The 209,224-nt window shown below is 45.2% G+C and overlaps 2 protein-coding genes across 2 annotated transcripts; one reads left to right on the top strand and one right to left on the bottom strand.

Annotated features, from left to right (window-relative positions):
• Positions 1 to 39,282: 39,282 nt before the first annotated feature.
• Positions 39,283 to 155,403, bottom strand: RAB24 (RAB24, member RAS oncogene family). Its single transcript, XM_078652774.1, has 9 exons — positions 155,244 to 155,403; positions 146,572 to 146,847; positions 109,724 to 109,792; positions 69,689 to 69,767; positions 67,020 to 67,087; positions 66,785 to 66,884; positions 65,921 to 65,971; positions 40,996 to 41,058; positions 39,283 to 39,864 (listed from the first exon to the last, which is right to left on the bottom strand). Exons 2-9 carry the CDS (start codon positions 146,686 to 146,688, stop codon positions 39,800 to 39,802), a joined length of 612 nt encoding a protein of 203 aa, XP_078508900.1. The 5' UTR covers positions 146,689 to 146,847; positions 155,244 to 155,403; the 3' UTR covers positions 39,283 to 39,799.
• Positions 155,345 to 208,234, top strand: PRELID1 (PRELI domain containing 1). The gene is made up of 6 exons (XM_078652772.1): positions 155,345 to 155,553; positions 161,252 to 161,420; positions 170,680 to 170,905; positions 171,111 to 171,224; positions 202,609 to 202,687; positions 207,812 to 208,234. The coding sequence occupies exons 2-6, from the start codon at positions 161,332 to 161,334 to the stop codon at positions 207,949 to 207,951; spliced, it is 648 nt and encodes a 215-aa protein (XP_078508898.1). The 5' UTR covers positions 155,345 to 155,553; positions 161,252 to 161,331; the 3' UTR covers positions 207,952 to 208,234.
• The last annotated feature ends 990 nt before the right edge of the window (positions 208,235 to 209,224 follow it).

Genomic DNA, 209,224 nt, shown 5'->3' with positions numbered 1-209,224 from the left:
TCCAAGCTGGGGAACAGATGGCTGGCGATTTGGTGCTGTGCACGCGCATTTTAGGTCAATGCGCTTGCGCATTGACCTAAAAGCCACGGGCACAGCACCAAATCGCCACAGTTAGGTAAGCTTTGTTTAAAGCCCTATAGTCTCGCTTCTCTCAATGCGCATGCGCATTGATAGGTCACGAGACCTAAAAAGGGGGGGTGGAAAGAAGATTTATGTTGCCCATGCAATTTCTCATAGGGATTTTGAACACGACTACAGCTCAAACTGCTGGATGGAATTCCACTACATTTGGAGGAGAGGTACCTCTTGGTTCAGAAAGAGTGCTTTTTGCGATTTGGTGTAAATCAGTTCTTAAATTTCTGGGTTAAGAAAGGAAAAACAAAATTGTAGATCTGGAGATGGGGACCTTTAGCGGTAGATCCGCTAAGACACATGCCACCAGCAACATCGGGACCGGAAGGATGCAGCCACCATTTTAAGTATCAGGAAACAGTCATCCATGCTTGTGTTTCAGAGGAGTGTCAGAGGGATTTACGTTGGATATGAAATTAAGTTATATCGTTTTTTTATTTACACTTCGAGAATTTGCAGATCCCCCTCGCAAGGCATTCACAAATCTTGGTGCACTTTGGGGGAAAAAAAACACTATCAGACACCCACACAGGTACTCTCAACCCTATTTAGAGACCCGCACAGGCAATCACGCACCCACTCACGGACCTATGCAGGAAATCACACACCCACTCACAGAGCCATGGACGCACTCTCAGACCCACTCACAAACCCACACAGCCACTTACCCATCCATTGACATTCACATGCAGGCACTCACACAGCCACTCACAGACCCATGCAGGAACTCACATCCACTCACAAACCAACTCAGAGACCCATTCATCCACTCACAAAACTACTCAGAGTCCCACACAGGCACTATTACAGCCATTCACAGTCCCCCACAGCCACTCGCACGACCACTAAAGAGACTGACACAGGCACTCACAGCCCCATGCATCCACTCACACACCTTCTCACAGACCCACAGTCACACACAACTATTTAGCAAGCTATGGAGGTACTCACAGAATCACTCAGAGTCCCACAGAGGTACTCTCACACCCACTCACAGACCCAAACAAGCACTCTTACACCCACTCACAGAACCACCCAGACACTCACAAACCCACTCACAGATACTCACCCAACCACTCACTAAACACAGATACTCACAAACCCACTCAGACGTACAAAGACACTCACAAACCCACTCACAGATCCACACTCACAGACCCATAGCACCACTCACACACCCATATAGCCACTCACCCAGCAACTCATATACCCATATTATACCTCTAAAAGCCATTGACACACCCAGTTACATACTTACACAACCAGTCACACACGTATCTAGTCTGTGACTCACCTACTCACACCCACACAGGTAAACACCTACTCACTCACCTAGACACCCACAAACACCTACTCACTCAGCGACCCATACCACCACTCACACACCCAGTTAGAGACCAATGCACCCACTCACACATCAAAACCATTGACACATACTGACAGACCTATAGAAGCACTCCCACACTCTTAGATACCTATGTAACCAGGTATACACCTACTGTATTAAATGTGTTGTTTTACACAAATGGTTTTGGTTGAGGAAAACCTGTTGCTATTATGTGTTGAATGTGTGCTTTGGTTTGGGATCCACAATGCTCAAAACTGTAAACTATGACCAACAATCCACATTATGACCATTTGGGAGGGAAGGAGGAGTAGTACATAGGAGAAGGCTGTAGTAGAATGCGGCAGTTTTGAAGATGAAAGGCAGCTAAAATGGGGGGACAGGAAGTAGGATATAAAAACATATTTAATTGTATGGTGGAGATGTGCATGGAACAAAAATTAGGTAGTGATTTAGACAAAAACTAACTTTATATGTGATTGGTTTTGAAAACAAACAAATATGTGGTTGAGGGTATGCTTGAAATTAGTGATTAGTGATTTGCTTGAAATTGCAACCAGTCAACGACATCTGCTACAGTTTAATTTGAAGGTGGTATGCTGCTTACAGAAAGTAATGTGTACTTTTGACCTAGTGATAGGTAGAGAGTGCTTCTAACATGATCACAATGGACACAAAGATAAAAGAACATGGGGGAAGGGAACAAAAATGACTGCACCGTGAAACTCAAAAAGAGTGGTGTGAGAGCATTGGTAATTTAGGAGTATTTGCCATTTAATTGAGTAGATTTTACAAAGTAAAACATAAATGCAAACTATTAATAGTAGATTACTAAATGTTTCTACGGGCTTCCGGGTCCACTGCGAAGATACACGAGGGCTGTGCTGAGCATCGCGGTAGATCCGTGTATTTACTGGAAATAAAAAACAATTAAGCTTCTTTCCAGGAAGCATGGGAAAGGTTAAAATACTATCATTTGGAAGTAGTATAACAAAAATAAAAGATGAAAGGAAGCCTGTGATTTGTTAACTACAGGATTATAAGTAAGAACCCAGGGTGAAGGGTAGCCGTTTTTGCTGCTTTGTACTGAGAGTAAGTATAGCCATAGTTCTGACTTGAGATTTTCAATGAAAACAAATGTTAACAGAAATAGAAATTAAAGTTGGCAAACACCTAATAGCTTTTACAGGTATGTTAATTAAGGTGTCGTATAAAAAATATTTGGATAAAAACGGTGAGTTATATAAGATGAAAAAAAATGTGTAACTTCTAGACACTATACTAGAAGGCAAAATAGAAGTTTGCTTAAATGACAACATTAACTAAAAATAGAGTGAGCAGGAAAGGAGAAAGAGGAACTGGTAGACTAAAAACATAGTAAGTCAGTACTAATAAATGTGTTTGAAATTAGATGTGGATGTTTGCCTATAGCATGTAATTTAATAGTATGTAACTTGTATCCACTCACACAGTCAGGCAAGCACTTACACACCGAGTTACACTCCCATAAAAGAACTTATGTACCAATTACTCACACAGCAAGACAGTAACTGCCACACTCAGTAACACACCTATAACACTATTAATACACCCATTTGTTTACCCATACATAACTTATCTAATTATTTACACACTCAAAGGCACTGGCTCACTTACCCACACCTATACAGGCATTCATGTACCCAGCACTCAGTCATTTACACATGCACTTACACCCCTATACACCCAGTTACACACTCAGTCACCAACCCATACAGCTACTTGCATACCCATTTACAAAACCATACACTCACACACCCAGTGAGAGTACAACAGAGGCACTTACACATGCATTCATACACCCACACAGCACTAATGTATCTAGTAGTAGCAAAGCTAGTTGCACACAGTTACATACCCCAATACTAAACAACACAGCCAATAAGTAATCCACACAGCCACTTACATGCACATTTATAGACCCACAGAGATACTAAGAGAGCTAGTCATATGCAGGCATAGTTACTTACATATCCAGTGATACACTCATAGAGGGACTGATACACTTATTTAGATATGTACTCAAGTACTGACACTCACAGTCACCCATCCTGGGTTTCGGGCCTGCTACTGCAGAGCCTGCAGGTGCAGTTTTACTGCCAAGTTAAATTGGCATTTAAAAACCCTTGCTAAGCCTTAAACTCTCCTTCTATTACATACACGTCACCCCTAAGGTGGCCCGTGGGTAGGCCAATGGGCAGGGTGCTATGTGATTAAAAAGTAATACATTCTTTGAAGTTTCAGTGATTTATAAGCACACTTACAGACCTATGCACCCAGTTATACATCCATTCTCACACACAAACTGTGGCTCACATACCTATGTACAAAAGCATAGAGCCACTAATATAACCAGTAAGACAGCGACAGTTACACATTTACTCACACACCCACATAGCACTTGTGTCTAGCAGTAACAGTGCCAGTTGCAGTTACACACCCCAACACTGACTAACACAGCCAGTAAGTAATCCATATAGCCACTTACATACACACTTACCGACCCATAGTTAATAAGAGCCAGTCACATACCAACATAGTTAGTTGCACATCCAGTGATACACCCACAGAGAATCTTACACAGTCACTCAGATATGTTCTCAAGTACTGACACTCCTAGTCACCCATCCAGACAAGTAGCCATTTAAACATGTTTCTGGACTGTTACTGCAGAGCTGTGTGCAGTTTCCTGCCAGGCCGACTTGGCATTTAATACCTCTTGCCAATGTTTAAACTCAATTGTTTTACAAATAAGTCACCACTAAGGTACACCAGAGGTAGCCCAATGGGCAGGGTGCTCTGTCATTAAAAGTTAAGACATTTACTTTTAAATTTCAGTCACTTACACACGCACTTACAGACCCATACACCCAGTTATAAAACCAGTCACCTACCTATACAGCCACACACATACCTATTCAAAAAACCACTCAGCAACTGTCACATCCACTCAGGGACAAAATTACTTACACATTCACTCACCCAATTCTTATATATCCACTAATAGAGCCACTTGCACACCGTTACACACCCAAACAACGTCAGTTGCTAATTCATATAGTCACTTACACCCAATCAGTCACTAAGACAATCAGTCACATACTGAGACACCCAGTTTGCCTCAGAAATGTGAACAGTTTACCACTGCTAGAGAGTGGTAAAGTATATGTGCACTTGAGCTCACCATGACAACGATACCAGTGCTCATTAGTCCCACACCGGCAATCACATTTGGAGATGCAAAGTAAATAGACAGCAGCACTGCGAGTACATGGTTGGGGTGCTAGTGTAGCTAATCAGACGTTCCGGCTTGGGTGTGTTCCTGTGTTTGTAAATAGTTATATAAGTTATTTTATGTTTGTTAATTAATTTTAGGTTTATATGGTAGTGTAATGTGTTAATAAAATGTATAGTAAAGTGATAAAATGTATATTACTAAGTTAACTTATGGGTAACAAACACACCCATGAACTCACCCACCTAGACAGTTGTTCACACAGAAACTGGCACACCTACTCAAGATCCCATACAGTGAGTCGCACACCAATTTACACATGCAAACAAACACCTACTTGCATAAACTCATGATTTTTTTTTTACACAATTTTTATTAATAACAAAAAGCATTGGTTAAGGCATTGTACAAAAATCAGTGGCAAGGCAAGACAATATCAATACATTGCTTCGCAACCGTTGCAGGGTTATGGATACATACTTCTATCACGGACACCATAATAGTTCTTACAGTGAGTACATCTCTACCTGGTCCTCAAATACTCAAAAGCCATTTCTCGGTACAAGTACTGAATCACACTAGTGTTGACCGCCCCATGAAGGCGACCCCACCGTCCTATCCAGCGTAGACATCAACATTCGCCTCTCCCTCCTCAGTTCCACCGTGGGAGAAATGCAAAGATCTCCCCTATACTTATTCCACCTTCCCCATTTGTGGTCCCATGTTTTGGGGAAGCCTCGTCCCTTAAATACCGTTTTTTGGGCCACCATAGCATGGTCCATGTCTGTTGCCAAGTCCCTTACCGTGGCAGCACATCAGCCCCCCACTTCTGGGCAATATTGCGTTTGGCTATGGACCACCCCATGGTCGCCTATGATTGTTCCGTCTGTGTAAGATCAGTTGCCTCCCAAATATTGAGGAGGCATAGTTTGGGGGAAGGCTGAATAGGTTTGCCACATGCCCTGGTTAATTGCAGGGTGACACCCGTCCAATATTTTTGGATGTGGAGGCAGTCCCAAATTATGTGCGTGAATGTACCAGTCTGGTTGCAGCGTCATAGACAGAGCGGGTCCGGCCTCCTACCCAACTTAAACAACAACTTGTCATCAAAGTAGACCCGGTGGAGCCCCTAAAGCTGTATCAGTCCGAGTCGCATATGAATTGCCTGCCTCCCCCCAGTCTTCATCTTCCATCTCCCCCAGGTCGCGCTCCTAGCTCTCCCATAGTTTCAACATTGGATCCATCCGGTTATTCACTAATTTATTTGTACGTGAGGGAGATTGCTTTACGGCCCATTGGATCTAACAGAAGGCAGTCTTCTAGCAGGGAGGAAACTGGAAGGGGAGTACTCCCGGGGAGGGCCGAATCAATGGCGTGGCTAATTTGTATATACCTAAAAGTCTCCGAGGGTGCAAGGTGGTATTTCTTTTGAAGGTCTGCAAACATGGCTTTTATCCCTTTCATCCCCCACCCTCGAGATCTCAATCAGGTCCCACTTGTCGAACTCTGGACACTCGCTAAGGTGACCCAAGATATCTGGTTCCCACAACGGAGTCGTCTTAGTAAGACGATTATGCCACCCCAGCTTACACTGGACTGCGTGCCACACCTCCACCGGGCGAGCCGTGGGGCCAGTAAGCCGTAATTTATGATGGTTCGTGTAGAGTGCCCTATTATAGCCCCCCTTCCCCATCAGCCAAGGATCTGTCCTGAAATTGGGATCATCATGTGGGCAAAACGCCCATCTGTTGATGGCTGTCAACTGCGACGCCTGAGAGTAGAGATGTAAATCCGGCAGCCCTATACCCCCATCATACTACCCCATGGTGAGTTTGTTTGTGGCAATCCGAGAGGGCCGACCCTCCCAAAGCTGCCCCCGCACCACCCCTTCAATTTGCGAGAAGTAGGAGTCTGGGACCAGGTTAGGAGCGTTCTCCAGGGCATAAATGGGAGAGAGAGCATTTGAAACAAGGAGGCGCATCCCAAGAGAGTGAGGGGCAATGACTTCCAATGCGTCACATCCGACTTCAAGCGTTGCAGGGGCTTCTGAAGATTCCGTTCATAGAAAAGATTAACGTCAGGTGTGATAAAAACACCCAGATACCGAAAATGGGATGTTGTAGCCTCTAGGACTGTTTGGGGGTTCACCCCAAAGTGCAAACATTTGGGATTTGGACCAATTGATCCGATACCCCGAGTGTGCCCCAAAGATGTGAAAAATAGGCAGGACCCGACGTAGAGATCGTGCTGGTGAGGCCAGATACAACAGAATATCGTCCGCGTAGAGTGATATTTGGTCCTCGTACTCTCTGGTCCATGTAAAGCCCCCGATTTCCGGGTCGCCCCTTACCCAAACTGCCAATGGCTCCAACACCATGACAAAGAGGAGCAGCGACAGCGGGCAACCTTGTCTCGTGCCCCGCCGAAGGGGAAAAGTGGCAGAGCAGTGATTATGGACCGTGACATGTGCCGTGGGTTGCTCATATAACAACCGGATCCATCCAATCAGTTTGGGACAGCAAAGAGATAGTCCCACTCGACAGTGTCGAACGCCATCATAGCATGCAGTGACAATAAGATTGCTTCCTCCTCAATCGGATCTGTCCTCTCCAGCACCTCGTGAACGCGACGGAGATTTCGAGACTTATTCCTACCGGGCATAAAACCTGACTGATCTGGATGGATCAAGGCAGTCAGATACTGGACCAAACGATTGGCTATTATCTTGGCAAGGATTTTTGCTTCCACTGTAAGCAGTGAGGTAGGGCGATACGAATTGCACCCCTCCGCCGGTTTGCCAGGTTTGTGAATCACCACAATGGCAGCATTGCGGATATCGGCTGGCAGCAGCCCTGAGTCATAGCATTCGTTCTATAAGTTTAACAGGTGGGGCGCTATCTTCGTTGCCATGGGTTTAAGAAGCTCGATGGGTATGCCATTTGGACCCATCGCTTTACCCGATCTAACGTCCGATATTGCTTTTTGGACCTGTGCCACCGAGAGATCTGCATCAAGTGCCTCTCTACCTTGAGGCGAGAGGCTTACCACGTCTATGGTGGCCAGGAGGTCTGCCGCCCACAAGGCTTGTGAATTTTGCGGGACCCGATACACCTCTTCAAAATAAGACGTAAACGTTTCTGCGAACCCCTGGGGGTCCGTGATTAACTTGCCAGCCGGGCCTGTTACCGCTCTTACCCATTTGGCTGCCTGTTCCTTAAACTCATGAATTTTTATATAAATTTGAATAAAGATATCTTTGAATCATACACCCATACAGTCATCCACACACCCACTCATACAGCCGCTCACACACTGATACAGCCACTCATACAACCAGCTATACACTGATACTCCCACTCACACACCCACCCATACAATGTTAAAGCCTCACAAAGACTGAAAGATGTGCTTCACTTCACCTCCCCGGCCTTAGGGGTGGATTTGGCAGAGGTAGGCACACTTCCTGTATTTTCTAAGTTTTCCTGTCTGCTTTCCAGCCCAAAGTGGGGGTGTAAACCAGGGGCTGCCATCTGCTGCTAGAAAAAAAGGCTGGGGGTTGCATTGCAAAGGCTTCAGGCCTTTGAAGTTTCCCTCTTCAGGCACTGGCCCATCCTGGGGGAGGAGGTGTGAGACATGTGCCCAGGATATGCATGTTTTTTGCTCCCAGAGAAGGGGCTCTCTAACCAGGGGTCCAGAAACCTGTCTGGTGGTGTCTGACTGCCTACAGCCAGTTGGAGTCCACACCAGGGTTGGTAGGTTTTCAGGAGGAACCTCGGAGCGGCCCTCTGGGTACATGGTACAATATAAATCCCACACTGGCACAAGTGTGGACTTATTGAAAGGAGTAGTTTGGTACCAAACACTCCTGTGTTCAGTGGAGCCATCATGGTGCTGTGGAACTTGAGTTTCCAGCCCATATACTCTATGGCTTTTCTAGCACTTACAATATTAAGGAACTGGCCCAAATATTGTAGGGGCATATTTGCTCCTGCATATATGCCCTCACCTGTGGTATAGTGCACCCTACCGGAGGACTGTGAGGCCTGCTACAGGGGTGACTTACCTATGCCTCTAGGCAGTGCTGGTTGGCATGGCACACAGGCAGGATGCCATGTTGACTTTTTCATTTCCCTCCCTCACAGGGACGTGCAAGGGCAGTGGCAATATCCCAGTGACGGGGGTCCGAGGAGACCCTCTTCAGTTCCCAGGCCACAAGTACTCAGGGTACCATTTACTAGGGACTTACAGGGAGTAGAAGTACTGGCACAGGAGACCTGGTTGGCAATGACCATGTGCACTTCAACTGAAACGACATCAAAACCAGGCAAAAAGTGGGGGGCCAATCATGCAAAAGAGGCACTTTCTCACAAGCATGGCGAGGCCAAAAAGGTACTCTTGGCCGCTGGGCTTGGACTTAGTGCTATCGCGTCTGGACAGGCTCCACAAGTTATGGGATCTCCTTGGGATGGAGAAATTAACATCTGCCATATCCACTACGCTACCACGCTTTGATAAAACCCGGGGGCCATGTATAAGATTCCTGTCAGATGAATTCAGGGAGCTTACTTGCCCAGCCTACTTACATGTTCTTGGCCTAACGTGCTTGGAACACGAAACTCAATGAGGTGCTAGGGGCCGCCTTCCCCATTTCTTCCCAAGTCTTTAGTACTAGTTGCTCTACATTCTCATCTGCAGTGAGTTGTCGAGGGAGTTTATTCCTTATCCCCTCCTCTCTCTTCCCTTCGCCCTCTCCCCATCTCCCCCCCTTTTTCCTCCCACCTCTCCTTCCTGTTATTGTGAATTTCTTTTTGTTCCCCATTGGCCTTTGGATGTAGGTGGGATGAACGTTGTATTGAAGAATTGACAAAAACAACAATAAAACTGATTTACACCAAATGTCATGAGTGATGTAATATGTGAGATCATAAGCAGTGCATGACACAGGTGTGAGTTAGTTAGTGGCAAAACTATAACTGGTGAATTTAAGCATTTGTTTTGTTTTTAAACGTAAGCTCTTACGCATTTTAACACCCAACCTGAATATCACTTTAACCTTTGTATCTTCAGTGAATTTCTGCTGTCTTTTGGTCATTTTTTAAGTAGCGCATATGTCCAACCCCGTTGGCTGTGCACAGTGGGGGAACAATGGTATTAAATAGAATATTACACTCTACCCATCAATATATGTATGTATACGCCCAACTCGCTTGGGCAACCAGCGCCTAACCCGATCACGTTCTGCATACACAGTCATTCTATGCTATATAGGACTACAGGCCCTTTACAAACAACTTCATTTTTAGGTCTCGCCTAGGCAACACTTGCACGGTCTCTTCGAGATATACTGTATTCTGGATAAGACATAAAGCTCCACCCACTTTCTGCCCATTTTCTTAATTGGCTCCTATCCCTGTCCTTTGTAAATGGTGGCTTTTCATTGGTCAATAGGCGTAGTAGTCCCTCCCATGACGACACCATGTTACATGGGTTGTTACTTCCAAGTTTTAATTTCAGCCGTGGAGCAGTATTTTCTCGAAGGGCTTTGCTCTCGCAACGCTTTTTCATTTTACATCGCAGCAGCCTCAGAACTAATGGCAGCCATGCTTTTCTTTTGTTACCTGCATCCAATGCGGCCACATGCCTTTTTTCTAATTTTTTTTCTTTTTTATACAATGGCGGCACCTGCGCTTTAACTTTCACATGTTTAAGCTCCATCAAAAGTAAAGAAATAGAATTTTTTTCTTTTTCAATTTCTTTACCTTTTATGCAATCGCGGCACCCGCGCTTTAGCTTAAGATGTTCATGGGTAAAGCGCGAGTGAAGCACATTATGTTTGTTTAGCCATAGGCTAACTTTCTTCTGCTGCCATTGTAGAATAACAGTGTATGATGAGTTTAATTCCAAAATGGTGACGGCGTCGTTGTGACCGCGTGCGTCTTCCAATGTGGTTTATGTTTTGGAGGCCCACATCTCTATACGTCACAGAAGACATTGTTGGGGGTCCAATGGGTAGCAGGCAGGAGATTCAGTGTCGCTGAAGCAGCTGTCGTGGTCAGTATTCCTGTTCAGAGGATCCGTCTGCTGCAGCAGTGTCTCGCGCCTTCTTGAAACTAGTGTCTTGTGCGCTTTCTTACTCCAGTCAAAGCCTGCTCTTAGGACAGCCGCTTTAATTGCTGCGTGCCTCGGTTTGCACTAAAATAATATATTAGACCATTTGCATATTGGATCTTGTTTTCTGCCGGAAAATGTAAATATTTTTGCATATTTTATACTGTAACAAATTATTTCTCGTAGTTTTTGGCAGACGTGCTACTTTTTGTTTCGGTCTTTGCATTATTGTTTATTCAGGAACTCATTCAATGAAATGTAGCCCATGCTCAGCTGCCCAGTATCGGAGAAAAGATGTTGAAACTGACACAGAAGAGGAGTGTACAGCAGATTCTGAGGAAGGTATTGTTCGTGAACGAAGTGGCTCACACCTGCAAGATTTATGCACACTAACTTAGAATCCTTCTGTTATGTCAAATTATTGTTAGGAAGTTCTTGTTATTTTGTCATGATAGTGCCTTTAGGGCTCCTTGATAAAAATGCTGTATTCCTACATCATATGAGCCATGGATGGTATACTCTCAGTTGAGCTTACTCTTACGCAGGGGGTACAGGGTTTTTTGGTGTTCTATCGTGTTTGGATTGTGGTTTCTCTTGGCATCGCTTTAGTATTCATCTTCTACAGCAGTGTCTTAGAAGTTCTCACCTTGCTTACCTGCGTGATTTACCCACTCATATTAGTTCTCCTCCTCTCTTGATTGTTGTTTCGGGTTAATTTTTAGTTTACTCAAAAGAACTTTGCTCTATAATACGCCTGCTCATACAATTAGTCTTTTTATCGCTTACTTCTCAGCATACGGCTGTACGTCTGATGGTTCGTGTTTTATGAATGAGTTTTCTTATTCCACTTTTTTCTCATGTCCGTCCTTACATGCACTAAGTTCCTGCTCTCACTGAACCCCACAGCAGTTCTTCATTAACAGTGTAACCAAATTTAAATGGGGTCCGCAAGGGTTTATTGTGTTTGCCACTGTTCATTGTGAAGTGTTTCTGTGCCAGTGAGACTTATTGATAAAATAAAATGAAGTCAATTTATCATAGTACACAGCCTTTTTAGCAATCAGCTGTTGTCATAGCAGGAACCCTCTTCCTGCAATACAGATTTAAACATTTCATTTCACAGTGAAGGTTAAAGGAGAGTTCAGTGTACTTAAGAGGAACAAGCAAGATGGTGACTGTCACAGCCACCTACCACTAATCCATTCCTGAAGGAGTGTAGGCTTTAGCCAAACTATTGGGTTTGGAAACGGTTAAAGATTCGAATTCAGTTTCACGCACATACAGTAAAAGGAACCCAGGAAACCAGGGACATGATGGGGTACTATAAAATTCTGTAGTTCGTCAAATACAATGTGCTAATCCTGTGGGTGAATTACACCACTGTCGCTCGGCTTGGAGGGGCTTTCTTTCCTGCTTCATGATTCTAAGTCATCACTTGGTCTGGCATTCACACTCCTTCATAAAAAAAAAGTCATGACCTCTTTCGCTCTCTCTTCATGACCTGTTTGTCACAAACCCCTATCGCATCAGCTTCTTGATGGCAGTGTTGATGAGGAGCCCATGCTTGTTCAACAGGTGATTAACATGTAAGAATTAGTGGAATGATTTGCGGCCCAAGAGTGCCATAGTAGGACTCTGACCTTTCTCTTGATTGTTGTAACTTTATTTGAATGCACTGAAACAGTTGCTCTTAGCGTTTGCCCATCCTTTGAGGAATTCTTCAGCATTAAGTCAATTTTCCTAGCTAGGCTATTAAAGTAACCCACAAACCGCTGCAAGATTGACTGCATATTGTTCAGTAGTTAACCATTTAATACACAATTCCCCCCTCTGTCCAAACCTCCAAAATGTTTGGCAACTCTCAGCACCTAGAGAAAGCCTTGCAGTATACCATGTCAAAGCATGGCTCTCAATGATGGAGTTGACATAACTTGACTGAGTGGATGCTGAACTCCCACACAGTCAAAGCAGTCTCGCACCTAGAAGTAAAACCTGTTTCTGAGAGGAATAACTGGCTTTCTATGGGTAGCGTGGCAAAAACAATAGCATTGCTGTGATATCCAGTTATTCCAGAACTACATTAGCGTTATGAAATAAACAAGATTAAATGTGTAAACCAATTTAGTTCAGAAGAAAGCACTTCTAATGATTAAAATAACAATCAAGAAAATTTGATTTAGAGATCAACTCTTAATTGACGATCATTTTAGCTGATCAAAGCAATCAATGCCCCTTTTATTGAAAAGTGAACAGTTTTAGGGCAAAATGCTGACTTAACTCAGTGTCACTCATAACAGCTAAGGTCCTAGTGTACAAAGTATCTGAAGATTAAAAATTCAGATCAACAGACCAGTTCTCCAAACACCAGTCCTCGGTTTTCATTTGTAGGAATTCAGAGAAGACCAGCATCAGGAACTTCCATTGACAGGTGGTTGGCTGTTAAGGAGGACAGTTAAGAAGGACAGTGACAGACAGCAAGGCTTTGTCTCTGAAAAGCTTTGAATAGTGGGTGTGAAGCACCTATCCTCAAATGGGAGTAGGTGTGATAGAAACCAGTTATCTGGTGAGTTACAGGAGCTCATCTACAGGAAGGAGATTAAGGCCACTTGGAAAAACTGGCCCCTAAATGGGCAGAAAAATAACAACCTCCGAACAGTCCGTTTTTAAACATGTACACGAAAATGTAATGTTTAATGTATTTTATGTCCTTTGTTAGGTATATGCTCAAAAAAGACATTTCTGCCTAACCAGATTTTGAGAAAGTTTCGGTTTTTAGAACTACACCACTTTAAAAGCATGTAGCCCGACTGCAGCCTCCTATTTTCATGTTATGGTCACAGCAAACTAGGAAAGAATTTGATCCTTCCAAATAGAAAAAGAAATCCGAGAACAATGTGGCTAGGTATCAGAATCACGTAATATATAGTCAGAGAGAGGTAATTGCGTTTGCTTTGTAAAGGCCTGCTATTACAGTCTCATTCCACTGTAAACCAGATGTACCTCTCAGTCGCAATAGCCATGGAATTGATGGAGCGAGGTGGCAAACGCAAAACATTGTGTACCCCTCGCAAAGTTAATGTCCCATTACGTTAGTATTTACTGATTGCATGTTCTGCGAAATTAACCAACCATAGAGTAAAATGCACACATTATTTTATTATTACACACGGGGAAAACTAACTTTGCTTGCATGATTGCAATAAAAACTAGCTAATATGTACTGTTATTGTGTTGTGAATTAATGCACAGCTTGAAAAATAACCAAACCGCAATTTAAATGTGCTTATTGTATTCATGTGTGTGATGGAGAGGTCGAAATGTAAGTATAAAAAGCATTTATGTGGCTTATTTGCTAGGTAACAACTAACTGGGAAACATTAGTTAGGTGGGAGGTAAACAGAATGGGTTTAAATTCAATAATTAACATAAATCTGTGTTTGTTTTTACGATAGTTCCAAAAGTGGCCTCTGAGGCCTATGCGAAAGATGGCTGCTCGGGTAAACTGTGAGCAAGAGCTGAACTGCGCATGCGTGCCAAAAACCTGCAAGTCAGAGTGAACTGCCTGTGCTCGAGGAGGTTCAAAGCTACCATGGCCCAGAACCTAGGATGGGTGGCAAGCATGGACAATGTAATGCTTAGAGCCTGGGAGAGTTGATGCATGTTACAAATGCAAGGAAGCGCCTAGGCCACGGACTGATTTAAACAACGACCCTTTATTTCTTGCTGACACATTGTGAAAACTATGCTGTAATGGTGAAGAAATGTTTACCCACCCCGATTCTGTCCAATGAGAGATCAAATAAATGATGGTAGTTACAATTTAGATAGATTAAGTTAGAGAAATGAGGTATAAAACCCCCTGGTTTTAGCTAGAAGGGGTCGCTTTTTCGATTTCTACTGGAGATGCTGCCCGATTGCTGACCGATTCCTGGATGTAAGATCCTAATGTTTTCTTTACTTGTTTGATTTGCAGGATTGAAGGATAAGATGAGGGTGTTAGTTAGGGATGTTAGGAGAGAACTATCTATTCTTTGCTAAACTTTAACTGTTTTCTAAAATAAAGCGATTTTCCTTGAGCTCTAAATAAAATGATCATTTTTTTAAAATAAAGTTTACGTTTTACTGAATAAAGATTTACTAATGCATAAATGTCAGACATGATAAAGTTTTGAAATGAATAAAAATTAGATAAATGAAGAAGTAAAAGCTGGTCTTTGATTCTTCCTATGCGTAATTTTCATTCTAGTAGATCCATTGCCACTATGGTGGTGTGTCTGATTAATTAAAGTCTGAATAAAACCATGGTAAATGTTTTAAATCTGCAGGTGTAAATAATGAATAGTTAAATAGGTTTAGACGCTCCACCAAATGTTACAGCATTTCTCCATTGCGATTCACCAGAGCCTTGAAGCCGAGTGTAAGTGAACAGGGTAAATGCGCAGTGTTATGGGCCCCACTGATGCATGATTTGTGCGTTTTAAGGTTTCAGGGAAATGGTGAGCATTAATTAGAAATGATTTCTGGAGCCGCGCTGTAGCAGTTATAAACTTGGTAGCAGAGTAGTGGTTACTAAGGAATTTAGCTAGGGTTATGTATAAAGTACTATATAGAGTTTGATGTACAGAATTATGACTAACATCTGTTGAGTTTGTATTACGTTACATGTAGTCCTGGAAAGGCTTCATAGAGTAGGATGAAGCCAGTGCCTCTGTCTGCAGACGGAGGAAGTGTGGCTAGGTAAAGTCGCACAGTGAATTAGTCTGTTTCAAAAAAGGAGTATCGCCGAATACTGCATTGGTATCGTCGCATATCACTGTTTAGGGACCTTAGGTGTGAAAGGATAAATGTATAGTGAGGACAGTCTATAAAATTTCAGCTTTCAAGTATAGGGATCATTCCGTGCTTCCCGACTAAAACATACTGCTGGGAGAGTAATAGGTCTTAACCCGAGCTTGATTGAAGGGTAAAGGGAGTGGCGTCTCTCTTTTGCTAACAAAAGAGGAATTCTGTGGTGGGTTAGTGGACGCGCTGCCTACTGGTAACACAGAGTTCACGTACATATGAATAGGGTTTTCCGTATGAACGTGTGTAAATGATATTGGAATACGCGTTCAAGTGAAACTTTGGGACTGTCTCTAAGGGGGAGAAAAAGATCTCTGTATGTGCTTTCCTAGAGAAACGAGATCGTTATTGCCTGATAGAAGGGTAAAGCCAGTAGTGTTGCTTTATCGGCGAGTCTAAAATTTCTGAGGAGATAAGCGTTGTCTACTCCGGCTACAGAATACTTGTGCGATTGAAAATTCTATCACTTTAATAGCGAAACAGATTAGTGGAATTGTTTTGTGTAAGTTACTAACTGGTTTTGTAAAATATCTTGTAAATATGGCTTCTTGAAAAAACCCTGTAAGGGAGGGGCCAGTCGGCGCTGCAGAAGCCGGAGCGCTGGTGACGTCAAAAGTGTCGCGCTGGGATTGGTCTGTGTGATCAAGACAGAGTAGGAGTTGATTGGTTCATCACAGAAAACAGCAAAGGCTATTGGTTAGGCACTATAGTGACGTATCGTGTTCTAACTGGTGCATTAGTGCGAACCGCGCTGTGATAGGTTGGTGTTACGGAATCAACAACAGAATAGTACGCAATCTTTTGAAAGCAGGAAAGTTTACCGAAAATGTCATACTACTATTATGATGATGACAGGAAGAAATCTTCATGGTTTAAAAAGCTGAAAAACGTATTTGTAAAAGACAAAGAGGTAGTTACGAGAGAGGGAAAAATACTTCCTTCACCGAAAAGGCCTGCTTCCTATATGTAGACGAAATATGGTTACCATGCGTGTGTTTGGTTGGAAAATTGGGTACATTATACCAAGGATGATGGTGTGTTAGCTTTTCCGGAAGGAGGATCGTTTGATCTAGCTATTTTGAGAAATTTGAGAGACAAAATGATGAAGCTTGAACCGAGACCCAGACCAACTCAATTTGAGGCGTTAGTTGAGTGGGAAGATGAGATGCATCAAATGGAGAGTGAGAGGTTGAGTAGGCATCTTAGACCGAGAGGTAGAGGCAGAGATTTGTGGGGAGAAACACATGAGACTAGAATGCGAAGATGGAGGGATGGAAGTATGTGCAATGGCATGTATCCCGTCAGATTGGTTGAAGAATATGAGGGACGAAAAAGTACAGAAAAGAAAAAGAATACCGAAGTGGGAAATCAAAGCTATGGTGAAAGTGAATCAGAGGATGCTGTTTTAGAAGAAATATTAAATAGGAGACCACCCCCATATCAACCAAGTTCTTTATGGACTACCCCAAATGCCCCAATGGCAGAAGAAAGAGTTAATGAATCGCCAAGACAACCATCAAATTTTAGAGATTTTCCTGAAAGAGTAGAAACAAGATATGTCCCGAGTACACCGATAGGAGAAGCTAGAATTACAGGAACTCCTGTACAAAGTAATGATTCACACAGAATTGTGTTAAGTGCGGAAAGACGAAGTAATGAACAGTCAAATGTGTCTGATTATGAGCGTTCTGCACTTGAATTAATTCAAAACCTTAGTAAGAATATGGAAGCTGTAACTGTGCCAGTAACAGTAGGACCTGTGATACCGGTATTTGAAGACCAGAAATTAAAAGAGCCGAGATTAACCATTCCATTACAGCAAAGTTTACAAAGAGCAAAAGAGAATACTTGTCCTGATCTATCGGAAATAAGGCAGAATTTAAGTGTAAATCCACCAGAGTTAACATTTAATCAAAATTTGTCATGCGGATACCCGACAGGAGCAGAATCTGACTCTGCTACTCCAGAGAGAAGTGCAGATAAAGTAGATTTAACGCAGACACCCATGGGAAAAAGAGTTAAGTGAATGGATAAAATCGTTAAAATTAAAAGAGCAGGAATTAAAAGTGTTGGATGTGACTAAATTAAAAATAGATATGGAAGAATTAATAATTGGAACAATTGGGACTGACAGATTAAAAATTTACCAGGATGATGAGCTCATGTTTTTATGTTAAAGTATAACATGGAGAGCTAAGACAATGTACGATCAATTAGAAAGAGTGGCAAGTGAATGTGGAATAGAGTTTTCCAAAATAAAGTCATTGCAGAAAACCTATCGAGTAGATTTTGCAGAAAGAGACATTGAAAATATGAACACTGCAGGAAGACAAGTTCAGATAAAAGATTTGATTGTGTTGTTGCGCAAATGGGGTGATGTAGGTAAATGGAGAGTCAAGTGGGCAAAGAAGAAAGAGGAAAATAGTGATAAGTCTACATTAGCTTTCCCTATTAGAGAAAAGGGAAAAGTGGCAACTGAATTCCCTATGAGAGAGATTCCAGGAGGAGGATATGTACATGTTCCTTGGAGCAGAAAAGATATATTGTCATTTACGAATGATTTCCCCAGACTGAGAAAAAAGCCAGTAGAATGGTATCGACAAGTTGACAGATTTGTAAAGGTGTCAAAGGTACTATGGATTGATTTAGATGGATTGTTTGACATAGTGGTGCTAACAGATTTATGGACAGAATGTAAAATATCTGTGGATTGGCCAAGAGAGGAATATCCCAGAAATGAGAAAACAGGAGCTCCTTCACCAGACGTGATGAGGAAGTATGAGCAAGTGATAGTATGGTTGAAAAACAAAATACCCCCGAAAGAAACTGATTGGGTAAAGATAGACAGAACAACACAGGAGCCGAAAGAAACTGTGCCTTCATTTTACGAAAGGTTGTTGTTAGTCTTTAAACAGTACAGTGGTTTTGAGGAATTAACCACTTGGATGCTAAGGTACATCCACCTCTTCCCATTGACTTTCCATTGAAATCAATGGAAACTCCATGACGAGTTACCCTTGTCATTAGCACTGAAGGGGTTAAATGAGAAAGACATGAGTCACTTTGTATATAGATTTGTATATGGATTAAGACCAGAAATTTCAGACATTATTATACATAGCATGATGGATTGGCAGTCGAGTTCAGTGGAGAAGGTTCTGAGACAAGCAAAATATTGTAGTGAGGAGATTGATGCAAAACAAAAGAAGCTGAAAGAGAAAGCCATGTGGGCACAAGTAAAAGTAGCCGAACAACAAGTAGCACAAATGGAGAATAAGAATGCAGGGAATCAAGGTGGGATTAAAGGTAAACCTAAATTGGTGGGGAATATTGATGAACTGAAAAAGAAAATGCCATATTTCAACTGCGGTAAACAAAACAGGTTGCCAGTACTGTGCAACAATTTAATCAATTATCTAATGAATGAGCTAACAATCGCTGTGTCTAGACCAATCTTTTTCTCCTTTTTCTCCTTTTGAAATACGAATGGAAATTAATTAAATACTGATGGTCTAGAAATTAATATGATTATAGTAATGTACTGCCTTTATTGAATGTAGTAGGCTACAACTGTGATTACAACTAGGACTAGCCCAGAGCCTACTACCCAAGAACTGACCAACAAGTTCTCCCACTCAAAAATTACCACAATTTTTATTCCCATCCTCCCCCACATCACCAACCCATGTGTGTCCAATGTTCAATGTCAATTCATGTTGTCCATCACAATGTCTAACGTCTTTTGAGATTGTCTTCCCAGAGAAAAGTCTCGTAGTTATCCCCTCCCCCAATCTTCAATTTTTCCTAATGTTTATTTAGTTTAATGGTGCTTGATGAAAAACAAATGGAAAATATAAAATTACAAAAAGAGTCATGTTTTTTTGAATTGTAAATAAAAATAAAAAATTCATATATATTTTTTCACAATAGGTGACTGAAAGAGTGGTCTTTTTGGAGGAGCGATTGTTAGCTCATTCATTAGATAATTGATTAAATTGTTGCACAGTACTGGCAACCTGTTTTGTTTACTGTATTCTTGGCGCAGCCTTACTGTGCTTTAAGCCAAATCCCTTGTTGTTATATTTCAACTGCGGCCAGATAGGGCATTGGAAACGAGAGTGTAAATATCCGCCTAGAGTTAATGGGCAACATACATCATTGCATCCGCAGGTGCAGTTTGAGGTAAATCAGCAGCAACCACAGCAACAGCAGATAGCAAATCGGCAAAGTCAGGTGCCGCAACCGCCACTGCCATACAGTGGGAATCAGCAGAGATACAGTGCAGAGACAGGATTCAGCGGTGGTGAGCAGGTAAAAAGACCGCAAAGAGTAAATGCGTGTCCTCAATATTGGTTGCAAGAAGAGAATGGCAGTGAGCCGGATGAAAGTTTCTGACGGTGCCTGAGGGAGGAAGAAGAGTGTGTGCTTGGAGCCACTCTTGAGGTAGATCAGTCAGGTCCATTTGTGAGCGGAAAAGTGAATGACGTGGAAATAACTTTCCTAGTGGACACTGGTGCTACCCGTTCTACTGTTAGATCAGTGGAAATTCAAAATCTTCCTCTCTCGGGTGAGACAATCCAGGTTGTAGGTGTAGCTAACAGACAAATAAATACTCCTTTGACAAAACCAGTGGAAATAGAGATTGGGACGTATAAAGATCTGCATCGGTTTGTGGTGTGCGACAGCAGTCCTGTTAATTTGTTAGGCAGGGATATATTGTGTAAAATGAACTGTGCCATATACTGTTCACCAGATGGCATAGAATTGCAGACTCCAGACGAAGATAGTTTGTATAAACTGACAATGCTCATGATTGAGGCAGAACAAGACAAACTGTTTCCTGTTTTTGACAAAGAGAAAATTCCTGTTGAACTGAAAGAGGCAGTGAAAGAAAGTGTGTGGGATTTCACTGGAAAAAATATAGGTTTGATGAAAGGAGTTGATCCTGTGAAAGTGTCTATAAAAGAAGGTGCAAGTTATCCGAATATACCGCAGTATAAAATGACTGCCGAAGTAATTGAAGGAATTACTCCAGTGATTGACAAAATGATTGAGCAGGGAATTTTAAGAGAAATCAAGAGTAGTCCTTGTAATTTACCAATTAAGGGATTGAAGAAGCCAAACGGAACATTTAGAATTTTGCAGGACCTGAGAAAAGTCAATAAAATTGTTGTCCCATGTTGTCCAATTGTCCCGAATCCAGCAGTGATTTTGTACCAAATACCTCATGATGCAGAATGGTACACAGTAATTGATTTATGCAATGCGTTCTTTACTGTTCCATTGCATCCAGAAAGCCAACCAATTTTTGCGTTTCGTTTCCAAAATCGTATCCTAGCATGGTGTAGAATTCCACAAGGGTACACTGAGAGTCCATCGATTTTTAATCAGCTGCTAAAGAAATCGTTGGAAAATTTGAGCATGCCTGGATAATCTGTGTTGGTACAGTATATTGAAGATCTTTTGGTTGCATCAAAAACAAAGGATGCCTGTATAATTGATACAGTAGCATTATTGAATCATTTGGCTGAGGAGGGACATAAAGTGTCTCCATCAAAATTGCAGTTTTGTAAAGAAGAAGTACAGTATTTAGGCCACAAGATTGCTAAGGAAATCAGACAGGTCACAATTGAAAGGATTAAAATGATACAAGGAATGCAGCCCCCCAAGACTCAAAGACAGGTGAACAAGTTACTTACCTTCGGTAACGCTTTTTCTGGTAGATACTAGATCTGCCTGTGGATTCCTCACCTTGTGAATATCCCCTTGCGTCAGCAACATTCGGAAATTCTTTTTGTAGCTTCGCGCCGACGTGGTCCCAGATGTCACAGAGGCACGGCACCGCTCGCGACTCCGCTGACGTCACCGACGCCTATAATAGGCCCACGCCGGCGTGATGACATCAGTTCCGCCCTTTTTTCCGTGCCTTCGAGGCACACGGACGGACCGATGACAGTAGACATATACCCAGTATACGCAGTACAAATACCAAGGTAACACACACAGTGTATAGCAAATGCAACAAAACATTTGAAATAAACAAATACATAATAGAAACTCTGGCATAGAAGAGTGGACAACGGGGAGGCGGGTGGGTCAGTGAGGAATCCACAGGCAGATATAGTATCTACCAGAAAAAGCGTTACCGAAGGTAAGTAACTTGTTCTTCTGATAGATACATCTGCCGTGTGGATTCCTCACCTTGTGAATAGAGTCCCACAGCAGTCCCCACTCCCGGAGGAGGGTGTCCACTCTTCTAGACCAGGAAATCCTGGAGGACAGAGCGTGCAAAATGACCTTCCCTCCTCGCCTCGGAATCCAAGCAGTAATGCTTCGCGAATGTGTGGAGGGAAGACCAAGTTGCCGCTCTACAAATATCTTCAACAGGCACACCTCTAGCCAACGCTGAGGATGATGATTTAGCTCTTGTAGAATGAGCCCTTATACCCTCTGGAGGTTCCTTACTGGCCAAAGAGTAGCAGATCTTAATACAGAGGACGATCCATCTTGATAAAGTCCTCTTATGGACCGCTCTTCCTTTCTTGCAGCCAGCAAAGCCAATAAAGAGCTGGTCATCCAAACGACAGTCTTTAGTCCTGTCCAGGTAAAAAGACACCGCCCTCTTGGGGTGAAGACGGTGTAATCTCTCCTCCTCCTTGGAAGGGTGTGGGGGAGGATAAAAGGTAGGAAGGGTAATGGATTGACCAAGGTGGAAAGGAGTCACCACCTTTGGCAGAAAAGCAGCCCTGGTCCTAAGAACCATTCGATCAGCATGAATGGTCAAGAAAGGGGGCTTGTGACTAAGAGCCTGAAGCTCACTTACCCTCCTTGCCGAGGTTATTGCAACGAGGAAAACCGTTTTGAAAGTCAGAAGCCTCATAGGACATTTGTGAAGAGGCTCAAAAGGAGCACCCATTAAAAATGTCAAAACAAGATTTAAATCCCACTGAGGCACAATAAAAGGAGTAGGAGGGAACTTATTCATGAGGCCCTTCAAAAACCTTAAAACTATAGGAGATTTAAAAAGAGAAGGCTGGTCAGGCAAACAGATAAAAGCCGACAGCGCAGAAAGATAAACCTTCACCGTGGCAACAGCAAGCCCCTGCTGTGCCAGAGAAAGGGCAAACTGGAGAACATCAGATAAATGGGCCCTCAAAGGGTCTATAGACTTCTCCCTGCACCAAGTAACACATTTTGACCACCTATAAGAATAGATGGACTTAGTGGAGTCACGCCTGGCTGACAAAATGACATCCACTACATCAGGAGGGAGAGAAAAACAAATCAGGTTGCCCCGTTCAATCTCCAGGCATGAAGGTGTAAGGTCTGGAGGTGGGGGTGTAGAACATGCCCCTCCATCTGAGAGAGGAGATCTGCCCTGTGAGGGAGACGGAGCGGCGGGTGAGAGGAGAGGTGGAGAAGGTCTGAATACCACACCCTTCTTGGCCAATCCGGGGTGATCAATATGACTTGGGCCCGGTCTTGGCGAATTTTCCTCAGAACCCGAGGAATCAAAGAGATGGGAGGAAACGCGTAAAGGAGTTGCAAACTCCAACTCAACTGAAACGCGTCCCCCACGGCTCCTTGCATCGGATACTGGAGACTGCAGAATGACAGGCAGTGAGCATTCTCGCGAGTGGCGAACAGGTCCACCCGAGGAGTCCCCCCACATCAGAAAGATGTCGCGAACCACCTCCGGGTGAAGCCTCCACTCGTGATCGGCAGAGAACTGCCGACTGAGACTGTCTGCACGAACGTTCTGAACCCCGGCCAGATGATTTGCCATCAGACAAATCTGATGGTCCTGAACCCAGGACCAGAGGCGCAGAGCCTCTCTGCAGAGACACTGCGACCCCACTCCTCCCTGCTTGTTGATGTACCACATCGCGGTCGTGTTGTCCGTCAGGACCTGCACTGACACACCGCGAAGGGAAGGGAGGAAGGCCTTGAGTGCCAGACGTATCGCCCGCAACTCTAGAAGGTTGATGTGAAGCAACCTTTCCTCTGGAGACCAAAGACCCTTGACCTCCAGGTCTCCCAGATGAGCACCCCACCCGAGAGTGGATGCATCCGTTATCACTGTGGCCACCGATGGAGGAAGTTGAAAAGGCTTTCCTTGTGACAGATTGCCTTCCACGCTCCACCAAGACAGATCCGCCGCAGCTTCTCTGGAGATCCTCACTGACTCCCTGAGATCTCCGTTGTGCTGATACCACTGCCTGCGGAGGCACCACTGGAGTGCCCTCATGTGCCAGCGTGCATGGTTGACCAACAGAATACAAGAAGCCATCTGTCCGAGCAGGCGAAGAACCTTCAGAACTGGAACGACCGCTCCATTGCAGAACAAAGGAATCATTTCCTGTATGTCGCGAATCCTTTGAGGAGGAGGGAATGCACGACACACAGTAGTGTCCAGTACCGCACCTATGAACAGGTTGCGCTGTGAGGGCACCAGGTGAGACTTGGGTACATTTATCGAAAAACCCAACCTGTGCAACAACTGAGTTGTCTCTTGCAGATGATGGAGCACCTTCTCCGGCGACTCCGCCTTGATCAGCCAGTCGTCTAGATACGGAAACACATGTATCCCCGTTCTCCTGAGATGAGCTGCCACCACTGCCATCACCTTGGTGAAAACTCGAGGTGCAGTAGTAAGACCAAACGGAAGGACCACAAACTGGTAGTGTTGTGACCCAACCGTAAAACGGAGATACTTTCTGTGCGACTTCAAGATGGGAATATGAAAATACGCATCCTGCAAGTCGATCAACACCATCCAGTCTTCTTCTAGCAGCGCTTGAAGAACCTGCGCAAGTGTGAGCATCTTGAACTTTTCCTGCTTCAGGTAAAGGTTCAAAATTCTGAGGTCCAGGATTGGCCGAAGCCTGCCATCTTTCTTGGGGATCAGAAAATACCGGGAGTAGCACCCCTGACCCCTTTCCTGCTCTGGAAGCACCTCTATCGCACCTTTTCGAAACAAAGCCAGGACTTCTTCCTGCAGGAGAAGCAGGTGGTCCTCCGAACAATAACCCTGGCAAGGAGGGTAATTGGGAGGGAATTCCTGGAAAGGAAGTGCATACCCATTCTCTACAAGATTGAGAACCCAAAGATCCGATGTTATAAATTCCCAATCTTGTAGAAAATGTGTAAGCCGACCCCCCACTGGGCCCACATGATCCGGAATGGCGGATCAAGGGCTGCTTTGCTGCGTTGGAAGGGGGTTGGGAAGGGGAGGAGGAAGCTTGACGACCTCTAGGGCGGGATCTTTGCCTGCCCCTGTACGAATTGTACAGCGTATTCTGCTGCTGTTGTGGCTGCTGCTGAGATGGTCTGTAAGAACGAAAGGAAGATCTGCCAAACCCTCTGAAGCGTCTTCCAGTAGTACCTCTGGACTGGAGACCCAAAGATTTTGCAGTGGCTCTACTGTCCTTAAAACGTTCCAAGGCAGCATCAGCCTTCTTACCAAACAATCCTGAGCCATCAAAAGGCAAGTCCATCAAAACAGACTGAACGTCTGCAGAGAACTCTGATGATTTAAGCCAGGCAGCCCTCCTAGTGGCCACGGAAGAGCCCATGACCCTCGCCACCGAATCAGCAGTGTCCAGACCACTCTGAATCACTTGCCTCGCAGCTGCCTGAGTGTCCGATATCACCTCCTGAAAATCTTTCCTCTCTTCCTCAGGGATTTTCGGAACCAACTGCTTGACAGAATCCATCAATGCATGAATATACCTCCCCATCAGACAAGTTGCGTTAGTTGACTTAAGCGCCATACTGTCTGAGGAGAAGACTTTCTTAGCGGTTTGATCCTGCTTCCTGGATTCCTTATCCCCAGGAACCTGCGGAAAAGCCCCAGCAGACCTTTTCGAACAGGCAGCCTGTACAACTAAACTCTCAGGCAGGGGGTGTGTTGACAAGAATTCAGGGTCACCTGGAGCAACTCTGTACCTCCTCGCCACTGTCCTAGAAACTGCAGGAGCAGACAAAGGCTTCTTCCAGACTTCATAGATGGGCTCAGATAAGGCATCATTGAAGGGTAACATAGGTTCAATAACAGATGAGGGTGAATGAAGAACCTCAGTTAAAATATTTGGCTTATAATCAGCAGTGGGCAGAGTAATGTTCAATAAGCTCGCTGCTTTTTTAATAACGGTGTGATAAGGCACCACATCTTTCGACGGTACATTTGACACTGAAGTCAAATCCCACTCAGGAGACAGTTCAAGCCCACTGGCCTCACCCAAGTCCTCAAAAGGATCTTCAGAATCCTGTAACTCCCCTTCTTCAGTATCTGAATATTGATATCTTTCTTCTTCCAGAAGTCTCTGAGCTTCTCTCCGAAATCTTTCCTTCACAATAGAAGTCTATGGATTCGGAATCGACTCCGACGGGGTCGGCGTCGAACCCGAAGTCAGATGAGGTCGTTTTATACGAGGTCGAGCAGAATCCTGCTTCGGAGTCGTAGGTATCGGCGTCGATGGAACCGGCGTCGATGGAGTCGGTGTCGTACGCTTCGGCGTCGACGACACCGGAGGTGTCGGAAAATGCCAATGCGGTGGTATAGCCAGCATAAAAGGCATGAAGGGCGCAGGGGCATAAGCCTGGGGAACACCCAAGTTAAAAGCCATAGGACCCGTGGGACCAACAGGTGCACCAGACGGGAACATTGCCCTGGAATAAACTCCAAACATGGCGTTCAGGAACTGAGATGGATCCTGACCTGGAGCCGGAAAATCCGGATATGGACCTCTTGGTTGTTCCTGAGGAGGCGGAGTCGAAACGACGTCGACCTCTTCATCGAGTCCAGGAACCGGGGTCGACGAACCCGCAGGTACCGGAACCTCGACTTCACCAGCCCCCTGCTCCTCACCTTCATCCTCCTGACCAGAAGGATTGGATAGAACTGGAGAATGGGCCTGCTTCTGAGACTCGGGCAAATTCGGATGCGAAGCCTCACCAACAGAGTTATGATCTTCCGATTCCGAAACTTCCACTTCCTTACTCAGAAGTTTGACCTGAGACTACGGTCTTGAACTAGAGTCCTTTTCTGAGTGATGACGAGACTCATGGCTCCTCTTCTTGTGCTTCTTCTTCGAAGATTTCGAAGCATGAGCCGAAGACGACTCAGAGCGTGACCTCGAATGAGACCTCGACCTCGAACATCGAGATCGAGACTTCGAAGACTTCTTAACTCTCTTATTCTTTAGTTTTGCTACGAGGAGTTTCGTCTCCCTCTCTCGTAAAGCCTTCGGGGTCATCTTCTTGCAGCAAGGGCAATCTTCGACGTAATGGTCGGAACTCAGGCACCAGACACCGCATTCATGCGGGTCGGTTATAGACATTGTCTTGCCACATTCCCCGCAAGCCTTAAAACCAGTCTTCTTCGACGACATCTCGAAGAAATTAAAGATAGACACAGTAATAGAATAATAGTAACAAAGTTACTGTGAAGCTACAGTACGATCCCAGAAAACCGTTAGCGTCGACGACGCGGAAAAAAGGGAACTGATGTCATCACGCCGGCGTGGGCCTATTATAGGCGTCGGTGACGTCAGCGGAGTCGCGAGCGGTGCCGTGCCTCTGTGACGTCTGGGACCACGTCGGCGCGAAGCTACAAAAAGAATTTCCGAATGTTGCTGACGCAAGGGGATATTCACAAGGTGAGGAATCCACACGGCAGATGTATCTATCAGAAAAGAATGTTCCTAGGAATGGTGGGTTATTGCAGACAGTGGATAAGTGGATTTTCATTGATTGCAAAACCATTTCAGAGACTGACAAAGGCAGATATCAGAGACCCTATTGTTTTCACCAAAATAGAGATGGAAGCATTTGAACAGCTAAAAACTAAATTGTGTGAAGCACCAGCTTTGGGAATGCCTGATTACGAAAAAGAATTTGAACTGTACTGCAGTGAGCGAGAAGGATGTGCTCTGTCAGTATTAATTCAGAGGCATGGAAGAATGAGAAAACCAATTGCGTATTTCTCAGCTGTTTTGGACCCTGTTGCAAAGGCATTGCCAGGTTGTCTGAAAGCAGTAGCAGCAACCATAGTAAGTCTGGAGCAAAGTGAAGGAATTGTGATGGGATTTCCTGTGAGAGTCTATGTACCTCATTCAGTGGAGATTCTCCTCACAAGAGCAAAGACTCAGTACATGACAAACAGCAGAATGACAAGTTATGAGAAAATAATTTTGGGAGCTGAGAATGTGACAATTGCAAGATGTGTGAATGTCAACCCATAAACACTGTTACCTGATACAGTTGAAGCAGAAGTGAAAGGTGAGCTTGATCACAAGTGTTTGGATGTTCTGGAATATTGCACAAAGCCTCGTCCAGACATTAAAGATGAACCTTTGCTTGAATCAGATTTTGTAATGTTCGTGGATGGATCATGCTTGAGAACAGAGAGTGGTGTTCTAAGTGCTGCATATGCTGTTTGTACAGTTGCAGAAGTGCTGGAAGCATCTTGTCTGAAAGGAATTCATTCTGCTCAAATAGCGGAGTTAATTGCTTTGATACGAGCATGTGAATTGGGAAAAGAGGTGAAAGTAACCATAGTGACTGATAGTCAATATGGTTATGGAGTTGTTCATGATTACGGACAGCTCTGGTCCCAAAGAGGTTATTTAACCTCTGCAGGAACACCCATTCGAAATGCAGAGTTTGTAAAGACATTGATTGATGTGATACAGTTGCCTGAAAAATTGGCTGTGGTAAAATGTTCTGCCCACAAGAAAGGTGAGGATTATATCACCAGAGGAAACAGTTATGCAATTGCAAAGCATTGCGCCGAAAATCAAATTTCAATCAATCGGGAGAAAACTGAAGAACATGTTCCAAGTCCTTTAATGCTAACCACTGAAGTGGAAACTTGGCAGGAAGTGAAGCAGATGCAGGAAGAGGCAGGAACAGAAGAAAAAGATATTTGGTTAAAATCAGGTTGCAGACAAAGGGAGGAAGATGAAATTTGGGTTTACAAAGATGAAAGACCAGTAATGCCCGATAGCATGATTTCAGATATGGCCCGAATGTACCATGGTCAAGCACACATTGGCAGAGACGCTATGATTCGTCTCTTTAGGCAGACTTGGTATAATCCTAAATTCAGAATGATTGCGGAAAGTTTGTGTCAAAGATGCTTGGTCTGCCAGCAATTCAATCCAAACAGAAAAACTGTTGTAAGTTTGGGACCCATAGGACGGGAGGGTGGCCCATTTACAAGAGTTCAGATGGATTTTGTTGAATTACCTCCATGCAACAGACTCAGATATGTTCTTGTGATAATCTGTTTATTCTCTCGATGGGTAGAAGCTTTCCCCACGAGAAGAAATGATGGATTAACTGTTGCTAAACTGTTCTTGCGTGAGATAATACCACGTTTCGGGTTCCCGGTCACGATTGAATCGGACAGAGGCCAGCATTTTCAAAATGAGTTGATGCAGATGATTTGTGAAGCTCTGGACATTCGCCAGAAGCTACATTGTGCATATAGACCTGAGGCTTGAGGAGTAGTTGAACAGGTGAATGGAACAATTAAAAATAGAATTGCAAAGATGTGTTTGGCAACAGGAATGAAGTGGCCAGATGCTTTGCCACTTGTGTTAATGACATTAAGAAGCATACCTGACAGAAAAACTGGATTAAGTCCTCACGAAATCTTGATGGGAAGGGTGATGAGGCAGGCTTATGTACCAGTTAATAAGTTGATAACCATAAATGATGACATCATTCTGGATTACTGCAAGAATCTATCTGATGTAGTAACTTCTGTGCTCCACCAGGTGGGAACTGAATCAAATACCAAAGAGAAAATTCCAGCTCATGATCTAGTCCCTGGGGACTGGGTGCGAGTGAAAGTTCATAGCAGAAGGAATTGTCTGGTACCAAGGTGGCAAAGACCACGTCAAGTGATCTTGGTCAGTACTAATGCAGTTAAGTGTGCTGGACTGAAAAGGTGGGTTCATGTTAGTCACACCATCCGTGTGCCTGAAACTGAATACCCATACGACGGTGAAAGTACAACTGACTGATTCTGAAGGTGAACCAGAAAAGGATCCAGATATTGAAGATCGACAGGAACGTCGACATCTGGAAGTATCAGAAGCCAGTTCTGCGTCTGAAGGTGAAGGTGAAAGGGAGATTGTTGAAATACCAGATTCAGAAGATCAACTTGAAGGTCGAGAATCGGTAAAGACAAGCACCAGCAAAGACGCAAAAGAACGTGAAGAAAAAGTTGTTGAAAAAGAGAAAACTGTAAAGCAAACTGAAGACTCTGAAAGCAGGAACGGAAATCCTGAAACTGGAGAAAAGGAAATAACTCACGACAAGGATGAGATTCCAGGTACCAGTTATGAAGGTGTTCCTAACAGAGTAACAGTAGAGAGAACTGAAACTGATGAAGACAAAGACATTGTAAAGATCATAATCAATGATACAGTAGAAGACACTGAAAGTGAAACTGATGACAGTGCAGATGAAACTCCATTAAGAAAAAGCACAAGAAAAAAAGCTTGGAGAGTGGAGCATAATACAATAGAGCCGAAGACTAAGAAAGTCTGCAAAGGAGACAATTGGCCTAAGGGAACTGGAGGATTAAGATTCAAAATAGCGAACAAAACAAAAGAGCAAGAAGACCAAGTGAATGAGATCTCTAGCCAGAAAGAAACATTGGGAAAGAAAATAGAGACTATTCAAAGGCCTAAAAGAGTAAGACGTCCAAATCAGAGGTACAAATCACCTGAGTGGACATACATTGTACTGCCACCAATTGTTGAAGTTAATAGTAGTCAAGAAAACTTGTACAACCCAAAGCCAATTGGGAAAAGTGAGTAAAGAAGTCAATTAAAGAAATGGAAAGTTAGGTGCTCAAAGTATATGATATTCAAATAAAAGGTCTGAAGTCCTGTGAGACAGATTTGTAAATATAGAAGAGGTCAGAGTTGAGAAAAGGTCGAAGAAAACTTGTTAGAGTGCTAAGTGGTGTGAAATCTATAGGTGACACAAGGTCGAAGAAACGGTGTTAGGGAAGATGGCAATGAATAATCACAGAACGAAGTGTTCTATTTTTAGAAAATGGTGTAGATGCTTTACAATATGTATGGGGTTGATGATGATATTGTGGGTAATTGTAGCTATTGTGATACGTTTCCAAGGTAATTTAACAAAACTAAAGCCAAATGTGAGTTTAAGTAAACAAAGTGAGAAAGAAAAGGTGCTTGAGACTCATGTGTATAAACCAGAATTGTATCAAGATAGATCCATCAGTGATTACACCAAAAATACTTTTTCAAAGTTATTGCTTGAGTACATTAAATCAATGAATGTTGATGACTGTTATGTTTGTGTAAAATTGCCAGCATCAGTGTCAGAAGGGGTGACCTATCACCACCTTCCTCTTACATATGGAGTAACTTGTAGTGTAATTGCAAGTTTGTTTTACAAGACTGGGAAACTGGAGTATCATTACTCTAATGTAGATGAGATATTTGCAAAGTTAAAGATTGACAATACCTTAAATAAAAGAAAACATGCAGAGGTAATGGGAGAATATTTTCTAGAAGTAGATGAGTTAACGCACGAGTATGCATTTAATAATAATTTGACATGTAAAATGAGAGTTGAAGAAAAGGCATTTTTAAATATGGTTGAGGAAAGAAGAATTGCTTACAAACGGAAAGAGAAAATGAAACATGCAAAGTCTAAATATTACACATTTGATGATGAGAACATTGAGGACAAGAATGTGAATGTAGCAATCAATATAGATGCACCAATGTTGGGAAAATTTTGTAATAGGAGAGACAATTCGATGTATGACAATTATTTTGTGGGTGCAAGTCAAAGTGAAGATACCTATAGAATTATAGGGGGTTGGGGATTTAAAGGAGGAAATGATCCTGTTTTTCCTGGAATTTATTTCATATGTGGGAATAGAGCTTATTATAGACTGCCAGACCACTGGTATGGGACATGTTATGTGGGTTTGGTCTTTCCTAAAATTTTCCATGTAGATAGAGGTACTAATGGAAAACATGAGATAGGTAAAGTTTTAAGTAGAAAAGAAGAGAGACTGTGTTAGAAATAATAGGTGATGTATTTGGAGCACTGATACCAGCACTGGGAATTTCGTTTAATGCAAATAGAATCAGAAAATTGTCTACAATAGTTGATAAATTATCAACAGATACAGCAGGAGGATTCCTAATGGTGGATACTGAAATGGTTGCTATGAGAGCTATGGTTATGCAAAACCGACTTGCCCTTGATATAATTTTAGCAAAAGAGGGAGGAGTCTGTGGAATATTGAAAGTTCAACACTGTTGTACTTATATTCCAGATAAAAGTCAAAACATTGAAAAGTATATTATAAATATTACACATTTGCATAAAGAAATTGAACCACTGGAGGTTGAAGGTGTCCTTGAAATACTGGGTAAAAGTTTCTCAGCAATTAAGCATTGGTTTCAAGAAATAGGTAGTTCAATTATAGGTAAAATACTAATACCGATAACAGTCTTAGTGGTAGTAATCCTTATGATAAGGTTATGCTGTATATAGAAAGGTAGACGAGATTTCAGAAACTTGATAAAGAAAAGGAATGAAGAACAATTAGCAAGAATAAGAGAAAAGAATGAGATAGAAATGGAGGAAGTAAAAGAAAAGGTTTTCAAAAATTCGAAAGAGAAAGAGACAAAAGTATAGATGACATTAACAAAAAGAAGTTGAAACATGTTCTGCTAAATTTTCCCAAATTTTGAGGGTTATTTGGTGATAAAATCACCAGATGAGGGAATTGATGGAGCGAGGTGGCAAACGCAAAAGTTAATGTCCCATAACGTTAATATTTACTGATTGCATGTTCTGTGAAATTAACCAACCATAGAGTAAAATGCACACATTATTTTATTATTACACACGTGGAAAACTAATTTTGCTTGCATGATTGCAATAAAAACTAGCTAATATGTACTGTTATTGTGTTGTGAATTAATGCACAGCTTGAAAAATAACCAAAACGCAATTTAAATGTGCTTATTGTATTCATTTGTGTGGTGGAGAGGTCGAAATGTAAGTATAAAAAGCATTTGTGTGGCTTATTTGCTAGGTAACAACTAACTGGGAAACATTAGTTAGGTGGGAGGTAAACAGAATGGGTTTAAATTCAATAATTAACATAAATCGGTGTTTGTTTTTACGATAGTTCCAAAAGTGGCCTCTGAGGCCTATGCGAAAGATGGCTGCTCGGGTAAACTGTGAGCAAGAGCTGAACTGCGCAGGCGCGCCAAAAACCTGCAAGTCAGAGTGAACTGCCTGTGCTCGAGGAGGTTCAAGGCTACCATGGCCCGGAACCTAGGATGGGTGCCAAGCATGGACGATGTAATGCTTAGAGCCTGGGAGAGTTGATGCATGTTACAAATGCAAGGAAGCGCCTAGGCCACAGACTGATTTAAACAAAGACCCTTTATTTCTTGCCGACACGTTGTGAAAATGATGCTGTAATGGTGAAGAAATGTTCACCCACCCCGATTCTGTCCAATGAGAGACCAAATAAATGATGGTAGTTACAATTTAGATAGATTAAGTTAGAGAAATAGGGTATAAAAACCCCTGGTTTTAGCTAGAAGGGGTCGCTTTTTCGATTTCTACTGGAGAAGCTGCCCGATTCCTGGATGTAAGATCCTAATGTTTTCCTTACTTGTTTGCTTTGCAGGATTGAAGGATAAGATAAGGGTGTTAGTTAGGGATGTTAGGAGAGAATGAAATTGGAACTATCTATTCTTTGCTAAACTTTAACTGTTTTCTAAAATAAAGCGATTTTCCTTGAGCTCTAAATAAAATGATCATTTTTTTTAAATAAATGATAAGTTTTACTGAATAAAGATTTACTAATGCATAAATGTCAGACATGATAAAGTTTTGAAATGAATAAAAATTAGATAAATGAAGAAGTAAAAGCTGGTCTTTGATTCTTCCTACGCCTAATTTCCATTCTAGTAGATCCATTGCCACTATGGTGGTGTGTCTGAATAATTAAAGTCTGAATAAAACCATGGTAAATGTTTTAAATCTGCAGGTGTAAATAATGAATAGTTAAATAGGTTTAGACGCTCCACCAAATGTTACAACATTTCTCCATTGCGATTCACCAGAGCCTTGAAGCCGAGTGTAAGTGAACAGGGTAAACGCGCAGTGTTATGGGCCCCACTGATGCATGATGTGTGCGTTATAAGGTTTCAGGGAAATGGTGAGCATTAATTAGAAATGATTTCTGGAGCCGTGCTGTAGCAGAATCACAGCTTACCTGTTCTTAGATGATCACCCACCTATCTTTGCAGAAGGTGCTTTAATCCACTGGGATATTTTAACCCACAGTCCGATTTTAGTATTTGTGAGAGTTTGAGCTTTTGGCACTGTAAATGACCAAGCCTTTTATTGATGTGTTTTGAAAACCTGCAAGGGGTACATAAACACCCACTTTGTACTTATGGTCGTTGCTTACAAGAAGCAAGGCTGGTAGTAACGGATTCTCTTTTACCTCAAGCCTTGCAGCCAGTCTTGCTTCTTGTAAGCAAGGGCTACAAGTACAAAGTGCGTATTTAAGCACCACTTGCAGGTTTTCCAAACACAAATAAAAAACATTGTCCTTTACAATGCCAACAGCTCAAACTCTTGCAAAAGCGAGACCTATTGCATTGCAAATGCTAGTTTTAAACGATGAAAGGGTTTATGGATTCATGTGAATAGCAATATCGTGAATGATATCATGTATGTGATTTGAAATGGTCAGAGATGTCATCAATTATATCAACTGATATGTCATGAGTGATTTAATATGTGAGGTCATAAGCAGTTCTAGTTAGTTCTCTAAACTAGAACTGGTAAATGTAAGCATTTTTGTTTTTTAAACGTTAGCGCTTTTTTTTTTTTTAATATCCAACTATCATGTCACCTTAACTTTTGGGTTTTTTCAGTGAACTTCTGTGGTCTTTTGGTAATTTTCTTAATTGCGCATATGCACAACCCCCTCTGGCAACCTGCGCCTAACCCCATTATGCTGTGTGTGACCTGTGGCAGTGCACAGTGGGGCAACAATGGTAATAAATAGCATATTACACAGCACTCTGGCCCAGATGTCCATCCATTTTACTAGCGAAATCGGTCGCAAACCGATTGGTGACTGCAAAATTGGTCGTACGCAACGTACGAAAGGCACTCGCTAACCCAAGTTTTGCAATGCGAATGAATACTGACTCGCAAAAAATGTGACCGGTATTTGTGTCATTTGCGAGTCACCAATTAGAATGTACAGATCAGTCGCAAATAGTGAAAATGCGCAAAAAGGCCCACTAATCAGAACCATGTGGTAACCAGGCCCAGAATGCATCCGAACAGTTTCCACAATGACTGCCCTGTATGTGATAGCGAGGAGGATGCAGATACTGCCTGCTCAGCAGAGGAGGCGGAGACAGGAGAGTATATTCAGAGCCAGGCTAACATTGTTTGAGAAGACAGAGGAAGAGATTTATGACCAGTACATGCTAAGCTGCACTGTCATCCTAGACCTCATAGATACTCTGAAGCCACAAATGGAATGCAGACCCTGCGGAGCAATGCAATCCCCACACATGTACAGGTGTTGCGCTCCTTCCACCCATTGACCACTGGTAGCTACCAAGAGGTCACTGCAGTGGCCGGAGGTGTGCCGCAGAGTGCGCTTTCATGTTTCTTTAACAATTTCCTAAATGCCATGCTACACCACATCCATCAACACATCTACCTGCCAGGGATGAGGTGGAACTGGAAAATACAAAACTGCAATTTTACAGAATAGCAAGTTTCCACAGAGTGCATAGATGGGACCCATGTGCCCATATGTCCCCCATCCCATAGAGAAAACATATTCCTTATTAGGAAAAGCACACATTCCCTCAATATCCAAGTTGTCTGCGACGCAAACATCAACATAGACATTGTTGCCAAATATCCTAGAGGCACCCATGACTCATACATCTTCAGACACAGTGGCATATACCAGAAATTACAAAGAGGTGATTTTGATGAAGGATATCTACTAGGTACAGACATGTCATGTCCACAGGGAGATGCATTTGCACTTTAATGCCCTTCTGCATGTTGTCTCACCATCATATATCTCTCACCAGGTGACAGCGTGTATGCCGTGCAGCTATAGATCCTCACACTGTACCTGTCTCCCAACAAGGCACATGAAAGGCGGTACAACAGGGCACAGAGGTGACCCAGGATTGTGATTGAGCCCACATTTGGCATCCAAAAATCAGGTTTCAGGTGCCTTCACAAGAGTGGCGAAGACCTGCAGTATGCACCTAAGACGGTCTGCAAAATAGTGGTGCCATGTCCCATGCTCCACAACATGGCCTGCAGGGTTGGATTGCCCATGGATGTGGCTGAATGAGAATCGGAGGATGAGGACCCAGGACCAACTGCCCAACAGCAGAGGGATGGTAGCTCTGCAGCAGAGGGGCGCAGGGACCACATAAGCTTCATTTTTAAAGGTATGTCCAAAGTAATGACACACTACTCTCTACATAAGACAGTACAAATTGTAAAATTAACTTTGAATTTTAGCTTTATTGTGCAAGCTTGCACAAACAAATTCAGGACAACCTGTCCATCCCAAAATGCATGATCAAATGCATAACTATATTGTGGTTACATCACCACAAATGATGACAAAGATGTGGGCCAATGACTATGCAGTTAGTCTTCACAATTCACTTTCAACCTCTACATCCAGCCTGGGTAGAGCTGCCTCTTGGAATACCAGCCTGGTGGCTGCTGCTTCTACTCAGAATTGGTGTTTCGACAGCAGAGACGCTACTGCAGCTGGAAACTTCACTGTCAGGGCCCTCTGTTGCACCACCACAGGCAAACATACTAGTTTGTTGTATCGCCACAGCTGCAGTTATTTATTGCAGGCCGCGTGCCACATCACCACTGTAGGGGCCCATTGATCTCCACCTGGAGACCTAGGGTGCGCCTCGTGTGTTGGGTAGTTGCATGTACTACCCTTCCAATGGCCCTAGGCAAAGCGTCCATTTTGTGTCCCATGCTGCGCTCCATGCATCTGTGCTGCCCCCTTTCCTCAGCCAATTCTTTGCACAGATCACCAATAGCACCTGGGGGGGGGGGGGGGCATCAAATTTAGCTTCCAGGCGGCAGTGGTTATCAGTCAGCTTTTGTGTGATGTCCCTGAATCCCGGGGTCAGCTTAAGGTTCATCTGCCTTTGTTGTTGTTGTTGCAGGCACTGGATACTGAGCATCGCCTGTTCCAGACCTCCAAATAACACATGATTGGGTGTGCCAGCAGAGCGTTGAGTGTGCAGACTGGCTTGCATTCGCCGTACGGACTGCTGGGTTGTACGTACTAGCCGGACCCTGGTGATAGGAGTGCATATTGATGCTGCTGTCTCCCGTGATGCTGTCACACTGGCTGTATCCTATGTTGAGGTTGCTGCAGCAGTGTCTGGGACTTCAGGACAACTTGTCCCACCTGATGCTCCCCCATCCTACCCTTCCTCCAGCTGGACCTGATCCTGGCTCCCTCAGTGTCATTTGCATTGTGCTTTCCTCGCAGTGGTGTATCTATGTGGCAAAAGATGCAAGGAGAAAATGAATTGTGAGTCACTAGATCAGTGGTGTTGCAATGTTTATCAGCTCATGTAATTCCGTAACTACACTGTATACGTCACTGACTAAGTTTCCCATAATGCACCATTTAGGTTTATTTTGTGTGGCAATGGAATTGTGGGTGTGGATGAATAGTATGCATATGCAGAACAGGCTTTAGTGGTGAATTCAACATTTCTTACACATTTCACACCTATCAGGGTTTGTTGGTGACTGTGATGTGTCAAGGGTCCCAAATCCGACAACTGCCGCCCTCTCCCGGGTGCTCTCCACCATGGCCTCTACTCCAGATGGTTACGATCCAACAGATGGCCCTCCTCCTGTCCCTTGTACTTCTCGCAGACGTGCAGCCACCCTCTCCTTGGCCTTCGAGCGCAGATCATACCATCTTTTATGGATTTTGTCCAGGGACCTCTGTACCACACCAAGGGCATTGACGTGTTGCTGTATTCCTCTCCAGTTCTTACGTTTGCCCACTTCAGGGGCACTGTGCGATGCCCTCCCAAACAACTCCTCATAGTTATTGCAGCATTCCTCCATTATGATTTCTATCTCCTTTTCAGAGAATTTGAGCTTCCTCAGATGCTCCTTCTCAGCCATGTCACAGGCTTTACTGCTCATTGTTTTTCTGAGAGGCTGTATGCAGTGTTGAACTATGCTGCTGCACCTAACCATGTGCTGGATAATATGCTCAGGAATCTCCTGGAACACCACTTCGTGTTTTCGGGTCCTTCAGCTCTACCAGTAAGTGTTTTTCTCACAGTCACAATTTGCGTGCACTAAATGTTTCTGCTCTCGCTATCTGTGCATGCTAAATGTCCTTTTCAGTGGAGGACGCTATTAGTGAGTGCTTACCGACTCTCGATCATGGTACTTCTTTGATACGTAGGTACTGTTTTGCGACTCGCAATTATGAGTCGCAAATTTTATTGGTTGTACATCTGGGACTCCATCTATATATGTATGTATACTGCCACACACAAATCAAGGCAGGAAATGTTTCTTGCTTTTAAACTGGACTAAACTATTCTATTGTATAATTTCTTTTTTTTTTTTTACTGCAACCCAGGTGAAGCAAACATCTAGGGGCCATTTAATATAGATACGGATTAGGGTGTTTTATTGCATGCTTTTTAAAGATTAAAAGTTAAAAAGCAAGAAGGGTTAGTTATCCTCGAGATTTGAAGATCTGTGACCATTGAAAAGTGTGGAAGATAAACAGAAAAATTACTCAATCATGTTAGAAGAATTAAATATCAAACTGGCGTACCACATATTATGTTCCCATGAAGCCATGTTGTGGTCTCTATTAAGTTTTATAAATCTCTAAAACGTTTGGCCAAATTATTTAATATTGCCACCATCGTTGCAAAAAAACCTAAAGCAATGTAACATCTTATGGATCATTTTAATATTTTACACATTTGTATATCTATTTAACAGAATTGTTCTAATTAAATGTCCTGGCTCATGACTTGCAAGATAAGGTGCAAGGATGTGAGTTGCTACACAAAATGTTTTGTTTCATTCCTGAAAATAGTCCTTTTTTAGAACTCATGAAGGAAAACAATTTCTCGTGGTGAGCTGTAGAGTATGTAATCCAAGCTGGCCCACACCAGCTGCATACTCTGTTCACAGGCAGAGGGGTTGTGTATCCTGGTACACTGTCCACAAAGGCAAGACCTTTATCCACCCTCCTATAACATTATGATCATGTACATCTACCTTTGAATCCACTCAATGAACGGGAAAACAGAGCTTGTCTGCTATAAAAGCACAAAAAGCTTAAAACCCTAGCAGCTGCTTGGGTAGCTGAGCAACAAGTACACAGAAAGGGATCGAGGCACAGAGCGGTAACAACGGCAGTGTTAAAAACAAGGCTTCATAATTCAAATAATAATAATTTAAAACTTCCTTAGATCTTTTCCTTTAATACTTTCATCTGATTATTTCATTCCATTTGAAATAATATGTGCACTTCATTGTTTCAGTCACAAAATGTTCTCTTGGGATGGAGAAATGGTGAAGGACAATGCCCTGGAGCACAATCAAAATCCACATAGTGTAAGCGCCCCAGGGATCTTCCAAAAAAAAAAAAGTCACTTTCTCAGCACAATAGTGCAAGGCACTACACCAGGAAGCTTCAGTCTACCCTGCTGAATACCAAGCAAGGCCAATACCGCAAGAAGCCAAGCAACTGGGAAGTGCAGAGTGTGCTGTACAGTACAACTCTCCCGCCACGTTCCTTGTGTGCCAGTTCAAGGCACTGCAAATAAAACCAGTGCTTGCTGGGTAGAGTCAACAGGACGTGCTCCCCACCTCAAGTACAACAAAGGAAAAAAGCAGTCTCTTGTGAGGCAGGCATGCTGGTTGTGCCACAGCTTTTCCTTCAAGCCCTTGTTATAGCACATTATGCTCACATTCCCTTAGTGGTGGCAGCAGGAATTAACATAGGAATCCTTCTTCTCCCTCAGGTTCACACCCCTGGTCTCTGAAAATAAAGGACAGAGCTGTCGATCAGGAAATATCACATTTTGGCCTTGGGTCTGTAGAGTTATTTACAGGATGTACAGTCTGTTATTGTTGGTTGGTGATTTATCATACATGGCCACAATCAGGAATCATTAGGTGCACTGGAACAAACAAGTCGGTTGGGACTTTCTTGATACATATTAAATTTCAATCTTGTGGTAATAAATAAGAAACAAATAGCTATGCGTTTAAACTCTCAACTCCATCTAAATTTCCTAGAAACTACTCACTATTTGGCAAAAAGCTTTTAATATCACTTGTAAATTCTTTCCATAAAGGCATAATCCTTCAGCTTTTATAATTCTGCAGAGACAGCTCATGTTAAAGAGTGTTCAGCAGCTTGGTATAAAATCAAAACAGGATTTAGTGCAATGTCTTCCAATTCAGAATCAATTCAGTGTCACTCTGGAGAAAAATAAACAACTATCGGGATTTTACATAAAAGCTTTTCCTTAATCTGAAACTGCTTAAAGATACCTAGGTGATTCTCACCTCTTAAGCTTTGTGTAGATCTTTCTTGGCTCACTTTTCTACAAAGACTTGTTAGACTGTGTAACTCGAAGGGCGCCTGTCATAGCCCAGAACATACTGCATTTGAACAGGCAGAAACCTGTTGGGCTAGCAATTGGTATGGGAAGTGAAGTGAGAGGGGTTAACCTGTGTGGGCTTTTGGTAACCCTTTCCAGCAGAGATGGATGTGCCATCCTCAAATGGAGCAGCAGTAGCGGAAACAGAAAACATCAGAACATTACCCTAGCACACCCAAGACTTGGCAAGCGTAAAGAGGTTCCCTTAGCTAGCATTAGTACGATGGTGCAGACATCACCGTATGTGCACAGCTATACAATTCAGCTTACACTGTCCATTGGAGACTGCCCCTGCTGAATGTGTTTTAGGTATATGTTCAGTGACCTTTCTTGATTTCACAGGCTGGTTTTCTTGGAGTCTAGAGCTCAGCACCTAGTGGTTGAGAGACTGATGCTTCCAGAGCCAATAAATCTATCATAACGGCACACAGTAGAATGCTGCCTGGATAGAAACACATATACAATCCACATGCAATGGGTGACAGGAACTCTATGATTCTCACCTGTAATCACTTGGAAAGCAGTAAAATTCACATAATCTTCAGCTATCTTTCGAAAGAGTTCATCTGAAACAACAAAATGCAGGAGTCAGGGAGGCTGCACATACTCTGCCATCCAATCGATCAGCAGTATTTGCACTGGCGACATTTAACCTATTATGGAGGTACGGCACTAAACATAGCTATAAACTAAATAACATTCTCAGCAAGCATTCATTCAGTTTGTGCAACAGCTGCTTCTATCCTGGCCCCACAGCAGGATGATGGCATCAAAGACTATACCAAAGATATTTTGATACAATAATCCAGACTGATATTTATATGATCCTGCACATTTCCTGAAAACTGCGCAAATCTAATCAGTCACAACCAGGGACTGCTGGCTTCTAAAAATAAGTGCACATGGGTCCTTAATTTCAGATATCGGTCATGCAGAGTTGCATTTAATATTGCAATAACGTCTAAATGAAAGTTTAGCAAAATACACTCTTAGTCAGCAGACAGTTAACAGACTTTCATAAAGATACATTTTTGAACTAATATGATCTACATCCTGTTCACCCAAGTTCATTACCCAGCTCAATCTAACTTTTGAGAAAGGGCCTGGGGTACGGAGTAGGAAACACTTGTACAGTTGGGAGGCCCCTTGGCGGCCTAATGGGGCCACTGTTAGTTTAACCTCTAATGCATCACATTCGGGGTCCTCTGTAAGCAGCTCTCTATGTGACTCAGGGGCATGTCGTACTTGCAGGTAGTTAAAGGATTGTGTAGACTATATTCAGTTTTAAGGTGATTGAAGGAGACTATGCGATCTGTGTCCCATAAGTGCCCCAATGTTGAGATCCCTATTCGGTCCCAACCTCTAATCAGGTAACTTGTCTCAGCCATGTCCTTTCCCATAGGGAGGTTTGCTCCTTCGCCTTCCCCAGTCATGTTTGCTAGTGCCTGCCAGCATATGAAGGGGATCCCTGTTATCGGAGGTAAGGCGGTGGGAGGGCAATTCCCATAGAGTAGATTATGGATACTCTATTGCTCTAGAGTATGGAGCTACAAGTGCTAGGAGTCCAAGCAGTGTACAAATATCCAGGTGTTGAGGGGTAACGTGTGCTGCCCAATAGTAGAGGCGGAGATCAGGGGCACTCAGGTCTTCCTCATACTAGGGCGGTGTACATTTAACACAGGAGAGACTCTGCGTGCCTTACCTACCCAGTAAAACCTTCTCGAAATGGACTGTGATTCTGGGAAGAAGGCAGGTTGGAGCGCAAATAGGTAATTCAGCAGGACATCTAAGAACCAGGAGTCTGCGTTCGTGTTAGAATAGCAGCTATGTTTAGTTTCCATGCAGTTTGTAGCTTGCAGGCGATGTTTCTGCACAGATATTTGAAGGATACAATGGTGATCTATAGCCTGTCCCCAGGCAGCATTGAAAGGCGGGGGAGGGGGGCATCAAGTGTATAGGAAAGAGGTGTGGCGCAACGGCCAGTGCGGCTGAATCTGGGGCCCACGGTTCGATCCCCGGCACCGGCGGCAGGCCAGCCCAGCAACATGCGACTATGAGCAATAGCTTGCTTAATCTTCCAGACGGCCCTCAGCCCCAGGATGCCTCCTGGTAACTGTTCGCGCTTTACAAATACTGGATTTACATTTACATTCTGATTTTTCCCAATTATCCCTCAACCCGGTTGCCTCTCCATAGATGTCTAACATTTGGTTGAGAGGGGCTCACTACATTTATAATAACACGTCATCATCATAAAAGGAGGGTTGGCCTTCGTGGGCGGTGACCAAAAGAAGCCCTGGACGGGGGCGTCTGCTCTGATACAATTTGCAAGAGGTTCAATCACTATGGCAAAGACAAGGAGTGACAAAGGGCACCCTTGCCCTGTGCCCTGCTGAATGGGGAAGTGTCCTGTTAAGACGGACTCTCGTGCTTGGACAGTTGCATAATGCCTGGACCAGGGCAAGAAATTTTGAACCAAAATAAATTTCCGAGAGTATCTGAAAGAGGAAGGTTCAGTGTTCAGTGTTGAATGCCTTTTCATAGTCCTCCAGTAATAGTGCTGCTGGCTTTGCAAGTTGAGAAGGGTTGTATGAAGCCTATGCAGGCAGTGGCACGGGCTTTTACCAGGCATGAAGCTGTTTTGGTCTTCGTGTACTTTTTTAAAAAATAACCGCAGTGAGGCCTGCTGCTGCTATTTTGGCCAGTAGTTTAGATTCTGTGTTTAGGAGGGAGATGGATCTATAAGAAGAACATGGTGTTGTTGGTTAGCCAGGTTTGATAATTGTGGTGATGATGGCAATTCTATGGTCAGGTGGCATAGAACTTGTACCCTCCTCAAAAAGGAACAATAAGAGGGGTGCCTAAAGGAATGAAAACTTTTATACAATTCGGCTGGAAAACCATTGGGGCCTGGGGTATTCAGAGAGGGGGTGGCGATGATATTGGGTGCCTGCAGCTCCTACAGTGTGAAGGGTTCCTCCAGTTTGTTGAGCTGAGTCTGTGAAAGGACACAGACAGGGAGGAAAATGGCTATTGGATGGGGGTCTCCGAAGGTGGCAGAGATCTGAGATAATATAAAGTACAATAGTATGCTTCAAAAGGTCTAGGCAAATTCCACACAGCCCCACGCCCAAGTCATGACTAAGAATAGTAGCACCGGGACAACATGTGGTCCCTTGCGCTTCTGAGACAGACAGTATATCAATTTGCCTACCTTATTACCAACCTCATAAAGTGCCAATGATGCTGCAGTACAGGTTGGCTCGAACAGTTTGCGTTTTAGCTGAGGTCTTCAAGTTGTTGTGTGCAATCAGATATTGTAGTCATCTCAGTGTTTTGTTCCAGTGCAAGTATTTGGGTGTCTAGGAGTGTAATCTCTTTCTCTTTTGCATGTTTGCGCCCAAGAACGTCTGCAAGGGCCCTTTTCTTAACCACTGTGTTAATTGCTTCTCACAGGCACGTCTTAGAGGTCAAAGTGTTGGTTTAAGTCGATATAGTCCAAAATTACAACTTTGAGAAGGTCAACCAAGGTGTGTTCTCTGAGCCACCATTAGATGAAGTCTCCAAATGTCTCCCACGGTGGAAGGCAAAGCCCCTAATTGGACCTCTACTGGCACATGATCGGAGTGTGCCCCAGGAGGGCACAAGTGCCCTGGACTAATGTTAGGGAGTCTGGCGGCATAAAAAAGTAGTTGAGTCTAGAACAGGTCTTGTGGGATGCCAAGCAGTATGTAAATGTAGTGTCATGGGGGTGCCACCTGTGCCATATGTCTACTAAGCCAAATGAATGCGCCCTTCTACTAGGGCCTGGGTTCTAGCAGAGGGGGCCATGGAGGTAGTGCCCTTGGACCTGTCCATGATAGCATTGAAGTCTCCTGTAGGAAGCTGGCTCTTTTCGTGATATACCAAAAAGTTGATATACTGTGTAATGAGTCCAAGGGTTCCCTTATAAGTGGTATGGGCTTGCTATGCAATCCCAAAGTGCTCTGTTAGGGGGTAGTATGGTCAAGCGAATGTATGACATTACAACGCATACATTTACAACGCATGCCTTTACAACGCAGTTTTTACATCGCAACATCCTCTACAATGCATACATTTACATTGCATGCCATGACAACAAATTTTTTTAAACTACATTTACAACGCATTCCATTACATCGCATTATACCTTTACAATGCGTACCATTACAACGCATACCATTACATTGCATTTAAGGTAAGTGTTGGGTAGTGCAGGGGTAAAAATTACTATTCTAACTTCAGGGGGTGCAACAGTAGGGTAAGTGTTGGATAGTGTAGGGGTAAAAATTACTATTCTGACTCCAGGGGGTGCAACAGTAGGGTAAGTGTTGGATAGTTTAGGGGTACTATGCGTTGTAATGACATGCGATATAATGCCTGTGTTGTAGTGACATGCGTTGTAGTTTCATGCATTGGAGTGACATGCAATGTATTGGCTGCATTGTAGTGACATGCGTTGTAAAGGATGTTGCGATGTAATGACTGTGTTGTAAAGGTTGTTACCCTGGTCAAGCAGCATTAGGCTTGACACAGAGTGCAAGACATTTGCAAATACACACAATGATCGATAAATTACTTCACAACTCAAGAAGGAGATCAACACCAATTTATAAAAAATAGCAAGCATATTTCCATATTATTAGGCATCAGAGAAAAATCATTAAGGTAAGCACGTGTTAAAATATAAATTCTTCTCACTTTTGAAAAGTGCACACAGTGCAATTTCTGAGTTCTGCATGGTTATCCTATGGAAGGAAGAACAAGTTCTACAAACAGGTACAGTAAGTGGGTTGTCCTCGAAAAACTAGGGCTGCCGTCCGAACTCCTTGAAATCCTGGTAAGAATGCATGAGGGCAACTTTGCTAAGGTAAGGTGGGGGAGACAGGGGCAGGTAACGGACAGCTTTCCCGTCACGAGGGGTGTCCGTCAAGGGTGCGTTTTGGCACCAACCCTTTTTTTTATTATTTATTAATCAGGTGGTGACATTTTTTACAGATACCCCAACTGATGCACCCATCCTGGGCGGAACCAAGTTCCCATTGCTCATCTTTGCAGATGATACTTTAATCCTCTCTAAGACACGTTGTGGTCTTCAAAAGGCGATTAACAGATTTGAGGATTTCTGTAAATTAAATGACCTGCAAATAAACGCGAGCAAGACTAAATTTATGGTTTTAACAAAAAATCGTCCTATTAAGAGCTATATTAGTATGGATGGAGTCGCCCTAGAACAAGTAGATGCTATGACCTACCTCGGAGTGACTTTAGACTATCGCCTACGTTGGAACCCACAGGTTGACGCGCTCCAACTAAAATTTGTACGCTTAACGGGTTGCCTAATTCAGGAGCAAAGAATGTCTCTGACCAAAAGGGTTGTGCCAGCTCTAAAGATTTATGAAGCAAAAGTTAGCTCTGCAATTCTGTACGGGGCTGACCTTTGGGGTCATATGGACTTAACCCGCCTAGTAAGGGCTCAAAATAAATTTTTGCGCAAACTGGTTGGCTTACCACAATCCACACCAATCAAACCCCTTCTGTTGGATATGGGATGTAAGCCGATTAATGAGATGGCACGGTACCGGCTCGTAGCCCTGTGGAGGCGGATCTGGACGTCGTCGGATCTAAGTCTCTTTGCTAACGAACTAGCGGAAGTGAGATCAACCATGGGTTCTGGCAATATCGCATGGCTCCGGGAGTTGAAAGCAATCTTGGAAAGTATGGGACTCAGCCAATTGTGGGCTAACCCGGGGTCTACTGTGTTTCCCTCTAAAAAAGTACTTAAAATGTTGTTCTGGGCTTCTGTTAGAACCCAATTTGTTGCACTGTCAAATGCCACCACCCTCACGGGTCGATTCTTGGTGCACAAATTGGATCCCCTACTTGAGAACTATTGGGATATTATTACTAGGAGCCTGGACAAAAAATTATACCATCAGTTTAGAGTGGGGTCCTTACCAGTGAGGTCTTTTACTAAAAATTGAAATGGTTCCCCAACTGAGTATTGTCCCTGGTGTAATGACCAAAAGGAGAGTGTTGGTCATTTTTTCTTTGCCTGCCCGGCCTATTCAGCACCCAGGAATAAATGGATTAGGCCCATCAGCCGCAAGCTGAATATTGTTGGGAGTGCAGAGGCATTGTGGGCTCTAAGATCTAACACCTCAGAGACAGTGGTCATAGGAGTAGCTAAGTACCTAGGGTGGACCTGGGTCATTAGGGCTAGACACCTTCAAGTACATAGACCATAATTTTCTTATTTTAAAACTTGGATAGCTTTTTCATACTAAGTCTTTAAAACTCTTTGTTTAATTCTGGTCTTAAAATGATGAAATTTTTGATGAATATGATGTTAAAATATGTATACATGACCTGGTTTTATTCCCTTTTTGTAAATTATCTTTTATGATGTAAATAATCGAAATAAAGACCTATGAAACTGAACTGAACTGAGGTACAGTACATCGACTTACAGGAGCAGTCTTCAAGAGTTAAGGTGAGTGGTGAGCAAGGTCCAGCAGTACACCACCAGCGGCATGAGGGCGGCCAGGGTACATATCAGCATCAGGAGCCCAATAGGGTTTAATGGGGATTGGTCACTGTAAAACGAGGCTGTAACCTCTGGCTAGGAAGCAAGTCGGGGTGAACCAACAGGGGGGTTTAAAGGCTTTGATGTTCGGGGACGTAGGGACATCTAGGGTCCTCTTCTCCATGGGCCGGGGTGACAGATACAGAGGTGTTTTTAAACATCAGGTTTTCTCACTGAGAGCAGTTGCGGTTGAGGGGACCTGCAAGCAGAGGCTGCAGGTGAAGTCGGGGAGTCCACAAGGGTGAAACCACGATAGACTCGAGCTCTGGAGGGCTAAGAAACTTTGTTGGCATCATTGGCCCACTTCAACTCAGGCTGGAGGCGACAGGTGCAGTGGCGACTTCAGGTGTCGGGTTTAGGCAGTTCTGGGGAGGTCTGGAGCTCTGTTTACGGGAACCCGTCGGTCATTGCAGTGCTAGCCCGACGAGGAACAAGGCCCAATGATGAAGCATGACATCCTCCGGGGTGTGTGAGGGCATCATGAAGAAAGACCCCCCCTTCCCCCACATTTTCCGTTAGGAACTGCGAACCCCTCTTATACTCTTCCTAGGAGGTCAGAACAGAGACTTGGGTGGCAAGATGGCAGAAAGCAGTCAGCAAGGACCCCAGAGGCAGGTAGGTTTTCAGGAGGCACCTCTAAGGTGCCCTTTGAGTGCATGTATTGGTAAATCCAATAAGAGAGGTTTGATACCAAACATTTATATTTTTAGTGAAGCCATCATGTAGCTGGGGAACTCATTTTCACCAGGGTCCAGCACATTCCCTGGTCACTTGTACCGGCAGTAATGGTACTCGCCTGGCTGTTTGTTGCCGTGCTGAGGGGTACAGAGGGGAGAGCCACACATTGCCCGCATTGCCGCTGTGCCAAATGAAGCTGTGGGGAAGAGCCGTGCACCGGGAAGCACCCCAGGGAGTAGACTACAACTCCCATCTCCCCTGTTCCTGCTTCCTGTTTCTGCCCTCCCCACCTCAAAAAGCGTGTTGCGCACCTGACTCCCTGTACTCGCCTGGCCCTTTATTGCTGTGCTGAGGGGGGCCATGGGGAGGGATGCACCTAGCCCACATTGTCGCTGTGCCAAGGGAAGCTGTGGGGGAAAAGCTGTGAACCGAGAAGCACCCCGGGGAGTAGACTACAACTCCCATGTCCCCTGGCCACCGTTTCCTGTATCCTGTTTCCGCCCTCCTCACCTCAAAAAGCGAGTAGCGCACCAGCGGCGCGGGACGCACACGGGAACCTGCCCTTGCAAAGGGCGGGACCATCCACGCCCGTCAGAGCCTGGAAGAGGCTGGGATGGGCCACCCCTCCAACTCTGCTACTCTGGGATTTCTAAACAAGGACTCTGAACTGCCTCAAGCAACCATTGGAGCAGGAGACACCAACAGATGACTAAGCGCAAAGCTGCAGCGCAAGTAATAGGGGGCGCAATTGTAAACATTCTTGACTCTCTTAGTTAGGGCCGCAAGTGCCCTACCACACAAAATTGAGCTCATAGAGTGCCAGCTCTCCTTGGCGGAAGGGAGATCTGGGCCATCGTTACCACCTCCTTTGACCCCCCTGCCAGACCCCACTGACAGATAAGCCTGATCTTAGTGTTATCCCAAATTGGCCTGCAACTGTGACTTTGACCGTGCCACCCCAAACAGATTCACCCGGGTTCTATGAGTCTGTAATTACACCAGAGGTCAAGAGGAATCGTAATGCAGGGAAACAGCATCCCAGAATGACAAGGACCATACGGGCAAATAAGACTGTCCAAGATGCACTAATTTATTTATTTTATAAAGATTTATATAGCGCGAACTTGACCCAAGAGGGTATCAGAGCGCTTTACATTTAAGATTGTTGCGTTAAAAGTTACATCAGTTACAAGAGCATAGTAAGGTACAGTACACAAAAACAATGTTGTGAGAATTCGTAGGAGGGAGGGGAGGAAGGAGTGATAGCGGGGAGGAAGGAGTGATAGCGGGGAGACGAGGAGGAACTGTGCCCAATGTCCGACTGGGTAGGTGGCAGTCGTGAGGGAAATCAGGGCTAATTTCCTCAATAGCGGTCTAGCAGCGCCACCGGGCATCAGCCATGTTGATCAGGTCTCAGCGTTCAGGAAACCAGTTTTGAGTTTATTGAGAAATTTAAATAGTACTGGCAAGACCCGGAGGTATCAGAGCGCTTTACCAGAGGATTGTTGCATTTCAAGGTACATCTAGAATGTTTTATATATATCGCTGGCTAGACTCGGAGGTATCAGAGCGCTTTACCAGAGGAACCTTGAGTTACAAGTTACATCAGTTACAACAGCGTAGTAAGGTACAGTAAATAAACAACGAAGTGGAGAGAATTCGTAGGAAAGGAGGGGAGGGAAGAGCCATAGCAGGATGACGAGGGAGAACTGTGCTCAATGTCCGGCTGGGTGACGGTCGAGAGAGACACCAAGGCCAATCTCCTCAATAGCTGTCTAGCAGCTCCACCGGCATCAGCCATGTTGCTCAGGTCTCAGGGTTCAGGAAAAACAGATTTGAATAGATACATAGGCTACAGTAGCATAGTCAAGTAGTGCAAGAGCATTTCCCCACTAGAGGATGGGGTAAGAGAAGGGGGGGGGGGGAGTAAAAAACATACCAGAGATACTAATACCGACAGCGCTCCCTGCGGCCGATGACAGGGAATTGTGAGTACATGATATTGAAATTGGAACAGATGGGTCGCTCTTTACTTAAGCCCCTAAATTGTAGATTGGGAAAATATTGAGGAAAAAATAGAGCTCCTTATTAATAGGCGTGTTTTTTCCACCGCAGGTGAGCTTCCTACATGTCCCTCTCACCCTCCTATAACGGAATGCGCCCCCAGACTTTTGGGGGATCAGCAGGGAGCTCAGATGGGAGAGATAGAAACTTAAGGTAGGCAACCCAGGCCCATTGCCCAGACACCACTATATCATCTACAACTCCTCAGCACATTCCTCCCCCCCCCATCTCTCCCAATGCCTACAGGCATTACTAACATTATACACGCTCAAAATACAGCTTCCACCCCAGTTACCAAAGCCAATGTACCAACAATGAGAGGTAGAAAAGGGTGGAGCCGGGAAGCAGCCCCGAACTCAGAGGCTCTGTTGGCATGTACCAGCCAGCTACATACACTAGACCTACCCCCGCAGCGCTCCCTTATGTTTTAGTTCTGGCTAATGTCCCCCCGTTAAACAGGGGCCAAAGGGAAAATAAGTATCATTTAATGACTAAAGCTAAATACTGGTTCAATACCCATCTCAAAGGCCAAGGCCTGTGGGGCACTAGCTTGGATAAGCACATTAATATGGCAATGAGGGTGGGATGGGTGGGTCTTTCTCCCAAAGATATTGATGAAGACTATGTTGTTATTTTAACAACCAGTACTTTGTAAGAAGCCTGCTGAGAGCCCCCACAGATGCCCCTTTGCTCTCGCTAAATGGAACTGTGCCAGAGCACCAGGACCGGTTAGGGCCCCGATCGACTTCTTTCTAGAACATCAAGACCTATGGGCCCCATTGTTAACGAACATATTTAATGAAATCTCCAAGACTTGCCCACCTCCATCATGGAGAACAAGTATTAAAGTGCCAATATATAAACTAGCATTTGCAATGCAAATGGTCTCGCCTTTGGGACCTTATATGTATTTAGCTATGCAACACATTAGCCTGGGTCCTGAAACATCTACTGTTCTTTAGCATGGAGGGAAAGTAAGCATCAAACTGCGAGACACGCCAGTTATGGGAACCTGTGGAGAGAAATATTGCCTTTCAGCTGGAAATGGTATAGTCCAAAGCTCTGTTTTTAATATAAAATCAGGGCCTTCGGTGGTCACATCACTGAAAATACAAGATTTGAAAAAAATATTGTTGTCTACGGGTGCTCGTGGAAGACTATTTCTATGGACTGGAATCTAGAGAATGCTAAAGTGATTCTGGTATGTTACTGACCTCTGCTGGACGTTTACTATCAAGAAAGTTAAGTAGAAGCATTTGCCAGAAAACTAGAAAACACAAAGTCCCTCAGCAGAAAGCAAGAAAGCAATTCTGGTATTTTACTGACCTCTGCTGGTCGTTTTCTATCAAGACCGGTAAATAGGGGCAGTTGAACAGAAAAAAAAGTCCCTACGCGGAAGCAGACAATTTCTAGGGCTGATCTCCAGAGCCCACAAAGTACATACACATATAAGTATATTAAAGTATATACAAGAGGTCTCGAATGCTCAACTTAAAAATGACACCAGTGTCCAGACCTTGAACGCTGGCAGCGCTGCACCAGTCCCCGGGCATCCTGCTGGAATCAGGTGCCGAATCATTTAAAGTCAGACTCAAAAAGAAACAGGTGAAGATCAAAAAGGGACCTCATGTGGACGCCCCCCTCATAAACCAGATTAATTCATTGTTAAAGTCGCTATAATTAAAAGGGACAAGGCTCTCGCACGAACATCGCCTGTATCTTATTCAGCGTCTCCTGGCAATTGCTTGCAAAAATTAAACCCATTAAGGAGTATGACTCGTTAGAAGAGGAAGGAACGGAAGAAATCTCCCTCTAATGGCGACACACCGACTTCAGCCAATTTGCTGTAATAAAAAGAAATATACTGTGTGCATGAGAGGAGAGAAAGTGGTAATTTCGTGGATGGGTGGTGCTGACTCTCTGTATCAGCGTCAGCAATGACTATCCCAATAACACGACGACTGATAAACTCACAGAAATGATGACTCGATCGACGAACCGTGGAGAGGACAGGATGGAATTGGCAAGGCGGCAGTGGGCAGGAAAGGGTGCGAATCTTACCAGCTACAACCTAATTATACATACATTCATCCTCTGATGACATTAATGTTCAGGAGCACGAGATTGCCCGACAAATCAACAGTAATATTAAAAGAAATTTGGATAGTTCAATTAAGATCTGTATATTATTTTGTGCATTTTATTTTTATACATATATATATATATATAAAAAAAAAGAATTGTAATAAAATAAAATGTGGACATCATTCAGAGTGTTCATGTGCTTTTCGAGAGTGCACACAACTGCGAATGAAGGCATCTCGCGCGTCCTTGGGGCCTGTATTTTTTTTAATAGTGACAACTGCATTGCATGCGTCTTCCCAGCGTGTGCCTTTTCGGTACAGGTTAACACACACATGTGCTTGTCGAAAAGTTAAGAACTCTAAACCCACCCCTACAGTCACGACAGCACGTCGAAGACGGGCTTCTCCAATTAGATACTTGCAACTCACACTAATACATATTTGTAATACACATGACTAACTAAGGAGACACGCATTTTAACTTGTGCATACTGACAGAAAACAACATACCGGACCATAAAGACGCAGCCATTGATGTATAAACTGCAAGTGCATCTTCACGTGAACCATAATACGCATTATGGTCATGCATTTGTCCATGCCTTCCATTTAAAAACGTGTGTCACAGGTATGCACTGGGCACTCTAAAAAAACGTGTGTGCTTCTGGAAGACAGGCACAGAAAATAATTCTAGAAGCCCCTTTTCCTGTTAGCCAGTCACATGCCTTCTGTCCACCGCCTGTTCAAATGTTAAGGGGTGCTAGAGCGCGACAGAGCGTGGCTGAGGTCAGCGCATATAAACCACAGCCCAACAGCATGTCTGGGGCTTGTTTCAGCACCTGGAACAGCGCCCTCTAGTCACCACAGAGAAACGGATCTGGCTAGCCGAGAATCACACATGGCTCAGCACAGCACAGGCTGCGTCGGATCAACTTCGAGCACACTACAAAACCCAACTCTTCCGTTCTGTCGTGATTCTCCTATTTTTGCTAATACCATTGTCTGTTTCTTTGTCAGGGGGTATCGCTCTACCCAACAAATACGTCCACAGTATATTATTGTCTATAATAAAAACATATTAATTGTGTTTTGGAAAATCACTGAAATGTGTTAATGTCCATATCGGTTTTTAAAGGTTTCCTGTTTATAGCATTTAACAGCGGATTTGTCAGAAGACGTTATCAGCGTGTTAAATCGTTTTAATGTGCCGAAGAGCATTAGCAGTCCACCTGCTAGCAAAATGAGACATAAATAAAACAAATGGGCAAATAAAAAAAGGGCAGCCGCTAAAGTGAAAGCAACTGAGCTGTGTTTAATTATCCACGATGAGGGAAGAATGCAGCTGCCACACTGCGTGCCACTGCTTGCTCCCGAGACCCAAATGCAGGTGGGAGTGAGCGTTTAGAGAAAAGGCGGGGCATGCACCGGTCTTTGGCCAATTGTGTGCTTTCATTATTCAAAGCCACACGCAAATGCCAATGGAATGTGTGGGAGTTGCCAGACCCACAAGGAGAAGTCTCAGGTAAGTTTGGAGTGCTCACAAGAAGCCTTCTATAGAGCAGCGCATGCGTGGTGCTCAAGGCTTGACCTAAAAGAGGGATAAATCAAACCCCCAGAACTATCGCCTTATTTCTCTTTTGGATTCCACCGGCAAACTCTTGGGTCGCGTTTTACTTAATAGGTTAGAAGACTGGGCTAGAGAAAACAACGTCCTGATGCCTTCCCAATATGGATTCCAGAAGGGCAGAGGCACGGATGACCAATGCCTAAACTTAAGCTTGATCATCTACAAATATACTAGAGCAAAGAAAGGGAATATATACATGGCCTTTATGGACCTTTCGACTGCGTAGTCCATTCTAAACTCTGGAAAATCATGGCTGCGATGGGCATAGATTCCAGGCTGATTATTCTTATACGGCAATTGTATTCACAGGCGACAGCCTCAGTCAGCTATGGCAGGGACATGGAATGCACCAGATCATTTAGCATCATGAGAGGAGTCAGGCAAGGCTGCGCCCTCGCTATTTTCTTATTCTCACTTTATACAAATGGAATGGAAGGAGCCCTGAAAACGTGCACGCCTGATGTTCCATATTTTTCTCAGGTCCATTACCAATCCTAGCCTACGCAGACGACGACGTCCTGATAGCAATAACAGGTGTAGCACTGCAACGCCTAATTGACACCTATGTGAGCTTTATGTCATCTATGAATCTTAAGGCCAATGAGTCCCAAACCTTTATCTTAGTGTCAGGACTGCCCCTTCCAAATGAATTCTGTTGTTCCATATTGGAACTCGTAAATTAGTTGTTGTGGAGACCTTCTCATACCTAGGGATTGTTTTTGACACCAGACAAACCTGGTCACTCAGGGTGGGTAGTAGGGCCCAAACAATGGGGCATACTATGGCGGCAGTCTCTGGTTTTATAAAAAAACTAGGCTCAAAACCCCTAATAACATTAAAAAAAGATCTATAACGCTAAAACGATTTTGGCAGCGACCTATGGGGCAGGGGTCTAGGGCACAGCACCAACCAACTCCTTACAGAAGCCGGAGAATGGGTTCCTCAAGAGGATCGCCTCGCTCCCTCTTTCATTTTCAAACCATGTCACTCACTTAGAGCTTGATATGACCTATGTGTATGACATGGCAAGAGTAACCCAATCATGCTCTGGCACTCCATACGGAATAGGGACACAGTGGATCTTAACCAGACTATTATACTAAATTGCCTCTCATTGGATTAAGCTTATAAGATCCCCTGGTTGGAGTACATTAAAACGACTTTGTACTCACTAGGAGGCCCTGAGCTGTATGTAAATCTCACCTCATGTTGAAGGCTTCCTAAGAAGAGGTTATAGGCACTAATTTTGGCGAAGCTAGCCTATGAAAGGGAGAAATCCCAGAAGTTAAAAATAACTGTAAAAACCGATCACTCGATTCCACCAGTGACAGTTGGTCAATACTTTTATCTGGACACAGTACGAAACCTGCAGCACAGGTTTATTCTTTTAAGGTTCTGCTTAAACTTAATTCTCCTAATGCTGGGTTTTCCTTCACAACGGTATGCTCATAGTGACTTGACAACTTGCCCATGCGATAATCTATCAGCCCAGTCTGACCTCCACCTTTTCTTCTTTTGTCATTTTTATAAGGAGCAGAGAGCCAGATACATTAAACCTCTTTTAATGCGGCACGATTTTAAGCAGTGCCGTGTCTCCCTGTTCTATCTGAAGAAGCTTCATGATCCTTTTGTATGTTTCTGTGTAGCCTAATTCCTTTGGGCTTGTAAGGAGACATTTACTAGAATTGGAGAGCTATGCTAACCCTTAGCCTTGAACATATTTGTCCCCTTGAACATGCTACGTAATCTCCACGCAACAGTCTCGTAGAGATATAGGATCTCCATAACACATGTAATATTTTTAAAGGGCTTTTATAACTTAGAATGGCGGTGTTTTTTCAAATTTAAATGCATCTGTTTTTAAACCTATGTATTTATGGAGTAACTGGGAACCGGCAGTTCAGCATCTACTCTTTTTATTACGTTCACTGCACAAATAATAGCCATTGAATTGCGTAATTTGCACAGCTCAATCCTATATCCCCACTGTTTTGGGGTTTGAACTTGTACATTGTGTTTTGCTATTTAACTTGTTTGTTTTTAATAACTCCTATGCATTGAACTGTATTGCACTGAGAAGAATGACACCGTTTTATCTTTTTAATATGTATACTTTGATGAACTATGCTTTCAAATCAGATTGAATAAAGTAATGGAAACTAAACAAACTGATCAACACTGGGTCATATTTGCTCATGCAGGTGCACCCTGCCTTAGGGCTATCAGGCCTGCCGTAGCGGTGACTTCCAAATATCACACACAGTGGTAGGAGACATGGCACACAGGATTGTGAGACATATTGTGTTTTCACTTTTGTCTGCATCAAGACATGCAGGCTGCAATGGCAGTCTTGCATGTGCCTGGTGAGGGGTGGCTTGGGGTACCACAATTTGTGCTGCAGCCCTTACGGGCCCTCTATAATACCTCAGGCCCCAGGCAGCCATTTATTAGGGACTTACAGAGGGTGCTAAAGGTTTTGCCTGTAGTGTAGTTCCTATATTCCCAATAGGCTCTGCGCATTGGAATCATATATATTCTGTAGTTTAGACGTAGGACTGAGGTCGACTAGGTCTCTACCGAATATATTAAACTTAATTGTGAGTGCCAGCTAGCTCAGAGGTCACTAGAAACTTTCTCGAATTCACAAGAAGGGATTAGTTTCTGACAACCGCATAAACATGACAACTTTGTTTCCTAAGAATAAGAAATCAATCTCTAGAGTCGCGGAAACAATAGATAGCTATTTTACTCAGTCAATCGTGCATGCTTCGTTTCACCAGAGGTGCTGAGAAATAGAGAGACGGGCGTTTTCAATAAAAAGTATTTATTGAACAGTCTTCTTTCTCAAGCATAAGAAATGTACTGCTACAATAGTAATACTGGTTATAAAGTACAATGCATGTAAAAGCGTGGTATGGTTTCTAAGCCATATAAAATAACATATAATACATAACATACATACAGTGATGAAGAATGACTAAAAGTACTCAACTGTAGCATCTAAAATACGCCTACCCCGGTGTACCTAACCGAAGTCTAGTACAAGGGAAGAAGTAAGTGAGGTGTAGCTTAAGTTTTAGTATTCTTTGCCAAGAATCCATTCCAAGAATTCTCTAAGGGTCTTATCAGCTCCGTACCTTGGTTTTAAAATGGAGGTCTTGTATCTCTCTCTCAGGACTCGATTTCCCAGCAACCAGCAAGGGTAGGCTGGAAACACTGGAGCTGGATTTCTCGGCAAGAGAAAAGACAGTGTCTCTCAGTGCGTCAGCTGGAGGGTTGGCTTCCTTCGGCACTTGCTGCTGCAGGGCGCATCGGGCAAGTAGATAGTCGAACTGCTCCAAACCACTGTGTGTTTGTCTGGGCAAATGTAGGCATATTTATACCTTGAAGGTGCCGAGTTTGACGAATGATTTGACTTAATAAAGTCATCAAAGACTCAGTTCTTTGAAAACTCCATGATTTCCTAGATAAATTAGTATTCAGGCATGGGGAAGTCCCTAGCTGCTGAAGGCGGGTTTTTCTAAGAAATCGTTGTTGATTCTCGGAACTTAGTGGAAGTAGCCATGCCGTATTTGGGCTGCATAGGCTCAGTCTAAATATGGTAATGATTTCTATGCCTATCGGGTAATTTATACCTATATATGGGCATGAATCGGGAAAATTACACTAGGGTCCTAGATTCCTACACAACATGCCAATTGGAGGAACAATTGTACAGTTTTGGGAAAGCTCTGGGGACCTGATTAGCAGGAACCCAGTACACTTTCAATCGAAATTACATCATTTACCAGGCAAAAAGTGTGGGTGGCCATGTCAAGAGGGGCACTTTCCTACATGTCCATGCCCGTCCCCATTGGAAGATAGATCTAGATCTAACTGGCGCGACCAGGTGGTGCCTGGTAACAATTAAAGGGCATGAGGGGTGGAGAAAAACCGCTACTCCTCTCGCTCGGAGTGCAGACCAGCATGGAACACTCCGGTGTAGCTATATCATCCGCGGGGCCTACCTTTTAGAGTACCTTACATCTGCAATCCTTTTAGCGGGGCCTACCTTTTCGAGTACCTTACCTTACATCTGCAATCCTTTTAATTTTGTTTAGTAAACTACTGACATTCCAGTTTACCACCTTAAGCTTTGAACCGATCAGAAAGACTTGTCAGTGTATGAGGCAAGGTTCGACGGTGCCTGAAATGAGATAATGGTGTATGCCTTGCATAACGATAACAAACAAATGTAAAAGAAAGAAAACAAGTAGAAAACCCCTGTTGCTCCCAAACAGCCCCCTACCTACACTTCCCACTTGGAAGTAAGTTGCCCATTTAATATTTTAAACATCATTGGGATCTCCCTCTCTAGACCTGGTCTCTGGCGTCTGCGTGTGTCTGCAGCCACTTTTCACCACTCCAGGGCTCTCTCAAGAGGCCAGTCTCTGCTTTAACACGGCCACCAGAACTATTACATGGGGTGCGCTCTCCAATCCAATCCCATGCTCTATCCAGGTGCTAAAAAAATAAATGTTTTTCCCTAAAAGAGTACCTTCAGTTTGGCCAGGAAAAGGAAAATGCATTTCAGGCCCATGGCTCGCAGTTTATGCTTCATCTGGTTGAAGTATTTTTGGTGAACCTGGAAAAACCTAGTGTAATCTGGAAAGATGGGGGATTTTCATAAGCGGTGTCGCTTTTATCCTTTGGTTCTGGCCGCACGTAAGCTGAAGCCCCTGTTCCGATAATTAAGGAACCGGGCAATGATGGATCATGGTGGGGCCCAGGGGAATGATTGTTGGGCAAGTGCCTGATGTGCAAGCTCAAAGACGAATAAGGTGGAGATCTAGTCCATTGGTGGAGCCATGTCTTGAGGAATTTCTTAAGATTGGCACACTTGTTGCCCTCCAGGAAGCCCATTAACCTAAAGTTGTTTTAGCAGGAGCGCCCCAGTGCATCTTCTAACCTGGCAACCATTTCGGAGCCTGTTGCTTGAGAGTCTGCTGCAGGGTTGTTACCATGGGTTCGAGGGCCAAGATGCACCCCTAAACTTGATCACTGGCCCATAGTATTTCAGAGGTCCTGCCGGAGGAGCGAGACATCCATTTAGACCTCGCCAATTCTGGCTACCAGGGCAAGTCTCAATTCTTGGATGGCCAATAGGAGGACTTTGTTGGGGACTGCTGACCCAGTGCTGCAGCCTCCATCAGTGCAAAATGTTTGTGGGAGGTCCATGGATTTCTGGTTATATGGTAGCGGTTTGGCACATGCTCAAGTTTACTTTGCCGAAGTGCAGGTTTATCTTTTGCCATCTTTAGTTGGCTCTGGTCTGCCTGACCCTCTCTCGGGGGCAGCACCAAGCATTACCAGCAGGGCCTCCACAATTGTGTTGCAACTCTCGTAGTGTGTCTTTGAGCCTGCCAGCCCCTCTTGAGGAGGCAGCGTGTAGGAAAGTGTCCCTTTTTGCAAGAGTACCCCTTAACGTTTTGCCAGGTAGCGGATGCCAACTTGACTGACAGTGTGCTGGGATCCTGCTAAACAGGCCCCAGCACCTGTGTTCTTTCCAAAAACGGTACCTTTGTACCCATAGTTGCCACTCCTCTGGGCCACATGTAAGTCCCTTGTAAAAAGTACTCCTGGTACCAGGGGCCTTGTGACCAGAGATAGCCTGTCAGGGCTACAGCATGTATTATGCCACTTTCGGGGACCCGTCACCTTAACACCTCCACTCTTCCATTTAAGGCTGCGTGTTTGATGCAGACCAAACTGTAGAGTCGACATGGCACACATCCCTGTGTGCCATGCCCACCAACACTGCCTGTGGCATGGGTAAGTCACCCCTCCAACAGTCCTTACAGCCCTAAAGGCAGGGTGCACCATACCCAGGTGAGGGCATAGCTGCAGGAGCAATATGCCCCTACAGTGTCTGTGCCAATCACAGATATTATTGTAGGTGCATCGAGCCATTTCGAGTGCATGGGCTGGAAGTACGTCCACTCAAACTCCACCGCTCCATGATGGCTTTACTAAAATCTGGGAAGTTTGGTATCAAACTTCCCAGCACGTTAAACCCGCACTGATGCCACCCCGGATGAGAATGGAAGAGAAAATCTTAATGTATGAGTGTACAAGATGTCTTACAGGCTGTAATAATTTGCTATGTCCAGTGAGACGTGTCTATGCAATACTAATACAAGGTTTGGATGTTATGTTCAATAAACAGTTTATGCAACAAAAAAACCAAACACTGATGCCAATGTGGGATTTAATGAAAAATGCACTCAGAAGGCATCTTAGAGATGGCGGAGAAACAACCAAGCCTGGTGTGGTTCCTGACTGGCTTCCAACCGTCTGCCACCACCAAGCAGGTTTCTGGATCCCTGGGTAGAGAGCCTCCGCTCTCTGGGTCTGGAAACAAAGCACATCCTAGGCAGACGTGTCATGCCTCCTTCCCCAGGATGGGCAGGGTTCTCAAAGAGGGAGCTTCAAAGGCCTGCCACCTATGTTAGCTGCACCCAGCCTTTTGCTGCTATCAGCAACTACCTCCCACTGTTGTGTTATTATTCTGGCTTTGACCGGGTCTTTAAAAATATTGTCTGCATAACGTGTCATACCCTTAAGTAATGGTAAGTATTGTGCCTCTCTCTGTGCAGTAGATAACGTTTTGAATAGAAAATCCTTCTTTATTGAATCTCTATATAAAAGGTACATGATGGAAGGTAGCTGCTCATGCCATCAGATCCTGATAAGCAGAGGCATCATCAGGTGGTGATGGGAGAGTGGGATACAAGTCAGGGTCACCTTGAGGCTCAATGTCATCTTCATCATCATCATTCCACGCATCCCCTCATTGTGGGTCTACTGGGATCTTATTCGCTTATTGATTGAAAAGGATTACCTGCCTTAGATAAATGTGGCGAGTGAGGTAGTGGAGTAGATGGTGAATGGAGGTATGGAGGTGTGTGGGTGAAGTTAAAATGGGAATATGCAATAGACTAGTTGCAGCATCCTTTCTTATCTTTTTTAAAATGTTGAACAGTAATCTCTAGAGCCTCCTCAAAAGTTAACTGCCTTTTAGAAGTGTGTTGTTTTGGTGACTGAATCAGTATTCTCTTTGCTCCAGGCTGAATTTGGCGTCGTTTTTCTTTCGGATCAAGACTTTCTTGAAATTGTTCGAGCTTAGGCTCTGGTGGGGATTTCAGTCCGAAAACGAAGTGTTGTGGGAGAAGCTTTATTGTAGCTGGAGTTATGTTCGGTTCCGAAATGGACAGTCTCTGTTTCAGTACCGAGACCGAAGATGAAGATGCTGTGGCCCCGAGTGTGGAGGAGGTGGATGCCTCTGCTGTAGGCCGAATTTTCAGATTTGAGCCAGAGCGCAGGGCTTCCGAATCAGTTTTTCGGTGTGCTATGACTTTTTTTTGCAGTGCGGCCCATGAGCACTTTTTTGGATGGTTTGGGCTTAGGATCAGGAGTAGAAGTACTCACTGTCTGATGCTTCTGTGCAGGCTGAAGATTGGTCGAGTCATCATCTGATTGGGACTCGGAATGGAAATATTGAATGGAAAGTGCTTCCTCCTGTGCCGCTGAAGCAGAAGCTTCTTCCTCCTCCTCTTGTCGACCGAAGATGTTCAGGACATCGTCCGCTTGCACTACATTTCTGTTGTCGAGCAATTCGGTCCTGAAGAGTTTTTTTAGATCAAGAAGACTTGCAGACCGCACAACTGTGCTTTCTATGATCGAGTGAGAGGCATAGATTGCAAACAGGATGTTGGTTGGTATGAGAGTATTTGGAGTGACAATCTGGGCAGAAATGGAACGGAGTGTCTTCCAACAGCACGTCATTCTCTGAGAGCATTGGAAATGGAGAAGTTCAGCCAGGTCGGGAGTGGCCCATGGAAGCGAGCCAAAGACCCGCTATTCAGAATGGTGTGTGGGACGCAATAGGAGACCGATCAAGGCAATACCATTGAGTGAAGATATTAAAGAATCGAAGGAGTCTCGAACCAGAGAGTGAGATATTACATCCGAACCAGTCAGCGGAAAACAAACAATCTGAAGATGGCGTTGATCACCATGTGCAGTATTAGCAAGAGGAGGAGTCACACAGCCTTGTGACTCAAAGAAAACTTCTTGGATCACAAACAACTTGTAATCATCCAAGCCAAACACTGTAAGAAAGTGCCCTCTTCTTGCATGGTTGCCCCAACTTTTTGCTAAACTGTTGATGTACTTTGACTGAGTGTGCCCTAGGTTCCTGCCAAACAGGTATCCAGGGCCTATGCTTTTCCACTAAACTGCATTAAAAACAAAACCCAATGGGCACACTTTGGCCACAGGTCAGCCACTAGTAAATGGCACCATAGGTACTGTGGCCAGGGAAGGCCTCTGAGGGCTGCAGCACTTACTGTGCCACCCTTAGAGGGGTGTCTCTCTCTCTCTCTCTCGCTCGTGTTTTGGTGCAGAACAAAGTGAAGACTCAAAATGGCACTCATCCCTGTGTGCCAAGCCTACAACCAACTGCCCTGGCATAGGTCTGCCACTCCTCTAGCAGGGTGCACTATACCAGTGGTGAGGGTACGGGTGCATGAGCCCTGTACCCCTACAGCATAGGTCTTCAAACTGTGGGGCGCCCACCCCGGGGGACGCAGGATCCCTCCAGGGGGGGGCGCGCACTTCACCTTCTATTGTTCCTTTCAGGCTCCAGTCGCGCATTTCAGCCTGGGCTGCTGCAGCAGCTGGGGGTTCGGCTGAGAGTCTGGAGTCACAGGTCTTTAAAGGCCAGAGGCGGAAAGATTTCAGAGGGGTTGGGGAGTGGGAGAGGGGCTAATTCTTCCAGTGATAGGAAGAGTGGAGATTCAGGGGCTCTTAAGAAGGGATGAAAAACAACAAAGCCTCATTAAAGCGTAAATGGTCTTTTAAAGACCTGCGAAGTACTCGGTGCGGCTGGCAGCTCCAAAACTGTGTCACTTAATTACCCTTTATTTCTGCGTTGGAATGTTTTTTTATATAGCGCGGACTTTACCCGAAGGTGTCAGAGCGCTTTACAATAGGAACAGCAATGATACATGTGGAGAAAATTACAAGTGAACAAATTACAAAAGCAAACGTTAAGTTACATGAGGCAAAAGTGACAAATGTGAGCAAACAAATTACAAGAAAAAGTGACGTGTGCAGGTTACAAACTGTGGGGCGCAGCATCCCTCCGGGGGGGGGGGGGGCCGCACTTCACCTGCTATTGTTGCTTTCAGGTGCCAGTCGTGCATCTTAGCACGGGCTGCTGCAGCTCCAGCTGCTGGGGGCTCGGCTGAGAGTATCTAGAGTCACAGGTCTTTAAATGCCAGAGGCGCAACAATTTTGGAGGGGGCGGGGAGTGGGAGGGGGCTAATTCTTCCAGTGATAGGAAGAGTGGAGATTCAGGTGCTCTAAGAAGGGGTGGAAAACAGCAAAGCCACATAATCATGCATTTTTAATTGTGTCAGAAAGCATGTTTTGTGGAACTTATTTTTCTGATATCTTGTTTAGGGGCAAGGATGTGGCCCAACTGCCAGAGCTGATGACTGTAGAGCTGGGAAACCAGGCTCAATTCTTGATGTCTGATCAACTTCCTGTGATTCTGGGCAAATCCCTAAATCTCCATGTGCTTACAAAAAATGAATGTGTGCTTGTGTAATGTAAAAGATGCTCCTGTAAAGTGCTCCAATACCTTTGGGTCATGTTCGCATTAAATAAAACTGAAAAAAATATATTACAACATTTTGTGAGCACTACCGTTTCCAGGCATTGCTCAAGACTGGAAGTGGAGCACAACCTAAGGATGGCAGAAGCAAGAATCCATCCACACGTTGTCTCTGTTGAGAAAAACATGCACTCCCACACCTGTGTTTTGGGAGTGTTTTTGCTAATCTATCCTACATTTTGTGTTTTATGTGAAAAATAAAGCACCAATGAAATTTCTTGTGCTAATTGTTTTCTTTTCATTTGAAGTTTAGAATAAGCACACACACTACAAAAACTTCAGTTTACTAAATACTCTTACTTTATTTAATATTTGCCATATAAAACCTGGGATGTGCAGGAGGGAATGGCCATCAATGATGCAGAGTACCAGCTTCCAGAACTTTTTTATCAGGTGGTGGTGGCGGTGGGGGGGCTCGACGTGTAAAAATGTTTAGATGGGGGGGCTCGGCTGACAAAAGTTTGAAGACCTCTGCCCTACAGTGTCGAAGCCAATTCTTAGACATTGCAAGTGCAGTAATGCCATTAAGAGTATATGGTGCTGTGTGTTTGTCATTACAAACTCCACAGCAGAATAATGGCTTTACTGAAAACTGGGAAGTTTGCTATCAAACTTCGCAGCATATTGAACCCACACTGATGCCAGTGTGAGATTTAATGAAAATGCACACAGAGGGCATCTTAGAGATGCCCCCTGAAAAACGACCTAACACTAGTGTCCAGGCTGAGTGGCTGCTTGCCAGCTGCCACCACCAGACATGTTACTGGACCCCAGGGTCGAGAGCCTGCTGCTCTCGGGGGTCTGAAACAATGCACATCCTGGACAGGGTGCCATGCCGCCTCCCCCAGGATGGAAAGTCCACGACTGGTAAGCTTAAAAGGCTTGCTGCCTTTGTGAATTTCCCCAGGTCTTTGCTGCTTCCAGCAACTGGCTCCCACGGGTTCTGATCCGCACTTTGGGCGGGAGCATTGGCGGGAAAACCAAGTGAGGAATGGAGGTGTGTCCCCCTCTGCTAACCCCACCCCTCAGTTGGGGGAGGCGAGGTGAAGCACAACTTTCAGTCCCCGCCATCTTGCAGATGGGGGGACCAAGCCAACCAGAGTGAGGCACATACCCCCCTCCCACAGGAGGGTGGCATAATCGGGGGCGTACCTATTGGTCCCAACATGTACATACCTGTAACGCCCCTAAATCAAGTATTTAGGGGCAACCCTGAACCATGCCTCCTCGGGCAAGAAGCGACAAAAAGAAGAGAAGGACCAAAGAACCCGTGCTGAAACTAAGAAGAGGAGGATGACCACTGACTTGACCCCAGCCCTACCGGCCTGTCCCCACCCGAACCTGCTCCAGAAAAATCCTGGTATATCCTGCAGCCAGCTACCTCAAGAACCCCAAGGACCTGACCAGCCCTGCCTTCCAAGCAAAAGACTTTATCTCCCGTGAGTACCGGATTTGCTCACCCATAGACTCTGCTAACGGCCATAACCGCGAGTCTGCACCACTCTGCACCTGACGCGTAGGGCCGGAGTTCAAGTGGCCCAACACTACAAGGAGGTCTCCCCGGCAATCCTGACCTGAGTTCTGGTTATCTCTGACCTGCCTTACATCTCCAAGCAAAGCCTGCAGCCTCTTTATGGAGGATGCCCCATGACTGTGACCGGAGCTGGTAAGGAAAACCTGACGCCTAAAGACACACCGCCACCCAATGTTCAACAGCCTTGGGTGGCCCAACCGACGGTCTCCCAGTATCCCAACTTGCCTATCCAACTGGTGGTCACCTCCAGAAGATCTTAGTCCTCGACCCTGTGGTCTTGTTGTAACCGGAGAATCTCCATTAAAATCAACAGGGCGCCCGACTCCAAACCAGCACTCTGTACCCAGCCGCCCCTGCGCCGATGTGGGTGTACTTTGGGTGCTAACTCGGATCCCCACTTTGCCCCGAGCTGAACACCAGGAACTTTGCTCCCACAACCTTGTGGCCTGCTCGTGAGCAGCCACCAACCGGAGGCCCCCTATCCCCCACTGGATAACATTGGGCCTCAGCGCTCTGCACCCAGCCGCTCTAGTGCCGCTGAGGGTGCTTAGAGAGTGCATCCTTGACCCTGGGGGAACCCTGGTTCTAATCCCAGAATACCAATTCCCACAAACTTGTACTTACCTGTAAACCGATAACTCAATTTCCTTCCATAGGATTGAAACTCATAAGGTAATGTTTAAAGAAAAATGTTTGAATTTCCAATATATATTTAAAGCGGATATTTGAGTGATAAATCATGTGGCTTTGGGGAGAGTTATTACTAATAACATAACTTAGGTGCCAGGGGCATTCCAGCTATGGTTGTTATGTAGTACCCATGTCGAGACATTTCAAATTGACAAAGGTATTTTTTCCCTTCATTACTGCTAGCAACTGTGCCTGATGCACCAAGGTGATCAGTGCTGGTAATTGTGCATATAATGGCCAGTAAGTAATCTTGCCTGATGTGGTCACGATTTAAAACACTAATTATGTTGGTAGCTCAGGTTAATTTTCATTCAATATAAATAGCGGTTATTCAAGAAAAGCAAATACACACAATTTTCTCTTGTAACATACTTAATATATATAGAAAGGTTTGCACCTATACAATTCTTTAGAAGCAATACTCACCAACGCTCTGTCCGGTTTTGCTTGAGGTTTCAAAGAGTTCAGCTTTGATCTCTACAGAGATAACAATTTCTTAGTGTTAATCAAAAATTCCAAACAACATTACATAACACATGCAAAGTCGTCTTTTAAAACTGACTTGGAATAATGGGACGAACAGGCTGTAAAAATGGTTCTATTGCCATAAGGATTAGTAAATCGGGAAAACGGACACTTTATTTTCAGCTCAACCTCAAATTGTTCTTTACATTTTTGCTCCCAAATTAACCAAATGCCCTCGTTATCTTACAAATACATGTAGAACACATTTAACCACACAAGTTCTAGTATTGTTTTTTACATATAGCTAGAAGGAAATGAATAAAATCGGGTTAGCCTTCTCTTGGTCAAGGTACCACAATCCACTATTAAAAAGCACATCTTGCTTATAGGACAGAGAATCTACAAAGCAACTGCTGAATTATTTACCAGATATAAAGATCAAGTATGAGTTGTGTTCGGCTGCAGATCTGCAATTCAAGACAGCAGATGTGCAGGTTGGTATCACTTTGTGACAGACAAAGTGCAAAACTTAGACTGGACCATGCCTGCTCAGGGCGACTAGAGTTGGGTATTTGTGTGTAATAAAGTCACATTGTGGGCACTAATCAGAATTTGGTGGGTGGGTAATATGTGTAAGACAATCCACAAAACAGTTCCAAGCTCATGTGTGGGGTGCAAAGGAGCGGCTTGGGAAAGACCGGCACCGAAGTCAATTACACGAATACATACGGACATTGGGTTGGAGGGGGGGGAAGAACAGTAACATAGTGCTGTCATTGCAACCTCATCACTAACTGGGCAGGAAGTGATGGGCATGGAACATACCTTCGGCAAAATCTTGAACATCATGAAAGTCCACCTGCCGCCGGCTTTTGTCACTCTCGACCAGGTCACTCTTTGTCCCACATAAATAAATACGGCAATGCTACGGAGAGAAAAGTGCACGCTGAGCCTGGGATACTCTCCCCCTCTGCCGCCCTCTCTCCAAGTGCTCAGGGTAAGCACCAGCACAGACAGAAACAGATCAAAGCACACACCTCAGTCCTATGTCCCAACTTACCTCCTCACAGCTCTTCAGTTCATTCACCCAAAATTTGACACGCTGGAAACTGGTGCTGTCTGTGAGATCTGCAACGGGTAGCACACTGTAAGCAGAAATACAATAACAGGACACCAGCAGAACTATACAAAGTGAAAGCAGAGTGTCAGCAGAGATGATGTAATAGGAGGCAGCATCAGTAACTATAAAATAACAGGGAAGTATTAAAGTTAAAAATGAAAGTTCTTTTATAGCACAGACCCACCACAAATCATGTCTCCTCTGTTTAAACAGTAAGTGTAGAACAACTATAGTAATATGTATAGTCATTACAGCTAGTATATCAGGAAGACAAAATGTGAACAGAGCAAACACCTCAAGAAGTGTGGTTCCAGTGGGGAAACAGCCAACACACTAGGGATCACAATATCAACAACCCTACCATAGTGGGACAAAGCAATCATTAGAAGTAAGAGCACGGTGATGGAAAAAACGCTTGAATGAATCACAACAAATAGTGATCATTTGTTCCTGTATTTTAGCCCATTACTTTTCACCCACTAAGCCACTCTAAAATGAACCCAGACACATGCAAATTAGTCTTGGTCCTCTTCCAACAGGAACAGTTCTGAACTGCCAGGCCATATTTACACCAGCCAGGAACACCAGGCTGGTTCTGGCCTACATAGACTTCTTCAATGAGGTACAGCTTGTGTTCTGTGGCACAATGTGCACGGGAAGCATGTCTGGCCATACCCATCATTCTTAGGGTATCTACTGCAACAGACAACAAGGTGATGGAATGAATGTTCGAATTAATCTCAGTCACTGGTAACTACTCAAGCCAGATTCCATTCCATTGGATGCCCTGATCGTGAGAAGTACGCTAAGGCATGGTCTCTATCTAGAATGGCATAGTGCGTGACAATGTACTAGAATATGGCTTCAAGCGATCGCTAGTGGCTGAAATTAATTTAGGCACTCCTTCCATCCGATCTTGTCTGCTACAATAGAGCATTGATAATAGAGAGCACAACACCAGCAAAGATATACAACAAGCAGAGTTTTATCTAAGCTAGGACATTAGTAAGGACGGACAGCAGCTGCAGGATTATTTAGTGTGTGGAGGTTGAGTATCAGGCAATAATGGTTATAAATACTGTGTATTTTAACAACAAACATTTATACTAAACAAAGATTCAAAATTCTTGTAAATTAAGTCAAAGTTATTTGTACTAGAACCATTATAAATAGGTAAAGGTCAACATTATACCGTAGGAGGTCGATTTGGCATTCCACAAAATATATGCTTCTCCGTAGAACAACTTGCATGCTTCTTGTTCAATATGAATCTATGACCCAACTAAATCTATTTGGTCAAATCCTAGCTGTGCAATACTACTTCGTAATTCTGACAGTTATAAAAGATACAATGGAGGGTCAGCTGCATATTTCTTACATACTACTACCAACACCCCCCAAAATGTATCCAAACACTTTGCAACAGCCAAGATGATAATCGAGCCCAAAAACACAATTTTAATTGTTTCTGGAACCACACGGAGAACCGTTCTCTCAAACCAACATAGATAGACATTATAGCAAATTCTAGCCAGAAGATGGGAAATCATACCCTTCCTGGTCTGGCTATGATTATGCTAGAAACGTTCAAAAGCAAATTATCTTTAGACCAAACAGTTTTTGCAGATGTAAGGAGACCTTCTCTTTTTCAAGGTAACTTGGTGCGAGGTAAAAGGTGGCTTTGTGCACAGTTGGAAAAGCTTTGAAGTACACTCATGCTTACACAGGAAGCCAATGCAGCCTGCCAGATGTTATATGAACTCATCCATGCAGAGATGGTTTTACATGTTGTAGCAAGCAGGCCTGGATACCTCTCTAAGTAGACACACCTGCATATCAGTTCCAGACAAGTGCTAAGTGAGATTAAATACAGACCCATAATTGTCTGATCCGTTTTATTACTCACTAACGAACCTACAACATATTTAACAAGCTAATTCATCTTTTTCTTTTTGTTTAACTTGGAAATTAGATACAGGAAGTCATATAAGAGCTAGAGACATAGCTACTCTTATTTAACAGGGGCTTCATGACTATTGATTGACATTGCAACCCTGTACGGTGACTACATTTGTTATGGCACAGCTCTGTTGGTTAACATGTTTGATGCCAGATGAAGATCACTGGGAGCCACACTAGTTAATGGGCTATAGTCATCAATAATGTTTGGCCTGTAATGAGAAAAGCTCACCGTCACAGAGGTTCCAGGATAAAACCGTACACATAGATGTGGTGAGCAGTGTGTGAACATGCAAACAGAGTAATCCATAGAGACAAGATCAGAAGGGTCTGCATTAGTAACAGATGCCTGCCACAGAGACAGCGGGACATCCCATACCGAGAAGAGAAGACAGGGCCTAATTTGTAGAAAGGAGGTTATAGGCTGTCCAAGCCCATACAATATGCTGTCACAAATACTACAGGAAGAGCAAGTAGATCACTTGACCAAAGTGACCACATTTTTTAGTATGTTGCAAGTTTTCAGTACTGTGAAACATTACCCTTTTCCAAAACCTCATCTGACCACTTTCATTATGAACTAATCACTGAGCTGCAAAACAAAAATCACCTGTTACACATTATTAGGAGGGTAGTTCTACATAACTTACCATAACACACAACAGCAGCTCTTGCTCCGCGGTAGTAAATGCGACTCATGGCCTCATATCGCTCAGAGCCGGCTGTGTCCTGAATAGATTAAAAGAATACATGATATTACTAGCTTAGAAGGACTACCTTGCAACTAGAGCAGACAGTGGAAGAATTCTCTAATTTTGGCGAACTAAGAATGGTACATTATCCTTACAACACAGCCTTTACCTCGCAGGTAAATACTATGCATACCAATTTTAGGTACTTTATAATTTGGGACCACACCAGAATTATATATATACTTTTTAAACGACAAACGTTTGTGTGTGTAAGTGTGTGAGTGTGAGTGTGAGTGTGTGTGTGTGTTTTCACTGAAAAAACTATAGGTTTCAGGGGCGTTCTAGTTAGCTGGACATTTCACTCGTACAAAACAATTGAAATTCCCCAGTTATAGCTAGTTCAGCTAACTATAACTCGCGCGCCCGCAATACACTGCTGATGACGTCACATATTACATCACTCATGACATGGTCAGTGACATCACTGATGACATCTCAAATGAGGTGACGGTCCCCGGGGCAGCGGGGGGCCGTGTGCCCCCCGCAACACCATTTTTTCATTAAAGCCCCTGGTGGTGGCGGTCCCCGGGTTTTGTGGGGGCTTGGATGCCCCTCCCATGTTAAAATGTAAAGCCCCGGGGGATGGCGGTCCCTGGGGCGGGGGGCGTGAGCCTCCCGCATATATTGTCATAAAGCCCCGGGAGATGGCGGTTCCCGGGACTTGGGGGGGCCTTTCAGCCCCCCACCCATGTATTTTGAAGCCCTGGGGGGTGGCGGGCCCCTGGGATGTGAGCCCCCCGCAATTATATTAGATAAGCCCCGGTGTTGGCTGTCCCCGGGGCGCCCCTTTGGGCCCCCCATCCCAATACTTATATTGCCCCCAGGATTGGGCCCACCCGGGGTCTGAATATTAACGAAGCGCGGAAGTCCGCGCTTCAGTTTTTTTTCCCCAGCTGGATCATATATACATATATCAAAGAGAATGTTTGCCTGTTGTGGAAGACGCAACACTTCCAGGTAAGTATCGCCAGAACATGTATTTATTGCAGGAAACAACTCGAAGAATAATCACCAGCACACACGAAATGAACGTCCAGCCCTACGCGTTTTATGTTAAAACACTTCCTCAGGGGCTCTGGGCTTAAAAGCCAATGGTGAGGCATTTTCGGCGGCATTCATTATATTCCATTCCCCCCCGCCTCAGTGGGCGTGGCCAACACTATGGCCTCCTGGTAAATGTAGTGCACGTCCTGTTTCCCTAGTGAGCAGCATCACACATTGCTTAAATTATGCGCTTATTATCCAAGTGGATTTGTGGCCAGGTACAGTTATTGGCGCTGCTTATATTCTTCCAATACTGGCACCTGTTCCATAAGCAAGTCTGCCGTTTGACGGACTTGCAGGGATGCTGCAGCAGCACCGGGGCAATCTTCTGTGGCTCAGACACAAGTCGCAAAACATCAAAGAGAAGGTTTACCTGTTGTGGAAGACGCAACACTTCCAGGTAAGTATCGCCAGAACATTTCTTTATTGCGGGAAGCAACTCGAAGATTAAGCACCAGCACACACGAAATGAACGTCCAGCCCTACGCGTTTCATGTTAATAAACACTTCCTCAGGGGCTCTGGGTTTAAAAGTCAATGGTGAGGCATTGTCAGCGGCATTCATTATATTCCATTCCCCCCGCCTCAGTGGGCGTGGCCAACACAATGGCTTCCTGGTAAATGTAGTGCACGTCCTGTTTCCCTAGTGAGCAGCATCACACATTGCTTCAATTATGCGCTTATTATCCAAGTGGATTTGCGGCCAGGTAAAAAGTTATTCGCGCTGCTTATATTCTTGCAATACTGGCACCTGTTCCATAAGCAAGTCTGCCGTTTGACAGACTTGCAGGGATGCTGCAGCAGCACCGGGGCAATCTTCCAGACACAAGCCGCAAAACATCAAAGAGAAGGTTTGCCTGTTGTAGAAGACGCCACACTTCCAGGTAAGTATCGCCAGAACATTTCTTTATGAACGTCCAGCCCTCCTGCCCTCCTGGTAAATGTAGTGCACGTCGTGTTTCCTAGGCTAGTGCCTCACCATTGACTTTTAAGCCCAGAGCCCATGAGTTCCATGGAGGTTGATGCGGTCTGGGGACCCAGGGGGACACTGCAATTCACAAAACATGCAGGGGATTTGGCCAGATGACATTGTGACGCCATTTTCTGCAATAACTACAAGTTACAAACCCGCCTTTCCTACCTGGATCCCTATTGCATTCTGGGAATTGTGGTGTACATGTACTGAGTGCACTACAAGTGGTGAGAAAGGACACTGTTCCTGAGGGCGGGGTGGACCTGAACCAATTATCATGGGGACAATATTTAAATACACGATGTTACCTGCAAACTGCCCATAAGAGTTTTGGTGCTGAAGAAGGCATATGTGATGCCGAAATGCATTCGCCTGTTGAGAAGCATGTGACGGAATAAAAGTGGTCTCCCTGCTTACCCCTATTGTGGCCTCCGCTCTTTTCTTGAAGGAGTTTATTTATTTATTTATTTTGAAGGTTTTATAGAGCGCAAACAAGATCCTTGCGGATATCAGAGCGCTTTACAATGATCAAGGCTGATTATACATAATGAATAGCATGACATTATAAATGCAGTAATATGGGGGAAAGAACTTATTCAGCGCGTATGCCAGAGGCGCGCTCCTGAGGCCCCCGCATCTCAAAGTTGGCCTTGGTCTCACTGGCTCCTGCTGTGGCGGACGCTTTACAGTTGCAGGGTACTGGATTACCAAGGCCCACCCCCAGGTCCAGGAGGAGATGGGGCAGCGACGGAGTTATTCAACTCTGCGTTGGGCGAGATTGGATCGCCGGTCTTGCCCCCGCCGAACAGAATCCTGTTCCACGGAGGTTGATGCGGTCTGGGGACCCAGGGGGACACTGCAATTCACACTACATGCAGGGGATTTTGCCAGATGACATTGTGACGTCATTTTCTGCAATAACTACAAGTTACAAACCCGCCTTTCCTACCTGGATTCCTATTGCTTTCTGGGAATTGTGGTGCACATGTACCGAGTGCACTACAAGTGGTGAGAAAGGACACTGTTCCTCAGGACGGGGCGGACCTGAACCAATCATCATGGGGCCAATGTTTAAATACACAATGTTACCTTCAAACTGCCAATAAGACTTGGCGCTGAAGAAGGCATATGTGATGCCGAAATGCATTTGCCTGTTGAGAAGCATGTGACAGAATAAAAGTGGTCTCCCTGCTTACCCCTATTGTGGCCTCCGCTCTTTTCTTGAAGGAGTTCCTGTGATATATATATATATATATATACACACATATACATATACATATATACACCATCCATATCTCTGCACAAATGGTGAATTGAAATCAATATTGAGAAAGAAAACAATTGCCCAGACCGGACTTTCTTCATGGTGCCGTGGTTGCCTTGCTGCGTAAGGTGAAAGCGTTGGTGATTATGAACACAGGCACAGACACACACACACACACACACACCCTGTGTGAACCATCCCTCCACACGGTGCAGCGATGTTTAGGGGGGCACCATGGGTGCCCACCAGCCCCCATAGTGGAGGGCCATGGGTAGAGGGGGGCTGCTAGTCCCCAAAGTCACTTTCCGCCTGCCTTTACACGGCTGGTGGACCGCCGTGAAAGGACAGTATTTAAGATAACAGGAATTAATGTTTTCAATGAGACAAAAGAGTACCAATATATATTTTTTATTCTTATTGTTATTTTCATTTTAAGTTACGTATGGCGAACAAAGCGGGACAAAAGGGGGTGGTGATGGACGGAGCATATGAACCAATCAAACACTCACACCCAGTCAACAGATCTGGGTCAGACTGATTTGCATATGGCCATGTCTGAACTGGGGTGGCAGAGTGGGCTAAAGAACGGTGATGGATCAAACCCAGATCTGTTGACTGGGTGTGAGTGTTTGATTGGTTCAGATGCTCCGTCCATCACCACCCCCTTTTGTACCGTCTTTGACGACTGAGCAGATCTGCAATCTGATTGTGTACTCCTGGGAGGTGTTCTGCAAGGAGGTAAATGTTTTGCGGAATGGCCCATCTCAATAGGCTTTGAGCTAGGTGTGAAAACTGCAAAGAGTGTTTCTCCCCCTGTTTTTGTATGTAATAAATTGCTGTCATGTTGTCTGTACGGACCAGGACAGCTTTGCCTATGAGGTAGAGTTGAAAGGATTTTAACGCTAGGAAGATCGCCAGCAGATAATTTATGTGGAGTTGTTTTTGGTGAGCAGTCCACATGCCCCGAGTGGTATGATTTTGAAGATAAGCTCCTCAGCTGGTGAGCGATGCATCTGTTGTCAGCACTATCTGCGGAACCAGGTCGAGGAACGGCCACCCTTTGGAAGGTTTTGAGTATTTCACCACTGCAGAGAGCGATGCGTGCGGCTGTCCACAAACACCAGATCTGTTAGCTGACCTCAGCCTGGTTCCACCGAAGTGCCAAACACTCCTGTAAGGGACACATCTGGAGTCTTGCGTAGGGACGATGAGAATGCAAGAGGTCAAGCGCCTTGAGACCCTCTGGGTATGTAGCGCGCTATATAAATTATTTGACTTGACTTGACTTGACTGGCCATCATACTGATTAACTGCATGAACACTCAAGCTGGTAATGAGTGTTGAGGCTGAAATTTTTATATGAGGGCTTGCATGGTGCTTATTCTGACTGGGTTGGGATATGCTAGAGCTTTTGTAGTGTTTATTGTAGCTCCTAGATATTGTTGTGTTGTGGACCGTTGGAGATAGGATTCGGACAGGTTGAATGTGAATCCCAAATCGTGAAGCAACTAGATTGTTTTGTATGTGTGTTCAACACAGCTGCTGTGTGACTTGGCTTTTATGAGCCAGTTGTCCAGGTAAGGGAACACGTTGATGTGTTGTCTTCGTAAGTGAGCAGACACTACTGCGAGGCACTTGGTGAAGCCTCTGGGTGCTGTGGTCACCCTGAATGGAAGGACTTTGAATTGGTAGTGTTGGCTATATATCACAAGCCTGAGGTATTTCCTGTGAGCGGGATAAATGGTAATATGAAAGTAGGCGTATGTAGGCGTATTTATAGAGCGCACTAATACTCCGGATTCCGGAGTGTCCTGGCGCTGTACTCATACCGCTAGGGAACCCGTCCTGGCTTTTCCCCGTGAAATGTCCACTCCTGGGCATCCCCGGGGTGCAACCAGGCATCCCCAGCGCTGTAGGGGGCCGTTGTGGAGACTAAGCAAGCTATTGCCCAGAGTTGCAGCGTGGGACTCGTGCTCAGAGTAGGCACCGAGGCGAGAAATCAGGTCCAAGGAATTATGAGCCCAAGAACCGCCGAGGTCAGCCGAGATCAGCCGAGGCGGGATTTGAACCCTGGTCCCGGGCCAGGCCTCTACACCAGGGACTGCCGCTCTAAGCAGTGAGCCACACTTCTCCACTCCACTTAGGCGTCCTGTAAGTCCAGAGTGGACAGAAAGTTGCTCGATGAAGTAGTGGGAGAACCTGTTGGAGAGTGACCATGTGGAGGTGGTCTGACAATGTATAGATTTAATGGCCTGAGGTCCAGTATTGGTCTGAGAGAGCAATCCTTTTTTGTATAAGAAAGTACAGTGAATACACTCCTGTGCCTTGATGAGGCACAGGAGTGTTCTATTGCATGTTTTTGTAACAGGGAGAGAACCTCTTGTGTGAGATATTCTGAGGACATTGAGAGTTCTCGGGGGGGAATGTTTGGAGGTGTACCAGCGAGTTCCTGGCAATAACCATACTGGATAATTTGTCTTACCCACTTGTCTGTTGTAATGGAATTCCAGACAGGTAGGGATTGTGATAGGCGTCCTCCGACAGGAGTGGAATGGTCGGAGGTAGCAGGGGAAAGTCACTGCTTGGTTGCAGGGGAAGTGCAGGTGGAATTATTTTTGCCTCTACCCCTATTATTGTTTCTTCTATATCCTCCTAGATAGTATCCTCGAGAGGAGGAAGGTTGATTTTGTTTTTTGTAAGTAGAGGAGGTATTCTCTGATGACATTGATTTGGAGCCACCCCTATAAAAGGAGCGATGAAAGGAGCCTCTGTTAGAGTGTAGTTGTAGGGCTCCTATAGATTTGGCAAATTCTGTATATATCTTCACTTTTTCTAATGAAGAATGTACATTTGGTCCAAAAAGATGTTGTTGGTCAAAAGGCTGGTTTAGTATAGATGACATACCTCTTTCTTGAATGCGGAGATTCAAAGCCAAGCATGGCGGCGTAGCAAGATGCTGGTATTAATGCAACGGGATGCTGCGTCAGCGACATCTAGTGCACATTCGATAGAGGTGTTTGTAATTAATTTACCCTCTTGAATGAGGCCATTGGCTTTACCTTTGTATTGATCTGGTAAATGCTGTATTAGCTTTTCTAGTTCGTCATAGTGCGCTCTGTCATAGCGTGCTAGAAGGGCTTGCGCATTGGCAATACGCCAACTATTAGCGGGCTATGACGCAATTCATTTGCCTGAAGCGCCTATAAGCTTTGACTCCTTATCAGGAGGAGGGGCGTCACCTGTGGCTTGTGAATTGGCTCGCTTGCGGGGATTGGGTACAACAAGGGAGTCCAGGGGCACTTCACCTTTAATATAAACTGAGTCAGTAGGAGCAGCTTCATATTTTTTTATCAACTCTTGGGGTAAGTATTCTTGCTCTAACTGGGTCCTTGAATACTTCATTAGTGTGCTTTATCATGCCTTTTAGCATTGGCAATGTATTAGTAGATTTTTGGGATGGAGCAAATGTTTCCACAAGGAAATCCTCCTCTAGTGGGTCAGTGTGTTATTCCACTACATGATATAGAGCAGCCCTATTGATAAGTTGTGCGAATCCAATATTATCATCAGGTGGTGATTATCTGGGTCTTCATCATAATCATCCCATGGATCTGGGTCCTGTGGTATGGTGTGATGGTCTTTAGTCCCATCCCCATTGTAATCGGTGTCATTACCCTCCTGTGATTCAGGGGAGAAATGAGGTGTCTCTTACAGATACATCGTTACACAAGTAGTAACTTGTGCATCCGAAAGAGACACGTTCGTGATAGGTTCCTTACCTTAGAATAGATATCAGCAATACCAACCCCGGTGGTGGGTCTGCGAAAAAGATTACACCAGAAAGTCACAGAGTACAGAATGGCCAAAGAAGCCGTCTCTACGGACTTGACTGTCAAGGCAGTAATGCTTGGTAAACGTGTGCAGCGAGACCCACGTAGCTGCCTGACAAATGTCCTGCAAGGGAACGCCGCGTCCCAAAGCAGTAGTGGCTGCAGTTGCCCTGGTGGAATGGGCACGCAGCCCCACAGGAGGTTCCTTCGTAGCCAATGATTAACAGGCCTTGATGCAGAGAACGACCCACCGAGAGATGGTCCATTTGTGCACGGCTCGACCTTTTTTGGCACCCAAGTAGCCAACAAATAGCTGGTCATCCACCCGGAACTGTTGTGTGCGGCTCAGGTAGAAAGAGAGCGCACGTTTTGGGTCCAGACGGTGGAGCCTCTCTTCCTCTTTGGAAGGATGCGAAGGCGGAAAGAAGGTGGGCAAATTGATGGTCTGCCCGATGTGGAAGGTGTGACAACCTTTGGCAAGAAAGAAGGACGTGTCCTCAGAACCACCTTGTCCGGATGAACAGAAACGAAAGGAGGTTTAGAAGAAAGAGCCTGGAGCTCGCTCACTCTTCTGGCAGAGGTGATAGCTACAAGGAAAGCCGTCTTGAGAGTAAGAAGACACAAGGGACAGTTATGAAGGGGCTTGAAGGGATTGCACATCAGAAATGTCAAGACAAGGTTTAAGTCCCATTGAGGCATGATGAATGACACAGGAGGAAAAGTGTGCGTAATGCCTTTCAGAAAACGGTTAACAACCGGGGATTTAAAAAGAGAAAGCTGATCTGGAAGCCGGAGGAAGGCAGAGATGGCAGAAAGATAACCCTTGATAGTGCCCAGAGCAGAGCCCTGCTGGGCCAAGGGAAGAAGGAACAAAAGAACTTCGGAAAGAGGGGCAGAAAGGGGATCCACAGACTTTGCTGTGCACCATGCCACAAACTTGTTCCACATGCAGGTGTATACCATTTTTGTGGAGGGACGCCTGGCTGCCACAATAACATCACAGACTTCGGGAGGATGATCGAAAGCGGTCAACTGTCGCCGCTCAACCTCCACGCTTGGAGGTGGAGGCTGGGCAGGTTCGGGTGGAGGGCCGCCCCCTGCTGCTGCGACAGAAGATCCTCCCGAAGAGGCAGTCGGATCGGGGGATCGATCGCCATGTTGAGTAGCTCGGGATACCAGTACCTTCATGCCCCACCCGGAGCCACCGATGATGATGATTTGGGCCTGGTCGCGCCAAATCTTCTTCATCACTCTGGGGAGAAGTGGTATAGGCGTACAAAAGACCGCAACTCCACTTGCGACGAAAAGCGTCGCCGAGCGAGTGCCGCCTTGGAAATTCCAACGCGCAGAACTGATGACACTGCGCATTCTTTCAGTGGCAAATACATCTAACCAAGGCTCTCCCCACTGCTGAAAGAGACCTTGCGCCACGTCAGAGTTCAGACGACATTCGTGATCCATCAAGCACCGGCGGCTGAGCTTGTCCGCCCTGGCGTTCAAGGAACCTGCCAGGTTTTGAACCACCAAGGTAATGGCTTGATGTTCCAGCCAAGTCCAGAGGAACAAAGCATCCTGACATAGGGTCCAGGACCCCACCCCGGCCGTTTTGTTGCAATACCACATGGCGGTGGTGTTGTCCGTGAACACCTGCACCACACTTCCCCGGACAGAGGGAAGGAATGCTTTCAGTGCAAGTCGGATCGCCCGAAGTTCCAAAAGGTTGATATGGAGCCGGGACTCCGCCGGAGACCAGAGGCCTCTGATCTCCGCCTCTCCCAAGTGGCCTCCCCATCCCAGAAGGGACACATCCAACACTATTGTGTGCTCCATTTGGGGAAGGGAGAGGGATCTGCCATTGACCCAATCGCTCAAGCTGGCCGACGAGAATAGCCGTTTGCCGAACTGCTCAATCTTCTTAGAGTTCTTATCCGGCGGGCCGTGGGAAAGCCACTCTGGGACGTCGAAGCTTGAATGACCAGGCTCTCGGGCGTAGGATGAGTGGTCAGAAAGGCAGGATCACCCGGGGCAGGGCGATGACGCCTGGTGACGTTCTTATCCACAGGCGCCCCTGTGGCCGGCCACGACCAAGTGCCCAACAAGACATCAGTGAGGGCGTCATTAAATGGCAGCAGTGACTCCGATGAAGTGGACGCCGACTGGAGCACTTCAGTGAGGAGATTAGTCTTCAGGGCCACCATATGGAGATCAAGGTTAAGAACCTCAGCAGCCCGACGGAGCACCACCGTATACGAGGCACCTTCCTCCATAGTGGACGGGGGAGAGGCAAACCCCGGGTCAGAGGAGACGTCGAGGCCGCCGGCCTCCTCCAAGTCATTCGCCCAATCCAGCTCAGAGTCGCACTGATGAGCAATAGGGTCCGCAGACCCCTCCCAATCGCCCTCAACCTCCGCCGTGTGCAGTGCGGACAGCAGCGGTGGGGCAGCGATCGGGGTACGAACGCACGGCATCGGAAACGGCGGCGGGAACGGCGCCGGCCCAGGCCGAACCGGCGCCACGTCCCAATTCGGATGCCAGGTGGGGACAAACCATCCGGGAACCGGGGCAGAGGCGGAAACAAAGGCATCCACTGCGGCGCCGCAAGCGGTGGCGCTGGGAGCGTAGGACCTCTTGGTGCCGTGGCCGGAGCCAGCTGCGCAGAATTGCCGGTGGAGTCGACGGCCCAGCAGGATCCTGACACGGGACCACCGGGTCCAAAGGTGCACCGGTGGGAGTCCGAGGCCTACACAGGCGGTCCATGGCAGCAAGAAACTCTTGCACCTGTGCGGGAGTCGCCGACAGACCCGGGTAAGGCGGGTAGGCTGCGGGACTCGCAGGCTCCGAAGGAGCCACAGGGGCGGAGCCCCTGTCCCCCTCGTCCGCATCCGAGGACCAACGGGGGGACGTCAGAGAGCGACAGCTCTTCTTACACTTCTTTTTGTGTCGTCTCTTACCCTAATCCGAGGGTAAAGACTTGGAGCCCGGGGAGGGACGATGGTAGCCCCGCGAGCGCTCTGGAGAACGGCCCATGGATCGCGAACGGCGCTGGGATTAGTGTCGAACTTCAAGCAACTTCCGGCGCCGCTCCCTCAAGGCCTTCAGGGCCATGGCCCGACCGTCCAGACAGGACCGGGAGTCGTGGTCACGCTCCAGGCAGTAGAGACAGACGTCATGGGGGTCCGCCACCAACATATTGGGACGGCAGGCCCCACAGGACTTAAAACCAGGCATCCCTACGCACCAGAGAAGACCAACAAGAGACTAAATTCCCATAAAAGATAGTCAAAAAGTGACTAGGGTACGTGATCTAACCAGATCTGCGCTTACTGGTGCGGGAAAAGAAAGAACTGACGTCAGCGCGCATGGGTGACGTCATCTCGGCGCATAGGATGCCAGCGACTGACGTGGAGCCGCACAACACCACCTACTGACGCGCAGGGGTACTGCTAGCAAAACTTTCCGGATCCAGTCTGATGCCTGGGGATAATTTAAGGTAAGGAATCTATCACTAACGTGTCTCTTTCAGATAAGGAAGTTCTTTAGCCGGTATGTCCTTTTCTTTAGTTGTTTCAGATAGTATTTTATGGATAGTCTCTGAAGCTTTAAGAGGAGTGGTTTGTCTTTTCGGTTTCGAATCCTTTGGTGCATGTTGTTTATGCTTCGATGGTTGGTGTAAAGGCTTGTCTTTTGTAACTTTCGGTTCCGAAGGTTTGACTTTAGGTTTTGGATCCGAAGGCTTATCTTTTGGTTTCGGCTCAGAAGATTTGGGCTTAGTTATTGCCGGATCCAAAATTCTTGGTTTGTGAGATTTCGGGTCGGAGTCTTTAGGTGCCGAATTCAGTGCCGGTATCAAAGCATTGGGTCCATGCTTGGGTATGGTTTTCGGTGCCGGAGATGGTGTTTCGGTACCATGGAGACGGCTCGATCCCGAGCCTGAGGCTTTGTCTTTTGGTTTCATAGCCGAGCCGGAGGACGGGGCATCCAAACCATGTTTTTGGTGTTTCCCTAGTCCCGAGGGTGAAGGGAACACCGGAGCCTTTGTGGGTTTTTCAGTGACTTGGGGCTAGTTATTCACAGTTCGTTGACCTGGAGTGATGTGCGAGTTTTCCTCCATGTCGGAGTCATCAGCTTCAGATTTCTTGTTCTGCGCTGTGCGGATGGGACTCACACTCTTCTCCAAAGATGTCCAGCACAAGGCTATTGAAGAATCTCATCTCGTGACCTTGAGCCCGACGGTCATGAATCGTTTTCTTCTATCGGAAGGATCGACAGGCCTCACAGCTACTTTCCTCGTGCTCCGGGGATAGGCACAGATTATAGACCTCGTGTCGACCAGTGTGTGGAAATTTAGCACAACACCCGGGGCATTTTTTAAATGGAGTCCTTTCCATCGACTGCTGGCGTGGTCGGCGCGGGACGGCCTTGCGGCCCGCGTCAAAGCTCCCGATCGAAGTTGTTGGATTTCAACGATGCGCGTTGAAGGGGAAACCCGTGATCGAAACAATACCGTTGAAGGGTAATGATGGCATGTCGAAAAGGTTCGAAGATGATACCGAGCCGGAGCGCAGCACTACACATCCGAACCAGATGGTGGAAAAAACAATCTGGAGATGGAGTCGATGCCCATGCGCCCTATTGTCCAAAGGAGGAGTCACCTACCCCGTGACTACAAAGACTTCTTCCAAGATAACAACAAAGTGCAATCATCTGAGCCCAACACCAGATGGTGATCTATGCACAAGTCTACAATCTGCAGCTCATATGCCTCGAACATATATTTTTTACTTTTACTTTAAATGGGGGGGGGGGGTTAGACTGTTTATAAAAATCAATACCACCATTTTATTTTGTTAGGCACATAAACCACTACAGTGAATTTTACATGTCAACCAGTTCTATTACACAAGTGCTACGTGGTAAAAGCATATGTGGGAAGGACTGATTTCCTTCATATATTATGCAATTCTTAGTAACAGCCTCAACAAGAGGGAGAGGTGTGGCGCCGCGGCCAGGGCGACTGACGCTGGAATCTGGGGATCAGGGTTCGATCCCCGGCTCCGGCGGCAGGTTAGCCCAGCACCATGCGACTCTGGGCAATAGCTTGCTTAATCTTCCCGACGGCCCCCAGCCCCTAGAGACCCTAACGGGTGATTGTGCGCTATACAAATGTGGATTATTAACAACAACCTCTGTGTTATAAAGTAGAGCGAGTCTGTCACATTGGAGCATATTAAAAACATAACAGCAGTACCTAAGAACCTGCACCTAAGATACACCAAGCATAGGTGCATACCATGAAGAAGGCACATGAGTCTTACAGAGTTAAGTCATGCCCCTGAACACAGTTGGATCAGGAACAAACCCCTTAAATTCATTCACATACGCATTGATTTAGGACTCCTGCTTGCTTTGAGCGAGCTCTGTAGTTCAGTAAATACAGCAGGTGTTTACAACATGTTCCTGCCCCTTTTTACTGTTTAGAGCAGGGGTCTCCAACTTCTTGTACAATGATAGCTACTTTTGCTCAAGGAAAGTCAGTTTGAACTGATCCCTGTATGATATGGTAACATCTATTAACAATACACTACTGACTACCCAAAACTTTCAGGTGAGTTACCAGTAAAAATGTCAGAAAAAGTAATGTATGAATAGCCAAAGCAGCACACTCCCTCGGCACAAAAGCATAACCACAGCGATAAGCCATCTCACCTCAGCTTGAATTATTCAACCACCACCTTTAAAGATGCTTTTTTTTTTATCAAATACCTCTTCTAATTCGGGCAAACAATTTCCCCAAATTTCTTTTATGAAAGAAACTTACTTTTTGCCTTCAAAATACCAGTTTCGATGTTCAGTAATTATGAAGTCCAAAAACCTCTGCTTGGCATTTTCATCAAGTACTCACATGTACATCACATGTACACATGATTCACATGCACAAAACCTGCTTGAAATGCCCTTTACGATCACACCCCACGGATGTTCCCTCTAATGCCAAAAAGCCTATAATATGAAATTAATGCTCGCTATTATACCAGAGGCACCACTATGATAAAGCTGTGACACCATAACAGCCAGGATGCGCAGTTATGGCCATTATGATGCCAGAAGCAGCCACCATTATGTCACAGGTGGCCAATATTAGGTCACTCATGCCTAAAGTATGTTGGTGATGGCTGCCAGAATGCACAACAAGAACAAGAATGCCAAATATAGGTCATCGTTGAAAATTAGGTTAGGGCTCAGCCCATCCTTCAACTGACACTCTCAAATCCAACATTCTACAGCATCATCACACGCCAACATTCCATACTACAGGCACACTGGCTGAGCAGCAGATACAACAAAACCCTGTGTCATGAGGCCAAAAACAGTCCTTCACTTCTAAGAGATGAGACATTCATCACATTCACTGGGGCAATGATGGTATCTCAGCTGGATTCTCACACTAGTCAATGTTGGAGTAACCAAAAGAAAATATCCAAATGCTATGGTGAATTCGAGACCAATTAACAAGTCTATGCCTGAAGCATCTAAATTAAATCATCACTACTCCCCAGTAAAAAAATAAAATATATATACACACACACACACACACACACACACACACACACACACACACACACACACACACACACACACACACACACACACACACACACACACACACACACACACACACACACACACACACACACACACACACACACACACACACACACACACACACACACACACACACACACACACACACACACACACACACACACACACACACACACACACACACACACACACACACACACACACACACACACACACACACACACACACACACACACACACACACACACACACACACACACACACACACACACACACACACACACACACACACACACACACACACACACACACACACAGATCTGGAGAGCTAACACTGTTGCCTACAGTGAGATAGCCTGTACGAGCAGAAAGGACAGAGCTGTTAGCGATGGTGGAAGCCTGTAAGAGTCGGTGCGCTTTGACTGCTGTATGATCTGGAGGGCTAGTGTTTGTTCTCCACAGTAAGAGAGCCTGTAAGAGCATAGACGGGAACTCTGCTGTCTGTAGTGAGAGCCTGTAAGGACTGGAGTGATTTCACTGCTATTTCAAGAGCCTGTGAGACCCGGAGGAATAGCACGGTTGTATTTGGTTATAGCCTGTAAGAGCAGGCATGTTTGTCAGTTCATCTTTAAAAACATCACTTAAAAATTAATAAATATTTCTAAACGCAGTTATATTATCTGATATACTACGGCGAAACTTACGAGAATTAAAATATATATATATATATATATATATATATATATTAATAAAGACACCTTATTAGTTTCTAGCACGTTTTTTGTTGCATGGTTTACATGCCATATATTTCAAGGCCTGGCTCACTTGGTTCGGCTCCTCTCTCCCTATTTATTTGCTGGCTCACCCATCTCTACATCTAGGCGCTAGGCTCCAGGTAGCACCCACTCAGGAGGACACTTGAACTAAAGAGGGGCCGAGGTCCTTTAAATCAAGCCTCTGCTTTGGGCGCAGCTGGAAGTCAAAATAACAGAGGCCCCTCAGGCAGACGGCTACAGGCGCTGTTGAACGTGTCTGGGTGTCAACAAATTACACCAGGACAGACTCAGCATATTTCCAGTCTTGATCAAGCTCAACAATAGCTGCCGGATCCGGGGTGCACCTGCATTGTGTGCATTTTTATTATGCATAATTTTGAAAACACGAGGCTGGCTGTTTCTAGAGCAGACCTAATTAGTGAAGCGGCGCGCAGGATCTATTTAAACCCCACCAGCGCTTTTATCAATACCTGTAGATCAATACCTGTAGGCTACAGGTATTGATAAAAGCGCTGGTGGGGTTTACAGGCTGTAGCGCCACATCCCCAACCACCCTATGCAGCGAAAAGATGCCGCTTGTTCCAGCTGCGCCGGATCCCGCCGGGCAGCTGGGGGAGAAAGCGCGCTCGATTTAATTACCGCTTGGCGCTGCGACAAATTGGTTGCAGGAACATTACCCTCGCACAGACGGCAAACTGTTCAGGCTCAAGGCAAAGCCTGTAATTCTCGGCTGCCTCTTGACTGGCACTGGCGGCCTGTCCGTCAGCGCGGCGCGGGGACGCGAGATCAGGTTCTCGGGCAGTAATGGAAGGTGCAGCCGGCCATGAAATTGGGCTTCGGCCCGACGGGATCCGAGAGGCAGGGGCCCTCTCCGATCGACGCGCATTTGTAGAGTACCACCGTGAAATGCTGACTCGCTCCTCCTTTCTCCGATTTCTTGGGTAGGCATTACTTAAGAAACACGTTAGGTAAGAATTGTCACGGCTGGTAAATTACAGAAGTAAATGAATCTGTTTACTCACTCTACAAACAAGAAGCACGTGCACACAGACAGCGGGAGGGGGGACGGGCTTGTTATATATGTATTTTATCTTGTACTATAGGGCTCACGGACAGCGGGAGGGGGGCGGGCACACGGACAGCGGGAGGGGGGGCGGGTAATGAATTCCATAAGCGTATGACACAAGGTAGCTTCTTCCCTCCAATTATCCTTCCCAGCTGTGACAAGTGGCAGGTCTGAGCACTCGTTTTGTGTGTGAAAATGAGCTGTAAAGACTGACATCTCGAGGCCGGAGACCGCCATGAGGTGTCAGTCATTCGAAGTACAGGTGCAGGTCTCTTTGGAGGGCGCCACGTGCATCGGATTTCAGCTGAGGTGGCGGGGTTCAGGTCTGGGAGCTCTGCTTCACAGCCCGTCCCTGTCACATCAGAGCCGCGTCACCTCAGATGGCGCAGCCGTCTAACGGGAGGGCTTGAGGGCAGCAGGCATGAGTCAACCATCGCTGCTGTGCCCCTGGGACCCGGCCTGACCCGAGCATTATACAGGAGCACTGACACGCTTTCATCCGCTTGGCTTCACCCTCCGGTGACGCGCTCAGCGGGACTTCCGGTAATGAGTCCTACGCGGACTGCCTTTCGGGACGTCTGAGGAAACTCACCGCTGTCACCCTTCACTCTCTTTTAAATCTGTTTTTACATTAGCGCCCTCAAGGGAAAGGGTAAAAAGAGCAGAAATAGAATACTGGAAAGAAATATACCGAACACAACTTCTTTAAAAAACAAGCACCTACGGGCACACGGGGAGGGGGGGCGGGTACGGACAGCGGGAGGGGGGCGGGCGGGAACGGCGCATGGACAGCGGGAGGGGGGGGGGGAACGGCGCATGGACAGCGGGAGGGGGGGGGGAACGGCGCATGGACAGCGGGAGGGGGGGGCGGGAAAGGAACGGACAGCGGGAGGGGCGGCGGGAAAGGAACGCACTCACCTGGACTTCTTCCGGCGGCCGTGGTCGGCATAATGACGGACACAAACACGCAAAAAAATAAACGAAACTCCGCCCACCGCCCGATGACTACCCAGAGGGAACGCCCAGGGAAAAAATCTCGGGAACGCCCCCGAATCTGGTCCGTGAATGACGGACAGATCTCTGTTCCAATGGCTAGCCTCCATTTATGGAGCTAGCCAATGGAACAGAGGGCGTATTCAAGTGTCCCTTACTGAAGACTACAGATTTCTCTGGAGGCGGAGCTAAAGCTCCGTGCTCCAGCGAAACCTAAAAATGGGTTCTCTTCGTGGAGACAGACACTACATACCAAGAAGTTATATTTCAGACAGAGCAATACAAAGAATCTTTTAATCGCATTGCTCTAATGAGAACATATCCATGGTGTCAAAATACTAAACCTCTCTATAGCCAGACCTAAAAAGAGTAGTGGAAAGCAGTAGTTTAAATGACTCATAAGATCACTGTTCACTCATCAGTACATCACTATATATAGACAAATACAAGACTTAACATAGATAATTTTACGATAGTAGCTGGAATCGGGCAACAGGTTAAAAAATTGAAATAAACCCGTCAGATTGTGATGATGAAGCCAGTTCCAATGTATGGGTACGCTATTCTAGCACAGCTCTAAAAAACATCTCCATCGCCCCATTTCACTATACAGCTCCTAAGAACTATTAACTGGTCTTTAGAAAAAGTACAGGGAATTTCTTTTTCTATGGGTGTCAAATTTTAGTTTGCCAGGCTAGGTTCCTATCATGAAGAAGTGTTCAACTTTAGTACAGGTAGGCTTCATCCATGTCATCATTTCAAGACCATAGAAGAGCAAGCAAACCGGTCTCTTATGAATACTGTTAAAATCTGTCAGAGGCCGAGCCCCAGGTGAACAAAGGTTAACACCCCTGCTATAAAGCATTTTATTTGGCCATATAGTGATGTTTTAAAATGATGTAGGATGGGCAAGTGCCAATGGGGTGTAGGTGCATTGGTCCTGATTCTACTAATCTTTATGCAGCAAACCTCTAAAATATCTAAACCGCTTTATAGACGTTTTCCACTGAAATTGGCTGACCCAGGTTGTAGGCATGCTTAATTCTGCTCAAGTAATTCAGGACTGTGGTCAGACGTCATTCACTTATTCAGCTTTTCAAAGCATGGTGAATTCACTGCGAAACCAAGGAAAACATAAATGGCTTAGATTCGCATTGTTTGACGAATTTAATGGAAGTGCTTTTTCTTGCGAAACTCAATGTCAGATCATGACAACAGTAATTTATCAGAAACATGACTTCGCCTTTAAGCTTGTGTGCACTGAAAAAAAGAATGGAACTACTGGTTCTCAGAATCACAACCATGTTGGAAACAATTAAGGAGCACTTCAAAAGGGAACTTGCTTAAAACCGAGCTGATTCACTCTACGTATGATCCCTCTGCCTTGAAATTCTTAGAGCGTCTGAATATGCTGCAGATTTGAGCGATGGCTAAGGTTGTGTTCGTTCCCTGGAAGGCAGGATCAAGTAAGTGAACATATAGTGACAGGAGGACATAATGCTTTCTGCCTCCAGAAATAAATCACAGTGACCTTTTATCGATCTCTCTTGCTCAGTCTTTGATTATCACTGTTCAGAGCGAGCCTTCGAGCCATCAGGTGGCAACATGGCACCCAAGGTAATCAAATGCAGCCGTCACTAAGAGACTGCAGAAACTGGCAGATCTGGAGAAAGGGATCATAGGTTGTCTTTGGTGACTGCTCACATTGGTTGTTAAACATCCCAGTGCTCTTCAGAGAGGGCGGCCATTTTAGTAGTGTAACTTCCTGGATGATGTGAACCATGGTTCAACCAGCACATTACTTTCGACAGCAGACCCGGGCTGTATCCATCATCACCAGGCTGTCTCCATGATTGACTTGCATTCTCCTGGATTTTGACGACAAATCTCTCAGTAATGTGTGTTACACCAAATCTCTTCAAAAACAGACATAACTATTGCAAATGAGATACAGTCAGAGAAAACCAATTCTACATATTTGGCAATAACTCAATAGTGCTCTTTTTAAAGTTAAGTTTTAAGCACTGAAACTAGTGGTCAATGCTTCATACCAGTTGTCAAGGTTTCCTTATGAAAGTATAGCTTCCTTGGAACGGGTCAATCTCTGAAGAGTTCTGCTCCATGTGTGATTAAAGTGACCTCGCCGGATTTTATATTAAAGTGAGATCAGCTGCGCTGGCACATTTCTGCTGTCTTAGGTAACAAGTCTTGGCACGTAGCACCTGTACAGACGATCCCTTTCCTGATTCTGGGAAATACAATTTATATTTTTATTAAAAAAAAAAAATCGCCCACACTTGCTTGCTCACTAAGGAGAAATAGGGGAGTTTCCTATGCGGAGCAGACAGATGTGCTGTTATATTGAAGTCGGTCAAATTTACAGTATGCAAGAGAGAGATTCTTTCATAAATATTTAGACAGCAAGAAGTCTAGCTGAATCTTCAGCAATTGCAATACAAAACAGTGAAGATGACATTTTCTTCTGAAATAGCCTTTAGTTTTGGCAGCTGCTGCACAAATAGGGACATGTAACTAAACGTTTAAAAAATGCCTGTGATGTTTTTGAGGTTCCTGAGAAGGATCTAAACATTCTGGAAAAACAACCAGTAGGTATAAAGTCGAGAAGCCGACTCGGTTCCATACATATGGGTGTAACCCTGACACATTGTCTTGCACGATCCTCATGACAAATAAAGTTTGAAAATAAGCTTTGGCAATGCCAATAAGTCTTGCAGTATGGCTTTATCAATGCTTTTAGAGATGCTCCTCAGCACTGGCAAAACAAAATGATTAGTGCCAATGCTAAATAGCATCGGAAAAAAGGTGTAATGATGTAAATGTGCCCATGCTTTATCACACAAAGTACGCTTATGCCTCAAGGTGCTACAGCAGCCTCAGCATGACATACATGTGTGCATACAACAGCACCTATGCACCACATGTATACTTCAAAACGGTGCACCTGTTATTGTTTTCTTGCTAATATGCTGAAGCAATATGACATATGCCCATTTTAGAGCAAGAGCTTTCCTGGGGGCGGGGGGCAACAATGAATTGGGAGAGGTTGGTGTGATAATAGTTGATGCTCCAAAGTGGTGGGAGGAACAGGGAGAGGAAGTGGAGCAACAGGAATAGGGATGGGGCAGACTTTTGAAAAAGTAACCAAAAAATGTCAACCAGGATGGGGTGGAGCAGAACCCACCTCGGCCTGGCCGAACAGGGCCCAGGGCGCCAATCTTCAGAGGTATGCAGTGAGCTGTGTGCTTTACGATTATCCAAACAGCGCGCCCCTTTCATCTGTCTCCAGTTAAGTAGTTTAAAGTGGTATTAAAGCTTTATTGACATGCCACAGGTAATGTTTTTCACACCCCATTATTCCTCTTCAATGCTCTCCCTTCACCCCCTCACTCTTGCCAACATACACCAGCAATCCCTTCACCAGCATCCTGTGGCTGTGCTGTGTGTGATTCGGTGAGCTGGGGAGGTCTTGAGATGTTTGTATTCAGAGACCAGTCACTGCTCAGCCAGGGACTAACCGGCGAACACAAAAGGGACTCCCTGTGGACTGTTTGTATTTACAAGTAGCAGCAAGGGTGCCAAATGTCTTTCGTCTCAGTGCTCCATCCTAGTAAACAAAAGTTCTGGCTGGTGCAAAGCTACGGACGAGCTTGGGAAAGGGGAGCGGCAGAGCAGGTGGAGACCGTGGGCATGAGGGGGAGCAGCACACAGGAGAGAGAGAGCAGGAAAGCACATGCATTCCCACAGAGTTCCGGAAAAAAAAAAAAAACGTTCCCTGAAGTGGAACCGTAGAAAGATGCAAGTCATCTAATCAAAAGGAAGAAGGAAGCTATGCTCCAGGGGAGGGACAATCACAAGAGGAGGAAAGAAAGCTATCAAATAAGGAACAATCAAATGTGACAGACAAGAAGTTCAATCAATTGTAAGGTACTGGTTGACCTAAAGCCCACAGTAATTGTTATTATACAGAGGCGCTTGAAAACGGAAGGAAAAAAACTCCATAGGAAAGACATAAAATGGCCTAGCAACATCTGACCAAACTGATCTTGGAACAACAAACGGGATACAGAAAAACAAGGAACTGGACCTCGGAATGTAGACATCAATGGTGGATCCGATACAGTGGAACCTGGGGCCAGAGGCTTGAAGGACCCATTTCCTAGCCTGCATGCTGGCCCATCGTGGCCTTGCTATGTTACTGGCAAAACCTGTTCAGTCTGATCAATTCCCTGCCCACTCTTGACATCACAGACCCTACACGGTATTATCTTTGTGTTTGCCAGTTCAGACCGAAGGTTCTATATAAAAAGGGTTTTCTTGGATGTGATGCACACAGCATGTTGTCAACGTAAAGGCACCACCATAGAGAATTCTTACGACTCAATGTGCAACAGGAGTTTTTCGAAATGTGAAAACTTTTTATTGGGAAACCCTACAGCTCCCAATCTATATGATTATGTCAATGACCCGTTTTAGATATTACCAACATATAATCCACCATGTGATTTATTCCGAGCCTTGGACTCCCATAGTTCAAATGCTGAGGTGTACCTGCGTTGCCTCAAATAAGTCTTCACGGTCACTAGTTTTGAACTCTCTTTTCACTTGGGCTAGTGCAACCTAAGAGAGGATACGGGGGTGCACATTGATAGGCCAGACTGCCTTGATCGGTTCTAAAAAGAGCACATGCTTTATGTTGACAGCAGGTGACTGGAAAATGTCTTTTTACAGATGCACAAAGTCACTGCTTGCAGGACTGTCCTTAGACGAGGAAGGGGTGTTGTATGTAAGCAGCCTGCAGTACTTGAGGGTTGTATCACTTATATGCTCACAACACATCCCCCTTTATTCTGTTGAAATGATTTCACTTTCAGCTTGAATGCCTGAATTGTTTCCGACATGGTGTAGATACAGTGACATGTTAAACTCACACTAAAACTATTCCAATTTAATTGAGTTGATATTGCTCAATGTAGCGATCACAGAGCGGCAGCACTGGAAGGAGGTGAATGCAGTCGGTGCCATGTGAGCTGCAGCCCTGTCTCTCTGTGTGATTAATTACATGTCACATTAGGCTGCTGCCTGTGAAACAAGCCTCCCTCCAGGTTTGCTCCCTCCTCGGGTGGGGGCTCGGGGATAATGTCGCTTCACATTAAATAATTGCAGCACACTGAAAGGTCAACCTCCGAGGAGACTTGATAGGAGTTCAGCCTAAACTCTTTACATACCCCTGAAAGACTTGACTGGCGCCATCTCTGTATAGTGATGTCTTTGGGCCCAGCTTGTCAGCCAATGAGCAGCAGCGCTTTTCATCATATTGGACCGCACCCACAGCCCGTGCGGTCTTAGTGTGAGGACGAGTTTGGGCATTATGAGGAGGAGTGTTAATCAGATATTGATAAAAGACATGAACCCCAAAATCCGGTGGGCTTTCACATGGTCGGACTGGGACAAAACACTGGTCTCTGCACGAAAATAAAAGCTGTCCTCTATTGGTGAACAAGATAGCTAAAACAAGCACCTACGAGGACACGGGGGGCAGGAGAGGACACGAACGGCGGGAGGGGGGCGGGAGAGGACACGAACGGCGGGAGGGGGGCGGGAGAGGACGCGGGAGGGGGGCGGGAGAGGACACGAACGGCGGGAGGGGGGCGGGAGAGGACACGAACGGCGGGAGAGGACACGGACGGCGGGAGGGGGGCGGGAGAGGACACGAACGGCGGGCGGGGACACGGACGGCGGGAGGGAGGCGGGAAACGTGCACAGGACAGCGAGGGGGGGGGAGGATCACGGCGCACGCACATTTCTAAACAAAATGCTCCTTACCTGATCGCCTCGTGGGAACTCGAATCCTGCAGCCAACTCCAACAACAAACACTTAGCAAAAGAAGAAAAGAGGCGGACTCCCAAAAAAAAAATAACACCCACCCACCACCGTGATGACGAACAGAAGTGGGTGGAGAGGGAAAAAATGTCGGGAACGCCCCCGAATCTGGTCCGGCCTTGACGGACAGATCTCTGTTCCAATGGCTAGCCTCCATTTATGGAGCTAGCCAATGGAACAGAGGGCGGGACTAAGAGTACACTGTAGAGACATAAGATTTCTCCTGGGCGGAGCTAGGAGCTCCGGCCCCAGGCGAAACCTAAAAAGCTCCAAGCGATGCAGAACGGCCCTAAGATGGTTCTATATAAAATAATAAAATAAAATTCAAAGCATATGTAAAACACATCCAGGTATAACATAAGCTGGCTCCGACTTTTGCCTTCTCTCAGCATACTCCAGCATTGTAGGGATGGAGATAATTCCTACAGGCCAGTGGTGTGACTTTTGCTGTAGTTGATTTCCTGTCCCAATAAGAAATGAAGAAAGACTAGAAGTAACTAGGTCATCACATGGCTCAACAACACCATTCTCTGATAAAGCAGACCCAAGCACAATTATTAAAACATAAGAGATTGGGTAGTAGACTGCTTTATTCACTACAACAAACAAATCCCAAGATGGTTCAATGATCACCACATCGATATATCCCTCATAAACCCTTACCACTCCATATGCCAAACCTCTTCAGTGCTTAATTTGAGCTAGTGGGGGACACACTTAGTTTTTCCTGTACCACCAATTTGGCGAATGCAGAGGAGGGGGTCAGATTGGATAGACGGTTAACAAAAAGATAGCAAAATGGTCACAGACAAAAAGCAGGAACCTGCGAGTATGAGAAAAAGAAGAAGGGATTGTCTGGTAGTATATTAAAGGCTACTGGACTTGGTATCTGGCGCTCTGGTGTTGAATTGCACCGGCTGCAAGCTTCTGAGCAGAGTTTCGGACATGGCACTCTTTCTTTCACAAATTAGGAACTGCATCTCTCCATACCACAACTCTATTTCACGGTACATTAAATTGTCTCAACACTTTTTTTCATTCTTCATTTCACTTTTCCACAACTAGAAGTTGATATAATGATAGTAAACCTGGAGTTTCCTCAACTATAATCTCCATCTATCTAAATTCACTGAGATTGCTCATTAATATAAGCAAGAGCATAACACAAATATTTGGGTTTATTTTCAATACATTAATTCTGCAGTAAGTGGGTTTATGGCAAATAACGAGTTTGTCCCACTATAAACTACAGATACTAAAAATGTATGCATATAGATCTTTTAATAGAAGAACACATCGATGATGACTAACATATGCACTACTGCCTATATTTAAAAGGTTTTAAACAGAGCCTTCCCTTAATCCCCTTTTTTGGTCTTATGGAAAAACAAAAAAAAGGAATTTATGAAACTCAGATATTCTTTGTATTCACAAGTTTAGACAGTGGAATAAAAATAGGACTAGTTCTAACTGCAACTGTTAAATTTTCACTGGCAGACACCTTGAGAGCTACAGAGTTGGAATATTGAATTAATCCCCAAAAATGTGTGAAATTTTTACCCAGTTTTCTTTCCACAATAAACAGAATTCTACTCACTGCATGATTTTAATGTACTTTTACCGATATATGAGAAATGAAAAGGTCACAAGGGATACAGCAAAGATTATTATTGCCGTGAATGTCTCATTGTTTGGGAGCATGTGGCGAGACATGGGACATGGAGCTCCCTAGGTTTGTTTTGTTTATTTTGGATAGTTTGCCTTGTTGATCACTTGGACGCTTGATTAAGTTATTTTTATCCATGCTGGAGTTACAACATCTGCTGTTGAATGTGTCCTATTATTCCTGTTAAGAGCAAGTTTTAGTGAGCACTTAAGTAGTATCTAAAAATGTTACATTGTTACAAGTATTTCTATCCAAATGGAAACTTTGTTGCTTACATTACAATTACAATAATCAAATTTGATGCACTGTGGTTACTTTGAGATTTAGAATATTATTATACATTATGTGAATTTTTGAATGCTGTAAAGAATTCTTGCATCTTACTTTATGCTGTGCAGCTTGTGAGTACACATCGCAATCTTGTTCCACCTCACCCAAACATCCTCTATTCCCTCGTTCCCAATCGCTCGCTATCCTGCCCCTCATTAATGCAGGATGAACATGGATAGATTGAAACTCCTATCCTTTTTTTATTTCTTTATTTTTCGGTTTTGTATAAGGTGCTGTACAGAATAGCATATTGCAATAACAAAGCTTACAAAAGAGACTCCTATCTTAGTCATAGATTTCCCAATGGACTCTCTCAAATGGAGAGTTGGCTCAAGGAAGATACTGCCCGGGCGCTCTAAGAGGGCACCTCCAGGTTACAAAATCCTCACCTGAAACCACAAAACTATAAAAGCAGCAGAGAAGTAGGAGATGTCTTTGAGAGCACTTAGCCACCATCAGTGTCCCAAAGTTATGTGCACACAGTGTGAATACATACTAGACAGGGCGCACGTACCTATTCATGCTGAACTACAGATCCACTTAACTTAGCCTTTGCTGAAGCCTTTCTTGACTCCGCTGCCCTAGACAACATTTGTTTTTATAATCCACCTTATCTAGGTCTCTCTTATTGAACTTAAAAGTGATAACTCTATACAAGCTGATAACCGACCCTAGTTAATCTAATTTATACTCACTGGACACAATATTTGTTTCTAGGTCTGTTATTGTTGCAAGTTCTCACCATGAAGGACCACCATGCCATTAACTTTCGCCTCAAGCTAACAATTGTAGAATCTACTCAAAAAATCATAAATAACCAATGTAAAACTTCCTTCATCCTTAAGGTGCTGTAAGTATAGTTTAGTGACTCGTTATGATCACACTACAATCACCAAAACACAGGCAATGGTTAATTGTCTCAAGCTTGAGTCCCTTGAAATTCTCAGAGGACCTATGCTCCAAAGCAAGACTTTTTTTTCATAAAGATGTTGCTTGAGCCAGATATCCAGTGTCATACATAGTGAGTACATTCCAGAATCAGATTGTGGTCTTGCACTTGGCACTCAGAACGCCTAGCATCTGGTCCTTGAGACTTTGACTACTGTCAATCCTGTATCTCTCATGCAGACACTCCGGAAAACCTTTGCACCCAGAAGATTCAGAGGTTCTTATTGCTCTTTCTGAAACAAATGCTTTTTTATGGGACACGTTTGCTAGCCTTCTGCCCAATACCCAACCTGGAGGGCCAGCGGATCGAGCTTTGTCTGGTCTGTACCATTTGAGCTGGCCAGCTGGGTGACTCTGCCAGGAGACTAAACTGACAGCAGAATAGCTTTCCAGGTCACTGAGCCATGCAAGCCCCTCGACCACTTAAAAGCATCAATCCTCCAAGGACGGAGACACCCTCAATTTTACCCTTACTTCCAGCTCAATGCTTGAAGAATTAATGTCTCTGTCAAACTTATCTCTTAAACTCTCAAACCCAGAAGGGGGTCGCAGGTGCCCGTACACCCCTACATCTCTACTTACCTCTGCTATCGTTGGTCTCCCTTCTACAACCTCCGGTGCTAAGCCTGCAGCCACTTTGTCGACAACAGAATCCTCATTAAAGAGCACTGGGCGCCCAATGCTGAAATTGCACCCTGCATCAGGCTGCCTCTGTGCCGCTAGTAGTGTATGTTTGGTGCTGCTTTGTGCCCCCGTGCTTAACCTAACCCCCAAAGCTTGGCCACTGCAACTGATTTACTTACCCACAAGCAGTGTGGCTTCAAGCACTCCCGGTATCCATTGAAAGGCATTGGCCTTACTCAGATTTTGACTTCCGCACCCAGTAGCCCCTGTGCCGCTGATGGTGCAATTTTGATACTCACCCGACCCTTATTCCCTTGCTGACCTTTGGTCCCGAAGACTGGAAGTGTACATGCGATATTTACCTGTTTAACTGCAATATTGTTTTCCCAATAGGATAACATTGAATGGAAATTGCAGTGTCGACTTTTGAAACTGAAAAGTATTTTAACTTTAGAAACGTACTTACCTTATTGTGAAGATCGTGGTCTTAAAAGTAAAAACAATGTTTATTTTTCTAAAATTGGTGTGGATCTCCTTCTTGAGTCAAGTCCATTATTGTTCAATGTTGTGCTATTAATGCCTTACACTCCTCTGTGTTAGGCCTAAGGCTGATTGCCCACAATACCACTAATAGAGCACTTTGGGTTTTGCATTGTGCCCTGTACACTTTTTTGGGAACCCCTGAACTCTGTGCACGGTATAACCACCTAATAGCATACCATATACAGAGGCAGCTTTCCACATTTTGTATATTGAAATGAAGACTTGCATGTTAATACAAAATCTGACAGTCTTGTGTGATCTACTTTTCGCTCTATACTACTGTGGTTAGGCCCCCTAGAATCCCTCTTCTATCTGGTTTAGAGATGGTCTCAGATTTTTTTCCAGGGTTCCCAGACTGTTTTCAATTTATGAGAACATCCTTGACCTACGTAGACAAACATTTCCACCCTAATACATCATTCCATGTCCAATTTCCATTGTTTGAATTCCAGGTTACAGAGGCCCCTCGTAACTGGCTGATATTACATTGGGCAACTATCATTCCTAAATTACAGAATACCTTTTGGTCCCTACGTACACTCTTCTCACCCAGGAGAAAGCAGAGTTTTTTATTTGAGTTTAGTGGGATCCCTGTGACTGTGGCCATGTAATGTATTTTTTTCCTATGGGATTGCGTCTCTTCTGGGCACTCCTAGAAGGGATATAGAAATGTTACAGTACTTCTGAATCTACAGAGACAATCCTTGGTGTCAGCTCGGCCTACCCTGGTCAGCAATGCCCGAGTAAAAGTAGGCTCTATGAAGTATATTTAAATGAACAAGCTGAAACCCTTCCTGGATTGCCACCTCTCTTGGCCCCTGCAAATTCTCATCCTAATCCTCATTTATCAGCTGACCTCGGCTGCTCGTCCACTGACCCATTAGTTAATCAAGGGTGTCAGGTGTGTTGAGAATAATTTTCTTATATGTAAGGGCCAAGGACTTTCTTTGGAGGGGTTCTGTCAAGAGTCTATACTTCTTGAGGAATGTGGCTATCAATGAATAAGCATGCCCTCCCATCTTTGCCGAGAGGGTGTCTGAGTTGTAGATATCTAAAAACATCAGATTCGGACAGCTCATATCCTTCCTTGTGGATGTCGAGAATTCAACATCAGACGTACTGCACACTTCTCAGAGTTTCCGAATCCCTATCAGGTCCCATTTCTGGAATCCAGATAGTTTCCCCACTTCTTGTTACTGAGCAGAGCCCGATAGATGGGTCTTTTTAGTTAGTTTTTCTTGCTAGCCGGTGTGTTAAATGCCGCTTTCCACACCTTCAACATCACCAATAAATAGGGCAGCCATTCCCAGCATCTTGGGTTGCCAAATACAGCAGCACTGTATCGTCTACGCCCCATCAATTATCTGTTTATTCTGACTGGAGGCTCCACCTGTGGCAAAAACGCCCAGACACTGACCACTACTAACTAAGTCTCCCAGTAGTGCTTTTTATTATCTGGAAGGGCGATTCTAACTTCCTATAGCCTGCTAGTTAGTTTTTAAGTGCAATAAACAGAGGTCCATCATTCCATAATAGATGCCTTAACTCTGTGCCTCATAACTTAACGTGGGAAGCAGAATAATAATTTTATACAAAACCATCCTTTCCAATAGTGAGAGGGGCAGCTTTTTCCCATGTACAGTGTCTTCCCTGAATTTAGAGAGGGTTTTATAAAGATTTTCGAGGTGGAAGTGCTCTTGGTTTCAAGTGACATATACACCCAAGTAATCTAATTCTCCGATAGGTGTTTCATGGGGTCCAGGATGCAAGTGAGTAAGGTATTGATTTGCCCTGATGATGCAGAACCAAATAACATAATGTCATCAGCATACAACACTCTTTCATCCCACCCACTACCCCACTGTAGGCATCTAACCAACATGCTGATCCTTATTCAAAACACTAGGGGATCTAAGACAAGAGTTAAATACATGAGGTAACAGTAAGCAGCCATACTGGTGTCCCTTTTTGAGGAGAAGGGACCAGAGTACATCCTATAACTTTGACATTGGCCATCGGTTGCTGACAAAGCAGTAGGACCCATGCTGTATAGCTGGCCCAAAGTTATTTTTTCCCCAGCACCACAAATAGGCATTTCCATTCCAGGGAATCGAAGCCACTGTAATCATCAAGCGACACCACCAGAGCTGACTCATTGACTCTGATCCTGCCATACAGCCAAATAACCACCTCAGGTTTAACTCCTTCAGTGCTAAGCAAGTGCTGGATAGGTCCTCAGCACCGGGGCTCGGGTGCTAAGGATTTGTCCAGCACGAACTTGCACCCCACCATGGGGGAAATGCAGGCGCTCCCAACCTCATGCCCCCACCAGGGATGGCTGAAGAAGCGCTTCCGCTGCCACCCCATACCCCCTCCCCTGGCAATCTGATGACGACAGCTTGCACGTAGCGTGCTGGCATCATCAAAATACGGTGCGGATGCACTGGAAGCTATTTGCTTCCAGCACAGCACAGGAGGAGGTACATTTTTAGGTCTCGGCTAGCGTGGCTACGCACATGCGCAGCTTGCTCGGCGAGATTTAATATATTTGAGTAGCTTTAGTAAAGGGCTTTAAGCCCCGCCCCTCTTTTCCATTGGCTGGCGTCACCGTTTATGCTAAACGGTGGCCAGCCATTTGAAAAGAGCTTTCCATGTTGCCTCCCTTTGGCTTTTTCAGACGGCCCACTTGGACGGGCTCACCTGCTTTCCTTATGGCATGGCGTAAAAGGTTTCTTATCTTTATGGCGCCATGTGTATAAACACATAGCCCCATAAAGACAAGAGATCGAGCTCAGAGGCGCACAAAGTCATGGGGAAGACAATGCAATGGTGAGCGCTTGCTTCTGTTCAGCGCTTGCTTCTGTTCAATCTGACACTGGCTGGTTTGTGTTTTCTTCACGGCTGGTAGGCAGCAAAAGCAAGCTTACAAACTGTTACAAAAAAAGCTGGACTGGCGAGCTACATCCAGGTAGCATAGGTTAACTCGGTGTCTTGGTCTGTCCGTCATCCTGCAGGTGGGCATTCTATTCCCTGTTTCCACTAGTAACCAGACGCCTAGTGTGATTCAGGGCAACTCATGATCTCCCTGGTCCTCACCCTCCCCTCCCCCAAGAGCAGACATTGCTTCGAAATAATTAGCTCACACGCCTTGAAGCACACCAATCGCCCATATATTGACGACCACACACGTCACTGCACACACATTTAGGGGTGCTAATGGCTTCGCATTTAGGAAAAACCTATATATATATATGCAATAACTTACACACATTATTAATGTGTGCTGGTGTTTCTATGTATGCTTCCTCGTCGATGTGCAGTTCCGTAAATATGTCAGAGCGTTCTACTAACTAAAAGTGTGGTACTCAGTTTATAGAACCCACAATTTATTTCAGAGACGACGTCATTTGAAAGTGTAAACTGCAGGACACGCACGGAACTCTGCAACTGGTCATAGCCTCTGAGCCTTCTGTTCTCTGTTGGTCTTTGACACAGTTTACAGAGTCCCAGCAAAATTGACATGGGTCGAGTGAAATCAGGGGGAATGGACCACCCCTTGCCCACCGGATATTTAGTGACAGGCGGCCGAAATTGGAGTGCAGGTGAGCCTGTAAATACCTGGTCCCCGCTACAATTACACCTGTAGCAGCAATGCCAATCGGTGGCGACTCCATGCTGTTCAGAATGAAAAGAGCACGGGTGCACACACACACACACACACACAGACGCACACACACTCACTCACCTGCATATCATAACGCAAAACACATTTCGAGGACATCAGGGCGCTGTTCATAATTGAAAGACACACAGGGGGCTGGTCTTTGCTTGACAGTTTGTATAGTAAGTGGGGTTTCAGATTGCTTCATTTCCTTGTAGGAAGTGTATCAAGCTTACCTCTTTCATTGTACGAAATCTATTCTTGAAAATGCCTAGAAGCCATATTTACTGTGTAGTATACAAATAATATTAATGAAACAAAAAATATATATCACATTTTATAGGAGTTGGCAAGGTGTTGAGTTTCTGTCCAAAGTTAATAAAGGGGATGTGCTGGTTAAATAGGCAGACAGTATTTCCCAGGCATGGCCGGGAACGCAGGGCTTGCATCAGTAACTTAAGCAGGCAGAAGCCCCCGTGGGTCCCACGAGTGCAATCCACCGGTGTCTTTGAAAACGTTGTTCAATGTCTTTTTGTAGTAATGAATGTTTGGGGGTAAAAAGTGCATTCACGGATGTGCAGCTGGGAAAGGCAGGTTTGTGGAAGAAATTGTGCGTGTGTGATGTGTGAGGGTGTGTTTGAAGTGTGTGTGTGTGTGAAGTGTGTGTGTGGGAAGTGAGTGAAGAGCGTGCGAAGTCAGCATGAATGTGTGTGTTTCTGAGTGTCTGTGGAAAGATTGTCTGTATGTGTGCACATGTGGCTGTGTATGAAAAAGAGTGCACACATGTGTGCCTCTTAGGAAAGCATTTTCTGTGTGTCCCAGAGACTGCATGCACCCCCAGCTGCCACCACCTACATCGATGTTTAAACTGTGAAATACAGCAATAATCATGGTTCATTGGATCACAGTGCCCATGCACCTGTTGCACCAACGGAAGCCACGCCTCCGGACACATGGCTGGTCTTCCGACTTACAGCAGCCCCACGTGTTTAAGAGATGCGTCTTTTGTCATTAGCTTTGCAGTTGGATGTGGTGTGCGGTTTGTGCAATAAGATTCCATGATGACACGCTTACTGATCTTGTGTGGTGTTGAGATTAAAGACACTTGTGCCATTATAATAGTCTTCAGGTGGTCTATTTGTATTTTACCCTTGATAAGAACAGGACTTCAAATCTCAGAATTCAAAGTAAAAATGAATGGATCTACTACACTTGGTGGATTTGGGGCATCTTGCGACTTCTGCGTCTGTACGTTCATGAAGAGGCGTGCGCACGTGTCAGAAGAGCGTGGTTCTGCGTGTGTGTTTGTATTCCATGCTTACCCAAGCGTCTTCTCAAGAAACATTGTGCATGGGCTGAGCAGGCTGTTCATAGGAACTTACTGGCAAATGTGCACATGAAACAGATGGAGTGAAGGAGGGAAGAGGAGAGAGTGGGACAACCATGACAGGACTGTTTACAACAGCTATGAGTTGTGGGGTTTACAACTGCAAGGGGCAGGGCGTGCTTCTGGGGAGACTGCATTGCATGGAATGAGGGGCCCTGCACGTGCATTTGCGTGGGAAACACGAGCCCGTACTTGTGAAGCAGGGTGCATTTTTCTGAGTGTGGAGGCAGGGCGCGTGGTTGTGTGTTCGGAAGAAGCACGGGCTGGTATCTTAGAAGAAGAGTGCACATCCGGGGGGACAGAATGTGTGCTCTTGTGTTAAGAGAGGGAATGTATGTGCCTAGTTTGTGACACTAGTTTCGTGCCTGATGCAGCTGGAGGGAGTTTATTGGCTACCAGTTGCATGGATTGGGAGGTAGCAGGGGGGTCCTATCTAAAAGTTGTGAGTGAGGGCTAAATATGTGTACGTGTACACAGGGGATGCATGTTTGTGGGGAGTTGGGGTGCTCCTATCTAAAAGTTGTGAGTGAAGGCTACATATGTGTACATGTGAACAGGGGATGCATGTTTGTGGGGAGTTGGACAGGGCATGCGTATGTTTATTCTGACTGCAACCATTAGTGTGTGTGAGAAGAGTGAATTCTTGTGCATATGATGTGGGGTGCATTTTTAGGCCTATGAAAGAAGGCTTGCATAGTCGAAGGGTACCCGCTTGTGCATCACGAAGGAGTGTGCGGGCGCGCGCATGTGGTAGGAGGCTGCACCACTGTGTGTTTAAAAGGACAGCGCATGCTTTATATTCGGAAGGACGTTGTGTGTTTGAAACAAGAGTGTATGTTTGTGTCATTGCTATATGCAATAGGTCTCGCCTTTTATTAAGTTAAAGCCATTTGCTTTGCTATACAATACCATTAGCAAAGCAAATGGCTTTAACTTAATTAAAGGCGATTGCATTTTCAATGCTGGTTTCCTCCAGGGAGGGAACACGACAATAGGGAGACCATGGGAAAGGAAAGAGTCGTCCCCACCTCTCCCCCAGTGTTTCTCTGCAGTGCTTTCGTGCTGTGGTATCACGGGTGGGACCACGATCCTGCAGCAGGAATGCCCCCACTAGACACCTGGGAATTTCTTTGCTGTGGTGAGCGGCCCCTTGGGCAAGGGTCACTCCTCAGCATTGGAGAAATCTTTTGGCTTTCGCCCGTTTTCTGAACAACCCATCGAGGGGCAGATTGGCCATATTTTTAGGCAGATCTGCCCCCTTTGGGGCAGAAAACCACTAGGCACCAGGGATACATTTAATTACATGTCAAGGAGCAGCTCCTTGGGCCAGGGTCGCTACACAAATATATTAATACAGATTTTGGCTGTATTCCACACCCCCACCCATCCTTTAGTGTAGATCAGCCATTTTTAGGCCAATCTGCAACCAAAGGGGGTGGAAAACCACTAGACACCAGGGAATGAATTTGTGTGTGTGAGCGCGCTTTGGAGTTTGGCTGGCGGTCTGCATGTACTTGCGTTTGGCTGTGTGTATTTGTACTGGCATTTTGCCTGGAGCGGAGTTTGGACTGGCATTTCGCTGACGGTGTGTTTGAACTGGGGATTTTGCTGGTAGTGTGTGTTGACTGGCTTCTGGCTTACGATGTATGTGACTGACGTTTGGATGGTGGTGTGTGTGAACTAGTGTTTGGCTAGGGTATGGGTAATCCCCTCTAGGTTGTCAATTTCATGCCTTCGCGTTGTACCCCCTTAGGGGTAGATCGCACATTTTTTATGTGGATTTGCCCCAAGGGGAGACTTCATAGTCTTTTACAATGTTAATTGTTTTATTTCTTGCCATCATTGGCATTTGGGATCTTAATGTTTAATTTCTCCTTTTTATTTAATCCAAAACTTTTGATTTCCTTTGTGGCGACTCCGGCTTGCGGTTTTGGAACTGGTAGAACTGCAGGTTGTGTAGTTGCATGTGTTTGGTAAGGAAGCTTTTTTGTTAGCACTATGCTGGGCTCAGGGGTGCTTTCAACTTTGCAGGACTGGCATGTGGACATGACATTTTGTAATAGGCAATCGCAAATTTACCTCAAACTACTACCGGTCTGCAGTCGCCCGAAATACATATGGGGGCCTTAACAGGTCTTCTTGGTTCAGCCTTGGGAGGAGGTGGTGTCTGATGAGGAGGAAAGCAGGCCAGCAGACTTGTGAGGGCACAGTGGGCAGTGATGAATATTAGGACTGCTTGGTACACAACTTGCACATTGGGATGGGTGGAGTAGAGAGGGGCTGGTTATGAATGGTTATGTCTGCTGTTCACCCTTGCTGTGGGGAGTCCCAGAGTGTTTTCTCTCCTTGGAGAGATGTGCTTGCCTAGTAACGGCTGTACCCAACCACATATATTATCTTTTGCCGCTTTTAAAATTCTGATTCCTAAAATGCATTTTTGTAACCCTGACTATTCGTCTTGTGACACAATTCTTTGCATTCTTTACTATGCTGGGTATGTGTCATAGTAACTATTCATATATCATTAATCTATGTATGGCTGTTTAAAATTAAAACCATATATATCATGTGATCAAAGGCCCACGAGCCCGAAACGCGTCTTGCTGCTGCTGTTTACCTGCACCATTAAAGACATCTAAGGCCAGATCTGGTGGTCCGTCTCCTTTCTACGCTTCGCCGATCGAATTGATTGGAGGTGGCTTGGGGAGATATATATATATATATATATACACTAATATAATAAAGAGAGAGCCCAAACCTTTGAGGCGGGTAATCTCAGGAACCACAGCACCAATTACAACACCCAATACAGCGTTGGAAAGGGCAGTTGCAGCAGAAGGACATAGGCTATGCTGACGCCCACCATATACATTTAAAAAGGTAAAAGAACCGTGCCAGCAAAGTAGTCCCTTGTGGGCGTGTCTGCATTGTGCTGTGGGCGTGACAAACGCTGGGGGCGTGTGGTACGTTCCACCCTTCATGCCATGTCTCATATTGTGTGCTGTGGGCGTGTGCTGGGGGCAAGGGCGTGTGCGGGGCGCGGGATTACGGAAAACAAAAACGAGCGTTGTGCCCAATATTTCGTGGTTTTTTCTTCCCAGGTTCTGTACATTCCAGCTCCGGGTGTCCACCCTGCTCCCTTTTAATGCCCCTGCACCCCATAATCATAACCCACCCTTACTCCTTAAAATACCCCAACACCCTTAAACACTAACCCATCTTAACCCTATAAATATAGCCTGTACCCCAAAACCCAAACCAAACCCTAAAAATACCCCTGTACCCCAAAACCCAAACCTAGCCCTGAACCCTATAAATACCCCTGTACCTCAAAACCCAAACCTAGCCCTGGACCCTAAAAATACCCCTGTACCCCCAAAACCCAAACCTAGCCCTGAACCCTTAAAATACCTCTGTACCCCAAAACCCAAACCTATCCCTGAACCCTAAAATACCCCTGTGCCCCAAAACCTAAACCTAGCCCTGAACCCTTAAAATACCTCTGTACCCCAAAACCCAAACCTACCCCTGAACCCTAAAAATATCCCTGTACCCCAAAACCCAAACCTAGTCCTGAACCATAAAAATAACCCTGTACCCCAAAACCCAAACCTACACCTGAACCCTAAAATACCCCTGTACCCCAAAACCCAAACCTAGCCCTGAACCCTAAAAATACCCCCGTACCCCAAAACCCAAACCTAGCCCTGAACCCTTAAAATACCCCTGTACCCCAAAACCCAAACCTACCCCTGAACCCTAAAAATACCCCTATACCCCAAAACCCAAACCTAGCCCTGAACCCTAAAAATACCCCTGTACCCCAAAACCCATACCTATCCTTAAACCCTAAAACTACCCTTGTACCCCATAACCCAAAACTATATCTGAACCCTTAAAATACCCAAACACCCCAAAACATATACCTCAGTACCCCAAAACATATACCCCTATACCCATATTTACCTTATCCAAACATTAAAAAAAACATGCTTTTACCATTCATGCATTTACAACGATTTTCGCTGTAAATATATGCGTGGTAAAAGCATATAAAATGTAATGCCATGCGTTATAATGGCATTGCGGAGTCACGGTACTTTCGTATTGAAAGTATGCGGAGTGATGGTATGCGGGAAGAAAGTTGCGGAATAATGGGTGTTTACCCTCCCCTGGTAAGTACATCGGTGGCACGGCGGCCCACATCTCCAGCAACATACTCATATTTTTTCACCACCGATTTGAAAAATGCACAGGTCTCTCTCATTGATGGCCAGCACCGACATACACTTTTAGACACACCTCCCGCCACAAGTTCTAGAATTGCGAACTTTAGAGCTGGGGAGCTACGTTCGATTCTCGGCATCAGCTCAACAACCTGTGAATCATAATTCAGGGATATAGAGTCTCTTCAGAGATGACTTCTATGGGAAGGAAGACCACACATTGCTTTTTCCAAACTCACACTGCTGTGGTATGATGGGGGAATTGGTTTACCTGATCTCCGTAAATACTACTGGGCCTCTCAACTGGCGGCGAGTAACCATGCGATTTATGGGTCACTCCTAGACCCCGGGTACGCAATGGACCGGGGCCAAATGCTCGGACGTGATTATATGAGAGCCCTATACACCAAATTGGGTAGGATCTCCCTCATTGGACCGGCTGCACAGGCAGTTCGGGTGTGGCACGCGGTCAATCGACATCTCAAATGGAATGGGAGGATCACTCAGGCCACTCCTCTCTGGAGCTCTGAGGGCTTAGGTAACTTGTGGAAAACGAAGGGTTTTGACCGATGGGACCTCATTGGGATTTCGAGAGTCAAAGATGTGTGGGGAAAGAGGAGATCCTCCCGTTTGAGGCCTTGCAAAATATCTATCAGCTAAGTGAGAGCGAGAGATATAGATATCTACAGATGAGACATTCCTTGCTGACGAATATTCCCCGGGGCACTACGCCTCCTGAGGCTTCCCCGCTGGAGGATCGAGTGCTGGATGGACACCTCCCCACCAAAACTATCTCACTGATCTACAGAAAATTGATTAATCACATGGAGGATCTACTGGGGACACTTAGAGAGCAATGGAGCGCGGACGGTTTAGTCATAGATAACGAAGATTGGAGGGAGGCCGTGTCATCCCCTAAAACAGTGGCCGTCCAGATGACGTTAAGACTAGTGCAATTGAAGATCTTACATCGGTCCTATATGACGGGTCCTCGATTGGTGCGAATGGGTTTGGCAGAAGATGAAGGGTGCAGGAGAGGATGTGGAGAGACTGGAACATGTATGCATATATTGTGGCACTGCTCAGAGATACAGCGCTATTGGCCGGAGATACATGAAAAATTCCGAGAGGTTTTGGGGGTGGAGGTACAGACTGAGGCTCGACGTTGTATTTTAAATGTTTGGGAGCCCTCAGACCTCACAACGCATGGGAAACAATGGGTGACACTGGCATGTATGATCGCCAAGCGCAACATCGCACAGTTATGGGGGTGCTACTCAGATGCCGCAACTTGGTAAATGGATGGAAGATCTAGATTGGAGTATGTTCAGGGAGAGATCGGTATATGTGGCTAGGGGTCGCCCTGGAAAGTGGGGGAGGATCTGGGGCACGTGGAACAGCTATAGAGGGGATATTTGTGTCCCTCCGACTGGACAAACTGATGCTGTGGCGTTGGAATCTCCATGATCTCAATGAAAATCTGAAGCATCCATTGTGATGGTCGGTAATGTCTACTTAATTATTGTTAACTTATTGATGGTCGCCTGATGCTTGTTATTTCTTTTGTGTTTGTTGAATAAAAAGATTTAAAAAATATATATATAGGCTAGATAAACTCTATATTCTTTGTCCAGCCAGTCAGAATTTTAATAGTCAATACATTTATAGAGAGAAACACATTCATACACAGTGTAAGTGGGACACCACCTAGGTCCTACTACCATGATAGAACAAAGACAAAAAAAAACAGGTATGGGAAAACAGTTCAGGCAACGGGAAAAAGTCTGTGGACAATAAATTGTAGTAGACTTAAATAGTGCGGGGACACCATTGCCATTAACGATATACAGGACATCAACATGCATATGGTGTACAAATCGTCAACGGTGTTTCGATCCCTATCTCAGAATAGTGGGATCATCTTCAGGAAATTAGGATTATTATGCCTGTATACGTCTTAAGACAATACATGATTCATGTCCAGTAGTTTAGAGCGTGTTCAAAACAGGCGATGATTGTTGTACCGCTAGCGGGGAGTTCCACAGTTTGTAATTCCAAGGCGGGTTCAAGTGGGCAGTGATAATTGTACCGCTAGCACGGAGTTCCACAGTTGGAATCTAGTCGGAGGAATTTCCGCTGGCGGGGGTGATTTCTGGAACGGGCGACCGAGGGGTTCTCGGCACCAGACCGTGATACGGGGGTCCTGTGGAACGAGCAGCGATTGAGCTACCGTTCCACAGGACATCTCCTGCAATATCTGTGTGAGTCTGTCCATTTCTCTCGGCGTACCTAGCGCAACCCACAAATGTTAAAACACTTCCAATCCTTAACTTTACTTACATGACGTCCTCGGCTCCTCCATGTATTTTGGCAACAAAGGGCCTCCGTGAGTGCTATTATTCCTCTCATTGAACTACTCACTCAAAGACACATAGCTTGTTCTTCACATGGTAACAACTAATATAAATAACGTGCACAGATTAGTCGAAAGGTGGCACAGCCCAATTCCCCGAAAGAAACACTGGCTAGGAAAAACTCCATACAGAGAGACAGCAGGCATGGACACCTTCCAAAAGCATATAAATCCAGTGTATCCGGGAATTCAAAAATGCTAACTTTGAAACATGCAAAGCAGAATATATACCATTACCAACACAGGGGATACTACCAACATACATTGGTTTGCTGGAAGGTTGAGAAGCTGCTCTACCAAAAGGAGCACCCTCAGCTATGACAAACTCCTAAAGCACCAAGGGCAGGAATAAACAATGTAAATGGTGCATAACATGGTATACAAAACATAAGATTCCTACAGTTGTAATTAACAACTGTGTTTTCACACCTTGCTGCTGAAGAGCCAAAAGACCATTACAGCTAGGAAGGAAATAAACTACCTTAATGGTCTATTCTCAGGTCTGCTGAAGAACTTGACTTCCCAACGCCTAATAGCACAGGCAACTGTTTTGAGTCAAGACCTAAACATAAGGTTAGTCCAACCCTGAAACCACATTCAAACAAATTATCCAGCTCACATAGTAAACCTTTGTACAAAAAAAAAACAACACAGCAGCATATGCAAGCTGCTACCATGTCCAAGCAAGCACACAGACACCTCAGATGCTGAATCAAGTGTATAGATAATTAGCATATTTAAACCCAACCACCTGAAACAACCACGAGTACACACACAAAACAACTGAACAAACTAGCTTCTAAAACTTAGCCCCGGTTTCTCCTCCGAGGGAAGCCCTAATTGCTAGAGCAGTACCTTTTGCAGCTCTCATACTCCACTAGTTTGTTTACACAATGATGTATGAGTGATGGGCAGGTGCACCTATCATGCACCTATCAGCAGGGGGGTGATGTGCCACTTGGAACATTTAAATCTTGCGCTCTTGAGGTAATGCTCATGGGCACCGAGGCAGAGAGAGCAAAGTACTCTAGTCATTGTAGCACAGACAATGAGTATCACTTGAATATAAAAACTTCTAATGAAAAGGTGGCAAATAAAACTCTGATCACGCTTAGGTTTGGCTGTGTCTGCTGCGTGGGCAAAAGTCAAAGTCACTTGAGGGAAAACGGATTTGCATTCAGTGACAGGTGCTGAACAGCTCAGTTTGTTCTTCATTCTTCAGAGTGTTCTTTTCTGTCAGAAATCAAACTGGAGAAAGAGATTGCTGTGTATTACTGTAAATGGTGCAGTAGTGGCACCAATGTTTTACAAACCGCACCATTCTCCACATCTTATTAGAATGTCACTGCCCACAATTTCAGGAACCCAGGCAGCAATTTAAAACAATCACATAGAAGGGAATCGACAATTTGGTAACATGTCAGAGACATTACAATAACGTCCAAAACATCTGGAGCTAGGTCTCCGCTGGTATGTATACCTTGCAGTACCTGAACAAGCAAAAAATCCCAGATACAGAGAAAATTGAATGCACATGGAAACACGATTTGGAGAAAGTTAAATGGGTGTCAATTATTTTTCCTGATGACACACAGCAAAAGCTATTCTCCGTCAAATTAATTATCAACTATATGCATCTGGCACTATTCCAGCTATCACAGCTCTGCCCAGAAACGGGTACTTACCCAGATTCCCAGGGTTATTACTTTTCCATCAACTGTAACCGTTTTGGCAACAAAAGCAGCACCAATAGTCTAAAAAGAAAAAAACAGCAGAAATACAGGATTACAATTTGTAAACGTTTGCACCAACGCCCAAAAGAACAAACAAACCCACCCTGAAAAACATTCCACAGAAACACTTACCTCTCTCAGATCACACAGAAAACAAGCATTGGCAAAGCCGATAGGTCTCGCTTTTGGGACCTATTGGTTTGCCAATACCAGTTACCCATGCTACCAGCATCCACACTGCTGTGCAGCATCGCTATCAGGAATGTGGAATTCCTATAGCCAAACGCCCATGACATATTGTTTGGGGTCAAGGGGAACAGGTTTTCATGTGTATTTTGTCCTTGGGACAAGTAGGCCCAACACCCCGCAGCACAAACCTGTTGGCTGCCCGTTTGTAGTACCACATTCTGGATCAGGGAAGGGCACTATCTGCAGTGAAGGTAATATTTTTGTCCATATGTTAATGCTGTTCAAACTTGTATTTATGGTTCATTAATTTAAAGCCTTCATTATTAGGGTGAGCGCTCTAAGTAAATGTTGTAAGCTCTGACTGCACTACTGACACTGGTTCCAGTATAAAAATGTGTACACACGTTTTCTAAGTTTGCAGTCTCTCTAATTTGATGCAAACATTTGCAGAAGCATGAAAGCAAAATTGATGATTCTTTTCTTTAAAAAAAAAACAATGTTCATAAACAAATGAAAGGAGGAAGAAAAAACGTTTAGCTAAACTGCTATAAACTTTTGGGTACCATTTCTTTTCAGCATCATTTAGTAACATGTGTTTATGCATGGTAGAATTTCCCAAAAATCTGTGTAACCAGTTTCTTTTTTTTCTTTAATTTTTATTTTCAATTGCAGCTTCGATTACTGGGATGGCATTCTTTGGATCCGATGTAACCAGGGCCAAATCATCGGCATAGGCCTTGCTTTTAGATTCTAGGCCAAATCTGCTTACAGGTGGTATAGCCTGATTGGCTTCTAGTTTTTTAATAAGCAGATCATTGTAGATAGCGAAAAGCAATGGGGAACAGGGACAACCTGGACGGGTCCCCCGCATGATTTTAATCAGTTCTGTCTGCCCCCCATTGATAGATACCCTAGCCATGGGTGTAATATATAATGCCTTAATAGCTTGAATGGCATTGATCCCAACGTTCATTCTCTGCATGACACCCCACAAGTAGTTCCAGGAGACCCGATCAAATGCTTTTTCGGTAACTAGGAGGATTGTGGCTATTGGGTCTCCCGAAACTTGTGAGGCGTCAAGCAGAGCAATGAGTCTGCGAATATGTTCTGTTGTGCCCTTAGCAGGGATAAAGCCATGCTGCCACCTCAATACTAGACCTTTGATTCTGGCCGAGCCGCGAGGCAAGAATTTTAGAGTACGCTTTCGAGTCACCATTAATTAGGGTGACTGGCCGATATAAGCCCATCTCCGTTGGCGGGTTTATCTTTTTTGCGGAACACTATAATCTTGACTGTAGACCAAGAATGAGGGGGAGAGACACCCTGAAAGATTTGAGTCACTACATTGTTAAGAATAACTAACTTGTGGGAGAAAAACCTTATAAAATTCCACTGGGATACAATCGGGCCCGGCAGCTTTCCCATCTGGCAGGCTATGCAGAGCTCTAACAATCTCTTCCCAGGAAGGAGCGAGTTCAAATAGCTGGCGCTCTTCTCTACTCAGCGTTGCTAACGATATTGAATCTAGATAGGTATCTAGGTGGCAGCTAAGATCTGATTGCTCACCCACACTTTCAGAATATAGGTCTTAAAAAAATTTACAGAAGGCTGCGCAAATTTCTTCAGGATCACTGGTGATAGTTCCTGCAGATGTTTTACTTTTTGGAATTTCACTGGCCGAAACCTGTAACCTAGTTCTCATAGTCAGCTGATGGCCAATTCTTTCACTGCATTTGTATGTTTTCTCCTGAGCCGCAGCCCATTTGGAGGCAGCTTTATCAGCCAGTACGGAGCAAATCTCTGCCCTAGCAGCCGCAACCGTAAATTGTGCCAGGTCGGTCTCACCATTAGACTGAATGACTGAAACAAGGTTTTCCTCCATTTTAGCTACTTTAATTTGTGGTTCCATCAGTTGGGCTTTCTCTAATTTATATTTCTTGATTGAATATTGTAAAGTTTCCCTGCAAACACAGACTTTTAAAGTATCCCAAACTACCATGGTGGGGGCTGTGCCTAGATTGTTGTAAAGAAAAAAAACTTTATCCATGTTTTCATATGGGACTGGTAGCCTTCATCCTGTAGGAGTGCTCTTTCAAAACTCCAGGAAGAGGTTTCCTTACTTCTAATCAACGCCCGGATATTGAGACTTAGGGGATTGTGATCAGAAAGAATAAAGGGGAGTAATTCAATTTTGCTATAATGAATTAGGGACGATGAAACCAGAAAAAAACCAAAACAAGCAAAAGATTTGTGGGGAGCAGAAAAGAATGTGTAGCGGGGTATGTTAGGGTAGAGATGAGACCATACATCCACCAGCCCATGGGTGTGTAAGAGATTCTTAAGAGCCAAAAGCACTTTGGGTTTGCGGGAAGTCACGAGGCATTGTGGGTTAGCTCCCCAGTTAGAAGGTAAGTTAATATTGAGATCCCCACACAAGATGATAGGCAGTGGCCAGTAAGCCAGTTCCGCTGAGATTTGATTAATCACAGTAGGGTCATCTAAAACACTCCTAGAGCTAGAACACAATGTAAATAAGAATGTAGGGGTAATACAACATTTGGTAAGCACCCATCTCCCTTGGGGATCTGACTTAGTTCGAATGGATTGAGGGAGATAGTTATACCGGGCTAGAGTGGGTACACCCCTTGTACGGGTCCCTTGTGTAGTTCCCCCCAATGACTTTATATCTAAGCTGTTTAATAGATACAATTGGGACCCTTCTATGTGTGTCTCTTGGAGACATACTAAATTAGCCCCCGACAGCCGTAAACTTTGGGCTACCTTTTGCCTTTTTTGGGTATCGTTTAACCCACAAATGTTCATGGATAACATTTTAGGATTTGTAGTATTCATCACAATATGGTAACATTAAATCCACAAGTCAAAAATCCTGTGAATAAGGAAAATAGAAAAAATATCAAAAACCCCCACAGCGTGAGCCTTTGGGATGCACAAGTCACATTATTAAAATATAAGCTTGTTAAAGAAATGTGAGCAACTATCAGAGATTCAGCATTCCCTTCATGGACTGCCAACCCCCCCCCCCCCATCCCACCCCTGACAACCTGCCCTCCTCGTCCACCCTCCCCCCCCCCAACATGAGCAATCAGGAACTTTCTGAATGATAAACCCTGTCATCACACCCCACCACCATTGCCTTGCCAAGGGAGGTACCTTTCAGGAATAAGCATGCAGCATAAATAGTCAACCGCAAAAAGAAATCTACGTCACCAAAACAGAAAAAAACAAAAAAATTAAAAAAGGATAAGGAAGAAAAGGCAAAATTGGAAAAGGCAAGGCAAAAACAAGAAATATATGTGCCTTATATTGGGCTAAGTGCAATTTAAAAATTCAACTATACCAGTCCCGAAACCAATTGTAGTTACTTTAACATATTTTTAGCTTTAAGTTCCGCAACATATTCTTGTGCGTTGATCTCTGACATGAAAAATCGTGAACCGCCATTAAAAATAACCTTCAATTTAGCAGGGTTCATGAGGAAAACCTGGGCCCCCAACTGTTGGAAGGGGGTTATTAGCTGTCGTAGTTGCCATCTTCGCTCCACAGTGGTGGGACAAAAATCTGGTTTGGCAAAAAAGGATACCCCTTCAAAAGATTTTTGGGAGTATTGCCTGGCTTGATCAAAAATTAGCTGTCTTGAAAGAAAATTCCTAAAGAAAACCAGGAACGCCTGTGGTCTTCCAGAGTCATTAGAGCTACCTGACTGTTTTTTAATCATAAGGCGGAAGCGTTGAGCTCGCTGGATTTCGTGTTCCCAACACCACTCGGTCTGGTCGGGAAAGGCAACCTTTAGGAGCTTGATGATATAACACAGGGGATCTTCCCCCTCAACCCCTTTGGGGATCCGGAGAGGCGGAGATTATTTTACGTTGCCTATTTTCTTGATCGTCCAGTTTACATACGTCAGATAACCGATCGCTTTGGGTAGTACCTTGACTTTTAACCCCTTCGACGCTCATGACGAGCTGGGCTCGTCATGAGGTAGCCTCCTGGCACGCTCATGACGAGCCCAGCTCGTCATGAATAATGGGATTTACAAATTGTCAGCGTGCGGGCGGAAATCATGCCGCACGCATGCGGTTAAGCAGCACGACGTCTGTTTCAAGACTTTCAGTTCGAGCTTCTACCATCGTCACTCTCTCATAGACATCCGTGCAAGTTTTATTAAGCTTTCGGATACTCCCCAGCAGTTTTTTAGCCGCACTCTTGGCCTGAAGATTACCAGCTCGGGCTTCCTCCTGAAATTGTTTAATAGAAGCCAAAATAGCAGCTACGGTTGGTTCTTCATAGTGCTCTTGTGTAGCACATTTCGTTTTAGTGGATTCATCAATCTGGGAGAAAGAGAGATGGGTCCCAGAATAATCCCATTTAAGGTGATCCTTTTTATCATGCTTCTTTCCTTACCCTTTACCACCTGCCATTTCTGTTTGCGAACTGTATTTTTCCCCCCTTTGGATGCAGTGCTATAATTAGAATTCGAGATATCGATATCACTGGAAGATGCTGAGCTCGCTTCTGCCAGGGAGTTTGACCCATCTGACACCGAAAGTGTTCCCCCATAGGATCAGGGGAGCAAGGTTTTATGAGCCATTGTGTATTGGTGTTTTTGAGATCGTTCAAGTCATTAGGCACAGGGCCCCAGATGTTTTGGTCCTGGGTCGCGCTTACAGTTGGAGCCATAACGGTGTCAACCTGGGAGAAAGGAATTAAGATTTCTCTATTCATGTTAGGCGTAAGATTATCAGTTAGAATAACCCCTGGCTTGGATCTGGCTGAATGGTTTCTAGTTTGAGAGTCTCATCTGTTAGTGAGGGTGAAATCACATGCGGATCTGGAGGCCCAGTCTGTGCAGCTATAGCGGGGATTGCCAGGCTACTTTCTGTGTGGGAGTTGAATGCAGGCTTCACCCCGTTTCCCAAGCCCATCCCAGCAGAAGAAAAAAGTTTGGCTACTGAAGGTTGTGAGGTGCTTCCATCCTTTGGGGGACCCCCGAGGGTAGATTTATTCAAAGACTTTTTAGAGCTCGCAGTCTCTTTTGTTTTTGGGAAAGGGTTCTGTTGCAACAGAAGTGGGCCCAACAGTAACACCAGAATTAGAGATAGCTACTGGTTTGCTTTTGTTGACCCCCCTAACCCTTCGGGAGGTCATACCCCACTCACCAGCACACAAATCAAGGACCAAATCAGTTTTTCCAAGGTCCGTGGCAAAAGCCTCCGTGTCCGGAGTGTTAGAAAAAGAGCTCAATCGTATAAACAAAGAAGCCAGCCAGACGCACAAAAGTCCGAAAAGGACGCCAAGACCGGGCCAACCACACAAGCAGCTTTGGCGCTTCAGGGACGCTCTCAGAACAATCCGGGTTGTACCTTTCCCACGACTTGAAGCAATCAATTTCCTTCGAGGCTTCAGGAGGGTCCTCAACAGCGTTCGTGGCACTTCCAAATGATGAAAATAGGAACCGCAGAGCACCGGGTACAGCAGCAGCTAGTCGCCAGCGTCAGCAGAGTCCGATCTCGCCGTGTGGTCATGAGGTCAGGCCACATAGCAGATGGCCGAGAAGTCCCGTGGCGCAGGCGGCGGTGAGGCAAAGAATCACACAGAGTCCATCTTGCTCCCCCCAGCAAGTTTAGCAGTATGAGGCTATGTATAATGCTCCCAGAATGCTCTCTAATTTGATGCAAACATTTGCAGAAGCATGAAAGCAAGGTTGAGGATTCTTTTCTTTTTAAAAAAACAACAATATTCATTAAAAAAATGAAAGGAGGAAAAAAATGTTTAGCTAAACTACTATAAACTTTCAGGTACCATTTCTTTTCAGCATCATTTAGTAACATGTGTTGATGAATGCTAGAATTTCCCAAAAATCTGTGTAAACAGCTTTAATAAGATTATGGGAAACAAAAATAAATAAGCCTTGGCAAAGCCAGAAGGTCTGAAATTGGGGGTCATCTTTTTAATTTTGTCAATGTGTGACTTATTTTGGCATGGTTTTTGAAAAACCTTATTGGTGTGGGAGTTGCCGGGCCCTCGCCATTATAACAAACATTGGCAAAGCAAAAATTGTTTATGGTCTCAAAAAGCACACACTACCACAGTAGTTAATGGCACTGAACAAACCTATTCTGTGCGTCGATATGCTCCTTGTGAAAGAGCAGAATGTTAGTGTGTGTGGGAGAGAGAGAGAGCGGGAGAGGGAGAGAGAGAGAGCGGGAGAGAGAGAGAGAGAGAGAGTGGGAGAGAGAGAGAGAGAGAGAGTGGGAGAGAGAGAGAGAGAGAGAGAGAGAGAGAGAGAGAGAGAGAGAGAGAGAGAGAGAGAGAGAGAGAGAGAGAGAGAGAGAGAGAGAGAGAGAGAGAGAGAATTTTTATCAACGCAAAAGATCATGGTCAACGCCATCCCAAATTAGGGGCACAATTATTAAGGAAAGTCTCAAAAGTGAACCCAAGGTATATGTCCTTGTATTAAGTACGGCTATAAGGTTTTCGTAAATTCCCAATAATTTACAGAAGTAGGACAAGAAATAATACTCCTAGAAAATATGTGAACTGCATTTTACCATGAGCAAATGTGCATGTGTAGATTTGCTCATGCGAAAATCGGATTGTTTGCAAGTTCACTTTCCCTCCAACCACTTTTTTTCCAACTCCGGAAGAACGTTTACGTCTGCCATTGTCAGGAGTAAATTTACAACATTTCTCACTATGGGAAAACATTACAGAAGAGTTGTTGATAACCCTTAAAAAATGCAAGTTAGTAGGTTTGCACAGACTCAAAAGGGCATTCTAACCCTGGAACTATTGCTCACTACTACCTTCAGCCCCAGTATGTAGATCTGCGGAAACGTGGCAACATAAGGGGATTGCAAGTATTCAACACTACTATGGTATGAGCCCTAGCATAATCAGAGAGGCTATATCAGAGCTTTTATATAGGGAGATTGCTGCCATAATTTGTTGCTGCACTACATGGCATCAAAGGGACAATTTGAGTTTGTTACAGGACAAGTAGATTTATGAAGCAACCTGCCCCATGGGCAAGTAGATATTTTATCAAATTCCACACCCCATGCTATATAAGGAAAAAAAACAGGTGCCTACAAAATTATGCAGCTTAGTTTTTAGGTCGAGCGACCTATCTCAATGCGCATGCGCATTGAGCGGGAGCGAGATATATAGGGGCTTATCGAGAGTTTACCTAACTGGCGATTCCACTGGCGATCCCATGCAGTGCATGTGCTTTTTAGGTCATTGCGCAAGCGCAAGCCCTAAAAAGCGCGTGCACAATGCCACCAGCCGCCTGCCTGCCTGCCTGGCATTACCACATCAAAGGCAGCCCTCCCAGCGCATTTCTCACCCCCTAATTATTCACGGCCGGTCGGCCGTACTTTCAGTTTCACGGCCGCGTCTCAAGCATGCCAAGTTACAAGCTTCATTTCTTTGTCTGCAATTTCACATTTATTTTCATTTATAGAGTTTTTTTTCTTCAATGTGGCTATTTATGTGCATTTTTATTTTATCAGCAAGTTTATATTGTTTAATTTTCAAGGACCCCCTTAGTAGGTGCTGCGGACCCCACTTTAAAAATCGATTTTACGGGGGGCGTGGCCAAGCAGCATGGCCGGCAGGACGTGAGCTCCACCAGCTCCGTCCCGAAGACCGAGTAAATCCTTTCATTATCCTGCCCGGACCCTCCCGTTCCCGGGAAGGCGCATCGGAGGGACAGTGGTAGCCCCGCCGGACCTCCTGTGCCTGGAGGGATAGCTCCGTGACCGGCCATCCGCCGTGAGCAACGGACTGGCTGTTCCTGGAGGCGGCGCCGGCGTGCTCTCTCACGCTACGCCGCGGCTTGGACCTGTGCACTGGGCCGGACGGTGGATGAGGCGAGCGGAGACCCCGGCCTGGTGCGCCCTCTGATGTCTGCTGGTGGCTTCTCTGGGGATCCTTGACTCGGGACCGGAGGACTGCGGTCCCGGAGGTCGACGGCTATCCTAATGAGCGGTGAGGAGGGGAGCGGGACGCAGGTGCCGTCCATTTTGTGAGGCCCTGCTGGACTGCAGTGCGGAGGGCCCCCCCCCCCTGTTTTGACTTGCGCTGCACACCCGCTCATCGGAGCGCCTGCACATCGGAGCGGGGGTTGTAGTTGTTGTCTGCCCTAACCCGCCCCTGAGACGTGGGGGTGCACGTGGGGGCCCTGGACTGCTGAGGGCCTGGCTGGGTCGGACTGCGGAGCTCTTGCTGGGCTTACATATCCTCCCGCCGGCCCGTACTCTATGTCCTGAAGTGGCCTTGGTTTTCTGCTGCTTGTGAGGCATCGGCGGGGTTCCTGGAGAGGTGTCGCTGGGCCCGTGGACGAACGGTGCCCCCCCTCCCCCGCCTGTCTGCCATTTTAGGGTTGGTGTCCTGCGGCCTCTTGGAGATCGGTGGCGGCCGATAGAGGGGTGCACCTGTGCCCCGTCCTGCTCTATCCTGGGGAAAGTTGACAGAAGCCCACGACTTTGCGCTCTGGTGGACCCTGCCCTGTAGTCTACACTGCCTGCTGTGGTCTTATCGGGGTCCTGCCTATTGGTCCTCCAGTGGGGCTGGACAGCCGGGACCGGCCCCTATGCTGTTTTGCCTCTTGGTTTTGCTTGATCCGAGCACTGCTTGCCAATTTCCTCCGGCGCTGTGGTGTCGCATGCCCTGCCTTGCTTGAGTGGCTTCTGAGGGGCCCCTCCTGATAATACTGTGCGGACCCCTAGACCACCTGATATGGCGGGCCGGTCTGGACGAGGCCCTAAGGCTACCCAGCCCAACACGATCACGCAGTACACTACCCCTTGCCTGCTGCCGCAGAGGGTCACGCGCCAGACGGGCGCTGGAGACGGAGATGGGGGTCCACCGGAGCCGTCCAGGGCGGAACTTCTTAAGGCTATACAGGGTTCCCACACTGCCCTGGAACGCCAAATTGAGACGGTGTCCATAGATGTGAACCTTTTGAGGACAGACCTTCGCAAAGTGGCGGATAAAGTCTCTGACGCGGAGGGCAACATCACTCAGCTGCAGGGGGAGGTTGCGTCCCTACAGAAGTCACTCTCACAGCTTACCTCTACTACCCGAGCATTGGAGAAGCGCGCGGAGGACGCAGAAGGTAGGGCGCGCCGGAGTAACATACGGGTCCTGGGGGTGCCGGAACGCCTGGAGGCAGGGAACCCGGAACGATTCCTAGAGACCTGGATCCGGGAACATCTGTGTCCGAATGGATTGTCCAGCGTCTTCGTTGTGGAACGGGCGCATAGGGCCCTGGTGCCCCCTCCACGACCTGGGGAAGCCCCTAGAGCCCTCATCGCGAAAATCCTGAACTATAAAGACCGGGACTGCATCCTCAAGGCGGCGAGGGAGTCGGGACCCCATATGATCGAGAACAGTCGTGTCTCAATTTATCCCGACTACACCCAGCAGGTGCAGGAGCAACGGAAATCCTACTTGGGGGTCAAACAGAAGCTGCGCGAAATGCAGCTGCAGTACATGCTTTTATACCCTGCTAAACTCAAGGTGCTCTCCCAGGGCCGGGCGCACTTCTTTGAGACGCCGGCGGAGGTATGGGAGTGGCTCGAGATCAGAGGAGATGATCTGCCCCCGGGTGAGAGAGGGGGCTCGCGAGATGTCTGGGGGACCAGGCCGCAGAGACGACGGCGTGGAAGGAAAAATCGCCGTTCTGGATCCCGTGGTCCTCCTGAGACTCGGCCCACGGTGGGTCCGGATGGGGCGATCCTGATGGAAGTCTCGCCTGAGGGGCCTGGAACAAGTTTGCACGGTGCGGCCGCACCTGATGACATTTTGGTACCGGATACCTTACAGGAGACGCCGGTGAACGCGGATTCTGCAGCCCCAGTGGTTCCGGAGACGGCCTTGCAGACCCCAGAACTGGAATGATCCTTACCCTGCCTCCATTGACTCCGCTGTGAGCTTACCGTTATTGTGTAGCTACTTATGGCCCGCCAGCTCTTTAGATCTTTGCTTGTTCAGCCTTGCTGTTGAAAGTGATTGAATGCTGCCTGGTACCTCGTACTTGGTGTCTGGGCTGTGTGTGCTCCAAGTGCTGGGAGATGTACGTGGGGACTGTTCCTTCCGAGTTGCTGACTAGGGGAGGGAGGAGTGACCGGGTTCGTATACCGAATCCAACTGGTCTTTTGGGGAGCTGGGAGGGGGGGTGGGTTGGGTTGTTCTGTTGTGTGTGAGTGTGAGTGAGGAGTGTTGAATGGGGTGGCTGTGCACGTCCTGGCACTGGCGGGGGAAGGGCGGGGTGGCGTTTTTGGTTGTTGCTATCCTATTGCTCGTGGGTGGGGGGGTTGAAGGGGTTCAAATCGAAATTTTGTATGTTGGGGTTGTTGGGGGGTGGGACTCGTGTTGTGAGACTGTTGACACTGGCATTTGGCGCATGTTACTTCCGATTGACGGGGTGTTTGCTTTGTGCGATGCATCCTTGAACTTCTCTGTGGCAAGGGCCTACTGGCGACAGCCTAGGCTGTGTTTACATTGTTGCCCAGTTGGGCGTGATTGGTGGTCATGGGGTTTAAACTCTTGACATGGAATGTGCGTGGACTGGGAACGTGCACTAAGAGACACAGGGTCCTTACTTTCCTTAAACGCCATGGAGTTTCAGTTGCTTGTTTGCAGGAGACCCACTTAGATGATGATGGTGCGCAGCGGTTAGCCAAGAAATGGAGAGGCCAGATATTCCATTCCTCCTATTCTACATATGCTAGGGGGGTTCTGATTTGGGTGGCCCCTGGGGTCCCATGCGCTGTCCAATTCATTGATGCGGATGTGGAAGGCAGGTACATATTGGCGAAGCTCAGATTGGACGATAAAGTCCTTTTGATCCTTAATACGTACGCGCCGAATGTTGATGACCCGACATTTTTCTCCCGGATGCAGGATCTTGTGGCTCCGTGCCTGGACGCGCCCCTCCTTTGGTTTGGGGATTTCAACTGTGTGATCCATCATGACCTGGACCGTCACCCACCCAGGGTGGGCACTAAGCCCCGTATGACGGCATGTTTGCGGGACGTGATGCACAATATAGGGGCTGTCGATGTCTGGCGTACATGTCACCCCACGTTGAAGCTTTACACCTGTTATACCCCGACGCATGGCACTCACAGTAGACTAGATAGAGTGTTGGCGGCCAACCTCCCCTCCTCCCTCACGCTGACGGTTACGCACCAGGCCAGATATCTATCGGATCATGCTCCGGTCACGTGCGTGGCGCAATGGCCTGACCGGACGGAGCGCCCTCGCTCGTGGAGACTCCCGACTGACCTACTTCAGGATCAGGTGGCCCGGGACCATGTGGCTACTTCACTCTCCGATTATCTGGAACTCAACTGGACGGGGAGTGACTTGTCTTACTCCACTAAGTGGGAGGCGCTGAAAGCGGTCGTCCGCGGAGCGTGCATGGGCCTGACGTACGGGGTCAGGAAACAACTGCTATCGGACCTGCAGACCGCGGAGGCTGAGCTCTTGCGCGTTCAGACCCGGCCTGATCCGGACCCTTCGGCTCAGCGGGTGGAGGGCCTGGCCCTTGGGTCGGTCCACGACATTCTCACGAGGCTCGATAGATTTACGCTGGGCCAGTATAGACAAAGACTGCATCGTGAGGGGGATAAGTCTGGACGATTGCTGGCCTGGATACTTCGCCGGGAGTTCACACCCGAACGTATAGTGGCCCTGCGAGCACCCGGTGGTGATATGGTCCATTCAGAGGCCGATGTACTCACGGTTCTGCGAGACCACCTGCGGGTGGTGTATGAGGCTGACCTGTCCATATCGGAGGAGATCTATCATTTATACCTTGACGACCTCGGCTTGCCGACCCTGCCGGAGGCAGCGGTGAAAGACCTTGATGCCAAGCTAACACTCGGAGAAATTACTGCGGCGATCGCCGCTCTCCCCCGGGCCAAGACCCCTGGCGGGGATGGATTCCCTGCAGAGTTTTATCATACGTTCGGGCATACCCTGGCCCCCCTCCTTTTACAGGTCTACAATGAAGCCCTACGTACGGGCACCCTCCCACCCACCTTGAACCAAGGAGAGGTTTGTATGATTTTGAAACCGGGTGGTGATAACACAGACCCCGCTTCTTACCGCCCTATCACCTTGATCAACTCGGACGCGAAAATCCTGACTAAGTTGTTGGCCAATCGCCTTGCCCCATACGTGGCCCAGCTCGTCCATCCAGACCAGTGTGGCTTTGTCCCGGGTCGGAATACGGCAATGAACCTGCGCCGCCTGAACCACGTATTGCATGAGGTCCGGGGGCGAGAGACTCCCCATGTGCTGGTCTCCGTTGATCTGGCTAAAGCCTTCGATACAGTGCATTGGGGTTACCTAATGCATGTCCTCTTGAAGATGGGGTTTGGTCCCGGCTTTCGAGACTGGATCCGGGTCTTATATGGAGCACCCCGGGCCAGGGTGCGTCTGGGTTCAGCCCGCTCTGATGAATGGCCGTTGGGGAGGGGTACCCGGCAGGGTTGCCCGTTGTCCCCCCTTCTATTTGCCCTTACGATTGAGCCCCTGGCCATATCTGCCCGTAAAGAATTACATGACTGGGGTATCGTGGTGGGAGACACCACTAATGTCATCTCCCTCTACGCCGACGATGCGCTTTTCTACCTGACCTCTCCAGTGGAGGCCCTCCCCGCTCTGTTGCAACTGTTGGACCGTTTTGGTGCGGCCTCTGGCCTACGCATGAATGTCAATAAGTCTCTGGTGTTCCCACTGACTCCTGGTGACCTCGACCCGGCTGCGGATTCCTTCTATTTGGGCCTCCGTTGTGAACGTTTGGCGTTCCGGTACCTGGGTATTCAGGTGGCCGCTTCCGATGAGGCTCTCTTGACCCATAACATAGACAGGATTCTTGTAGCCCTCCGTAAATCCGTCGCGTTTTGGAACACGCTCCCGCTCTCCCTTATGGGCCGCCTGGCTGTTGCCAAGATGGTGATGCTCCCTAGAGTCCTGTACGTGCTCCAGAATACCTTATGCCCTTTGCCCCCCCGGGTGTTTCGCACGCTGAATTCCCTCCTTACGTCCCTGCTCTGGGCGGGTGGACGTAGCAGAGTTGCGTTCGGAACAGTGACGCAGTGTTGGGATGAGGGAGGCCTTGAGGCCCCGAGATTTGATTTATACTACTATGCTGCACAACTTCTCCCGGCGGCCAGGTGGTTTGCTGATGACGAGAACTGGGAATTGGCATTGTTGACGGGGGTGGCATCGGACAAGGACTTACAAGAGGCTCTCATGCAGGGTCGGGGCGCTGACACCGCACTGCCCTATGTCATCCGGCATACGGCTACTATTTGGCAGCAGTTCGTTGAGCGGGTTCTGCGTCGTGCGCCGTTTCACAGGGAGCTCTCCCTTTGGATCCTGGCTCCGATACTCGAGATGGAGGCGAATATGTCCTTCCGGGAGTGGCGCCTAGGTGGCTGCGGGACTCTCGCGGACCTTTATCCGGACGACTCGTTTGTGTCCTTTGAGAGGGCGGCGGACTCCTTTGGACTACGCGAGGGCCAGTACCTGCATTATGGATGTCTCCGGGATGTAGCCAGGACGACGTGGCCCCAATTCCCAGAGGCGCCCGAGCTCACAAATACTCTGGACATCATTTTGTCCTGTGGTAGGGGTAGGAGACTAATCTCCCTTCTTTACTCAGCCATGCGCAGGGACTCGACTCCCCCGTTGGTGCCAGCTTGGGGGGCTTGGGAAGCGGACCTAGGGATCGAATTGGATCCCGCTCAGAGGAAGCGAATTGGATTGTTGACGCGTAAAGTGTCTTGTAATGCGCGTTTCAAACTGATACACTTTAACTTTCTCCATCGCACGTATATGACGCCTGCCTCCCTCCACCGTATCTCCCCAGATAGGAGCCATACTTGCCCGAGGTGTAGTGCGGAAAGGGCAGGATTCCTTCACCTAGCTTGGGAGTGCCCCTTGGTACATGACTTTTGGGTTGAGGTGGTGGCGCACATTACCCGGATTACACACCTCACCTTGCAATTAGACCCGCTTCACTGTTTACTGGCGCTGGTGCCCAGGCCTAGGAAGAGGGGTCTATCCTACAAATTGTTGCAACTCCTGTTGGTCCTGGCGAGGAGACGGGTGGCCATTACCTGGATGGGACAGAGTGCGCCTGAAATCCCTAGTTGGTTGCGTGACGCCAGGGAATGGGCCTTGGCGGAGGAGACACATATGCAGAGCACACGAAGGGATGGGAAGCTCCAGGATGACTTACTCGCTTGGAGAGCCATGTGTATTGAGGGGATGGAGGGGGATGACTCTGACGCTACCAGCGCGGAGCTGTTTTCCTCTGCTTCCTCGGTGTCTGATGTGGATGAGGAGGGATCTGGGACGGGGTGTCGGGAGGCGGTGTAACGGTCCCCTGAGCCATGCCGATATTCCTTGTTGCATACGTTTGTCTTTCATTGTGACTACCATTTGATCACTCTGTACTATGGAGACCAAGTTTTGGTGGGCCCTTGCCTTCATCTCCTTGTGGGACTGTGTCAGCGCTACGAATGCCATTCATGGGGGTTATTATTACTGTTACGTTGTTATTTAGGTTGGAACTGCATCATAGATGAAAATTGGCGTAGCTATTGATATTGTATATGTGATTTTGGAAGCACAAGAGCGAAATCCTTTACTTAGTTCACAGGTTTCCCCGTGACGCCGCCCTGCCTCCGGGATGTGGGCCACGACTGGCTGTGTAACCCCTTTTGGACCTGGCCTACCTTGTCCACATGTGTCGACTGACTTGCTATTTGTATACTTTGTGCCTTCTTTTTATCCTCGCCAACAAAAAATAAAATTTATAAAAAAATAAAAATAAAAAAAAAAATCGATTTTACATTAAGCAAATGATGCTCGAAATTCCCAAATGTAAAATAACCCAAAGCAAAAAAGTAAACCATTTCTTTTCTCTCCTACTCTGTGGATCTAATGTCCCCATCTCCGGGTGACACATTGCTTTGAAATGTTATAATCTCAAATATCTGTTTTTCTCTGTCAAATCCATCCCTACATTAATCTCCTTAAGCCTCGCGTTCCTTTTCTTCTTTGCCGTCAGATTTATCCCTCTGACCACTTGTAATTTTACAAATCAGCCGATCGATTCCAAACAGTGTTGGAGAGAAGGGTTATGTGGCGGATATTTCTGGCTCAGTAAAATATGCTGAATTTCTTCTGGTGTCGTTTTCGGACGCTGGGACATCATTCAGCAGTGCCGGCATTTGTCTGTATTAACCTGCGTGGAAGGGAGGGGGCTTTATTTTAACATCCAGCTGGGCAGAAACAAAGGCCTGATTTAAAAGACCATCAGCCCGTCTTTTGTTCAAGCCATCTGAGCCTAACACCTAGATGCCAGTGCAATGGAAGAAAGCAGAGGCAGACAGCTAATTACTTCACACATACTTAAGCAAAACCTTTGGAGCCAGTTGTTTTAACTTTGTTTAACTCCCTACGAAAGAGATGTGCTTACACATTTTTAATCTTGCCTCCCAAAGCAACACGACTACCACGCCCCCTCATGTGAGACCTTCACACCCTCATCGCCGCTCTCCCCGCCCCCTCCCCTGCCCGCCGTGTCGCATTTCTCCTCCCCCCAGCAATGCCCTCCGTCTTGTTCTCCTCCGTCGCTTGTTCCTTACCCCAGTTTCCCTTCCCCCTCGCCTCTCCTATTTCTTTATCTAAGCCCCTCGTATTCACTATAATACAGTCCACGTTGATTGAGCACAGGGTCAAAGAAAGGATTATTGTCATTATAATGGAAATGAAAACAAGGCATGCGCAACCCGCCATCTACAACCCTTACATTAACATCGGCCAGTGATTGGTACAAAATAAGTACCCCTCTGTATATAATAAAAATGTCATGCCACATCCACCACCACATCCACCACCACATCCACCACCACATCCACCATCACCACCACCACATCCACCGCATCCACCACAACCACATCCACCGCATCCACCACCACATCCACCATCACCACCACATCCACCACCACATCCACCATCACCTCCACCATGACATCCACCGCCACATCCACCACCCCATCCACCACCACCGCATCCACCACCACCACCACCGCATCCACCACCACATCCACCGCATCCATCACCACCACATCCACCGCATCCACCACCGCATCCACCACCACATCCAACATCACCACCACATCCACCACCACATCCACCATCACCTCCACATCCAACATGACATCCACCGCCACATCCACCACCACATCCAGGACCACATCCACCACACCCACATCCACCACCACATCCAACACCACTTCCACCACCACCGCATCCACCACATCCACCATGACATCCACCACCACATCCAACACATCCACCACCACTTTCACCACCACCGCATCCACCACCACCACCGCATCCACCACATCCACCATCACCTCCACATTCACCATGACATCCACCACCACATCCACCACATGCACCACCACATCCACCGCATCCACCACCACATCCACCACCACATCCACCTCATCCACCACCACCACCGCATCCACCACCACATCCACCATCACCTCCACATCCACCATGACATCCACCGCCACATCCACCACCACATCCACCACCACCACCACATCCACCACATCCACCACCACATCCACCACCACATCCACCACCACCACATCCACCACCACCACATCCACCACCACCACATCCACCACCACCGCATCCACCACCACCACCGCATCCACCACCACCACCGCATCCACCACCACCGCATCCACCACCACATCCACCACCACATCCACTACCGCATCCACCACCACCATCACTTCCACCACCATCACTTCCACCACCATCACTTCCACCACCACATCCACCACCACATCCACCACCACTTTCACCACCACTTTCACGACATCCCACCACCACTTTCACCACATCCACCACCACCACATCCACCACCACCTCCACCACCACCTCCACCACCACCCCCACCACCACCCCCACCACCACATCCACCCCCACATCCACCCCCACATCCACCACCATCACCACCACATCCACCACCATATCCCCCAGATCCACCACCACCACATCTATGTGTGTGTGTGTGTGTGTGTGTGTGTGTGGCTGTGTGTGTGTGTAGGTGCAAATGCAATGTTCTTGGATTTTCGTCACAATAAAATACACTGAACATAATCTTCACAAAAGTTATTTACAAATATTTAAGCTATTGCCATTATTACAATAAATTTTATTTAAGTATTAATTATTTACAAAATTAAAAGCCATTGTTATTTGCAATATCAATACATCTAAGTCACGTAAATACAACACACATTGCATTACAAATGCTATAGGTGTCACATTTGCGAAAGTTAAAACTATTGACATTGTAACTGACAAAGCTATTACTTTTGCTATTTTCAAAACCAACACATAAATAAAAAAAGTGTCATTTACAATACCAATTGCTCAAACTTTCGTAATGCGAGACCTATTGCATTTCCAATGCTTGTTCTTTTTATTTGCTACTTCAACTCTGATTGGCAAAAAAAATGCACAGAATTGTGTATATATATATATATATATATCTCCAAAATCACTCCGTTCTTTGTCAAGACAAAGGACCTGTGGAGGGTGGTGCATACCCCAGGAGAGCACCCGGTAGACCAATAATCCAAATCTGCTTCGCGTCGTGACAACAATGCACTCTCAGGACCCAATGGAAATGTCAGTTCAGGAAATTTATTATGCTTCCACGCTACGCGTTTCGGCAGCTAAGCCACTTGAGAGTGCACTACTGTCGCGACGCGAAGCGGATTTGGATATATATTTTTTTTTCAGAAAGCAGGAGGTGGGAATCAACCAAAGTAGGCAGAGAAAGGAGCATGGGTGGGTGGGACACAGAAGCACCATGGGGGTGGGTCAGAACTGAAGCAACACATGGGCCGGAAGCAACACGGAGGAAGTGGGTGGGTGAAGCAGCACAGAGGGTGTGGGGTGAGCAAAAGGATGAAAGGGAGAGCAACATGGAGTGGGGAAGAAAAGCAAAACAGGTGCGAGAGCAACATGGAGTCAGAAGGGGGAGATCGGAATGGCCGAAAAAGCAATGAGAGTTTTGTGAGCAAACAAACAAGTGCATTATGGAAGGGGTGGGGGAAGAATGACATGGGCAATAGAGAGAATCATGGAAAGGGAATGAGAAGCACACGTAGGAGACATCTGGGAAACGCATGCACTCTGGTGGACAATGCTTGGTCTACCAGCCGAGATCTAAACACACCTTTTAGTGTATCTGATGGCAGATCCTGCAAAGAACGACTGACAAATTGAATAGGAGTACAATATAGATGATATCTTGGTTGTTTCAAAGGGTTTCTAGAAAGAAAGATCTTTTTACTGGATAATGGTCCCATTCCAATGATTTCTGCTAAGTAAATAGTTGAAGAAGTGCAAACACAAATGATTGCATACCACTGCAACAAGACTATTGAATAGGAAATAGGTTATAATAATTTTATCAACCCCAATATGACGATATGTGAATTGCCCTGCTAAGATTCACACCTATAGCCAGGGCCACTGGAATTATGCGATTCTGAAGCTGCTGAGTCCTTCGCATAATGATGGATTTGCCAAATCCGACACCTGGAGCATAATTTGTAGATTTTAAATATAAAAAAATGTCTAGCTCAAACAGATCAAAAGTTACTAATAATGCAGCAATGTGTGTTGCTGTGCAGTGGAAAGCACGTCGTAAAAGTTGACTGCTCACCTTTCAGTTGCATATTGGTGTATTTGGGTGTCAAACTAGTGCTAATAAAGTGAAACCTTTGTCTAAACAGTGTTACTATATGTATACATTACAAGGTATTGAACTGATTCAATCACAATGATGCAGTATAATGTGCATTTTTTGCTGCATTATTTTGTAAACCCTGCCACTTTAGATGGTTCTCTCTTGCCATATAATTGCAGTGGCCCTGCCTACAGCCTAGATGTGGCTAATTGAGTTAATGTTCGCCACTGAAACATGCTGTGATCTGCAGGTCATGGTTCAAACTACAGGAAAATCAACTCAGCCTTTCATTCTAGTAGGTAGGTAAACTGTGCTTCATTAATATGGGCAACAGTGACACCTGTTATTTACAGTGCAGTGCTCAGAAACAGAAGTGAGGTATGAAGCTCTTCGTTAAAAATAAGTTATTGCACATATGTCTGCAGCCAGTGCAGGGGTCCGCTGAGCTATCTTAAAAGCTAGATTCTCTTCAGCATATCCGGCAGTAGGGTTAAGAGTGTTTGGTGAATTGTTTGGAAAAGAGAATACCCCCGAACCTTCCTCTTTTCAGCACACCCGGCTAGAAGGCATACGTAGGGTGGACAGGTTTCCAATTGCCACTTCACCGCCTGAGTTCACAATTTATTTAATAATACACAAATATTCATCTATGTAACCTTTTCGAAACTGCCGCTTAGGTGCTTTGTGGCATTTTTCACCCCAAGTTTCTGGTAGCTCAATCAAACTAATTTACACCTTTTAATTGAAAAGATCTGCTTTCGATTACATGGTTAATATTTCTTTCCCCTACAGCTGGTGCAGGTGGACACTGCCCTGCGATTGGTCTTGGCGCAGCTGCTGTTTGAGAGAGAAAAAAATAGAGATTGAGGAGGTCATAGGGTGGGTGGAGGGGAGAATTAATTCTCATTTCTAAAACCTGAGATTCCAACAGAGGCCAACTATGGTCTCGAGACAAAATATACACTGAGGAAGAAAAGGACATCTGCTTTCGCTCATAAGAGTCTCACAAAATGGTGAAATCTCCATGAAATAAGTCATAGTAATAAAATATTGATTAATAAATATGCAGGTTAAAACCATAAACTGAATGACATTTTGCTACTTACAGCAAATTATTAATTAGATTAATGGAATTTGTTTTATTGAGTTCAAGCATGAAAGAGTGAATTGGCCATGCCGAGTTTGACCAAGAGACTGCTGGTTGCACTCATCTCTCTACAGCAGGTGTTTAACCACTGTGAACGCAAAAGAGGACAATAAGTGAATAACAGGGTCCTCAAATCAACTGAGGTCAAAATGTGTCAACAACAGAACACAATGCTGTGAGAGTAAGAAGTTGTAACGTTTAGTGTTAATGTGTTTTTTTGCCAGCGGGTAGCACAATACGCCGACTGAGCTAATACTACTTTTTGAGCCTGTGCTAATGTGCACATAACTATGTACGTACTAGTAGTTATATATCAAAAACCTAGGGAGCACATTATAATGGAGGATTTTCCGCATCCTTCGGGCCGGAGGAAGCCCCCGCTGGCCCGGTGGATGCGGAAAATCCTCTGCGGACCCACCAAAGACCCACCGCCACATTAGGATGGCTGGTGGGTCCTGGTTTCAGTCCACCGCTGTTCCGCCGCGGTTGGCTTACAACTGTGGCGGAAAAGGCCTAATATGATGGCGGTGTCTCTCAGACACCGCCAGACAAATTAGGATGGCTGGGAAAACATGCTTTTCCGCGGCAGATTCTCCGCCGAGAAAAAGCATGCGGATCTTCACCTCGGGGCCCGTAGCGGGCCCCCTGGGTGAAGGGGGGGTGGGGGGTGCACATGGGGGGTACCTTTGGTACCCCCCTGCATTTGTTTGCAGAAATCGGCAGGCACCGCGTGGTGCCTGCCGCTTTATGCATACAAATGCAATGTATGCATTTGTAACATTGCGGCGGGTGCAGCTTGAAGCCGCACCCGCCACAATGTTACAAATAGAGGATGTGACCGCCAGGGTGGCGGTCACATCCTAATTGGACAGGAGGGAACTCCGCATGCCCATGCAGAGGTTCCCTCCTCCTCGGTGATCGCGGACGGACTCAAGTCCGTCCGCGATCATAATGGGCCCCCTAGTTAGGAAGCAATACAGGTCTGTACAGTATATGTTTTATGCATAGGATTGCTGCAGGTGAACTACAGCTGTGATTTTATAACGCCACTCCTGGAATTAATCAAACACTCCACACAAGGAAAAAAACAAGCATTGGCATAGCGAACAGGTCGCGACTTTGTGACCTTGTAGTGTTTAGCTAGAGCTATTGGCTTTGCAAACTGTATTTTCCGGAGACCTGCCCATCCATCTGTGTTTGCAGGTGTACAGTTAGCACACCGTGTGCACCTGGGATCTGTTTATTGGGGAATGTGCTTGTGCTTTTGATATACAACTTGTGTATGCATTTGGTTTTGCGTATCCTTGTGTGTATATCTACGTGTTCAATGCACAGCACGTGCACCTGGGAACTGCCTAAGTCAACTTAATGCATGTGGTCATGTAACAAACACCCTGTGTACCTGGGATATGTCAATTGGGGAAACTGCGCCCATTTGCCTTGCTGCCTGCTCCTGGGATTTCCCTCCAAATGATGAATTTCCACATATATCTAGTACAGGCTGTGTGCATAGGGAGGAGCTGACGCAAATGTTAAGTACATTTAACACACCTGTGGGGTGACTAGCACCTGAGATAAGCCGATCACCAATGGATTTCTGCATTTAACACACTCAGTGTGTCCCTGGGATCAGCGAGTTATGAACATGTGCATTTATCTCACACACACTGCGTGCCTGCGCGTGGTGATGTATGTTGAACACAAACATTGTGCACCTGGGATGTGTCTACCCATGGTGAATTCATCCGTTGTCTTACACGTTTAATTAGAGTGAGTGCTGGCCCACAGTAGGGGTCATCTCTAGTCTGTAATAAAGTTCTAATATCGTCGCCCTACCCTCCTTCCACCAAAAAATAAAAATATAAAAAATAAAAACAAGAACCCCAAATTAAATTATCACTCTTCAATGGAATTAATAAAGCTGCATTGGAAGGGGGCAGGTTTCCAAAACGACATGTGTGCATTTAATGTTCGTCTGCTGTGTACCATGGCACACCCATCTGTGTGCAGAACATTATATGGCCAATACTTGAAATGAAAAACAGAAGTGCAGGGACGCTGTACCAAAGTACCTGCTTGTTTCTGAGAAGTGCTGGTACCCCCCTATTAAAAATATTACGTTTTTCTCGAGAAGTGCACGCACTTTCCCTTATAAAACAGAAAAGTGCAGGTACCCAGTACCGGCCCAATTAAAGCACTGTAAATGGCTATGCATGTCTATTTGGCGACCCTCAGATAACTGTATGTCAATATACCAAATCAGTGTACAAGTTTGGATCTAATTTATAGATGCACATGCATGTATACAGATATTCATAACCACGCGTATCAAGTGTGCCTAGATCAATAATCTCCAAATCTACATGACTATAGAGATCACTTTACAATACTCGTATATGTATTCAATATACTTACTTAAACCTGTTTGTACACATATTGTTCCATATAGAATAATCAGTTTTGCATGCATAGCCCTGAATATGATTCTGTCTACTTCACAAAACAAATTGATTAGAACACATATTGATTTACACAAAAATATATGGGTATGAATATCGAAGCACATACAAGTATGCATGCATCGGGCCATATACAATGATGTATGTACATCGATTTTCGTACACAAAGTATGTATGTGAAGTGACTACGTTCGTCGAGCCACCAATAACTAAACTATAGAAATGCTGACAACATAAAATGAGCGCATATACCACTCTATATGTGTGTATATATAGAAACGTGTACATGTCTATATCCGCTCACATGAGTATGCTCAGATTGATCCACACACACTGCTGACTGCATGTGCCTATATCGTGCAGTATCACGTCTCAATGCACACACGGCAGCCTGTGAGTGCACACCGGCACCTAGGTGCAAGTGTGTACATTCATATAAGGGCCCATGTACAACAGCCAGAACAATATAAGATGTAATGTGCACATATATCGACAGAGGTCCGCGTTTGCTTGCATATGGTCCATGCACATTAATATGCATGAATATATCTCGACATGCAAGGACTAACCAGTGTCTGCGTATGTCATGATAACCACTTTCACCTTGTGCCACGCTGCAGAAGCCTCGACATGGCAGTGATTGAATCGCACGGTCTGGGAATGCTCGACCTGGTTACTGGGACAGGACTATCTGCTCTGCATTTTATTATGTCAGACACCTGAAGAATGACAAGCAGGCAGACAGACAACCCCTCAGCGGAAGGAGCTGCAGTGCTCTACACGGGGCTGCAGAAAATGGGGAGCAGAAGGGGGTGGTGTAATAAGGGCACCCTGAACTCACAGTAAAAAGGGATGGAGGGGCTGATAGGACGTATCCCCAAGGCGGGGGCTCCCCAAGGCGAGGGCTGATATATTTACATCCCGAGATGTCGGTAATGTAGTCATGGCACACAGGGATTGAAGTGATGGGTGGGGGCGCAGTAGATGGATGGCTGGAGTGCTGGGCCCTAGAGTGGCAGCAAAGACTGGAGTGGGGGCAGTAATGATGTCGTCCCAAGATATACACCGATGGCCTCAGCTGAAAAAACTCACACCCTGGGGTGGCAGTAATTGGGGTGGGAGGGTTGTGGACAGTAGTGATGCCACCCAGGGGTTGCGGTCATGGTCACTGATGAGGGTCTGTAATGACTGGAATCCTCGGTGATAGCAAAGGTTGTCATCGTAGGGTGGGGGGGGTCGTTTTTTAAGGGTGCCTCCTGTGGATGACAGGAAATGCTGAAGCTCACATTCTTTTTTTCCCTGAATCTTTTTATTGAATTTAAATAACAGAAAACATAGAAAAGAAAACAGAAAACAAGGCAGTACATTACAAATGTGTCATTTCGGCGCTGGGGGGGGGGGGGGGTACATTTTCAATCCAGATGTCAGAAGTATGTGAGGAGATTGGGGAGGGGGGAGGAGACCAGGAAAAGCAAGATATCTAGATACCTGTGGAGGAAACATCAGGCTGGGAGGATGTCGGGTCAGTGTCCAATTCTGAATGGGGGGGGGGGGGGTACATATATCACCACGGTATGCGTTCCATTGAGTCCAGATTTTCCCCCATTTGCGGGGCGTGCCACGGGAAACATACACCGTCTTTTCCCTAAACATGCACCAGTCCATGTTTTGTTGCCACACCAGAACTGTCGGTGGCCTCTGGGCACCCCATAACTGAGCAATGTCTCTCTTGGCAATCATATTACCCAAGGTCACCCATCGAAGCTGCGCCAGGTCATAATCATTTGGCTCCCAGACATTCAACAGACACTGTCTCGCCTCAGGCATCGATTGTACACCCGTGACCTCACTCATAACTTCATGCACGCGAGTCCAATAGCGCATCACAGCAGGACATTCCCAAAGGATATGGAGAAACGTGCCTACCAAACCACAGCCACGCCTGCACAGTCCATCCACAGAGAATCCCATGCGCACCAGACGGAGACCAGTCACGTATACCCTATGAAGAATTTTGAGCTGGACAAACCGGAGGCGTGCCGGGATAGCCACTTCCTTCGGGGAAGAGATCACAGCCTGCCAATCCTCGTCATCAAGTTCCAGACCATCACTAGTCCATACCTCTTGAAGGTTACTCAGCAGGTCGGTTCTGGCATTGATCAACTTTTTGTAAATGAGCGAGATCGTGCTATCAGGGACATGCCCATCTAGTATCCGATCTTCAAGCGGGGACGCCTCCGGAATATCTGAGCCCAGGGGATAGACAGACAACACCGCATGTCGGAGTTGCGCATATCGAAAGGATTCTCTATCAGTCAATTCATACTCAACTTTCAGCTCCTCAAACGTCTTGATTCTACCCTTGATCCACACATCATTCACCCTGCTGATACCGATCACATCCCACTTATCGAAACCCTTCGACTTCCAGAGGGATCCAAGTTTTTCCGACGCATAAAGCGGGGTAGCACGAGTCGGCTTATCAGCCCAGCCCAGGGCCGCTGTTGCGCGATACCACACCTGCACTGCTGTCCCAGTGGGGCCCGTGAGAAATTTGCCGGCAGATCTCGCGTACAGAGCCCTGTTGTAGTCTCCACCGGGCAGCAACCATCTATCCATCTCAAACGCCGGGCTCGGCAAAGCACCGTAAGTGCAGTGGTTGATGGCCCCCAGCTGAGAGGCCCAATAGTAACGGCGGATGTCTGGGAGCGTGATACCCCCGTCATACCACGGGAGCGTCAGCTTCGCAAGGGCGATACGAGAACGGCCCCCCCATATCAATTGTCTCTGTAGTCTTTCAATCTCACGAAAGTAGCGGGCGGGCACAATATCAAGTGTATTTTGCAGCGCATAAAGGAACCGGGGGAGCGACATCATCTTAAACAACGCTGCCTGTCCCAGAGGAGAGAGAGGGAGCCTACCCCACGCAATCACATCAGCACGGAGGCGCTGGAGAGGGGGCAACAAATTGCGTTCATAACGAAGCACAGGGTCCAAGGTGATAAAAATCCCCAAGTACTCGAACCCCTCCCGCACCACCGAGATGGGACATCCACGAGGCAGGAGAGGAGCCTCGCCGTAGAGAACATAGACGCAAGACTTCGACCAGTTGATGACAAGACCGGAATTTTTACGGAAAGAAGTCAAGACGTCAAAAAGGACAATCAGCGATCTCCGAGGCGACGTAAGATACAGGAGTATATCGTCTGCGTATAAGGATATCCGATCTTCAAACTCCGGAGTCCATCTAATGCCCTTCAAGGACGGCTCCCATCTCAGCCATGCCGCCAACGGCTCCAAAGCAAGGGCAAACAAGAGAGGAGACAAAGGGCAGCCCTGGAGCGTTCCCCTACCGAGGGCAAAGGAGGCTGAGACACGACCGTTTACCACCACTTGGGCTAAGGGGTCGGTGTATAGCAGTTTCACTCAGTCAATGAAGGTAGGGCCAAAGCCGAATTTAGAGAGAACCGCCCAAAGATATGGCCACTCCAGCGTATCAAACGCCATGGTGGCGTCCAGTGATGCCAAGATGGCCGGTTCACGCAGAGTTGCCACCCGCGCAAGAACTCCATGCAAGCGCCGGAGATTCAGTGCCATGTTGCGATGGGGTATGAATCCGGATTGGTCCGGATGAACCAGATCGCCTATGACAGTGACCAAGCGGTTGGCTAGCACTTTGGCCAGGATCTTCGGTTCAGCGTTGATCAATGATATGGGCCTAAAGGAGGCGCAGCGGTCACGTGGCTTGCCGTCCTTGTGAATCACCACTATGGAAGCCAATCTTTGATCAGGAGGGAGGGAGCTTGCCTCCAGCGATTCTAAAAACATCGATCGTAGATACGGTGCTATCACATCCGGACGGAGCTTGTAAAGCTCTATTGGGAGCCCATTAGGGCCCGAGGCCTTACCCGAGCGAACCGAGCGGATGGCAGTCGCGACCTCATCAACTGTAGGCGGAGCCTCTAGGAGATCCCTTTCAGGGTCGGACAAACGTGGCAGCGAGATATCGCGCAGGAGCAGGTGGGAGTCCTGCTCAGGTCTATCAGATACCGGGGAGTACACTTCCCGGAAATAGTCAGCGAAACATTCAACAATATCAGCAGGGTCAGTGATACTCACGTCATTCACATCCGCAATCACAGGGACCACTCGACTCGCACATTCCCTCTTATCCAGCCAAGCAAGCAATTTCCCCGCCTTATCCCACACATTATACAGACGTCCCTGCTGTTCTCTGCTCATCTCCTTCGCCGCATCAGTCACCATCGCCCTATACTCTAGTTGTTTTAGACCCAAAAGGTGCAGCCTCTCCGGGGTGACCTCGGACTCCAATTCCCCTTCAATAACGGTGATGTCATGTTCAAGACGGACAACCTCCTCCCGCCGACGTTTCTTAACAGTGCCAATCAAGGAGAGGGCCTGGCCCCGAATGACAGTCTTGTACGCTTCCCATAACGTGACAGGAGGAGGACACAGAACCCACATTTTCAGCAAAGTATTGATCAATCGTTTTAAGTAGTTCCGCCCTAATCTTGGGATCGCGGAGATACCAGGGGTTTATCGGGGCCACTCTACCCTCCGACCCCAAGTGAGCGTCCACTACCAACCAAAATGGGGAATGGTCCGAGATGCCCCTAGCTAGATGTTTCACCTCCCTTACGGAGGAGGCCTGGGAGGAGGGCATCAGCACATAATCAAGTCTCGAAAGACTGCCGTGGGCCCCAGAGTGAAAGGTATATTGCAAGCGCCCAGGATGAAGCAGGCGCCAGCAGTCGGTGAGCCCTAGAGCCTCCAGGAAGTCCCCCAACCAGGATTGTGACTTCGCAAGTTCCCGGGGAGGGTAGCGATCACACATCCCCGACACTACAGAGTTGAAGTCCCCGCCCACTACAAGCAGACCCTCGGGGACTCCCAAGATCACTCTTCCCAGATCTGCATAAGTAGTAGTCTGGAGAACCGGCGGTACATATACGGAGAGCAGGGTAATAACCCTCCCCTCCCAGCGCCCCACAATGGCGGCGTACCGTCCCCTATCATCAAGGATGATTTCGTCAACTGCAAGGGGGAGGGAGCTCCGAACCAGAATGCCCACCCCCCTGGAGCCAGAAGTGAAACCCAAGTGCGCCAAGAGACGATAGCCACGCCTATTCATGGCATGGCACGTATTGCCAAGCAAGTGCGTCTCCTGAAGCAGAACCACATCAGGGGACAAACGTCGCAACAGCTCCAACACCACGCCCCGCTTGATCCTATCCCCCAACCCATTAACGTTCCAACACAGTAAATTAAGTCCCCTACCCCCATCCCAAAGATCAACCCCATCCCCACCCCACACCGGACGCGACACTATACAGCAGGAGAACATCGATACTATGCCTTGAAGAAAACAATGAAACATGTACTGCAACCCCCAACCCCCCAAAAGACCCCGTACAACTCACCCCCCACCCCGCACCCCTGCGTAAGACTCAAAAGCCACCCCAACTTGCAGTGTGCCTGTCGCCCTATCATACAACTATTCTACGAAAAGAACCCCAGAGGAGGAAGACTCACCCACCCCCCCCCGCCCACACCCCAATAAGATAGCATGTTAGCAAGCAATGGTGGTGTAGCACCAAACCACAGCCGAAAGTCAATACGATGGACCGGGAGCCGATTCCGCCCCCTATTCCTGCTCCGCCGGGCCTCCCTCCGCTCCACCGGAGTGTCCAGAGTGTTCAGAATGAGCTGGTCCCGGAGGCAGCGTGTCCAGCCAGTCATTTGCCGCCCCTGGATGATCAAAGAAAAATGTTTGTTCATTGTACGCCACACGTAGCCGGGCCGGGAAAAGCATAGCATATTTCATGTCTCTCTTCCTTAGTCTCTTTTTCACCCCCTGAAATCCAAGTCGCTGTTTCTGAACCTGCTGGGTGAAGTCCGGGTAGAAGCTGACTGTAGTGTTCTCATAAGCTGTTGGACCAGATAGGCGTGACGCTTGCAGGATCGCATCCCTGTCCCGAAAGCTAAAGATCCGAGCAATGATTGGTCGCGGAGTGGCCCCCTGCTTAGGCGGGCCACCCGGGATCCTGTGTGCACGTTCTACAGCAAAAAACTTGCTAAGGCCCTTGGGTGCTAGATGATTCAGGACCAGATCTTCCACCAGCAGGTCCACTGAGGATGCTTCCGATGTCTCCGGGACACCGACCAGACGGACGTTGTTCCGTCGTGCACGGCCCTCAAAATCGCCCAGGCGTCGAGTGAGATAGTCACGGGCGGCTCGCAGGTTACCCACCTCTGCCCCTAAATCGGAGACGTCAGTAACAAGACTAGATGTCTTTAGATCGAGGGATTTGACCTTTTCATTGGTTTTCGCAAGGTCAGCCCTGATCAGGGTAACATCGATAGCGACAGTATCCAACTTGTGGGCCAGGTCATCATACTGTTGACCCAGTGTGGCCTTCATCCCGGCAATGGCGCCCATAACGTCCCTCAACGACAGATCTTCATCCATCGGAGAGTCTTCTCCAACATTGGCCGGGGATTTAGTCGACCCGCCCGGAGAGCCCTTGACGAGGGTGTATCTGTCCATGACATTTGATTGCACGGAGCCTCCTCGCATTTCCGGTCTGGTCTTGCGTTTCTCTCCCTCAGGCTTGGCGGCCATCTTAGTCCGTGCGCCCCGAAGGGTAGTCTGTGACCTAGTAAAAATGGCTAAACTCGATGCGCCCGCTGCCATTTGGAAAATAAGATGGGGACCTATTACCAGGTGATGAGTAGCAGGAGGCCGAGTCGCCAGTTGTTGAATCGTGGTTAGGTTGAAAGCAGCAAGCCGGGGCGATTGAGACAAAGTCAAATAGGTCTAAGCGCGAGAAACGAAACTGAAAGTAGACGACCGGGCAAGGGAGGCTCGCATGATCCGTTGTTGTTCAATTACTGTCCGGCTGGCAGAGAAACCGGGCCCGGGGCAGTACCATGGAGCAGGCCGGAAAAGTTCAAGAGTCCATATCTTCGGCTCCCGAGGTCCGAGTCGAAGTCCGAAAACGGATAAACGGTCAGCAGGGCCGTGCCAGTAATAACCCGTCCTCTAAGTCAGGATAGGGTACAGGATAGTCGGTGGAGGTGGCGAAGGTCCGGGAGCCCTGAGCTCACGCGACCGTCTTGGGTGCGCGCTAAGCTCCTCCTCCGAAGCTCACATTCTTGTGTGACACTAAGGGCCAACCATGGTGACACCAATGGTGAGGCAAGGGATATTGGAGGAGATGTAGCAACGCTCGTCCCCCCACATAGAAGCCATAAAGGGAGACAGAATGTCTATTTCCACGAATGATGGTGTGATGGGAGACAGGGGGGGTGCTTGCTTGTGTCCTGGTACCTTACTCTACAACAGTTATAAGTACGCCCCCCCTCCTTATAGCACCTACTCCTTCCCCTTAAAGCGCTGGTCTGCCACTCCTCCTTATAGCGCATACCTCCTCCTCCTCCTCATAGCACCGGTCCTGCATACAGACTTACCTGCACTGAGAAACAGCAGGAGGTGGATTATAGTGAACGGGGCCAGCAGTGGAGCCCACCGAAGCTCAGTATGAGCAAAGCTGTCGGTCTGCAAAGCCCAGAGAGGAGCAGGGGCCCAGGAGAGGGAAACCCCGGGCCTGGAGCAAAGGAAGTGAGTCTGATGGAAGGAAAATACCGGAGCATGTAGAACATAGAGTGGGAACAGGGACCCCAAATTCTCGCAAAATCCAGGCATACAGAAGAGCCTGGAAACATAAGAAAATGGCCCAGGAACAAACAGTCGCCCACAGAAAGAAAAGTGCTAATTGTAGGGTTCGGTGTAGAGACTGAGCAAAGAACAATTAAAGTAATTTGGAATAATAAAAATAGAGGTGGGCAAGGCTTACAGAACAAAAGAAAGGTGCGGCCACTATACTTAAAGATAAAGCATGGAGTTGTGGTGTGCAGCACTGGAAGTGCTTGGTGTGAATGTAACAAAAAAAGCTTCAAAAGACAGGACATATATTAGCACAAGTGGAAGATGACAAGTCCTGGGGCGATCCATCTGAGTCAACAACTGAGAAAAAACGGTGGGACAAGCAGGAACCATTATCCAATTAGAAGCAACGTTTTTAAAAGACACAGAAAAAAATCAGAAGCTAGAGACGGGCTGTAAGCCCACAGAATTAATACAGCATGTCGAGAGACAGCGCATACGCGGTCTAGGCTCGACCTAAAAAGGAACATGCACAAAAACACATGGTCAAAGCCTCCAATTGCATAGCCATAAAAACAACACATACATGCCAATGGGTGGATCTTTTCAGACGATGCAGTAACAAGACGTATCTATTTGTAAGGATAGGAGCCCATGGTGATGGACACACTCCATAGGCCTTCATATCCCATTATATTGCTGTTATACAAATAGAGAAAGGGCAGTAATAAGATCTCGTGTTCAGATGATGGCAGTCTAGAAACGTGTATTTTGCTCTGAGCAGTTACACGTAGTCTGAGTTGGTAATGGTACAAGCTTCTGATACAAGCTGTAATTGATAGACGACACAGACAGGGAGCATCCAACATGATGGAGGCAGAAATGTCACTCTTGAAGGGCAAAGGAGGACAACCACTTTGTTAGGGATAGTCACACAAGGTGAAAGAAGGCTTGTGTTTTGGTGTGGACAGTTGTGTACAAAAGAACATGGTTAAAAGAAGTTTAGAATTGGTGAAGGCATTGCATTTATTTATTTTTTGTACAGGAACACAGACATGAAACTTACAAATAAGAAATGCTCTTACAAAAAATTGTCAGAAATAAGGAATATAACTTACTGAAATGCTGATGTGAATATACATCAACCATCTTTAAGGGGAGTTATAAAAGGATGGTGAGGACTGGAGCATACAAACGGATGAAGTACTGCGTCAATTGGTTTACATTCTAGTTAATAATTATATTAACAGTCTAAGTCGAAATTCATGTGTTCCCAGTAAGCTAAAGTAGATACATATTTGAATTATGTTACATAGAACACTCTGCAATACAGTCCAAGGACATTTATGTGATGAGATCAAAAGAACTGAGCGAAGCTGAAGCAAAATGATTCCCATAGCTAGCTGGCACATCTACGGTAGAGGGGGTGGGTACCATAGAGAGAGAAAAATGTATGCATGTGGCCTATCTGGTCCATAGGCAATAAAGTGTACGCTGGAAGTTCTTCTAGTAGGCTGTTACAAAAGTCCAGTTTACTCAAAACTGGAGAATTACTTATCACTAAAAAATAGGAATTGTGAAATTTAAAATGGGTATCTGGCAATGAAGGAATTGAGACACATCTGAGAGTCAAACAACATGAACAGCTTTCGGCAGCTAGAGAAGAGGAAAAGTCTCACAGAGGAAGGATATGAGTTGAGCTAATAATGATGGTTGTAGAAATTACAGAAATACAGCATTTCTGCTGTAGAAGAACTGAGTATGGGTAAGTGCAGGTGTATCTAATACATGACGGCAGAGATCAGTGTGAGAATGTGCTGGGTCAAGGACAATAATTTGAAAAGTCAAAGTCAAAGTCAAAAAGCTTTATTTCGATAAAATGTCATTATCATAAAAGCAGTTTAAAAGTAATAATAAAATTAATGATACATGTCCAGTTGATAACAAGAAGTACAGCATTTACTAGAATAAATATTATTTAAGAAAAAATTAAACAGAGTATTTAAGCTTTCTGGCTCGAATAGCCCAAGCCCAAAATAGAAATTTTGCTAGGGCACAAGCATAGGGTACATAACTATGCGAAACAAGTATCCTGGTTGCCTCAACATGGCTCCTAGTTCCAAGTTGCCGACACAAGTTCTTCAGCCACACCCTTCTTGGATTGGCATATTCCTTGCAGACAAATAAAAAATGAGCTAATGTCTCTGGGTGGGCTGAACATGATGGACACAGGTCAGTTTTGTCTGTACAGGATTTCCATGTTTTGGTAAAAGTGTTCAGTGGAAGAGTACCCGTTCTGAATTTAAAATACAAAGACCGGGCAAAAGGTTTCCCGATTGTGTCTAGATAGGGTTCACGCCTGGGACAGTCTTTAAACATCAAAAAATCCTCTGTGAGTCTGCCAATGGATGGACTAGAATGCCTTTGGGAGCAAGCCCAATCCCGAAAGAGGTTTTTAAGAACTTGTTTTGGAGGAGAGGTTCTGCTGGACCAAGAGTCTGATAGGCCCAAATTTGACAATAGATTTTTCATATCAGTTAACCATTTGACTCTGGCCCAGTGTGGTGACTCCATTATTTCTTCCAAACTTCTGGCGTAGGCACTAAGTTCCTCTACCCGCCAAATGCGGGCCCATAATAGGAGAGGGCGAAATTTCGCAATTTCGCCGATCTGGGTACAGCCAAGGTCCATAAATAAGGGCAAAAGGGGGGTACTTTGAGGGAGGGACATTATTTGCCTACAGAATTTATTCTCAGATTTTTGCAGTGCTTGAGAAGATGCGAAGCCCCAAAGTTCAGCTCCATAAAGCGCAGAGCTGACACCTTTGGCGGCATAGATCTCTAGGACTGTTCCTATTGGTTTGAACGAACTGGAACGTTGCTCCCTTAATAGGGCACCTGTGATCCTTTTATGATTCAGCAGCATCTTATCTAGATGGGGAGTCCAATCCATTTTGTCAGAAATGCGTATCCCTAAATAATCAAATTCTTTCACCCTTTCCAGGGATTCGGTGTTTAAAGTAGGGGGGCGCACTTTCTGTTTAGGGGGATTAAGGACGAGGTATTTTGTTTTATTGGTGTTTATGACCAAGCCTCGGTCGGTACAAAAGGATTGGAAGTTATCCAAGAGTTTCTGTAGTCCCATAGGGGTTTTGGAGATTAGGAGCGTGTCGTCCGCGAAGAGGAGGGTCGGTATACGTACCCCCCCCAGGGATGGTTCGTCAGATGGAGATTTAAGTAAGTGCTCCACCACCCCATTAATGTACAGGGAGAAAAGGGTGGGAGCCAGAACACATCCCTGGCGGACCCCTCTCTCGACCGGAATACAGCCTGTTTTCTCCCCTCCGGAACCCCACCTGATTTGGGCAAAGCTGTCTTGATGGAGCCTAACTAATAGGGACAATAAGTACTGTGGGAGCCCCATGTTGGCCAGAACCCTCCATAGCGAGTCCCTGGGGACGAGGTCAAAGGCAGTCTTTCAATCGATAAATGCGAGATAAAGACTGCCCTTGCCTATCACTACCACCTTCCAGTGGATCATCATAAGCCTAAAGGCCTGCTCTATCGTTCCAGTGCCTACTCTAAAGCCGGCCTGAAAATCGGTAAGTATTTTGTTTTCATCCACCCAGTTGAGTATCCTGAGTAGAATGACTTTACCAACAACTTTTTGGCTTACATCCAGTAAGCTAATCGGCCTATAATTGGACGGATCATCCCTAGGGCCTTTCTTGTGGATGGGAACCACCTCTGCCCCCTTCCAAGAGACAGGAATGGGGGCACCCCTACAGATGGCAAGGAGGAGGGAGTGGATTAATTTACCCCAATTGGCACCATCAGCTTTTAGCAGATCCCCAGGGATGCCATCTGGTCCTGCAGCTTTTTGTGGAATGATGGAGTTAATAGCATATTCTACTTCCTTCAGTGTAAAATCGGGATCGCCAGGGAAAAGGGAGTAGTCAACATGAGGAGAGGAATGGACAGACCCTCTTCCATTCATATCGTCATGGCAGGAATACAGTTTGGAAAAATGAACCTCCCATACCTGACCCGGAATATTGCAGGTTACGAGGTCAATATCCGGTCTGTTTCGCGCCCTTATGGTGTCCCAGAAGGATTTAGAGTCTTTTTTCGTGCTGGCTTCCTTAAGGGTTAGCCAATAGTTATCCTCCCACTCCCTTTTAGCTACCAGTAAAGCCTTTTTATGGTCTCTTCTGGCAATTTGGATTAGAGGGAGAGACTTCCCTTTAACTGCCTCTATTAGGCGTGATTTGGCCTTCCTGCAATTTGCCGAATACCAATCATGTGTGCCTTTTGGTTTAGGTTTCTGTTTCCCTACTGGCAATTGTACCCAAAAGAGGTCTCCAATAGTTTTTATAGCAGCTTCAAAAACAGCGGTGACCTTGTCTGCTGCTATGGTCAGATTAATGGAGCCAATTTCAGCTTGCATGCCCTTAACCACTTCGTCTATTGTGGATAGTTTGTCGGTATTGCACATAAACTTACTCCACTTTAGACGCCTGCCACAAGTAGCGACAGTAATCCCCTGTGGGCGGCCAAGAGAGACTGGCAGTGCTTCAATGTTCCAAGGATTTTTTAAGGATAAGGAGAGTGGGTTATGGTCGCTCTCTACGGTATTGGTAATAACCATATCGTTAACATAACTCCAGAGGGCCCTATCCAGCAGGATATAGTCAATCCGAGTGCATTGGCCAACCCTGTTGAATGTGGGCGCACCCCGGAGATCAGATCGAGTGCGACCATTAGCAGCTCTTAATCCAAACTCCAATGTAAATGCATTGAGATGGATTGCACTGCGAGTCCAGCGCTTAATGGGTGGGATAGAGAGAATAGGGATACCCCATCTGCTGTCCTCTTCTCCTAAATCTCGAATTCCTTCTAAGGGGAGTGGTTCATATGTACAATTAAAATCCCCTGCTATTAGGATATGTCCACAACCACTCTGCTCTCCCAGCTGAACCTCAAGCTCCTTCATTGTGGGTGAAATACACCCATTTTTTGTTCCCCTAATATAAACATTGTAAAGGTCAACGGTTATACTTCCCCGTAGACCCAATAGGGAGACACCAAGAATATCCGGAGTTCCTGCCTTCTTAGTAGTTATTCTGCAATTAAGCAGGATACTTATCCAGATAATAAGCCCCCCCCGATGGCCGTCCCTTCCCCGCCTTGGTTTTTACTGCTGGTACAAAGAGAGTGACAAACCCCACCCTATGCAGTGGCTCGATAGCCCATGTCTCTTGAAATATGCAGATATTGTGGGCATCAATCAGGGCATTCCACTCCGGGAGGCCCAGCTTCCTTGAAATCCCAGCAAGGTTCCAGCTAAGGATTTTTAACTCGCCATGCGCTGGGTTTCCGGCAGGAACCGCAATACATCGAGGGTTAGATAAATCTGCACTGTCCCTAACTGATATAGGTGGTGACACCTCTAAGTTTGTAGGGAGAAATGTACCCAACGATGCATCCTTTTTTTCCTCATTTACATGAGGGAGGTTAGTGACTAAACCTCCCTCAAAAGAAAGTCAATCAACCTCATCCAATACACAGTACCTATTGGGATGGGCAAACTGTGTATAGGAGGGGTTAAAGGACGGGGATGGAGACGGGTCCTGCCATGGCTGTTGCCAATAATGATTGGCAATGGATGGTTGCTGGGGAAGTTGCTGCCACTGCTCAGTAGAATGGAAAAAGGGCGGTACAGAGGGGAGAGGTTGCTGCCACTGGGGACCAGCATGGTACGGGACAAAGGGTGGAAAGTTAAACGGCTGTCGCCCGTGGTTAGGGACATATTGAGGGGGACGTGCAAGCCCTTGATTAATTGGATTAGCTGGCCGATGGAAATTGGGTTTTGTCAAGTGGGGAAGGAAGTGAGATAAGGGGAGTGGTTTGATCTGGGTGGCAGGACCACTATTAGGTGATTTACAAATAAAGGTCGCAGCCCCCACATCCCTAAAATTAACAGTAATTACATCCCCTGGTATTACATGACGGCAGAGATCAGTGTGAGAATGTGCTGGGTCAAGGACAATAATTTGAAAAGATTTAGAGAATGACTAGCGAATAAGGTATGAAAAGGTAAAGGAAGAAATAACAGCGCTGATCAATTAGGCCGAAAGCAAGAAACGTAGCAAGCCCATGAATATACCTTAGGGGGGCACCCACCTGAATGGGGTTAGGCTATGACAAAGTTATGCCTCATTAGACTATACAGTTTCTTAATGCCATATATTCAAAAATGTTAAAGAATAAAGCTAACCGAGACTAGATGAGATCAGCGACCCAGCTTTTTTTTCAGTCAAGGTGGACCCATGGCCGACTAAAAGCAATAGTAGTACAAATTAGTGGGACCTCTTACCTTTACACAAAAGTGATAAGAGAACAATACAGACAAAGTGGTAAAGGAGGTCATATACAGGCAGAAGCCCTCAATAGAGAAATAGGGGATGATAGAAACACTTACATTCTGATATGGCCCCATGAGAAAACGGTGATGGACGTATCGCTCCACAAGGCTGGTCTTGCCCACACATTCCTTCCCCAGCATCACCACCTTAGCATCCACACGCTGTCCACTCATCTCTGCTGCACAGCCTGGAAGGGCCAGTGCTTCGCACTCTCTTGCTCCTCCACAGCAGCAATGGCGAGTACTGCACAGTCAGTGAGGGGTAGTTTAGAAAACAACGTTCAAAGCTTTATTGTTGATAAGGGGGTGGAGGGACCAAACTAGCAAGTTCACCTGTAGAAGAGAAACAGAATTAAATTATCAAAATTACACAGAAAGATTCTCGTGACAGTATGTTAATGTATCCAACCCCCGGTTAGAAGAAATACCTCATGGTGGTCTCTTCTATACACCATGAGGTATGTAATGTGCAAGTGTGTCCATATATAATGTGTAACGGTCTTGGGCTACAGCAAAGATAGCAATATAGACTAGTGCAGCAAAATGTAAATCATGAGATCTTTGTACAAGTTCTATGGCTAAACGTGTTTCTTGAGTAGTAACTACAGTCTTTTTTGACCCTGGAAAGTGACTACTACTTCTTGCCTTCAGTAAACAAACAGTAATAGTCTAGTTCGCTTATAACTAAAGGAGAACTTTGCACTAACAAATGTAAACATAGAATTTAAAATGGATATCTGATAGTGTAGCTGTAGGTCACATTAGATATCAGAAGTGTGAGCAGTAAAGTGAAACACTACTATTTTTGGTATTTGTCTATTTAATCTTAGAGGACAACCGCATGTCCACTAATTACAGACTGCCCCAAGAGGCCTCGAAAAATCTACTCGCCCACTTGTAATTGCGAGTAAAATTGTATCAGGTAGAGCTATTTTTAGCATCTACTAGTCCCATCTGGTGAGTAAACTTAGGCTGGAAAGGAAGAGGTGAACCCTCACATTTGAAGGTGCTCTCATATGTGATCATGAAGAAAATGGCAGCTCAATGAATTAAAATATTTGCCCACGATCACATCATTTGAAACCAGTTTAAGGGTCAAGAGCATTAGAAATAGGTTGAGTAGATTATTTAGGTCACTAAACCTGCAGGTCTAATAAAAATTTTATGAGTTTTCGAGGCCTGCCCTAAAATGGCTCTACTCTTTGCTATAGAGCTGACAACATACAGTATTTTTCTGCAATTTCGGCAAGGTTCCATTTTCTACAGAGCGTCATGTGATGATAAACAGAGGGCTTGTGCAGCAGTCTAGTCTGCTCGGACTTGAAGTTCTGCCTGTAAGATGTCACTCTACAATGCCAGGGCGCTGCCAAGTAGGCTGGCGAGACAGACTATGATGCTATTTGTGTGACCCGAGACCAAGAGAAAAGTGAAAGTCAAACTAAGTACACATACCGTATATCTCTCTGCAGCTACAATTTTGACTTCTGGGTACCAGTCAGTAAAAGTCAAGGCCTATACTGATTCATTTCTAGGATGGTGGAGGCAAGAGTAAAGCAAATAACACCGACAGAAGGCTGACAAACATTCAACAGTTTTGTCAGAAACAATCATCGCAAAATACATATACAAATACATGCACACACACGTACTATCTCCGAACAAAATACGCTGTAACCACTTACTCTACATTTCTCTCCCGTTCTAGTCACGTTTTGATTATCTTCTGTGGAGTGCAGGTCACCAATGAGATGGGGGCCGATCTCTGGTTTTATAGTGACATGTTATGGTTAGGTAAGGATACCTGCCTTCGAGAATTTATCAAAAGCAGGCAAAGCCTGATATTGTGCTCTATAAATAGATTTATTTTTGCCAGCAAAGAACCCTGTAAATAGCAGGGCCTGGCTCGAATAGCCCCGATTGCTGCCATGTTATGACGGTCCGGTTTCTAGTAGCAGCCCTACAGCCTATATATCGGAATTCCATGTTCATCAACGACCACTGCCTCGGTTAGTTAGTTAGTTTCACTTACGGTAAGGGGCCAGAATTGTGTCACAACTCCCCTTTAAGATTTATGTCAAACTTTGCTTAGTGTACCTATGTTAGCTAGGTTCTCATCTTTAAATAAGCACAGTTAATAAAGGCCGTGAATGTTTGCTCAATGCTGCCCTGTATTATACAAACCAATGAGCATAAACCTACTTTGACGTGTCCATATATTGGTCTTCTATCTACTCACTTACTGCTTGACCTTCTGAGATGTGTCTGCAAAAGTGACATCTTGTCCTTAATTTTTTTAGTCACTGTTCAGAATTTGCGTCTATGCCAAGTGGCCCTTCTACTGTCTAGCACTGCCATACAGAACCCGTTTAACAGCCACCACTGATGCCGCATAAGAAGACTCCCACCGCCAAAACATAGCCACCATCAACAGATCAGACCCCTTTACCCTGGGTATTCACAGCATCACTTTCCTAGCCACCATCAACAGATCAGACCCCTCTGCCCTGCGTATTCACAGCATCACTTTCCTAGCCACCATCAAACATCAGACCCCTTTGCCCTGGGTATTCACAGCATCACTTTCCTAGCCACCATCAACAGATCAGACCCCTCTGCCCTGGGTATTCACAGCATCACTTTCCTAGCCACCATCAACAGATCAGACCCCTCTGCCCCCTGGGTATTCACAGCATCACTTTCCTAGCCACCATCAACAGATCAGACCCCTCTGCCCTGGGTATTCACAGCATCACTTTCCTAGCCACCATCAGTGTAGGGAAGTCACGAAATCACACGGAATACTGTAATTTGTAGGCAAGGTTTATTCTGATCCTTCTGCCATTAAGTCCAAGTCAGTAATGACATTCACATATTCTACATTAACTGTTTCGCATTCTACATGTTTCAAAACATAACACAACGTCCCCATGATCACGTCTGTGTCACGAGCCGCCAGACACAGCTGAGTGCTCGTGACACAGCTCGTGTGCCAATATGTACAATCCCTACACACCTTCCCCCTTTATAAAAAAAACACAATTTAAATTTTCTAGTTCATCACAAAGTCATTAAATCTAACTGGCAAACGATGATAACGTGTTGTTCTGGTATTATTGGTGCTATTTTCTTCATGTGGGTGTTCCACATTGTTATTTTGTTTTCCCACATCAAAAAATATATTGCTGTCATCTTCATTTACAATTTGATTGGGACCTTTAAACAATGAAATTCTGCTTAAGTTCCACACAGAACCTCCATCCACCCTGACCGCATTTCTGAAGACTTCGATAACCTTCTTAGGATTTGACCAATTTGGTAAACCTTTATTTACACCTTCCTTTCTTTTTACACGGACATAATCACCCACTTTAATGGAGCAACAAGATGTAGAACCTATTCTCTTGACCATATTATGTTTCATTTTGTCTTTATATAATTGAACTCTGTTTTTAACTGCTTCAAAATCTACTTTCATACAATTTTCAGTACCAGCTAAATTTCCTTTTAACCACCATGGAACTAATTTTGTACTAGGCTTCCTTCCTCTTAGTAGCTCAAAAGGTGTGACTAAAGTTACTGAATTAGGTGATGTCCTATAAGCTAACAACATGGATTGCAATGCATTTCTCCAATTTAAATTGCCCTTGATAGAGAGTTGTATAGCTTCCTTAATTACACGGTTGAATCTCTCAACCTGGCCATTGGCTTCTGGATGGAAAACTGCAATTTTCCTATGGATAATACCGCACTTAACAAAAAATTGTTCTATTTCCTTGCTCACAAACTGCGGCCCATTATCAGTCACAATCTCCTGAGGAATACCTTCCCTGCAAAAAATTTCATCTAGGAATTCTATTATTTGACATGAAGTTACTTCTCTTACCATTTTGACTTCTGGCCATTTAGAAAAATAGTCTATAAGTACTATGCCAAAAGCTTCTTGTCTAGGTAAACAATTAAAAGGTCCTATTATATCTATTCCAAGTTTTCGCCAGGGTCCTGAAGGTAATTCAACAGGACATGGTTCAGGGCGTAAAGCGACTGCTGTCTTGTCACTATTTGAGCAATAAGAACATGAACATACAAATTGTTCTACACATGAGTCAATGCCTGGCCACCAAAATGACTCCTTCAAACGCCTTCTGGTGAATGATATCCCCAAATGTCCCTCATGGGCAATCTTAAGAATAGAGTTCCTAATAGAAAAAGGTGGTACAATTTTATCGCCACGAAGAATTAATTCATTTTCTATTGCAAGTTCTTCTTGAATTTTATAAAAACCCATCAAATTCCCTGTTAACTTCCTCTGTTCTGGCCAGCCATGAATAAGGTACTTTTTGACACTGCACAATTCTAAATCCTTATTCATCTCTTCCATCCAATCCTTTTCCTTTAATGATATTTGTTCACCACATACTAGGTTAATGTCATGAAAAGTAAAGGCCACTTCACATTCTTCTTCCTCAATTTTTGCATGTGTCCCTGAATCAGAAATCAATCTGGACATGCAATCGGCATGCATATTCGCCTTTCCTTGAACATATTCAATGGTGTATTGAAAAGATTGTAATCTTGATGCTAATCTTGCCAGACGTGCCGACATGGTTCTGCCTCCACCTGGAGCCATGAGATACACTAAAGGTTTGTGATCAGTCTTTATCAAAAATTTTGTACCCCACAAAAAAGGTCTAAAGTGTTCAGCTCCCCAAACACATGCTAGTAACTCTCTCTCTATTACAGAATAATTCTTTTCTGCATCTCTAAGAGCTCTAGATGCATAAGCAACAACCCATTCTCTTTCATTGTCTTTCTGGAGGAGTACTCCACCTAAACCAGAAGAACTAGCATCTACCATGATGATACATTTCATTCCAATTACAAAAGGTTTGAGACATGGTGCTTTTATAATAAACATTTTTAAATTTTGAAAAGCCTTTGTCATTTCTTCAGTCCAGTTATACTTTACGTTTTTCTTTAGTAGGCACCTGAATGGATCAACTTTTACTGAAAAATTCGGTATAAATTTGGCATAAAATTCGATAAGGCCTAAAAATGCTACAAGTTGTTCTTTTGAAGTAGGTATAGGAGCATTTATGATGCTCTTGATATGATTTTTTTTTGGTTTGATTCCTTCTCTACTTATAGTATGTCCAAGGTACTCTACTTCCTTTTGTTTAAATTTGCATTTGTCAATGCGTAGTGTTAATCCTTTGTTTGCTAATGCAGCAATCACACATTTTAAATTGTTGTCATGTTCAGTGTCATCTTTACCGTATACTAAGATGTCATCTTGAAATGCTATGGCCCCGCTTAAACCTTCCAAAGTATCTCTCATTAATCTTTGGAACACTGAGGCCGCACTCGCTAAACCAAAAGGCATGCGACAAAACCTGTATAATCCTTCAGGTGTGATAAATGCCGTTATGTTTTTGGATTCATCAGCCAAAACAACTTGATGGTATGCGCTGGCTAGATCAACACATGAGAATACTTGTGCCCCAGCCAGTGTCGAGACCATCTCATGTAGGTTGGGTAAGGGATGTGAATCAACCCAAATTGCTGCATTGACGCTGCGGAGGTCAATGCATAATCTGAGTTCCCCATTGGACTTAACCGAAATCACAATGGGGGAAACCCAAGGTGATGACTCTATAGGTTCAATAATGTTTTTTGTACAGAGATCTTTTAACATTTCCTTAAGTTTGATTCTGTATGATAATGGGACATTCCTTACTCTATGTCTCACGGGAATGGTGTTTTCTTTTAACTTGATGGTGTGTTCAAATCCCTTATACTGGCCTAATTTACCACTAAAAACTGTAGGAAAAGAATTACGCAATTCCTCTACTATTATTGAACTGTTCTCAGTGACATTCGGAACACTTAATATTTGTTCAACGTATACAGGTGGATCGGCTCTGGGATCAATTTTCATCCCTAATTCGTACTGGTGTGGCCAACTTAGGAGTGACAATCCAGATCTTGACACATAGATTTTCCCTGTTATGTGTCGGTTGGCGAATTGTATGTTTGCTATGAAGTAACCAATTAAGTCAATTTTGTGGCCTGTGTATCCACCAGGGGAGACATCAGATTCTTGTAATTTTCTGTTTGGAAATTTGTCTTTAAATACATTTAAGGAAATTATTGTATACCATGCGCATGAGTCTACGAATATTTCTAAACTCACTTTATCAATATTTATGATGCATGATGGAAATTTTTTGCAATCTTCGTCCCCACATGCGTTGATAACTGTATTGACTTGAAACTTTTCTTCATTATCTGATTGGTAATCATCATAGTATTCATTTATACAGTTCATTTTTCCTTGTGCTGATCTGCAGCATTTTGTGAAATGGCCTTTTTTGTTGCACTTTAAACATATTTTCCCTAAAGCAGGACAATTCTTATAATCTGCTAAGTGACTATCACTGCCGCATCTAAAGCATAGCAGTTTGGAAGTTTTTCTTTCATATTTCTGATTCTTGTATTTGTTATCACCCCTAGAATTATATTCACTCCTTTGATAAAAACTTTTCTTAGATCTATCTACATCTTTAGTTATGTTAAAAACATCACTTTTATCATTGCCTCTGATCTCTTTGACAAATTTTTCTGAATGTTCTATAGATTTAGCAATGTCTATAGCATTATTAAGTGACATATCAGACGTTGTCCAAAGACGTTCCTGTACTTTTTTGTTGTTAGTTCGCATTAAAATCTGGTCTCTTAACACTTGTTCATATGATATGTGTTCGAAATCACATGTGACAGCTAATGATCTTAAGGCTGATACAAAATCCTCTACTGGTTCATCATTTCGTTGTTTGCGAGAATAAAATATAAACCTTTCCATGACTACATTCTTTTTCTTTCCATACCTTAGACTTAGTTGTAAAGAGGCATATTCATATACATTGATGTTCCCTGGGTTCACTAAAGCTGGCAATGTTTTGAATTCTTTCAAAGCTATGCCGCCCAAGCAGTGTTTGAGAAGTGATAGTTTTCTTTCTGGCTCACACTCCCCTTCTTCTAATACTTCAACATAGGCCAAGAAAACCGGTTCCCAAATTTCCCAAGCCATGGGTGGTTCACCAGGTGAAGATAAAAATGAAGGTGGAGGTACAATGCCTGACATGTTAATTACACTATCTATAAGTCAAATCAACACACAATTATAGGCTTAATGCTATATAAGTTATATGTACATTGAATATAGGTTAATGCAGGCTCATTAAGAAGAAAATATGACTTAAATGTTTTAAATTAATAATTATCAAAGTTATTAATTTTTAATTTGTGAGACACACAGTGTGCGTGTCACTGAAAACCTTGTATTAGATGAGATCTTCAATGCGATGTCTTTTGAATTGTTGTGAAATGATCGTTCATTATTTGTGCGCTGTGCCTTTAAAATCCAGAGTGTGTAGACCGGGTCCTTATTTTGGAAAACAGTTTCCGTGAATCCGTCTTTTCTGTTTGTGGCGTTGCGCGATGACCTCACTGTTCACGTGATCAGCGGTGATAGACAGTCATGCGCGAGCTCTTGCGCGTGTGTGATGTCTGGTGGTTGGATTCAATTTTCAAAAGACGCCGGTGAATTGTGAGTAATTCCACCGCAGTTTCCTTGTAAGAGAATGATTTTGGTTTCCGCTTCTCTAGAATTAAAAGTGATACCTTCCGTTTCCGCTTCCCTTAATGTTAGTATTCCAGTACTGTTCGTAGATAGCGCTGGTGAATTCAAAGAAGTTAAATTTGAAATTAGTTGAAATTCTTCTGTTCCTCCGAGGTTCCTTATGCAGGTACAAATCCCGCCCGTCGCCAGTGTAGGGAAGTCACGAAATCACACGGAATACTGTAATTTGTAGGCAAGGTTTATTCTGATCCTTCTGCCATTAAGTCCAAGTCAGTAATGACATTCACATATTCTACATTAACTGTTTCGCATTCTACATGTTTCAAAACATAACACAACGTCCCCATGATCACGTCTGTGTCACGAGCCGCCAGACACAGCTGAGTGCTCGTGACACAGCTCGTGTGCCAATATGTACAATCCCTACAATCAACAGATCAGACCCCTCTGCCCTGGGTATTCACAGCATCACTTTCCTAGCCACCATCAACAGATCAGACCCCTCTGCCCTGGGTATTCACAGCATCACTTTCCTAGCCACCATCAACAGATCAGACCCCTCTGCCCTGGGTATTCACAGCATCACTTTCCTAGCCACCATCAACAGATCAGACCCCTCTGCCCTGGGTATTCACAGCATCACTTTCCTAGCCACCATCAACAGATCAGACCCCTCTGCCCTGGGTATTCACAGCATCACTTTCCTAGCCACCATCAACAGATCAGACCCCTCGGCCCTGGGTATTCACAGCATCACTTTCCTAGCCACCATCAACAGATCAGACCCCTCTGCCCTGGGTATTCACAGCATCACTTTCCTCTACCACCTGCCCCATCATACAAATTGCACGTCACCACAAACCGTACTCTCCCATATACATCAGTCGATACGCCACCTCCAGCAACAGTCCCACCATCAAACCCCGTATTCCCTAAACTGCCCTCCAATTTCCTCCTCGAGCCTACTGTCACCTTCCTCAAAAAGCTCCCCCTTACTCTATCGTTCACACATGTTTTCCACACCTTACACCCTGACTCTTTCGCCCTTCCCACTCCCTAGCTCAAAGACGTCTACATAAAGCTGCCTTACCTCTTCCTCTCCTTTCCCTCTGCTCCTTTTCGTCACCTTCGCTTTAAGAGGCTCTTGCTCCCCAGAAACAACAAGGAAGCTGGCGCTGCTGCGACTGCATCGGTTCTCTACGCATGCTCGCATTTAGTATACTTCGCTGGCTGCGAGAAACGTTTCCTGTAGATCTCCCGGAAGTACCGGCGCGTGCCCCGGAAGTGTGCGCGAGCATATTCCGGAACAGGAGGGAGCCTGGGGTCCTTCCCGCTGACGCGGCTGAGCCAAGATGCGCTCCAGAGGATGAATGAGGAGGCAGCGCCAGGGAGTATGAGAGGTGAGAAGGGGCCGAGGGTGCGCGGAGAGCCCAGGCCCGGGGGCAGGACGGTGGGGTGCATGCGAGAGGGCTCGAGAAGACGAAGTGCGGATCAAGGTGACGAGTGTATCAGGGAGGAGGAGCAGCATGAGACCACACTAACCCTGGATTAGAGGCGATTTCCAAAATCTACGTTACGTATGAATGAAGCGCTTGTTCTAGACAAATATACTTTGTAGAAAAAGTAGCATGTTACGTCAATGTGGCAGAATAGTTGCCAGGCGAAATTGGTTGGAGCTGAATGGGGAAAATACATCGACTGCATTCCATACATGATACATTTTTACCTTGTACAGAATTGCAATTTTAATTATAGGGAACAGTGGTATAGCAAGGGTGATTAAGACCTAATGCAAGCACGGAAAATTGGAATCCAATTTTCTGGTTTAATATAAAAAAAAAAAGAATAACTATGGGCAGAGGGGACCGTGGGGCACCTCTGTCACTGGACCAGCTACATGATTGATAGAGAGATAAATACATCTGTCCAGAATGGTAATGGTGAAGTGGGATGCGAGCTGAGCAGTGACTTCATTGGAGCGACGGTAGGAACATACAGCTAGGACAGTGGTTCCCCCAATTTTTTGACCCGTGGCTCCCTTGACCTAATTGGCAGTTGGCCGCGGCTCCCCACCATTTTTTTACCGGTGGGCGACTGGGGGGGATGTAAGCACGACCTCGGAAGTACTTCCTGTTGTCTCCCTTGAATTAATTGGGATGCAATGAAGGTATTATAATCATATTTGTAACAAATTAAAAAGATAACAGTTGTTTAATAAAAACTTGTTAAGTGAGAAATGATACACCAATGCTGCAAATACAGCAGACCAGAGACAAGCTATAGCTGCAAATGCAGCAAAGCACAAATCATTTCTGCAAATGCTAAGAGTACACATGCATCGAAGTAGCAAATGCAGCAGAGCACATTCAAGTCATCGAAGCAAACACCAGTGCTACCATTCACACATAAACACATGCAAATGCTGGCGCTGCACACAACACTATTGCAGCAAATGTAACACAACATCCACACGAATTCAGTAAATGCTGTGGAGCACACACACCACTACAAAATGCTGTGGAGCACATCTAAGGCAATGAAAAGGCAGCAGATGCAACTGAGCACACACATGCTCCAGCGATGCAAACTGTGTGCCTGGTCCCAAACCCTTATTCCAGCTGTGAGTTTGTATATATTTGTGTCCTCAAACCCATCTTAAGGAACTCCTTTAACATAGTTCTTGATGCCAGATTGTAGGACACAGAATATAACCCTGCATAAGAAGTCAGGATACGCCAACCCAGGGCTAATATTCGTCGATATTACTGTCCCTAGCTACAAGTAAGAATAGCTTGCACAAATTATTTGAAACCCTTTTGGTAATTTGCTAGGAGTGTTAACACTTTAAGAAGGCCAGTACCTCAAGAATTATGGTAGCCAACAGACTACTTTACTACATTTTGAAACTTTCTATTTGAGTAAGTAATTCCACAGAAACAAAACTCAGTTTCTCTTTTTTATTTACTTAGCTTAGCTTTGGATCTGGAAACTGTTTGAGTTATACAGGTCAGATTAACTTCCGCAGTTTCTGTGAAGTGAGCAGTCCTTTCAGAGAGACTATTTAACAGGCTCACAAGTCGTCATAAAAAAACTTCTTGTCTTAATATGCAACCCAACCACATTAAGCATTCAAAATTTGTTATACGTAATTCCTCAGGGTGGACATTCACATCAGCAGACAAATATATAATTATAAGCCAAGTTCAAAGTGACCAATGAAATAGTGATAAGGCGCTTTTATGATTTCTTTAACGAGCTCCGTGAGCCCGCCTTTTTACAGTAAAAATAATGCTGGTGATGCAGGTGTAAAACAGAGGTTGGGCAGAAGATCGGCATGGCATTTGATTAATAATACTAATGATCAAATGCCAAGCTGATGTTCTGCCCAACCTCCGTATTACACTTGTATCACCAGCATTATTTTTACTGTAAAAAGGCGGGCTCCACGGAGCTCGTTAAAGCTCGTAAAAGAAATCATAAAAGCGCCGTATCACAATTTCATTGGTCACTTTGAACTTGGCTTATAATATATTGAAAAGCCCCATTTCTAAAATTGTGGCAGAAAAACTTAAGCATTTCATTGCATAAACTAAAGAGCAGAAGGACAATTTTGTCTCGTGTGCTCGCTTTAAATGACACATTTGGAGAAAGCGGTTGTTTTTGTAATCTTAAGTGTCGGAAATGTATTGCACTGCTGAGAATAAAATCAATTTGAAGAGGACCCCTGCCTGTTAGTTTTGTCTGGTTGTTTTTGCAGTTTTATATAGCGCGTGCTCGACGTGGCGGTATTGGGGCGCTTTATACGAGCACCAGTTTCTTTACACAAGGGCAAGTTCCTTTTTTGAAAGGCACGAGGAGGTGGAGTGATTTGCCCAGAATCACAGGATGTTGAACAGACGCCGAGACTCCCACCTGGTTTCCCAGTTTCAAAGTCAGCAACTCTGGCAGAGACGTCACGGATGCTCTCTATGTAAAGTCACTACTACGATATGTGATATACGAGGCAGTGAACCGTGTCGTTCACTGTACTGTGGTAATAACATCATACAATTGCACTGTAGTTACCAATGCACACGCGACCTTTCCTAGCAGGGGGTGTGTAAATAACGTGTTATTTGGATTTTTCTACATACGTACAATTATTTAGCATTTTCATACACATTGTCCTTTCTGAAAAGAAGTGACTCCTGTTCACCATTGCACACCCAGAATACAAGCGCCCTCGTGCACACTCGTGAAATGACACCTTTAATATTCTGAACCCACTCTTCTTGTCGTCCCTCCACATCTGCACCTCCACCGTCGAGAGCTGAGCCCGCGGCACCGCATCTCCCCGCAGAGTACAGCGCCCATAGTATATATATTATGAGCCAAGTTGGCGCGCTCTTGGGCCAAACCATGTTTCCGGATATTTCAGGTGAAACATATTGTGCGCCGCGGCAGCAACAAGCTTCACTTACCCACATTGTGAGCGCGTCCCCCTTGGCGACTTATAACGGCGCACCGGGGTGCCGTGGCGCAGGGTTTGGGAACCACGAAGCTAGGAGATGATCGTACACAGGCTCAGTGTTATTAACCGTTTTGGAGTAATGCACGTAATAGCTGGTTACCACACAACACACGTTCAACGTTGCTTCAAAGTTCCTTTTATTGCAGGCCTGGACCACAGCACACCTCTTGCCCCAGCTGCCACTGCTAGGGAAGGCTAAGAACTTGGAACTTGTATACAGAACATAGAGCTTGGAACATAGAATTCACTTAACTAAGCTCCACAAGTTTGGCTTGCAATGTAAGTCAATGCTACGCACTCCTTCACATTAACACCAAATAAATCTAAAAGAAACGACAGCTAGAAGATTTAACAACAATACATAGAATAATACAATATGGAGAGCTCAAGTTGCAGATTGATGCGTGAATCAACTGTGTATGTATATTATGCACAGCACTGTTAAAAATGTCTCCATGTACAGAGTGACATAAAGATTTGCTCACATTCATAACCATCCAATTTCTTGGATTTAATAGCCACCTGACCATATCTTCTCTTCTCAGTCTTACTAGTGCAGAACATACCAGCTACTTCTACTTCTTCAAACATTAATGCATTCAGGCTTGATCTTTTGCATGCCCTTCAGCATGCTCTCCAACTTAATTTTCCCTTTAATAAAACCTTATTACTTGTTCCACCTCCTTGACCTCACACTTAAATCTAGACATGCCATTTGCCACACCCAAGCATAAGTGCACAACACATTTTACAGCCTCAATGGATCCGAAAACAAACTTCCTTACGCTTCACTATTCCATCTTTCTTACCCATTACTCAACTTCCTTAGCACCATGTTTACAATCCTAACGTCTCATATACATCAACTTCACCTTCGTAGTTTTCCTTCTGACTTCTTCTGGAGGCCATTTCATTTGCCTTGATCTGACTACCACTGTAAAGTATCCTTCGCAAACAGCATTATTCCTTTTGTGATTACAAACATACTAAAGCCTGTAACCTCAACTAGGTGTAATTCTGTATGCCCACGCCATTTTTTGCACTTCAGTTTTCCAATTCAAATTGTTGCTCCTCCCAACTGTTTGACTTTAAACCTTTCCACTCCTCCATACACACAAGGTGATAAACAGAAGCAGTGTTATGAACCAAACTAGTCATTAAACATAAAAACTTCTATGGCATGAGCTGCGGACCATTATATTTTACAATATACATAGGTAAGCCTTTTCTCTAAAAGACTATCAAAGATTTTTTTAAACTAAGTCAGCATCCGCTCTTTTCACCACCTGTAACATGGGCTATTTCGAGAAATGATCAATTATGTATTTTACTTCCACATCTTCCTCTTGTATGTAACCCATGATGTCAATTCTCACTCATCCATTGCATACTAGGCTAATTAATGGGACATAGTAGTTGTCTAAAAGTTGCCTTTCTTTTGTCTGACTCTTCACTCTCCCTTACCTTCTTCTCCACTGAGGCCTCCAGTACATAGTTTTTAATATATCGTTTTGTGTTGATCATACCTATGTACTCTCCCTGACAAATGTCTAAAATTGTACCCTTCGTTATTACCATTCAAGCGCAACACATTTTAAAGTGGTGATGTACACTACAATTTAGTTAAACTGCTTCATCTAAGTTCAAAACGTTTACACTTCTCGTGCGGTACACAATATGTGAATAAAATATTTTTACAGAGTTACTTTTCTTGTGCCAACAGTAAAGTCTGTACACCAGGAAAACTTTAATTGAATTGGTTGTCATTCTCACTTGGGTATCATCCAATGCTACGGTTTGGCTAGTCACCAATTTGTGGAGTCCATTTACTACACTACGTAAGACCTATTCGAGGTAGCCTTCGAGTTTCATTCATTGCGGTCCTATGCGGCAATGCATCACCTGTCATGGTGTAGCTCCACTTGCCACCACCGGGGAAGGATAAGAACCTGGAATTTACTTATAGAAAATAGAATTCATTTGACTATACCCGCTGATCAGCATACAACACATGCAAGCTGGTATGACACCACTCTGCTGCTTCTCATAAGTCTCTTGTCCACCCGTGGGGTAAATTGACTTACTTTAAGCTTGGTATTTTATCTTGCTTGGTTCTTGGGGATCTGTTGAATTAGTCATTCACTTGCCATCACTCATGACTACAATGCAGTGCATGCCTCTTGGAGAGTAACCCTTATATTGTGCATCAGCTCATTCTATGAGGGGAGGTTAAGCAATATAAACCAATAACTTTCAAAAACTAGTGGACGAGAAGGCTATTAGAACTAGAGACTGCAGTATGAAATTGGTGAACATTTGGTTGCAGACTTTGGAGTAAGAGAGAAATATATTTTATCCCTAAAAGGAGCTATGAATGTCTAAAACAACCCTAGCAAAGGCAGGGCAAGTCAAAAAAGAGTAAATGAATTCAAATAGGTCATGCTCAGGCACAGGGAAACAATAATCATCAGTAATGAAGGTCAGCATGGGAGACCATTCCAGGCCTTTGTATTTGTATAACAAGGAGCAGGCGGAACATATGGGCTTGATGGAGTTGGTCTTACATTATATTCTGTGTTTCTCTTTAGGTACTGTAACCATAAGATCTCCAAGGGAACCATCCAGTATCTGTCCATCTCATGATATGCCAGATAACTGAGTAGGAGCCATGAAGTACTTCCTAGGCCTGAGCGAGCTGAAGAGTTCCTGGGACCAAGTATTCGCTGCTTTTTGGCAGCGGTACCCTAACCCCTACAGGTGAGCATGAAGTTGGAGCCCTTGTTTCGGAGACAGTATGGAAATTACACAAGCTACTGTAGCTCTGACACCCAACATGAATGGCACCCAAAATGTTCTGGTAGCGTTTCTGTGTTGGTTTAATACCTAATGTTCACTTAGCGTTCTCACAAAGGTAGCTTTGTACGGCGTCCGTTGATGTCTCACTATGTGATAACCAGCATTTACAGATTCCCACAAGACAGAACACCCCCGCCCCCAGGCATCCAATTACTAAAAGCTGTAAGTCGAGTAAAAGACACACTAAGCAGACCGAGATGAGACAACAGGATGATCAAGGGCACTCGAATTTTGGAAGACAGCCAGACTGAAGTGCTGTAGAGAGACTTCAGAAACGCAGAATACTCTTCTCAGAAGTGACTGCTTAACTCGAGAACTATGCACAAAGAACAATTGATGGAGGGAATGCCTAACAATGTCAAACATTCACCCCCAGTTCAGTGATCTGGGCCTAAACCCATATTTTCTTTTTGGGGGAGGGGGGGAGTCCCTTGCTCGTTTGTGCCACTGGATTCAAGCTGGCCTGGCTGATTAACCCCTTCAACGCTGATGACAAAGCCAGCTCGTCATGGGCGTTACCTGCGCTACGCGCATGACGAGCTGGCTTTGTCACGTTACGCGCGATTTTCAAATTTCAGCGCACAGCGGGAAAACCCGCTAGCGCGGTAGAGGTTAAGGGTGATACCCCAAAACCGATTCCAGGATGCTTGTTTCAGGTCCAGGGAGGGCCTGGCAGTTCGGGCTAGGCTGTTCCCATGAGGAGCAGGGTCAAGACTAATTTGTATATGGCTGGGTACAAACTGGAGTGGCTTAGTGGGCAAAAGAACAATGGATTAAACCCATATCTCTTGAATGGGGTAAGTGGTTGAAAAGTTTCAGCGCTCCATCCATCGTCTCGTGTTGGCTTACTCAAGAACTATTGAATAGAAAAGAGACGAGGCCCCATTAACTCAAGGGACCAGGGCACTACTTTATACTGATAAGAAAATGTCAATCCCTTAGGGAAGAAAATTCGAACTGATTCACACACGCCACACTTCAGTTGCATACATAAGACCCCGACTAGCAGGGGATACACATATATCAAAAATCCTCAACTGAAACGCCACCAAGTCCAAGAATGTAGTGGCAGAATTTTTTAATTTAAAAAAATATTTTTTCTACAGGTCGGTCCCTAGTCAAGGTACCACACAATTCATTTAAAGACTTCAATAGTCTGACAGTTCTTTCAAAACAAAAATACACATTTAAAAACATTTCCTATTGTACATATTATATCTGAAATACATGAGAAGCCTACTCAATACTAGTGTTGTATCACATATACATTCAATAATGAAAACATCACTTAAAATCAAACATTTGCAAAATAGTTCATCAGTAAAAAAAAAACTTTTAATAAAGAAATGATTAAAATGTAATAGGAAGGCCCTATTGTACTGTAGAGAAAGATACTGTTAAAGAGTCTGATCCAACTGAGTACGTAGACCCACGACCCCGCCGCCGCCAGAGCCAACCTGCACGAAGGGATGAAAGAGGTAGCCGAGTGGATGACGACCAGCCGCCTGAAGCTGAACTCGGACAAGACGGAGGTTCTCATCCTGGGCTCCTCACCCTCCGCCTGGGACGACTCCTGGTGGCCTCCCGCCCTGGGCACCGCACCCAAACCGACAGACCATGCACGAAACCTGGGCTTCATCCTGGACTCCTCCCTCTCCATGACCAGGCAAGTCAACGCCGTCTCCTCGTCGTGCTTCAACATCCTACGCATGCTACGGAAGATCTTCTGGTGGATCCCCACCGAGACCAGGAAGACCGTCACCCAGGCCCTCGTCACCAGCCGACTGGACTACGGCAACGCCCTCTACGCCGGTACCACCGCCAAGCTCCAGAAGAGACTCCAGCGGATCCAGAACGCCTCAGCCAGACTCATCCTCGACATCCCACGAACCAGCCACATCTCCGGACATCTGAGAGACCTTCACTGGCTCCCCGTCAACAAAAGAATCACCTTCCGCCTCCTCACCCACGCACACAAAGCCCTACACGACCAAGGCCCGAGCTACCTCAACAGCCGAGTCAACTTCTACGCTCCCAAACGCCACCTCCGATCAGCCAACCACGCCCTCGCCGCCGTCCCCAGCATCCGAAGAGCGACTACGGGAGGAAGGTCCTTCTCCTACCTGGCCGCCAAGACCTGGAACTCCCTCCCGACCGACCTGCGCCTGACCCAAGACCACCTCTCCTTCAGGAAGAAGCTGAAGACCTGGCTGTTCGAGCAGTAGCAGTAGCGGCACCCCCCCCCCCCCCCCCCCCCCCCCCAGCGCCTTGAGACCCTACGGGTATGTAGCGCGCTCTATAAGTGCCACTGATTGATTGATTGATAGAAATCATAACTTTGTTGCTGTCCATCTTTATTTTTGCAGTATCCTTCCTTGTGTTTGGATTCAGTAATAAAAACACAGCATCAACGCGTTTCGGTGGTCTTGGCACTATAAGCCCCACCTTCCTCAGGACCAAAACGGTTTAAGGGTTAAAAACCTCCCTTTTGGAGAAACTAGAAATTGATGATGATAAATCTAGGAAGAGAGAAATATTGAAAAGGTTTAAGAGTACATTCCCAGAGAGGTTTTCCCATAAAAACATCTAACCTTCTATTTAAGAATTAAAAGCAAGCTCATGTCACAGGCAGATTTATGGTTGAGGATTCCTATATCTGCTTTAGGCAAAACTCAAAGCCTCAGATGTAGTAAATTGAGCTTGTTAGAACAATGCAGCTTGTACTCGCTCCTCTGCGCTGTGCAATGGCAGCCAGGTACACTGGTCGCCATGGCACAACTAGCAGCGGTAGTCTGCCATTGAGAAGGAACAGTAGATGGACATTAATACTGCCAATACAGTTAAAACACCAGCAAGTTGGGGAAGAGACAAAAAAGTAGGTAAGGAAAATGGAGGGCATCAGACTGGGTGATATGTGGGAAGTAGTAACACTGAGTGACCCTCAATCAGTTTCTTTGGCTCAGTAAAGAAGAGTTCTCTGGCCTTCTTCCCTTACCCCAAATTTAACATTCATATACGTATTCCAGCAGCTTACTGCGTCTACATTTTAAGTGTTTTTGAACAAGACCATTGATTGTTAGGCCTAATGATTTACGTATAAAATTCTTCAAAGTGGCCACTTAATCCTTTTGTGTAGACAAGGTAATAAAGATAAGGTAAAAGGCCATTCAAAGATCTGGATCAGAACCTATTGCTCTTCTTGAAGAGAGATTTATCCTGTTCCAGAAATATTTTTGTGTTTTAGGCCTAAGGAAATGGCGGCATTTAATCACTATCTTGGCGTAAGGGCTATGGGCGGAGAGACGGAATGTGACTGTTCCTAAGGTTTCCAAGAAACTCTGACTCTCTTTTTGTTAGTCTGTAATAACTCCTTGTCTCTTCGTAGAATTGATCTCCTCCCCTTGGTTTTAAAATACAGTATGATGAGATTTAAGGATGCTCTCTTCCTGTGTTGTAGAACAGACCAGCCGTAGCTTCATATACATACATCCCCTGGAAAAAGAAGATGTCCGCCCATAACACAGGCGGTAGAGGGTCACTTCTTAAAAACCTGAGCAAGGAGTATTTACTTTTTTTGGAACACAAGTGGGACACTGGATCACCTATAATTCTTAAAATATTTTATAAATTGCTGCTTCTTACTCAAATTGCTTTTACACATTGTCGGGTGGAAATGCTTCTTGGTAACCATATGTATTACTTAATTTATTGTGCAGCTATGTACGTTTCATCAATTGCTTGCAACCAGCACGGTCGCATTTTTGTATAATTCGGGGTACTATTCTTTTTAGCATGCTATACAGCCTTTATACTCATTTATGAAGTATTTATTATTAGGCTATTTTATCTAAACAATTTCTGCACTGCACGTAGCACTTTCATCTTGTCTGCTACAAACCCTTTTAAATAGTTCCATCTGTGTGAGCTCTGTATTTCAGCTCTCCTGTGTCTGGGAGCATGCTCGGGGGAAGGAACCAGTGTGACATTTATTTTTTTCGTATGTATACTGTATTTTGTATTGTGACTTTTTGTAAAGCTGAACCAATAAATACATTTGATTTCACTAGTGACATACCCCTACACCCCCAGTGAGATTTTCTTGCATCCTGACATTGACCTGCACCAGGATTGCAGCTGATGTCCAGCACCTTTCTGAAGCTCAGTGCCACCAAGACAGAATTCCTGGTATTTGCCAAGAAAAGGAAGCAACAAGTAGTCTAATCCTGGCTCGGTGACATGGACTGATTCGAACGTCCACTCAACACCACGTCACTTACATTCATTCTGGAAATCACCACACCCTCAAGGAACTCATTGCTAAATAAACAAATACTGCTTGGCACCAGCTCTTCCAAATAAAGTTAAACACTTCCTCATAGAAAGGTACTTCAAACAACTGTTCAAGCCCCTGTTCTCCTGAATTTAGGTGGTGGTGACATTCTGTCCCCCCCTCCCCCTCCAAAAACGCTGGCCTCCCAGAAAGACATTCTACATGCCACAGCACATTTCATCCAGAACCTGGAGACCTATGAGCACATCACCTCTGTCCCTGTTCACTAGCTTATCTTGCCTGCCACGCAGTCTTTAAAACCAGCAGCATCATTTACAAAGTCATCTCAGTCAGCACATTGATATTTATTTATTTGAGAGGTTTTATATAGCGCTGGCTGGACCCAGGGATATCAGAGCGCTTTACATTTTTGAGACAAGAAGGTCAATAACACATGGGACATACATAGCTTCAATGTATATAAACAACATATAAGTCTCAGCCTGACAGATTTCAAAATGATTATTATGGGAAATAAGCACACCAAAATGTGGGAGATGTGATAATCAAAAATATCAAGGCACAAATCGAAAAGAGAGCGGGAAAATTGTAGAGTCAGGATAGGGAGGTTGGTGGTCCGTTAGGTTGGTAAGGAAGAGAGCGGGAGGGGCAGAAGTGGGGGGGGGGGGGGTTAGAGGGGATGAGAGCTGAGGGTGGACAAGGGAAGGGGGGGTGCAGGGAAGAGTGAAGGTGGTAAACAGGGAGGGGGAAGTGACGAGGAGGAAGGGCGAGTAAGGCTGAAAAAAGGAAGGGCGGATGCATCTAGGGTCGGACAGATGTGGCCAGTGGAAGAGAACAGATATGTATTAGGGTCCCCAGTATTTATTGAGGAGAAGTAGTTTGAGTTCTTTTTTTGAAGCTAGAGTCGGAAGGGTTGCAGCGAAGGTCAGTTGGAAGGGCATTCCAAATACAAGGAGCGTTTGCGGAAAAGGATCGAGACTATGCGCACCATTTTCCGTGGCTCTCTGTACACGTGCAACCAGGACACCATCTGACCGGAGACTAAGAAGTACAGATAAGGGTAGGAAAAAAGCAAGATAACAGGCCTTTTGCACCCAGGCATCTAGCATACTGAACAAAATCCATGTATCTGTCAAGACTGCCCTTAGCCTCTCCAGTTTAGGAAAGAGCTGAAAACACCCCTTTGAAGAACACTGTACTGTAATGCAGTCTACTTCTGTTCTCAGAACCAAGCTAATCTTACCCATCACTCGTCGACTGTATGCTTGCCTTTGATGCTTTTTAGTACTCTGCAGTATTGGATAGTTTTATGCTCGACAAATGCTACATACGAATACAAATACTACATACATAGCCTTGTGACCGGCTTGCTCTGTTCTCGCATGAAGTTGCAAGGAGCCTTTGTGATTACTTTGGTTCTTTGTCAGCCTGATTATGCCTAGCATTGTGGTTTAAGACAGAGATTTCTAACGAAGCCATTGGTGTGCTGTTACTGCAAGTGTAGGATGATTATCTGACACATTTATTTCTCTCAAAATGATGTGTTTGTGAACAGAATTCTTCAGTAATTTAGTGCTCTTCTTGAGAATAAAGCGGCTTGTTTTAAAATGAGATTTCTTTTATGTACATACATGTTCAGTAACACTTTGACTCCTGATCATTCTGTTATACATCCAGTTCACATTATTTAACTCAAAACAATTTAAAATCCGGTCTGATAGTAGGACTGATCTGTTTCCTTTTTGTCAAAATTGAAGTGGATGTGCCTCCTTTGTCTGTTACCACCAGATTTTCTAAGGCTTTGTGCGTTCTTGCAAAGAAGCTCCAAGAAGGCTTTTTATTTTGATGTTGTGATGTACTGTCTCGTTCTGCAGTTGCTGATGTTAGCAGATTTTCATCTACTACAAGACAGCCAATCCTTATTAGTGGTGGCCTCCTCAGGGGTGTACATTTTTTTAAATCTCTTCTTGTCCAGTGGACAGAATTCTATATGTCCTTTAAAAATGGATCCTCTAGTCCATTTTGGTGCCATGCAGTGAGGTGACAAAATATGGCAGCTGTCCAGTTACTCCAGAGCTCTGATAAAAGCCTAATGTATTATTTTAGGGCTCGCATTATATCGGGGTTTGAATTTTAGCAAGGCTCTGATTTTATCACATTTCTACGAATGTACAAACAGCCTGGTGGTAGGCAGGACACAATAGTCCCAGGCTTGGAATGAGCGGTCCTTTTGAGCTGTTCTGCAAACAAACATGTTTATTGGTATTCACTGGCTAATCTCATTCCACACATGAAAAGGTTGTAAAGTGATGCCCATTAAACATGTTTTACTACATGAGGCCACAGAGTAACAGTATTTATAGTTTCACAATAATGTAACTGCTTTTTTGTAGGTGCATTTTTATCTACTTTATTTTTTTAAGCAAGCATTTACTAATCTTGTTTTCATGATTATACATGTATTTGTATGTAAATAGAGAACATTATGGGAGCCCTATAAATAGCCTCCAAATGTTATATTTTGCAAACATGTACATGTTTTTATCCTGAAACCACTGTCCGTAATGCAAGCTGAGCTCGCAGTCTTTCAATAGAGTGCTCACCCTAATCGTAAAGGATTTGCAATAATAAATCATATAGACCAGTTTAAACAACGTTCATTTACAGATGGTAAGCTTGCCTTTGAGGTAGACAATCCTCTTTCACAGACACATTGTGGTACTGTAACTGGCAGCCTAATGGTTTATGCTTGTGTATATCTGTTCATAGGCTAAAATTAACATGAAAACTTTTTGTTGACTCCAAACAATCAATCAATGTGTCTTGGGTGTTGGATGATAGGAATTCCATTCCCCAGCCTTCCGTAAATGACAATGTCAAATTGTACAGTAATGTCATACAGGGCAAACCGGTTTCCCTAGGAACCTGGAAGGAACAAACATTGATCTAAGAATAGTGTTGCTGGCATTATTATATGATTTCCTTTTGATATGGGGACCACATTAATTGAGACCCAGGTAAATGAAATAAATCTATTTGCGACAGATACCACAAACTTTATAATTGAATGCTATATTCAAAAGTTAATAAAACGTTACATATGTCATTGAGAATGACAATAGAGTGTGCTGCAAACACCTATCAGCCATTGGGTTTCTTTTACTATGTACCTCTATTCCTCCACCATGATTATCACTTGAGCACTGCATCGTCGCACATGCTTATTATAGTTACTGGCTGCAATTGTGATGCTGCAGATGAGCAAATCTCTACAATGGCTGCGAGCTGTGGGAGACCAGAAGTAGAAGAAAAGCTATTAGAGGGTTTGGTCGAGTGCACCCTTGGTGTGTGTCTTATGCCTGTAACCTATCTCTACTCACATGTGGCGGAGCAAGGCCAGTGAGGTGAAGCAGTACAGTTGATTATTATTAGTACGTTTTTATTGTATTAATCACATGGATTACAATAATAAAAGAGAGCATATTTACTATCATCATAAATGTTAGAAAAATAGATAAAATTTGATTTGAGTCACAAATATGACAAGAAATTTGGTTACGATTAGCAAACAAAAAGATCCGAACATTTTATAGGCATGGTATAAACATTTCAGTAATTTCATAATACATCAATTATCTTGAACATAAAACAATACTTGACAGCCGCGGCGGTCGGTCCATCTGATTTATACACCCATAAAAATCAACCGTAAATATAGCTTCTTTAAATACAAAGGTTTTGGGCAAGTGCACAGTAATATGCATGAGGGTTTCTGTTTTATACCCAGAGTCGACATGCAGTCTTTCTACTTTTAGTACAGTTTATAAGATTTTGAGATTCCTTCAATTTAGTGGGATACTGTAAACTGATTGATTAAAAATGGATTTGTATTGCCCTTGCGTGTGACCATAAAGCAAAGCAGATACACCATGCTCTTTAGCCATTGTGCTCCATTTGAGCTAGTTGGCCGCTTGCATGCCTTTTCTTGCATCTAAACAGGTTACCCCCTTTCATCTGCCACTCTTGGACTTGTAACTTCTTTCAGAACTTTGTGTCTGGACCACAAAACACAGGGAGCATTTTGTTTAATGGTGTGGATCTTCAGGCAAGTATTTACCCTATTTTCTCCTCTGTTTTTATGCCTTTGTTTCTTGTAGGGGTTCTCCTGTAGGTTAATTCTCAGTCTTAGACTGCAGGTAGTATTTGAGGTGTCCTACTTTTTAAGAACTGTAATAATAATGAGTTAACATATGGTCTTGCACTTTAACACAGTTAATTTACTACCCCCACCGCCTGTTCCAAGTGATTTTATCTGTGCTACACTAAGGTACAAAGACTGCAATAGTTTGTAACTCAGAGGAAAGTTGTACTACCCATAAGTGCAAGATGTAGTTTACGGGCATAAGTTCATGAGTTACAGATTTTCAACATGTTTGTGATGTAGTGAAAAATTTGAAATTAAAAAATAATGGGCAAGGCTGTTTCTGTTCCTGTAATGTCATAACAGACCTTGTAAATTACCTTATAAACTACTCTGCATTCGAACTCCCGAATTGTGATACTAAGACAATATCTGAAGACTTTATAGGGCCATAGCACATTGTTCCTTTTTATGTATTGTATATCCTCTATTATAGTTCTACAAAGGCCAAGTGGTTACCTCTTTCCGAGGAACCAACAGTTAATACTTAGCTAGCATGACCCCCCCTCCCTCCCCCAACACCACCACCACCGATGCAACCTTTGGGCAGAGCCACATCTGACTGCATGGAACAGGAGCATCTAGGTTTTGGGGATTTCGTATTTTTTTTATCTTAGTTATTGCTAATTTGTACAGCGATGATGTGACAATTTTTTTATTTTTTAAAGCAAACATGTCCTAACAGAAGACATTATACATCGGGAAGTCACCCCAGACCACAAGCTGCTTTCCCGTCGGTTGCTTACCAAGACCAATCGCCTACCACGCTGGGCAGAAAGATTTGTCCCTGCCAATGTCTCCCGCTCAGTTTATGTACTGGAAGATTCAATTGTGGATCCTCTTAACCGAACACTGACCACGTATACATGGAATATCAACCATGCACGCTTTATGGTGAGTAGCAAAGACATTGGTGTTCTTGCATCATAGTGTCTTTGATACAGCATGGGGTGAGCACTCTCTCTTCCTTTCAGACCAGGGCTTCCACTATTTAACCTTTGGAGGATCTCTTTCCTTCGGTGGCCCATATCTACAGAGAGCGCTCTTCTTGTGTCTTGCTTTGCTGTCTTAACACTGATTGCTTTTATTCCCATCACAGATGGTAGAGGAACGCTGTGTTTATCATGTAAATCCAGGGAACAGTGGCTGGACTGAAATTCAGCGGGAAGCTTGGGTGTCGTCTCGTATGATTGGTTTCAGCAGGGCCATTCAGGTACGTAATGTGTTGGGGTCTCCCGTCTATCAATGTACATATGCATTATAAACAGCTAAAACTCCAGTGTCCTTTTGGAGGACAATATGACTGTATTTTTAAGCATGATTGTGATATATATTGGTATAGGTAGACTTAGTAGGCATAGACTTTGTGGCATTTCTGTATATTTAACTCTTCTGTTACATTGACTGGAACAGGTCATTTCACTTCCATTTGACTCCATCTTTAGATTGCTTTTCCTATTGTAGAATTTATACAGTGTCTTCGAGAACTTAGCTTAAGTGCTTTCTGGTCCTTTTGAATCCTATTCACAAAAAAGTTATAATTTATTAATAGATATAGTGCACTTCTGTGCACAGTAAATTGTCCTTATAAACGCCGGGAATTGACAAAGAATGCCAACTCCTATCCGTTTCCTGCACTTTTGTGTGAATACAGTATTTGATCATTTCTGTAGCACTTTCCTACCCCTTGACAAGGCCTCAAATCACTGTCCAGTTGGTAACTAGTCCTTATGTTGTGCATGTCTGAAAGAGTGTTTGGGAGACATATAACCTAAAGTAGGATGTTGTGGTGTCATGCATGAGCTCTGGAGAATATACTCCAGACTTGTCATAGCCTCATACACATGAAGTGGGATGTGCAGAAAAGAGCGAGGGATATATTTTAAGGTTGCATATACAAAACAGTTTGTCCATTCATTCTCCTAGAGTTGTCCTGATTTATGGAAGATCCTGGGTTTTATTGCTTTTTTGTGAATTCAAGGTAACATGCTGGCCCTTATTCTGTTTGAGTGTGTGTCAGTGCTTACTTATCTCTACAGAAAAGAACTCCCACCAATGCAGGTATTGTAATAGACAGAAATTGCAATGAGTGGAGGCATTCTGGATCTACAGTTTCGTCTTTGACTATAAAGTTTTAGTCACGTTTTATCAATATTGATCCTGTCCCATGGATAGTCAGTGAGTGAGGCATAGGAGATTTTTCTTGCAACTGGTAACCAATATAGAGTCTGAAGAGCAGAGGTAAAGTGGTCCCATCTGCTCGCAGTTAAGACCTGCATAGCAGCAGCATTCTTGAGCTGCTGTTTGATTGCTGGTTAGGTGCATACAGAGTTTGGTGAAGAGCCCATTGGCTTATGGACGATGGGACAATGTTAAGAGCTATTGATACCTGAATACTGTGAGGAATGAAAAGTCTGTGTTCTTATCCTGTATTAATCTTCTCCAGTCACTTTGAAGACTTAGGTTTGTGATGAAACTTTGGATTTTGGGATCTTGCCAAGATTCTTCATCTCCTGCATGGTATGCCCAAGATGTGGGGGGCAAGAGCAGACTTTCAGCATGTGACTTGTCTTGTTAAACGTAGATTCTGGGTGGATTTCTGGCTAAATTGATCCTATAATAGGAGCTACATGCACACTCAATGTTTGTTGGGTGAGGTCCCTGCACACAAGGAAAGGAAAATGGCGTATGCATTTCCAGCTTTAGGAGCCATGCTTTTTGAAAGACGAAAGACAGTCTATTGGTTATTGCTAATTAACTGCAGATCAGTGGTGAAACATGCCACAGACCTTGCAGATCTCATCCTAGCCCAAGACCTAGACCTCCTTATCCTCACAGAAACGTGGCTCAACAACTCCTCTGGCCCCATCATTGACCTATTAGTCCCTCCTAGTCACAACATTATTAGACTCGACCGAGCTAATAAATTGGGAGGTGGCATTGCCTACATCTTACGCAACTCTCTCTCAGCAAAACAGTCCCCTTCTGCCAATCTCTCCTCCTGCGAATACTTCTGCATAGATATCACCAGCACTCTCAAACTCTTATACAGCCGTCACATCTTCTACCACCCCCGGGTGATAACCTCCTTCTAATCGAACAGGTTATGGAAACCATCTCCTCCAACCTTGCCAGACACTTCCCCCAGATCTTCCTTGGTGACTTCAATCTCCATTGGAATGACCCACACGATCAGGCTGTCACAACCCTCAAAAATGTCCTTATTGACATGTCTCTTACCCAATTCTGTGACATCCCCACTCACAACTTGGGCTTGACACTTGATCTCATCATCTCCAACCACAATTCGATTCAAATCGAATCCATTCTCCCCTGTGACTAGTCGGACCATCATTTTATCAACTTCCTGATAACTGAAAGCTGTAACCACAAATCGGGTCAACCACTCAAACCTAAACAATGGAAAAGACCGCTGCACACCACAAGCGTTAATGAGCTGATAGAACGCTGCAAGCTCTCCCTTCCCTCGCCCTCCAACATGATTGACGTGCACGACCTTACCGACCATTATAACAACACCATGCTTTCTGCCTTGAATGAAACGGCTCCCCTTCAACTAAAAAGAATTCAAAACTCCAACCATGCTTCAATGACAGACTTAATGCTGACAGACGCAGTCTTAGGCTAGCTGAACGCAAGTGGAGATCCTCTCCCTCCACAGATCTTCTAAAATCTCTTAGATCACAAAGAAGTAGTACAACAAACTCATAAGAACGCCGAAATCGAACTTCAAACACCAACTGGACAGTGCCAAAAATTGCCCGAAACGACTTTTTGAGCTCCTCAAATCTCAATCCAATAACACTGCTACCCAATCTCAGCTCACACGCAACCAAACTGCAATGTGATGACTGAATTCTTCCTTGAAAAGACTAACAAAATCGAATCGGACCTAAGGTCTGCTGTGCTCACTCTCGCATCCCCTCCTGACGACCCTGTCTCTACTCCCCTGACTCCGCATCAGGTCCTCTCACTCCAGAACAATGCCTCATGGAGTCATTTCACTCCCCTCAATGACATTTCCATCTGCAACATTCTCTCCACCCTTAAACCCTCAAACCACTTCAATGACCACCTCCCCCCAAAATCTTCAAAGAAATTATAGGTTTACTTGCGCCACTCTGGTCCATAATAATTAACGCCTCACTTCAAGGTAAGATACCGGACTACTTGAAGGCGGGCCTCGTGCTCCCTATTCTTAAAAAACCCTCGGCTGACCCTGATGATCTGAACAAATACCGCCCAATCACAAACATTCCGACCCTGGCGAAACGTGTTCATGAACAACTTCGCAAACACATTGAGCAATTCCAGCTTTTTGATCTAGTCCAATCGGGTTTCTGCAGTGGCCACAGTACCGAAATGGCCATCACTCACATTGTTGATGACGCCCTCACTTTACTCGTCCAAAATTAAACCTGCCTTTTAATTCTGCTCGATCTCTCATCGGATTTTGACACTGTCAAACACAACAATCTTCTTCTCCTACTGGAACGCAGAATGGGGCTCTCAGGCACGGTCCTTAAATGGTTCACATCTTTCCTCGACAACAGAGCCTAAAGAGTCAAATCCAACCAATCTCTCTCCAACCCGAGTCCCTGCAAGGATCCTCACTCTCTCCCACCCTCTTCACCACTTCCTGGAACCTCTGACTGTAATTCTTAAAACCGCTAACATCCAATATCACATGTATGTTGAAGATGCCCAACTTTACATGAAAATCTCCTTCCCTGAGGACATCATATCGCTCAATGGAACCCTTCTCAAAACCCTCAACTGGCTTACTTACAACCACCTCAAACGCCCTCAAGACGGAATTTCCCCTCATTGCACCCGCTAGACAATCCCCCACTGTGCTGCAATCTCTTTGTAACCTCATCGCCCTCAACTGCACTCCTCACATTGTTGACTTCACTAAATCTCCGAGAGTTGTGCTAGAAAAAAACCTAAACATGCAAGGCCACATCAGATCATCGACCAAAGGAGCGAACTTTCAACTCTGCATCCTAAGAAAACTCAAACCATTCCTTCCACATGATGACTTTAAAGCGGCGGTACAAGCAATGGTCATCTCCAGGCTAAAATACGGCAGTGCCACTCTTTGCGGTGTGCCGATACTCAGTCTAGCTCCTATCAGAGCCTCTCTTAATGCTGCCACTAGACTCATCACGGGCTCTAAGAAGATCATTCTCATTTCACCAGACTTGGAATCGCTCAACTGGCTTCACTTTGAAGCTAGGATACAATTAAAGATTGCATGTATGACCCATAGAGCACTACACTTCAACACCCCACTCTACCTGACTAACAAGCTTGAGCTGTTTGGTGGCTCAGGGTACACAAGGAGCTCAGGCTCTTTGCTGCACAAGCCCAAGAAATGTAATAAGCTTAAAACCTACAATCGCTCATTCTCTGGCATCGCCCCGAGAATCTGGAACTCCCTTCCAGTGAAACAAGACTGATTCCTTCTACCCTTGTCTTCAAAAAGGAAGTCCAATCTCTACTACTGAACAATCTCATCTAATGAACAATGCGCTGTTCTTGATGCTATGCTCCTACTGCCTATAAATGACTGTTTTTTATCTGATTTGCTCTTGATGTATATTGCCCAACTTGTCTCTCTCATACCTAAACCTAAGTAAAGCGCTCTGATACCCACCTGGGTCATGTTTGCGCTATACAAAACTTTACATAAATAAAAAAAAGGCCTCCGGAATCACGATTACAGACCTGGGCGAAAGATCTGATTGGTTGGGTCAGGTGCTGAAGAGTGGCAGATGAAGCTAACAAGAACAGATAAACGTGCAAAAGACCTGATGGATTGGACAGCAATGATACACAGGCTGACTGATCCACCAGATATAAAACCACATTAAGCAGGAGATGTCTTTTTTTCCTGAGCAAAATAGGGGAAAGAGGACTTCCAGAGGGCCACTAAGAAAGCAAAAAGTAAATGCTGCTTGCCAAAACCATAAACATGAGACTATAGACATATTGGGTAAAAGATGGAAGCCGTTTCTTGAAAATAACACCTTTGATGAATAATAAAGAGCAAACCAGGGATGTACTTTGCTACGGGGCAGTTTGTGTTCAAGGATTGTTTTGTTACACTTTTTTTTTTGTTTTGTTTTTTTAATAACCAGTTTTTATTAGTTTTAACAAGTATCAGCATTACCAGTCAACAATCAATCAAGACCACCACAATATGCATCGGATATGTAGACATAGTACACTGTCGCAAAACTCTGTTACACCGTTAGACCATGATGTTCCCACCACCCACTCCATAGCTTATCATGTTTTCGGGGGCATCCCCGTGCCTCGTAGATCTGCCTTTCCTGTCGAGCACACCAGTCCACCCCTCTCTTCCATACTTCCAATGAAGGGGACTGGAGCAGTTTCCAGGTACTGGCAATAATCTCCTTTGGCCGCCAGTGTGGCTATTTCAATAAAGGTCCTTTCCAGTCTCAGACCCCCAATCTCCTTCAAGAGATCTAGCCGGGACATCCGAGGACCAAGATCAATCCAGCAGCCCAATACTGCAGAGAGCTCATGGCCTATCTCCCTCCAAAAGACTGATAACACCAGGCATGACCAGACCATGTGGAAAAAGTCAGCTGCAGTTCGGGAGCACCTCACACATGTGGCCTATGCGGCACAGCCTGCCCATTGTAGTTGCTGGGGGGAGGATATGTCATGCGGAGATTTAAGTTGAACCATTTGGAGGCATGAGGAGATTGCCAAGTTCCTCTGGGCCAAACATGCCTCCCTCCAATTATCGTTCAGGTTTCCCACAGAAGTCTCCCACATTGTCTCACTGGCACACTTTTGTTTCTGTTTTAATGAGAGAGATCTGCTAATAATATTGTAATAGAATGTTGTGAATTGTGCCTATGTTACTTTTAGAAAAGTGGTTCTTCACCTTTCTCTACGTGGCTGACCAGTCTCCGAGAGGTCATGCTGAGAAAGGGGGTTCATAATTCTGTCATGATTCTGTAAGTATTCATTGTTTTTTTTAGAATCTATTGTTCACTGTCCAAGAGGCAATTGTCCTGTCAAGACAATTCGAGGTACAAGTGTTTTTTTCCCAGTTTTAAGATTATCTGGGTATCATCCTGTCCCAGGGGGGGGTTCCTCAGGAGTTACCTGCCTTTCAGAAGATACCGAAATTGGAGTGAACACAAAGGTGGGATCTCTAATAAGTGCTTTCAACGAGGGTTTTATTGGTATGTAGGTCTTCCTCTGCATAACAGACAGAGAGTCCAACAGGGGGGGGGGGTAGTAGTCTCTTTACAAGGGAAGAAAACAATGTTCCGATAAGGGGGAGGTCAGGGTGCTTTCGTGGGAAGAGTCCGGGGTCTCTGCTGCCTCTGGGGAAGGAGTTCGGTCTTGGCTGTTCTGCCGTAGCTGGGGTCTTCCTCCCTCGTCACAGCAACGGACCCAGAAAGCAAAAGGAGAGAACCACGGGTTACTGGGACGTCCAATACAATCAATGAGGGTTAGGGGAGTGAAGGAAACCAAGTGAAAGTGCTGTACACACGTCACGTAGTGCTCTCAGTGCTCGTGATGGGAGGGTCACAGGGGATGCTATGTACAGTCGGCTGCGGTTTCTACTCGGTAGGGCTACTCCGTCCCACCCACTCCGCAACTCTGCCCCGTACCTTGTTAAGCCACGTTCCTCCCTCGGGACCGTGCCGGGGCGATGCACCGAAACGTTGGCCTCCCGGCTTGACGCTCTCAGCTGGTCTCTTCTGCTCTTCGTCCTCCTCCGAATACACCCTCGCGTTACTCCAACTTCTCTCCGCACCGTCCACCTCCAGGGAAACTCCGTCCGTCGAAGCAGGGATACTTCCGCCTTTTGACGTTGCTCCGTAAAAAGGGGGCGGAGCCGCGTCGTCCTCGCAGTTCCAGTTAAAGGCGCCAGTACCTAATTCCGGTGGGGTCCAGCAGTCATCCCGGGTCTCGCGCCACTCGTTCTCTGGCAGCTGTGGGGACAAGTGGCAGGGTGAGAGTGTAGCGGCGGACCACCACTCCGGGTCGAATCGGGGTTCCCCCAGCACCCCGTCACACATCCGCATTGGTGCAGCAGATTAACTTGAAGGAATTGAGGAGGCGGAGATTGTTGAGCCCCCGGTAACACCAACCAGATAGGTCAATGACAAAGCCCAGAACTGAGGAAATAGGATGGTTGGGGCTCAGGCTTTGAGGTTGGATTTTCATTCATTTGAATAATTCTTGTGCCATTTAGTCATTAGGCCAGTAGATGGTGGTCTACTAAGTCTAATGCAGACAACAGGTTGAGCAGGAGCAGTGTAGTGACTCCCTTGAAATCTACAAGAATTTGTGAGTACATCCTAGATGGAGATTAATACTGATTTAGTATTTCTTCCAGGACTGAAACCTGTCTGGGAGGAGTTTTCTTTTTTTTTTTGTATTGAAGATGGAGATCAGGGGAAAACCTGCCTTTTGGTGAATTTACCAAGAAGCGGTCCATTGGTAGTCTGTAGCTTGCTGGATAAGACTTGTCAAGTCCATCCTTTAAGATCAATCAATCAAAGTCTCTTTTTTCGATTCAAAGAATCATCAAAGTATTTAATAAAATCTTTAAAAACATTTCACGAAAAATTCCGTCAGATACAAACATCAGGTACAATTTTCACTAAGGAATAAGGTGCAAAAGACTGTACAAATTAAGATTCCCATTTTGTCACGGTGAGGTTCAATTTCTTCCGAAAATGGCTCACAGTTCGGGGTAATTTTAAAAGACAGAAATTGTGTAGTAAGCCTCCCTCATGCACAGTTTAAAGTGACTTTTTGCAAGATAAAATTCCAATAAATGTACTTGATCTTGATCTTTAATTCTGGCATCAGCAGGCTGGGGTTTACCCAAAATCTACTCGGACCTAAGTCAAGGAGCCATTTTCGGATATGGGCCAAATCAAGGGAAAGTGACATGAACTCCCAATTCCAATAGCTCACTCAAGGTCTGCCTATAAGTTTCTAATTCTGCAGTAGTCCAAATTCTAACCCAATAGGACAGCGATCTCCATACGGCTAAATGTTCCAGTCTTTTTATACCAATATCATATGTTAGAGGGATCACTGGGGTATTTTGGGGAAAGACTAAAACATTTTCAGAATTTTGTTTTACCCAACAATTAAAGGCTGTAAGATTTCACCAACCCATTACTCTGATCCATAAAGGGCAGCAGCTTGGGCTCTAAATTTATATACCTCCAGGGCGGGGGTGATAGCCTTTGACACAGTCGAGTATTGTGTCTTTACAATCGGAATAGGATTTTGCATTAGGATTATCTTGGGTTTATTTTTTTGTGGCTTCCAAGAAAGTTTTGAGTTGAGCGTAACCCCCAGATATACGAAGTTGGAAACACACTCCAAGGGCACACCATTCAAAACTATTTTGTTTTTTAAGCTTTTATGCGGTATGATGGCCATGTATTTGGTTTTAGTAGGGTTTATCTCGAGGCCCTTTAGTTTGCACTAATTGTTAAGGCTATCAAGTAGGTTTTGTAACCCCATTGATGTTTGGGACAATAAGATTTTATCATCTGCGAATGTTAAGGCGCAGATATGAGCCCCTCTGAGCTTAGGTGAGTCATGAGAAGATTATTGCAGATACTGGACCAGATCCTTCACCTATAGTGAAAACAGAGTTGACGCCAGGACACAACCCTAATATCAGTTTGATGTAAGAGTTTTTATAGGTGCCTTGGGGGCTCTCCAGTTAATAGAGAGAAACTAGTGATTGCTTTCACTTATATAGCAGAACGCTCTGAACAAGTGTGGATTGCAAGGGTCTACTCATGAGCTTGCAGCCTATATAGCTTTAGATAGTTATTTGGATTTTTAGTATTTAATGTTATGCCACTGCTAGCCCTCTGCTCGTTTTGCTGGGTTTGATGTTTATGTTAAAATTCATTTTAAAGCTTACTTACACCAAGTGGTTTCATGGCGCATGTTTGCAGAATAGGTTCCAACATCTATAGGTCTACATGTTTCAGCCATATATTATTACCTAAAAGGTTGAATGGGTGCTTATTGCAGTGCTGCAAAGAGTTTCTATGAATTCCTCCTTGGGACTGAGGGGTGGCAGTAGAATTTAGAAATCTATTGAAGGGTTATTCAGTCCTTGCTGAACAAGGCACGCAGTAGAATCACCCTGGGATGCCTGCACTCCATGTGCTGTAGTGGAAGAACAAATAAGTTGTATAACAAATAACTAGAGAAACTAAGAGCCACCATCAACAATGCTTTCAGTTGTGCTTTAGGAAACGCAAAAGAGGGTATTGTGAAAGATAAATGAAAAACCGAACCGTGCTCATGAAAACAAATATGTGTGCATTGATTTAAACTTGGGTCCAATAACCTCCTGACCAGGAGGTCATTCTTCTCTAGTCAACACCAAGAATATATGTACAGCTCACTTTTCATTCTGTTAGAAGAATGCAAACTAGCAGTTTCTGCTTTAAGACATCAGCTGTCTCACACATTGCTTTTCACTGTACAAGGCTGAACTATTGCGCTTTTTACTTATTAATGTGTTTTGGAAGCTGGAACTGTTTGTAATTGCTGGAAGCTTTCCTTAAATTATGTCACAGACCTGTTGAGCCATAACTTAAAACATTAAATTTGTACAGGTCTCCTCTTACGGAGAACTATTTTACCTTTGACCATGGAGATTTGTATATATACTGGCTGTGTATTCAGTCTCAGGTGGAGTATGGTAGCTGATGTTCTCCATCAGCCAACACGCTACCTTGGTGCTTCTAAATAAACGTGTATTCTGGTATTGCCAGAGTAAGGTAATTTATTTTCCCACAACAGATTTTTTTCATATGATCTCCCTTCAAGTGCTTCTGTACTCAACGGCAAGAATATCCATGCAGCTCACTTTTAACATATTTTCCGCATTGGCATTAGTTGATTTTGGAGGCATTCTTGACTTGGTTAATTTCTAGCACTTATGACATGAAATATGTGGTGATGGGTCTGGAGTAGCAGTACCCCTGTTAACAGGTGTATGAATAATTGGTTGGTTGTAGTCCATTATATCTTCTGGACTTTGACATGCCTTAACTTGACAAAGCACTGAGGTAGTCCCCTCACGGGCGAGTAAATTCACCCATCCATGTGATATTGCAACCCGTGGAGAATTTACAGACCCCTTACTTTGGGATCAACCAGGAGAGGTGATGGCTTAAAACTACTGCAGATAAAAACACTCCAACATGAGATGGAAATGTCTCACCAGAGATGCTGTAGCCCAAGGTGAAATAAGACGCCATACTATAAATTTTAATGGGTCAACACAAAAGTGGGGTTGGGGGTTGCCCAAAGCGCTACAGATATTGGTGAACCCAAAGGAATAGGGGGCACGTAGTGTCCTTCAAACTATCAATGTAAAGATGGTGGTGGTGGAGGGAAGAGCATACATCCGAAGTGAGAGGCGAGGGGACCAATGAAGCCTGTCACATGGGCGGGCCTTCAGGCCAGAAATGTCACCATCTTTGCGGGCAGATGGGAGGTATTGAGGAAATAGTTGGAAAACTGTAAATAAAAACAAAGAGCCCACAGTGCAAGGAAGTTCTACAATGCAGTTACTGTGGAATCCTGTTGCAGAAAATACATACGTGTCCTGATTATCACAACAGTTGTTTTTAAAGGATTTTCATGGTGCAGATTACCTTGCAGTTGGAACTACCACAAAGTAGGCCTCCCCCAACTAGCGGCTGGGCCCTCTAAACCCTGTACTAATGCAGCGCTACAGATAGTACAGTTAATAGTAGAACATCATCTAAGGGCATGCAATGGAAGGGTACTCCATAATGGGGATGAAACCGCCTCTCAATACTTTCAAGCGTGCCAGTACACAGTCGAGAATCGACTATATATCTATATATATATATATATATATATATATATATATATATATATATATATATATAATCACAGTATTCATAGTTGAAGCAGAATAGTGAGCTTCAAAATAGAAATGAGGGACAACAGTGATCATCGACCATTATGCTTGGAAGTAATGGGACATCTATCGAAGGTTATCCAAGCAAATCTTGATTCCCATGATGTGCAACCCTTAGTAGAGAATAACCGAAGATCTATTGGGTGGCCGAAGAACACAGGTAGCCTAGAAACTATGACTAATATCTATAACACTTTTTCAGAATTAGTAGGTGCACACTTAGAGTCAAGCAATCGGTCTATAACATCCATGCATACTGCCTTGGTCTCAAAGTTGGAGCCCCTGCTCACCAAAAAATAATGGGAAAAACTTGAAATCCAACCTTAAGACAGGACAAAAGGTAAACCCATGTGTCGGAGGGAGGGTCGGAAATGAACGCTAGGAGGCCGTATAGGGTGAATATTTGTGTCCAAATCTTTATTGAAGTTACTTTGGTACAGGACTGTTGACCAAGGACAATCAGTGAATGGGGTGTTGGGGTCTTGTTCTGTGGGTACAGTTCGTCAGGTGGAAAGTAGGATTGCACCGTCGTCAGTACACGGCTTCCTCCCTTGAATCTTGTGCTCTTCCTCACTGGCAGTAGTGGTTCCCCTAGGATACTCGGAAGGAAAACAAACAATAGTGGCGGTAAGTATTCTGAGTTGTTGTAATCACTCTGTACTACCCTTCTCCTTTCTTTGGTGCTGTTTGTTTTGTACAGTAAAAACGATAGTGAGACTGGAGAGGGAGGGACGTGCAGGGATGAAGGAAATAGGTCAAAGAAAAATAATCCGACTGAGTTATTGTTCTCGGGCTCGCTTTAGGGTATAAGGCCTTAATTATTTGCCCCTGGAAAGTGAAAGAAGCACGGGCCCAACTAAAAAGAATACAGCTCCCAGCACATCAACGTTGTCTTTAAGTGAATCATAAAACACTAGGAGCAGTTTGCCTGCCAAGTGGCCAAGACTTTAAATAGGAAATACTTCTGGGTTACATGTACGTGGAGCGATTAAGTCAAGGCTCCATTCGTAACCATCAGGGCGGTTTGGTTATGAACCGTGGTCTGCCCCAACTTAAATACCCGTTCCTTCTCTGCCTCCCCCCCCCCCCTTTTAGATACGTCCCCGGTGATTTGTTCACTCACCGCCAGAGCCTAACTCTCCAGAGTTACGGTGGTAAGCATGTGTCTCCGGGGGTGTCCACCATTCCTCACTCCACGTCTCCTGCTCCTCTGTGGTGGCGTTGGTGGAATTCGAACCGTGGGCTTCCCTCCTCCGGTTCCAATGGCAGCCTCTGCTGCCTCCTGAGGTCCTCTTCTTCGGCTTTCCAGACTTCCCGACTATCTTTGCCTTCTTGCGAGAGGCTCTTTATCTCCACCTCCTGCAGCTGTGATTGGTCGTCTCCAATGACGCTTTCCACGTCGTCCTGCAAGGGAGAGGGCGTGAGGTGTGTGTTAACCCCGTCGTGACTGGATCCTGTCTCTTCTTTATGCGTGGGCAAAGCGCCCGGGTAGGTGACATTCCCCTACCCTAATTTTCCTGCTAGCAGGATACTGTTCAAGAGGATGTCTAGAGAGGAAATCAGCATTCACCTGTTCTTTGCCTTTTCTATGTCTGGTGGTGAAGTGAAATGGTTTAAGGGCCAGAAACCATCGCAGAATGCGGTCGTTGTGTCCCTTATTTCTGGCAGGCCACTCTAGAGGAGCGTGGTCTGTGTATAGGATGAATTTATTTCCTTCTCAATAGTATTTCAAGGATTCCACAGCCCATTTTATAGCAAGGGCTTCTTTCTCTATTACCGCATATTTACTCTCTCTAGGGAACAGTTTTCTGCTGATATATATCACTAGTTTTTCTTGGCCTTGTGAATCTTCTTGCGATAATACTGCCCCAAGTCCTTTCTCCGAGGCATCAGTTTGCAAAATGAATGGGCGGGTATAGTCAGGACTTGAGAGAACAGGTTTGGTAGTAAGTAGGGTTTTTAGATGGGCGAAAGCCTGTAGGATGCCTGGCGAGGGATTTTTAAATTCTTTTTCTGTATTCACACCCTTCTTTAAGAGATCGGTTAAAGGGGACGCTATTTCAGTAAAGTCAGGGTTGAATCTCCGGTAGTACCCTAATATACCTAGGAAAGCCCGTAGATCCCCAAGTGTTGTGGAGAATGGTCATTTGGATATCGCCGCTACCTTTGCTTCCTGTGGTTTGATATACCCTTCTCCTAGGAGGTAACCTAGATATTTTACTGACTTAGCAGCCAGATGGCTTTTAACAAGGTTAATGGTGAGCCCCCCTCTTTTCAGTGCCTCGATGGTGTTCTCTAGGTGGAGTAAGTGGAGTTCCCATGTATTGCTGTAAATGACAATGTCATCTATATAGGCCGAAGCATATTCCGGGTGAGGTTTGAGGATTAAATTCATTAGGCTTTGAAAAGTGGCCGGTGCCCCATGCAGACCAAACTGTAACATTCTAAAATGGAACAACCCTCCTGGATTGGAGAAGGCAATCTTTTCTTTATCACACTCCCTAAGGGGAACCTGTCAGTAACCCTTACATAGGTCTACGGTACGGATATACTTGGCCTTTCCTAATTTGTCATTCATCTCATCTACACTGGGTAGAGGGTATGCGTCAAAGTGAGAGATCTTGTTAACCTCCCTGAAATCAATGCAAAAAACGAATGGACCCGTCTGGTTTAGGTACGATGACAATCAGGGAATTCCATTCACTTATGGAGGGCTCAATAATGCCCATCTGAAGTATTTGTTGGACCTCTGCTTCAATGGCCCCCCTTCTGGCTTCCGAGATTCGGTAGGGTCTCAATCATACCGTTTTCATGGGCTCTGTGTGAATGGCATGTTCGATGAGAAACATTTTCCCTGGGGTTAGGGAGAACACTTCCTCAAGAGATAGCAATCTGTTCCTCAGCTCCTCCCTTTGGGGAGGGGATAGGTCGTGGTCTATGCTCTGAATGAACAGGGGATCGCTCCCACCCTGATTGATCATGATAGCCGGTCGTGGTCCCTCCCACTTTTTTAGAAGATTTACGTGATAGATCTAGATCTGCGTGTTTCTCTTTTTCTTAGGGTTTAACTCCAATCGGTATGTTACCATAGTCACTTGCTAAATGGCTCTGAATGGTCCCTGCCATTGGCCTAACCTTTTATGTTCCGAGGTGGGTCTCATCACTAACACTAAGTCACCCACGCTCCGCTTCCTTTCTTTGTTTTTGTTTTTTATCGTATTGTCTCTTCTGCTCTTCTTGGGCTTGTTCCATATGGGTTTTCACTATATCTCTAATTTTGTACAGTCTGGTTTTTAATCCCAAAATATAATCAGGTAGTGGTTTTCTCCCTCTGGCTCATCCTCCCATTCTTCCTTCAGCATATCCAAAAGGGTTCTGGGTTGCTGACCGTAGAATAATTCGAATGGGGAATAACCAGTGCTCTTCTGTTTACAACGGAGAGCGAAAAGAGCTAAGGGCAACATTTCCTCCCACTTTCGCGCCTCAAGTTCCAGCAGTTTTTTTAGGGTGGTTTTTAAGGTAGCATTGTATCTTTCACAAAGACCGTCTGTCTGGGGGTGGTATGCAGTTGTTTTGATCTGATTTATGTTCAACTGTCGACAGGCTTGCTTCATTAAATTCGATACAAAGGGGGTGCCTTAGTCGGTTATGATCTCTTTAGGAAACCCGACCCGGGAAAATCTATTAATCATGGCCTTTGCTATTTGTGTTGCATTCGGTTGTCTCAATGTTACAGCTTCTAGGAACCGAGTGGCGTAGTCGACTATTACCAGGGCATATTTACACCCACTACGGGAAGGCAGGAGGGGCCCAATAATATTCATCCCTATCCAGGAGAACGGTTCTTCAATTAACGGGAGGAGACGTAAAGGGACTCGCGGAGGCATGACCTGGCTGTTTTTTTGGCATATAGGGCATTCCCTACAATATTTTCGGACCTGCTGGTATACTCCTGGCCAATAGAAGTGTTCAAGGATGGACTCTTCGGTCCCGCCCTCCTGAAATGACCGCCTAGGAGGTGGCTGTGGGCCAGATATAAAACCTTTTCCCTATAGGACCGCAGGACCAGTAACTCGGGTTTTGCTTCCTTCCCTCCTTTCCTATATAATAGACCCTTATTCCTGAAAAACTGGGGACCGACTTGATCTGGGTCTTCCTGCTCTAAGGACCTATTCCAGGCTTCATACAATGTGGGTTCCTCTCTTTGTGCTGCTCTAAAGTCCTGGTCCTGTTCCCATACCTTAGTGGTGGCTGTTTGCGTCAGCGTGACTGGGGCCCATTGACGTTTCTCTTTTCTTCTCTGTTTCCTGCTTTTACGGGATTTCCCAGGACATAGTTTGTGGGAAGGGAGCGGTTTGTCTCTATTCTGCTTCCTTGGTGACTGTCTAAGAGAAGTTGGTTCATGTGGGGATAGTCGGTCCCTAAAATAAACAGTTTTAGTAGTTGGGGAATGAGCCCCACTTTAAGTTTAACCGGCTCTAGAGCCGGATCGTGTTGAACGAAGACTTCAGTGGTTTTATAGGGCTTCTGATCCCTGTGTACGCACTGTATGTTCACCATACCCGTATCAGACTGCACCCCTCCTTGAATAATCTGAGGTTGGATGACTCTGTAAGCATCCTGTGTCTGAGAGCTCCCCTTCTTTCCCCGTTAACCCTCACAGTTCTGTGGAAGGGAGGGGTATTACTAGGGATGGGGTTACCTTCAACAGGGTTACAAACAAAAGTCCTGGTGAGCCCAATGTTCATGGGCTCCTCCTTTTTACTGCTCCAGGTATACCCTTTCCATAATTTCGGCCTTTGTAGAGAGGTCGGGTTTTAACCATCTGTCCGCCATATCATGAACCCTATAATATAGTGCTTGTGGTGTCTTTTGGGGTCCTTCTTTTATTTGACGCAAACAAATCCGATAGGTCTCCTGATCTAACCCCATACGTTCAAGGATGGTCCTCTTGACGCTGTGATAGGGCGTAATCCCAAGGGGATTCGCAGCCTGATAGGGCTCCCCAGAAAGCAGGGGACCCAGATACTGGCCCCATTTATCTTCGGGCCAGGCAGCCACCCGGGCCATTCGTTCAAAGTTTGCAAAAAAAAGCGTGCGTCTCCCGGGGGTGTCCACAACTCCTCACTCCAAGTCTCCGGCTCTTCTGCGGTGGCGTTGGTGGAGCGGTCGACCATGGGTTTCCCTCCTCCGGTTCCAATGGCAGCCTCTGCTTCCTCCTGAGGTCCTCTGCTTCGGCGTCCTCGGCTTCGGCGTCTTCGGCTTCCTTGACTTCCGGACTCCCCGCCTTCTTGCGAGAGGCTCTTTTTGGGTTTCGCCTGCCGAAGGCTGCGCTCTGCGCAGCTTTTCAGCGCAGGTGAAATCCTATGTTGACAATAAGCACTTCGGGAACGTCCCCCGGCTCTCATTGGCTAGCTCCATAAATGGAGGCTAGCCATTGAGTGCCGGATCTGTCCGTCAAGGCCGGACCAGATTCGGGGGCGTTCCCGAGATTTTTTCCCAGGGCGGAGTTACGTTTTTTCCCGTTCCCTCCCCTTTCACTGAAAGTCTGTCCATTCCCGCCCCCTCCGTGTGCCTTTCCGCCCCCCCCTCGCTTTCCTGTGCACGTTTCCCGCCGTCCGTGTCCTCTCCCGCCCCCTCCCGCCGTCCGTGTCCTCTCCCGCCCGCCGTCCGTTTCCTCTCCCGCCCCCTGTGTGTATTCTCCAAGGGTAGTCTCCCATCTTTGCCCGCCATCACTGCCTCGCCGGTTTTCCTTCTCACTAGTTGGTTTCTACCCATCGGTATTCGTGGTCCCCCTGTAGAACCTTCATTAGCCCTCTCCCGCCCCCTCCCGCCGTCCGTGTCCTCTCCCGCCCCCTCCCGCCGTCCGTGTCCTCTCCCGCCCCCTCCCGCCGTCCGTGTCCTCTCCCGCCCCCTGTGTGTATTCTCCAAGGGTAGTCTCCCATCTTTGCCCGCCATCACTGCCTCGCCGGTTTTCCTTCTCACTAGTTGGTTTCTACCCATCGGTATTCGTGGTCCCCCTGTAGAACCTTCATTAGCCCCTCCAGAACGGCTCCCCGGGTCTTGGTCATACCTCACATTCTTGCACACACCCTTACTTGTACTCTGCTGGTTAGTTCCTTGCAGATTCTGAGCTTCGTCTGGATTGTGTGCCTTCTCCTCCTCTGCCTTGATTGTGCGAACTGAGGCTTTTTCGTCAGAGTGGTTGCACCGGTCTTGTCGTAGCTGTGCCCGGCAACCACATTTCCGGCGTCTCCTGGCAGAGATGCCTCGTTCTCCGCCGCCACTGCAGCTGCCAAAACCTCCGGGGCTTTAACAGAGAAAGGCTCCTTCAGGGTTGATTGTCTTAGTGCGGAATCCTTGGAGTCCCTGGATTCTCTTATTGCTTCTTTAGATTTCGCTGGATTGCTGGTGTTTTCGCCGTCCTTGCTGGGAGCAACGATCACGTCCTTTGCGATGTGCGTCTCGGTTCCGCCGCCATTGCCACGAGACATCCCGGGCTGCTTCACAAGCACTTTCCGCTGCTGAGTGATGTACGCGAGTTTGAGGCTACTGGCATCTCCTTGCCACTGCTCGTTAGTTGGTGATGCTTTAGACCCTCAGGATCCTTTTGCTGCCTGACTCCTTTATGTGCCATTATGCCGCCGCCTCTACCTCGTTGCAGCTCCCGTGGATAAAGATGCTGGAACCGACTTTTGAGTGCCGATTTTATTCGACAAAGCCAGCGAAATGGGGCACACTCTTGAACCAGGTAAGAGATCTCAATAACTCCGATCATGCCAGCATCCCTGTGGGCAATGTTCTCCTTTGAGAGGAGGGAGAGTTAGCTGTGACTATCTGCTACAATCAGTGAGCGGCCATCTTGCCCTCGAAAGGTACAATTTCTGGCAGGATAGTCTGTGATCAAAGTAAAATGAGGATGAGGTCTTTCTAAGTGATTGTGTGTGGACTTTTTCACCAAGAAGTATTAGAGGTGAAGATCAGGTCCAGGAGGTGTCCAAATGATGTGTGGGCCTTTTCATGCATTGAGTGAGGCCTAGTTTCTCAAGGTCTTTGAGTATTGCTCTTGAGTTTGGGTTGGCACTGTCTTTAAGGTGGATGTTCAGGTCTCCAAGCATGAAAAAAGCACTGGGGTCTAGGATAAAGGGTGCCAAGAAGTCCGCAATGGGGGTTGGAGAAATCAGTGCATAGTCTTGGTGATCTCTAGATGATGATGCCACACAGGGTGATATTGGCTGTGAAGTGACGTTTGCTCCATTTTGCTGTGGGATGGGTCTGTAGAAGTAGTACAACTGATGGCATAATTGAAAATGATGGTGATTCATCCTCCTGGCTTGTGCTGTCTGTACTGCCTGCCGATCCTGTAGCTAGGAGGAATGGCTGCAGAGATATCAGAGGCCAATATGAGGTGCAGCCAGGTCTCCATGAGGAAAAGTAGGTCCAGTATTTGATCGCGCAGCAGGTCCCAGATTTCTGTGGTGTGTTTGGTGAGTGAGTGTTTGACAAGCCTGCATGAGAGTGTTGATTGGTCAGTGTCTGGCGAGTGTGTGTAGAGTGTTGTGTTGTGTTCTGTTGGAGCACGCCATTCTGACTATGGGAATAGGTCTAGTTGAAGAGGAGTTGTGAGCAGTGAGCGTATGAGAGTTCATGAGAACTTGAATGAGAAGCAAGTGTTGTGTGGTGCTGTGTGGGGTGTGTGGGCATGCCTTTGGCATGCCCATGGCTGTGAAATTGAGCTGGTGGTTTCAGGTGTTGGACACCGGCAGGCACTTAATTGTCATCACTGGCGCTTGTGACAGTCTGCTGCAAAGTGATGCTGTCTGGAAAGATGGCCACAACAACACTTAATTATTTCAATATCCATTAAAAAATTACTACTACCTGCAACCCAAACCATTCTTATAGCTTTAGAGGTGTATAATAGTCCTGTTACACTTGTGGGAGTGGGATGACTAGTAGTTGGGTTGGTACTATAATTGGCAGCATGGCAGAGGCAATGTGTGGTGCAAGCTGTTGTGGCATTCTAACAAGAGCCGTGGCACTTATTTGTTTTACAAGTTAAGCAACTGGAAACCACTGTCCAAGGAGACCCCGATGCTGAAACTTCCCCCCAGCGTCTAGTACAAATTTTACAAAATGGAAGGTCAGAAAGACAACAATATAGCTGCAGCTAGGTGGTGAGGACGACTTTTGTTCTGCAACCTCAGCACTTAAACTAGAAAATAAATGGTCAAGCAGAAGGCTACCCACTGTGAGAAGGGGGCAGAATTAAAAGAGGGCAAACTGGTTGAAGTGCAAGAGTCTGGAGGAGGGTACATCGAGTCCTGTGAGGCCAACACCAACCAATATCGCTTCTACTTCGACCTCGTTCTGGCAAGTTCAGGCTCAGAAATCAATCTCTGCCCATAATTTTAAGTCTTTTTTTTTTAGTGGGGACCACGGTGTTTGCCTCCGCATTTAATATGTTAAATGGTTGTGCCACATTACGTTTAGCTACCATAACCCAAATAAGTGATACTTAATTTACAGATCTAAGAAGGATGAAGAGCGACTCTCCCTTGTAGAGTGTATGCAGAATTGACAAACGTTCAATATTTGTTTTTGGGTGGGGGGGAGCAGGGTGTTAAATACAACATTGAGTTGGGGAAGTGGTCTTTGTGTGATCCAGAGGCAGTCCATAGGGGGAGATCTGGTTCGTGCCAGATGTTTAGGAGACACCGCTTTGCTAACAGCTCCAACACACTCCTTCAGGCATTCTAGATCGGTTTGTGCTGTGTGTTTAAAAAAAAAAAAATGCTTTAGCAGCAGTGATGCACCAAGCAGCGAAAAAGAAACCTGCAAATCACTGAAGCCATGAAACTAAATTTGTCTTCCAAATTCCGTGTTTTGGAACAGATGTGGCTTCTCCCCTTCCATGATGCTCGCAGTATATTCTGAGGTTGAAGTAGACCACGAGCCTAGGGCGTGGCAAGCCAAAACAATTTCTTCCTTGCCTCACTAAGTCTGTTTCAAGTTGTAGGGTCAACACATATTTGAAGAGAACATGTGCCCCTTGTGCAACGTTTACAGTGAGATTCTGTTTAAAAGGAATGGGCCATCCATGGGATTGGTGACTACCTTGTGTGGTCGTGGCAGATGGTGAAAGAAACAACGTATTTTCTTTAAGCCACTGTGCCAACCCTTGTGGAGGCTTCTAATATGCCTAGGTGTTCAATAGGACTGTACTGTGGTCAATGCTTAATTTGTACATATGCACATGCATTTTTCTAAGGAGCCTGCTGCCAGCGCTGCTCAATGGCGTGTTGCTGAAGACCACTGCTATTTTAGTCTTGTTGGAGAGGTGTGGTGCTGCGGCCAGGGCGACTGACGCTGGAATCTGGGGATCACATATTTAAAGCGGTAGCTCCAGTTAGTATGTGTCACAGCTTCTGTGGGGCTCGGGTCCTCTAAGGGGGTTTGGGGAGCAGGAGTGGTCTGAAAGTGAATGTACTGGCAGCCCTCGCAGTGCAACGCCTGTGTAACAACCGTTCGAGGCAGTGTGCACGTCACAGATGTGCTAGAAATGACAGCAAACCTCTCGACACACGACTCTGCCTCTTTTGGATGTTATCACAGGAGGGTGGTACTCGTTGGTGCGCACTTTATTCAGGTGCCCTAACCCCCGAGCATGTTGCTGTGTGTGTCCGGGCAGAGAGCGCCCCATCCCTGATTTATGCATGCCGAATAGTCACTGTGCCCCTGTGTGATTGCCTGTGCTGTTGAGTGCGAGCTTGTTGCTGTGTGTGTCCGGGCAGAGAGAGCCCCATCCCTGGTTTGCCCGAGCCCATGTTGGTGGACATCAAGGCTGCAGGCGCACGGCCCTGTTTCGCCTCGCACTAAGGAGCCGGTTGCCAGTCCTCATCAAAGTGACCTGGGGGGGTTGCAGGTGGTTTTGTTTTGTAAGCAGGAGTGTTTTCTTCCAAAGAGGAACCTGCTGATTATTTTCTGGGCTATGTCCGAGGGCCCTGGTAATGAGTGTGCGCCTCAGCAAAGTTTCCCCTGCAGCTGCCGCTTTAGAAAAGTGCTGATGTTGCGATCCTTTGAAGGTGTATAGCCTGTGGGTGTATTTGGACTAATCTCCCAGTCCAGCTAAGTGTCCCTCTGCATGTTGCGCCTTTTTGCCCATTCATCTCCTTCCTCGCGCCGCATCCCACCTGCTGACAGGGCGCTGATGGCCTACCTAATGCTCGAGTGACCTAGTTTCTAGTTTAGCATTGTCAAAAAATTATGGATTGCTTAAACAGTTCGCGCACAGGAAGAAAAAGACTGCAAATCCAAGAATGCTTTGAGATTTAAACGTGTGCCCATGTTTCTCGTTTAAATCTTTCTCTTGGCAGTGGTTTACCTGGAAGCTCTGATGACATGCACTTGAATTCAATAAAGTGAGGGTGTATGTGGCGCTCGAGCAGCAGGGAGAAGACAGTCCGCAAGACAAGGGCATTAGTGATGAGCATTACAGAACAAGTGAGTTTTGAGAAGGGACCTGAAACGTGCGTAGGGAGAGGCATTTGCGAGAGATTAAGCTAATGGCAATGTAAATGACAATGCCATTTATTTCTGTTTTCAAAACCAACACATAAATACAAAATTTGTCATTTACAATGCCAATAGCTCTAACTTTTCCAAAGGCGAAACCATTGCATTGTAAATGCTTGTTCTCCACCTGTGATTGGTCGTCTCCGATGACACTTTCCGCGTCGTCCTGCAGGGGAGAGGGCGTGAGGTGTGTTAATCCCGTCGTGACTGGATCCTGTCTCTTATTTATGCACGGGCGAAGCACCCGGGTAGGTGGCGTTAGGCCCCCATCTGGACTCTCCCTGACACCATGGTACACATCTGAATGCAGGAAATCTAAGTCAGCCTTACTGGAGTTGATAAAGCAGAGAGTACAGACTCGGTGAGGAGCACCATGGATGTACACCTGAAATCACTGGCTACTGCCAAGCGGAATTAGGAAGAAAATAGCTGGTTGGATCTTCTGGAGGCAGCAAAAACAAATAACCAGGCAGGGTATTTATTGGCAATAATCATTGAATGTACTCCACTCTGACCCAAGATTAGGAAGGTTAACAAGTGAATTCCTTTATATTAAGCCAAGTCCGAATCGCGAGGATTTCCTTGACCATATACAACCGTTCCTAGCAAGAAGTCTGTATCTAAAGTTAAGATATAACACATTACAGATCAAGAGCTATTCTGTAAAATGGGGGGGGGGGGGATCTTGCCTGTTCTCTATGCACTAAATGCACTTTAGGGCCTACAAACAACATCGAAAACATTGCACGTTTTGTTTTTTGACCGGCGTATGATAGGGCAGAGAGCAAATGGATTCGACCACTATGTAATTTGTTGGGATTCACAAAACATCAAGAGGCGCTGAAGGTACTGACAACAAGTATCCAACCACATGTCATATTTGCGCCATCAAGATATTTGTTTATAGTGGCTCTAATAAGGAAGAGAATGGGGCTAAAGTTGTGATACTAATGACCAAGATATCTGCAACCGTGAAACTTACCTTGGACTGTATGAATAATTCGACATTACTCCATGTATATTTTAAAAAGGTTTTATTGAATGAAATTGTTTTACTGCAATTGCCAATTTTATTGAAATTATGTACATTTGTCTGAAACACTTTAGATTATTTTATGGACAACGTTTTACAATTAAATCTTGTATGGCCTTTGGCCGAAATAAAGAATTTATAAGTTAAGATTGTGGCTGTTCCCCTTTGCATTGCATGTCTAGGGCCACTACTTTTGAATCCCTAACTCATCTAAAATATATCTTTTTACCAGGGACTGCAGACATTCACCTAATGCCAAAGCATTTGGCATTGTATCTTTGTCTCCCACGGTGAAATCACCCTCTTTTCTTTTGAATGTATGTTGGTTTTAACTATCCGTTTAAAGGCTTCTCAAATGTCCTATTATGTTTTATGAAGATAAAGCACAGATTGATACTGATTTTAATGAATGTTTCTAATAATACTGTATTTCCGCTTCATGGAGTAAGCCATGATTTCTTGGCCCTGCTAACCAATCTCTCGCACACTTACTTGATCGCACAAGCTAACACTCCATGTAAGAAGATTGCTGTTAATGTAGTGTACCAAAATTAGGTACACTTTGTAGAATGTCCAGACAAGCCTTATTGGCTTACAGGACTTCAACTAATAATCCCAAATGCTCTGTTTTGTGGTAGTGTGGTCGAGCAGTTTAGGCTCCGAGGGTAGTGGTAAGCATTTGTTGTACACAGAGTGGTAAGCATTTGTTGTATACTCAAAGTCAATAAATGAGACACACACTCGAGAAGAAACTCGAGACCAATTTAGAAAAAAAACACATATTTTTATAGAATTGTTGACACCAAGAACTTCGTAATCGGGTGAGTACTTTGGACACTATCAAATTTTACAGTAGAAAATTACAGCTGTGGGATTTGAGGCATATGAGCCTCAAGCGCGGTAATGTTATCCTATGGGAAAACATTCACTGCATAGGGTCACTTGCTAACAACTTACTGGACTGTTCTTCTGAACTTATGATGAGTAGGGACCAAGGTCCAAGAGTTCAGTTTTACCTGCCGTGGGGTGTCTGTGTGTAGAGGTGCTTTCAGCAGCGGTAGCCTCAGACGCTACACACTGTAGTCAATTGGAAGAGTACCTGTAGGAAAGAGGCTGAAAGGAGGGACTGGGGGACCAATAAGGCAGAACACAAAGGGGGGTTGTTCCACTCTTGGGGGTCTCCGGGCCACAGAGCACCGATCTGTTTCAATGGACTCTGGCTGGTGAGCTCATGTGCATATGTGTTTTGTCTGCCGAGGCGTCGCGTTTCAGGCTCCCACAATTCTTGGTGCCCCTGCAGGAGAAGGAGAAGAAGCACAGCAAGACGACTTCTAACATGAAGCTGGCCTCTGGTGAAATCCCTCGATGTGCAGGTCGGTTTTGACGGTGGTGATGTTCGGACTGAACACAAACAAGCCTTGGTGTTTGCAACAGGCTCCAGTACCCTGGGTATTGGTGTGGGACGGCCCCTGAGGGTCCTGGCTTCTCCAAACTTAGTGGGGAGACTGATCTGACCTCCAGGGTGACTGGTGCGTCGGTAGACACGGTGGTCAGCAGAATATGGCCTGGGCGTTGCGATCAGAGCCTGCAGGCAAGTGGATCCTCCACTTCAAGGGAGATGCTTGCTGGTTGATGAAGTGATGGTAGCCTATCGAGGCTTCTGGAAGATGCACAGCTGCAGGACGAGTGAGGTGTGGGCGATGGTCGGGACAGGAGCAGGCAGGGTTTAGGGCCAAAGTTCACAGCTAGTCCTCTGTTCTCACTTTTCTCTGCTCTTCTTTGTCCTTCTTTTGGAGTCAGTCGAATCTGAGCTCCTGGAGTCATGGGGCCACCTAAATACTGAATTTAGGGGTGTTAAGGAGAGTGAAGGATAGTAGCCAATAGGCTTCTTACCCTTGGGGTCACTACACCCCCTACGTGACACCTTCCTGTAGGAAACCGGCATAACCTTGTCCCAGAGTTCCTAATTCCATTAAATACAAGATGGTGGAATCCTTCTCTCGCTCATCAGGTAGCCCACCTTAGGGGTGTGGCCAGCCTGGTGGTGCAACACGCATAGCTAATTTCCTGTCTCTCCTGCTGCTAAATGGACTTCAAGGCAGGAGAGGCATCTCCCAGGTCTGGGGGAAACCAGGGTCGCATATCAAAGGTGGCAGGGGCTCTGAAGCCCTTGATATGCTTAACCACTAGCCATCCTGCTCGAGGAGGTGTGAACACCTTCCTTCAGAGCAGGCATTGTTTCTGGCCTTAGACAGTGTAGGTTCTCACCTGCAGGGAGTCAGAAACATGTCTGCAGTGGCAGTCTGAACAATACCAGTTAGCCAGCAGAGGCTAGTAGGTTTTCAGGGGGCATCTCTAAGTTACCCTCTGGGTGTAAGTTTTAAAAAATACACAACTGGCATCAGTATGAATTTATCAAGACAAGGTGTTTGATACCAAACACCATAGGTTTCAGTAAAGCCATCATGTAGCTGGAGAACTTGTAAACTCTCCTGTCACGCCTCAAACTCCGGATGGGATTGGATGGCACCGTTCTTGAATGGTTTAGGTCCTTCCTCCAGAATCGCTCACAGAGAATCCTAATCAATGGTAACTTATCCGCTCCCTCTCCGATCATGGTTGGAGTCCCCCAAGGATCAACCTTGTCCCCTACCCGATCTTTACCTTGAAGCGCTCACAGAGGTGCTACGCACCGCCAACATCGCCTATCACATGTATGCTGACGACACACAGATCTACATTAAAATCTCTTCCCCCGAGGACATTCACTCCCTGAATGAGGCTTTGAAGCTGACAGTGCATTGGCTCACCTCTAACCAGCTCAAACTTAATGCAAAAAAACAGAATTTCTCCTGATCTCCCCACCCAAAACCAATTCAGGCATTCAGGAATGGATCAAGGCTATCACAGCGTTAAATTGCCCTCCTACCATTGTGGACTCTGCTAAATCCCTGGGAATAACCCTAGACTGAAACTTGAATATGAGTGGCCATATCAACTCGATGGCCAAAACTGCCAGATTTCACCTGAGCTACCTAAGACACCTGAAACCTTTCCTTGTCACTCCTGACCTAAAAATGGCAATCCAGGCACTAGTCATTTCCAGACTAGAATAAAGGTGCTCTACCCTCGCAGGTCTACCCAAGAACTCTTTGGCCCCATTGAAAACCTGCCTCAATGCCGCCGCCAGACTCCTAACAGGTTCAAAGAAATTTGACCATATCTCTCCCCACCTCAAAGCTCTAAACTGGTTTCCTCTCGAGGCCAGAATCCAACTTAAGCTGGCTTGCATCACTCACAAGGCTCTATACTCCAAGTCCCCAGCTTTTCTCGTCCAGATACTCGTGATATCCGGAGGAGCCAGAAACTCATGATCCACCAGAGACCTTTTGCTCCAACCAGCACGCTTGCGGGGGAAAAATGTACAATCGGGCCTTCTCTGGGGCTGCCCCAAGAATATGGAACTAACTCCCGCCCACCATCAGAAGACTTCCATCTTTGGCACTTTTATAAAAGAAGCCACAACTCTCCTTATGGGCAAATTCCTCTCCTAGCGCTTGCATTTCAATCACCTCAGCGATTTTGTTTCTCCTTCTATTACGGCATTACCCATGGTTCTTCCAGGTGATACCTACCCGGCACTTCTGGGCATCCCACCCGGGTATTGAGACAGCTGTTCTCTCATATAATGTCTCACTTAACTTGGAGCACAGGGGGAAGAAAATGAAGGAGGTGACTGCCCCCCACTCAAAGGCACTATATAAACAAGTGACTCCTCCTTCAAGACACAACTTTCATTGTAAACGTGACATTTTGGAAAAGTAAACTTGCTTTCATTCCCGGTTTATATGAATTTGATTTATTCATATACGTCACTGTGTCCAATTCATAAATAAGAAACCACACGTCAACTGCCACCAGCACACCCCACTTTTCATACAGTGAAAAAATGTGAGGAGGAAGAGAGAGCACCTCACGGAAGAACCGCCACAAGGGGTTACTGGCTGCTGATTACCAGTTTACCCACTTATCATCATTGGTAACTGTCTCTAACTCGTGAAAGGAAGAGGAAAGAAAAGAAAGCGAAATCAACAAAATAATTTCACCACTCAGAAGACACAAAGAATAGTAACTCCCATTCGTACACAAATTAACACAAACACCCCTTGTGAAAAATCAAAAGTGTAGTTTTCGCTGCTAAAATTGAGAAGCTTGCTGGCCACTCTGACTTTTATTCTGGGCTGCAAACCTTTCAAACTAAAATAGGTTACTGTTGTACAAAACCTAGTATTATTTTGCCGACATGTTTCATTGCTGTCTTGTATCGCAACTTCATCAGGGCTTAGGGGTTCATCCTTTCACTCATTCCATGGTGTTTTTCAGTTTAACACCTGCAGTGGTAAACAATGACGTGTGGATAACATTAAAATATGCTGCACAAACCAACCACTATATTGGTAAAAACCAGTAGTGACACTTGATTCATTTAAAACAGTTACCTCGAGGTGGCGTAGTTATAACATGTCAGGCTCCGCCTCTATCTCTTCGGAGCTGTGTTGCAAGACCTCTACCTCCTCTTGAAGAACCACCTCTACGTCTGAAATATACACAGACCATAAAAGCAATTCCCCCCAAGGAAGGAAAGGAAGGGAGCAGCGGGGAGGGAGAGCTGAAACGATAAAGGAACAAACCATTAGAGGAGAAGCCCCCCTCTTCACCCACTGTTTTGCACTCTCCTGTCTAGGAATGTATGGTATTTACTTATCCTTCTTTCCTACCTGGAGAGGGGAAAGGTTAGGGATTATATGCGAGGAGATGAGACTTGAGGGAATACCAGGGCTACTGTTTTGCTGTAGGAAAGACAAACTGGAACCAGTATGAACCCCTGCACGTGAATACCAACAACAATGCTCATTCACACCTAGTAAGTATGTGGTTTCAAAACGGCTCACCTATCAGCACAGAACCCTTGCTTAAAGTATCCCTCTCTCGGATTCTCCTGCATAGAAAATAAAGCAAACCAGGGTTGTGGAAACAAACAGGAAAAAACAGCAGTCAATGTTAATTACTCCTTAACGATTTCTGCTTTGCACTTCATCACCATTTCTCAATGTCAATATGCAATAGTTGAAACAGTCTGTGGCTCCGCATAAACGTAAGTTGACAATGCTTCTTGCAACTTACTTCATAGTTCAACAGAGCCGAATGTTCGTGAACCCAAAAAGTCCTTTCTCTCTCTTGAGAGATAAATGTTACAGAACAGTTCACACGCTGTCTGCACGTCAATACAAAGCAAGACCAAAGATAGTCGCAGCACTTTCCAACACGCTGCTTGCGTGTCCTTTCCAACACGCCATTTGCGAGAACAGAACAACACGCTGCCTGCGTGTTCAATACCAAGCATGAGACTCCCTCAATCACAATGAGGAACGTGAACCTCCCAGAACGGCTTACCGCTACCCATACGCCTGAAACGAAGACTCCGTGTTCAGCTGAATAATCGGCACCGCCGCTGATCTCCGATGCCTTTTTGTTTCCGGGTGCGCGCCTGACTCTGCGTCACCTGTGCGCCGCGCAACACGGCTTGCCGGGAAGTGTGGTTCTTTCCATGCCGTCTCGGGACTCCGTGTAGTTCTGGTTTCTGCACCTACGGAGACGGTGACAGAGGAAGAAGGGGTGTGGGGGTTCGAGATCTGACATAACATACCCACACACCTCATGTCAGGGTATTCGTGTCAGCTGATCACGTTTCCCTGCGAAACCCATTGTGCTGCTGGGATTCTATTTGGGTAAGTAAAAGAAAAAACAAGGAATTGCTCGTGTCAATAAAGAAAAAGAACAAGTGAATAAATGTCCTATATCTATATAACACGCTTTTCTAATGTATGTGTGCATTCATATAGAATAGTTTGACCTGCTATTCTGTCCCAGAGTCTTAATCGAATTCTCCGTATCTAAAGCCGTGTAGTGCTCTGCAGTCATGTGTGTATATATATGTTCATACGGGACAGTTTACAAGGATTCACTGTCCCACAATCATAATACACTGCTGTAGGTCATGTATTTATTTTAGGCATATTTAAATTAGTCAAGGAAAAAAGCTCCCCTCACTGGATCGCAATCGTAACTCCGGTTGACTCTGGTAGCCTCCTAACTCCACAAACATAGCTCCATCCGCTTGTCCCCACAAGGGTGTACCGAGTCAAAAGCAGGCATGAAACCGCCCCTCTGATCCCCCTTATCGCTGCCGCGTCCCACTGGCGTTTAGGAGCTCCAGCTCCGAACGCTCGCTACTGCAAGGATTTAAACCGTGCTTCTCGTCACTCCCTCCCATCACGCCCCATACTACGCAACGTGCGGAGGAGGGGTGGACTCGGGCGTAATGGCGTCGGCCATCTTAAAGTGTATTTAGGTTCATGGCATTCATCTCGTATTTGGTGTAAAACAATGGTCTGCTCGGTCTTGAATAATTTCAAACCGAATATACTTCACTTGCTAAATGTCACTCATAATTTATAAGACCACTATAAAAAGTAGTAAAGTTACGAGATCGCCAACGCTGCATATAAAGCCCACAGGGCAACAAGTATTTAGAATGAGTATATGTGGCTGATTTAAAACCGTGCTGTGTCAATGCCATCCCTAGAGACATCTCATATTAAACTGGGTAGTGATAGCAGATTACGAACCGCACTATATTAATGCCATATGTCTCAAATACTAAAGCCAGCAGCCAACATATGGAGACACGGTTTCTCAAAAAATCTTAGACAACCATGACTTAAACCAGATCTTATATAGTGGTATATAACAATGGACAAGGAGGAAAAAACTATATCTTAAGGAGAGACTCACCATGATCCGCTGTTATATTCAATGACATACAGATAGAAGCTGTTGATCACATAACTTGTGGTGTTTACAAATATGGACCTCCCAAAAGATCAGTGTCTACTGACCTTGTTCCATTCAATCAGGTCGTTTAGCCCCTCCTTGTCTGCCTTCTCAGAATAGATCAATTTGGCCTCCTTTCTAGCCAATATGCTTTCAATATTGTGTGACTCGCCCATCACCCTTTCCAAAACCACCCATCTAAGGTCCCTGGGTTCATGTCTCTTCTCATTGAAATGTTGTACAAGGCGTGTGGAGAGTTTTTTTGCTTTGATTGTACTTAGGTGTTCTTGAATGCGTACTTTCACCTTGCGTGATGTCAGCCCAATGTAGTGCAGACCACAACTGCAAGTGAGTCTGTAGATCACGTGTGAGGTATTACAATTACTAAATCGCCGGAGGTGCCAGGTTCTCCCATCAGTTAAAATGACCTCTTTGGTGGCCTGGGTAAGGGTACAAATAGAGCAATTGGCACAAGGATAATGGCCAACCGGGAATGAACTCGCCACTGAAACAGTGGGGTTACGAGTATGGACCAGTTTGTCCTTGAGATTAGGAGCTCTCTTGAAGGCAAACCGTGGAGGCGGCATTTTATCCTCACATTTTTTCACTGTATGAAAAGTGGGGTGTGCTGGTGGCAGTTGACGTGTGGTTTCTTATTTATGAATGGTTATTTATGAATTTGACACAGTGACGTATATGAATAAATCAAATTCATATAAACCGGGAATGAAAGCAAGTTTACTTTTCCAAAATGTCACGTTTACAATGAAAGTTGTCTTGAAGGAGAACTCTCATATAATGTATCTACTATTATTATTACCTGTTTTTATCCCAACTGTATCCGGAATATGTTACTGCTTATTACTTCTTTCCTTGTATAATGCATCCACCTGTTCCTATCCCAATTGTATACACCAGTCCTAAGACTGTTTTTACCATCTGTCAATCCTGTAAAGCGCTCTGATACCCTCACAGGTCTCGTTCGCGCTTTATAAAACTCTAAAATAAATAAATAATGACCAGTGGCCCAGTAAATATATACTTAAAATGGCTTCCCTATTCACTTGTACTATCTAGTAATTAAACTAGATAGAACAGGGGCATATCTGCTCGTGCAGATATGTCCTCACATGTAATATAATGCACCCTGCCACAGGGCTATAAGGCCAGCTGCAGGGGTGACTTACATATACTGTATGCAGTGTCTGTGGGCATGGCACACTGGGTGTGTGCTACGTTGTGCTTTCACTTTTGTTAGCACCATTTCACGCAGCCTGCAATGGCAATCTGCACAAGTTTGGTGGTGGGTCCCTTAGGGTGACACAATATATGCTGCAGTCCTTAGGGACCCTCTTTAGTACCCAGGCCCTAGGTACCAGGGGTACCTGAACTAGAGACTTAAAGGTGCTAAAGGAATTGCCAATTGGGGTACAGTTGAACAGTTACCTTGTTTTAGGGAAATGGCACTGGGGACCTGGGTAGCAGGAACCCAGGGCACTTCAGTCAGAATTGCAGAAGATACCAGGCAAAAAGTGGGGGTGACCACGTGAAAAAGCAGCACTTTCCTACACTCCATCAAAACAGATTCCTGTGGTGCAAACATACAAAGAAAATGCTACATCACCATCCTAAATTCTTGCCTTAGTTGTGAATAGTTTCTTCGTATGAAACAAGTGTTTTTTTCCCTTGCCGCTAAAACTGACAAAAAAGGCACTATATTCCCTAGATACAAAAGCACATTATGGGAGATAAGCAGAAAGACTACTCAGGACTCGAAGCATTTGTCAAACATTCTTGTTTTCGTCCAGAGACTAAACAGAAAATTCATAGATGAGCTAAGCAATTCTTAAGAATATATTTGGGACTGCTTAAACATACCTCCCAGAAGATTAAATTATTGCTTAATAGTTGATGTGGACATGTTGTGATACTGTAAGAAGTAGGAATAGATCAGCTGCTAGACAGAACGAACGTTAAGAGACTCAGGAGAGAAACAGTTAACACAGCCAAGTGGCTCACTGCTCTAAAAACTCGATACATGATCTATTCTTAATTCTTTTGTTTCACTATTTTCAGGAATTCGGTCTTGCAAGATTCAAGAGCAACGTTCACAAGGCTATGAAAGGATATGAATACATTTTGGCAAAAATGCAAGGTATGTTAAAAGTTAGCTTCTATTTACAGCTTTATGGAGTGGACAGAGGGTCAATGCTTACCACTGGTGGAGGGTTGTTAAATGCATCTTTTAATGACTTAGTACTCTGGTTCTTTGAGCAAGATGGTGGTTAAAATAGCCATTTACAGGGCTTTTGTTATTTCTTGGATTGCTGTTCCACCCTTTCTGTGGTTACTTCATTGGTGCACATGTAGTTCTATAGTGAATTACATTCTTTATTTGCATATTAAGTGCCGATTTAGTGTTTACCCAAACTATCTTGGGGCTAAAGATAAATCCTCAAAAAGACACAGAAAGGAAATAGAAACTGAAAAGGAACCATTGCCACATTGCAAGGAAACAACCAAGTTTTTCTGCAATTTCCGTAAGCTTAAGTTCTATTCCACATGAAGGTGTTGGGTAGTACATTCCAAAGGGAAACGGCGTCATACCGCCTACAATTTCGCACTAAAATTTAGGGATGAATGATAGATTTTTCTTTAGTGGCCTCTGCTGACATTTTGAGTGGTATCAGCTAAATCACAAATATCAGGGCAAAAGTTGAAGGGTACCAGAGAGTTTGGTTTGAAGAGAATCCACTATTTAACATAATATATGCATTACCAAACTGTAAATCAATATGCACAATTTTTTTATATATAAGAATATCACTCACAAATGGTTATTCATTACAAGATGTAAAAATGTTAATTTAAAAAAATCTTTGAATAAAAATAGGCTTCCTTTTATTGTTCTAATTCCACATTTTTCAGGTAAATGTTACATAACATAAGATTGGGGGGAAAAATAGTGCATAGCTAATATTTCTAGATTTTGATCACATGGATAGCAAGCTTTTCAAATTTCTTGTTTCGATAAAAATATTCATAAATTGGGCCCATACTCTTCGGGGATGATGCACAGAATGAAACCTTTCACATAGCATCATAGTCCTTGGTTTACATATTAGAATGCCTTAACATTCACAAATAAGTTCACATAGAACTCACTCACATTGGGTTTTAACTAACAAGAAATTAGTCTTTTAATGTGAACCCGCCAAAACAGATTTTACAGTTATGTTTGTGGTCTAATAGTTGGCTAACATTAAATCCGGTTTCTTCCAAATAATTCACAATGAAATAGTGACTTCCAATTTACAATACATCTTTACTTCCTTAATTTGTTGTCCTGTTATAGATCTACTATGTTTAAACTATTTACTATTCAAAACCATTCTCTTTAATTTTGGAATATTGACACCTAAATAGTTGTGTTCAATAGTCTTCCAAAATATTCAACAGTTTCTGAAACTGTACTTTAGTCCGATAGAATAGACCCTGCCATTGGCATATGCTCTAATTGTTGTGGAAAGACGTGCCAGGGCTTCGGTCCGGTTCTGAAATCTAAAACCTTTTTAGTTGATCATGAGGAAGTGAACGCACAATTCTGTTTTAGCCATTATGTTTACTTATTTTGGAAGAGGTACCCCTGCTGCCTCCCCTTTACCCACATGTCAAGGAGCTATATGGCAGATAGTTCCTTTGAAATTTAAACAACATTGCCAGAAACCCTCCCAACCGTAGGTCTCCAGTAAACTAAACTCCCAACAGGGGAGACGTATGTAAGCTTCCAAATGCATTGCGACTGCCTAAATTTGCATTATGTTTCACAAAAATCAAATCTTTGAGAGAAAAAATACAGGCAATACCCACTAAATCGACAAACCAACCCAAAGTGCTGTATCAATTTATCTATTTTAACATCCTTCCCACTAGCAAATCTATTCCTTAGATCTCTACAAGCAGATGAAGAGAGTTCATAGAAGGCACGAGCAGGAAGTTCTTATAATCAGAAACCGACTTCATTCCACGACCTATATCACCAAATCGCTAACTTTGAAAATACTGAATACTAGGGAAATGTTTGTGTCCGTACGCCATAAAATGTTATCAAAATTAACATACCTATGTTTGCTCACACTTGTTGCAAAATTGAGTGCATCACCTGAAAAGGGGATCTTCCCAAGTACCTTGAAATGTGAACAAACGTTCCCACTACTAAAACAAACAAAAAAAAAAGTCTCCACAACAAGGTGATGTTCATCTACAATCATGTCCTCAATCTCTCATGGTTGGATGAGAGTGAAAAAATGTCTCTCCTTACAAGAAACCAACTACATCAGTACTGAAAACTTGCTCATCTCTCATCAGTAGGGCCTCAAATTATGAAACCGCATAAAAACTGCATCTCTTACAATCATTCATGTTTTTTGCTCCTGGATAGTGGTGACTTTTGTCTCCAAGTTCCACATTTCATAGTCGTGTTTGAGACTTGATTTTGAGGACATTCTCTCCCTGTTAGAAAAAGGGTTTGGAACCCAGTGCCTAGTTTTCAGCTGGGCCTGCTTTTTCTTATTCGACCAATCTCAAATTGTAAAAATTGATGATAAAACCCCTGACGCTGCCACATTCTACGACTTTCCACATATTGCACTAGAACACAGCTTTTATTGTGCTGGGGAGGAGCTGGCTAAAGCTGTCATTCAGCTGGCTTCTAGGGCAAAAGGTATAATTTGTGTGATTGAAAAGATGCCTGTTCTCCTTCAGACCATAAATCTGCTCCTTGGGCTACTGCAAAGGACAAATTGGTTGGCACATACTCCAGTTCCGAGTCCTGTGGAAACTTAAGCCTCCGCAAGCATTTTCTTTTAAACTACCTTGTTCTCTTTAAATATTGTTCAGTTTCCGGAGTGAAACCTAGTTAATAAAATTAACCATTCCATTTATAGTCATTGAAAACACTGAATTCAAGTACAGTTTTGAGATTTTTGCTTACTTTTCCTCCACTCTTTTAAAAGGCTTTTTTTCTGCCTTTTTCAAACCAGGTTTTTTAACAGCCAGTGGCTTGGTACTCTTATCATAAAGATAATTGCTTACATAAAAATAGGGATATAAATACTCCTTTGCCAGGCAAAAGGCATTCTTGGTACTCTCCTTACTTTAGAATCATAAACCAGTAACAGTGCTCTTGGTGGAAAGTCGGTCATACATCTTTAAATAGGCCACAGGAGCATATTCAGTTCATACTCTTTATTCGATTTTACAAGTAAAATCATAAAAGCCAAGTCAATTAAAAAAAATTAAAATAATCATTGGCATACTCACACTCACTTTAAAACCCCTTGAGAGAAAACGTACAAGAGAATAACATGTTGTGGATGAATTTAAAACTGTAAATACAGTAAAGCCTGCCTAACTGGAGTAAAATTCATTGATTTTAAAATTGGTCGCAGAAACTTATATTGTAAATTGTTTTATTTTGGACAAATCATAACAATATGTAATGTCATTAATGGAAGGATTGTCACAATTGCAGAGGAGCATGTCTGAGTCCTTGAAACAACCATTATTGAAAGAAACTAATTGGAGGAATAAGTTTAACCTAAAATAAGTCAACAAGCAGCGTTGGTGTTGTCATATTCCAAGTCAAATAGGGTTCTACATTACTGACCGTTTTTGTCCATAAATGCTGCTTCAATCCATTTACCATCAGAATGGACTATACTGCTTGGATTAACAAACAGGTCAGGCTGCCTAAGAGACCTCATGTTATGCGAAATATAGGCCAGTCATTGAATCAAAGATGGCTTATCCAGTTTTAACCAAATCTGCAATATTAATCTGTTAAAACCACGTTCCTTTTTTATCCAAATTGAATGTCAGAGTTAAAAAAGGGCAGAGTCGGAGCTGGTCAACAATATAACTCAAACTCAGTTCTTCATGGACAATTTCATGGGGTACGCTTTGTGGAACCCCCAGGAGGCCCCTTAAAATGTATTTTCTGCCACTTGAATTGAGGCAACCCGACCGTAACCCCATATTCCACTACCATACTCACTGATGGGACGCACTTGGCCCTATAAATTTCCAAGACTAATTTGTGAGTGCCCCAAAGTCGGCGAGAAACCTCCCATTCCACATTAGAGCATCCTCCTCTCTTCTTGAATTCCACAAAAAGCAGAAGAGCTGGGTTTTCAATAAACCAAACACACAAAAGATGATAGGAGGATACTTGTTATGAGTCTAACCACTGGCGATAACTTGGGTAGCATTCCAGCCTATCATTCTTTTGCCCAACATGCCACCTCAGAACCCAGCCACATGCAAATCAGTCTTGACCCTACTCCAATAGGAACAATCCAGCCCAAACTGCCAGGCCAGGTTCTCCCTGAACTGGAAAAACAAGCTACCCAAGACCAGTATTGCACTGATTCCAAGTGGTTAGACAAATTGCAAGCATTCCTCCCTTCACCTTTGTGTGTTTTGATGTACTGCTCTATTTGGCAAGGGTATGCCCATCCAGATGTGGGTCCTGTGCTTACTGTGCCATTGGAACCAAGCTACACCCAAATGAAGAGACCCTGTCAGGGTGAAACTGATGTTATGTGTCCCCGAACCGCAAAGTGTATACCTTCTTTTCATTTATGTGCTTTTGTTTAATTCAAAAATGTTAACTTTTTTTTTGGGGTAGTATGAGTCATGCTGTGGAAGTGTGTAATCAGTATGATGCTAGACTCGCTTTTATATAACGCTCAGACTGCAAGAGTATAAGCAAGCTAAGACATACCCACTTACAAGAATCGAGGTGGAATGTTGCCTGCTTTACCTCAATGCAGGTCATGAAGATTCATGGATTCCAGTTGGAAAAGTACATTTGAGTCCAGATGACCAGTTTCACAATAGAAGCATTGCGATTAGACAGTAATTTTCATTTAATATTTCAGTGTCCGGCCTTTAGACTCTTATAACATAGCATCAAATTCAGATCATCCTTATTGCATCATTTGCATTCAAAACTCTTATATTCTCAATAGTGTGGTTTTTATCTACATGGAGTCCTAGATTGTCGGATTACTCCTTGGTGAATTTTCCATCAAGATCATGTCGGGAAGAATGATTCCTGGGATGCAAAAAACACTTGGTTGTGTCAGCAGGGTGACAGATTTTAGGCCACAATTTAATCTGATGCATTAGAAAGAGTTTAGTTTGTGTTGTATTGTTGTAAGGAAATGTGATGGTTTTTTTGGTTATTGAAGTCACTTTATTGCCCTGTTCATTGCAGGGGAATCTCCATCGAAAACCCTGGTGGAAACAGCAAAAGAAGCAACAGGGAAAGCCAGAGAAACCGCACTGGCAGCAAAAGAGAAAGCCAAGGACCTGGCTAGCAAGGCAGCCTCCAAAAAGAAGCAGCAGTTTGTGTGATGAAGGATTTGGGACCATAGCTGTGTTGGCAATATGAATTCTTAGAGCTGTCTGTCTCACTCCCCCCATGGGCGGGACAAGTGCAGGAGGCCCGGTGCCAGGGACTGCCGTGATGCTCTCAATGTGTGACAACTTCAATCAGAGCTTTTAACTACTGAATATTTCTTACAGTTTAATGCAAGTTTTAAAATCAAAAAGACAGTAATTCTGAGAGAATTAACCTCAAGAAGAGATAATTTTGTACGTTTTAATTTGATTAAAGATTTCCTTGCTATAAAACTTATCAGTTTATTGCTGCTCTTTTTTTAGGTGATGATTGATCACTTTTTAAGAACAGGAGTGAAATTTACCTTTAACAAACAGGCACAACTTCAATGGTTCCAAAGTCTAATCTCACCAGTTGCATAGTGGTGGACATATCCGGTGCATATGGTCTTGTTCATTGCCAGGAGCTGAGATTGGACCTCGTCCTAGCTTCAGTGCCCACAGTCTAAAAGGACATGTTCCGTGTATAATACAAGTCTCCGTCCTAGAAGAACGTCATCCTTTTGTGGAAGGAACTGCACAGTTTGAGAAAAGGATCATGTTATACAAGAGAACAGCGTAGTTTCAATTACTCTTCCCAATCACTGTAATTCCTCTAGCTCTTAACATTTAAGGAGGGCGGTCTCCTTCAGACAAAATAATACCAATATTAATACGTGGAAGAATCACATTCAGCGGAAGTGATGTTTCAAGGAGGCTTTAGCTCTTTAAAGGTTTAAAAATATTTTGGGAAGTAATCATGGATTAGGGAAAGCTGAAATGGAGCTATTATTGTTTTGTACATGGATAGGAAAGGGTCGCCGATGGCAAAAAGTGGCAACTCTAAAGATCACTTCATATTGCAGGAACTCCAGACCTATTTTCTTTAAAAAGTAAATGAATGTTTTTCTGCCCTCTTGTCCTCCCCATGCAGGAAAATAAATGTATGGGAAGATTGTGTGATGAAAACATCCCCCAATAGAGCTGTTTAGAGATTGCTTAACAATTGAATTGTTAAGCAGGAATGTTTGTTGAAAGCATGGATTGTAGAGCAACTCGCTGTATGGCCAGAACTCCACAATGATCTTCCCCCATTAATGCTGTTATCCAAAGAATCAAGTCTGTTTTACAATTCCTACTTCCTGTCTGGCATTCTGTCTAAGGCACAGATGTAAAAAGGATTGTGGGATACTGTAGTCCAACAATCTACATGTGTATAAGCCAATATCACCATCCCAAATGTCACAGT

The sequence above is a fragment of the Lissotriton helveticus genome, chromosome 7 (genome assembly GCF_964261635.1).
Source record: "Lissotriton helveticus chromosome 7, aLisHel1.1, whole genome shotgun sequence".
NCBI lineage: Eukaryota > Metazoa > Chordata > Amphibia > Caudata > Salamandridae > Lissotriton > Lissotriton helveticus.
The sequence above is the reverse complement of the archived record's forward strand: the minus strand, read 5'-3'. Positions and strand labels throughout refer to the sequence as shown.

Coding starts and splice junctions, on each gene's coding strand:
- RAB24 (XM_078652774.1), bottom strand. CDS start 146,688: ATGAGTGGACAGCGTGTGGATGCTAAGGTGGTGATGCTGGGGAAGGAA. Junction 109,793..146,571: donor TCATGGGGCCATATCAGAAT/GTAAGTGTTTCT, acceptor TTTTCTTTTTAG/ACTATTGGTGCTGCTTTTGT. Junction 41,059..65,920: donor CAAAACCGGACAGAGCGTTG/GTGAGTATTGCT, acceptor TTGTTGTTTCAG/ATGAACTCTTTCGAAAGATA.
- PRELID1 (XM_078652772.1), top strand. CDS start 161,332: ATGAAGTACTTCCTAGGCCTGAGCGAGCTGAAGAGTTCCTGGGACCAA. Junction 170,906..171,110: donor TCAACCATGCACGCTTTATG/GTGAGTAGCAAA, acceptor TTCCCATCACAG/ATGGTAGAGGAACGCTGTGT. Junction 171,225..202,608: donor GTTTCAGCAGGGCCATTCAG/GTACGTAATGTG, acceptor CACTATTTTCAG/GAATTCGGTCTTGCAAGATT.